General features: G+C 41.0%; 1 pseudogene; it reads right to left on the reverse strand.

The window, feature by feature from the left end:
* Positions 1–8,778: 8,778 nt before the first annotated feature.
* On the reverse strand, positions 8,779–9,762 carry LOC109249372 (glyceraldehyde-3-phosphate dehydrogenase-like; annotated as a pseudogene).
* Positions 9,763–288,358: the final 278,596 nt, after the last annotated feature.

Raw genomic sequence — 288,358 nt, forward strand, 5'->3', positions numbered from 1 at the left:
CTCTTATCTGGAGGAGGTAAGAGACTGACCTCATTCTCAGCTGATCTGATCAACTGAAAAGCAAGATGTACTGTTAATTTTAGGATCTATTATATGTGACATTTTTGTCTTGCTAAAGGTTAGGGGCCAACAGAAGAACTGGAGAAGCCTGCTAACCAGTGTTTCTGTATTCGCATTTGGAAATTAGCTGGCACTGAGGACAGTCTGTGTTCTCACCGTGATTTGAGGTCTAGGTCTTATTTTTCCAGGAAGGGCTGGTGTCTATGCCGTGTCCTCAGTGTCTAAAATATCTTATTCATGCATAAACAAAGGGCAGGCATGATGCAGACAGGATGAATCCCTGAACCTCACAGACAGGAGAAAAATGTAGAGTCGTGATACTTAAAACATTTCTCAGCCTTAGTTGTCAGCGCTGGTACCCACTCCAGCACATTTCTGAAATGAACTCTGCTAAGACTGGGTCAGTGACACCATAAAAAAGAATTTTGCAATTAAAAAGGCTTAAAGGGATCACTGGCAAGATGGCCTTTTTTTTTTTTTTTTTTTAAAACCAAGTTGCTTAAAGAAGTAAACTCAGTAGAAGTATTTCCTTACATCAGATTTGCCCATCAGTCAAAGTGAAGGGAAGCTAGGCTGAGAAGAGCTGCCGTTTGAGAAACTCTACATGGCAGTTTTTAGAATTCAGCTTTTGCTTGGGAAGCCATTTTTCACCTGATGAAGGCATCTATACGGTGACTTCCATGGCCCTTAATGTTTGATAATCTACAGAGAAAGATAATAGGATTAGGAAATAAGACACAGGTAAAACAGCTCATTGGAGAAGTCCTACCTTATAAACAGCCATAAGCCTTCTATTTTAATTTACCAGATAGATGGTAGTGATTTAAAATATTATATAATAGGGGAAAACAATCACCTCCACCAAATCACATAATATTTAATGTACATTTATTGCATTTGACCCAACTGGGTCTTAGGAATTAGATCTTACCAGCTGTTTAATAAATTAGCCAAAATATCCCAAAGCAAAGACAACAAAATGGAACAAGAGTCATTAGTGCCTGGCATCCTTTTTGTGTTCTAAGGGGAAGCAGCTATCTTCATGAGCCATGATGTAATGGTAAGTGACGATAGGAGTTGACTTGAGTTCAGACTCTCTCTTGAATGGAAGGCAGGTAGAGTGTGATATAATGAGATAATGAGAGATTATCCCATGGGATAGTTTTTCCCGTGGGAAGAGTTTTAAATCAGCAACGGACTGCTTCTTTCTGATAGCTGGCATTTATCAAGACCATGTGCATATACACGGAGCAAAAATGACCACATAACTCTGTGAAAGGATGGAAAGGGAAGTTTAGAGAGTGTTTGAGTTGGGATATCTCAGAGAGCATCCAACCTGAACTTCTTCCTTTTGCCAACAAGGAAACTGAGATCTGAAAGGATTAAGTGCTGTGCCAAGTGCCACACAGATAGTTAGCGAATGGGCTAGTACCTGATTGGGGTGACCCATAGTCTTTCTAGAGAGAATGGAAATTAGAAAAAAATCCTTAATTTCTTATGCTGATTATGCTGTGTCCTAAAGGCTCTCTTTCTCCTGTGAGGTGGCACATGTAGTGAAAGTTCGAACACAGGATCTCCTACTCTCAGCTGTCTGCTCTTGGGTTAATTATTTAACCAATCTGGGTTCCTGTCCCCTGATCTTTGGAAAGTACAAACATAGGCACTGGTGAGCTTTAGAGACAATATGTGCAAAGGCTAGTGTATAGTAAACACTTGGCAAATGGTAGCAATTATTATCACTGTATTAGAGGAAATATTGCTTACTAGTTGAAAGAGTGGGCACGGGGGCTAGACTGACAGGCTTCGAACCCTGCCTGCACCACTTCCTGGTCCTGGAGACTTAGTAGTTCTGCAAGCCTTGGATCCTTCACTTTTAAAATGGAGAAAACAAAAACACCTATTTCATATGTCTGCTCTGGCGATTTAATGATGTAATTCATGTAATGTGTTTAATAGTGTATTGAATATTGAAAAGTTTGATAAACATTGCCCATTATTATATTGTTTTTAGCTTTGCCATAGAGGATACGGGGCAGGAGTCAGTAGACTTTCTCCATAAAGGGTAAATAAGTTAGTATCAGGTGTTGCATGCCATCAGCACTTCGTTGCAACTATTTAACTATGCTATTGCAGCATGGAGGCAGCCATCGGTAAATGAATGAGTATGGCTGTGTTCCAATAAAACTATATTTGTAAAAACAGACAATGGGCTGGACTTGGCCTGTGGGCCATAGTTTGCCAACCCTTGATACAGTGCAATTAAGAATTCCTGCTCCATGGCTTCTGGAAGAAGGCACCCTGTTGATAGGTAAAGAGGGCAGGTGTCTTTTTTCATGGAAAGAAGAACTAAATAATTCACCTCTGGCACATGTTTCCTATCCTCAGACCCTGTTTGTGGTAGAATTTACTAATAGCAGGGCAAGAGAGTCTCTTTTTTGCCTTCTGGCCACAGTTTGCTTTCTCCCTTAAGACATGGCCAGTCAAATACACAAAGAGGCAAAGAACCTAAGAATCAGCTCGTCGTAAGATCCACGATACACTCAGTTTCTATGCTGTCCTTGAATCCCATTTCATCATGCCAGATAATGGATATTACTTGCAAATCCTGTGTGCTTCTGATATCAGCATGATTTGCACAGTCTTCTTTATTACAGACACTAGGGGCTTTCAGTTCCCCTGTTTGTGGAATCCTAGGTGGTTATGCCCTTGCTTTGATTCCTAAGACCCTTTGTGAGAAGAGGGTCCTCAGAGACAAGGTATTTTTGGCCTTTGACACTGTCTGGTGATCTTTTTCCTGTTGTTCATGAACCTACCAGACAGAAGGTCGGGTGGCCCACTTCTGGAAATGATTAAAGGTGGCACTTTGCTCCAGAGTGGAGGCGTAATCTTATTAATCGGGTACCAGAGTACATTTTGCAGAGAGAGAAAAGAGAACTTTAAACTTGGCCACTTTTACACCTAGTATCGAGACAATTTATTTCCTACCCACTGATCTAGGTTCTGGGACTGCAAAAAAAAGAAGTATCTTGGGCAGCTGCAAAAATTAAGGAGTGAAGTCTGATAAATAAACACTCAGTTGCTTTATATAAAGCATGGTGATTGCCAGAAATTGCCTAAATGGTGGTGAGCTAATCATTAGGGTGAGGCTCTAAGACTTTATCAACGGCAATGATACAAGGTTAAGTATTCCCCACAGAGCACATGAGCAGAGAAAGCTATTTATGGGGAAAAGGATCAGGTCCTTGTGGTCTCAGCAGAAACTGTGACCAATTTTCTCTGGGTAGAGTCGGGGAGGGCGGTTAAAAAGCACTACAACATTTGGTAGAAAAGGAACGTTCTCTTTCATATTTCCAACAGTAAGTCATCATGCTATTTTACAACTTCATAGACAGATATTGATAATTAACTTTCCCAGAATCCTCCATACTATAGACCTTTAACTCTCTGAAGGGGCATCACATTCGTCATTTTTAATCAGGGTTCTGGAGAGTTAGTAGGATATTACCATGCCTGTTGTCAATTATGGTAATTTTCATATTGTTTAAAAAATACTTTTTAATGTTTATTTATTTATTAAAATTTTTTTAACGTTTATTTATTTTTGAGACAGAGAGAGACAGAGCATGAACGGGGGAGGGTCAGAGAGAGAGGGAGACACAGAATCTGAAACAGGCTCCAGGCTCCGAGAGGTCAGCACAGAGCCCGACGCGGGGCTCGAACTCACGGACCGCGAGATTATGACCTGAGCTGAAGTTGCACGCTCAACCGACTGAGCCACCCAGGTGCCCCAATGTTTATTTATTTTTAAGAGAGAGAGAGAGAGAGACAGAGTGCAAGTGGGCAGGGGCAGAGAGAGAGAGGGAGACACAGAATCTGAAGCAGGCTCCAGGCTCTGAGCTGCCAGCACGGAGCCCAATGCGGGGCTTGAACTCGTCAACTACAAGATCATGACCCGAGCCGAAGTTGGACGCTCAACCGACTGAGCCACCCAGGAGCCCCAAAGGCATTTAGTTTTTAAAGAGAAGATTCTGTGAGATGCAGGATGTTGACCCGAAGGGATGACTCATTAATCACATGTTCAGTGTGTGATGGTGGTGGGGACAGTGGGGGCGGAGAGCAACACCTTATCATCTTTGAAGCCCTCACCAGATAGCTGGTTACCCAGCTATGAATAAAGCCAAGTGCCCCTGTAGCAAACAGGTAGGACCAGACAGAGGCGAGGCAGAGGGGGGCAGATAATGTGGGACGTTGATGAAAAGGTTTGTAAGAAGAGCTTTCTTGGTCATGTCAGATCTCTCCAAAGCCCAAAGGGTGAAGAGCCTATAGAGACCGTTTAATTTGGCAAAAAAACTTAGACTTTATGATCTTAAAGAGTAATTTTGGCTGTGTGGTGGACGTGAAAGCTGTATTTTAGGTATTTATGGAGAGAATGGGTTGTAAGTTAATGAAGATTTGGCTGTTGAAGATAGGACCAAAATACAGCAATGTTTGTGGGCAGGTGCAAGGCCAGGTCATAGAAACATAGCGTGGGGAGAGGTGATGCTCCTGGAAGCCTTGCTGGTGTCATGGTGAGTGCATAGAGGAGGAGGGGCTGGAAGCCACGTCTCCTGATAGCTCGGGGGGATTTTCCACAGATGGGGAATGAAAGCATGTTGAATGACAGAAGGAAAGGGACAGTGGAGGCTCCATCGAGTATGCTGGAGAGGCAGAGGGTTTTGAGAAAAGGGGGACTCACCTCCCTTCTTTTAAGGCTGCGAGGGAAGGACTTAAAGAACCAAGGGAGGCACATGGAGGGCAACTGCTGAGTTGAAGCCATGTTCATGGCAAATGAAAACACACACACACACACACACACACACACACACACACACCACATAGCATGCTAACACACAAGAGTGAATGATGTATGGAAATGGAATAGTTCTTACTTGGCCAGATTCCTCTCCTTTGCAAGGGGTTAATCTTAAAACGATTACTATGACCAGCTCTTGTGGCTTTAGGGAGAGGGAGAGAAAATTGTTCCCACTTTCTTGTTAAAGTCTCTTTTAAGTTCAAGAGTTGTTAGGACTATTTTGATACAGTTCTTTGCCTACATGATATAGATTATGGTGGGGCTAGCTGTATATCATGGAGACATGAGATCGCTATCCTTCTTCCCTTCCTTTCTTTCTTATACAAACTGATTTTTTTTTTGTTTAAGTTTATTTATTTGTTTTGAGAAAGTGTGGGAGGGGCAGAGAGGGAGAGAAAGAAAGAGAGAGAGAGAGAGAGAGAGAGAGGGAATCTCAAGCAGGCTCCACACTCACATTGCAGGCTTGAACTCATGAACCAATGTTCACTCACCATAAGTGAGATTCATGACCTGAGACAAAACCAAGAGTTGGACTCTTAGCCAATGGAGCCCTCCAGGCACCCCTACAAACTGATTTCTAAATGTTGAGCACATTCTGGGACTAGATCTATAAAATAGCCTTCACAATTTTACTGGAACTACCTAGTGACCATTTCAAGATATCTCTTTAAGATGGGCCAGCACAAATAATAAGAAATCTACCGGGGCGCCTGGGTGGCTCAGTCGGTTGAGTGTCCGACTTCGGCTCAGGTCATGATCTCACATCTCGTGAGTCCGAGCCCCGCGTCAGGCTCTGTGCTGACAGCTGGGAGCCTGGAGCCTGCTTCAGATTCTGTGTCTCCCTCTCTCTCTCTCTGCCCCAACCCACTCGCATTCTCTCTCTCTCAAAAATAAATAAACATTAAAAAAATAATAAGAAATCTACCAACTCCATGTCTGACTCATGTTTGGGAGCTCAGTGGACAGCATGTGCATTTTGTAAATTCTCTTATACTGTTATTTTGGTTGACCTTGTTAGGAAATGCCAGGGCAAAAAATAACTAGTGCTTTATAATCGCCATACAAAAAGACCCAGAATCCTTTAATTTCACGTTTACTGTGATGACAAGCCTTCATTTCTGCCCCAACAGCTTATTCCCATCTGCAATTCAGGACGGAGAGCTAATAGCTAAGATGATTGTCTTCTTGGATTTGTAATCTCGGGATAAACTATAGTTCTTAGAAATGAATGAGTAAGTTCACGTTTATCCAAAGTTCAAACATCTGGAGAGCTCACATTAACAGAGCATATTTCTAAAAGTGCTGGTCAGTGACGAATGGCTTTCATAATTGTCCCCCAATGTTTGGAATAATCCTGAGGTGCTGTCTGGATTACCAGAGAGGGATTCCTTTTTGTTGGATCTTAGTATTTGATTTATTTTATTTGATTTCCTAATTTGCTGAGAACTGATAGAGTACGGTTTATTAAACCTTAGCCAGAATACTTGATTAGCAGGGGCTCTGAATTTCTAGTCATTTTGTATGAATGGGAACAATGGGAAAGAAAATTCTGCCATATTCCTTGTCTGGCAGAGGCCACAGAGGTGGTGAGAGGGAAAGTCCCTTCTTTTAAGTAAAGGTGTATCCTGTGAAAATGGGAAAGGAGGGGTCTTGCCTACATGGCCTAACCACCTGAGCTCAACCATGAGAGAAAATAATACCCACAAAAGCGTTCATTTTTTAAAAGTTGACTTATTTTGAGAGAGACAGAGACAGTGTGAGTGGGGGAGTGGCAGAGACAGACAGACAGAGAGAGAGAGAGAGAGAGAGAGAGAGAGAGAGAGAGAATCCCAAGTAGAATCCCACTGATAGTGCAGAGCCCGATGTGTGGCTCAAACTTGTGAACCAAGAGATCAAGACCTGAGCCGAAACCAAGGGTCTGATGCTTAACTGACTGAGCCACCCAGGCGCCCTAAAAGGGTTCATTTCTAAAACCAGATTGCTGCTTGTGTCACAAAGGCAAAGGCTAGTAAAGCTGTTTCTCTGGTCTAATTCCCCAGGGAAAGCCAGGTGGTGGTCCCGTCTCTGAGGGAGGCCCTGCCCCACCTGCCTGCTGGTTAGGCTGGGACACGCCTCACTGTTAATCCTACGCAGAGCCCTCTCTTCTGTTAGTTGTTATTTTTCTTCCTCACCTCTGGACATTTCGGCATATTCACTCGAAACATCATCACAGGAGAACTCGACTTTGACAGAAACCTCTCTGAAATTATTTTTTTTTCCTGTTCTGGCTTGCACTTGAATAATTCTCCATCAACAGCACGTCTGATTGAGTTGGCATCACAAACCCTTTTGTATGCTATTTTTTTTTCTTCAAGAAATATTAAAGTCTGAATAAAATTGGAAGAGCTGCCTGGTAATGATCTCATTATATATAAATACAGAAGTGCTCGCAGGGGAGATAATGACTCCAAGATGCAGGTATGCGGCGAATGCCTATTATCTTTCAAGGAGTGGGCCCGCATTCAACCCTCCTCTACAGCCCCCCACACGTCCCTTTCAGCTTAAGCTTCAAGTTGCAGAAAACGAATGGCTGATTGAAGCTGGGAATAGGGTTTTTTCTTTCCCCCTTCATGACATATGTTAGGAGATGAAAGGAACCTGGGCTGTGTGTTTACTCTTCATTTGGGACTTTCACATGTTCTGATTGATCGGAAAGACAAAAAGGCAGAAGGAGAGACATTTGGTGCTGGCTGAACACCATATCCATTCTCAATGTGAAGTTTCCTTGTTTGGTGAGGATAATTGTGATGAGGCAGTTCTGGGTATAGACGCCACTAAAAGATTTTTAAAAATAACATGCTCGCCACCCAGTTTGAGTTCTTATATAGCAGAAGAACAAACACAGATGGTGGCAGTAGGGGTGGGGGCTGGGGTGGGAAATGCCCTTCTAAAGTGGGAGTTTACTAGTTATTAGCCCTAGTATATCTTTTCTGGATGCCAGGGCATAAGCAGATGAGCTTAGCACATCACAGAGGACCACATATAGGGTTTGATTCCCAATATGAGCTAAGCAACCCTGGAAAAAGTTTATTCCCTGTGATTAGCATCAAAAAAAGAAACTGGGTAGGAGAGAGGGTAGGCTTCATGGCTCTATCTGTCCCTGTTAGGTTTTAAAGGAGCGTTTATCTGAAGGGGGATGGCCATCTGCCATCTTGGAACAGAGAGATGATGTGCAGGACTACTTCTTGACCATTTCTAATGTCTAGGGTTATAAGGCTTACTTTTTTCTTCTGGTGTCCACATTAGGCATGATCGAAATACAAAGTAACATCATAAGCATAATTCTTTGGCAAAAGGATGGTATGAACAGCAAAAATATTTTGCCCCTGGTTAAGTCTTTCATACAATGTAGGTGGTATGGTGTTGAGCAATGACAATAAATTCCTGTTGACTGAGAGTGAGTTACGGCCATAAAATCTAAAGAAGGAAGGGTTAGTTACACTAGACAGAGGCCTATGTGGCCTGAGGGGGGAACCCTGGAATCACACGGGACCATTCCTATTGTGGGGAGAGTTAGGACAACCATCGTTGGCCACTGATGGATCCATAATACACATGCTGTTTGATACAGTGCTAAGGTTTTCCCTAGTTTGTTTGTTTATTTATATAGTCCTTCACTCATTCACTTATTCATTCATTCTGGGTACAGTACACTTTATTGATGGTGCATGACAAGGTAGGGGTCCCCAAACCCCTCCCCTTCTTCAGGCGGTCTGAGATGGAAACTGTGGAGGTTGGGAGATTCCCAGTGTGTTGGGGGATGAGTTGGGGCAAGGGCTCACCAGCAACTGAGGGCCTTTCTCTTCCTCCTGCTGTCTCTGGGGCTCTTATTCCTTGGGAGACATGGGGATCATAATGTCCACCACCTGGTTGCTGTAGCCAAATTCACTGTCTTACCCTGAAATGAACTTGATAGCGTGGTCATTGAAAGCAATACCAGCCCCAGCATGGAAGGTGGAAGAGTGGGTGTCACTGTTAAAGTTGCAGGAGACAAACTGGTCCTCAGTGTAGCCCAGGATGTCCTTGAGGGGATCCTCTGATGCCTACTTGATGTAGGCATCTGACCTTATTGATGTCATAGTATTTGGCAGCTTTCTCAAGGTGGCAGGTCAGATCCATGACTGACATGTCAGGGGTGGGGACAAAGACATCCATGCCAGTGAGCTTCCCATTCAGCTCAGGGATGACCTTGCCTACAGCCTTGGCAGTGCCGGGAGAAGCAGGGGTGATGTTCTGGGTAGCCCTTCAGCTATTCATGGTCTTCTGAGTGGTGGTGATGGCATGGACCATCGTCATGAGTCCCTCCATGATGCCAAAGTTGTCATGGGTGACGTTGGCCAGAGGGGCCAAGCAGTTGGTGGTGCAGGAGTCATTGCTAACAATCTTGAGGGAGTTGTCATACTTCTCATGGTTCACGCCCATCACAAGCATGGAGGGATCAGCAGAAGGGTAGAGATGATGACCCTCTTGGCCCCATTCTTCAAGTGAGCCCCAGTCTTCTCCATGGTGGTGAAGACCCCGGTGGACTCTGCAACGGACTCAGCACCAGCATCACCCCATTTGATGCTGGCAGGATTTCGCTTCCTGGAACATGGAGGTGGATTTCCCATTGATAACAAATTTTCTGTTCTCAGCCTTGACTGTGCCATGGAATTTGCCATAACTGGGATCAGAGTGGAACATATAGACAATGCAGCTGAGGTCAGTGAAGGGGCCACTGATGGTGACAATATCCACTTTACCAGAATTAAAAGCAGGCCTGGTGACCAGGCACCCGATAGAGCAAATCTGTTTACTCTGAACTTCACCATCATGTCTCAGGGACGTGGCTGGCACTGCACCAGAAGATGTGGCTGTCTGTCAAACGGGGAGGAGCAGAGAGCCCCTAGTTTATTATGCATTGAAATGTGTAATGCCTTGGCCCCGAGTAACGAGTCTTTCTCCCCTACCAGTGCTGTAAGCACCCCTTGGGCTCTGACTTCCTTGCATGATGGCAATAGAATTTGAATTGAATTGTTTGTAGATATTGAGTGTTGGAACCCCACCTTCTTGTATTTTTCCTCGTATTTTGCCTGTGGAGCAGTCTAAGAGAACTCCCCAGTTTAGTAATTATATGTCCTCTGAATACCAAGTTATATTTCAGAATGCCTCCATCTTTATGGTAATGATAAATCATCATCATCATCATCATCATCTACTTCTCTTGTTTTAATGTTTATTTGTTTATTTAATTTTATTTTTTAAATTTATATCCAAATTAGCATATAGTGCAACAATGATTTCAGGAGTAGATTCCTTAATGCCCCTTACCCATTTAGCCCATCCCCCATCCCACGCCCCCTCCAGTAACCCTCAGTTTGTTTTCCATATTTATGAGTCTCTTATGCTTTGTCCCAATCCCTGTTTTTATATTATTTTTGTTTCCCTTCCCTTATGTTCATCTGTTTTGTCTCTTAAAATCCTCATGTGAGTGAAGTCATATGATATTTGCCTTTATCTGACTAATTTCACTTAGCAAAATACCCTCCAGTTCCATCCAAGTAGTTGCAAATGGCAAGATTTCATTCTTTTTGATTGCTGAGCTATACTCCATTGTATAATATACCACCTTTTCTTTATCCATTCATCCACCCATGGACATCTGGGCTCTTTCCATAGTTTGGCTATTGTTGATAGTGCTGCTATAAACATGGGGGTGCATGTGTCCCTTCAAAACAGCACACCTGTATCCCTTGGATAAATGCCTAGTAGTGCAATCGCTGGGTCGTAGGGTAGTTCTATTTCTAGTTTTTTGAGGAACTTCCATACTGTTTTCCAGAGTGGCTGCACCAGTTTGCATTCCCACCAACAATGCAAAAGAGATCCTCTTTCTCCGCATCCTCACCAACATCTGTTGTTGCCTGAGTCGTTCATGTTAGCCATTCTGATAGGTGTAAGGTGGTATCTCATTGTGGTTTTGATTTGTATTTCCCTGATGGTGAGTGAAGTTGAGCATTTTTTCATGTGTCTGTTCGCCATCTGGATGTCTCCTTTGGAGAAGTGTCTATTCATGTCTTTTGCCCATTTCTTCACTGGATTATTTGATTTTTCGTGTTGAGTTTGATAAGTTGTTTATAGATTTTGGATACTAAACCTTTATCTGATATGTTGTTTGCAAATATCTTCTCCCATTCTGTCGGTTACCTTTTAGTTTTGCTGATTGTTTCCTTCGTTGTGCAGAAGTTTTTATTTTGATGAGGTCCCAGTAGTTCATGTTTGCTTTTGTTTCCCTTGCCTCTGGAGACGTGTTGAGTAAGAAGTTGCTGTGCCAAGGTCAGAGAGGTTTTTTCCTACTTTCTCTTCAAGGATTTTGATGGCTTCCTCTCTCACATTTAGGTCTTTCATCCATTTTGAGTTTATTTTTGTGTATGGTGTAAGAAAGTGGTCCAGGTTCATTCTTCTGCATGTCGCTGTCCACTTTTCCCAGTCCATTTCTGGGTTCTCTATGCTGTTCCATTGATCTGAGTGTCTGTTTTTGTGCCAGCCATACTGTCTTGATGATTACAGCTTTGTAGTATAGCTTGAAGTCTGGGATTGCGATGTCTCTTGCTTTGGTTATCTTTTTCAAGATTGCTTTGGCTATTTGGGGTCTTTTCTGGTTCTATACAAATTTTAGGATTATTTGTTCTAGCTCTGTGAAGAATGCTGATGTTATTTTGATAGGGAATGTTTATTTATTTTCCACAGAGAGAGAGAGAGAGAGAGAGAGCATGAGAGCAAGTGGAGAAGGAGCAGAGAGAGAGAGGGAGAAAGAGAATCCCATCAGGCTCTGCCCTGTCAGCACAGAGCCCGAGGTGATCCTGCAAACTGTGAGATCATGACCTGAGCTGAAACCAAGAGTCAGACACTCAACCAACAGAGCCACTCAGGTGCTGCCCCACACCCCACTTAAAAAAATTCTTTTTAAATATATTTTAATTTTAGAGAGAGAGAGAGAGAAAGAGAGAGAGTGCCCATGTGTGCACATGTGTGTGTGAGCACAGGAGGGGCAGAGAGAGAGAGAGAGAGAGAGAGAGAGAGAGAGAGAGAGAGAATCTTAAGCAGGCTCCATGCTCAGTCCAGAGCCTGACGTGTGGCTAGATCCCACAACACTGGGATCATGACGTAAGCCAAAATCAAGAGTTGGATGTTCAACTGAATGAGTCACCCAGGCAACCCCTAAGCTTCTTTTTAAAAACTAAATGATTGGACCACTTCAGAAGTTCACAAATTTTTAAAATGAAGGGCCAAATAGTAAATATTTTAGGCCTTTTGGGCCCTATTGTTTTTTTCTTGACTATTCAACTCTGCTGTTGTAGCACGAAAGCAGCCATAGACAATGTGTAACAAATAAGCATGTCGTGTTCAGATGTAATGTTATTTACACCAACGCCTGCAAATAAAAATCGGGTGGGCTGGATTTAGCCCACTGCTGAGCCCTGGACTAGCTGATGGCTATACACCCTGTCTGCTAAGAAAGTGCTATGGTTTCTTCACATTCTACATTGATTTCAGCCTCGGAGTGTGGAGACATTTCTTTGGCTTTTCCTTTCTTCAGGAGGAGTATATAAAAAATGGCAATAGAAGTGCTCCTGGAGAGGCACCAGGAGGGATTCCCAGCAATGTTCTGATTGAAATCGCAATGGGAGGAAGCCATTAAAAAAGGTGGGGAGAAAGGTCCCATTAATCAGAGATGGGTACTGCTGTTTTAGTTGGAGATCTGGCTATTAGCTCAGCAGGAAGACAGAGAAGACAAGATGAGGAAGCCAGGAAACATGGCTTTCCCAGAGGCAGAATGCTAAAAAATTATCTTTAGAACAAAATTTTTTATGTAGTTCCTTGTACGAGTCTTAGAATCCAAGGCATATTCAGGAATGATATTTTGTTTTGAGAAATAATCTAACATTGCAATCTAACAATCTGACACAATCTAACAATTACAACAGTCTAACACATTCTAAAAATATATTTGATTTTTGTTGAATATATATATATATGTGTATATATATACCCATCCATTTGAAAATCATCCCATTTATTATTTCCATATAATTAAATAACTGAATTTATCCAAGACATTAAAATGAACGTCTAATCATAGGACACTTCCTGTTGCAATTAACAGAAATACCTTACACAAATTGACTTAAAAAAGGGAAAATATTGGCTTGGAATACAGGACAATCAGAGGAATCTGAGCTTCCTCTGGGAGCAGGGTCTAATTCAGAATTTCAAATGAGGTCATTAGTTTTTTATCTCTTTCATTTCTGCCTTCTTCTGTGTATCAGCTCATTTTAAGGCCGGGTAATAGGATGCTAACCCAAGACTCACCTTATGTTATCAAACACAGAAAAGGGGCAAGACTTCTGTTTTTTCAAAAGTTGTAGCATAGTCTCCTCATGTCTCCTTAGTCCTAACTGGGTTATGTGCCCATTCTCAAACACATTTCTGTGGCCTCAGACATTTGGCGCTCACAACATGGCTAGATTGGTAGAGGTGAGATCCTCAAAGGATAGTTGTATTGCATTTATTAGAAAGAAGTGGATAATACGTAAATGCTTATGTATTTATTTTATTTTGGGGGGGGGTGGTTGAGAGAGAGGGAGAGAGAGGATCCCAAGCAGGCTTTGCTCTGTCAGCATAGAGCCTGGTGTGTGGCTCTATCTCATGAACCGTGAGATCATGACCTGAGCTGAAACCAAGAGTCAGGCCCCTAATAGATTGAGGCACCTAGGTAGCCCCACACTTTATAATTTTTAGAACACTTTTTATGGAAATGGTTTCATTTGATTTTATAGCAGTTTGGTGGGAGTGTGTTTGCCAGCTATTATTATTTCCATTTTCAGGTGAGAACACGAGGGCTCAAATCACATGACTTGCTCAAATCCACATAGTTGGTGAAAAAAATTATATTAATTAACTTTTGTATCCTAGTGATGTGATGTCTGACCATTACACAACGGAACTATGACCTCAGCCATTTTGGACTAGGTACCTATTAATGACATCTAAAATTAAATTAGCATTTTGGGCAAAGCACAATGGCTTATACGATTTTATGGCAAAGTAAGAGCCTCACTGAGTTTTCACCTGATTGTTGGTAAAGTGTAATGTACCTATAATGGCCTTTTCAACTTAACTACAAGGTTATACTTATTCCTGTGGTATCTTTTTTTTCCCTGTGATACCTTGTATTACATTTTTGCCTTTGGTTTAGCCTGGCAAGAACTTTTGAGACATGTGGAATCCAAAATATTAGCTACCTGTTCCAGCTTTGCACCATCTTCAAGTTTAACAATATGCCCTTCTATATAGTCTTTTAAGTAATTGCCAAAAAGGTGGAATAATAAGATCTATGTAATATTGGTTAATTACTGATTTTAATCTGGAATGAGATCTCTCGTGATATATCGCACAATTCTACCTTTGGCTTTGTTCGATATTTTTGTAAGTGATCTGGATGGAGGCTAGACTGATAGATTAAAAATGTGAATCACTTCACAGATGGAATGTGTCTTCTCATTTGACCTCTTGTCTTATGTTTCTAATATGAGCAAAGTTTTGATTGAGAACATCACCTTTTGAAATGAAAAGCTAAATTATTGGCCTGGAGTCAATGGTAACTACGATTCTGTGAGACTCCCATGTCATTTATCCTGGATTGAGTCAGAAATATTGTGGCCACTCAGCTAATTTTAAATTCCTGCAATGAAGGTAAGAAGATAATCACAATGGTGATCAAGCATCACATTCTGTGAAAATTTGGTAACAAAGAAAGTAGACAATACATATTCCCTCAGTGACTTAATTTTCTTTTTCAGATTAGAAAATTGAAATTTGAGAACTCAACTGTAAGCGAAACAAGGATTGGGCCAGAAATATTATCTAGGACTAAAGCTTCTCAGGCAGGAGGGTGGTGATGGGTAGGTGTCAGAATCATTTGGTGATGGGAATGGCAGTGAGGCTTTAACATAGACATGCTCCCATCATTTAGCTTTGATTTGGGATTGGCTCAAGAAGCTTTAAAGGAGGATGAGTGGTTTTCATGAATACTAGAATCAATTATTATTACAGTTGAAGCAAAACTGAGAAACATCACTGTACAACTTAATTTCTCTAAAAAGACTCCTTTAGAATTGGTTTTAGCCCTGGGCAGGGAGGCAGGCTTCTTCCTTTTTTTATCTTTATTATTTTTTTTATAAAAAATTTTTTAATGTTATTTTATTTTTGAGAGAGTGAGAGACACAGAGTGCGAGTGGGGGAGGGGGCAGAGAGAGAGAGAGACAGAGAGACAGAGAACAGAATCTGAAGCAGGCTCCAGGCTCTGAGCTGTTGGCACAGAGCCTGATGTGGGGCTCGAACGCATGGACAGTGAGGTCATGGCCTGACCCAAAGTCAAATGCTTAACCAACTGAGCCACCCAGGCACCCCCGCCCCCGCTTTTTAAAAAAAATATTTATTTACTTTTGAGAGAGACAGCATGAGAGGGGGAGGCACGGGGGGGGGGGGGGTGGGCAGAGGATCTGAAGTGGGGTCTGTGCTGACATCAGCGAGCCTAAGGCGGGGCTCAAACTTGTGAACCGTGAGATCGTGACCTGAGCTGAAGTCAGATGCTCAACTGACTGAGCCACCCAGGCGCCCCCAGGCCTCTTTAGCCCCCTCTGGGAAGGCGTGGAGAGGGGTTGCTTTCTCCCTGAGGACCAGTCTTGCTGCAAAAGCCTTTGTAGCCACTTTCTGTCCCAGGTGACCATCTTCTCCCCGTGATGACCCGAGCACAGCTGTTCCTGGCTCTGCCTTACTTCCGTCTCTGCCCCGCTCCCGCACCCCTAGGTCTTACAAAAGCGTCACCATTACTTAGGTATTTCGTAGAGAAATTTTGCTTTCAAACTAATGAATAGGTTTCAAAGAAATGAATGAAAGCCATTTTTTTCTTCTCTTTCCTCATTAAGTGATTTGCTGTACGTCTGGAAAATACTGTTTATATTCAAAGGGAGAAATATTTAGACAGCAAACTACCTTCACCTTTTCCTAACTGCCCTTGGAAAACAAGAAAACAGCAGCTTGTTCTCCTCTTGTTGTGCTGTGACCTGCCCCTCCTCTCCCGGTGCTCCCCCTCAGCCCCCCTTCTTCATAACACCCCTCCTTAGCTACAAGAACAGGTTATCAAGGTGATAATAAGTGAGAAAATGTTCCAGCCTTGTTTTAAGCCTCAGCCACATTGCACCGCTTAAAAGAGGTTAAATGCTTGTATGAACCTGTGTTTTCCATCCCCCTCCCTGGCCATGCAGCCCTAAGCCAGACTGATCCGGCCTCGTCTTGCCCTCTCGTCACAAGAGACTCCGTGGTGCAGGATGATTGAGGTGGCCTCAGCCTCCCTAGCAGCTGCTGACTTGCACTTGGAAATGCAATCCTCTCAAGGTAATTCCTCAGCTTATAAAAAACTTCTAGCAATGAATTCCGAGTTTGATGCCTCCCACTTGAAGCAGGATAATGGCTGGCTCACTGACTTCCACAGACACCAGGCTCGGGATGCGTGGGGAGCCTGGTATTGTAGGAAGTAACTTTATATAAGTAGGACTTCTGTGGTCTCATCAGGAGATGTCTAGCTATTTCTAGAACATCACTCTCACTCTTCTTTCTCTTCTGAGATCTTCCAGATTGCAAATGATTTGGGGCCTGTCTGGGCCCCTCCTAGGCTGCAGGTGGCTTGACTTCGTACATCGGAGAGAGCAAAACTGTGCTTCTGTCTTCTCTTGGGTGGAGTAGCTCTCATTGCTTAGAGTGGCACTTTGGGACGAAGGTCGGAAACCAAACTGTGAAAAAAGAAGCGGAGTTACCATTTTATTCGGTAACCCTGTAACCTCCTACAAGCTGGTGTGGAGATGTGTGTCATTGGCAAAAGCAGATGTGACTCCAGCCTGGGAGAAATTTCTCTCAACGCAGGAAGGTGGTTCAGAGATTATGAAATAACCAGTTGCCTTTAAGATCCTTTGGGTCATTATTCTCTAGCAGTAAGAATTTCCCCTTCTGTCCCTTCATCACCCCTAAAGCTCCTGTCCCCGATAGCAGGCGGTCTCAGGCTGTGGTTGGAGAGGCTGCTGTGACAGTCCTCTGCCTCCTCACAGGGATGGCTCTGTTGTGGGAGGATGTGAATGTCCTTGTTGTCTCCTAAAGCCTCAGCTCTGTGTTTCGGGATGTGTTTTGGCAAGTACAAAATCCAATAGTCATTGAACCCTTGATAATCTTTTATGCCCTGTAGAAGTATGTTTTTATTCATCCGTTTCTTCAGGAGGTAAGAAATAAAGCTGTTTCATTCTAGGCATAAATTAGCATTTATAACAATGCAGTGCAAAAAATGTAATTTAAATAGAACTGATTAGAATTTTGATAGGGCACCTAGGAACCTCTAAACAAATGCTGATCTGGTAATGAGTGGAACAAGTCATTTATTTTAGTGGTTCAGCTATCTGTTCAATGATTGGGTCACAGTTTTCCAAACATATACGGTGACTGTTCATTAATTATTCACTTCCCACTCGGTAATTGTCCAATTTAACTACAAACTGTGAGCTTATAGGCAAAGCCACAGAAGACAGCAGAGGGAAAAAGTAACAACCTAGATAAAAGTATATTTTCTTTTTGTTATAACATTCACTAATTCAAGGACTCAGAGAGAGGTGAGCTATTGTTAGACTTTGGCCTTGTTCTTGTCTTTGTGCAAAGGACTTAATTGCTCACCATTTGTTAAGCAGGGACATTTAAGCTCCAGAGTGAGGAGCTTTGCAAATGAGGCTGTATGAGTTGGCATTCAGCCTGTCTTTGCAGGTATAGTCCCATCTTTGGGTCAGTGTGCAACGTGTCGTAAGTAGGGACAGATAAGCTTCAGAACGCTATCAGTTGAATCCCACGTTCCATCAGGTGCATCATCCTGGAAGATGTTCTGAGTTAATCTGAGGGTTCGTTTGCAAGATTTTCTTCCTTTCAGATTTTGCAGGTTTTCTTTTATTAAGAAGATGCAAATGTTTCCCTCTTATTTCCTAAGGTAGTTCAACCTACATCCAGGAAGTTCGTGATAAGGCTGCTCCCCTAGCATATATTAAATGTGATGTTCTGTTTCACTTATTGATTATCTTCATTGGTAATTAAATTTAGTTTATTAGCCCTGTTATCTCGATGATATTAGTGGGATGTCACTTTCAAGAATGCAGATCAGAAATTAAGTCCTAAGAAAGGTAATAAATTAAACATTCCCTCCGCCTCAAGATGAAACATTGTTTTAAAGGAAGAATCATCAATTTATTGTAGTTTTTTTTTTTTCTGAGAGAGAGAGAGAATGAGTGAGGGGCAGAGAGAGAGAGAGAGAGAGAGAGAGAGAGAGAATGTCAAGCAGGCTTCAAGCTCAGTGCAGAGCCTGATGTGGGGCTTGATCCCATGATCCTGGGATTAATTATCCCCTGAACTGAAATCAAGAGTTGGGTGCACAACCAACTGAGCCACCCAGGTGCTCCCCATGACTCTTTTTTAAGTAAAGCCAACAGGAATTAGATATACTATTAGAGATTGGGGATATTGTTTTCTACAGTGATGATTTTGGTTCTAATGAATGATGCTACTTAGAAATATGCTAAGAGAATTCACTACCTTGAAACAAGCAAATGGTGAATGGATAAGATATTGTGTTTGGAGTAATTTATTTTCTCTATGTTAACTTTTGAGCAGTTAACTAGATTATTTCCCTAATGTGGAATGACTCTGCTCACACTAAAACAATTAATTGGACAGTTGTTCTAGGGTAAGCATTTACTCTTTTATTTTTTTCTTCTCCTCTGTTTCCGCACATGCCTGGCTCTCTCTATGAGAGCGATTTCAACAGTGTAATGTCTATGCGAAGATTGTAAGCTCTCAAAAATCATAGCAAGGAACTATCGCTGCACATTTATTCTCAGCAGATCTCCACATATCTTTGGATTTTTATGTTGTGCTTACTTTACAATCACTGAATTCCATGTTATAATGTCTCCATTATTTTGGTGGGCACATTAGAACTGATTGTCTCTCTCAGCAGCCTCAGCTGCCTCCTGCGAGGCCTCCACAGCTTACCTTATCATAATATTGAAAAGCAATTTCTCTGGACTGCTGTGAACCAATGCCAGAAATCCAAAATGCTGCCACAGTCATTAAGTGATTTCCAATTAGTTAATTGGTTTCACAGGCTGCTTCTTTCTAAACTGCACCTTAAATGAAAAGCAGAACCATCCATTTTTGAAAGAGGAAAAATCCTGGGGCCTTTGGGTTTAAAAGTCCCGACGCAGAGCGTACTTTGGAAGAAACTTGACTAAAAATATCAGTCCTGCAGAACGGAAATATTATTATTGTTACAGAAACAAACGGAGACTCTCTCTTGGCTGTCCCAAATAGTCTAGGGTTGATTTTGCCCACTCTAATGTTGAATGAAAAGAAGTTATGTAGATGATCACAGAGTACAGAATGTGGAGAATTTCTAGCTCAACCCTGATTCTTCCCTAGGGAGGCTTCCTGGGCCTCTGTGTTGGGTGCTCCGGGGCTGTGTCTGCTTAGCTGTTCTGGGCCGCCATCTTAAACGTCACTGAGCAGGAGGGTAAAGCCACTGAGACTGGTTAAGAAGCTGCTTTGTGGAAGGGCAATTGCAGGTGTTATGTACATGGACTGGCAGAAGGAACAGGATGAAGGAAGGTGAGAAGTTGGTCTAGGACATCTCTAGTCAACATGTGTGTTGTTAGTGGTGGAGGCTGTAAACATGAGTTTGGGGCAATAACTGATTTACACAATAGGATAAATATTTACCCAATAGGGTAAGTAGGGTAATAATTACCCAATAAGTCATCTATTTTCTCTGATAGAGAAACTTTGGCTTTAATAGTAGATAGAATGCATACAAAATGAATGCAAATTTTCCTCTCTATTAGACAGAGATGCAATCAATCAACTAAGCAGCAGCAGCAGAGTGTAGCAGTTAAATGCATGGACCCTGGAGACAAGCTGTCAGGGTGGAAATCCTGACAGTCACTGTCCGTTGTGTGACTTTGGGCAAGTTTCTGGACCTCTCTGTGCTTCAGTCTCCTGGGAAATGGGGGAGAGGAATGATACCAGCCTCACAGGGTTGTAATGAAGAGTAAATAGGTGGTTAAAATTCACAAGTCCCTTAGAACCAGGCTTGATACATAGTTTGTTAGATAAGCCAAATTTTATAACAATTCACGTATTAAAAGATTCACCTTTTGGTCTCTCTGTTGACAAAACCCTTTAATCGTATGGTTAATGGCCCCATGAGAACCAATACTCAAAGGAAGGCAACTGATAGGATGCTGTCTACCTGGTCAGTCAGTCAGTCCACCTGTCAGTTAACTATGTTTCCTGCCATGAGCTCTTTAAGATAACTTCCTTCCCCCAAACATAGCTCTTTTTATTAAAAAGCAATGTTTATGTTGGAGAAATAGAGAAGTAGATTAAATTGGAAGGGTAGAGGAGGCGGTGATTGGAACACTGGGTCAGAGAGAGACAAAGAAATTGTGTGTGTGTGTGTGTGTGTGTGTGTGTGTGAGAGAGAGAGAGAGAGAGAGAGAGAGAGACAGAGAGACAGAGAGACAGAGAGAAAGGAAGAGAGAGAGATAGGGAGAGACACAGGAAGACAGAGAAACAGTGGAACACATAGAGAGACAAATATAGAGACAGAGATCAGTCAGGTAGCAACAGAAAATTTTTGGTGAGAGTGGGAGAATATGCATGGAAAAGTCAGCACATTGCTGAAAAGGAAATCAGAGGCAAGAAGGGAATAAGGGAGGCAAAGAAGGGACCAGAGGACAGAAAACCCCGACTGGCTCTCGTGTCTTCCTGTCTGCTTTAGAAGCAGTTGGTTCGTCATTTCAGCAGCCTGGAGCCCTTTAGTAATGACTTTATGGATTAAAATTTTAAACCAAATTAGATGTATTTACAAAACAGCACCCACGCTGAATTGATAACAAGCTGCCAAAGTTGGGCTCACAATTATCCCGGAGCTCTGGGTTGTACTGTTCTGGTAGATGGTCTTGGTGTTTGTCTACATGGGTATCACTGCAGCCACTCTTTCTCCTGCGTCATTTCCCCTACTGCCTAAGGATAGTGCTTTTAAGTGACATGCTGGTGGGCATAAGCAATGCATTTACAGGCACATATTTCCCGGTCTTGATAGTAACTCTGTTAGAAATTTGTCTGCTTTTTTGGGGGTGTGTTTAAAATTTTTATGTTTAAGTTTCATCATGCGGCATATCCAGTTCAATTGAAACGATGGTTTGAGAAATACGAAGTATGAAATCTCATAATTATACAGGATTTTCGAGGCTGTGTGCATGGAAAGGGAAATGTTTTCAGGGATTTTGGGTTTTCCTACCCCTTCCACAGCAACTCCTCTGTGTCTTACCACCTAGTCATTTCAGAGAGGGAGAATCTTCTATTCCAATTTTATGGAAGAGAATACAGTATTTTCTACTGATATTTTTTAGAAAAGGAGCTGCTCTTTCAAGTTGTTAATAGGTATAAAGGAAAGAAGACATTCGAGGGAATGCTGCTTGGTCCTGTTTAAAGAGAGCAACGTATTTTTCTTGTAATGAAGTATATTGATAGGTTTATTTCCACAGAACATAAGGATAATTGGGACTCAATAAATGTTAAGTCAATCAGCCAATAACCTGTTTCTTCCCTCAAGGAACTTGTGATCTACTGAAACATGATGAATATAGTGCTTCTTTGTCTTTTAATATTCTTTTGCCTTCTATTTATGGAAAGTAAAATTTCAAGAATTCCCATCCTGGGAGCCTGAAGAAGTTTGGGCTATTATACATTGAAATCCGTTCACAAGCCAATGAGAAGATTTGTTTGGAGATATTACTTGAGTGGTCATAATGCTTGTGAAATGGCTCCTTTATAAAACAAAGTTAAGTACTCATGCTCCAGGATCGATCATGTGATAGGCCACAAAACGAGTCTCAATAAATTTAAGAAGATTGAGATATCAAGTATCTCTCTCTTTTTTTAAAAGATTTTCTTTTTTTTTTAAACTTTTTTAACCTTTATTTATTTTTGAGACAGAGAGAGACAGAGCATGAATGGGGGAGGGGCAGAGAGAGAGGGAGACACAGAATCGGAAGCAGGCTCCAGGCTCTGAGCCATCAGCCCAGAGCCTGACGCAGGGCTCGAACTCACGGACCGTGAGATCGTGACCTGAGCTGAAGTCGGAGGCTTAACCGACTGAGCCACCCAGGCGCCCCAAAGATTTTCTTTTTAAGTAATATCTACACCCAACGTGGTGCTCAATCTCACAATCCTGAGATTGAGAGTTGCACGCTCCACTGACTGAGCCAGCCAGGCGTCCCTCTAGTATCTTTTCTGAGCACAATGGTATGAAACTAGAATCAATTACAAGGAAAAAAACTGGAAGCACACAAACACGTGGAGGCTAAATAACATGTTACTAGACAAACAATGGGTCAATGAAGAAATCAAAGAGGAAATAAAAAAATATCTGGAGACCAATGGAAATGGAAACACTACAGTTCAACATCTTTGGGACGCCGCACAAGTAGCTCTAGGAGGGAAGTTCATGGCAACGTGGACCTATTTCGAGAAGGAAGAAAACCCCCAAATAAACAATCTAACCTTACACCTAAAGGAAATAGATGAAAGAGGAGAAGCCACAACTGGCACAGCAGAAATACAGGCAGTTATGAGATTACAACCACAAATTGTATGTCAAATAATCCTAAAATTTGTATGGAACTACAAAAGTCCTCCGATAGCCAAAGAAATCTTGAAAATGAAGAATAAAGCTGGAGGTATCCCAATCCTCGATTTCAAGGTACACTACAAAGCTGTTGTAACCAGGGGCACCTGGGTGGCTCAGTCAGCTAAGCATCTGACTTTGGCTCAGGTCACGATCTCATGGTTCTTAAGTTTGAGCCCCGAGTTGGGCTCTGTGCTGACAGCTCAGAGCCTGAAGCCTGCTTCGGATTCTGTGTCTCCCTCTCTCTCTGCCTCTCCCCGGCTCACGCTCTGTGTCTCTGTCTCTGTCTCTCTCAAAATTAAATAAACATTGAAAAAATAAAAACAAAAGCAAAGCTGTAGTAACCAAAGCAGTATGTACTGGCACAAGAAACCAGACACATAGATCAGTGGAACAGGATAGACGGCCTTGAAATAAATTCACATGTACATGGTCAGCTAAACGACAACAGAAGAGGCAAAATATCCAATGGGGAAAAGGCAGTCTTTTCAACAAATGGAGCTGGGAAAACTGGACAGCTGTAGGCAACAGAACGAGACTGGACCCTGTTCTTATACCATCCACAAAAATAAACTGAAAATGGATTAAAGACCTAAACAGAAGACCTGAAACCTATAAAACTCCAAAAGAAAACAGTACGGGGGTTTATCAAAAAATGGAAGTGCCGTATGATCCGGTTATTCCACTTCTGGATATTTGCTGTAAGAAAATGAAAACACAAATCCGAAAACACATATGCACCCTGATGTTTATTGCAGCTCTGTTTACAACAGCCAAGATATGGAAGCAACACAAGTGTCCACTGATAGATGGTTGGATAAAGAAGGTGTGGTGCACACACACAATGGGATATTGCTCAGCCACAGAGAAGAATGAAATCTTGCCATTTGTGGCAATCTGGATGGGCCTGGAGGGTATAATGCTACGTGAAATAAGTCAGAGAAAGACAAATGCTGGATGATTTTGCTTCTATGTGGAATCTAAAAAATGAAACAAATGGCAAACCAAACAGCAGGAGAAACAGACTGGTAAACACAGAGGACAGACTGGTGGTTGCCAGAGGGCAGGTGAAATAAGTAAAGGGGATTAAGAGGTACAAACTTCCAGTTGTAAAATAAATAAGTCACAGGGCTAAAAAGTACAGCATAGGGCATATAGTCAATGATGTTGCATACCTTTGTGTGGTGACTCACGGTGACTACGCTTCTGGTGAACATTTCATAAAGTGTGTAATTATCGAATCACTATGCTGTACGCCTGAAACTAATATAGTATGACATGTCAATTGCACTTAAACAAAAATGAAATGAAATGAATGGAAACCAGACCAAAAAGAAAAAAAAAAAGAGTTCATTGCTAAAAATAACATGGGAGCTAAAGAAAGTGGCCGGCTACTGATGGACTAAAAACATTTGCCCTGTTGTCCCCCCGGGGGTAAGGAGGGGGGAGCGAGCACCGCTGCAGCAGGACTTTGCCATCTGTTAATCACAGGATTTAAAACCACAATTCAATTACATGGGATGCCATGCTAATATTCCCCTTGACGAGTGGCTTTTCCGTTTCAGAAGGCGGCAGGATCCCACTGTATAGTCAGTGCGTGTCTAAAAGCCTGATTAAATGTGTTGTGGCGCATGTGGAATATTTTAGTCTCTGGATATTATTTATATTGAGAGAGGAGCATCTTGGGGGACTGGAGATGCATTAAACCCTCACACTTAACGGATGATCTTTTACTTCCAGACAGGCTGCATGTTGCTGTTTGGGCTCCAGTGGCCCTGGGTAAGCTCTTGGCTTCTTCCTGACCTGCCGTGAACCTGTTCTCCTGGCTCGAGACACATTAGAAATAATCAAAATGCACTTGTTTGAATCGATACTGGGCATTAAGCAGCCTCTGGGCTTTATGTCAGGTCTCTGATAGGAATGGTTATCCTCTGGTTGCACTGGGGTTTGGGTGACAAGAAATTTAAAACTAAATGGGCTAGAAGTTTAACCCCTGGATGTGATTAGTCTCGTGAATGTTACTTGGCTCTTGAGCCTTTAGGAAGCTCCCTGAGCCAGTAGAAAGGAAGATGATAGCCTCTGTTAGTCTTTTATTCCTTCTCACTGGTCTGCTTCTCACCTTGTGCTCTCCGCTTGGAGTGACCTTCCTTCTACCTCCAGATGCCCAGACTTAACTCATTCTTCAGGAGCCAGCTAAGGGGCACCTGGATGGCTCAGTCGGTTAAGCGTCTGACTTCAGCTCAGGTGATGATCTTGCTGCTTGTGGGTTCAAGCCCTGCATCAGGCTGTGTGCTGACAGCTCAGAGCCTGGAGTCTGGTTCAGATCCTGTCTCCATCTCTCTGCCCCTCCCGGATCGTGCTCTGTCTGTCTGTCTCTCTCCAATGTAAAACATAAAATAAAAAAAAAGAGCTCATTAAAATGTTACATTGGTCCCTTCCTTCACTAATTCTTTATGCCCCCTCTCCCTCCAGCCCCCAATAAAACCCAGGAAGCATGGTATCATAAATAAGTTTGGGTTTTGGATTAGATAAATCAGAGTTTATGTTCTAGGTCTTATAGTTACTAGGTGTGTTTTCCTGGGAAGGCTTCTCTTTTAGTCTTGCTTTTCCTTAACTATAAAACGGGGACAATAACACTTCCCTTTGAGTTTTTAGGAGGATCAAATGACATTAGCAAGTACAGGGTCTGGACTCAATAGCTGTTAGTTCCTTCATCCTTCATAGTTCATTCAGATGACTTTAATTTTTAACGTCTTTGGGGTCATGGATCTATTTGAGAATCCACTGAGAGTTATGATCTCTCCTCCCAGAGAGAAAAATACATGCAAAGAATTTCATGCAACTTCAGGAAATTTAAGGGTCTCTAAAGTCCCAACAAGAACCACTTAGGAGTGGTTGATTCCTAGGTCAAACCCCTCTCCTTCTAGCCAACTTTTAAAGATCTGTGCAAAGCACCTGAAAAGGGACTTGGCACCGGGAGGGGTTAAACCAACTGGTGAGTCTCCCTTTTTCCTAGCTTGCAATCAGAACATACCCCAGGCCTAGAGGAAATCTATCTATAATTTTTCCTTATATTTAGTTTGGAGAAGCTGTCATGTACCGGTGACAGAAATACCTCTGAGCAGAGACTCTAGTCTTTGATTGACATGTCTTCCAGCTGGCCTGCCATACCTGGTTTGAACAAATTTGGCCTTTTCAAAAATCTTCCCTTTCTTGTCGGACTCTACCCTGCAATCCTATGTGTGCCGCTATCCAGCCAGGCAACGTGTTTCGCTGACATCTCTGTCTTCGCTCTCTGTATGGAGTTTATAGCAATTATCCTTTGGTTGGTCCCCATGTCTGTATTTTGGCAGGCTGCCCGCCCTGCCTTCCATGTGATAACTGCTTTGCAGACAGTGCAGCCGGAACTCAGCCAGAGCCTAATGTCAGTCCTCATCAGATGCCGTCTGGGTCCAGGGGTTATCTACACCTAGCCCTCCCCTTCTCAAGTTGGCCGGGGCGGGTTTCCCTTGCACTGTGTCTAAAAGCACAGACGGGTGTGCAAGTCTGGCTGCGATCCAGTTCGTTGGAACAATGTTAGCAGTGAACCTGGATAATTCAGGCACCTCAGAATGTTTTTTTATAGCCTGTGCTACCTGGATTCGTTTGTCTGGCTGTGTACAGCAAGTAAATGAACTGGATAATCGCCATATTTCTATTCCACTCCGTGCTGTGTAGCCTGCGCCTCTGGAAACAAAAGTTTTCTCTACAACAAAGTCACTTCTCAAGAACAATCATGCCCCCTGGGGGTGAATATCTTTGTCAATGTGTGCCAAAGTATGACTAACCAAATTGGCTCAAAAAGCACCTTTTCTCCGTTTCACTTTCACTGGATATTTTCTCTGACAACAATGAAAACCTTTACAAACAAACATCAAAGCAAAATCTCCCCCCCCCAAAAAAAAACCCCACCCCAAACCTCTCATCAGTGCTCTCCATTCCAATGCTACAGGTCACACTCTATTTTGTTATTCTATGGCTGCATTTTGAGCATCTGTATCTGAGGGGTTAAGGATGCTGTGGACCACTGTTTCTCAAACTGTAATGTGCATTCAGATCCCCTGGAGGTCTTGTGAAAATGCAAATTTTGATCTGGTGGATCTGGGGCCTGAGATTCTGCCCGTCCAGCAAGCTCCTGAAGAGCCAGCGCTGCTGGTGTGCGGGCATACCTTGGAGGGGTGCTACCGTGGCCTCTGTAAGGCAACTGTGCGCGGCGATCAGGCCAGTCCCAACATATGCCAACCTCGGGGCCCACTCGGCCCTCTGCTTGGTCTGCTTTTAATGCTGATTCTATTTTCTTTTCTTTTTTAATGTTTATTTTTGAGAGAGGAGAGAGAAGCAGGGGCGGGGCAAAGATAGAGAGAAAATCCATTTGGGCTTTGCACTGACAGCAGCGAGCTGCATGCGGGGCTCGAACTCACAAACCATGAGATCATGACCTGAGCCAAAGTCCGATGCTCAACCACTGAGCCACCCAGGCGCCCCTGATTCTATTTTCTTATAGCAAATGCAAGGAGAAAGTCTCCTGTCTTGAGAGAAGAGCAAACAAATTTTCATGAAATCAAGGTGGACTCTACCTAAATATATTACCCACAAGAAACCTCCTCACTGCAAGTCCTCACTGGCTTCTCACTAGCAATGTAAGGTTCTAAGTAGAAAATTGTTCATCACTCAAAATTTAGAGCAGCCCAGGAAAGTGCAATGAAAGTAAAATTTCAGAGTCTCGAGTACTTACCTGAGGCAGCAGAGAACAAATTTTTGGAGTTGAGTTCCAGACAAGGAGAATTTGAGTTGTACCCACTCATTCTTTTTTCACGGCTATTAAATACCACTCTTTTTCTGTTTTATGTCTTTCAGAAAAGCACCTGAACTCTTTTCTGAGATGAATTGGGTATCCATGAACAAATTAATTATGTAAACATTTATTCTTTCAATGCCGAGTCTCTACTATGTCTAAAAAAATTGTGGTATCGACTTTGCTTCGAAGTTAATAGAGCAAGCCATTAACCTCCATGAGTTTTCATTTTCATGTATGAATAATGAAGGGCTGGACAGATGATCCCAAGTTCTCTGATATTGTGTCATTCTAAGCACTAAGGAAGCTGAAGCAGTAAACATTCTGCCTGTTTGTGGCTTTTTAGTGTCCAAGAAAAAGAATTTTCTTAGCTCTTTCTCTTTCACGGCAACGTAGAAATGGCACGCATCATTCTGTGTACGTGTTTCATGGTCGTAGGGCGATGTGTGAGGAGAGAAAATGTTTCTCTGTGGTAGTGTTGCTTTTTTTCTTCCCTTTGAGTGAGAGAGTATTTCTGTTACAGAAAAGCCCTGCATAGAATTCCTAAATGTAAAAGTGGGAAATGTGACGGGTGTCTGAAGTCCATCTGTGGGCCTTCCCTTTGCCTCCTGATGTTCTAGGTCTCTGTGGAAGACGGGTGGAAAACCACTGGTTTCAACTAAGTTCTCCAGAGTCCAAATTCCAAATCGTTCTGTGCTGTGTCTGCATAGATAATGCTGGTGGTGGGAAACCTAATTTAGGAAACAAATGTTTAAGGATGCGTCGGTCTGAGGAGGTCTTGGTAAAGAGAAATGAGGAGGTATAGAGAGGCTCTTTCCTTCTGAGAATGGTCTGGCAACTGTGTGTAAACCTGACCCAATTTGGTCTTAACACCTTACGGTTTCTTCTGTGCAAGGGATGGGCGTGAGTTTTGTAATGGAGAGGCTGACCCCTGAGCTTATCTTGAAACAAGAATGAGGGGGAGAGGGAGAAGGAGAGGGAGAGGGAGAAGGAGGGAGGGAGGGAGGGAGAGAGAGAGAGAGAGAGAGAGACAGAGAGAGAGAGATGTAGCCAGCCTTAACTCTCCAGGTCTGGTGGGCAGGAAATGAGGCGGAGCTCCTGGGAGCCTATGATGGATGGCGTGGAGGGGCCTTTCCTGCCCTTGTAGTGCATCCATTCACACTGAGTTGGTTTGGAAGTCCCATCTGCAAACCACAGAGGCTGAGTTTCGACTCTAAATCAAATACTTTTGACTTCACTGCCTTTGGTGTCTGTGAAATGCTTGAGCACTGAGTGAAAAGAGGAATCCTAGTTTCCATTTAGGTCAGTGGAGCATAAGCCCTGCTAATGGCCTTCGGACAAATGGCTTGTTACTTCATATGTATTTGAAGTAAAAAGCCCCATATTATGAACGTATATAATATATTCTTTTTCTTTCTTACAGGATGAGTAAAAGTGAAGTGTTCCTTTTCTGTTGTGAAGGCTGCTGTCTAGTTGAGTTGCTTCTCTAGCAAGAACAGTCAGTGTCATTAATTTTTTCCCTGTACTGTGTGGGCTGTGGAACATGAAACTGACTTGATTGATCACATTGCCGCTTCGGAGGCAGGTGGGTGAGTGGGTTGGTGAAACACTTCAGAGAGTTAATGCATTTGTGTAGTTATCAGTAGCTTTGCCCTTCAGTAGATGAATTACATTTTGGATCAGCGTATGTGTGAGGGGCTAGGGTAACAATCAGGTTGCAGAGAGAGAGGTGGGGGGAACTCGAGGGAGAAAATGACTCTGCCTTGGCCACACCACAGACATAATTGTGAGACAGGTTATGGGTGCTCGCTGTAAAGTGGGGCATGGGCAGGTTGGTGTGTGCCTGGGGCAGGAACCAGGATGGAAAAGAGATTGAAAATCATGTCATATAAGGAAAAGATCAAAGACCAAGCCTATTTAATGACAAGGGAGAAACTTTGCTTTTGTGTGTATCCTGTATTTTATCTTCAGTTCTTGAAAGGCTGTTGAAGAGAAGGGTTTGGGGTTATTTTGTGTGGCCTCTAAGGAAGAACTGGAGCTTATTTTGGCTCCATTTGAGGGTGGAATGTTTCAATGAAAGGGGGAGATTTTTATGGAAGTGAATTTCTTCCCATGTTACCATTCAAGCCAGTGCTCTAAGGGAAATACATGGTCTGGGATGTATTTAGTCCGGATGACCTCCCGAAACCCTTAGAAGGCTGTCAGACAATGATTCCATCACATCTCATAAATTTCCTTCCCAACTCCAATAACAGCTCATGAACAGTTTCTAGCCTGGCTGAAACTAGATATCCAGCCCCGAATGGAATCTGCTTTCCTGTGGAAGTGGAGTCATATAGAATTGGCTTTTTTTTTTCTTTAAGAAATAAGAAGATTAAAACTCTTAGTTTCTGTGTAGTTTTGGTATGGGAGAAAGAACACAGAACTTGAAACCTAGAGTGAGATCCTAGCTCATTTTCTTTCTGTGTGATCTTGGGCAAAGCCTCAGTTTTTAAATTAATGTAATAGAGGTAATGAGTTTTTTAATTAATATCATAGAGGTAAGAATCCTTACAGCATTGTTATAAGCATTAAATGAGATGATATGTGTACAGTACTTGAGACATGGACTGGTACATAGTAGTCACTCAATAAATAGAAATTAGTCCCTTTGGTCTCCCCGACAATTAAAAATAGTGCAGTCAGTATGTGGAACTTGAGAAACTTAACAGAAGACCATAGGGGAAGGGAAGGGGAAAAATAGTTTCAGAGAGGGAGAGACTCTTAAATACAGGGAACAAACTGAGGGTTGATGGAAGGGGCGTGGGGGGGGAGGGGAAAATGGGTGATGGGCAGTGAGGAGGGCAGTTGTTGGGATGAGCACTGGGTGTTGTATGTAGGTGATGAATCATGGGAATCTACTCCTGAAGCCAGGAGCACACTGTATGCATTGTATGTTAGCTAACTTGACAATAAATTATATTTAAAAAAAATAGTGCAGACTGTAAGAAAAGAAAATGACAGGCCAATATCCCTGATGAATGTCGCTGCAAAAATTCTTAACAAAACTCTAGCCAACTGGATCAACAGCACATTAAAAGGATCAGACGCCATGATCAAGTGGGATTCACCTGTGGGATGCAAGGATGGTTCAATATGTGCAAATCAATAAATATGATTCATCCACATTAATAGAGTGAAAGATATAAGCCATATGATCATCTTTCTCAGATAACAGTCCATGAAGCTGCTTAGCATATCCTTCACTTAGGGTGAACACAGGTCATGGATCCATGACCCATGGGAAGGAGGGATAAATATAGGTGGGATGGAGGGATGCAGAGTGTTGGATGCTGGTGTGTGGGTAGTTCAGACTAGAATAGGGGTGTTTTGTAGTCCTATTTGCCTCTGAGCAGTGTGTGTGTGTGTGTGTGTGTGTGTGTGTGTGCATGTGCATAGTTTTCCTTCTGCTTCTCTTAGACTCGAGCTCTCTTTTGCAGAATTTCCTCTAGCCCAGTGTTTCTCAAGCTCCAATGTGCAGCAAAATCTCCTGGAGATCTTGCTAAAATGCAGATACTGATTCAACATATCCATGAAGGGGCCCAAGATTCTGCATTTCCAAAAAGATCCTTGGTGGTGCTGAGGCTGCTGGTGTATGGACTACGTTTGGACCAGCAAGGTTTTAGTCCATGCGAATGTTGCCTGCAGAAAGCCCCTGGAGCCATTTCTAGTTTGTGGATGACTTTGGAGTTCTGCCTGCCTCCCTGTGTCTGCCAGGATTCCCGGAGAATGCTTCCTTATCATATATTGCTAAGGCTTGTTGTTTGTGAGTACTATGGATTTCTTTTTCTCCAAAGATGAGGTCTACGTGCACTCTATAAGGTCCATATTTGGGCTTCTTATGGCAACGCATCCTTTCTCAGAGTGGTGCTAACACTGCTGGTGGTGACACCCTAAGTACAGACCTGTTTTAGAAAAGAAATTCGTCTTGTTAGAGGGAGCCAAGCTACTTACAAGGCAGATAACGTTTTGCAGCTTGCTGAATTGATGGAGAGAGGCACCAGGATTCAGACTCACCTATTTTTCATTCTTTGAATGAAGTCTATCTTCTGAATTACATGAGCCATGTGAAGCAGGGAGAGAGAGCAATGGTTCTGGAAACAAAAACAGAGTTCTTATCTTTTAATACAGGAGAGAATGCCTCGGGATATTATTATTTGTGATTTATGGGGTGCATAGCAATATGACCAGTGTCTCACCAGAGCAGACAGAGGACTCTGACCCTCCGCCTTTGATGAACTCTTGTAGCTTCCCAGGGGCAATTTTCCACTGTAGAATAGCCGCTACATCACAAAACTCTAGCTTAAAAAATCATATGGAATGAGCTGCTAGGAAACTTGGTTTCTTTTGCCAATCCTACCACCGACTTATTCTGACTTTGTCCAAATTCCCTGCATTTTCTGACCTGTTAGTAAGTCAGGTTGATCATACTCACTATCAATATTTGCTTGTGAAATATGTTGAGGTGTTTATTAGCTAAATTAGTCTCAAATATTTGTGAAGGCTCACTTTTCCTTCTGAAGCTACATCAGCTTCCGCTGATAAGATCAAACTGTGTAAATGAATAAAACCAACTAACCAGAACAGAGAGGACCAGAGCCCTTTGTAAGCAAGAACTAGAACAAGTTTCTTTCCTTCCTTTCTCCTTCCCTCCCTTCCTTCGGGGTTTAGAACAAACACCTTATTTTGAAATAATTTAAGATTTAAAGAAAAGTTGCAACAATAGTACAAAGGATAGCTGTACATATTCTACCCAGATTGCCCAAATGTTAACATCTTACCACATTTGCTTCCTCTTTCTTTCTCTTTGTGTGTGTATCTGTATCTGTTTTTTTCTGACCCACTTGAGGGTGAGTAGGAGACAAGATAGATGCCTCTTCATGCTTACATATTCAGTGAGTATTATAAGGATATTTTCTTATGTACCCAGAGCACATTAGTCAAAATTAAGAAATTAAATTGACAGTACTAATTAATCTGGACTTCATTCAAATTTTGTCAAGTTTCTTAGTAGGACCTTTATAACAAGACAACAAAAAATAAGTTTCTTTGGTCCAGATCCAGACCAGGCACATGCATTGTATGTGGTCGTCCTGTGTCTTGTCTCCTTAACCTGGAACATTAGCCCCATCTTTCTGTCTTTCAGAGGGAAGGTAAACTCTTGACCTTAAGAGATCTCGGGTAAGTTGAATAGACAAATGTTACTTTATTTTTAACAAACCATCATAGAAGGCAGCTAGGAGGCCTCAATGTTGAATTCTGGGAATATTAAAGTTGTTATTTATCTATTTATTTTTAAAATGTTTTATTTATTTCTGAGAGAGAGAGAGAGAGAGAGAGAGAGAGAGAGAGTGAGTGAGTTAGGGAGGAGCAGAAAGAGAGGGAGACAGAATCCGAAGCAGGCTCCAGGCTCTGAGCTGTCAGCACAGAGCCTGATGCAGGGCTCGAACTCCTGCACTGTGAGATCATGACCTGAGCTGAAGGCAGCTGCTTAACTGACTGAGCATCCAGGCACCCCTAAAGTTGTTTAAAGTTAAAAAAAAATAGGGGCACATGGGTGGCTCAGTCGATTGAGGATCCGACTTCAGCTCAGGTCATGATCTCGCGGTCTGTGAGTTCAAGCCCCTTGTCAGGCTCTGTGCTGACAGCTCGGAGCCTGGAGCCTGCTTCAGATTCTGTGTCTCCCTCTCTCTCTGCCCCTCCCCCACTCATGCTCTGTCTCTCTCTCTCTCTCTCTCTCTCTCTGTCAAAAATAAAGAAACATTAAAAAAATTAAAGTTAAAAAAATAAGACCTAATTATTATAAAAATTGAAACAATGTAGAAATCAATCAAGTCAAAATAAAAGTCCTTCCTCTAATCTTACTTTCACTCAAGAATAAACACCATTAAAGATTTTTATGTATTGTTTTAGAGCTTTTCTATGCTCATGAAATGTATACATGTATAATGTGTGTGTTTTAACATGAAATGGGATCAGATTACACATATTGTTCTATAACTTTCTTTTTTAAAAAAATTAGTATGTCACTCGCACCTTTCCCTGTCAGTCTTTGCACATCTGTGAGGGTGACTTTGGGCATCCCTGTGGAGAAGCCCAAAGCTGAGTTCAGTCTTCCATCTTGCTTTTGGTGGTAGCTCTGATTCACTAAAAAGCTGGGAGGTGGCCTTTTTCATAGCTAGTTGTTCAAATATATGAGGAGAGTTTGGGGAAAAAAACTCCTTCTTTTTAAAAAAAATTTTTTTTTAACATTTATTTATTTTTTGAGACAGAGAGAGACAGAGCATGAACGGGGGAGGGTCAGAGAGAGAGAGGGAGACACAGAATCCGAAACAGGCTCCAGGCTCCGAGTTGTCAGCACAGAGCCCGACGCGGGGCTCGAACCCACGGACCGCAAAATCATGACCTGAGCCGAAGTTGGACGCTTAACCTACTGAGCCACCCAGGTGCCCCCAAAACTCCTTCTTTTAAAAAAAAAATTTTTAATGCGTATTCATTTTTGAGAGAGAGAGAGAGAGAGTGAGTAAGCACAAGAAGGGGAGGGGCAGAGAGAGAGGGAGACACCGAATCCAGAGCAGGCTCTAGGCTCTGAGCTGTCAGCACAGAGCCCGACACAGGGCTTGAACCCATGAGCCTTGAGATCATGACCTGAGCCGAAGTCAGATGCCCAAACGACTGAGCCACCAGGGTGCCCTCCAAAACTCCTTCTTTGTATTCTTGACCCTTTCTGCCCTTCTCTTTCATGGTGCCTTTGGATCACTCTCTTAATTTATGGACCTTCTTGGAAAACCACATTAGAGTGGCTGTAGCCAGGGAAGGCTTGATCCCAACTTGGATAACATAGCCTTAATGCCTACCCACTGAAAACTTGAAGTGAAGTATGAAAAAATACTTAAAATAATATTTTTAGTTCATAAAAATCTGTCTCTTTTGCACTGCAGCTATAGTCCGTGATGACATGATGTGATACACACGCACACACACACACACACACACACACACAGTGATATGCACACATGTGCACACACATTTTGTAAAGTTCCTGTGATCACATATCTGAGCACTATCCCCATGGGTGTTAATTTCTAACTGTTTAGATACTCTTTTATCTGCATCCCAGATTAGAAGTGCAGCTGTTCTCCAGTCTTAGACACACTTGCCTGATCTTGAAGAGACATTAGGGGGTTTCTTGCAACTGTTTTGCTGAGATCTTTAGGAAAATTGGTTTTGGCTGGCTTTCTTTTGGTTCTTGAGTGGATTTTTTTTCCGGACCTTTCTGACCTTTAACTTTATTCATTCTTTGCTTATTCTGACCTCAAAGTGCCTTTAAACCCAAGAGGGCAACTAGACAGTGATGATCCAAAGTTATTTATGAGCTTGATGGTTGTATTAGTGGTTTTTTCCATTTTGCCTCTCTCCCTGCAGCTCTTAGGCTGAAAGCACTTTGAAACAGGGTCTGTTTTCCTATAACTGCCTTCTTGCACTTGTTGGGCAAAATCAGAACAGTGATTGAGTCCTCAACACCCTTATGGTGCTGCAGAGTAATAACATTTATCACACTTCTTGTTTAAGCCCTTTAGAGAATGACATTTCACAGTGTAATTTTGCTTCACAGATTTTTCCCTTGTGAGTTTTAACTTTCAGGGTAGAATTCTCTCTTATGGTTTCACCTTTTTCCTATTTTGTGTATCTGTGAGGAGTTGCGCAAATAAGGCTCCTCTCAGCATTGCAAATGGAATCAGGTCATGCTCCCAAGTGCCCTTCACCTCAAGATTCCTGATTGTTTCTAGCTTATTTGTTGTGAGCAGGCCCAAATTGCCTCACCTCTAGCTGCCCTTTCCACTTTATGAAACAAGCGACTAATAGCAACGCAACTCTAAAAATTCCCGGATGACCTACATGTTGCTCTTTTTATTATCCCTTAAGAAGTGTCTCCGTAATTGAAATCTAGAGTAGCAGAGTTTTGTGATCTTGTCATCTAGCATTTTACTTATGTTTGCCTTATTTATACGGTGCCTTTAAACCCCAGGGTGGTCAAAGTCTGCCCGCGGGACCTGCAGGACTGAAACCAAGAATGTCGTCATTAATTCAAAGGTGAGAAGTTAAACAGTGCTCTCAGTGCCCACACTTGTTCGGGAGTCAGAAGGAGGAAAAGGGAAAGGAAGGGAAGAACGCTGGAACATTTTGGTGGGTAGCAGCAGGGAGAGGCGAGACATCTATGCCAAGATTTATACTGCATGCTACATTTTATTTATTTAGGGGGACATGGGTATCTGTTTTTTTTTTCCCTCTACAGTAATTTATCAGTGAGCACATCCTGATTTAGTAGTGCACAGAGGACCCCCACTGCTAATTCTCCTTTATTTCATATATTTCTTTTACCTTAACTCATAAAGTTCAGCATTGCTACTTTCTTTATCATCCATCCCAACCCTTTTTGATCTATAGCGCAAGCCCTCCTTTCCCCGCCTCTTTGTCCTTTCTTCACAGATTGCATTCCTCAGTATTGACATTTCAGTCATTTGATTTATCTCAACAGGTTCCCCGATGCCAACCAGATCATAATTCCCTTTCTGGCAGCATCACTTCAAGACCTTCCTGGTTATTTCCCTTGGCTCCTAGTATTTGTGGATCAGCACCTACGAGACTTACTGATGATTTGTCTCCTCTTTTAGGTTTCTGTTTGCTTAGATCCAAACCACAGGTGGTAACTTAGGAGGCCCGAAGATATCTGGAATTGTGTGAAATGTGAGCTTTGTTCTGCTTGGTAGGGAGTGCTGGAATGTTCTATCACGGGCATCTTCACAGAAGGGCCATTTCTGGAATTGGTTAAAAAAGAAGGATCTGCCCATAAGCATTCAGTTAGCCATTTGTAAACCAAATACCATCTATCTAATTTTCCTGAGAGCTTCGAGTTGGGGAGAGTTGGGTTATCAGTTTTCAAAGTGGGTTATCTTTTTTTTTTTTTTTAACGTTTATTTATTTTTGAGACAGAGAGAGACAGAGCATGAACGGGAGAGGGGCAGAGAGAGAGGGAGACACAGAATCGGAAGCAGGTTCCAGGCTCTGAGCCATCAGCCCAGAGCCCGACGCGGGGCTCGAACTCACGGACCGCGAGATCGTGACCTGAGCTGAAGTCGGACGCTTAACCGACTGAGCCACCCAGGCGCCCCAAAAGTGGGTTATCTTTTTAAAAGAGGAACACACCTGTAAGAAACTCATACTAATTTTGGTTAGAGGGGAGTACGATACCCCTTGTGCCATTTATTTTTTATCAGTATTTGTGTGGTCTGAGACACATACCACACACACACGCACGCATGCACACACAAGAGAAACATGACAGAGAAAAAACTTTTCCTTTTGTGAATTCTCATGATGTGACTTTAAAATACTGCATGCTGCATTATCACGAGACCTTCAGTTGTCCTGATTTGCATTAGTGAAATCTATTTCTCATGTCAGACAAGAGAAAGCTGCCTGCATTTTTCTTCCTGGTCCTTCTAGCTTTCTTTACACAGTTTCTATGATTTCTATGATAGAGGGAGGTTTCTTGGCTTGTGTATGATATATTAGAAATTAAGAAAAGTAGCTTTGTCCTTGAGTATAATCTAAAATTGGCCCATTATTTAAAATTATAATGCCATGAAGTACACTCATAATTCTCCGTTTCATTGCTTTACTCTGTAAGGCATGTGGGGTGGGTCTTTCAGGACTTCCCTGGTTGGGGTTCGTAAAGTTGATGCTCGCTCATCACATGATGGTAGATAAAAGACTTTCTGACTGTGGGTAGGAATGACTCTCAAAAATTCCCTTTCCCATCCTGTCATTCCTAAGGATGCCCTGACAATGCAGCACTGTGATGTGCACTTTCCCACTGTTCCCTCATCTGTGAAATAAAGGAGTTCAATAAGTCTCCCCGTCCTCAAATCGAATTTTAAATGGGCTTCCGTTGCACCTGGAGAGATTAGGGTAGCCATGAGGAAGAATTTCCTGACTCAGAGGGTGTCAAATTGCTTGAATGTTTGTATAATCACATTCTCAACAGACCCTAAAAAATATTTTAATCTCTTTTAGATACCTGAAGGCAGAGGAGAGAACCTTTTGGCCTTGGGTCCATAACTCAGTTTTGCAGTAGGGAAGACCAGAACAGGTAAAACCAATTTATAATTTCTGATAATGATAAATGGATTTCTGTCCAATGTCAATGTTCTACTGATTAAAAAATGTTCCTGGAATCCTGGGAAATGAGTCCAAGCTTATAGATAGGATGACTGAGTAAATAATACTATTATTATTATATAATATTTTTAATAATATATTATTATGTAATTATATAATTATTATTATTAGCAGTGACCAAGAATGTCAAGAGAAAAAAAGCATGGGAAAAAATATTACAATGGCTATATGTTTAATGTCAGAGGTAAATAATAAGAAATCGATTTAATTTTCTTAAAAAAATTCATTTTTGTAAAGTAACAAATTACAAAAAAAAAAAAAAAAAAAGAGAAGAAGTAGAATCAAGACTTCATTTTTTGAGTAAGAGACACCAGTGGGGTCAGATTTGAGGACATGATGGGAAAACTAGTATTAATATAAATTTTTTCAAAACATCAGTAGGTGAAGTCGTGAGGGAAATACGATCAGCGTCCAAATGTTCTACATTACTTATCTGGTACCAGGATTAACACTAATACACATCTGCCTGTTGGAATTACCAAGTAGAGTATGGTAGTAGAAACAACATTTGTCCCTAATGTCCAACATTTAGAATCATTTTTATAGATCAAACCAATCCTTACCAACGGGATTTATGGAGAATTGTAGAAAATTTAATTATTCTATTATAATAGTATGTACACTCTGCAATTAGGAATATTGCTGTAGGTATTGACTGAAAATGCATAGGCTGATGGCTTTTAATAAGAATGGAAGACAAGATACAAGAAGAAAACGGACTCCTTGTTGAGTTATGGCTTCTCAAAATGGCTTCTCACTTTTTTTTATACATTTATTTATCTTTTGAGAGCATAGAGAGACAGAGCACAAGTTGGGGAGGGGCAGAGAGAGGAGACACAGAATCCAAAGCAGGCTCCAGGCTCTGAGCTGTCAGCACAGAGCCCGACACAGGGCTCGAACTCACAAACCTGAGATCATGACCTGAGCTGAAGTCGGACACTTAACTGACTGAGCCACCCAGGTGCCCCTCACTTTTTTTTTTAAAGGCTGAGAGTGAAGTACTGATTTACCATTATATAAGGGGCATAATTTATCTGCATTGATTAAAATTATCAAGTATGCAGTGACAGCTCTTTATATTCCAGGTAAATGCTTCCTTTGTGCTTTTCAGCCAAGAATTACTGACATGATGTGGGAAAAGCTGAAGAAGTCAGTATTTGGGGTTTATTTTCATTCAGGAGGTGGCTTGAGTTGGATTAATGGCAAATCACAATAAATTATTTATCAGATAATAAGTGTGATAATTGTTCTTATTTATCATCAGTATAACTTGCCTTGTTCTCCTGTCATGCTTTCAATCAAACACTCCCCAAAGATTTGCTGGTTAAAATATACAGCCAAAAGGTCATTCCAACAATTTTTACTCATAATGGCACACTGATTATCTCCTAATTGGAAAATGTAAACTAGGGGCTCTGTAAGTAATATGAGTGACCCTTGCATTTCTAACACAATGAGGAGAGTCACTCTTTACCTCATTCATCCTACCATGGGGGAACAGTACAATTTTCAGTAATTTTGATGGTCTCCTGAATTAATTGGAAATAACTTTTTTGTTTTCCATGGAGAAGGAAATAAACCCACATGCCCAAATTTGCTGAAAAAGTAGAGATGTAAAATACCACTCACTATCTACTGTCCTGCTGGCAGCTAATCCATTGAAGCTTAATTGTAATTATCCACCAGGTCTGGGGCCAGAGAGGAATACTGATTACCGCTACGTGCGTTTCCATGGGCAAGACAGTGTATTGAGCCTGTTGCAAAGTTTCAAGTAAATTTATTTCTACCGGCAGCTGTAATGGATCATTGGTCATGGACTATTTCTGGACTTGGTGCAATGGGAGAAAATGATTCCAACCTATTTGTGCAGAATTCCTTAAAAGTTTACCATTCCATTAAAGGGCAACTGACACACACACAATACCCCACACACTTGAGTCGGTCCAAATGGTCCAAGTTGGACCTGTGGTCAAAATGGCCCAGGGTGATTTTCTTATGGGTTACCTCTTTACCCAGAAATCCATACTCAGCTAGACAGCTGGCAAAAGTTTCCCAAACTTCCTTAATGAGAACAAAGTCCACATACTTCTCTGTCTCTCCCCTCCTTCCCTGTCTTCCTCCCTTCCCTCTCCCCCTTTCTTCTCCCTCTCACTTGTTTTTGGGTATGACCCTGAGGTCGTAGCTCAGACAGGGCCCTCTCCTAATGCTGGGCTTTCCACTGATGTGTACCCTGTCACACAGCTCATCGCCTTTTTTGCACATGCTGCTCCTTTGTGGCTCTGTGAAGCTTGCCCAACCCATGTGTTTATTCCTTTCTGTCTGCTTCTCCTGTATAATCTGGGAGTTTTCATGCATCTGGGTTGGATCACCATCTTTCCCAAGTTGCTTAGCATCTTTCCACAGCTCCTTTCTGTAGGGCTCCTATTAATATGATAGGGCATGCCCCTCTAGACCCCCTTGCTGTGTTCTTATCTTGGTTTTAAGCCCCCTTACCATGCTTTCACATCTTGCACAACTCTGTTTGGACTGTTTGTATTGTGTCTCATATTCCCAATCTTGCCCTCATCCTTGGACACTATTCAGTTGCCTCTTTCTAATGTTACACACTGGGAGAGCTGATTCACCTCTGCCCCCTCAATTCAGTTAGCATAAGAGATTGAGCCTTCTGTCTTACCCCATAGTGGAGCTTGGGCAATATCAATTTTTGCTGACGGTAGAGGCTCCTTTCTGAGTCTCAATAACCTGGTCAGTGGGCCAATTTTCCAAAAGGGACTTGATCGTTATTTCTTGGATTTTATCAGTTCATCGTGAAGTTGGCTTGCCCCATTCAGGAAATAGAAATTGTTAGTGAGCTGGGTGGTAGTGGTATATTCTCAAAGAGCTCCATACAGATTTTTCTTGAGTCCTCTTTTGGTTCTGGTACTGATTGAGATTCAGTGACTCCAATCCTATGCACAAGGTAAGCAGTTCTTTCTGTGATCAAATGTTTTGCACCCCCAAATTAGGACACATGGATGAACAGCAGAACAGAATACTTGAAAACTTGAAAAATCTAGACTGTTGTGTTAGTTATCTATTGCTGTGTAACAAGTCACCCCCAAACTGAGGTGGCTTAAAACAATAAACATTTATTATCTCACACAGTTTTTGGGGGTCGGGAATTTGGGAGCAGTTTAGCTGGTGCAGGGTGTCTCATGAGGTTGTAGTCAAGATGTTGGCTGAGATGGCAGTTATCTGCAAGCTTGACATGGTGCTTCCATGATGACTCACTGAGATGGCTGAAGGCAGGACTCTGTTCTTCACACGTAGGTCTCTTTATAGGGCTGCTGAATATTCTCACAATATGGTAGCTGCCTTCCCCAGAGCAAGTGATCCAAAACAGCAGGGTAGAAGCTGTAATGTCTTTTACAACCTAGCCTTGGAGGTCACACTCTATTATTTCCACAATATCCTATCCTTTTATTTCCATAATATTCCAAAAGTCAGCCCAATTCATTATGGAAGGGGACAACCCAAGGACAAGAACACAGAGAGGTACGGATCACTGGGGACCATCTTGGAGGCCGTCTACCACAAAAGTGTAGACTCTTTTATTGTGCCTCGCGCTACTCTCGTTATCTTTCCAACCAGGCTTGAAATGTGGGGATGATTGTGCCTTGCTCAGCTCAGCTGAAAGAGGCTCAGGGCACATTATGTCCTTTGAACTCTCAAATCAGAAAACAAAAGATTCCAATGACCATGATGGTTAAAACAAATTGGGGGTTTAATTTATTCTTTTGTTCTTTTGTTATCAAACCTTGATGTTTCCCAATGTGTATTTCCCAGAGTACTAGTCCTGTGAAGTGCTCTACCAAAAATTATTTTGCAGTCAGATTCAGAGATTCACCATTTGCATGGCCTGATGCATGGCTTGATGGCTTGATGACTCTGAGAATTCTTGCACTAGAGATACTTGTTTGACTTTGTTCAACCCAGAATTTCTCAAGTTTATTTGTCCACAGGTTTTTTTTTTTTTTTCATTTTGTCATAGCTAAAAACAACCTCCAAAACTAGTGTTCTTTAAATTATACATTTAGAGGGGCGCCTGGGTGGCTCAGTCAGTTAAGCGTCCGACTTCGGCTCAGGTCACGATCTCACAAGTCTGTGAGTTCGAGCCCCGCGTCAGGCTCTGGGCTGATGGCTCAGAGCCTGGAGCCTGCTTCCGATTCTATGTCTCCCTCTCTCTCTGCCCCTCCCCTATTCATGCTCTGTCTCTCTCTGTCTCAAAAATAAATAAAAACGTTAAAAAAATTAAAAAAAAATAAATTATACATTTTGAAACACTGGTCTAGATAGTTAGATGTCCATAACCAATATTATTCCAGAACAGATTTAAGGTGGTTGTAATATAAAAGTAGCACATTGAACCTACCTGGAATCACAGAGTTGTGTATGGCTAGCAGACTGAAGCCCTTGAAGGGCAATCTTGTACCCCCAATATCTAACTCAAAGCCTGAAACTGTTTGCTGGAGAACCCTCAATCAACCATCCTTTTTGCTATGTCTAAGAGCATGCACTTTGATGTTTCTTTATGCCTGTATGAAATCTCTATTGAAAACTGGTCCTCAAAGTCTTTCAGAGAGTGTTAACCTTCTTCCTCCAGCTGGAGGAAATTTTCTCCACCTACATATAAACTCCAAGAAGCATTGCACTGCTGAGATTAAGCATCTCTTAGCTGGTGTATTTTATGGCTGAATTGTTTGTCTTGGTATGTAAGCCTCTGGGGCATAACCATTTCTTCTTATGAGTCTGGTATAGCACTCAGCACACTGTCAGCACTCAACCCAAAATAAATCATCATAATAATAGTCATAAACATAAATCAAGGGAGCACAATTCAACTTATTTATAGCCTTACAGAAGAAGCACAATAGAAAAAGTGCAGTTATTTTCCACCATATTATCCTATATCATTTCCAAGCAAAATGTCATATTGTCCACTAGTGTGTAACCAGGTAATGAAGGATTCTGGCATAACCTGCAAATTCCATGGGGCCAGAGTTAAATGATGTGAGGCTAGAAGCTCATGTTTCCCAAGTTTCTATAATTAAAATCTGAATTTCTAGGGCTTATTAAGGTAGTATTTATCATATAATTATGTTGACATTTTAAAAAGGAAAAGTGCTTAAGACAAATTATGTAGTAATATTTAATCACAAAAATCTACTTGTTCTGCTCATTTCTTCAAAGGTCTTCTCTTTGATCTCCAAGGTGAAAGCTTAAGCTTAATGAAGATTTTAATCTAATGTTTAATATAATGGATACCAGTGGATTAGTTAGTGGGTTATCCCTTCTATATAATATATAAGGTGCTTTTACCACATTGAAATCCAGGCCACTCTTACAGTTGGGCTTGTGATGACTGAATATCAAAATATAGTAGTCACATTTTCCATTTTTTTAACATGGGGGAATTTTGAAAACACATCTACGCATACATACATACATACACACACTCATACTCACCCCTCCTCATATATGTAAAAATATCAATCCTCAATATATCTATCTTCAAGCAAGCCACTTCAACGTTTTGATAGACTTCTCAGGCTTTTATTTAAGCATATACTTTAAAAAATATACAAGTAATACATGACTATATTCTCCTTTTGTGTTTTTATTCTTTTTAAAAATGTTTACTTATTTATTTCGAGACAGAGAGAGAGAAAGAGAAAGGGAGGGAGGGGCAGAGAGAAAAGGAGAGAGAGAATCCCAAGCAGGTTTATAGCACAGAGCCCGAGGCAGGGCTCAATCTCAGGAACTGTGAGATCATAACCTGAGCCAAAATCAAGAATTGATGCCTAACTGACTGAGCCACCCAGGCACCCCTCTTTTGTGGTTTTTATTAAAATATTTTAGATAGAGCTGAAGTTCTCTTAAACTACCATCTAGACCTTGCCCTCTCTTTTGTTAGCGGCATTCCCTTTTTTGAGTGCTGCCTTTTAAATGCTATTCATGCTCATAAATTTGGTTTATATTCTTCCAGATTTTTGTTGTTTTGCACTAACATACATATATATGTATTTCTAGGAAATGTACAGTATTGTTTGTACATTAAAACATATTTTACAATAAAATGTATTTCCATTATATTTTATGTAATTTTATGCAAATTACTTATATATTTTTTATTCTTTTAAAATGTTTACTTATGAGAGAGAGAGAGAGGGAGAGAGAGAGGGGAGGGGCAGAGAGAGAGGGAAACAGAGGATCTGACGTGGGCTCTGTGCTGACAGCAGAGAGCCCCACATGGGGCTCGAACCCACGAACCATGAGATCATGACCTGAGCCGAAGTCAGACGCCTAACTGACTGAGGCACCCAGGTGCCCTATGCAAATTACTTTTAAACAAAATTATTTACAGCTTTGCGCACATATGTACACACTCATACTTTAGTTCATTCATTTTATCCACTATATAATATTTCGTCTCTTGAATATACAACATTTTATTTAACAATTCCATGATTTCTACTGCAATGAACATCTTTGCATGTGCCTAGAGCAGTTTAAAATTTTTTAAATTTTTATTAAAAATGATATCTAGAAGTTTAAAAGCTGTGTCATGAATATGGACATTTTTAATTTTATTTTATTAAAAAAATTTTTTTAACATTTTATTTATTTTTGAGACAGGGAGAGACAGAGCATGAGCAGGGGAGGGTCAGAGAGAGGGAGATACAGAATCTGAAATAGGCTCCAAGCTCTGAGCTGTCAGCACAGAGACTGATGCGGGGCTTGTACTCACGGACTGTGAGATCATGACCTGAGCCGAAGTCGGCCGCTTAACCGACTGAGCCACCCAGGCGCCCCTGGACATTTTTGATTTTAACAGGAGGTGTAAAGTGAATGTTCTAATTTCCACAGCCAACACTAGTGAATAGATCCCTTTCTTTAAAATACCTTCCCAATGCATAGTATTTTCAAATGTTAGCACTTCTTCTTACCTGATTGGTGCAAAATGTCATTAGCGATTTAACTTGCATTTCCCTGTTTATTAGTAAGAGTGAACCTATTGTCATATGTTTCTTGTCCATTTGTATTTCCTTTTTAATGAATTGCTTATTTATGTTCTTTATTTTCCTATTTGATTGTCTTTTTCTTATTAATTTATATAACTTCTTCCTAAATTCTGGATACAAATATTTTATCTTTCATATTTGTTTTAAATATCTTTCAAAATCTGGCTTTTGTCTTTTTTTTTGTTTAAATGTAGTTTAAAATTTTCAGGTAAAATGGGGTGCCTGGGTGGCTCAGTCAATTAAGTATCTGACTTTGGCTCAGGTCATGATTTCATAGCTCGTGAGTTTGAGCCCCATGTCAGGCTCTGACAGTTCAGAGCCTGGAGCCTACTTTGGATTCTGTGTCTCTCTCTCTCTGCCCCTCCCCTGCTCACTCTCCGTTTCTGTCTCTTTCTCAAAAATAAATGATTAAAAAAAATTTAAAATTTTCAGGTAATCAAATTTACTTATAATTTTCTTTTATGGTTTTTACTTTTTTCTAAGTTTAGAAAGACAAGTTTTGATTTGTTTTGTTTTGTTTTTTCCTTTTAGTCACAATGAGTTTGCAGTAATTCTGGGTCTTGGCTTGATCAGATGTGAAATCAACGTAGAACTGAAATTCAGCTAGTCAATAACTAGACTTAATGAACTTAATGGAGAATTGCAGAAAATATCTAATACATGTACCCCATTAAAAAAAAAGCAAGGGTACCGTTTTCTTTTTTCATCAATGATTTTATGCCTGAGCTTATTATATTTAGCAGTTGGATTCCCCTCCTTTGATTTCCACCATCATCTAATCAGACATTTGGCAATCTCCATTAAATGGCTTTCTCATTCTGTCACTAAAATTTTAACAGCAGTTGTTAAATGAAACAAGAGAAAGCTGCGTTCACCAAGATGTACTCCAATTGCAAGGGAAAATGGTTTCGGAATTGGAATCAACATGGTTATGTCACATGAGAAAAATTTCTCTCCAACTTTCCTGCTTTATGTACACCTGCCACTCTCTGTTTTTACGGTAGGTTTTCTATATCCAAACACCTTCCAGAATGCTTATCCTTGTCTGCTTTATTAACATTTGTTAATATCTTACTCTGGTAAGATATCAAGCAGTGAGACAATTAGAAGTTTGATAAAGTCTAAAGTGACAGCTGCCCAAGTTTTCAGCAATGGAGATGGAATTTTAATGAGATGGACAGACTCCTGCCACACCACTGTGCCATGGGGCCAGCCTCCATAAGGGGTACACACGCTAATGTAAGAGCATGTGGCAGATCATGGCCACTTTGGTAGTTTTAGGCTTGTTTTAGGTATCGGTGGATTGGGTGGCATTGAAAACATCTTTTTCAAGGAAAATTTAAATGTTACTATATGGCTAATATTATATTGATGTTTTTAATGAAGGTCTTTCATATGTCTTATATTGCTTAGTCCTTACAATAAACCTGAAAAGTATTATTTTTAAACCACAGCTTTATTGAGATATACTTCAAATACCAGACAATTCATCCACTTAAAGGATTCGGTTAAGTGGTTTTTAGTATGTTTATGGAGTTGTGAAACTGTCACCGCCATCAATTTTAGAATATTTTCATCATCGCTCCATGAATCCCCATGCCCCTTAGCTGTCACTTCACCATGCCAGCCTTAGACCCCCATTAATCTACTTTCTGCTGCTATCAATTTGCCTTTTCTGGACATTTCATGTAAATGGAACCATTCCATATGTCGTCTTTTGTGACTGGCTTCTTTCATCTAGTGTGTTTTCAAGGTTCATTCCTATTGTAACATGTATTAGTGTTTTATTCTTTATTAATGATGAATAATATTCCACTGCATGGATATACCATATTTTGTTTATCCACTCATCAGTTGATTAAAATTTGAGTTGTCTCCAGTCTGATAGGTATTATTATCCTCATTTGATAAATGAAAAAAACAGTGTCAAAGCACTCAAGCGATCTAGCCACTCTCACACAGCCAGTGTCAGAACTGTAGATTAAATCCAATGCACATTTCATAATTTAAGAATATCTGCTTTCATTTCTTTCACTTTCATTTCATTTCCTCTTAAGATTAAAGATACCCCAATATTTATGTTTAGGAATATTGCTATTAACTTGATTCTTTTGATGCTAAGTCATTTTCTTTGATCCCCCTTGATAGGGACCAACTTCCTGGGCACCATGAGTGTAATGAGATTTATACACTTCAAAAGCTCAACACAGATATTCTCCAAGTGCATATACTTCAGAATCCCACTCATTATCGTTGTGCTAACCTGTTAACTTTTGACAGTTTGGTAGTTGATGACAGTGAACAAATTCCTGGCTGATATGTTAGTTATGATTTGAAAGCAGGGAGGAGTAAAATGTCTTGAAATTTTTTCTAGTTCCAAATTTAACAGATTTAGAGAGCTCTGCTTCCTTGCTCAATATGTTAAATGTGGGAGAATGTCTCAAGTGTAAAAACAAATGATGCTAAGGGTGAACAATAAAATTTCTGATCCCATAGCTTATTTTAAGGTTATTCATATCTGGTGTTTAGCATAGTAAAAATGGAATTGTTGAATTTGAAGTTGGACATTGCAATGAATGTCTGTCATATATGGAAGAAAATATCAATTAATTTAAAAGGCCCCTTGGGACTTATTGATCATCATTCTGTGCCAAATAAATTATTAATGATCAAATGAAGTGGCAAAAATATTCCATATTTAGCAATATTACTTGAAACAAATGATTTCTGATATCTGGTTGTAGGGCAAGTAGGATTTCCAGGTAAGGAAACCCTGGATCCATATTTTTTCTGTTTGCGAGGGATTTTACCTATCAGCTAATTTTCAATCCCCCCCCCCCCTTTTTTTTAACAGTTGGGGAAACTATGTCCTGAAAAGGTTAAGATCTTTTTTAAGGTTACAGAGTGAAGGTCGGTCTTCTTATGCTTCACCTGACTAACAACTATTCTTAAGACTTAGTAGATGTCTTTGGCAGGAGACATCCCTGACATCCTTCCTCAATTCTCTTTCGATTTTCCAAGGTTTCCAAGGGTATTATAATGATTTGTTGTGTGAACTCAGTTAAATGTGAGTTTGACTATGTCTTGCTTTCCAGTGTATTCCTACTGTCCAGCCAATCTGGGAACATAATGGATGTTCTATAAATATTTGTTGAATGAATTAAGCTTGTGTTTCTGTGAGACTCTATCAGTGTTGTTTCATGCTTTTCTGTCTCATGATCCAGGCTAGATTTTTTTCTATGTTTTTAGCAATGGGACAGTTTCTTGATCACTAACAATTTACAGAAAACTCCAGTGCATGAGAAAGATGATAGAAGAGCTGTCTTGGTTGAGGCAAGGGTTGAACTCTGTGGTAGGGTTAAGGGCTGGGGAGAGGACACATCTCAGAAGAGTGCCAAGGGTCCTGGGATCACAGCTGAAAACCCTCATTCCAGACTCTTAAAGAGAATTAAGATCCCAACTAGGAATAGCTATTGCATATTCATTAGTCCACATCCTGTTTGAGGAAAGTAATGATCCGTGAGCTTATATAAGAGTCTAAGTCTTAAAGAAGCTATATATTCATTCAGTTCTCTTACCAATCATGTAATGAGTACCTACTATGTACTAGGCTCTGTTTTAATAACTAGGGATATAAAACAATGGGCAAAACGGCCCCAGATATTTTCCCTCACTGAGCTTATATTCTGATAGGGGAAGATAGATAATAAAAAAAGATAAGTTATGTAGTATGTTTGATGGTGATAGGTCTATAGAGAAAAGTGTGAAAGGAGTACAGGGTTTGTGTGTGTGTGTGTGTGTGTGTGTGTGTGTGTGTGTTGTGGAACTGCAATTTTAAATGGGGTAGTCATGGAAGGTCTAAGTGAGAAAGTGTCTGCATATTGACTTGAAGAAAGTGAGGGCATGAGCCATAGGCCATCTGGGACAATAAGTACAACACCCTAAGTGAAAGCATGCCTGGCATGGGAGAAGAGGGTTTCTCTCTTCAGTCTCCTTTGCATGAGATTCCTTGGATTACGAAGAATCATAGAAGAATTTTGATCAAGGAAATGATTTGGTTGGATTTTCTTCTTTCAGATCCTACCTGTAGGCAATAGGTAGGAAGGTGTTTTCCTTATGAGTGATCTAAGAATAACTTACCCAATGTCATGGGATTCAGTTTCGTATGGCCAATTAATTGTTTGACGCAAATAAATGCTTATTTGAGATGTAAATGAATGGTCTTCCCATTTCTTTCCCCGTTCCTGTGTAGAAGGGAAGAGTTAAGAATCTCCTTTCTTAAGAGGTCTTTCAAATAGGTTAGAGTCTCATCTAGGGTAGTTTAGGAGAGGCCTTGCCTGAAGGCAGATCAATCTCTCAAGTCTCATTACTGCCCAAAGAGTCTTTGCAATAGACTGAGCCTCTCCAGGTGATCTCAAATTCTCTCTATTAACCAGGAGAAAGTCCCCTGACACTGTCATCTGTTCAGTTTTCCCTGCATCAGATGCAGAGGAAATACTGGGGCGTCACAGCCCTTAGGGGGTGTAGGAGCACCGTTCTCCATCGTTTAGACTGTGAGCAGCATCATTAGGGTGATGCTGAAGGAAACGAGTCCTGAGAGGTTGCTGTGTGACCACATTTGCTATAGACCCTATTTTCTAAAATGCTTCTCTAGTTTCTTTCAAGGGAGGTTGTTATCTGCCACTCTAAACAACTTGCTTTGTAGCCAAGTCACTTGTGGGGAGGACAAGTTATGAGGCTTCTGAACCAGGCTGGTTATGGGAGAAACAGAATGGCGACCAAGGGCCTTTAAGTGCTGTTCAAATTATGGTTTTGTTTGGGGCCCCGTGGAGTATTGTGTTTATGTTTTATTTAGTGAGTGCCTGACACTGAAAAATGGATGCCATACAGCTTTCTAGTGGGAGGCTGGGGAAGGTGAGTCAGAACATCAGAGCAGAGGGGAGCTTGAAGTGGAGGAAATATACCCTGTCCTGTCATTACTGAGTTCATCCTCTTCAGTTATTTTCACCTGTTAAATGTCTTGTGCTGTGGCTCCCCTGAGGCCCAGCCTTGGGTAAATGCTTGTTACTGCTTGGAGGTTGTTGGTAGTGGTGCTGGTGGGGGGCAAGGTGAGGGCATAGATGGAAGAGGAGACTTATGATGCGTCATAAAAAAAAGACCCCGTGCTTACACTAATACATGTACTTCATGCAAAAGATGCATTCTTTTCATTTATTAAATATTCCAGGTGAGCCCTTATTAAAGGAACTGAATGGCAAATTATTTGTAAAACAGTTTTTTCCTAATTAAAAATGGATTTTCCTGGTACTTAATGCCTGAAAACAGGAAACAACTATAAGACACCTTGTTAGACATCACTTGAGCTTGGCTTAGGGATGTGAAAAGTACTTGGCTTTGGATACCAGAGTGACCAGGTTTGAAGCTTGCATCCACCATTTGCAAGCTCTGTGACTATGGATAAATCACTTCTCTTCAGAGTCTTCAACTGATTCATGTGCAGAAACGGGGGTGATGATTTTTCTCACACTGGATTGTTGTGATGTAAAGTATCTGGCACATGATAGAGGCTCAGTAAGTGTTATTTTGTTCTGTTCTTTCTCCACTGGTGTGCATTAACACACCAATTTAGGCTGAACAGAAAACATGAACTTGGTTTATTACAAAAATTAGCCAGTTATGGTAAAGAAACTATTCCTTCCTCAAATTATTAATTAATTAATTAATTAAATCTATAATGTTATTTAAAAAATTTTTTTTAACATTTATTTATTTTTGAGACAGAGAGAGACAGAGCATGAACGGGGGAGGGTCAGAGAGGGAGACACAGAATCCGAAACAGGCTCCAGGCTCTGAGCTGTCAGCACAGAGCCCAATGCAGGGCTTGAACTCATGGACAGCGAGATCATGACCTGAGCCAAAGTCGGACGCTCAACCAACTGAGCCACCCAGGTGCTCCTGTAATGTTATTTTTTTAAAGTAAACTCAGCACCCAACACGAGGCTTGAACTCACAACTCTGAAGTCAAGAGTCACATGCTCCACCGACCGAGCCAGCCAGGTGCCTCTCAAATTGTTTTTGTGCTTTCCTTGGACTTTGATGACTTATCCTTAAGTCTGAAATCACCTATGATAACTTTCTGACTCTAGCTTCTGCAACAGCCTCAAAAATTTCCGCTGCCTGGGCCCTGCTCATCTCTCAGAGACTTGGAATTGATGCCACATTGGAACTCATCACATTTACCAATATGTCAGTCTGTCGTATTGGATTTTGGATTTCCTCTGAGTACCAAAATTCAACATTTGATACTGAGTCAGTTGCCTCACATTTGGGAAAACGCTTCATGTAACTAATAGATTTTATAGAAGCTGGAAAATGGTAGAAAAAACATTTCCCAAAGTTTACGTGTTCACTACCTTTATTTTCTCATAGACCAAATAAGAATGCCATAATTCTAAGACATTGGAGTCGACCACCCCGAAGGAACTCCACCGATGGTGGGCACTGTAATAAAACACAGGAAACTGGCCCAGATGTTACAAAACAGCATAATATTTGTCATTTTGACAGTCTTTGGGGTGGGAGGTGCTGCTTGGTCTTCTCCTATGGAGGAGATATATCCATTTACTGTTATAACCCTGGACCGTTTCCTTCTATAAAGGATGAGTTGCTTGCAGATAGTTATTCATTTACGATATTAAAGTTTCTGTGTCTTAAAGTGTTCTTGCTCTCTGGTGGAAATTCTAAGGGGAGGCAGTGGGTTTCCGCATTTGCCAAGTCGTGGTATTATTGATTTCCCCAGGAATCACCTTGGCCATGAGTGTTGGGTTTGTGACTCTCTGTGGAACGTATCAGTATGCTAAACATCTGAAAGTATATTGTGTTTATATTTCTTTATCAGGGCAAATGGCAGGATAAGGATTTCATTTTGTTTCTGGCTATGATGATCGAATAGGTGGAGCCTCTACTGCTCTCGCTTTCATATTTTCTAGTGTGGTTTCTTCATTTGTCAGAGTAACCAGATTGCTTTATTTCTTAGTATCTGTCAAAAGGCCTGTAGAGAAGGATCAATCCCTCCTTGCTCCAATAATCCTGTAACTTCATCTTGTGACCAATGTTCTGATTTTTGAACTTGTATCCCCAAATTAGTACCATTCTTCCAAAGAGTTTTCTGGGAAGGCTAAACACTAAGTCCAGTGACATTGCAAACACTGCTGTATGATTGCTCGAACCATTTCTGGGACTTCCAGAATAGAAACTGTCTTCAGAGGCAAAACACTGGTCACATGGACAAGAGTTTACTGATTATTGGGAACTTTACAATCTAACACCCGTATTGATCTCTTTGAAAAATCAACACTTTGAATGGATAAGCTGTAGTTTGTTTTTGAAAAAAAATTAGCCTCATTACTGTATGGTCACAGCTGACAAGTTATAGAAAAGAATAATTATAGTAACACAGCCATAGCCAATGGCTTGTGCTAGAAAGGACAGTGCGAAGTTTTCAGCTTTTCTTTCGTCATCAGCATTCTCTTCTTTTCCAGTCATTATTGCACTCATTAGTACTTGTTTCTTTTCCGCCTTGATTTTTTTTTTTTTTTTTTTTAAATCTTTCTGTTGAGGATTTCTTCCAGGATCCCGGAACTGGTAGTCTCGCTTATTTAAGGGAATCTTTTATATTCCTGGTCCCATGCAAATTCCTTGATGGTTCAAAACTTTATTTGTTGTTCTCTCCTTTCTAGCCAAGACTATCTTTACTTTTGGCTCCTGAAGTCCTACTAGCCCAGCTACTATTCCGCATCAGTGGAAACTGCTAACCATTTTGCTTCCTCATCATACTTACTGACTTTGCCACTACCTTCCTGTAGTGTTGTATTTGAAATCTGAACTCGTAGTAAGAAAAGTCATGCATAATGGTTAAGATTTGTAATAACCTTTTATATGTTATATTGCGGTGTGTGTGTATGTGTATTCTCTTTTCTGGATTCTTGTTTTTTTACTTTATGCCCCATCGGTCAAGTTTCTACTAATTACTAAGGCTCAATAATATTCTGAAGGAGAATATTTTTGTAGAGCAGCATTTAGGAGTTTGGTAGCATGCAGAATTTGCAAGAAAAAGGAAACTCAAAGTCAGGAAGACTGATAAGTGACCCAGTCAACCTGAGTCCCTGGGCACCACACTTACTTTTTGCTTCAATAAAGTCTGCTTCAAAGCAATCTCAATCCTTCATCAAAGAGATTTCCAGAGCACTCCCAATGGGTTAACATAAATCTTACTGTTCTCACTCTTTTTTCCCCCCTTCCAAGTTGCCTTTCAAAAAAATCAGTCCTTGTGTCTCCATTTCTTTAAATCTTTTATCCTCGGGCCGCTACCAGTGGCTGTATGGATTACATATCAGCAGTTAAGAATATTCCACAAAGTCCTGGCTTGTTCTCACCCTGCAGTGCTTACAGTCACCGATTGTGATGAAAGGAATTTGAAAGGCACAGCCAGGCAATCCTTAACCGGCTCAGCACATTCCCTCTCTGCGGCTTATCGCGCTGTAGATGTTCTTTTGACCAGCCATCAGTCATGTTTGAAACTTTCCCGTGATTCCTGAGATATGAACCCCTTTGATAGAAGTTAACAATACAGCCCATGCAGCACGGGCTAAGGAAAATACTTTTGACTTCATGTTAAAGAAATGCTTTGTTCCAGCTCAGATTTTTGTACTTTCTTAGTGTCTCCTTTCTCCTGGGTAGCCTCCATGGCCCCCCGCCAGGCAAGCCAAGTGTGAGCACCCACGGATACTTAAGTGGCTGTCATAACCATAGAAGAAAGTCACCTAGAGGGAGATTGAGAGGAATAAAGAGGAGCAGAAAAAGAGGTGGAGCAGAGACAGAGGGAGACGAAAAGAAAATGAAAAGAGCATATCAAGTCGAAGACAGAAGGTTTTGAAATGTTTTGGGGAGCAGGAGGTTTGTTCGTTATTTGTATCTTACCATATGTGATTCCTTCCTTGTTTTTAAAAATTTAGGCTTTAGGGGCACCTGGGTGGCTCAGTCAGTTAAGTGTCTGACTTCAGCTCAGGTCATGATCTCACAGTTTGTAGGTTTGAGCCTTGCGTTGAGCTCTCTGTTGTCAGCCCAGATTCTCTGTCACCTTTCTCTCTCTGCTCCCCCCACCCCCCGCGTGTACTCTTCCTCTCTCTTTCAAAAATAAATAAACATTAAAAAAATAAATAAAAATTTAGGCTTTACTTTAAATTTTTTTAATGTTTATTTATTTTTGAGAGAGAGAGAGAGAGCACGAGCAGGGGAGGAGCAGAGAGGGAGGGAGATACAGAATCCGAAACAGGCTCCAGGCTCTGAGCTGTCAGCACAGAGCCTGACACGGGGCTCGAACTCACAAACCGTGAGATCATGACCTGAGCCAAAGCCAGACGCTCAACCGACTGAGCCACCCAGGCGCCCCTAGGCTTTACTTTAAAAAATTTGAATTTTTATGCCTGGTTCAGGGTAGCAGGGCAGATAACTCTGCTAATGCTGGTGAGAATTTAGCTCTGAGCTCTGGGGGCTAATATTTAAACATCAAAGAAGACAAGGAGCCCTCATAGCAATCAGGCAGACTTCATTTTCAGTTATTTTAACTGAAAGAGAAGAGAGGAGTCTTCTGCAAAATTATGGGGCCCTGGACCCCCATATTATCATGCATTATTGTGCATGGACGGGGTGTTGATTGCGCAGTGCTATGGGAAAGCTATTTATCAACTGAGCAACATAAAAATTAAGTGCCACCTACATCCCTGTGTTGAGGGTTGGAGATTGGAATTAAAATGTCACCCTTTCTTTTATCTTCAGCTGTGGTTTGGAGGCACTTCCCTGGAGGGTTGATATGCTCCTTCTTTCTACTGCGTTGGAATAATTCCATTAAAAGTCTTTTGCTTACTCAAGTAAAACACCCTACCAAGTGAGTGGCATTTGGCAAACTCACTCCCTTTTCTTGATTATTCTGGTCTATTGATCTGTGTCTCTGGAGAAATTCTGGAAACTTCCAAGAAGTCTTTTGCAGTTTAAAATATTATCTCCCTGGCGATTAACTCAAATCAGAGGCTAATAAGATGAATTCCTTCCTTGCATTGGCGATCCCAGGTCTTCCTTCACGCCCATCAATCCTCCAGCTCTCAGAGACCTTAGAAATGAAGAAGTATATTTGTCACCAGTGGTAGCAAGGCAGTGGAACAATTCAGATTGGCTAGACAGAAATAATGCCTTTGCAGGAAAAGTGGAGGGCGCACAGTGGGTTGTAGGAAATTGGAAAGAGGGAATTTTGCATGGATATGGTGGAAAGATAAACCTCATTCTGACTCTAACCTCTTTTTTTTTTTTCCTTCCCCTCCCCCATGGGTTTCTGTTAAGTTTCTCAGGATCCACATAAGAGTGAAAATATATTTATCCTATCACTGGTAAATTCTGTGAGGTCTGGATCCAAATCATTTGCCACTGGGAGCAAGGGGAAAAAAATGAAAATGTCTTTCTTTGTACATTATTTAGGAAACATCATAATTGGCTTTTGAACTCCTGGAACACACGAAGAAAGAAGGCAGTAAGCTTTTTCAGAGAGTCTACTTTCTCTCGAAGAGCAGAGAGCAAAAAAATGAATGATGGGCTACTTCTAATTTATAATGATGGTTTCATCTCTTCCAGATATTACTTTAGTTCTTGGATGATCGCTTCTCCCCACCTGAATCCTGATTGCTTTTTAAAGATGAAAAAGATCACAGAGGCTATAGAGTCCATTTCTAGTCATTACAAGTTTGCAACGTACACATGGCTTCTGATACTAGTTTAAATTTCTTTGAGTAATGAAAATTTTGGTTTTTATTTTTTTCTTTGATTCATAGCTTGATTGACAAACAAATGCTTATAAATAAAGCTGGCTAGTTCATATCTCTTTTTAAATTTTGTTTGTGCCGAAGCCCAGATTTCAGGTCTCCTCAACTAAGTTCTTTTGAACATAACTAGTGGCTTACTTTATTAGAAGAAACCAAATAGGCAACATGAGAAAGACTGCTAATACGTATATGTCTTACATAATAAGAACATAGGGTGGTTAGCGAGAAACATATAAAGTGTCTTATAATATTGAGGCGAGTTATCCTTTCGTGCTTGCTGTTGGATCTGGCACTTTTTGTTTTTTAATGTATGCTGTAGTTTTAGGTATTCTGAAGCTCTGACCACTTTCATTCATACTTACATAAAAAAAAAAAATTGGAATGCTCCCCAAAAGAAATGGTAATGTTTTATGCTACTTTTTTTTAAGAAAGAGAATTTGATCTTTAGCAAAGAGCAAGGATAAAATCCATGTATTAATCATTCCCACTGCCTTTGTCCCAAATTTAAGATTATTGCTTCTCTCTCTGCTTCAGCATCTTCTTTAACTGATGCTTCTTCTTTTAGACAGGGAAAAATAAGGATAAAGGGTAGAATATATGGGGACAAATTATAGGGCAAGATGTATTCATTCTCTAGGAGCAGGAAGCATATCTTCTTTAGCATGGATTCCAGTCTCAGCCTGTCTCACTTTGCCAAATATTTAGAACAGCAGCTTGAATCAGAATCATTTGATTCTGTTGATGGGATAAATGAGTAAGAAGACAGAATTTGTAGGCAAGTCTAGACCAATAGTTTCTGGAGTGTGGTTCTGTGTAACCCTAGTCTAGATATATATCTCATGAAAGTAGTCTGTACAAAAAATTCTGGGTAGGAGAAAACAGATGGAAAAATAATACGTATTATATTTGATTTAGGGGAGTCAAAATATACATTAGTATATTAAGGACTGTGAAAAAGTCCTATAGGAACGAAATCTGTGGGACAGGAATAAACCCAAGGTGTTTCCAATCTATTTGACCGTGGAAGTATTTTTCCTCTTTTTTGAAACTTCCCTCCTCTTAAGGTCTCACAGAACCATGCTCTGATTAATGTCCTGGATTAAGGTAGATTGGATTAAGATTGGAAAATCTTGTCTTCTTTGGGAACTGGATTCAAGATGTGTTTATTTTGAACATGCACAGTGCCTTCAGCTATCACAGGAAACCCCATTAATAAGAAAAGGTAGCCAATGAAGTCAAAACCTTCATTTCCTATGAGGTCAGAAAAAAACCAGTGGAAACAAAAATGTCAATGAAATATTGCTTTGAGAGGAACCAGATACAACTTGAAATATAAATGTCTATTATGGGAAGCAGTGGTTGGGTCTGCCTAAAATGTTTGCTGTTGAAGAGTCACGGGCTTAATATAATCTTCCAGAGAGAAACTGTGTACTCTCCTGGAATGCATAACAATTTGGCATGGGCAAGCAGTGTAGACCGATGATTTTATGTGTCTTTGATTTTTTCATGTTTTTCTAGAGTCAGAGTGGACTGAAAAAATCAGGCCCTATAAATATTTTTTCTTATATTTGTAAGGCTCGTGAAGAGATTTACCATGAAGAGGCCAGTGTACCATTTCCTGGGCAAGCTTCGTTGTGTCTTGCTCTGTTCTGAGCATCATTAGAGCCCTCGTTTGAGACAAATGGGCTCCATCAGTTCTTCACCATTCAGGCCCATAGGAGGAAGATGGCACGTGAGTGAAGCTTCGACATGGCAGTCACCTTCCCTTTATTTCTGCTCTCCCTTCTTTTTGGGTAATGAATCGGGGTGTCGTTAGCTGCCTGCCTTGTGTTCATCACTGTCAGTACTGGCAGGGTAACAGATAATGGCAGAGATTCAAGGCCACCCAGGGAATGAAGCCTGACAGGACCTCATTTATCACTCCCCTTTTAGGGGGTCTCTGTGGTAGAACTAGCATCAAAGCTGTAATCGAAGCTCACCAGGTCGCACAGGGGCCAGGCAGGATTGCTCCGCCAAAAAGCAACTGGAGCTGTCAAATCTGTTTTGTAAATGAAGTGCTTTTCTAGAGACAGTGTTGTTTATAATTGTCATTCTGTACGTAGTCCCTCAATATCCAAGAGCTGTTCTCCATGTGCTCCCTCTCATTTCTTTCCGACAAATGAAACTTACATTTTGTAGAGAAAAGGTAAGCCAGAAAATGGATTTCTTTGACCTTGGCTATACCACAGCATACTTTAGTTCCGAGGTTTATCTTTTTGCCCTCAAGGATTTGAGTGTCACCTACTTGAGCAGCTCAATTATTGAGAGCAGGTGGGAACGGCCTGACTTGAGAACTGCCTCTTCCCTGGGCAAGTCTATTTCAAGGCTAACCTTCATCCATATATGTCAACAACTTCCAGGTTTATATAAGCAGCCAGCTCAGTCCTGCATTCTCCATTCCAGAACCATATGTCCAAGTCTCTACTTGGAGATTCCACAGGCCCCTCAGATCCATATCCCAGACAGGATAGATCATGTCGACTCCAAACCTGCTTCCCATCTGTATTCTCATCCTGAAGAAATGCACCATCTTCCAACAGGAGAAGAAGAGCATCCGAGATGCTTTGCTCATTTTTACCCTTCTCTAAAATCTAATCAAAACGAAATTTGTTGGAACCAGTTCCTAAGTATCTCCTCCATCTCCTCGTCCCACCTAGATCTTTTCAATAGCTTTCTTATTGCTCTTCCTGCACTTACAATCCCTCAATATTGAATGACCTGCCTGCCCTAGAAGATGCTAGTCCTTTAATGTTTCTGTGCCTTTTTGCATGCTGTTTCCTCTTCCAGGAATGTTCTCCCAATACATGCTCACTCAGCAGATTCTATTCACTATTTAATTCTCAGTGCAGGGACTTTGTTATCTGTAAAAATGTCTCCAACTCTCTTCCAGTCATTTACTACTTGTTTTAAGGTTGTTGTTGTTGTTGTTGTTTTTCTTTCATGCCTGCCTTTCCACCCCGATGCAAATGTTATTTACTGAGAGCTCCCAACTGTCAGGTAGTGTATTAGTTTCTTTACATAGTTGTATTTAATTCCCAAGTTAGCCTGTATGATAGATACTGTGAGACCATTTGTACAGATGATGAAACCAAAGTTCAGACTGATTAAATAGTTTCCCCAAATTCATACATGTAGTAAACGGTGGTAATGGGCTTCACCTCCAAGCTGCTGCTCTTCCCATTGTTTCAAACTGTATCTGCTCATGCGTTGAGAATAAGCACTGTGTGTTTTTGTTTTCATTTTCCGAGTGCTGAACACAGTGTTTGGTAGGATAGACATTCAACAGGTAGTTACAGAATGAATGAAACTCATAAAAGACTCCGTCTATTTATACCCATAAGGTACATTGTCTCTGTTTTTCACAACAACCCTGAATTACTGGCATTGATTTGCCCAATTTTTACAGCAGTGGAAACTGAAGCTCACGCAGTTAAATGACTTTGCTAAGGTCATATATGAGGCCGAGTCAGCGCTTTCTTTCTCTATAGCCCATATTCTCAACACGGCACGCTAGCTGTCAAAGAGTGACTTCTCTGATGGCAATGAATGAATCGGCATCAAGAAAGGGATATAGAGAGATTAAGAGTGTATGATTCAGGTTCAAATGCATTCCTGTGCCCTTCAAGGCTTTCTGTAGTTTCATTATATTCTTTCCAGCCAGCTTTCTCTAACACAACTCTGAGACATCCATTTCCCTTCTGTTTAGTTAGACTAGCGTCTTCCCGTGCCCTCTGACACATCATGCCTGTTTCTGATCTCCGATTTTACTCACACTCCTTCCACTGCCTGAAGTGCCCTTCTCTCCTGCTGCACCCAGCCAAATCCATACATCTCTCAAGGACAAGCTCAAGTTCCATCTCTTCTGTGAACTATTCCCCATAGCTCCATCCTGCCTGCCCTAACCAAACATAATGTTGTCTGCACCTTATATTTCGGCCTTGGTTACATAATTCAATTGTGTTGCCTTATACTGTCTTGTATCCTGTAATTACTTCAGCATCCAAGGTTTATTCCCAGGAATATTGCAAACTGCTTGACAGGAAGGACTGTGCTATATATTTCTTTTATATTCCCCACAGTGCATAGCACAATTCTAGGTGGGCCCTCAATAAATATTCATTGAGTTAAATCGAATATGGCACAGACTACATTTAAACCTTCACAAATTTTCTTTTCATAAATTATACAAGCCTAGACAAGAGGATTATTGCAGGGAACCAATGAATATACTCAGTCTGCGCAAGTACACATGAGATCGCAGGACCACGATGCAGGCTCTTGGACAAAAAGGAGTGGGTAAAATGGGATTTGGTGCCACGGGTGGGAAGAGGAAGACTGTGCCGGATCAGAGAGGAGGGATGGTAGTAGCTGCAGCAAGAGAAGTGAATGAGAGCTCACAACCCAGAAGTGTGCCTCCATACCAGAGAGACTGCCAAGGACTTCTGTTTTTTGAAGTTCTTAACAAGTTAAATAATTTGACAATGTGTTCTTTTGTAGTCAGGAGATTTGCTAACCAAATATCTTGCTGGGTCAGCAAAATAACACTACTCTCAATGATTTCTGCACAGGTGGAATGCAGCGTTTTCAGAGTTTTATTAATACAAAAATACTTCTATTTCTTTGCGCTGCTCCTCCTCCCAATGTTCTGTCCCTTTCTGTCTCTCTTCTCTCTTACTCACACACACACACACACACACACACACACACACACACACACTCACACACACTCCCTCACACTTACACACTCACACAGACATGCGTTGTCTCTTTCACTTGGATAGTCCTCCCTGAATATTTGGGATGATAATAGCCTCTCCTAAGTGACTCGATTCTTGAAAGATTTTGTGATTTTTTTTTTTTTAAACTTTCATCTTGGATATACATCTTTGAAGATATGGAGGCAGATGGTGTGTGGAATTTGACTCATTAAAATGACATGACTCTAAAATAATCATTCAGACAAAAAATGACATTATATCAAACCATTCACAACCTTGATGTATCCCTGGGGATTTTTCAGTGCCCTTATTTTTTTAAATATCTGGCTTTTTTTCCCCTCTCCTGACCTCATTCCTGTACTTGAAGCTTCTGGATTATTGCCAGGAACACTTTCCTAAACAGTACTGAGAAGATAGAAACCTAACATTCCAGAAGCACAGATTGGGATTAAATGGCAACTCAAGGGACTATTTTGTCCATTTCCTTGCTTTCTAAGGGGAGAGAAATCATAAAACATTTCCATTCACTTGATTGCAATTGAAAATCCTTAAATATCTCCAGGGAAAAACATGCTACCACCTTACTAGGAAATAGTTTCTGATGTTCCATAAATGCTTTCAAATATTAAGAAATTCTTCTCTATAAGGCAATGTTTTTATATCTTCATCTCTCTTTCTTCTTTCTTCTCTTTTTCATTCTTGGTGCTTAATCATGAAGCAATGATTAGTTCCCATTTGAAAGCTTTCTGATTCCACTAAGGAAATAGTTTTTGGGAGGTAACAGACAAAAACTGGCTGTTTTTGGCTGGCTGGCCCATCCCAGATCCACATATCTCCACCTCCCAGCTGAGTGTGACCGTGTGACAAGGTTCTGGCCAATGAGTTTAAACAGAGGATGCTGTTTACAGACTTCTAGAAGGTAAGGCATTTGTGTTATTTAAGCTGCTAAGTTTGCGACAACTCGTTACAGTAGTAACAGGAAACAAACACACTAGGTTTGCTTGTTTTCCTACTTAACCTCTCTATTCTACACAGCTCCTCAGTGTCTCCCTCTTCTCCCCCCTTCACCTTGTGCTATGAGGACTATTAGTCTTTCTTATGAATCCATTAGAACTTTAGACAATAAACTAGAAATAGGCACTTAAATTCTTCTTTCTTTGGGTAATTGCTCTCAGGTTCCTATTAAATGTAGCCATTTTCACCATGAAGATGGCACTATTGAGCCCATTTAAGTTACATCTCTCATCACTTTGAACTTGGATTGCTGTAGCAACCTTCTCAGTGTTCTCCATTCTATATTTTATCCCCCTAACTAGATACAACAGGTTTTTCTTTGTTTTTTGTTTTAAATGTTTATTCATTTTTGAGAGAGAGAGAGCGAGCAAGTGTGAGTGGGGGAGGGGCAGAGAGAGGGGGGACAGAAGATCTGAAGTGGACTCTGCTGACAGCAGCAGGGCCTATGTGGGGCTCGAACTCACGAACTGCGAGATCATGACCTGAGCCTAAGTTGGACGTTCAACTGACTGAGCCATCCAGGCGCCACATACAACAGATTTTTCTAATGTGCCACTTTTGTCATGCAATCCTTGATCAAGAATCTACACTGCTCCATTTCCTAATTAACAGAGACTCAGTCTTCTTTTGAGCCTTCATAATGTGATCCTACTTTGTATTTCCAACCAGAACTTAAACTTTCTGCTTGATTGGGTTACTCTTCTCTCTCATCTCCTATGTCATAACAAATCCTTGTCCAGCCTGGAATGATCTTCTCTCATCTCTGTTTCTTTTTTCTTTCCTTTTCTCTTTTCTTTTCTTTTCCCTCCCTTCTTCCCTTCCCTTCCCTACCCTTCTTTTCCCTTCACTTCTCTCTCTCTCACCCCTACTTTCTTCCTCTTTCTTTCTTTCTTTCTTTCTTTCTTTCTTTCTCCTTCCTTCTTCCTTACCTTCCCTTTCCTTCCTTTTTTCTTTTGTTCTCGCTCTTACTCTCTCCCTTTCTTTCTCCACATCCCCACCCTTTTCTGGCTTTCCCTAACCTGATCACTGAACCATAGTTGGCACTACCTATGTGTTCTCTTTGTGAATTGAACATTATCATCTCCCCGTTGCCCTTTTTGCCTGTGATTTAAGACATAGCACAAGGTTATAATGCAGATGGGTTTATACTTAGTCAATCCCAATCTCTACTACATTCTATATTCCTCCCTCATTACCATGTAACCAATGCCAAAGAGTCTCTAAAGAGCTAACCGTGGATAGGGAGAGTGGATTTAGAAGCTGTTAATGGGACTAGATCTGAAACCTGGATGCAGTCAGGATTGTGTTCTACCTATCTGAGCAAATTGTCTCTGGAAGTGCTTGGCAAATACTGGAATTTTATTTGGCTACTTGATTGACTGAATAGTCTTTTTAGAATACTCCCATTGTCTTCTTCATCACATCTAACTTTAAGTATGTAAACATCATCATCATTATCTAAAGTTTCCAGTATTTTCTTAAAAATGTAACCCACATACTGGGTCTGAAACTTCCAGCCTGCTGAGAGTCATCTGTTTTGATATTTAAATAAAATTTGGCTTATGTGCCCATCCCAGTGAGAAACTCAATGGTTCTTCCATTATCTCTGGGATTTTAGGGAAGTGACATTTTTTGTAATTGCTTCTGGCTGTGAGTTCCTGCTTTGAGTTCCTATTTGATTTCCAGTCTGCATTTTTGCCCTCTTGGATGCTTTTTTTCCCCCCTGAACAATGTTATTCTGCTGCATACTTAAATTTTTTTTTTTTGCATGTGTTTATTTATTTATTTTTCGAGAGAGAGAGAAGGAGGGAGAGAGAGAGAGAGAGAGAGACAGAGACAGAGAGAGAGAGACAGAGACACACAGAGAGAAAGACAGAGAGAGAGAGAGAGAGAGAGAGGGAGAGAGAGAGAAATCCCAAGGAGGTTCCACATGGTCAGTGCAGAGCGTGATGTGGGGCTTGAACTCACGATCATGACTTGAGCCAAACCAAGAGTCAGATGCACAACTGACCGAGCCACCCAGGTGCCCCTATCCTGCTGCATATTACTCTTAGTCAATGTGTTTTCTCCCCAAAGTCCCACCAAATTAAGATGCTGTGTATTTCAGACTTTACTGAAAATTTGGGAGTTGATGGTCGTTGACCCGGAAGGTAAGAGAGAGGGTCTGTGTTCATTGCTTTTATTAAAAGCATATTAGACGTTCCTCTTCTACCATTCAGATATATCTGTCTTAAAAAAATTACTGGTCATTTCTTTTACCATGCCAGGAACATCATTCTCTTCTTTAATTTCTTCTCTTTCCACTTCGATTATGATTCCTGTCCATTTCTGGGGGAAAACCATTTAGATATTCTTTTGTCTTGTGTTAGAAGATTCAAGCCAAGCCTGTGAGCTTCAAGTTTATCACCAAACATGGCTATTTAGGTGTGTTCCTAAACAAAGATGGTTTCTTCCTTGAGAAAAGTTCTGCTAGCAATGCATTAGCTTTTTTATCTTCTGTGAATGGAGAACATAAATCAGAATTAATTGTGAAAACTGTAAAATATTACTACTCCATTCTTTGGGTATTTGGATTGTGGATGATTCTTTCTTTCTTCTTTCTTTTTTTTAAGGACTTTTTATTTTTAAAACTTTCTATAATGAATATGTTTCTTTGCAACCAGAGAAAAGTAAATAAGCCACTTTGATCAAAACAAATACAAATGAAAGGAAAATTATTAAAATTCATCAATATATACATATTTATTTATATTTTGAAATATTTATGTATCCTTTAGTTTTAGCATCTAAACTTCTAAAAGAGGGTAGCTTTTAAGCAAGTTTCTTACAAGAACCTAATGCACTGTGGTTCTCTGATAAATGTGAAATGATATCTACTTGATTCACTCCCTCAGCTGACATATTGGCACTGCTTCAAGACATTAAACCATTTTATGGGGAAACTTGATGGGTACAAGTTATTGCCCCATTATCAGTGTAAGTCACAGAATAAAATACCCTTCAGTTGGGCCCATGGGAATGAGGCCTGTAGAGCAAGAATAACTTTGAAGAGAAGGAGCCAAAGTGACCAAAATGGACACCAAAGTATCAAAGGCACACAAATATTAGAAAAAGAGATGAGGAGACACAGCAAGATAATGACTATGGAACACAGGCCTTTTAGGCCAAAAATTTTGTTTCCTATTTCATCCCTGCTGCTATCACTCTGTTAAATCAACAGTTCAGTTGGGCCAGCTGTTCTAGTGATAAAGCTTTAAATAAGGATATTGAAATCACCGAGACAAATGATGGAGTCATCCTTTACCATAATATATTTTCATAATGCCTAACAGTCCCCCATTTAATCAAGAGATTGGCAGGACAGGGAACAAGTTGATAATTTGCAGTTGGGATGTAATAAAAATGTTATAATTCATGGACGAGACACCCAGACTGCATTATGTATTATGAGTTTAACTTGACTTATAACTCTTTCTGGAATTTAAACTGTCATATCCAACCATATGCGTTGACTTTTATAGTGATTTAATGAGTTGTTTGGTGAAAATAAATGTTGACAAAGTTATAAAATTTTCTTTCTTTCTTCTTCTTTTTTTTTCTAATGCTTGTTTTCTCTTTGGATACCAGAGTTGGCTGCTTTACAATAATCCAAGAGTTTCTCTATCCTCATAATCTATGGACAGGATCTTGACCTTGGATGGGTTTTACATGCTTGATCTTGGTGGATGGATCATGGCAAAGAGAGCTTAACAGAACATGGTGATTAACCTCTGGTGGCAGCAAAATAATAGTGTACATTTGGAAATAATAATTCTTTATGTCTGGAGTGTAGGCTGATTCCCCAGGAAAGTGTCTCATCTTCAGGATGTGGTTTGACTTCAGCTTAGTTTTGCTGAGATGCCATGTTGAAGCAATTCAACTTGCTGGTCCTGATTCTGAATTTGCAGGGTGAATGATTATCTTGTAAAAAATAAGCTTAATTCCAATGGACTCTCAAGGGAGAGTCTCAGCTACTGGATTGATGCCGTGGATACTGAAAGAAATGAAATAATGCCAAATTGTAGTAGTAGTGTAGCAAAGAATCTTATCAAATGAGCTGTAATTTGAGCAGGCACACATTATACACTCATTAAGAAAAGTGAGGAACAAGTAATTGGCTTATTATGTACTCTTTAATTGGTTCAACTAACTTTTAGTTACGGCATAAGGGAATAGATGGGGAATCCTGTTTTGGGATTTGGCCAGGCCAGAGAGACCTCATGAAATTTCCCTACATGATAAAAATGATTACATGTACCACCATTTAGCAAACATAATAAGGAAATAACCCATAATCTATTAAGAGCTGCCTAACCATCCTGACTGTGTGGTCAATGAGCCGGCATGAATGTAAAACTCCCTGGGAATAAAGTGATCTGATGTGTGAGAGGGAATGACCTCCTTTAGGGCACCTAGTACCCTGAAGAGTGATTTACTCTCTTGTCCTACAAAAAGCCATTTACCTCAGAGGGGGTGACTTTTTTCTTACCCATGAATTTCACCCTAGCTGCTACTGTTATCTGCATATATACAAGTAAGTGGAAACTTGAGGTAATTACCTAGATCATATGGACCCCTAAAACACTTTTTCTTCAGTTGTTTAGACATTTCAGTCAAATGGGTTCTGGCCTAAGTGATGATTACCTTAATTTTGTGTTTCACTTTGAACATGGGGACTAGACTATGTCCGAGGAGGGAAATATATCAAAGTTATAGAAGGAAACATTTTCCAAAGTGTTTGAGATAATCCATAGTACAAAAGAAAATTTGCTTGTGAAATGCAGCACAATGACAACTGATGCATTTTTATCTTTCAACAGTTATTATTTAAGGCCAGGTTTTAATATTAGATGAATAAACAAAAAATAAATAATGACTATACATAAATAAAAAATGGCTTATTATCTGAATGCAAAAAAATGGAGTCTAATATTTTTAGCAGCAAAACCTGACCACCTTGTACCATGTCCACTGCCAATACCTTGCTTAAGGAACCACTGTCTCACACCTGTATCATTGCAAGTCTCTAAACCAGTCTCCCGCTTCCACCCTCCATCTGGCTGTGGTGCTTCTGCTTTTCACACAGCAGCCAGAGTTTTTCTATAAAATGCAAGTCAGTTTTGTCATTTCCTTACATGGAAAAATTCTTCATGTCTTCCCATTTTATTCAGAGTAAAGACCATGGTCTTCTTTGGTCTATTGCCAAAGGCTTTGTGAGATTGGTATCTAGCAAATTCTTTGCCCTCTTTTTGAGTTCTTGCCACTGTTCTAACCACACTGGTTTCCTGGTCATTTGCTGACCACATGATGTACCCTCTTCCCTTGTGATCTTTGTCCTTGCTATTTCTTCCACCTGGAAGGCTCTCGCCTTTCTCCATGACTCATTTGCTCCAGAATCTCTGCACAAATGGCCTCTCTTATCAGAGAAGACTTTTGTGACCACTTGCCATAAAATAAATGATATTCTTAATACTCGTTCCTTTCCCTTATTCTTCTTCATAGAATTATCATCACCTAATATTTCCTGTATTTATCCCTTGATTTGTGTATTGTCAGGCTCCCTTTGCCCCTAAACATATATACAAGGGCAGAGATGTTATATTGTTGTTTGCTTTTCATGGCATATTGAATTTTCCAAGATGGTCACAAAAGCTCTTGTGTTTTTAGAATGTGATGTTGACATTCTCTCATTGAGAGATGTGTGTGTGTGTCTATGCTTCTTCTTCTCTAATCTTGGCAGGCCTGTGACTACTGGCTGAAGTGATGCTATGTGATATCCAAGGTTAACTCATAAAAGGCAATATGGCTTCCTCCTGGTCCTTTGGGATCCTTAGCCTTGGAACTCTGCTGCCATGCTGTGAGGAAACCCAGACTACAAAAATGGATTATGTTTAATTGATACAGTGACACCCCTAGCTAAGGTCCAGCATTAATTACCAGACATATCATTCAGAAGGTTTTGAGAAGGCTTTCATATCATTGAGAGGACTCCAGGTCCCAGTCACCATCTGACTGGAATTGTATCAGAGACCCCAAGAGACAACTACCTAGGTTATCCTAGTCAACCTCCAGAACTATGTGGTATAATAATAAAATTATTGCTATTTTATAAGCCACTATATTTTGGGATATCTCATTTAGCAGTGATAGACATCCAGAACACTCCTATATCCCCATAGCCTAGAATAGAGCCTGAAAGATACTTCCCCAATAACAATTTTCTGATGAGCCAATGGTGCGGAACTCGAAGTGAAAGTATACTGGTTTCTTGTTGGAGACTTCTTTCAGTCTTCTCTAACAGAATGGTAACTCTTGATTAATTGATGTACATATTGTTCATCCTCTGTGTATTTGGAAATTTCAAGTTAGCAATTTTTCTTTGAATTTTTAAATAAATAAAAGAATAGACAACTTAGAAGAGTTGAATAAAGGAAGGTAAACTTAAGAGGAGGCTTAAACAAATTGTCTTTTTCTTGCCTTTTTTTTTTTTTTGGTGATTCCATTATATACATATACATCTTCAACAGAGAGAATGATAGTCTAGAAAAAGGCTTTCATGATCAAGAAGCTAAGGTCTTTGTATAACTGTTGATTGCTATTATCCTTGCTGTATTACTTCCTAGTTTAATTGCTAATCATGACTCACATAGGGAATAGAAAAGCTCTAGCCTATTTTACATTTTATATTATTAGTACAGTAGAATTTCAGACAAAAGCAAAAGGTAACAAGGAAACAATAGCTTTGAATGACACACTGGACCAGATGGACTTAACAGATATATTCAGAACATTTCATCCTAAATCAGCAGAATATACATTCTTCTCCAGTGCACATGGAAAGTTCTCCAGAATAGATCACATACTGGGACACAAATCAGCCCTCAACAAGTATAAAAAGATCAAGATCATACCATGTATATCCTCAGAATACAATGCTGTGAAACTCGAAATCAACCACAAGAAAAAATTTGGAAAGATAACAAATATTTGGAGACTAAAGGACATCCTCCTAAAGAATGAATGGGCTCACCGAGAAGTTAAAGAGGAAATTAAAAAGCACATGGAAACCAATGAAAACGGTAACACCATAGCCCAAAACCTGTGGGATGCAGCAAAGGTGGTCATAAGAGGGAAGTATATAGCAATCCAGGGCTTCCTAAAGAAGGAAGAAAGGTCTCAGATACACAACCTAACCTTACACCTTAAAGATACGGAAAAAGAACAGCAAATAAAACCCAAAACCAGCAGAAAACAGGGCATAATAAAGATTAGAGCAGAAATCAATGCTATCGAAACCAACCAACCAACAAACAAACAAACAAATGAAAAAACACCAGTAGAAGAATCAATGAAACCAGAATCTTGTTCTTCGAAAGAATTAACAAAATTGATAAACCACTAGCCTGTTTGATCAAAAAGGAAAAGGAAAAGACCCAAATAAATAAAATCAAGAATGAGAGAGGAGAGATCACAACCAACACAGCAGAAATAAAAACAATAATAAGAGAATATTATGAGCAATTATATGCCAATAAAATGGGCAATCTGGAAGAAATGGAAAAATTCCTAGAAACATATAAACTACCAAAACTGAAACAGGGAGAAATAGAAAATTTGACCAGACCCATAACCAGTAAAAAAAATCGAGCTAGTAATCACAAATCTCCCAAAAAACAAGAGTCCAGGGCCAGATGGATTTCCAGGGGAATTTTATCAAACATTTAAGGAAGAGTTAGCGCGTATTCTCTTGAAGCTGTTCCAAAAAAATAAATGGAAGGAAAACTTCCAGACTCTTTCTATGAAGCCAGCATTACCTTGATTCCAAAACCAAAGATCCCACTAAAAAGAACTGTAGACCAATTTCCCTGATGCACATGGATGCAAAAATCCTCAACAAGATATTAGCCAACTGCATCCAACAATACACTAAAAAGATTATTCACCACGACCAAGTGGGATTTATACCTGGATTGAACCAGTGGGACTGGTTCAATATCCACAAAACAATCAATGTGATACATCACATTAATAAAAGAAAGGACAAGAACCACATGATCCTCTCAATAGACGCAGAGAAAGCATTTGACAAAATACAGCATCCTTTCTTGATAAAAACCCTCAAGAAAGTAGGGATAGAAGGATCATAACTTGAGATCATAGAAGCCATATATGAACGACCCAATGCTAATATCATCCTCAATGGGGGAAAAACTTTCCCCCTATGGTCAGGAACAAGATGGGGATGTCCACTCTTGCCAAGGTTATTCAACAAAGTATTGGAAGTCAGCCTCAGCAATCAGACAACACAAAGAAATAAAAGGCATCCAAATCAGCCAGGAGGAGGTCAAACTTTCACTCTTTGCGGATGACATGATACTCTATATGGAAAACCCAAAAGATTCCACCAAAAAACTGCTAAAACTGATCCATGAAGTCAGAAAAGTTGCAAGATATAAAATCAATGCACAGAAATTGGTTGCATTCCTATACACTAATAGTGAAGCAACAGAAAGAGAAATCAAGGAATCGATTTCATTTACAATTGCACCCAAACCCATGAAATACCTAGGAATAACTCTAACCAAAGAGGTGAAAAATCTCTACACTGAAAACCATAGAAAGCTTATGAAAGAAATTGAAGAAGACCCACACAAAAAAGGAAAAATATTCCATAGTCCTGTATAGGAAGAACAAATGTTGTTAAAATGTCAATACTACCCAAAGCAATCTACATATTCAATGCAATACCTGTCAAAATCACACCAGCATTCTTCACAGAGCTAGAAAAAATAATCTTAAAATTTGTATGGAACCAGAAAACACCCTGAATAGCCAAAGCAATCTTCAAAAAGAAAACCAAAGCAGGAGGTATCACAATCCCAGACTTCAAGCTGTATTACAAAGCTGTAATCAAGACAGTATGGTACTGGTACAAAAACAGACACTCAGATCAATGGAACAGCATGGAGAACCCAGAAATGGACCCACAAATGTATGGCCAACTAATCTTTGACAAAGCAGGAAAGAATATCCAATGGAATAAAGACAGTCTCTTCAGCAAGTGTTGCTGAGAAAACTGGACAGTGACATGCAGAAAAATGAACCTGGACCACTTTCTTACACCATACACAAAAATAAACTGAAAATGGATGAAAGACCTAAATGTAAGACAGGAAGACATCAAAATCCTTGAAGAGAAAGTAGGAAAAAACCTCTTTGACCTTGGCTGCAGCAACTTCTTAACACGTCTCCGGAGGCAAGGGAAACAAAAGCAAAAATGAACTATTGGGACCTCATCAAAATAAAAATCTTCTGCACAGCGAAGGAAACAATCAGCAAAACTAAAAGGCAACAGACAGAATGGGAGAAGATATTTGCAAACAACATATCAGGTAAAGGCTTAGTATCCAAAATCTATAAAGAACTTATCAAACTCAACACCCAAAAAACAATCCAGTGAAGAAATGGGCAAAAGACATGAATAGATACTTCTCCAAAGAAGACATCCAGATGGCCAACTGACACATGAAAAATGGTCAACATCATTCATCATGAGGGAAATACAAATCAAAACCACAGTGAGATACCACCTCACACCTTTCAGAATGGCTAACATTAACAACTCAGGCAACAACAGATGTTGTCGAGGATGCGGAGAAAGAGGATCTCTTTTGCACTGCTGGTGGGAATGCAAACTGGTGCAGCCACTCTGGAAAACAGTATGGAGCTTCCTCAAAAAATTAAAAACAGAACTACCCTATGACCCAGCAATTGCACTACTAGGTATATATTTATCCAAGGGATACAGGTGTGCTGTTTTGAAGGGACACATGCACCCCAATGTTTATAGCAGCACTATCAACAATAGCCCAAGTGTGGAAAGAGCCCAAATGTCCATCGATGGATGAATGGATAAAGAAGATGTGGTATATTGCCGAGTATTACTCGGCAATCAAAAAGAATGAAATCTTGTCATTTGCAACTACATGGATGGAACTAGAGGGTATTATGCTAAGCAAAATTAGTCAGTCAGAGAAAGACAAATATCATATGGCTTCACTCATATCAGGACGTTAAGGCACAAAACAAATGAACATAAGGGAAGGGAAGGAAAAATAATATAAAAACAGGGAGGGGGACAAAACATAAGAGACTCTTATTTTTTTAAAATACATTTATTTTTTTAGTTTTATTTATTTATTTATTTATCTATTTATTTATTTATTGAGAGAGACAGAGTGTGAGCAGGGGAGGGACAGAGAGAGAGAGGGAGAGATAGAATCTGAAGCAGCTCCAGGCTCCAAGCTGTCAGCACAGAGCCCGACGTGGGGCTCAAACTCATGAACCGCAAGATCATGACCTGAGCTGAAGTCAGAAGCTTAACCAACTGAGCCACCCAGGTGCCCCAAACATAAGAGACTCTTAAGTATGGAGAACAAACAGAGTGTTACTGGAGGCGTTGTGGGAGGGGGGTGGGCTCAATGGGTAAGGGGCATTAAGGAATTGACTCCTGAAATCATTGTTGCACTATATGCTAACTAAGTTGGATGTAAAGTAAAGAAATAAATTAAAAAAAAAAAAAGAAAACACTCAAAAAAAAAAAAAAAGGAAAAGGTAAACCAAAGCAAAAAGCAAAAAAAAAAAAAAAAAAAAAAAAAGAAAGAAAGAAAGAAAGGAAGCTGGCTTTCAAAATCACCATAATTTGCACAAAGTCAAATAGTTTTATGATGGGCTCTTTTCAAAAAGAAAGACCTATTACACCTGGGCTGTATTGTTTTCCTTTTCACTACCCAGTGTCAAAGCAATGGGGTGTTCTCAGATGCAACCCTTAAAAATGTCACCTATCTCCAAACTTAAAAGTCATCCAACCAGATTCTGTCACTTGACTTCATACACAAAGGAGTCAAGCTTCTGTTTGGGGCAGTTCCAAAGAGGTCTGCAAATGGCATTTCTTTCTTCATTCTTTGATTTAGAATTGCTCATCTTCTGGCAGGACTCTGTATGACAGACAGCTTCTCTGTCACCCATCTGGTTGTTCAAGCATGTGACTTGGGCTTGGTGGAGGTGAGGTAAAGGGCCAGGGCTAGCTACAGTTCTTTTTCTTTGAAAACATGCAGGAGAAACAAAGGAAATCGCTGCCTCATTACCATCTCATCCTGAAATGTGTAAATGGCCCATGTCTGGTTGGCTCAGAGAGGAAACCCAAAGACTGAGGGTAGCTACCTCAGGATGGGGATACCATCACATAACTAACGGTTTCCAAATCTGCTGCTTTCCCAACTTCAGCTCTGGGGAGAGTGGAGCTCTTCTGGCAGGGTTCCAGATGTGTTCCATGGCCCTTCGTCTCTCTAATCTTGATGATCTTCTCTCTTACTCCTAGAGGCTGACAGCAAGTTTGCAAAACAGCATGAATGAATAAAGTCACATTAGAAATGTAGTGTGGGCTTAGTGCAGAACACAAGGAGTCAGAATCTAAGTGCTGGTGCTCAGAGACTGTGAGGCTATGGCACAAATCTAGGGATGTGGGTCACTCAGGCCCCACTAGCCATCCCAGCTGGCTCTCGTGGAGTAGAGACAAACCTTTCCTACCAAGCTCTGCTTTGTTTTTGTTGCCGGTCCCCATTTTTTTTAACTACTAAGTTTTGGGGTGGTTTGAAATGTGGCAAGAAATATTGGAATGCCATTCCCAGTCCTGCCTCCCTGAGGAAAGCACATTTGACCATTTTCTTTTTGGTGTTTTCTGGTGGCTGCTGACAAATAGCTAAAGACATTTTCTATTTGTGCTTTATTAATTGTACATATTGTATCTTGGTTTTATCCTATGGTAAGCAAACGCTACTGAAGTAAAATTTTATTTTAATTGAAGTGTTTTCTTTGTTTTTAAGACAAGGAGAATGATAAGGCTTATGGCAGAAGAGCCCTATACCCCATGCCGTTAATTTCTGCTCCCCCAGAGTCAACTGCTCCCAAATCTGTTAGCTCTTCTTGGTATTAACCTTTGGATTTCTCTGTAACATACTTGCACTGAAATGTTTTGATCTTTATATTTGACACATTACCTATTGACTTCCTACTACAGAAGCTAAGTTTCAGCTTCCTTAAATGGCACATCCTACCAGTACCCACTCCCTGCTATGCACACTCTCATTTCTTCGTACTCTCAGTAGAATTATTACAATTTTGGTATAAATCAGTATCTGATGTCTACGTGACTATGACTTGGTAAACAGTTGGGCTACATATGTACTTTAGTTACATTTTCTTTCTTGAATAATCTCTTTTTCCCCTAGAGTTAATAATTAGTCCAATTTTTCTTCTGCTCAGCTTTTTGTGTACCTGTGAATAATTCAGTCTGAAATGAAACTGTTTGTGATCGTGTATAGTCACATTGAAGTAAATGAATTCACATCTCTCTATCAAAAAAGATGCATAAGACAATAATATCAGTTCCGATTTTTTTTAGGGGGCAGGGAGATATCCTTCCTGGAGTCCTATGGCTTCCTGCTCAAACCTGGGCTGGATGCTAAGATTGCTACAGGGCTGTTGTGCTGGGGCTCTCTTATATTAGGAATTTCTTTCACTTCTCTTCTGGGTTGGATTCCCTGCATATTAGTTGTCTATCACTGTGTAGCAAATCATGCCAAAACTTAGCAGCTTAAAACAATAAACATTTATTTTCTTACAGTTTCTGTGGGTCATGAATCCAGGAACAGCTTAGCTAGATGGTTCTAGTTCAGGCTTTCTCATGAGTCTGCAATTATCTGAAGCTTGGCTAGGGTGGGAGAATCTGCTTCTAAACTTACGCTTGTGGCTCTTGGCAGGAAGATTCAATCTCTCACCAGATGGACCTCTATAGGGGCTGCTCATCATGGTAGCTGGCTTCCCCAGGGTGACTGGCTTAAGAAAGAGCCCAGGAGAGCTACCGAGATAGAAACCTCAGTGTCTCTTATAACCTAATCTCAGAAGTGACAGACTGTTACTTCTGCCCTATTATATTGGTCACACAGACTAATCTTTGTCCAACATGGGAGGTAACTGTACAAGGATGTGAATCCCAGGAAGAGGGGCTCATTTGGGTCCAATTTGAAGACTGGCTACCACATCTTCTATCCTGGATTCTGTGTTTTTTTCTGTTTGGTTGACTCATGCCTTTTGGTGGATTCCATTTTCAGGCAATATCCTGAAAAAGTTTGGCTGGGAAGTAATCTTTCTCAGACTTTGCATTTGTGAACATGTCTTTAATCTATTCTCATCCCTGAATGATGGTTTGGGTTTAGAATTCTAGGTTGATATTATTGTTCTTCATAATTTTGAAGGCATTGTTCCATTATCATCATCGTAGTTTTCAGCGTTATTATTGTCAAGCTAATGCCATTCTGAATCTCCATTGTTGTGTGTTCCCCCTGTTCTTAGGTTTTAAAGCTTTAATCTTTTGCCTTTATCCTTTGTATTCTGGAGCTTCGTATCTGAGGGTGCATGCGTGTGCATGTACGTGTGTGTGTGTGTGCGTGTGTGTGTGTTTTTCATATACCAAACTTCATTTTGGAGCTTGCCTGGGCTTCGCCTCTCACTAAATTGCCAACGTAGAGATAGTCGCTTGATTTTGCCAGCTAAGAGAGAGGACCTACGAGTAGGAATTTTACTGCTTCATAGGCAGACTTTTCTGGATGTGGGATGGGCTCTTTCATACTGGGAACTCAAGCTCTTTAATTCCGTGAAATTTTTATGTATTTGATAATTTTCTCAGTTATCTCTTGTTGGGGGTCATATTGTTGCATGTTTAACCTGTATTGATTCCCTGGTTTCCTTAGTATTATTTGTTTCTATTTTCTATCAATTTTTCTGTGATCTACTTTCTGAAGGATTTCCTCAGCTGGATCTTATAAAACTTTTATTGATTGTTAAATTTCTGCTTTGATATTTTTAACTTTCAAGAAGGTCTTTGTTGTTTGATGAGTGTTTCTTTCTTTTCTTTTTTTTTTTTTTTGCACTTTGATTCCACTTTATCATTTGGTCTGTTTTTTTCTTCCCATTGGATGCTTTCTGAAAATGTTTGGCTTAGTAATCCTAGACTGTCTAATAGCACTGAAGAGTGATGCATCAAAAGCTGATTGGAATGGTGTGCAGAGGCAGGCCTTGTCAAAATGTGGGGTTTAATTTAGGGTAATTGGTTGGTGCTGTTTCACTGATGGATATCCCAACTATTGGTATTTATAGGTCTTTTTTTCTTGGTTTGATCGATTTCCTAAGAGAAAAATTACCCAATCTCTTGCTTAGGATTTGTGTGTTGGGGGATAGAGAACAAACTAGGCTGCCAGGATTTTAAAAACCAAATGGGGCTCAGGCAATTGGGATCTCATTACACCTTATGCATGATTTCACTCAGTCTTCCTGTTTTAGTAGGGTGTTTCCCAGCTCTGGCTGGCATCTCTGAATTTGGAGCTTGTCGGGGCTTCATCTCTCAGTAAATTGCCAGCGTAGAAAGAGATAATCACCTGATTGTGCCCGCTAAGCAAGGGGACCTAGGAGGAGGGATTTAACTGCTTCATAGGCAGACTTTCAACCAATGTTGCTTTGATTCAGACTCACCCACCGTTCCTCCAGCCTTCACAGGTCGTCACTGTCTTCTTTGGGGGAACATTTGCTTTGCATTATTGCACGTAGAGGGGCATTTATTAAAACAGCGGTTCTCAGAGTATGGTTTGGGTGTCTGAAAGGTCAAACGAATTAAAAAAATTTTTTTTAAATGTTTATTTATTACTGAGAGACAGAGAGAGACACAGAGCATGAGCAGGGAGGGGTAGAGAGAGGGGAGACACGGAATCTGAAGCAGGCTCCAGGCTCTGAGCTGTCAGCACAGAGCCCGATGCGGGGCTCGAACTCACCAACTGTGAGATCATGACCTGAGCCTGAAGTTGGTTGCCTAACCAACTGAGCCACCCAGGCGCCCCAAGGTCAAACGAATTTTTATAATAATACTAAGATATTATTTGCCCTTTTCATTCACATTCTACTATAAACATATGGAAAAAATTTCCAGAGGCGGCATGATGTGTGGTATCACAACAGATTGAATGTAGGAGCAGATAAGAGTATCTAGCCATCTTCCGTTATGCCCAGACACTACATAGATTTGTAAAAATGTCCAACAAAGCCACTCTTCTCACTGTTTTTTTGTTTTTAAATATGTATCTTTCATAAAATATGTTATTTATGTTAATATGTGCTGGGTTTATTAATATTATTTAAATGAATTAAGCAAATATAAAACAAATGCCAGCTTGATGGTAAATATCTCTGTACCTGTATCTATACATATAAAACCAACATGAACAAAAGTTCTTTTGGGTCTTCAATAATTTTTTTTTAACATTTTAATTTATTTTTGAGAGACAGAGAGAGAACACGAGAGGGGGAGAGGCAGAGAGAGACATACACACACAGAATCCGAAGCAGGCTCCAGGCTCTGTGCGGTCAGCACAGACCCTGACGCGGGGCTCAAACTCACCAACTGTGAGATCATGATCTGAACTGAAGTCGGACGCTTACCCAACTGAGCCACCCAGGCGCCCCAAGGTCTTCAATAATTTTTAATAGTGTGAAAGGGTCTTGAGACCCAAAAGTCTGAGATGACAGCATTAGAATGATACTCCTGGGTTCTGCCTTCTCCCTCCTTTACTCCTCCCCAGATGGCAAGAGTGACATAACTGGAGCATATGGGGGAAGTAGGCAGACCCACTCAGTCCTTTCCTCTCCCCTTTCTTTTAGGAGATCCTAAGATCTTAAATTTAAGGTTTGCTCATCTATAGGGAATGTTTTCTCATCAGCTTTCAGCTACAGGTCAGCTTAGGGCCTGCTGGCTTACTCTGTGGTGAGGCTGCAGCTGACCCATCACTGCCTGTGATTATGATTGAGCAGATCTCATTCAGGAGCGGAGCTGGCAAATTCATCTGATTCAGAGAGAATAACCTGTGTTTTCTAGTAAGCACTTGGTCAGTAATAAAGGAGACATTAAAAAAACTTTGAACTGTTGAAATGATTTTAGACTTCTGGGCAGGTTGCCAAAATAGTACAGAGTTCCCGTATACCTTTGCCCAGGTTCCCCTGATGTTAATGCCTTATGTAACCACAGTACAAAGATTGAAAGCGGGAGATTCACAATACGTTGTAATAAAACAATCCACGGACCTTATTTGGGTTTTGTTAGCTTTCCCACAAATCTTTCTAGTCCAGGATCCAATCCAGGATTCCACATTCAACATGATGGCTTTTTGTTTGTTTGTTTGTTTGTTTGTTTGTTTTTAGTTCATTTTTTTAACTTTACATCCAAGTTAGCATAGAGTGCAATAATGATTTCAGAAGTCGATTCCTTAGTGCCCCATACCCATTTAGCCCACCCCACCTCCCACAACCCCTCCAGTAACCCTGTGTTTGTTCTCCATACTTAAGAGTCTCTTATGTTTTGTCCCCCTCCCTGTTTTTATATTATTTTTGCTTCTCTTCCCTTATGTTCATCTGTTTTATACCTTAATGTCCTTATATGAGTGAGGTCATATGATATTTGTCTTTCTCTGATTGACTAATTTCGCTTAGCCTAATACCCTCTAGTTCCATCCACGTAGTTGCAAATGACAAGATTTCATTCTTTTTGATTGCCGAGTAATACTCCATCATATATATACCACATCTTCTTTATCCATTCATCCATTGATGGACATTTGGGCTCTTTCCATACTTTGGCTATTGTTGATAGTGCTGCTATAAACACCGGGGTGCATGTGTCCCTTCGAAACAGCACACCTGTATCCCGTGGATAAATACATACCTAGTAGTGCAATTGCTGGGTCGTAGGGTAGTTCTATTTTTAATTTTTTGAGGAAGCTCCATATTGTTTTCCAGAGTGGCTGCACCAGTTTGCATTCCCACCAGCAGTGCAAGAGAGATCCTCTTTCTCCGCATCCTCCCCAATATCTGCTGTTGCCTGAGTTGTTAATGTTAGCCATTCTGACGGGTGTGAGGTGATATCTCATTGTGGTTTTGATTTGTATCTCCCTCAAGATGAGTGGTGTTGAGTGTTTTTTCATGTGTCAGTTGGCCATCTGGATGTCTTCTTTGGAGAAGTGTCTATTCATCAACATGACATTTTGATCCCCTGCTGTCCAGCTCCTGCTTTGAGGTCTTAAATGGTTATCTACTCAATTGAGAAAAAAATGGGGGTGTTATCTACCAGTTAGTTTTGTCTCCCAGCACTTCCAAATCTTGAATCTTTCTGGAATCCTATGGTGTGAAGGGATAATACTTCCCAGGGCGCCTGGGTGGCTCAGTCGGTTAAGTGTCTGACTTCGGCTCAGGTCATGATCTCATGGTTTGTGAGTTTGATCCCCATGTCAGGCTCTGTGCTAACGTCTCAGAGCCTGGAGCTTGCTTTGGATTCTGTGTCTCCTCCTCTCTCTGCCCCTCCCATGCTCATGCTCATGTTCTGTCTCTCAATAATAAATAAATGTTAAAAAAAAAGAGATAATACTTCCCTATCCTCTTCCCATATCCTCCACTACAGTACTTTCCAGCCTTCTCTAACTCAGTTACCACAAGACCACCTCTTTTCTAGCTTCCAGAACTTTGTTGATATTTCTGTTCTTGTCTACCCTCTTGTTTCCTGTGCTTTGCTTTCTGGGAGACTTGCGCTGTGTCTCCCCAATCTAGAGGCAGATGCCAAGCCCTTGCTCAGGCTCTGAAAACATGAGAGTTAATATATTTTTACCCCTTTAATGTTAATCTTGGTTGGGTTTTAGGAAGGAGCAGAGATAAATAATAGGTTTAATCTCCTTGTTTAATTAGAAATCTGACCTCTGATATATAATCTTCAATTTGTACATTATTTTCGGTCTTCAGTAGAAAACATTATTAAATGCTTTTAATGACTATTTGTGCTTAAGTGAAGGTTAATAGTCACTCTTAAAGCAAATAAAGACTATGGAAAGATTATGAAAAAACTGAGTAACTAACTTTACTGATGTACCTGTTTACGGTAATCAAACACATGTTGGCCTTGATTAGAATGCTTTTTGTAGTTTACCTTGAATTTCATAGCTTGGAATAAAAAGTCTTCCCCGGGGATTTGCTTTATCATTTAGGCTTGGCTGGTGTCATGGTGCCTCCAGCTACACACTGCTCGGAGATCAGTTGCGGGTCTCTTCTAGTCTCCTCCTCTTCCAGTTTCTGAAAAGGAAGAATTGCCAAAGGAAGAAACTATTTTATCTCTGGTTCCCAGCTCCCAACTTCCTTCTATCATTTTCTCACACTCAGTTGAAAAGGAGGAGTGAGATTATGACTTGTGTAATACTTTTCTATAAAGTATTCCACATCTTTGGTTACTTTTCCTTGAATTCAAAAGGAATCAGGTTCTTCACAGTTTACAATATTTATATGAAGAGTAAAGCATTTTGTGTCCATCCCTTATTTTAAAATTTTACCTTGGTATGTTGTCTTTATACTTTTGCTCTGTATTTATGTATCCATAAGTCATGTGTTGTATTATTTGTGTGTCTTTAAAAATTTCATCATAATTTCCTGTTGAGATGGAGGGTGAGGGATGGGAAAGGCAGTGGAGAAGATTGTGTAGGAGACATTATCCTTGATGGTGATGTTTTTTCTTACATGATAAAGATATGATAAAGACAGCACATATGACAAAATGTTAATGTTCATTTTGAGTGGTGGGAAGTGTGTTTATTTCATTTGTATTCTTCTGCATTTTTAAAATAATTTTTTTTCAAATTTTAAAACAACCACTTTTAAAAGCTAGATATGGTGTTATTTTAGTAGGAGTCATAGTGATTATTTGGTCTTCTGTCATCTGAGAATGAGTCATTTTCCATAAGTGAAAGGATTCTATCCAACTGAAATGGAACTTTTAGGTGTGTTAACCATAACTATATCTATATCCCAGGCTATATCTACCTTGGTAAGGGAGGCTAAAACAACAGTCACAAAGCAGTATTTCTTTCTTTTTTTAATTAAAAAAAATTTTTAATGTTTTTATTTATTTTTGAGAGAGAGAGAGACAGAGCTCAAGCAGGGGAGGGGGGGAGAGAGAGAGAGAGAGAGAGGGAGACACAGAATTGGAAGTGGGCTTCAGGCTTTCAGCTGTTAGCACAGAGCCTGATGCAGAGCTCAAACTCACAAACCATGAGATCATGACCCGAGTTGAAGTCAGATGCCTAACATAGTGAGCCATGCAGGTGTCCCAACAAAGCAGTATTTCTGCATATCTGTTCTCACTTGGTCTGCAGAAAGTTCAGCTCTCTCAGATTTGGTGAAATTGTCTACAGGTCTCTAAGAAATGTCTGTCATGTAAACCTCAAAAACGTTTCCTCTCCTGGCTTGCTGTAGTGACGACTCCAGTTACTGCAGATGCCACGCTCAGCCGTGTCACCAGTGGCCGATTTCATGTTACTCAATGCCTGGCAATGAGGCCACTGACCTCCATGCCCTTGACATGTAGGGTTTTGAAGCTATCGCCATCTGTGGTGACAATGTGCACAAAGTTGTTGCTGTCACCACCTAGCCACCACTAGCATCAGTGTTGGTGATATTTCACAGTCTGAAGGTCACATGGAGCCTCCAGAGAAAGAAGTATTTTGGCTCCTATGGACGCAACCTGCCATGGGTGTCGCCTGGAGGAGAATTTGAGTGACAGTCACATGCTGTGCTCTCATTCACTTCTTCTTTCAAAGTGAGGGCCATTGACTTTATCCTTAGGATGGTTTTTTTCCTAGGAAAGACACTGATCATCATTAAATGAGATCCCTGGTGAACCTGCTTCACCAGTCCCTTTGTAATGTCTAGATACACTAAATTTGAGGGGAGCATACCTCAGATTCAAGATGGGGCCCTGTTATAAGTTCTGAAGCATTTATATGCATAAATTTTAAAGTTTTTATTTTAATTCAGTTAGTTAACATACAGTGTTATATTAGTTTCAGGTGTACAATATAGTAATTCAACACTTCCATACATCACCCAGAGCTTATCACAAGTGCCCCCCTTAATCCCCATCAGCTATTTCACCCATCCCCCCACTCACCTCCCTTCTGGTAACCACCATTTTGTTCTCTATAGTTAAGTGTCTGTTTCTTGGCTTGCCTCTCTCTCTTACTCTTTTCCCCAACTTTGCTTGTTTGTTTTCTTTCTTAAATTCCACTTGAGAAATTGCTTAAATTTATTTCTTAAAATCATAGGGTATTTGCCTTTCTCTGACTTACTTCATGTAAGCATAATACTCTTAGTTCCACCCACATTGTCACAAATGGCAAAATTTCAGTCGTTTTTATGACTGAGTAATATTCCATTTTTTATACATACCACTCCCTCTTTATCCATTCATCAGTCAATGGAAACTGGGGTTGTGAGGTATTTATATTTTAAAAAACATGATATAAAAACAACTTCTCATAATGTAGATTATTTACCTTTCTCACTTTAGAAATTATTTTTTGTAAATGTAACACAAACAGCAGTGAAAAGAGGGGATTCCTCAGTCTCTGGGAATTATCTATAAAATCAAAGCATAATAATGATGTCAGATATATGCAAAACATGACTTAAATATAGATATTGCACAGATCCGGAAGCAGGAAATACGACAAAACTGGCTCTATTAACACGTCAAAAAGCTATTATGGGTTAAGTTGTATTCATATGTCATAAGGAAAAGCATCTCAATCAGAAAAGGAAGTAGATGGGCAGTAATGGAAGTTAGTAAAGCCTGAGAGGCAAGATACTAGATCTGACTAAGAGGGGTTCCCCTGGCTGGCAGGCTTCATTTGCCTGGGGACAGGAACAGCTTTTTGAGGTGAGGCCGTCAGCAAGCCCCATAAAGAACAATCAGTCACGTTCAAGATCAGAATCTTAAAACCAAATACTGTTGATCTGATTCTATAATCATTAAGTCAACAGGTTACAAGAAGATTACCTTGGAAGTTAAATTTCATAGTGTAAAGACCTAATTTGCATTTGGGTTTATGTATCAGTCTTCTGTAGGCGAGGTTAATGTGAGTGCATCCATAGAGGAAAGATCTCTCAGGTTGTGAAAAAAACCCCCACTATTTGAGCTTGCCAAGTTGAACAAAAGATTCTACAGCACTGTATATTTACTTACGTGGTAACATGAGAATTCTTGGTAGCAAACTCCCTACTCTGACCATACCCTACCCAGGTACATAGCCCACCAATAAAAGTAATGTAACTACATAAGAGCATTTAGAATACAGAAAAAAAAAAAAAACAGTCTCATGCCACCAGTGTTACAATTTCAATGTTACTGTTAACTACTTGTGTATTTATATATAACTGGTGTGTGTGTGTGTGTGTGTGTGTGAGATATGCATAATTAATTCCTGATTTTTAAAATTTAAATTTCTTTTATATAAATAGTCATTTAACAAATTTTTATTGAATTGCTATTATATGCTAGGTGGTGCTCTAGGCACCTAGAATAACATAATAAAATATAATAAAAATAAAAGCTTTTGCCTTCAAGGAGGGTACCTTATAAAATGAGGGATAAGACGTAAAAGAAAGATTAACCCATGGTATGTCAGATGATAATCAATGACATAAAGAGTAAATAGATCCATGGAAGGAGAATGATGAGTGTGCTTGTGGAAGGGGTGGATCAGGGAAGGCTTCTTGGAGGAAGTGACATTAAACAAAGCTCTGACTCAACTCTCAAGAGGATGTGCTATTAAATGAAAAGAGGGAAAGGGAAGATCTAGATTGAATAAGACTTTGGATTTACTGATATATACTACTAAAAGTCAATTTATTTCTTTAAGACTTGAGAGTGGGTTAGATATATTATGGCTATTAAATCTCTGCTAGCTCTGGCATTTTAGAATATTAGACACATTTATTATCTTAGAATATAGGTGTGTGTATTTGTGTGCACATTCATTGGAATAGACAGGAAAGAGTAATGTGTACATGTGAATGCTTCTGTGTGAGAAAGATTTGCCTGGCCCTCCTAAAAGATTCCAGGTCTTTCAAGAATCTCACTCTCTCTCTGTATATTAGATGCTAAAATAAAGCAACCCACTTTAGTGCCTTCAGATTCTAGGTATATTCACACTCCAGAGATTTTCCTATCATTTCTAAGATTTTCATTTTTGCATTCCCCAAATTAGGGTCTAGGTTCATGTCCTTGATAAGGCTTTCACAATCCGCTGGTAAACATCTGAATCATATTTACCGTGAGGTGATTTCTGACCGCCCATTTCTAGCTCATCCATCTTTCATCCAATCAACACTACTTGAGCTTGTATTATGTGCCGCTTATTGAGGAACTGAGGCCAGATATGGAAGAGAATATCTCTGTCCTGATAGAACCCTGGTAGGGGAAACATGTAAGGGAGATATAATATGGCGGGGCAAGTGCTGTGATGGAAGCAGATGCAGGGTGTGGAGAACAAGGGGCCCAGGAGGGGAGGCAGTCCTCCTTTTAAAAATTTATTTGTTTATTTATTTATTTGAGAGAGAGCAAGTGAACGGGAGAGAGAATCTTGATGTAGGACTTGATCCCATACCGTGGGATCATGACCTGAGTCAAAATCAAGAGTTAGATGCTTAACCAACTGAGCCACCCAGGCACCCCTCTACAATTCTCATTTTAAAAGGAGACAGATATCAAGGGTACATACCATAATTTAGTTAGCAATTCCCTTATTTGTTGTACATGATGATTGCTTCCAATTTTTCATTGATACAGAATAAGCCAAAGCCAATTTCACTTCTAAGTAAATCCCTCAAAGAACTGAAAGTAGGGACTTGAGGAAATATTTGTACACCAGCATTCAGAATAGCATTACTCACAATAGTTAAAAGGTGGAAACAACCAAAATGCCCATCAATGAACAAATGTATGAACAAAATGTGGTATACATACACAATGGAAAATTATTCAGCATTAAAAAAGAATGAGGTTCTCATGCATGCTACGATATGGATGGACCTTGAAACATCATGGTGAATGAAATAAACCAGACACAAAAGGACAAATGTGCAGTTCCACTTTTATGAAGTACCTAGAATAGTCAAACTTATAGAGACATAAAGTAGAATAGTTGTTACCAGGGGCTGGGGGTAGTTACTGTTTAATGGGTACAGAGTTTACGTGGACAATGATGACAAAGTCCTGGAGATGGAGAACGGTTGCATAACAATGTGAATATACTTAATGCTACTGATGTGTACACTTTAAAAAGGTTAAAATGGGGGGCACCTGGGTGGCTCAGTCGGTTGAGCGTCTGACTTTGGCTCAGGTCACGATCTTGTGGTCTGTGAGTTCGAGCCCCGCGTCAGAGCCTGCTTCGGATTCTGTGTTTCCCTCTCTCTCTGTCCCTCTCCTGCTTACACTCTGTCTCTCTCTGTCTCAAAAATAAATAAACATTAAAAAAAAGGTCAAGATGGTAAATTTTGTGTATATATATTTTACCACAGTAAAACAAACAAAAAACAAAGGAAAGCTGAGATGATGTCCTAATGTATACAGGAAATGCATTTTTCCCATTGTGTAATACAGATTTCTTAGACTTTGGATTATTTTCTTGTTCTTACAGAAAAGCTCTTACTCAAAGTTTATGACATTTTAATAAATATCACCAAATTATTTTGTGAAAACAGTTGTGTAAGTTCATATTTCTTCTGGGTACATATGGAAGTATTGATACCCTGACCTCTGACTCTGACTACAGGAAAGAAAATCAATTTAATAATTCATAGCATTTAGTGGAGGACTGAGCACTAAGCTTAGGATCCACATTAAATTATAAGTAAAAAATGGTGCTTTGTTTTAATGTGCACTTCTTTGCTTATTAGTGAGGTGTATCCTCTTTTGATATATATTTTTTTACTAGATACATTTCCTATTGTGTGGATTCTCCTGTTTCTTAGAATATTTTAAAATTCATATCTCACTTTGTTTAAGGCAGCTTAGCAAAATACATACATAACAACAGGATGTTTCAAAAGTGAGGCAAACTGGAGCAAAAGGAAAATAATGGTAGGAAAATAAAAATGAAGATAAGGTAAATTATTATATATGAAGTTTGCCAAGAGGTCTGGCTAGAGGAAGGCAACACATTTGTCTCTGAGTTTTCTGGAAGCCAGTGGAAAAAAGAGAAACAAGACCCACAGTTTCATAAGCCAACATTTTCTTGGGTAATATCACAGTAATTCCTGGGATAGGATCTAAAACAGATTCTTCCTGTGGGTTCCTATGGTAGAGTGCAGCAAAAATCACAGGAACAAATATCTTCCATCCCATGTGCTTTTCCAAAACCTCATCACTTCCATACAAGAGGTGGAGTCTAGGGGGGACCTGGGGGGGGTGGCAATCTGTTGAGCATCTGGCTTTGGCTCAGGTCATGATCTCGATGTTCGTTAGTTCGAGCTCCAAATTGGTTCGCTCTGTCAGCCTGTCAGCACGGAGCCTGCTTCGGATCCTCTGTTCTCCTCTCTCTCCCCCTTTCCTGCTCACGTTCTCCCCAAAATAAATAAATATTGAAAAAAAACCCACAAAAGAGGTGGAGTCAATTTTCCCCTCCCCTTAAATCTAGGCTGGTCTTGAAACTTGATTAATAGACTATGGTGGAAGTAAGGCTGCATAACTTCTGAGGCAAGGCCATAAAAGGCAATACAGCTTTCTCCTGGCTCTCTTTCTTGGGACACAGGCCTTGGTAGCCTTGAGCTGACATGTAAAAAGTCTGGCCACCTTGAGATGCTATACTGGAGAGACCACATAGTGGAGATGAAGAGAAGTACCCAGCCAGTTGAAGCGGAGCGGAGAGATGAGCTGTCCTTGCAGAGCACTGCCTCAGCTGTAGATTTCTGAGCAAAAATAAGTTTCATTTGTTCCTTTACGGCTCTGTGTTTTAGGGTGCTTTGTTATGTAGCAGTAAATAATTGGAACAGTTTATTAAAGAGAACTGAAAAACTGCAGTCAATAGTCCTTTCTGACATCTGTGTGCACACACATGTGGGGTGAAGGACTGTTTCCTCACGGGTCCTCCATACTGGCTGAAGCCAGAAGGCACAGAGCCTATCAGTGAAACAATTATATGGAGTTCTGAAACAAAGCAGTTTGAGTGCCTCTGAGTTTTCCTGCATGTTTTCAGGAACATGTATCACTCTTCTTAATGGCATGCCTACAATGTGTTCAACTCATAGATAATTTTTAACAGAGACCCATATTCAGAGTTTCTTCTTAAAGGCCATTTAACTTGCACTGAGATCATCTTAAATAAAAGTTTCCTGTTATAGGCTTATATTTTTTTAGTGGTAATCAATAGGATGTCCTAGACTTCCTTTTTCAGTCAAGGATTTCGGTAAACCAGAAATAAATTCCAGATACCTGCTTAGTGCTCAAACTATATGTGCTTAATTCAAATCTATTATTAGAAGGGTAGAGGACTGTTTGGGAGGTCTGGTTCTCTCTCCTCGCTCTGATTAATACTGCTGGTAAGCTCCTATAATTGCCAAACTCTCCATGGTTGGGACCCAACTGAGAGCAAGAAAATCTGGGTCTACCCAGGAAATTGTGATTGCCTGAAGCTTTACACAGGACTTTCTCCTCCATGTTCTTATTTACTGCTCTTTTGGAACTTCCATTGGATGGTCAAGCCCTTTAACAAAAGGAGGCAGGCCTTGCTACAATTCTGGAATCTGGTAGAGAGCGAGAACATAGCAGGTTATCATAGTTAAGGGTGTGAGTGTCAACTCTGGATCCAGAGAACCTGGGTTTAAATCCTATTCAGACCACTCCCTAGCTGAGTAACTTCAGGCAAATTATTTAGCCTTCCTGTGCCTCAGTTTCCTTCTCTATAGTAATAGGAGTTCCTACCTCATAAAGGAGCAAGGGTTAAATGATTTAAAAGTCCCTAAAACAATGTGTGGCATAGGAGATGTGCTGTGTATTAGCTGCTGCTACTATTTCTACTATTTCTACATATTATTATTATTATTGTTGTTGTTATTTAAAGTTTTATTTATTTAAGTATTCTCTACACCCAACATGGGGCTCAAACTCATGGCCCTGAGATCAAGAGTTGCATGCTCTTCCAATTGACCCAGTCAGGTGCCCACTACTGCATATTATTCATGGGCATTCAGTGAAGTATGTTGAGTGAATAAATGAGTGAATGAATGAATGCTACTCTACTGTGTGCTAGATTTTCCATTTGGTATATGTTCCTATAACTTTTCTACTTCCCAGCTCCATTCACCTTAGCTTTGGAAAACCCCAGCCCTACTAGGGCTACTGGACTCCTTCATAGCATCAGGCTGAAGATTTATCCATACAAGTATTTTATTCATTCACTATTTGACCTTCTAGAACTCCAGGGCTTAGGTCCTCTTGTCCCTTCTGACCATGATCACTTAAATGAAATTAGTTCATGCACAGTAAGAATATACATAAGAGCACAGAGAGCTCACCTTTTTTTTTTTTTTTTGCCACTTGTTTGGACTTCTGTCTTACATGCCATCATTCCTTATTTTCAACCTTCCTTGATCATTTATTCCCATCAGTGAGTCATTGATATCCATTTCTCCAGTTCTGGCTGTTTGGTACTGTTCTGCTCAACTTTCAGGTCCTTGGGTCTTTTCTGCTTTTCTTCGCCTGCAGAATGCAGATGAGGGAGCCACTTGCCTCACCCTTGGTGACCCTTATCAGCCAGTAGGCTCCGACAGATTTGCCACAAGTAGTTCTAAAACACATACCTCAAAGTCATCCTTTCAAACTCTGATCCTATCAGTTTTGAGACCCATCCCACCCCAACTTGGGAGCATTCATTGGAATCCTCCATCAGTTTATAGATACAAATTAGAAAACACATCATATTGTATCTCCATCATGGTTCCTATTAACACTTCATTGTGGTCCTTTATATGTCTATTTCCTCTGATTATATTAAAAGTATTTTGATGGAAAGAATTGCACGTTATGTGTTGTATGTGATGGAGGTTGTGTCTGTCTGTCTGTCCTAGATTTGGTTTGCAGGTTCTTGACATCATTTCTCCTTTCTGTGCATTCAGGATCTATTGATGGAAATAAGTGGGGGAAGTTTAACCTCTGTGACTGAGTCTTTGTGGTGTCTTGTCCATCTGTATATAAGCCTGCTCCACAGTCACTTGGGAGTTCCTTTGCTCTTAGGTTTCCATTGTGCGCTCGACATTGCTTTGGCTAAAGTGTCACAGAATCTTGATTCCTGCTTCAACCCTTTGGCCAATTGGACAGTTTATTTCAGTTCTTTGAGCTTCAGCTTTCTGACTTTAAGAGTGAGGCAATAATATCTCTCAGAATTGTCTGAGGAGTTAATACAATAATTCTGGCCAGGTTCACTGCTGGTCCATAGGAGAGCTTGGTGAAAATTAGAAAAAGGTATCTGTACCTCCAGGGAGACACAGGCCTGTGCTGGGATATGTTCCATGTGGGTGAAGTATGGGCTGGAATCCCCTCACTTACCCTCTCAGCTGGAAGGATGCTCAGGTACAGGCCACACATTGGACAGCTGTATGCAGACACTCCATGAGTTTTAAAGTTTAGTTCATAATGATAAAGATCATACATGTTTGAGAATTATTATTAAGTTCTGGCTCTATCTCTATCTTTACCCATCATCTATCTGTCTGTCTATCTATCTACCTTTCTATCATCTCCATTTACATTCTGTTTCTTTCCTCAAAGGATTTGAGGTGGCATTGATTAAATTACAGAATCAGAGCTAATATTGGCCACGTGTTTTCTCATTGATCTAAATTACTTTATTTAATTCTCATAATGGTCCTATGAGGGGAACACCCCATCTCTCATTTTACAGATGAGCCAACTGGGCCTCAAACATGTATAATGGGCAGTGGGGCTAGGATGGAAACCCAGATTTTCTGACTTAAATCCACGTTATATTACCAATATCATGCCATCCAAGTAGCTTGTCACTGTGATCAAATATGGTAGGATAGGACTACTTTTTTTATTTTCTGTATTATATCTCAAAAATTGGAACTTTTCTTCAGTCACCAAACTGAACAAAAATCAGCATTTATTATTATAAGTGCAGTGGATGGCATGCAGAGTTGGTTTTCTCTTGGTTTCTGTGCTGTCTTTAGCTGTTAGGAATTTAATTTAATTTAGATGTGAGAGAAGCAGCACATTCAACAAAGGGATGTGGATTACATAGAAATGAGCTACATTCAAAAGGGACTCAAATAGCCAGAGGAAAGGGAAAGGAGGGCAACATTAATACCTGCAGCTCAGGTAATCACTCACATCATTTATTGTGGCTGCTGTATATTGGTGTATAAATATATCACATATGATCTTATACAAGGAGGATTTCCATAAGCAGCATTATTGCTAAGCACAATTGGATTTTAGATAAATCTCACACATCCGTTTCATATCACCCTTTGTTACAGGATTTCAAAATGCTCGTGAAACAGTGAGGAAATGAAACGATACCTAAGTCTTATCAAAAGAGCCAGAGTATTGCATTGATGGTTATGAGAAATATGAGTGAAGCGATATCTTGAAATTGCACGTATGCCACTCAGAAGCACAACCCTGGGCTTCAGAAAGCACCCATTGTTAGCTATTTTCCTAGAAAAGATGCATTTCCCTGATTCCTTTTATTGTAGTTCCTCATGCAATTCCAACCTCATTTTATTGTTCAGAGTCAGCATTGTATTCTTTATTTCAGTGGTATCAAACTTGGGAAAACGTCCTAAAGTCAACTGGCTATATTTCCATAATTCCAGGCCTGGGGGTATTTTTTTTTTTTTCCAGAGGAAGAAGGTAATGGTGCCCAAGTCAGCTGGCTTTCAGAACAAAGAGATCCTGGTCTTCTTGTGACTGATGCTGAAGCATAAGAAGAGATTGACCCCTTCTTGTAGCTCTTGTTGGGAAACAGGACAAACACCCACACTCTAGTCTAAATTTGTCAGCTATGTCTTAGGAGACACGATTTGATTTGTGGCAACACTGAATCCAGATTAGAGAGAGCAAGAGAGCCCATATGGTGTCTGGCATTTTGGCAAGAAATGTGAGATATGAACTTACTGGTTTTAATCTCAGAGTTACGGAATTATTTTAGGGATATAAGGGAGCTTTAGGATAGTTTAGTCCAACATTTTTGTATGCTGTAAGAAATTGGCTCTAGAGTGGCTCCATGACTTGCCTAGTGCTGATGCCCAAACCAAGGCCTTTCAGATGCCAGCCAGCCCTTCTCTCACCACACCAGTCAACCACTTCCTTTTTCCTTTAGGATGAAGACAAATATATTTATTTAAAACAATCACGTAGATAAAATTTATTTAGAACTTTTTTGTATGTTGGCACTGCAGTTTCTCCATTAGTTCATTCAATCTTCCTGAACCCCTATGAATCCAACTACTATACTATCGTTCCCCTATCTAACAGATCAGGAAACTGAGGCTTACAGATGTGATTAAGGACCTTGATCCAAATCATACACCCTGTGAGAGCCAGGATTGCAACCTAGTCTTATCTCTGACACGGTGTTCTCAACCCCAACCTGAAACAAATCTCTTTTGCTCCAAGCTCTTTGCTCTGGGTCACCTGGTTGAAGGCGTTTCTGTTGAACAGTAGCCCAAGTGATGGAGGCCAGAGAGAGAGACAACACTTCGTTTTCCGAGTGGTCACCGTCTCCTTTCTCTTTTTTATACTCTTCTTTGTTCTTCTTTCTCTAACAGTCTCTCCTTGTATATTCTCAAAACCAGAGGCAGCCCACATACTGACTGAGGCATTCCACCCTCAATTCCCATTTCTAGCTCAGGGCGTTACCTGCAGTTTTCCTTCTTTTGTTTTATTTATACATTTGATTGTGAAGGTCCTTAGGGCAGAGGCTTTACTGTTTGTTTGGTACAATCTTATTTATTGTATAAGGCTGTGTATACTTTGGGTACACATATAAATATTAAAAGAACAATATTACTCATTTTGATTGAAAGAGATTTATAGGTAGTCACTCTTTACAAAGAGCAGGTAGTTTGTTCGATAGCTATTGTGAGAGAGGTTATAAGTGGGTCCCTCAGCGTTCTGCCTTTGTCTCTGTATTTAAGAAAATACTCAGTTTGTGGGTGAAGAATGTAACAGTGAGGGACTTTGTAGCTGAAAGCATTTCTACAAAGCGCGAGAGCTTGATTTATGTGTGCATACTGTTTGGGGGATGTAAATAGGCAGTGTGGATTCAGTGTTCATCCCAGCCATCCAAACCACACAATTTCTTTGCATCCAAGGTCACTCGGTAAGTGATACTTGTGTGCTCGTGGTTGGGATACTGGTTTGCTACATGTGTGATTTAGACATGTCCAACAATAGCTAACGAGCCAGGGGCCGGACAGATTGAAGTCTTCGATTCATTTTCTCAGGGGCTCGGTAGCTTCCTAGGAAGGAACAAAAGCAGTGCCCCCTGCTGCTGTGCTCATGTGTCTGGGCATCTCTGCTGACCTGGTGGAGACACCCACTGAAGTCTGTTTGCAGGGGACCATGGAGAGATTTCTGGCAAACACCTGTCTTAAGTGAGAAGAGAGCCAGACATGATAGGGTGAGTCAGGAGCAAATGGAGATGTTTGAGTACTGTGTGCTGCACGTGACTTGGATTTGTCTCCCTGACACAGTCCCCGTGACCTTGTGGCTGTAAATGAAAGCCAGGTTTGTTTAATTGACACTATCAAATAATGGACACAAATCTTACCGCTTAGGCATCTCTAGGGGATTATCCACAGAGGGAGGCTATCCATTCTTCGTCTCTTCTCACTGTAAACTACTGCTCAGCTTGGCTCTATTAGGTCCTTTGATTATCTCACTCTAGAACATTCAGTCCATTGACCATCACCTCTGTCATCCTTGCTCTACAGAAAGCTCCATGAGAGCAGGGATGGCTCCTGTCTTGTTCCCTACAGTATCACCAACACTAGTGGGCTCACCTCATAGAGGAGCTCAGTTAACATGCTGTTGGATGGATGAAGGTTGGGTGAAAGAATGAAATAATGCTTAAAGCTACATTGGGGGTTCCTGGAAGAGCTGGGGGCGAACTCATGTGGACTGTACGGGAGTGGGGAGGACCGGAGAGTAGAGCTACCCTGGGCTGTCCACCAACCATTAACTGACACTTCCAAGTCAGAGACGACAAGGTAAACTGATACTTGGGCTTTTTGTTTATTTGTTTATTTTTGTTTTTTATTGTTTTAGTGTGCATTTCACACTTAGACTCTGTCTTTCTTAGTTTCTGTTATGTGGATTCACATTTATGGCAGCCTCTGAGTTTGCAAGAGCAGAGCCTTCGAATGACCTTGCTGGGTGAAGCCAGTGCCATGCCCCAGGCCTCGGTGACTGACGTCACTTATGCACTTGCCATTGTTTCTCCATGTCTCAAGATTCAGGAATGTCTGGTTGTCAGTGCTGCTCACTTTCTGGCCCCAGGAGCAGAAGACTTTCACATTCCTTTTGCCGGCTGTTCCCATGTTACCAGTGGTTATATTGATACCACCTGCTAAGTCCTGCCCTTCTCTGTTTATTTTCTTTTCTCTCCTTTTTATCATGGACCATGTCTCAGGGTTCTTTCTTTATTTTTCTTTTTAATTTTTTTTTAATGTTTATTTATTTTTGAGACAGAGAGAGACAGAGCATGAATGGGGGAGGGGCAGAGAAAGAGGGAGACACAGAATCGGAAGCAGGCTCCAGGCTCTGAGCCATCAGCCCAGAGTCCAACGCGGGGCTCGAACTCACGGACCGTGAGATAGTGACCCGGGCTGAAGCCGGACGCCTAACCGACTGAGCCACCCAGGCGCCCCTCAGGGTTCTTTAAAATGCCATAGCCAAGGGTGGTTTTCACACCGGCAGTAAGAACCAGTCACAGTTACAGATTAGTCCTGTGACACATGCTAATGAGGCCGGACATGGACACCAGGAAGGAGCAAATTCATAATGAGACCGTTAAATCTCATTTCCATCAGAAAGTTGAAAACTTCAGAGGGATCAAAAGTTCTGTGTGATGTTTCTGAGGGAACAGGATTGTTCTGGCATTCAGGGCAGTGTTCTGGAGATGACTAGACAGTTGAAAACCTAGTGTGTTCCTGCATAGGAACGAACAGCGATGGCATTTGTGGGTTTTGCTAGGACAATGAGGTCAGGATTGGCTTAAAGAAGCACCCCGTGTTCTGGTATTTTCCCAGAACTTCCCTTGCTTGCCATGATCTTGAGCCTTTATCCATACATGTCCCCTTTTTCATCTGGAAAACATATACTCATTTTTTAACACTTAGCTCCTTAGTGAAGCTTCTACTAGGTCCCAGAGTGTGGTGCACCCTGTCCCCTACCACGTGATTCTACAGCACCCTTCAGCGCCCATATATATTATATTACTTACCAGGATATAGGGCAGGGGTTGGCAAGATTTTTTGTAAAGGGCCAGATAGGAAACATTTTTGTTTTCGCCAGCCATATGGTCTCTGTTGCAACTATTCAACTTGGCTGTTGTAGGGTGTAAGCAGTCATAGACAACATCTAAATGAATGAGTGTGGCTGCGCTCCAATAAAATTTGATTATGGACACTGAAATTTGGATTACGTACATTCATCATATGTTACAAAATAGTTTTCTTTATTTGGTTTTTCTCCCCAAACACTTAAACACGTAAAAACCATTCTCAGCTCAAGGACCATGTGAAAAACAGGCATGGATTCAGGTTGCCCACCCCTGCTACAGAGCCCGTATTTGACCACATGTCTGTCTCTTCCACTTGACTGTAAGTACATTGAGCTCAAGGAGTGGCATCCCCAGGACATAACAGAGTTCCTGGCGCTTAGGAAGGACGCAACAAATTCTTGTTAAATGAATGCTTGCGTGGGAGTATGAAGTAATAATACTTCCCCGTATTTGTTGAGCACTTATTACAGTGTCAGGCATCCTGCTGAGCACTTTATATACATTTTCTCATTTAACCCTCATTTAATTTTGCTATCTAGAGACATTAAAAGCAACAATTATCATTAGACACTGTGCTAAACAGTGTCTGTGTAGTCTCATTTCATCCTTTCAACAACCCTATGGTGAGTACATACTGGTAATATCCACTTTTACAGCTGAGGGAAATTAAGCTTGGAGAGATTATTTGCCTAAGGTTATCCAGTCAGGGAAGAGGGTGGGGTTAGGAAGGAGCTCGGGTCACCAGGCTTGAGCATCCTAACTCCTAATCCCCCTGCTGTTGGGTCCTAGGGGTTCATCCAACTCTCTTCATGAACTTGAGCTTGAGTCAGGTTCTGGGACCATGGAAATCCTGGAACAGACATTGGAGATGGCTTTTTCTCCTTCTAACCATTCGGTTATGTTAAAGAACTACCACAGGTCTGTTCTTAACTAGCTGTGAAATGTTCAGAATGCTGCTTAACTTTTCTGGGTTCAAGTCTTTCACTAGTATAGCAAAGAGTTTGAATGATATACTGTCAAAGATCTCTTATGAGAAGTTTCTGTAATTTTGTTCTTGACTTATATATTGCTTATCGCCTGTCTCAATTCTTCTCCCAACCTTGACTGTAGAAATCTTAGGTCCCATGGGGTTGCTTGGACTTGGAGGGCAGAAAGGGAGAAGGGAAATGTCCATCCAGCCACAAATTCATTTTTTTAAGTCCATAAAATGGCTGTTTTAAGGATATTTTCTTTTTGACTTTTTCTGATGAAAAGCAGCTTTTCCAAGAAAAACAAGTAACATTGTCTATAAAAAAGTGACAATAGTGCTAGCATCTTCTATTTCTATAGCACTGTTTAAACATATTTTTTTGAGGGTATTATCTAATTCATTGTTCCAATATTCCTTTGAGACAGGTAAGTCGCTTTTTTATTAGAAGATCCTTTTATATAGTGGCAGAATGAGGCTTTCTTTGTTGTAAACCAAAGGCACTGAGTGTCCCAGAGAGATTTCAATAGCAGGCCACTGGGTGATCGGTTACTTCCCAGACTGATGGTCACAATTCTTAAAAAAAAAAAAAAAAAAAAAAAAAATCCGGGCCTCTGCCTGTTCTTTTAAAAATGTAAAAATATATTTTCCTCTTAATATAAATATAGCCTTTGATATTTAAAGACCCAATAGCCTTGTTTAGCTGGTGAATATGAGTCACTTGAATTGTAGGGAAAGATCCAACTCATTCTAAATAACTATTTGCTGAAGGAATGAAGGGATGGTTGAGACAATCTTCAGAATGGCAGGGATGATATCTGCGGGGACTTTCCATGCAATGTGGCCATGTCTCTGGGCCCAAGTAAGCTGTGAAGGTAAGCTCTAGGTTTCTATTCGATTTGACTGTGCATAAGCAACATCTCTGTTTCTCTATAGATATTAAAATGTCCCCAGAGGGATAGAGCTATGAAAGTAAAATAAAAATAATTTTGTTAGAAGTCTTTATAAATAAACAGATCAAATTATCTTTTCTGAATACAACTTCTACATTTATATATAACACCTTCAAGATGTCTTTGCGATGAAGGCACCTGCTCTTACCTTTGTTAGGCAGCGATTACCACAAATATACCCTGATGGCCGGGGAAGGTCATTGGTAACATGACAAAAGAGACAGAATTTGTTCTGGGGGGACATCTCACCTCCCTCTTGGCACTCACGTCCCCAGGTCCCCAGATCCCTCACACTGACCTTGACCTCTCTAACACCACAAGAATGCTCCACCTGTGCCAGCCCTCCCTCAGGGTTCTAGCCTTCAAAACATCTCTGCCTCTGTTTATTCTTTCTCCCCTTACTGTCCCCTTTCTTCTCTAGTGCGCTTAGCCCTCTGAGTAGGAAATCCAGTCGATAAGTAAAGTCACATTATGGTATAACTCAATGCTAGGCTTTTGAATTTTATGAATCAGGGGAATTTAGAAAGTTTTGAATTGCTATCTTTTCTATTCAATTTCTACCACAATAATTGCATAAGATAAAGGACAGCTTAATAGCTTTAAAGTATGATATGTATAGTCTTACAATAAAAGGGATTTCGGGGCACGTGGTTTAAGTTTCTGACTCTTGATCTCGACTCAGGTCATGATCTCACGATTTGTGGGATTGAGCCCCTCGCTGGGCTTTGCGCTGACAGTGTGGAGCCTGCTTGGGATTCTCTCTCTCCCTCTCTCTCTCTGCCTTTTCCTTGCCTGAGCACACACAAGCACACGCTCCCTCCCTCTCTCTCTTTCAAAAATAAATAAACTTAAAAAAAAAGTCCAGCCTAATTCAGGACACTTGGCAACTTCATACTGACATTTATTTTTTAAATGGGATATACTTTTAGAAGATACAATTCATTAATATTATAACATTCATTTTTATTCTACCATTTTACACGTAAAATTGTCAACTGCACGATGTACGTGAAGAGACCAAGGTTGTTTAACGCTACCTGGAACTTTTAAAATATTTTTAAGCCTACTCTGTCAAATATCCAATTTCACATGGAGGAACTTGACAAAGCCTTAAATTTTCTTTTTGATTTGTCCATTCTGTGTGAAATGTTCTAGGTCAACTATCAGAGAAGCTCAGGGACTGTAGGCTTTAAGTTGCCCAGTGCTTTTGTGCTACTTTGCAGGGTTGGTGAGAAACCCGAGAAATGTGACCAGAGTGTCTGGTCAGCAAATTTTCTGAAAAGAGACTACAGAGTGAAAACCATGCAGCGTCTGCTGGCATACAGGTCTGTGAAACCTGAGCATCTCATTCACCCAACCTGGAGTCATCAGAAATGTACCTAAGAGGGAGGCTGACGATTGGTACAAATTCCCACATGCATGTGCCAAATGCTGACCTGCCTATGGGAACTGCTTGTGTCAAAGGCATCGCTAAAACTTCCAAGGGTGATTTGCATTTGAAGAGCTTATTAACCAAAGAAGTGTCCAGAGCCTTAGTTTTAGTGGGCTCAGAGATCCTTTTGAAAATCTGATGAGAGCCCTAGATACTCTCCCCAGGAAAATGTCACAAGCTCATAAAAAATTTACACATTTTTGCATACAATTTCAGGAGATTTATGGGTTTACAAAGCTCTACTCTAAATAAATGGAATTTGGGAAGCATAGGGATGAAGTACCACTTCTCAGAAGTGTGGGAGAACTATTAGGGGCATGGAACCTTCCCTACGATTTTAAGTCATATCTATGGCGGTTACAAGTAATCCTGGTTTTCATGTCTCTGAGTCTCAGGTCTTTTTAATTATGTACCTTCTTTCCTATACAACTGGAAATAAATAGGAGTATACTTGTGATCAGATTGGAATAAAAAGATATGTATTTTTGCTCCTCGAGCAAATTAAAGGATTTATGAATTACAGCAAAATAGTCTCAGTTTATGCCTTGCACAGAAAAATATGGAAGAAATGATTGCCTTTTTATCTTTGAAACCCTCTTGGAGTTCGGCCACTTAAACCAAGGGATCCAAGTCGATGACAAGGAATTCATGCTCTGATGTAATGCAGTGACACTGCTGGCATTATTTTATTTGTTCATTTATTTATTATTTATTGATTTTTAAACATTTATTTATTTTTGAGAGACAGAGAAAGACAGGGCATGGGTGAGGGAGGAACAGACAGAGGGAGACACAGAATCTGAAGCAGGCTCCAGGCTCTGAGCTGTCAGCCCAGTGCCCGAGGTGGGGCTTGAACTCACAAACCATGAGCCGAAGTCAGACACAACCAACTGAGCCACCCAGGCACCCCCACTGATAACATTATAGTTGCTCTTCTGCTAAAGTCTTCTTTTTGCCTGGTACCCATGATATTGAGAAGGTACAAGCATAATTAATACTTACGTGATACCCTTGGCCTCAAATTCTTCCATATGTAACAAAATGTGTACTTATTAGGTCCTAGAGTTTTCTCTCTGATATTTCTTCACCCTCCCCCCTCCCTGCCAAGTTTTTGGAGAAGTCATTGACATATATTGCCACATAAGTTTAAAATGTACAATATGATGTCTTGATTTACATATACAGTGGGGTGAATACCATAAGAGGTTCAGCAAACATTGATCTTCTCATATAGATATTGATAAGAAGAAAATAAAGGGAAAGGGAAAAAAGGAAGAAGATTCTCTTTGTGATGAAAACTCATAGGATGCACTCTCTTACCAACTTTCCTGTATATCCTACAACAGTGTTAGCTACAGTTATCCTGCTGTATCTTACATCCCTATCACTTATTTATTTTGTAACTGGAAGTTTGTACCTTTTGACCACCTTTCTCCAATTTCCCCTTCCCTCCACCATCCACGTGTATAACCACAAGTCCTATCGCTTTTTGTATGTGTTTGGTTGTCTCTGATATTTCTATTGGTGGAAAGATGCTAACAATTAAAGAAAGATTGCATTGCTCAATATGTTGTATCCATTATTCATGAGGCAGAGGTCTGATTCCCTTTCTCTTGCTGTGCTAATGTAGACCATCCATAAGGTAGAGTTGTTATCTATAAGCTTTTCTTTTTTTACACCAGTCTGTTCAATATTAGCAGACAAGGTTTCTTTTGTTGGACACATCACACACACACAGACACACACACACGGACACACACCCATGAATTTTTTTGCATTGACTATTTCTACTGTAAGCATATAAAAAGACATAGCATAATATTTTCATACTTTTTTCCCCACCCACTTACATGAGAATGCTAAATTTTTTGAATCTGTTAAAAGCATCTGGACTGAAATGAAAACACATCAGCTAAAAGACCAGTGTAAATTTGGACAGGTTTTCTAATTATTCTTCTGGCTGTCCTCCACACGTTCTCCCTCTCATCTCCTCCCTGACCCCCCCCCCCCCCCCCCCCCGCCCCTTGCTCTCCTGGAGTCTCTGGTACAAATAAGAGAGAGTTTGGACTCAGAATGCAGATAGTGGTTACTTTTCTCATCAATAGAGATTGAATTCTATTTTGGCTTGGCTAAATATTTTTAGCCAATATAAGCAAAAAAAGATTTGCTTCAAAGCGAGGCTCTTAATGAAACTCTGCTTCATCTGGCCTGAATGAAAAAAAAAAAGATTGGATTGGACGGACTTCAACCTCCTAAAATGGCAACATACCTGAATGAAGACAGTGATGCTGTTTAGGTTTAATTGTAACTAGTTGAAAGCAGTGCCTGGGGAGCATGATACAACTTAATTCAAGCTACTAGTTTGCTCATTAAGCAAACCAGGACTGGGAAATCATTGTCAAACTACTAACTTGAGAGCCAGTATGCCTGTATTTTAGTTTCTGTCAGGAACTTGTACTGTAAGCTTTATTTAAAGAAGGTTTGGTTCTTTATCTACAACGAGAGCAACTGGAATGACCGCATTCTTCTGTCAGAGACTGGCTAGGCGGTCACCTGTCTGCCCCCTTTCCCTGGGCACACAGAAAGACCACATGGCCCGGCCTTGCTTAGAGCTGGGTTGGGTCCATTTCAATGGTTTCTGGTCCATGGGATATGAGGGGAAGTGATGGGTACCAATTTCAGTTCTAGTCATAAAAATCTTTTTTTGTAATCATCCACACACCTTCTTCTGAAATGTGTTGGAGATGTCATAGTGTGTGGATGGGAGTCATTGAGGACAGCTGCCCCACACTGTTGATAACAAGAATGAGAAAGACACTTTTATCACGTGATGCCATTGAGTGGCTGGGTTTGTTAGTTACAACAGCTGGTATTACTTATTAAAATTTCTCATTCAATGACCTTTGAGATGCTTTTGTTAGGTTATGAGGGAGCGCTTGTATAACCACAAGCTATAGAAGCCATTTAAAGTAATGCATAAAACATTTCTTGAAAATCCTCCCTCAACTTTTTATTTTGAAAAACGTCAAAAACCTACAGAGAAGTTGAAAGAATCAAACAATGAGACATCCATATACGCTTCATCTAAATTACCCAGTTGTTAATATTTTGCTACATTTTCAGCATCTTTCCTGTTTAGCTATCTATTTTTTTTTCTTCTTCCAAACCTCTAGAAAGCAAGTCAGTCATAGCCATCAAGATCTGTCAAGTTTTGATCTAAATTTTATGGTTAAGAGGATTTTGGTAGAATTGGCAAGTCTTTTTTTTTTTTTTTCCCTTCAAAATCGATTATTTGCACGCAAGTACTTATTTTGAAAATGTGTTTCTGTAAATGAACTTTTCATAATTTTATTATTATGTAAACTTAAAGTTCATGGAATTGATCATATAAGTAAAGATATATGAAGAAAAGTCTCTTTTCTACTTTTATAAATAAATTCTTACTGAGTGCTTACTATGTGACACGTCTATGGGAGGTAGCTTTTGACAAAGGTTTCAATGATCCAAACGCTTGCATTCATGTCCTTGTGTAATACCCGCCCCTTGAGTGTGGGCTGGACCTAGTGACTCACTTCTAAGAAATAGAATAAGGCACATTTCTATTGGGATGTTGCTGCCATGACAAAAAACTCTAACTTCTGTCTTGCTAGCCCTCTGTCTCTTGCGGACATTCTCTTTCCTTCTCACCTACTTGCTCTAATGAAACCGGCTGCCATATTGCAAGCTGCCCTAGGGAGAGGCCCAGGTGGCAAGATATTGAGGAAGGCCTCTAGTCAACAGCTGACATGGAACTGAATCTTGCCAACAACCACTGGAGTGAGCTTGGAAAGCAAGTCCACTCCCAGCTGGCCTTCAAATGAGACTATGGCCCCTGCCAGCACCTTGATTGTAGTCTATGAAAGATCCAGAGCTGGAAGACCGAGCCCATGCCCGGATTCCTAACTCACAAAAACTGTGGAATAATGAATGACATTTTAAGTCAGTCACTAGGTTTTGGGGTAAATGTTTTGAAGCAGTAGATAACTAATATAGCACTCTCTTAGCTGATCAGGATATGATGATGGCTAAAGAATGATCTATCTTTAAGGAGCACATGGTTTTATAGTAGTTCCTAGAGTAGGTATAAGAAGAGCGTCTTGAAGGATGGAGAGAAGAATGCGGTTCATTCTGCCAGGTTTTGTTAAAAGAAATTGTGTTGCGTAACTGGTACTGGATCTTATTAGGATTTCACTACGTTCAAGGGTGGGTAGAGGACATTTCTGGTGTGGAAAGCAGCACGGGGAGGTGTCAAAGAGTCTGGCAGGTCTGGGAAATATCAGGTGGTCTACTGAGGCAGGACCACAGGTGAATGAGGAGGGATCTGTAACAGTACATGTGGGACATGAGGCTGCAGAGATTGGTTTAGGTAGTAGGATTTGTTGTTTGACCAGTGATAAATGGTAGATCCTGGGCTGAAAATGTGTCGGTTGAATTGTGGAAACTGGTATGAACCAAGGTGTGAAGAGCGCAGAGCCCAGTTTGGGGGCAAGGAAAAAAATCCCTTTGATAGTTTATCATTCACATAGTCTGTGCTTAGACAAGAACCAAATTAACACATTTAAAAGATCATCATATTATTTGGTTTGATACTAAAAATGGTTTTGTTTGGTTTTTTATTAAGTTCTTTTTGTGTGGGTAAATATGGTTAAAATCTGTTCTGAGGTGACGACTGTGTTAACTGACCTTATTGTGGTAATCACTTGCAACATATACATATATCGAATCATTACGTTCTATACCTTAACCTTACTGAATGTTATGTGTCGATTGTATCTCAATAAAGCTGGAAAAAAAATCTGTGAAAACACGGAAACAAACAAAAATCTGTTCAAGGAGACTTATCCCCTTTTTTGTGGGTTTCAAGGGCCTTTCGACAGAAAGCTGTAGTCTTTCCCTAGGAATAATGAGGGGGAAATCTTTTTTTTTTTTTTTTTCTCCACCGAGTCTCCACATTCACTTTGCCTGCTATTACTATATTCTTGAACATGGAGGTGGAGGCAGGGATTGGGCTGTGTATTTATATTTAAACTCATCTATGGAGAGAATCAAAGTGCCAGAGAATTATTACAGCATGAAATCTCTAAAGGCTATGTAAATAATAGAATCAGGTACTTCCCAAGTTGATAACCATATAGTATCAATAAGCCCCATATCTCTCAACTATAGGCATTATTCATGAGAGGACAGTGATTCAGCCTGTAGCAAATACTATTGGTAAAAAAAAAAAAAAAAAAAAAAAGGTATTTTCCAATCCGCATTAAATGGGAAAGTTAAGATTCTGTGCCGGTGCCATTTTGTTGGGAAAAAAAATGTGCCTTTGAATCATAAACACACCACTTTACCAATTTCACTAATCTTGCATTCAGCTCTTTCCTAGTTAAATGATCAAGTAGTTTAGCATTACCCATACTGCTCATATTTCTTCTGAAGTGTTACATTTTTCCTCCCTTGGGTTTATTTGCTTTATTCTGGGTCCCTTTCCCTACTGGTAGCCGATACTAATGGCCTTCCCGGATAACTGATATTTGTTGTATTAGCTGCCCAGCTGGTATTAATATTGGGATGCCCATTTCCATGAGCATCAGCAGGGCTTTTGAGAGGGAGGGAACTCCTGTTTGTTGCTGCATTAAGTGGGACTGATGAAGTCCTGGGCTCCCCAGGGCTGGCCTGGCTTGGTTCAGTCATTGGAGCTCAGGGATGTTGATTCTGATGATGAGTCTGGCTTGTTAGATTCCCTTTTTGCACTTCTTTCTCAGTTGGGGACATTTATTCAAGAATCATTGCTATGGCAGGCTGAGTGAATGGGGTCACCTTGGCGTATATGAAACAGCAGCACACATCTATCAATCCCAGATCTGGGCATGTTTAAGCCTGCTGCTTGAGAAGGGACAGACTCATTCCCTTGGTTGAGATTTATCTGATGCCTGATATCAATTGCACTTAAATCTCACTCCCCCACCTGGAGTTCCTGCTGATATCTAAGTCCTCTTTTGCACACTTCAAGTATGGTGGTTGCAGTTCCAGAAGGAGAAAAGGTTGAGTGGAGGTCAGGTCTATAAAAATATCAGAGGAAAGGTTGGGTAGGTCTAAGAATCACTGTAAATTTTTACCAGCTTCTCTATGTCCTGCAGGCTTACCAAAAAAATCACATTTCTCTAAACTAACTCCAAATTCAAATAAAAAAAGAAAATAAAGCCATCTCTTTTGTTTTGAGTTACATTCTCCATAACACCCTAACTACATATTTGATTGTATCCATCTTAAACATTGATAAAAAGACAGAATTACTTTTTCTTTTTTTGAGTTGTGTTTTCTCCAGTGTTGTCACTTACAACAAAGAACTTTTTTTTTTTAAAGTTTATTTATTTACTTTGAGAGGGAGGGAGTGCTCAAGTGGGGAATGGGTAGAGAAACAGAGGGAGAAAGAGAATCCCAAGCAGGCTCTGCACTACCAGTGCAGAGCCCGATGCGGGGCTGGAACTCAGGAACCGCGAGTTCGTGACCAGAGTTGAAGTCCAATGCTTAACCACCTGAGCCACCCAGTCACCCCTATAACGAAGCACTTTTAACAGTCAGGGCATAAGAATATAAAAAGGGAAGAAAATCCCAGTCTCTGAGCTTCTCATTTGCAGCCCTGTATTTCTTAGACTACTAGATGCTTGAAGTCATGAAAGTCAGTTTGTTTGAAGAGTTGGCTGCTGTTTCCATTTCACAATATTCCAGAACCAAATGCTTTATGACCTCATTCGATATTTCTCTTGTTCACTTTGTTGATGAACATTTCTGTGTCGGCCACAGTGAAGCAGTGACGTGGTGTCTTTCCTCTTTCAGTGCTGGCAGACACTATTGTTAAGAATGGCTCATAGGCTTATCGGTGAGGACATGGTTTGATAACAATCAACTACAAACGTCTTACTGTCTTAAAAAGGGGAGGTCTATTCTTGCTCATGCTAAGTGTCCACTATAGGGTGCTGAGGGACTTTGTTCCGTGTCCTTTTTGCTCCTCCTTAAGCTACACATTCATTTGGCACATTGTGGCCTTCCGAGTTTTCACAGGTGAATATTTTACTAAATATTGTATCACTGTGTGATAGGGATGGGCTTCCTCAGAGCTTCTGGTAGCCATTTCCTCTCTGTCCACTCCCTGACCTCATGTTTTAGCTTTCTTCTGCTAGAGCAGATTGCCACTTGTTAGTACCAATTTCGGAGTCAGGATTGGATAGATTATGCTGCAGGAAAAGACAACTTCAAAAAGTGTGGTGGCTTACATGACAAAGTCTTATCTCTTACTCCTATTATTCATTTTAAGGAACTCTGATCTGTTCTCCTCACCCAGAATTCATGCTGAAAGAAAGAAGCTCAGTATCTGCTTCTACAGTCGCCCAGGGTGGTATCTTAATTACCTGTTGCTGGATAACAAACAACTCTCAAACTTAGTGCTTTAAAACAGCTAATTCTTGGGGCATCTGGGTGGCTCAGTTGGTTAAGAGTCTGACTTCAGCTCAGGTCATCATCTCCCTGTTTGTGAGTTCGAGTCCCGCGTCGGGCTCTGTGCCGACAGCTCAGAGCCTGGAGCCTGTTTCGGATTCTGTGTCTCCCTCCCTCTCTGCCCCTCCCCCGCTCACACTCTGTCTCTCTCTGTCTCTCAAAAATGAATAAATGTTAAAAAAAATTAAAACAATTTGTTCTCTGTTTTGCGCCTTGGGTTGGGCTTAGCTGGGCAGTTCTGCTGTTTTTGCCTGGGATCACTTATGCAGCTAGTTGGTAGGTTGGCTGGGGACTGGCTGGTGCTGAGTGGCCTCAATCATAGGTGTGGGCTCAACCGATATTGCTGGAACAGCTGGGATGGCTGGATTTCTCTAACCACTTGGATTTTCATCTTCAAGGAGCCTAGCCCGGGCTTGTTTACGTGGCGGCATCGTTCTAAGAAAGAATGAGAGGCAAAATTTTCAGGCTTTTTGAGGACAGTGATCACATTGTTACTTTCACCATATTCTGTTGGTCAAAGCAAGTCATAGAGGCAGCTCAGATTCAAAAGGAGGGAAAGACCCCACCTTTTTTTTTTTTTTTTTTCTCAACGTTTTTTATTTATTTTTGGGACAGAGAGAGACAGAGCATGAACGGGGGAGGGGCAGAGAGAGAGGGAGACACAGAATCGGAAACAGGCTCCAGGCTCCGAGCCATCAGCCCAGAGCCTGACGCGGGGCTCGAACTCACGGACCGCGAGATCGTGACCTGGCTGAAGTCGGACGCTTAACCGACTGCGCCACCCAGGCGCCCCAAGACCCCACCTTTTGATTGAAGAAGCCACAGAGAATTTATGGCCATTTTAATCCACCAGAGCAGAAAAATGGGATTGTGGCAAATCAGGTACTTGTTCTGAAGTCTTTTGCCTGAACATGACAATTGTCATTTCTACTCACATTTCATAAACTAAAGCAACTCATATGGTCATGCCTAACTTCAAGAGGATGGAGAAATGGACTCCTACCCTTTATTAGGAAGGTAAAAAAGCTGAAAGTATTTGGTAGATGGAAATAATGAGGCTAATAGAAGTTTTCCAGTTGTGGAACATAAAGTCTTCTATTGTGAGGGATGATAAGTTTCTTGAAATGATTTTCAATAGTGTGCTGCTCAAGTAGAAGAATTAACCAATCAGATTCAAGACTCTTACATTATATATGGGTTGTTTCTAAGACTTTTATGGTGCTATTTTGTATATGGCCCAAGCCTTTCCTAATGTTTAATTCTTGTGTAACCCTGCATTGATCTTTGCTCTGTTTGTCATCAGTTTCTTTTTCAAGTGTAGCATCAACATACCAGACTTTGGATATTATTCTTAATGTCCTCTCCTAATGTTTATCACTTATTGATAAGATGGCTCATCAATGTGTCTTTTTATTTTTTTTTATTTAAAAAACAATAATCCAATGATATGGGTATGAAGATGATTATACAGAAATCCTACACATAATTGCAATCTCATATGTCACAAGTTTAAATTTAATGGTAGTAACATTTTGACATGGACTTTGAAGAGACAGCAATAATTTTGAATTCTTGTGGAAGTTGTACCATTCCAGTCAGAGGTGGTTTTTGTTTCTGGAAAGGCTGGTAAGAGATTAAGGTATACAAATAAAAGTCATAGAATGTTCTTGCTGTGTTTTTGATGAGATTAAATAAACCATCTCAGGTAAATGGTTATATACAACTAGATATATATAAAACTTAAAAAAACCTTTGTTTTGTAAGTATGAGTTTAGATTGAGTGAGTTAGCCTTACAATCTGTTGAGAAGTCAGCTGGCAGAGTGAGGCAGGGACATCTAAAAGGCTACTGCAGGGGCGCCTGGGTGGCTCAGTCGGTTAAACGTCCGACTTCAGCTCAGGTCATGATCTCACGGTCTGTGAGTTCGAGCCCTGCGTCGGGATCTGTGCTGACAGCTCAGAGCCTGGAGCCTGTTTCAGATTCTGTGTCTCCCTCTCTCTCTGACCCTCCCCCATTCATGCTCTGTCTCTCTCTGTCTCAAAAATAAATAAACATTAAAAAAAAAATAAAAGGCTACTGCCGATATGACTATAGTAGTGGGCAAGAGTAAGGGCTTTGGAGCCCAGGGGGTCTGGCTCAGGACCTAGTGTGTGAGGTTGAGCACACAGGTCGGCCACATTTCTAAGCCTTCTTTGCAGTTCAGTTGTGGCCATGTGACTAAATTCTGCCTACTAGAATGAGAGCAGGAGGGGCGGGGCATTGCCGCTTTTAGGCATGGGCCAAGGCGTGCACCCTTCCATATGTGCCCCACTCCCATTCCCCCTCAGTCAGCTGAGTGGAGGAGGTGGGGGTGGGAGGGATGGGCTGGTAGAGAACTGAGGTGACAGAAGTTGTCTGGGTCTTTGAATGACTTTGTGGCACAGCCCACTGGCCCTCCCACCCCTCCCACGCCTGCTGCATCAGACTGAGACATGAGCAACAAGGCTGTGCTTTGGCAAGCCACTGAGATTTGGGGGTTGGTTTGTTCTGACAACGAGGGTTACTCTATTACATGTGTGGCTTTAGGTGAGGTAGACAGTCTTTATCAACTTCACTTTCCTTACCTATTAACTGGGGCAACTAATACCAACTTCATGGGATTTTTGCTAAGAATTGAAAGAGGTAAAGTTCATAAAGCGCTTGACATACTGCCTAGCCTACAGTAAATAATCAATAAATAGTAGATATGAATAATAATACTAGTAATAACAAATTGGAAAGTTCGAGTGTTTCCTTTTGGAAGTTGGAACAAACTATATTTTTTCTCTCCAGTTTGTTCTAATGAACTATGAGATTAGTTACGGTAAATCGCTTTGGAAAGACTGAGGCAGAATTAACAGTTTCTTAAACACTTAGTTGGATACCTGAGGCAAAGTGGAAAAGAAAAACAGAAGAATGCCCTACTTGATTTATTTCTTTGGTGATGAGTAGTAAATCCAACAGAACGGACCAGATAAGGAATATGAAACCAGGAGCTCCTAGTTCACCGTATTATTGGACATCAGCATTTGTTTGGTAAGACACAAGAGCTGATACCGGTTTATGCAAAGCACTGCCAAGGTCTTCACATGTATTAACTCCTTCATCTTCACAGGATCCATGTGCAGTAAGCACTACCATTATCCCCATTTTACAGAGAATGAGGTTGAGGCACAGATTGGTCAAGTATTAACTTGTCTAAGGCCACCCTGGCTAGCAAATGGCAGGGCCAGGATTTGAATCAGGCAGCGAGGCTCCGGGGTCCACCCTTTTTAAAACTATACTACACACTCTCAGAGACATCCTCAGGGTAGGTGCTCCGTAAATATTTGTTCAATAAATGAATGATGCCACTTGACATCTTTTCAGAGGCCCAAATCACCCATGTGGGAATTGGAACCTTATGGATAGCAATTAGATCCCCGATCCTTTCAAGCATTAAAATATGGTGAAGGGAGGCGGAAGGAGACGTCAGAGTGCCACGCTGGATGGGTCAGATGTTAATGTTAGCCTGACGTTCAAGTCAAGTTCATGAGATGGACACGGCCTTGGCTGGTAAGGTGCGTGCTATCTGGTTTATAGATACTTGGACTCCACTCATATTGTAGGTTAGCCCATTGAGGCTTGAATTGGCAAACAAGCATAAATGCCCACCTCCAGCCCTTTGAGAAGCTTCGGACTTGGGCTACGTGTGCTCTGCACTGCGCCTTCTCCAGCACTGTTCTGTGATTGTGAGGCAAAAGAAATGTCACTTGAAAATGAAAGCACAATTTACACTTAACATTCCTCAAATCACTCTTCAAAGCTTAACTGCTTTTGCAGCAATTTTGTGATAGATATCATTGCTTATTTTGTGTTACAAGCTACCCACAATCAGCGTTTTTTTTTTCATAAGCGATCATAAGGTGAACGACAGTATAGTTGCCACTATCTGTCTCCAAAGGTGTTTGCACACATCTATCTATATATAGATCTATACGAGGAGAGGAAATAGACCAAGTTGACCTATGATTCCTTTCTTCCTAAAGTTTCCCTGTGTCTGTGTCATAGCTCTGATCTTAAATCTTATTTGGCAAGTCACAGAATGTGCTACTTTATCAAAGAGATAAAACATGGCCTATTTTTTGCCTTCTGAATTTCAATGAAAGAAGAGTATTTGTCTTCGCTATTGATCTATTCCATTGAGTAGTTCTTGTGATGATTACCACTTTTCTATATTTATAGAGAATCAGCACTTCATAAATGTCAAAAGGCACTTTGCTTTACATAAGTGTCAGTGTTCTAACATTTCACAAAGTTAGCAATTATCATGAGAACCACGTGTGGAAATGGGAAAATAAATAATTACTAAGGGAAGTAATTTTTTTCTGTGGGAGAACTGGATAAGGAGGAAAAGTCCTTTATAATCTGCCTTATTTTGATTGCCTGTCCTTGACCATGGAGTCACAGTGGTATGGGGACTTTCTCATCTCCCCTTTCCACTTGGTTCTGTGCATCAAAGGTCCTTCTCATGGGGCTTGAATATCAAGTGGGCTATAAAAATCTCCTGCAATGTGAGATGCTTGTACTGGGACAGAGAAAATTGCATTTCGATCAGAGGAATCAGAAAGGGCAACCTTTTGGGGTCCTGTGTAATTACTGTATTAAGGTTTATAAAGAAACTTCTATATACTTTCATGGCAATATAAGTGAAGATTTTTAAAATTGGGGGCGGAGGGTTTCTAAATAATGCTGAAGAGCTGTCCTGACCATTTACCCTTGACTGAATTGACCAGCTCTTTCATGTCCAGTAGGCATAATCTGTGCTTGGAGGGTTTTTTTTTTTTTTTTTTTTTTTTTTCTGGTCCTCAATAAGGCTACTTTGAAAAGTTGTCATAGCAACACTGGTCACTGGTCACAGATAATATAACAGGGTGAGGAGGTGGCCTCCACTGGACTCCAGGTTTTGTTAGTTCATGCTGTTGTGTGCTGCAATGGCTTGTTCAGAGACAACATTTTGCTGCGGCAAAAGCGCTCTGTGCCAGAGACCCCTAGAAAAGCTGTGTCTTGTTCTCAGAATGGATACACCACCCAAACCTCCCCTGCTGCCCTCTGTAACTGCACTGCCTCTCCTGGTTAGCGGGCCTATGTCTAATCTATTGGCAGATGGATTGCCATTCTCCACCAGGGCATTTCCGATCACATGCTTATCAAATGATGCTAAGTTGGAGCTTGTCGTGTTTTCTCAGTAGCTTTAGATAAAACAGGCAGCTTCTCAGCATCATGGGGAAACCCCTTACAGTGTTTTGTTGTTGTCGTTCAGTCTGTCAGCAAAGTTCGAGATGTCCTGGGTATTTTTCAGTAGAATTATGTCACCAATACATGGTTGTTATACACGTTATGGCTCTTGCATTTAATGACTGTGCTAAATGATTTTAGTCTCATAGTTCAGGGGGATAGTTTGCAAAGCTCTGCGTATTTTAGGAAACTGAAAGGGGTGACGAATTCCATCTGTCTTCCTGGCACAGATTTTTGCTTCAGGTTTTCTGTGTTAAGGGTCCTGGACTGTCACATTTATGTGGATTGACTTTTCATGTTTATTTGTTTTCCAATGGATGAAAAAATCTCTGCTTTCATATTTTGTGCTTGTCTGCTTTCTGGTATTTTGAGAAATCTTCAGGATTTCTTTCCGAGTTGCATCTTTTATAGTCCAGCTCCCTGAGGTCCTATCTGCCTCTGTCTCTTCTGTTTTCGTTTTGCCAGCTTTCCACCTTGACCCTATAGGAACATGATGAGCACCTAATACATTTTGATTGTGTTGAATTTCAGGAGGGACGGAGAGAAAGCACAATTTGGACGAACCTATTTTAGCAGAACATCTTTATGCTGACGTCTTTCAAAGGGTTATGGCCTTATGTCAGGAAGTAGAATGGAGTTGAGTTTCTCCTGCTGGTAACTGGCCATTCCCTGCTTGAAATCAAGCACAGATGTGTTAGCTGCAGGCAGAGTGTGTGAACTGACATGACTTTACAGGCTGATCTGATAATTGAGAATATTCATATACTGCAAAGATGTCTGTAAGTGCTGTGGAAAGCTAGCAGAAGAAAGAAGACAGTAATTCCTGCTCTGGAATAAGCTATTTCTACATTTGAGTATTTCCATCAGATTTATTGCCGTGATTATTTTAAATACTCTTATGTAGATTGGACAAAGAATGTATTTCGCCTTTCATCCCAATGACTCTGGTGATATGTGGTCCCTGATTTTGATCAGCTGAGGTAGTGCCATGTGAGAGAGCAATGCAATCATAAATGAGAAGGCAGCGAAGATAAACTGCCCTGTCCTGCCCACTCACCTCCATCCTTTAAACACACATTGACTCTGGAACATGAAAGGACTACCAAGTAGTTAACCCGCACAAACAGCAGTAGACTGCAAGGGATGAACTGCCCTTTGATGAGAGCATCTCAGTGCCTCCTTAATTACGTCCCCAAGGATCTGCATACCTTTAACAACCAGAATGGCCACCTCGCAGTGGCCATGTGGAAAAGAAGGAAGGAGGAAAACAGTGGACTAACCCACTCAGGGTCTATGGTTCTCAGAATTCCCACAGAAGGTAGAGAGAGGGGATCTGAGCAGGGAAGAGAGCAAATCACAAAGCATCTTGCTATTGTTTCAGATTTCCCCCTTTCCTCTAAACCTGTAACGCCTCACACAACTCACGAATTGAATTCTCATAACTGAAAATGTTCTAGGACAAAATGTTCACATTTCCACTTTCTCAATGGGGGAAAAATGTCACATAGAAAGACTTCTTGGACTTGTCTATAGCACTGGCTTATAGCTCTAAATGGCAAAATTTAAAGATACCGAATGCCGTCATGTGTCCCGTTATAGGAGACCGTTATGATGGTATAACCAATGGGGCCTCATTTCTTATTTAAAAGATGTTGTAGAAAACCTAAATGCCACGAATGGTACTATGAAATATAATGTCATCTGACACACAGTTGGTGCTCAATAATTATTTCAATCAAAGATGACGTGCACTGTGCTGCCTTATCCTATAATTTCAGACACTATCCTTAGTATATTTCAGGTCAATTCAGCAACCATTTACTACCAATTATTTGCCAGGTGCTGTGTTAGGGGCTGTGGAGAATAGTAAGATAAATTGGTGTTGGTGGGCGTGGTGGAGGTAATCGACAACTGAAGACAAATGTAATATCTATAAAACAAGCAACATTAGCTTCACACGAGAGCTACCTAAAAAGCACCCCCAAAGAGCAGGGTGCAGAGGTATGAATATTACTTCTAGAGTAATTACTTCTAGATTCAGCCAAGTGGCTGTCACTGGAAGCCCTCATTCATTCAGTTAGGTACAATGAAGACGATACAAGATTAAATGCATTATTTGTAGCCCGGAATGAGTATAGGATGGTTTTACTGAACTTTAACTTCACTGAACTTTTGTGGGGGTGAGTTGGGTGAACACAGATATTTGTAGCCCAACTGACCCATGTTCGTACCCTACTTTCACTAATGGTTAGCATTGCGAGGACTCTGTAAACCTCTGTAATTCTTAAGTCTTTTATCTCCCAAAATAGAAATAATATTCCCATTAATACTAATTTTCAGGGTTGTTGTAAGGATTAAAAGAGATAATACATATAATAGACTTAATACAGCATCTGGCACGTGGAATAAATATCTCTTCTCCATCTTTTCCCCTTTTACCACAGAGTAAGTTTACCCAAGTCCAGCTATCAGTCTGATGTTTTTGCCTGTTCTGAACTGTTTAGTTTTCAGCAGCACTAAGGAAACTTAAGAAAACTAGGAATCTCCAACTAATGTGATGGCCATTTCCCACGATGGAGGGGACTCCACATACTGAAGAGGATGTTGTCTGTGTTTGCAAAACCTAGCATTGATATTCAGGGGATTATCTCAAACCTCTTTCACACATGTGATCTAAAGTTCACCTCATTCACTGTTGAATTATATTCGAAAAGTAGCCAGCTTCTGATTATGAATTTGCTCGACTCATAAATATTTTATTCACAATATGGCATAGGCCTATTTTCATTCCCTTCAATATTTGGATTTTTTTTCTTTTTCTTTTTTGCTAAAATTGAATAGCAGGGTACCTATGACTGAAGATGGAGGCAGATTATGGTCTTTTTGTTCCTGAATTGAGGTTCTGTCAGATGTAAAGTTGCATTATGTTATGTAGTTTCCCCTTCTGGCATATCTTAGAAGGTTCCAGTTTTTCTTTCTTTCCTGAAGGTTTTCTTGAAACAGATTCCTTTTCATTTCCCTATTTTCCTTTCCTTTTCTTTTTTCACTTCCAAGATTCATATAGAAGGCAACCAGATTGCAAGCTCCCTGAAGGAAGTCTTCACATCTTAAATCTCTTTGCTCAAGAAATACTTACTCGTATGCTCAAAGCCCAGGAGAGTCTCTAGTAAATCATATTCTCCATTTGCAACACTCAGGGTTTTAGTCTAGTCACCAGAGCATTATCTTCATGGAGCATTGTTTCTAATTCTGCTGATGAGTCAGAAAACCACAAAGCACTGTCCCTGGAAAAGTCATGGTGAATGGATATTTTTATTCATTTTATATAGCAGATAGACATATTAATTTGTAGAAGATCTTTTTTTTTTTTTTAAGTTTATTCATTTATTTGAGAGAGATAAAGAGAGAGCAGGGGAGGGGTAGAGAGAGAGGGAGAGAGAAAGAATGCCAAGCAGGCTCTGCCCTGTCAGGGCCTGAGCCGAGATCAAGAGTCAGATGCTTAACCAGTTGAACCACCCAGGTGCCTCCCCCAGTTTTTCCTCCATATTGTCTTCCATCGTATAGCTGTATCTCCTATTTAAATGGAGTCACAAACAAGTACAAAACATATGACAATTCACCTCACCTTTAAGCCATTCTCTCTCTTAAGAGGCATAATGTAAACTGATACTCTTCCCTTTATTACATAACAGATATTTATTGAGCATTCATTATATTCCAGGCCCCCGGCGAGTTGCTGGAAATACACAGTGAGCAGGAGACCTGGGAATGGGAGTTCATAGTTATAAAGCAAACATTTCCAGGCTCAGTGCAGTTCATGTTCAGTCAGGGTGTTTGAAGAAGTACATTCAGCTTCTTAGTCAGAAGGGTACAGATCAGGAATTCCGCTGGTTAAATACATCCTTGTTCATATTTTGCTCAACTATCAACGTTGAGGAGAACATTTTCTTTCCTGAAGTTCCAGCACGGATTGGCAACATTGTTTTAATCTTTTAAACTTAAGATTTTATCTTAATCATTTAAACTATCTTTTATTCAGACAGGCTTTCCTCATTTGTTAGAAAAACTGACCACACTGACTGTCCTTTGCTCAACACAACTTGGAGAGGTGCCTTAGGAGCTACATTAGAATCTGCAGACTCCCCTTGCTGAGAAGTTGGTGCGAATAGTTTGCGAACAGGCAGTCTTAATAAATGGTAAAAATAACCTTTTAGATACTTAAATCATTTTGCTGCCAAGGGCATATAATCAGGCCCATTGCCAAATGCTAATTAATGATACAAGTGGAGGATTTTATTTAAATTTGTTATACTAATATATTGAAATATAAATAGAAACTGCCAATTGAGAGAAACTTGTCAAAGGGTGGAATGTGTGAGGTGAAGGAATAAACACCAAACTTGAAAATAATAGCCCTGCTGTGCTGCAGAAGGTAATTGAAATAAAAACCTTGCAAAGAAGATAGCTTATTTGTAAAAAGCTGTGTGTGGTTTAAAGCACTCAAATTACTGAAAAATATATAGCATAATGAGGATTATTTTAGGCTCACACTTGTGAAATAAGATGAATTCAACCAAGTGGTGAGGGAGGTTGTGGCTAGCTGTATGGTATGAAGGCTATCTCTTTCAGGGAACATACTTGCTTATCCTAGTGTTTATGGTTGGTGTTAGTCCTGAGTTTGTTTCCAGCCCAGTCTATTTCATTTTGTAGGTCTTTAAAATTTGCAAGGAAAGTTCATGGTAGGGATATGGTATCATTGGTGGCTACTGGTTAACAACATTTCTTCCATGCTCAGCAGAACAATGACCTACTGCTCAATCCGGATATGTCAACCTGTGTTCCACTGGGAAGCCCCATGGCTTGGCTTATTTACCACTCGTGCTCCTGACATGCCCCAGTGGCTTCACTGTGGACTAAAACTATTAGGTTGGCTAAAGGCGGATGTTCTACCTAAAGCCAAGAGGGCATTGGAGGCCGCACGCTGTTCTGTTCTTACTGGATATGAGCAAAAACGAGATCTGGTTTTTTTGTTGTTGTTGTTTTGTTTTGGTTTTTTTTTTCTTGGGTTAGTAGAAAGATTGGATCTGCAGATCTCTAGACTGTAGTCTGCCTAACCACTTAAATTAATAAATGAGTAAATCTGGTTAAAGAAACAAGCACTTGGTGCCAAGGACCTGTTTATAATAATTGATTTGATGGGATCCTTTTTGTGAGGCATAGAAATGGTGAGCAGGGACCTGTAGGTGCTTCCCACGTTGAACAACAGGGTAGGACTTACGTGCTTTGTTCTGGTGGCTTTGAGATTTCCCAGCTCAGTGCCTTTGTTTATGCTAATTTCCCTTGCTAGAGTGGCTTCCTCCAGTTCATTCGTCTCTTTACATTCATCCTTTACATCCAGCTCAAATTCCACTTTCACTGGAAAAACCTTAGAGCATTCCATCTGGAATGGATGCCTCATTCAGCTGAAAAAAGACATCGAATAAATTTAAAATCCACTGGATAAATGGTACTCACTGCCTAGAATCATGAGACGCTTATGATACACTGTCTTGTTTTAGAATTGCTTGGATACCTCTTTCTTCCAACTAGATTTCACATTCAGGAAAGGCAAGAATAATACCTTTGCATTTCCCACATCTTTGCACAGTGCCTAGCTTAGGAAAGTCACATGGTCAATATTTGTTGACGAACTAATGAATGAACACAGAGGATTGAACTCAAATGGCCGGTGTCATCAATGAGCAGTGTCAGTGCCTACTGTGTGTCATTCTCACTGTGAGGATACACTGCTCCGTTCCTCCACGGTTTACTGTGGCTCTAATGCCAGAAAGGGGCCTGGATGCATCTCATTAAGTGAAACATTAACTTTTTAACACACATCCAAATGGTATAAACATCTGGGTATGCTCAAGATAGACACATTCAAATCTGCATTACCAAACGACTACAAAATGCTTGACGAGGCTTTTCAGTGTTTCTTTTTGCTTACAGAGTATCTCAGTCAACATTTGGATTCTTGTAAGTGTGGGGTGATGTAACTCCCTTGGCATCACAAGGAGATTGTATTTTTAGTTGCTCTTCTCTGGACCTGACATCTTCTACCTTGAACCCTGGGGACAAAATAGACCTTACAGACCACTTCCCTTTACAGAGAAAGGAAGTGAGGTTCACAGAGTTTAAAGGCGTTGTTCAAGGTCACTCAGCTTGTTATTGGCAGAGCAAACCCACAGAGTTTCCGTATTCTTTCTACTACCCATCTGAATACAGTATAATTCACAGATGGCTGTGCTGTTTGACCATCAGGTATAGACCAAACCCTTACTTTCTGACTCTTTTATATGCTTTCTATATATCATCGTGAGCTATTTTTATCTTCGTATATTAAGCCTTGAGCATCTCCGTCAAGTAGACTAATTCACCGATGAGGAGATTGTACCATCTACATAGGTCACAATAGTTTGTTTGAGGCCAGTGACAACCAAGCCCATGCAGAGCTTAGTTGAGACTTACGACCATTTGAGCTTTGATTTTGACATTTAGTTCTGGCAAAGCAAAAACATTTGTTTCTCTCTGCTCTTGCTTGACTGGTCCCCCTTGGGACCAATAACAGGCATTTATGAAGAAAGCTGTTACTGTGACTATTCGCCCATCTGCGGTTGCAAAGCAAGGCAGGTGCTCTGGGCTCCTGCTCTAGGCCCTGATCTGCTCCCCCAGGGCATTGGGTTTCCCTGCAAAGACCTCTCCAGGTGTGTGAGGTTCCCAAGTGAGGTCGGGCGTGTACTGACAATTGAATTTTCAGCCAGAAATTAAGCAGTATTATTGAAGTTTTTCTTGCTTCCTGTGGCAACCCCCCAACCCACGGCCCTCGAAGCCATCCGAGGGGGGCCTCTCCATTGCCATCTGTAACGGCAGCAGCTGGGAGGCCACTGATTCTAGCGCCGAGTGCTGTGTTTTGGTTCTTCTCATGATACCTATCTTTAGGCTTTAGACTGTCAGTGGATTCTACCCAGAAGTGGAGAATGGCTCTCCCCCATTTCTTCGCCCTAAAACATCACCACTGGGGTATACAGTCACAAAAATCTCATTGGAAAACAACTCTGTCAGACCGTGTCCTCCCTGACGTGGGTACAATATGGAGTGGCAGGATAGGGACAGGTCCCTTCTTCCCTTCTCTGTGTTCTTCAGTTCTCCCTCCTCTTTCCCAGAGCCTCTCAAATGCTCTTAAAGCCAAGAATAATTCCTTATTCTCCTTGAGCAAAACACCAAAAGAGTCTTGTGTATCAACTCATGCAAATAATTGTTAGAAGGGTGACAAGCCCTGTTCCTTAGATGACTGGGCAACACACAGATGTGAAACCACTTGTTTCTACTGTTTTCAGATTTTTACTCTGTGTCAGAAATTTTGACATACATCATCATACTTAATTCTCACAACAATTTGGAAAGTAACATTTTATCCCAAATTTGCAGGGAGGTAACTAAAGCTCACAGAGATTAAAGCAAGGTGAAGGAACTTGCCCAAGAGAGGCAGTTAGAAGTAAATATCTCCGGGGGCGCCTGGGTGGCTCAGTTGGTTAGGCGTCTGACTTCGGCTCAGGTCATGATCTGCTGGTTCGTGAGTTCGAGCCCTGCGTCGGGGTCTGTGCTTGACAGCTCAGAGCCCAAAGCCTGCTTCGGATTCTGTGTCTCCCTCTCTCTCTGCTCCTGCCCTGTTCATACTCTGTCTCTGTCTCTCAAAAAGTGAATAAACATTAAAAAAAAATATAAAAAAAAAAGAAGTAAATATCTTCGGGGCATCTGGGTGGCTCGGTCGGTGGAGCGTCCGACTTCAGCTCAGGTTGTGATCTCACGGTTCATTGTATTTTTGTATTTTTAGTTGCTCCTCTCAGGACCTGACATCTTCTACCTTGAACCCTAGGGACAAAAGAGACCATACAGACCACTTCCCTTTACAGAGAAGGGAAGTGAGACTCACAGAGTTTAAAGGCGTTGTTCAAGGTCACTCTGCTTGTTATTGGCAGAGCAAACCCACTGGGCCACGTCGTACTCACTGCTGTCAGCCTGTCACCACGGAGCCCTCTTCGGATCCTCTGTCTCCCTCTCTCTGCCCCTCCCCTGCTTGCGTCCTCCCCAAAATACATAAATATTAAAAAATATGAAGTAAATGCGAAGTAATTGACGTGAAATATGTTGGATTTCAACCCAAGTCTGGCTGACTCCTCAGCCAATGCTCTTTTCCTGGGCATGCTTGCTTGGGTGTTATGTAGCATCTCAGCAAACTTTAGGGTGCGTAACATTTGCCTGGGATGCTTATGAAAAAAAGCAAATCGCTGGACTCCATCCGAGGTCCCAGGGATTATCATGATCATCCCCGGTGATTCAAACCACAGGACACTATGGGATACTCTGGTGTGAAGGGTGTCTGTGGGGCCAGGAGCAGAACAGGGCCCATTAAAGTGAATGGAATGGGACCTTTATACCGTACTTGACCCACGGCACCATTTTTGCTTCCGCTCTCTCAACCGGGGCAAAGGTCACACCGATTGTTAACATCCGTGTTCAGGAGTGCCTGTGGATGAACACAGCATTTCCCGAGGTCCCCAGGATCATCTGCTTCAGAATGGGGCATTTATTTAAAGATTGCAGACACTCTGGTACGTCCACAGATCCACTGGTCTGTGTGCTTTGAAGCCCAGGAACCTGCATTTTTACTATGGTCTTAGCTGGATATTTATGCACAATCAACACTAGATATAAAAACAAACAGACAAACATACCCAGAGACAGATTCAGTAATAGCTCTTTCTGGGCAGCTTCTGAAATTAGTCTGTGTTTCTGTGTTTCAATGGTAAGTAAATGGAAAAAAAAATATGACCAAAGGCATCTCCAGGTTTGGTTTCAATTAAATTTGTCATCTGGGCTGTGCCTACCTGTTCAAATCAATACAACAGAGAGGACAGCAATGAGAACATTATGAGAAATGGACGAAATCAGAGCATATCAGATCAATCCTTTTCTTCCCCCCGGGTCCTTGAAGTGTACATTTCCTACTTGCTTTTCCCCATGGGCTTTCAAAGGAGATGCTGGGACCGAAGTCCTGTGAGAAGGCAATTGATTGAAACTGCAGGAATATTGGAGCATAAGGGCTAGAATTAATTAGCATCCTTAAAACAGCAGCACTAGGCCCTTGAATTTTTGGAACATATGAATGGTAACTGTTGATTTCTCAACCCAAAGCAGAACATCTGTTCTTTTGCAGAGAGTCTAGCAAAGATTGCAATGCGGAGTCAGGTGGGGGTAGTGTTGTTAGGAAATGCAGTTCGTATCATAGCTGTCCATTTGGATTTATTATTAGACAGCACTCAGTATAATTGCTTTCTCAAGAATTTTTAGATGTCTGAAACATACACTGTACATCCTGTGGGGTTTTATGGGACCTTAATCCACTGTAAAGTTATTCTGATCACAAATGCACATGAGAAGTATCCATAAAATGTAACAATCTGTATTCAGAATTAATTTCTCATTAAACACAATTCATCAATTCCCATCAAGTCATACTCTTGTCATGTTGCCTGGATCTTTGGGAGATATAAACAAGTCAAAGAAGATGGGAGAGGATGAAGGGGAAGGAAGGGAAAGGAGTGGGTGCAGACGAACTTCTTGTTTCTTAAGAAGTAAGTGACCGTACCTAAGAATCAGATAACAGTAAGGTAAAGGCAGAGCAAAGTTAAAACTAAAAATAAGAAGAATTATTAAAAATGTTAAGTACAGGCTCTCATTTAGCGTATAATTGTACATAAGGTGTCATAGTTTTTGTCATTCATTTATTTCCATCTTTTTTTTTTTTTAATTTATTTTTTTTATTTAAAAAAATTTTTTTTTTCAACGTTTTTTATTTATTTTTGGGACAGAGAGAGACAGAGCATGAACGGGGGAGGGGCAGAGAGAGAGGGAGACACAGAATCGGAAACAGGCTCCAGGCTCCGAGCCATCAGCCCAGAGCCTGACGCGGGGCTCGAACTCACGGACCGCGAGATCGTGACCTGGCTGAAGTCGGACGCTTAACCGACTGCGCCACCCAGGCGCCCCCATTTATTTCCATCTTAAGTCAAGGTGCCAGAGAGACCTTGGATACCACCATCCCAGCGTTACCAAACACTTGTTCTGTGATCTTTGGGAAATTATTTAAATTTTCTATGTAAGGAGAGTTTATGTAAAATGGCAATAATAATTCCTTCCTCTCAGTGTTCTTGTGAGGATGAAAATAAAGCAATACAAGGGGCGCCTGGGTGGCTTGTTTGGTTAAGCGTCCGACTTCGGCTCAGGTCATGATCTCATGGTCCGTGAGTTCGAGCCCCGCATCTGGCTCTGTGCTGACAGCTCAGAGCCTGGAGCCTGTTTCAGATTCTGTGTCTCCCTCTCTCTCTGCTCCTCCCCTGTTCATGCTCTGTCTCTGTCTCAAAAATAAAAAATAAAAACGTTAAAAAAAAATAAAAAAAAAAAAATAAAGCAATACGTGCAAGGGCCTCACAAAGTGCCTGATGTAGAAGGTAGTTAAAAACGCTAGTTACTTGTCTTCCTTTTTCTGTTTCTACTAAGTGTGGTGTGGCTGATGTTTTTATGTTCAGACTTAAGAGAATTGGATTATTTGGTTGCTGCTTCACTAAATTAATTGGAAAGTGAACAGCCGACGACATTAATTTTCTGTCTCATGCTCCACAAACAAATACAGGTTCTTGTTAGAAGCTCAAGTGGGTGGAGATCCGTTTGGTTAGGACTGAGGAACAAGGTGACGTTTGGAAAGCAGATTCATTTTCAGTTTTATGAAATAGGTTAATTATGTTTTTTATTCCATTGTAATAGAAATGAAAAGTCAAAATATTGTGGCATTGGCTTTTGTTGCACTTTCTACCCTACTTTTGGACCCTCGAAGCATCCTTAGAGTCTGCGTAGGGGAGAGGGTTCAGCAATGGGACGTGTCACCTGCAGGCAGGTGTTCATGCAGTCTTAGGTTCTGCCTCTTTGTTCTGGGACTCCTCCGTTCCCTTTTAATGGGTGATATTTTGGTAGGCTTTAAAAACATTAAAAATGTCTCTCCATTAGTATTTTCAAATTTTATAAACGACAGAGCTTATTATAAGGTATAAAGGGGCCTATTGAGTGGAAAATGAAAGGAGATCCATAACCAGATTTAGATCATTTGAGTCATTACAAACTTGGCTTTTTCCAATTTATACCTTAATGGCTTGATTTCTAGTTACCTTAAGTTGGCTCGATGATGAGTGATTAACACTGTTGTGGGTATAGCTAACACTTCTGGCTTGTCTAACAGGCTTCCAAATGATGCCATTTGTTAACTAAATTAATTCAGCCTGGCGATTTTATTTCTATAGCTTCCTTCAGTGGTGAGTGTTGTCTCTATGACAGGTAATGCCTGTAAGATTTCAGATTCCACCTGGTAGTTGTTAGCTGCATTGTTCTTAGCTGCTTTGTCATGATCACTTTGTCACTAGGAATCGGAATTCCTATATACCAGAAAGAGAGATGAAATTAAAAAATAAAAGTTAAATAACATTGTACATGTTCAGCTTTCACAGAAGATTCCCAAAACTCTTTTCAAGGATTCCTCGTGCCTTAATCTCAGGCAAGAGAGGGCTATCTTTTTATAAGACAAAATAATACTCTATGTTAGCTGTGGACTTCGAACAGTAACTTTTTGCTTTAGTTCCCTTCCACAAGGGTGAATTAGAGGCATAAGGATGCTATAAACTGTGGTGCTTCCGGATCAAGTAATAGAAATGAAATTAGCACTGGGATTAGGAATTGACACTCTGGTCTGCCAGAGAAAATAGACCAGCGAGGTATGGAATGGTCAAGCCTGGGTTTTCCCTGTATTAGTACCTATCATCTGTCTAGCTGTCTATTTATCAACTATCTATCAGAGAGCCAAGATTTTGGTAAAGTCCATGCTGGTTGCTAGTGAAGCTGTAATGGATATAGCATGGACTTAGAAGATATTGAAAAACAATCTAAATTTTAAAAAGAAATATAGGGGCACCTGGGTAGCTTAGTCAGTTAAGTGTCAGACTCTTGGTTTTGGATCAGGTCATGATCTCACAGTGGTGAGATCGAACCCCAATTTAGGCTCTGCACTGGGAGTGAAGACTGCTTAAGATTCTCTGTCTCCTTCTCTCTCTGTCCCTCTGCTCTCTCCATGCATGCACGCTCTCTCTCTCTCTCTCTCAAAAAAAAAAAAAAAATATATATATATATATAGAGTGGCCGTATTGGTTCAGATAACCTGGCAACAAAAGCAAGTCCATACCCGTGATTCCTTTTCCTGTGCCCCCTTTTGCACAAGGTATATCGTTCTCTTGACAGGTTTTTTTTTTTTTTTTTTTTTTTTTTTTTGAGTCAGTGCCAGAAGGAAGACACACAGGTGTCACAAGTGTATTTTTTTCCGGAGCCTCAAAAGCAAATTTCAGGTAGATTTCGTTAGGAAATGGTATTCATTGCTGAACTGCAAATTAGATTGCTAGTGCTTTGGGCATTCTTAGTAAATTATATAGCTAAAACCTGGAGCTATACTAAACCCTTTGAATTTAATTTGACTGCTGGCAGCCATCAATGGTTAAAAGATTTTAGAAAACCTGAATGCTAATGCTTGAATGTGCTGGTAGGGGATGTTGTAGAAAAGACAGGTGGCTCAGGGAGCCAAATAAAACACTGGCCTTTTACAGACTATTCAAAAACTAATACAATAAAAAATGAATATACTGCATAATATCACAAGTAGCGCTAATGTAATCAAGGCCCACACAGCCTTACGAGGAACAAGTTCATTTTCCACCTTCTGAGTTATTACTAGTACAATTTACCTCTCCACTCTGCCGTCTCCATTCTGGGAAGGCTTGTCTCTCCCTGTATTGCTGGTATGTGTCCTTTTGCATGCAAATGCAATATCCTGTTCTAACCTGACCTTAACAGATGAACAAGTATCTCCCTTTCTTGCCTGGTGCGATTCCAGCTGAGCAGGGAACCTGACGTTTGTCTTAAACAGTCCTAAGCATTTTTCATATGAAATTCAATTAAACTATTTCCTAGTCTAAGTGTCTGTTCAGTTTTTTTTTCTTTTTTCTTTTTTTTTTTTTTTACCTTTCAGCAAAATGAAGTTTTCCTTCCTGTGAAAATACTTAAAAGCAAGCAATTGGAGGAAGGAGGGAGAGGAGTGGGTGGGGGCGGGAGAGGGGGGCGAACCATGCTGTTTGGCGCAGTCAGCTAATTGTTTCAGCCTTTGTTTTTCTGTTCCCCTTGAAGATGAGCTGTATTTTAATTACCGCATAAAAGATTTGTCTTGATTAGATGGCTAGGAGGTGTCAGTGCTTCTGAAAGAGATGAAAATAGAGAAGGGGAAGAAGGCAGGAATGGTGGATTTATTTTGGAAACTTTCTAGGCTTCTGCTGTTCTCCCTCTCCCTAGCCACCATGCACTTCATTTCCGTTCAGGCTCCATTTCAGGTGCAAAAAGGAGTCGCGAGATGTTTAATGACACAGTGGTCTGAAATAGGATCCCGTTTGCTTGGGATGAGGAACGGGGGGATGGGACCTGTGCCTCGAAAGAGATTAGGCAAAACCTCTCTGTCTTAATGCCACGAGAGGTAACTACCACACAGTATCCAGGACTTGCCGCTCTACTTCCTGAGTGTGAGCACAGTTTGCCGGCCACTCTTTAGACACGGGGTAGGTGATGTGGTATGAAGACAAATAAGGCCAAAACCTTCTGCACTGGCATTGCTCATAATTGGCGGGGAGACAAACAAATGGGTACCTTGCTGCACAGATCCTCTAAGAACATACAAATGCACTCCAGGACCACAGATGATGGAAAGCCCCAAGGTCACCGCTGGGGCACGGGTTGGGCAAGTCTTCTTGGAGAAGGTCATACTTGTGCAGCCTCGTGGGACAAGTGCTGAGGGAAAGGCACAGCCTGTAAGGTGGTCAAAAATTTAGCAATCGGTTGGTGACTGGTGACATTAGGGAGAGCAGCTGAAGGGAGTGGTGGGGGCAGAAGCAGGTTGCCCGGCATGTAGGAGAGAAAGGGCAGCAAAGGAAATCCTTTGGATTTCTTTGTTTTTTGACAAGTTTACTTGTAGAGCAAAGGAGCAAGATGGATTCCTAAATAGAGTGTTCTCAGTGTAGGCTTGCATGGAAAGCAAAGCAAAAAGCTGATATCTAGGTATCTCAGGCCCCAAAGTATTGCTATTAAAGAAGAACCAGACTCCACTTAGTGTGCCTTTTTCAAATAGCTAACACAATTAATGACCGTTGCTCAATTCTCAGTTTTTCTTTCCCTCTGTGACACAGCCTTGCCAGGGGAATGTTCCTCACAGGGAATCTATGGAATCATCTTCTTTCCTCTGACTCTATTTTACTATGACTTCTACTTTGTTCTTTATTTTTTGGCTTTTTTGAATTAGCAGAGATAAAGATTGTACCTTAGTTTAATACATCAGTTTAAAATAAGTGTGTGTGATATAAATGAGTTTAGTTTCACATAATAGCTAAAGAAGCAGTAGACATTTAACCTCAGGTAACATTTAGTTGTATAAAGAGCATTTTTCTTAAACCTGCAAAACACATTTGATTCATTAATTTTTAAAAAATATTTATTTTTTGGGAGAGCACCTGTGCGGGGAGAGGCAGAGAGAAGGGGACAGAGGATCTGAAGCAGGCTCTGTGCTGACCGGCTGACAGCAGTGAGCCTGTTGTGGGGCTTGAACTCAGGCACCGCGAGATCGTGACCTGAGCTGAAGTCAGACGCTCAACCGACTGAGACACCTTGGTGCCCCTGATTAATTTTTTAAAATGATAATTTCCGACTTCTTTATAAAAGTCAGTATGAGACCTACAAATACCATATTTTCCACTTGTTTTCTTTTTGTAACTAAACTGCATAACATTTTCAGTGCTCTTGATGAAAGGACTTTTCAAACACTTGTTGTGTTAGGGGAATAAACATGGCTGTCAGTTCTGCACCAAGTTAATTTTACGAGGTAAGGAAGGAATGTAAGGACTTGGGGACTTGGGCATCTTTACGTATGAGAGAGAATCAGCCCTTGGCCTGACACTGAGTTCAGGTTGATTCTGGGCTAAATTACATGTTCCCTTTGGAGTTTAAGCTTTCAATTTACAGGACCACTGCCAGCAAGTTGAAATGAGGTGAAAGAGTAAGGAAAGTGTTAAAAACAAAAAAAGAACGTTGCCAATTCTGGAAAAATTTGCGTCATAAAATGGCATCATATTTTTTTTATCATGGAATGCATAATTTTCCCTATCCTTGCCACTAGAATTTGTTTTACTAAAAGTAAGCAATTATTGAATGCCTGATGAATATGTGATCTATATATATTTAGGTGGAGGCTATTTTTTTTTTCCCAATCCTACTTCTTCAAGTTTTTAGTTTTAGAAACTAACAGGGACATTTTGAGGTCCAGAAAGGTCAATCAGTGTTGACATTGAAGCTGAATTTTATGGGATGTTAAAATACTGCAATAAGTTTGATTGGATTGTTTCTAACTAGAAAATATATGTTTATCCTTTTAAAACATTTCATCAGATTTGGGAACAAATTACCCACAGAACAGGAAGTGAATGTTAGAAATCATTGTGCAATGTTTTAATGTGTTAGGTTCCCTTTCTTGGGCCTCATGTGGGAGATACTGTGCTAGTGACCATGAGGCTTGATTTAAAGTAGTCACAGACACAGAAGAAAGCCACTCTACCTCTGGAGTCTAGTGGGAAAGCCGAAGTATTTAAAGAAAGGAAGCCCGAGTCAGAAAGTAAATATATGGGACAAGAAAGATTTAAGTTAGGAATTTTTTTCTGAAATTTTATGCTAATAAATTAATTTTTACGAAGCTAGGAATCTTCTTGAACTTATAACAAACAGAGGAGGATTGCTGCTCAGGTTTGTCTTTTGGTGACAATGACTCACAGTATTCATCACAGAGGGAGTATAATTTGTTGAAAATCAGCAAATCATAAATCAGTTTCTCCTCAGAATGCCCAGTATTTTCTTAGGTTGTGGTGAAAATGGAATGTTTTCCTGGGAGGGGGACACAAATGAAGTATACACTAGGAGAAGAAAATCCTATCACTTTGCAAAAGGAAAGGCCAGAAAGTTCTTATTGAAAAGTCTAGAAGAAGCAATTTGAATCTCCTACTAAGGGGACAGATTTTAACCTGTTATCCAGTGCAATAGAAGATATTTAAAGCTATGCCATGCATCTGATATTAGAATCTGCTCTCTGAGCCTGCCTTATTACTGGCTGTTATTCAATAAAGCATAAAAGAGTTTTAGTTCAATTTATCTTACTCGTATTTGTTGTGGGGAAAAAAAAAGCCACGTGAACCACCAATCTAAATTTATAGTCATTTCACAAAAGACAGAGGCTTGAAAGAATCTTAAAAAGTTAATGCAGTTAACATCCCTGTCAGTCAATTTATGATACTCCTGCAAAGAAAAGCAGTTTTAGAGAAATGATATTTCTCATAAGGTCTGAAAAGGCCTGTCTTAACTTTCTTAATTTCAAATTTAAAATGAGATATGTGGACATATGGAGTGTCAGAGGCATCTGTTAAATCAAATCATGGACATTGCTAGGGTTTATGTATGTGTGTAAATATGCAGGAGTGTAGAATTTCTGTGGATTATACTGACTAAAGGAAGGTCACAGAAGGACACATTTCCCTTCCAAGCTTTAGAAAGCTAGTCATTTTGGGCTATTGAATTTTATGTTAATTGCATATCGCCTAAATAGATTGATCTGGTAAATGGAATTGTAATTACTACAAAATACATAGTTAGAAAATTTAATTTGATAGTTTAGTAGGACAGTATGACAAAGAGAGATGAGTTCATTGTTTATTCTGTGTGTGTAGGGTTCAGGTAGGGCCGACATGGGATATTACACAGATTGAGTTTTGTAAGTGAAATCAACTCTGGGAGACATGTTGTCAAATAAATGGAATTTTGTAGACGATGAATATTTAAAGAATATTTAGGATCCTTATCAGGAGATAGCTGCATACCCGTGCTCCAGTTTAGCCAGATCTTGATTAATCAGAAACCAATTCTCCAGACTAGGAATTACTCAGGGCTGCCTCTGCTGCTGGTCATTTCACTTCTTATTAGCATAATCCTCAAGCATATGGAAGGGAGTTGGGAGATAAAACTCAAATCAGCTTTGTTCCTTGCTAACAACTCTGGCAAACTGTTGACACTTCTGGCTGAAATGAAGTTTGGGTATTCTCTGTGGATTTTTATTATTTGTACTGTCCTTGTCTCCACAGATAATCAACAGCTCACTGCATAATATAGAGCAGATGCAACCTGGCTCATTCTTTTGAATGAGTAATCAGAAGTAATGCAAATTAACACCTTCACCTCAGGAAAAAAAAAAAAAATTAACTTTAGAATTCACCCAGTTCAGTAAATAGAAGTAATCTTTTTTTTTTTTAATTTTTTTTTAACGTTTATTTATTTTTGGGACAGAGAGAGACAGAGCATGAATGGGGGAGGGGCAGAGAGAGAGGGAGACACAGAACTGGAAGCAGACTCCAGGCTCTGAGCCATCAGCCCAGAGCCCAACGCGGGGCTCGAACTCACGGACCGCGAGATCGTGAGCTGAGCTGAAGTCGGAGGCTTAACCGACTGCGCCACCCAGGCGCCCCATAGAAGTAATCTTAATCATAGGGTTGTAATGATAATCGATTGAGAGAAAAAGCAAGGCATTTTCCTCCTGCTTTTTCAGTGTAAATATACATTCTAATTATATTCACGATAGCCACCAAAAGGGGGCAATGCAAGTTAGGTTGACCCTACATTTCGATGAAATTAAATAAGAAATAATACATGTAAAAACAGCTCATGTTAGTTCTCTCCTCCCTTCTTTCTTCTTTCCCAATAGCTGTGTTGATAATTAATATTGAGGAATACTTGTTTGAAATTTAGAAGTAGTGATTAAAAAACTTTATTTTGTGTTTTATTGTAAATAGTCCATTTTCGTTGTATAAACCTCAGAAAGCACACCAAAATATAAACACGTTGGTGAGACCTTTGATTTTCTTAATTCTGTTTACTTAACTTTTTTATGATATGTTTCCCAAATGGAATCATATGGTTCATACTGTTTTATAATCTTTTTTTCAGTGAACGTATTATGTTATTAAATATCCTTCCACAATACTACTTTTAAATGGTGTTAGCATTTCGTACCAATATACTAGAGTTTATTTAGTCCCCTAATGCTAGCTAGACATTTGATTGTTTCCAATTTTTTACCATTTTAACAAATATAGGTTAAATATCTTTTATAGCTAGATCTTCGCATAAAGTGTGTGTGTGTGTGTGTGTGTGTGTGTGTGTGTATTACCATTTTTTTTTTTTTCAGGATAAATTCCTAGATGGGAAATTGCCCAGTCCCAGAGAACATACACATATTAAAGGCTTTTGCCAAATTGTCCTACTATTGAGGATAGTTATACCTGTTGATATTTATGTTTGTTGTAATTTCAACATAAGCCTAAGTCATGGGGCCAAGTTTCTATCTGGGTTGTCATTTGAACTCAACAAATAAAACATAAACTTCTCTGTGTGTAGACACAACCCTGATGGCTGTGGTACTGAGTGACACTAGCCTCTTCCCTTAGATCTTTCCTCTAAGGGAAAGGTATTTTGACACCTTGAGAATACGCCCGTTTTCTTTTGGGGTTTGGCAGAATCTGTTTGGTATTTGGGGGAGGTACAAGGTCCCTGTGGAAATGGGTTACTCTAGGTCTGATACCTGTTCTCTACCTCCTCACTCCCCCAAGGTAGGAGTTTCTTGTCATTTCCTTGAAATAATAGGATTATTGGTGTAAGACCACACCCAACACTGATCTAGAGTTCCAGAGGTCTGTTAGGGCTGTGAGGGGGAAACGTGTCACTGCAGACGGGGTCAGATGGAGAGAGACACACGTTAGAGGTCATGCAGGTGTGGTTTTAACTACCACAAAGCCTGTCTAGTGGTTCAGGAATCCCCCACTTTGGTGCGCAGAGGTGGGAGTCTTTTCTACATCACGATAGCCCTTTGAGCACAGAAAAATTTCCACTGCATACGGGGAAGTTGAAAGGTATAGAAAATCTTGATTGAAAAGAAAAATGATAAACATAAACTACATTCTGGGCATATAGAAGCATTGTGGTTTTAATCAATAACATTAATAGATACCAGAAACCTAGCCTCATTTTCACAGAGACAGCTTCTGGAAAGTCTTATTTAGAGCTCTGTGTCTTGTGTCACCACCACCCCCATCAACTGTAATAGCTTTTAGGCGTGCATTCTAAGGATAAAACAGACCGCCACCAAGGCCACAAGATGATAGAATTGCTACTTTAGGGTGCTTTGTTCATGAGGGCTTCCTATACTCAACCACCCATATTCCTTCCTATCACAAGGTAAGAAAAATTTACACTCTGTACACTTCCCACAACTCCTAACAGGGTCAGTATTCAATACTCAGTTTAGGCTGCTAGTCCAAAGAGTATTGGAAAGCTGTGTTATGGCCCCCCAATTTTTCTTCTGACCGAGAACCTTATTTACAAAAACAGATGATGATTTGCTAATGTAATTAGTAACATAAGTATACATTCTGATACCCACCTCTTCCCCTTCTTGGTTCTAAATTTAATAATTTAGGATTTAAAAAGTCTTTTTTATTAAGAGTTAAAAAATAAAGTCTGTTCTCTGACTCTATAGCTGTAGTAACCAAGGTCTTAGGGTTTTCAGTGTTAACTTCAAAAATGCTTTTCTTTCGGTCTCCATTGTATTAGTATAAAAATGTTTTTAGACCATAAATCATACTTTTTTTGTTTCAGAAAATTTGATCACCATATTCATGGTTAAAATACTGCTCATATCCCTTCTGTCTTTGCCCTGAGAGTATACTTACTGCTCCCTGTCTCTTTGGAATAGATAGACTTGGGCAAGCACCCCAAAAAGAGCAACATTGGATTCATAGGATGAGTACTTTAATATAGAACTTATTCTCAGCTTTCAAGTTTTGTTTTTTGGTGGCGCATTGTAGACCCCGGTGAACAGTAAGAAAAGAAGACAACTCATGTGTGCCCTAACTGTTAGATGCCATCAGTAACGGGGTGAGTTAGTTTTCTACTTGTGTCCATCGGCCTCTGGACTCAGAGGGAAGTCATGTGTGAAGGATGCTCTCCAGCCCCATAGCTGCCCATGGGAATCATCGTAAAGCAGTCTGCCAGAAGGAATGTGTGAGCAAATGACAAACGGTACCTGACTCCAGGGGAAAATAGACTTTGGGAAGCTTTTAATGCCAAGCTTTATAATGTTTAGGATGAAATACTGCATCAGATTTCTCATGAGGATGGAAACGACCTCAGATCAGTTTAACAAAGCATTTTCCAGCAGAAGAGAACATGCTTGAATAGAAACAGAAAATAAGCTAGTACTTAGAGCGTACAGAGGGCCTCTCTCTCTACCTGTTGCTGGCTCTTCCTGATCTTTCTTCCTGACTCCCATTCTATAACTCCCAGCCATGCTCACTTAAAAATCAAACCAAACCTGTCTGCATGGATTTTCTGAGTTAGTTCTGAGAGCAAATATTCTGCCCCATTGAACTCAAAAGTACCCTCATGATGGGCCATGTGTCCCATTTTTATTTTGGTTCAGAAGACACGGACGTCACCTTTACATCTAACCAGTCATCAGGCTTTTTGTTTACTTTCTTTTAAAGTATATCTCATCTCTCCCCTGTTCTCTGTTGCCATCTTAGACTGGACCCTCATTTTCTGTCTGGATTAATGCTGTTCTTTCCCCCCCTATTTCCATCCAGATTGATCAGAATCAAAAAGGTGGAATGGATGCAAGAAATCTTTTCAAGGTAAAATTCACATGACTTGGAATTTGATATGGGGATGAAGGCATCAGTGATAATTCTTAAAGGATTCCAACCTCATCTGGGTGACCATCTGTCAGGGATATAAAGAAGAATCCTGCTTTTGATGGCTAAAGGCACTACACTACCATTTTAATTGCTTAATTTAATTTAATATCTTAATTTAATCTAAGACTCTGATTTTGAGGATCTTCCCACCAATGTGGTCTGCTCTGATGTCTGTCTGCAATGATCTTTTCTGGCATTCTTCTTTGTTTTGACACAAAAACACTTACAAAATGAGGAAATAGGACTAGTTGTATTTAAAGCATTTTCTAATTCCTAAATTCTACAGATTTCTGACGTGCATTGTTAGGAAATAGTTGCCTATCTATCCACTCATCTATCTTTTCTCTACTTCCTAATTATATTACCATTTCAGAATTGCCATCTCTTTATGTCTTTTGTTTTTTCCTGTGTCTCATGAATGCAATAGGATAAGATCAACAGAGCTATAATTAACTTTTTTTTTTTTTTTTTTATCAGGATTCAATAATGAGGAAGGGGAAACACTGAGGATTCATGATTGATTGATTGATTTTTAAAGTTATCTCTGTGAATGAGTTGACTTAATGTTACTTTTCCCTGTTTGGGATTTTCTATTGGTGTGTAGATAAGAAGCTGTTGGATGTATTCAGTGAAAAAATGTGACTAGAGAAGGAAGAAATGTCCTGTCTTAAGGCTTCATTACAAGCAGTCCAGAATCTATCTTCTCCTGGTTATTTATGTGGCTGGGGTTGATGACCCTGAAATTAGAGCAGATTAGGTTTCATTGGCTTCAATCAATTTTTATATGATGAGAATGTCTTCAAAATAGCCCAATCTGAAGAAAACATGACAGAGAAGCCAGTTTATTTTAAGGTCTAAACCATACTGAGCTGCACTTTTAGAAAAGTTAATCATTTTTTATGGAGTTTACTTTTTTCATTGTAAAAGTAATACATGCCATTACAAAAAATGTAGAAAATATAAAATAGAAGGAGTGAAAAGTTTCGCCTGTATTCCAGCTACCCAAAGGTAATCAGAGCCAGCCTTTCAGTTGGGAGTTGGTATCTATCCAGCCCCCTTGAATATATATATTGTAATGATACTTTTAGTATGATTTTTGTACCTATTCTCTCTTTTTTTAATGTTTATTTATTTTGAGAGAGAAAGAGCAGGGGAGGGGCAGAAAGAGAGGAAGAGAGAATCCCAAGCAGGCTCTGCACTGTCAGTGTGGAGCCCAGTGTGGGGCTTGAACCCACGAACCGTGAGATCGTGACCTGAGCCAAAATCAAGGGTCAGACGCTTAACCAACTGTGTCACTCAGGAGCCCCTGTACCTATTATTTCTTAGGCAACTTTTGCTTGGCTTCATAATACTGTATTTAATGGCCACAAATAACCTCTACAACATATTTACTTTGGGGCATATAGGTGATATTCAATTTTTCATTATCATAGATAATGCTGTAATGAGTATCTTTGAGCTTTTCTAGTAATTAGGATTAATTTCTTAGGATAGATTATGCAAAGTGAATGTTCTTAAAGCTCATAATAAATTTTGCCAGATTAGTTTTAGAAGTTCTTCCATCAGTATGTGTGTCTTTTTCATCTTACCCTTATCAGTATAGAATCTTCTTACTTAAAAAGATTTTATAGGCAAAAATTGTCTTTAACTTACTTCTCTTTGATTTCTACTGATGCTTACAATTTTCTAGTGCTCATTATTATTTGCTTTTGAGTGTTTTGTGAACTGTTTGCACATATATTTTGGCTACTTATCAATTATAAGCTCAGTGGTTTTCATTTTTTACAGAATTGATTTGGTAGACATCTCCTATGTTGAACATTAATTTTGTTATATGTTATTTTGAATTTTTATGTATGTTTTTCCTTTTTATTTGGGTTATTTTTTTCTTAACATGCAGTATTTTAAACTTTTATATGGTAAAATAGTAATTCCTCAGCTTTCTTGGCAACTAAAAAAAAAATCCAGGTTTAGCTTAGAAATTTATTTTCCTCCCCCAACACTGGCCCCTGCCAATCAGCTGAAGATTTAAAGAAGAGTGTCATTAATATTTTTAATAGGAAACAAAGCTTTTGGGAAATTTGAGGGGAAAAATATTTATGAATAGTTTGTTTCATGGTTAGAGTAAAATAATCCATAAAAAAGATTTATGATTTAACTTTTTATTTCCCCAACTGGGGTTAGGTTTCATGATGTTTTACATATTGGAATTATGCCCTAAAACAGTGGTTCTTAACCTGGGGCAGTTCTATCCCCAAGGGACATTTGGTAATGTCTTGAGACATTTTTGATTGTCACAACCTGGAGGGGGTCATGCTATTGGCATCTAGTAGGTAGAGCCCAGGGATGTTGCTAAGCATCCTACAGTGCACACAACAAATAATTATCCAGCTCAAAATGTCAGTAGTGTTGCTGTGGAGAAATCTTGCCACAGAGTCAGTGTTAGTTGAAATGATTATTTCTACTATGTGAGTGGGAGAGAAATTTAATGTCAAATAAGTTAAAATTCACCATTTCTTTTCCTCTTTTTTTATGAGTAGAGAGTCCATTATTTTCCACTTTGTTTTCCTCAAGTATTTAAAAAAAGTTTTTTTAATGTTTATTTATTTTTGAAGGAGACAGAGACAGAGTGTGAGCAGGGGAGGGGCAGAAGAGACGACACAGAATCTGAAGCAGGCTCCAGGCTCTGAGCTGTCAGCACAGAGACCGATGGGGGGCTCAAACCCAGGAGCTGTGAGATCATGACCTGAGTTGAAGTCTGATGCTTAACTGACTGAGCCACCTAGGCGTCCCATGTTTTCCTCAAGTATTTTAATGACTTCCTTTACTCCCCTTCAGGAAGTTGTTCTGCGTAGGGAAGGGTGTGCATATGTGGGGATGGTTGTTGAACCTCCTTTCTGTGTTAATTTTCCTGCAATGGGACCTTCTTGTGGACCAGCTCTGGGGCATACATGATCTCTACTTTCCCTTTTTCCATCGCTTTCTTGTTTGGAGTGGATAACCTGGAAAGCATGCTATTACTGTGGATATGATCTGTTTGCATGAGACTTGGGGACATGCCATCCCATCTCGGCAGTGCTGGTACTTCCAGGCTGCCTCAAGTCAGGTTGAGTGAAGGGAAAGGGGTAAGAAAGGAACCCTAGAGGCTCCTACAATCAAGTTTGGGAGAGTCAGTGCCAGTACAAAATCCAGAAATAGGAATGAACTAAATAGGAAATAGGAAATAGAGGTAGAAATGTGGAATTAAATAAAAGCAGAATTGTGATATAGAAGTTGTTACAAACTGTATGTAGGCAGGCTCTTCACTCAGAAAACAGGGTAACAGCCTTTATTTAAGTATATTTCTACTATACACGAGGCTCATTCATATTATGTAAAAACCAACTATCTAGCCGCCAAACAAGCAAACAAAACAAGTTCTTTTTGCAATTAAATCTGAGAAAAATTTAAATACATTTAAATAAAATTAAGTTGGATTCTTTGTTGTAGCACTTCCAGAGTCTTCGAGGTGACAGTTTGCACTGGGAATCTAGGAGAAGGGCTTCTAGACTACTGCCTTCTACACTTATCTTCCTTTAGAGCCCTCGTGTTTCATGGAGCATCTCACAGAGCTGGTGTCCCACGAGTGCTTTTCCTCCATGGCTGCAGATGTGAATAAAAATGGTTGTGTGGGTGGGACTTAAAATTCCCAGGCTCCACACCTTGCACGTTCGGACTGAATTGGTCTGGGTAGGGGCTGGTGTGTGCAGTCAGGGATGAAAACCCCTACATTAATGGAACAGGCTTTGAGAAGAGCCAATGGAGACTATGTAGAACAGTGTCTCCAAACCTGTCAATGCCTAAGGATCATCTGAATGCTCATTTAAAATTTATTCCCATGTCTCCCTTTTGGAGATTCTGATTCAGTCAGTGGGGTAGGTTCCAGAAATATGTATGTTCGGCAAGCTTTTTGGGTGGTGCTGATGCTCAGGCAAGTCTAAGGAACAACCTGCTGTTCTACAGTCTTCAGTGGTGATGCCTTTAAGGCAAAAAGGGGTGAGTGTGGCTGGTGGCTGGGGAGCTGTCCAACATTGTACTATAGAGTCTCACCTTTTGTGCCTCTAAGGTCTATTTTTGGTTCCTTGCATGGCAGATATCTATATCTATATCTATATCTATATCTATATCTATATCTATATCTATATCTATATCTGTATCTGTATCTGTATCTGTATCTATATCTATATCTATATCTATATATCTATCTATATCATCTATATCTATATCATCTATATATCTATATCTATATCATCTATATATCTATATTTATCTATCTATCTATCTATCTATCTATATAATTTTTTTTTACAAATGAATGGATTCTTTCATAAAGGATTTTTGAGTGTTCAGCAGTCCTTCCTTCCTTTTAGTAACCCTAGGAGATTACTGGTTTCAAAGAAATCATGGAAATAAAATGGATGGCTCGTCTTGAGTATTGAAAGGCAAATGAGTGAGGAGAGGGAAGGGAAAGAGAAAAAATAGGGAAAGAGAAAAAATTGAGAGAGAGCAAAAAAGATCTCAAAGTGCAATAAAGGGTGAAATCCTGGATTGTGCAGCAAAGACCCAACTTAAGGGAGAGCCTCTCATATTTGCCAAAGTCAGAAGCCACACTCGGTGGCTTGTAAATCTGCAGAGTCTAGAGGTGAACTTCAAATTGGGCAGATCTGGAGGTGGTTGTTATTATACCAGTGCTAAAATATTGCAGTAATCCTGTTTATACTTTTTATCTGATTTCCTTCTAGACTTCTAAAGCCCATGTTGGCAATTATTTTAAGAAGAGGTCAAACAAGCAGGCCGAAGCTACAAAAGAGTATTGCTGTTTTGGTTAAAGCTGCTAGCAGCAGTTATCAGCTAAGTGGTAGGTTGAACTTTAAGTGAAGTTAAGAGTCAGAAAACATTTCTTATCTGGGCAATTCCCTTTAAGGAACAAAAGCTATCTTGTTATATGGGGATCAAGAACTTGCTTCCCCTGCCCGGTTTGCCTGAAAAAGGATCTCCAAATGGGTCTTCTAGATACGGAGTTCTGATAAGTGTTCATCAGGCCATTACTCAGCAAACCCTTGTGTCTGACTCCCTGCTGGGCAGAGCTCAACAATGAAAGTTTGGCTACCTTCCAGGATGTACAGTGCAACAGGGGTGGCCCAGACTTGTCTATTATTTAAGACTGTACCTCTAGGTAAATGCAGCCGTATTCTGTACCATGACACCCCACTGTCCTTGGGTAAGCTGATTAGACCTGAGTCAAGGGCACTAACCCACCCAGATACATGTGGCACAGAACCACAAGACAAAAGGGACCAATCGTATTCTTCCTTTAGGAGCTTGGAATCAGAAAGCTGAGATCAGAAACCAGAAGATGAAAGGTGATGTTGAGAGCTAGGTAATGTAAGGCTGGGGTGGGCTGGTGGGTTGAGCTGAGGTAGGGGGAGCTGGCTGGGAGAGAGAGAGGATGTGGAGTGATGAGCAGACAAACAATGATGTTGTGACCTTAGGATCTTTGAGCGGGAGATAGAAAGAAAAGCTGCAATTTCTAATGGCTTTTATGTTCCGGTTCCTATGAAGCTCATGTTCTCAGATGACTGTGAGGCCCCCTGCATCCTTGCAATAATCCCACTCAGCCTGGTCTAGCTTGAGGGCATCTCTACTCTTTGCGGAGAAAATGCAATGACAAGCAGAAAAACAGGCAGTTGCCAAATTGTGATAAGTGCTGAGATGGGGGAATGTATTGAGTGCTATGGGAGCATCTGGGGGACACTCTGTCAGGATTGGAGGAGGCAGGGAAAGATTCCTGGAGGAAATGATATCTAAGATGAGAACTGAGGGGTGCCTGGGTAGCTCATTCAGCTGAGCATCTGACTCTTGATTTCGGCTCAGATCATGATCTCACAGTTGGTAGGTAGGTTGTAGGATCGAGCCCTGTGTCAGCTCGGTGCTGAACGTGGAGCCTGCTTAAGATTCCCTCTCTCCCTCTGCCCCTCTCCCCTTGCTCAAGCTTGCTCCTTAAAAATTAAAAAAAAAAAAAAAAAAGAGAGAGAACTGAATGACAAGGAAGAAAAAGCTGGACAAACGGGGCTGGAAAGAATTAAGGAACAGCAAAGGCCTGGTGATGAGAGGAAACACGACACACTCGAGGAGTCTGAAAAAAAAGTCTAGAATGACAACAGAGACAATGAGAGTTAAAATTGATGAGATTGGAGAGAGAGAGAGAGCGAGAGAGAGAGAGAGAGAAAGAGAGAGAGAGACAATGAAAGCCCTAGTAAATCATGTGAAGAAGTTGGGAATTATCCTAGGGAAAAGAGAGGAATATATAAGGATGTTAAAAAGAGGGCTTCAATAATATGATTTGCTTTTAAGAAGGATCACTGTGGCCACAGTGGGGAGAGGCTAGGTTGGTAGCAGGAAGGGCAGGTGGGAAGGTGCTGTAGCTATACTGAGGCTACCAAAGCAGAGCTGTTAGAGCCCAGTCCTGAGAGTTGGAGACAGGGGTGGTATGGGTGTTAAGAATGAGTGCCAGGTTTCCAACTTGGGATATTTTCACCGAGATAGGTCTATAGCAAGGTGATTTAGCGAGGTGATATTAGATAAAGTAGTCCTATTGGAGAGATGTGCTCCACAAACCAGAATACAGCGGGGTGAGATATGAAGGGAGGTGAGGACGGACGAGGAAAGTGACCTGAAAGGGAGATTTGGCTAAGAAGGGAGAGGGAGGGAGTAGGATGAGGGAGGGATGGGCAAGGGGATGGCTGGGCTTCCAGAGAGGATCTACAATGTGCTAGGAAAACTTGCAGGAGTCCAGTCCTCAGGGTACCCAGAGGCTTGGGTCTGTGAAACTGGGGGACAAAGATGTAAGTTTCACGCAAGTACATAGGAAAAGCTAGGAACTCGGTTTCCTGGAGCGGGGCATTGCGTTGGGGCTAAGAATTAGTGAAACTTTGTGAATGGGGAAGGGGTAAGAAAGGGGAAGAAGATGTATCACACACGCAGAGAAAATGGAATTTGAAAGGATTTTGAGGAGGGAAAAGTGTGGGCCTTGCGACAGCGACTTGGCGTACCTGGAGTGTGGGACCCCAGGAAACCAGGGCGGACGAGTCTTCCTAAATATCTATTTTCACTGTCCTGTCTGCAAGGATTTTAGCAAATGTGAAAACAGCCAATTCACTGAAAAATGACCTAAGAGGACTTGCGACAATGCACGCTTTTATGAATACGAAAGTGGTTTTCCTTAATATTTGATGTCCTGGGTGTCAAGGAAAGTTAGGCGTATAGACAACATACTTTTTTCCTCACTCACCCGCCTCTACCAGTTTTCTCCACTTACAGCCTGTGGGTGGAAACCCAGTGCCCAAGCTTGTATATATCTTCTTGGTCTCGATGCTACCCTGATTTATTATTTAGGTTAGGTACCTAATGCTTTGCATAGAACCTTGCCCTCTCACTGGTTGTCGTTGAGTGGAATTTTTTTTTTTTTGAGGCTGCAGCCAATTTACAGTAATTAATGTGCTAAGGACAGCAGCTGTAGCAGTCATTAATTCCTTAATCTTGGAGTAGAGAGAAATGGATTAGTTAGAGATAAATATAGCTTATGGCATTTTCTCCTGAGAACAAACCCTTTAAAAACAGTGTGTTTCTGCAGCAGTGTGTGTGGGGAGGGGGGGGTGGTAGGAAAATGAGAGCCCTTTCTCTTTCCTTGGGGAATCATTTCTTGTGAGAAGGAAGAAATGGGGGTGAGGTGAGATGGAGGTTCATTTAAAATGAGACAAAAAGGCTGACCCTGGACACCACGGAGGTTTTTGTCTTCACTCCCAGGACCCCGAGACCTCTGGGTGAAGATTCGCTACTTGAGCTCGTACGTGCGTGCATCAGATCTCTGCTTAAGAAGCCAAGCTGGGGGAGGAGAGAGAGAAAAAACCAACCAGATTCTCTTCTGTGGAGTGAGCCATTTGTTTTAAAATGAGATGAGAGGTTGCTCAAAGATGTTAATGGAAATCTTTGCAAACACAAACTTAAAGTTTCTTCAATCCAAAGAGTCACTCAGCCATAAATATGTGTGGGTTATTTAGATGCTTCCAAAGGTTACCTGAAAATTGCCTATTTTTCCACAAAGAAGTGAGCTGTTTATTGCTTCGGAAATGTGCCTCAGAGTGAATGCTTTTCTTCTCCCGAGAAGGAAAAAAAATGCTGCAAATACATGCAAGGCTGGGAAAGGTTGATTGGAGAGCAGAGAGGTGTCTGGGGCTGTGGGTTTAGCATGGCTGCAGAAAGGGGAGGAAAAAGCAGGCGACTTTATCCCCTTGTGACATTAGCAAGTGCTGGTCTCTTTGCAGGTCGGATAAAAGGTCATGGTGAGGCAGGCTATGGGGGCAGAGAAGGGGCTTTTGTAGGAGAGGTAGTTTCTGGAACAGAGACTGCTGGGGGCTGAAGAATAATGCCTCCGTGAGTGCCTCATGACCGATACGTGCCAGCAGAAGAGAGCTTTGCAAAGCTCTTGATCAAATCTTATTACTTCGTGGCTAGCTCTGTTGCACGGTCACAGAATAACAGGGCACCGTTTTTATTCTTCGGGAGACCCTATAGTAGAGGGTCTGATCACTTAGGTAGATTTACACTAGATCCCAATAAAGTGAAGGCTGATGTTCAGATACATCTCTTTGTGGACTGCTGGTATGACCTGACCTAGGGACTGCATTGAAAATCAGGGTTGAGCTCCTATTAAGTGTGACTGTAATTCCTGAAGTAGTGGTAAGGGGAGTGTGAAGGGCCACCTTTTCATGAGATTCTTTTCATGGGGAAATTTAAAGGAGGTTGAGAGATGACATTGGTTGAGGATCTACTGTAAGTAGCGCTACGAATTTTTCATGTAGTATTTTAATTTAACCTCAAAATATCCCTGCAGGGTATTTCCTCATTTTCACATATAAGAGAAGTAATTTGTGCAAGGTTGCAAGAGCGAGGGAGATTCACACACACACACACACACACACACACACACACACAGAGTGTTGAACCTCCTCTTAGAGACCTTCAGATAAACATTGGCTAAGTCTCTCGGTTCCCTGCAATAGCCTTGATTTGGGAAAGTCAGTTGGAGTCATCTGGCTAAATGCCACCTGCTGCTTTGCTAATGTACCTAAGGCTTTACAACTGTGCACACGGCCCTTCCTCTACCCTCTTCCAGGGCTTCCCAGCAGGCTGTAGAAAGCACGGTCCAGGGGCGCCTGGGTGGCTCAGTCGGTTGGGCGGCCGACTTCGGCTCAGGTCATGATCTCGCGGTCCGTGGGTTCGAGCCCCGCGTCGGGCTCTGTGCTGACAGCTCGGAGCCTGGGTCCTGTTTCGGATTCTGTGTCTCCCTCTCTCTGACCCTCCCCCGTTCATGCTCTGTCTCTCTCTGTCTCAAAAATAAATAAACGTTAAAAAAAAAATTAAAAAAAAAAAAAAAAGAAAGCACGGTCCACACTGTTGATCAAGGCGATGGGGTTTTCCTTTTCCTCTCCTGAAGCCCTGAGGACTGAGACCAAATGGAATCACGTAGTGCTATTATTTGTACACTAACTGAAAAATTTATGACTCTTGTAAAAATATAGACGAATATGTTGTCTGCTGAGAACTGAAGATAAGAAATAAACCAAGTTATTGGCAACATTTCCCACGGGTTCCACTTGAGCGAGAATGAATCATTCATTGGATGTTCATGGCAACAACCACCACCAACCTCACTGCTTTTAAAGACTAAAAAACAAAAAAGTCAGTTGTTTGTTGTACTGCCATTGCAGGAAATAATAAAGCAAATTAGCATTGAATTCACGCAATTCTCCTTTGCTATGGCTTAGAATCTTGAGTCTGTTTGAGGACAGGGCTTACTAACTTGTTGACTCTGATGCTTTGAACCTTTTGGAGGAAACTTCTGCCTGGCCAAGCTGATTTCAGGTTCTGTGTTTTATAATTTTTTTTTTTTTTTTGCCCCCAAAGCCTGACTCCACTTGCAGGGCTTTATGCAGAGTAGTTTGTTACAACCCCATCTAATAAAGCTGGCTATAAATTTGGTCAATTTTCACCTTGTCAACAGCCAGTATAAGGGTTCCATTGGAATTCGGTTTTGATCGTTAAAATGGATAGAAGATAAACTGCTTAGCAGCTCCTCACAACCACATAAATTGGATGTCTAACACTGCAAAACTCCAAATTGCATCTTTGAAAAACCAGGGAAAAGAAGCACTAGAGGCAGAATTTAGAATTTGTTTCAATTGAGTTGACAGTAATCCCAGACACAAGGGAGTGTCCTAGGTGCTATTCATTTCTTTGAAAATTGATATGTTATGGCTAAAACCAGCCAATAGCTCTGAAAGAAAAGCTAACACACTCATGAATTATTCTTGAGTTTTTGTGCTTTAATTTAAAACTGTTAAAGTCATACTTGAGTCCACCGTGAGTGTTTTGACTACTTTGGCTACCTGTAAAAATTCAATGAAGTAAAATGTAAGTTACAAGCAGTTTTATACATTAATGCTAATTAATGATATTGATATGTATGGTTAAAAAAACAATTTCTTGGGGCGCCTGGGTGGCGCAGTCGGTTAAGCGTCCGACTTCAGCCAGGTCACGATCTCGCGGTCCGTGAGTTCGAGCCCCGCGTCAGGCTCTGGGCTGATGGCTCGGAGCCTGGAGCCTGTTTCCGATTCTGTGTCTCCCTCTCTCTCTGCCCCTCCCCCGTTCATGCTCTGTCTCTCTCTGTCCCAAAAATAAAAAAAAATAAAAAACGTTAAAAAAAAAAAAACAAAAAGAAAAAAAAAAAAACAATTTCTTCCTTACTATGTAAATATATTTTATAAATTTGTAATTGTTGCTTCTTTGTTAGAGGTTGAAGTTCCCTTTGTGGTAAGAGTCAAACTTCCAGGCAATTTCCTGCTCAACGATCTACAGTAGTTAACTATACTCAAACTATGGGAAAATACCCAAATTCCCGGTCTAGCTCAAGGACATACCTTGCCAACCTCATCAGCAGGACTCCTTTGAGCTGATATTTTCTATGTGGACCCAGACTCTTCCAGTCTAGAATGTTATTGCTTTTCATCTCTAATTTTGTACCCATCTTCCAAACTTCCGTCTCAGTTTGATCTCTTCCATGATGTTATTTTTTTCTCTCTCTTCTGGATGAATTCCTATTAGCAGATGTTTCTATCACTTCTGTGTCATACAGGATAAACTTCTATAGGGTGATATCAAATTAGTAAAGAACATGAAGAAACAGTAAGCAGGACTCTCAAACTTTCCCTATGGCTGTGTCCAAATTAAACATAAGTACCCACTTGGTGGGTATTTGGGTAGGGAAGTTGAATAGACTCTCTATTTCTCTATACTGAAGGGTTTTCAGAGCCTGTCGTGAGATAAAGTTGCATTCATTCCCCCACATTCTCCTTTCCTGGCTGATAAGTGGGGTTGTTTCTGGGAGGGGAGGCAGGTACTCCAGTTCTGAAAATCCTCCTGAATGTCCTTCCCTCAGAGGTTTGGCTTTAAAGGAAAAATCCTGAAAGGAGTTTTAAAGGTGTCCTGGGTTCCTTCCACTGCAGTCTAAAGTACTGCTTCTTCTGTCTGCATCTAGAAGCTGGGTCATCTCTCCTGAAGTCTTGGCTGGCTGACATCCCCCTTGATCTGGTTATTTGGCCCGAGTGGCACGTAGTTACTTTAGAACTGCCTCTGTCTTCTTCCACCTACCATGCTGAGCTCGGCTAAGTTTCCAGAGATTTCCTGTGGACCCTGCAAACTCTTTGGTGCCTGTTGCTGCTGCCTATTTTGTTGTCACATCACTTTGGCCTAGATGGGACACTTAACCTTCCTAGTTGAGAGAGTTACCTAATAACCTGATAGGACTTGTGACTCTTCTTTACCTTGGTTGTAGGCTTGCAGGGGTGAGAGTTGGGAGGGGAAGGACTAGCCCCCAAGAACTATTTTCTTTTTCTTTGTTTTTAATTTTTTTTTTTTTTAACGTTTTTTATTTATTTTTGGGACAGAGAGAGACAGAGCATGAACGGGGGAGGGGCAGAGAGAGAGGGAGACACAGAATCGGAAACAGGCTCCAGGCTCCGAGCCATCAGCCCAGAGCCTGACGCGGGGCTCGAACTCACGGACCGCGAGATCGTGACCTGGCTGAAGTCGGACGCTTAACCGACTGCGCCACCCAGGCGCCCCTGTTTTTAATTTTTAAAAATGTTTTTATGAGAGAGAGAGAGAGAGAGCACACAAGTTGGGGAGGGGCAGAGAGAGGGAGACCCAGAATCCGAAGCAGGCTCCAGGCTCTGAGCTGTCAGCACAGACACGACGCAGGGCTCGAACCCACAAACTGTGAGATCATGACCTGAGCTGAAGTCGGTCGCTTAACCACCTGAGCCACCCAGGAGCGCCTGCAAGAGCTGTTTTCTTATTGAGCAGATGGAATCCAGCAGCATCTCTGCCTTTTCCAACTTCTCTTCTCTTTTTGTGGGGATCCCAGCAGGGATCTGTCATACCTTAGGCTTCTGTGAATGCCCTCCAAATTGCCCAGTTGTGTGTATCCATGTAGACTCATGAGTGTGTGCACTGGAGTAATCTCATCTAGGTGCTTCAACTGGATTTGTTCCATAGTTCCAGCCACTCAGGTGCTCATATAACAATAACCCTAGGAGAGGTGCCTGGGTGGCTCAGTCAGTTAAGCATTCGACTTTTGATTTTGGCTCAGGTCACGATCTCATGGTTGTGAGAGCGAGCCCTACGTTGGGCTTTGCACTGACAGTGTGGAGCCTTCTTTGAATTTGCTCTCTCCCTCTTTCTCTGCCCCTCCCTACCCCCCGCTTGTGCTCTCTTTCTCTCAAAATAAGTAAAAATAAACTTTTATAAAAAAAAAATCCCAGGACATTAGTGTGGTCTTTGGAAGCAAACCCAACTTGGGGTAGAATCCAATTCAATTACCTGCTAGTTATGTGTTCTTGGGCAAGTTCTTTAACCTTTTTTCTCTTCAGTACCTCATCTCTAAAAGAGGATTATGATTGTAGCCACCTCAGAAGTTTGTTATGGGATTAGATGGGAGAAGGCAGATTATAGCTCATTGCAGTTTCTAGGATATATTATTTATTTATTTATTTATTTATTGACTCAGGTGTGTGTGTATGTGTTAATTCCTACAGATATTTGTCATGAGAGAGAGTCATCACACACTGGCCTGGTTTAGTCATTCAACAAATATTCATCAAATGCTTATCATGTGATTTCTGTTCTAGGCCCTGGGACAATATTAAGCAAAATCAAATGTGGTCTCTGTCTTCATGGAGCTTATAGTCTAGTAGGAGGCACAGACATTAATCAACTAATCACAAACATATGGGTGTAACTAAAACTGTGATATATTCTAAGAAATAAAAGTATATGATACTGAGGGTATTTAACAGGAGCACTTGGCCTAGCTTGAAGGATGGTTAATAGCAAATGAAGTGAAGGCAGAGGGATCTATATGTGCAAAGGTCATGTGGCAGAGATAACTATAGCTTATTCAAGGAATAATAAGAGTATCAGTGGAGCTGGGACCCATAGGAAAGTAGGGGATAATTCTATGAAATACGACTGGTAAGGTAGGAGTAGTAGGTAAAATAATTGCTCCCAGAGCTATCCATCTCTTAATACCTGTGAATAAGTCCCTTTGCATGGCAAAGGGACTTTATGGAAGTAATTAGGGTTATGAATCTTGAGATGGGGAGATTATCTTGAATTGTCTGGGTGGACCCAGTGTGATCATAAGGGTCCTTGTAAGTGAAAGAGGGAGTCAGGAGTATCAGAATAAGGGAGAGAAAGGTAGAAAGAGAGAGAGGGAGAGATGGGGAGAGAGGGAGAGAGAGAGAGAGAGAGAGAGAGAGAAAGAAAGAGAGAAAGAGATTGGAAGATGCTACACTGCTGGTTTTGAAGATGGAGGAAGGAAGCTGCAAGCCAAGAACTTCTAGAAGCTGGAAAAGGCAAGGAAACAGATTATCTTCTAGAACCTCTAAAAGGGGTGCAGTTTTGCTGAAGCCTTCATTTTAGCCCCATGAGACCATATCAGACTTCTGACCTTTCTATATATTTGTGTCGTTTGAAGCTACTAAGTTTGTGCTAATTTGTTCTACAGCAATAGGAAACTAATGTAGTAGGTAAGGCCCAGACTTGTAGGTCAAAAGTACTTCCACTTAGAGTACCCTCGGGGCAACCTAGAGGTAAAAGGATAGCTGGGTGAGTGTGGCAATCCTGAGATGTGGCTAGGGGTGGGTGACCCTGGGAACTGAGGAGAAGAGATGAATTTGAAAGGTTGTGAAGCATGGCAGGATCTAAAGCCCACCTGGTTGTGAAAGGCAGAGAAGCAGCTCCATCAGTAAAGATCTTCAGGGTTTTGAGGCTGGATGGTGAAAGGATAGTGATTCAATTCAACCAAAAAAGAAGATGAAAGGGAGCTAGAATGGACAACAGGTTGCACGAGAACAGGAAGGAGTGGTTGGGCTGGAATTAATGGTAAGCCTATTTTTATGGATGTTGACCTTAACGCATAGAAAAATCAAGCCCTGGGATTTGGGGAAACATGGAATGATAATAGAGGAACAGGTAATATAATTAGGTTAATAGGATGGATAGTAGATGAAGAGTTGAGGTTGAAAATGTGCTTCTGGAAGATGACACTGAGATATGAGCTGAAGCAATGAATATAAGAGACTTCTCTGAAATAGTCTAAGGACAGCAGGCAAGAGGGAGGGTTGGTTAGCATTTACTGAGCACCTACTTGACCAGGCATTAGAGGACCTTTTATTTTTAAAATATATGTTAACTAGTTTAACCCTCATAACACCCCTCCATTTTGTCCCTCTATTATGACATCATGTTAGCACCATTTTTATAGATGATAAATATAGAATTAGAGAAGTTAAGCTTGCCCATAATCCATCAGCCAGTAATGGTCTTTCACATCATGTGCACAGCTAGGGGAAGGGTAGCTGCTCCTGAAGGCAAAAGACAGAGCAGAGAGAGAGAGAGAGAGAGAGAGAGAGAGAGAGAGAGTTTGCGTTATGTGGTATCATTGAAGCCAAGAAGCAGGAAAGATCTACAGTGTCAAATAGTCCTTGTAAAAGACTGGCCAATCAGAATTCAGAATTCAGAATCCTGATTGATGCTTTGTTGAAACCCAGCCTCTGGATGGCTGGGTATTAGGTAGCATTTTTGTTTGTTTGTTTGTTTTTTGTTTTGTTTTGTTTTGTTTTTTTGAGTACGTTTCCTTGTTGACTATCTCTTTAGTTATATAAAGGCTTTTAATGATGTGTCTGTTTGATATTCATCAATGATCAACCTGTGTTTGTGTGTGTGTGTGTGAGTGAGAGAGAGAGAGAGGGAGAGAGAGAGACAGGGAAAGAGAGACAGGGACAGAGAGAGCGAGCGCAACTGAGCAGAGGGAGATATGTTCAGAGAAATCATGGATCACTAATCTTACAGGCACAATTTGGTCTTCCCAACTAGAAAGTGTAAGGTTATAGAAGAAGCTTCTGGTTTTTAAGATACCAGACCTTCCTAGAAGTATTGGTTATAATTTTAGTGACAACTATTGTGGGAAGTGTTTGACTTTTGGCTCGGAAGTTTCATGGTCCAGATGAATCAATAATATATGACACATCTTTTAAATTCCTCCCAATCATGTCTATAAAAGGCACTCTTTAAAATGGCCCACCCACATTCAGGCAGAATCAGATGGTCTATTAATTCAGATTTGAATTAAAAACTCTCACCTCTCTTGCCTTAGCTGTTCAGGATGCACTCTGTGTATAGTTATTAAAATGAACACTTACAGTGACCAGAGCCTTGAATCTAATACTCCATATGGCACCAGAGTGAGGACTCTCGACATGTGCACTTTTGTCTTTGGTCATTTCAGACTGAAAATACAATTAGACTTGGCTGTCAGACAGATGAAATCTGTCATATTTCCCCTATAGGACCTGCACTCGGTCCAGATCAATAAATACAAAGCCACTTGCACATAAATTGCAAACTAAGCTTGCAGCCTCAATACATGTGGGCTTAAATTCACTTGTATCTGGCATACACTGCTTCCTGGCCAAACAGTCTGTTTCTGTGATTAGTGCAATTTCATAGCTGGACCAGAAAAACAAGGCTGAAAACCATCACTATAAAGCAGCAGATGGCTTTGCCACACCTTCCCTGTAAGGGCAGTTCCCCCAGAAAATGGGGTTTTAGCTGCTTGCTGTATAGAATGGAACTTTAAAATTGGGATGAGTTCAAGTCATTTCCTGAGTATAACTCCATAAACCTGTTGTTATTTTTCTCCTATTCCTTCTCGAGATTTTAAACTGAATTTGTAATAAGCTTTGCCTGGACACGACTTGTCACGCGGAAGAGATGTGATTTATATACGCAGATACAAGATTCTCTGTATATGCTTTACAGAGCCAGCTTTTGCTTGATGATACATCCATGTTGGATTGGCTTCATGAAGAGTGAGATGTACTTAATGTTTTCTCCAGAGATTGTTAACCAAGATAACATTTATTTGGGGAACAGGTAAACTCTACCACATTACCTCCCCTCCATCCCTGGTTTGACGTTGGGGTCCAATTTCACACAAAGGGAATTTTTTTTTTCTAGTGTAGCATTGAATTAGGCTGCAGAATATGCTGCTGTAGGATATTAAGAGAGACAATTAACCTCGGCTATTTAGAGGCAAGAATTAGACATTTGCTGTATCTGAATAAGAAGAACATCTCTATTTTCAGGAGCTGCTGTGGCACAGAAACCTCCAAACTTCCAAATATGGTGCTTGCTAAGCAAAGTGATTATAAAATCAGGTCAAGAAAAAAAATCCCCTGCAACACACAATATAAAATGACATGTCAAGCAAGGGAATGTAACTTCCTCGAAGGCCAGTGCTGTTGGAGTTAGAATGTAGTCCAAGCTTGGTGATATCCACCTGGCTGTGTGCCCTTCCCTTGCTCAGTCTGGCCATTCCTCTTTTGGGAATTCACGGAGGTTCAGTAACCTTGTCGGATGGTGCCTACTTAGAGGTGCTTACATTGTAACAGAAGCTTCCTGGGAAGGGTGAACAGACGGCTACTCTTTGAGGGCGCTTTAAAATCAGTAATTCAAAATGGGTGAACAATACATATGATATCTTCAGGGCGTGTATTTGGGGGGAATCATATAATTTGGGTAAATTATTCCGAGTTCATGTTAGACTTTAGATGTGTTTTTAATTCTAGTAAGTGAAATTTGATCGAGGTTTGGATTGGTATAGACCAAGGCTCACAATCTTTCAGAGGTTGTAGGAGGGTGAAGGGTACCAGGCTGGTCCACGAATAGGCCAGAGACCAAGAATGAACTTTGATCTTAAAAAACCAACACAAAACTTTGCGCCACTTTTACTAACTAGAGATTAATTTACCTAAACAAGCCGGTTTTAAAACATTCCTTCCCCCTCCCTGCTCCTCCAAACCCAGCCATACCAGTCTATACATATCAGGGTCTTAACGGGAAACAGATGAAACACTCAAATTAGGGTAGTTCAAGAAAAAAAAATCTAAGGAGATTTATTAGCAAAGAGATAGGTTTGTGGAAACCAGAAAGGATAGGTTAGGAAACTAGAGTTACAAGAATTGAGCTCTTACCACCCCTGGGACTGAAAGGAGGTGAGGGAGGAGAGGTTACCCACCAGTTACCAAACCCTGTAAGAGGACACAGTTTTGGGGTGCCTGGGTGGCTCAGTCTGTCGAGTGTCTGACTCTTCATTTTGCCTCAGTTCATGATCCCAGGGTCACGCACACTCTCCCCCTCTCTCTCAAATAAAATTAAAAAATAAAATAAAATAAAATAAAACAGAATAAAATAAAATAAAAAAGAAGGGTTTCCTTAAGTGTGACCTTCAGTTATCAGGCATCTCCAGGAAACCTTTTAGAGAAGCAGCCAGAGAGATAGTACCCTGACCTACCCTGAAGGTAGATAGCTCTTCTTTCTACCTTCGTCCGATTTCCTATTAGGACTTCTCATTGGCCAGAAGGCACAGGAGCTCTGCTGATGTGGTCCCCAAAGGTAAGGATAGAGGGTAGAGAGTACATTTCCACCAAATGGGAGGCAGGCTGAACACTAACCTAATTTCCTGAGTGAGAAGAGAGTCAATCAAATAGACTTTCACTTTCCTCGTAACATTTAGCTGAGACCAGCTGCTCTGCAGGAAAAGGAGTTTGGAGCAGGTGGGCATTTCTGGAAGGAGAGGCTTATGTGTGAAGATTAGGTGCAATCGGAAGACAGAGTAAGGGGTCCAGGAAGACTTAGCACCCAGGAAAAATTCTTTGCCTGAATGGGTACAGGATAAAACTTGAGGTGGGAGAGCAGAAAGGATGCTGTCCTCAACATTTGTAGTTGGAAAAAGCACCAGAGTTCACTCCCCTAATTGTACTATGGTAGACGGTTAGCTCAAGGTCAGAGGTGAGCCATTGCAGGGTCAGAATGCAAATTTTAGTCCCTTAACTTGCCGTCCACTCAACTTTTCTCTGTTCCATGTTGTCTCCTGGGCAAATATCACCAACTTAACATTTTGCCAAGGCTCCTATGTACAGTGGCTACTCTTTGTGTAAGCCACATTTTGATTGCAATTTCCTGTGTTTCAGGCAGAAAAATATATGAAAGTGTACTTGGAGACTACTTAATGTTCGTTATATATAGTAGCTATTATCTATCTACCTATCTATCTATTATCTATCTATCTATCTATCTATCTATCCACCATCTATCGAACACCACTAGGTGTTAGGATAGTTATAAGGGAAATAATAGTCATGGGGTTTGCCCTCAAGTGATTTACCGACTAAACTGTTTGACACATGACCTTCATCATTACCCTCATTTTTTTTTCTGTGGTGTTTCTCTTAGTTTTAGTGAGGACCTATTCCTTATTCTTTTCCTGGTCCTCTGTCATGTCTTGCTCATGGAACCCTGTCCTCCTTGGTTCTTTCCTTGGCTTCTGTGATGCCATTTCCTTATTTCTCCAGCTTTGCTTTTACTCTTGCTCACTGATCCTTTTCATTCCCTTTGTGGCTTTGAATGTTGGTGTTTCCTGACTCCTGTTCCCAGACCTTTTCTCTATGGGCTCATTGCACGAGAAGTGATTTTCCAGTAAGGAACGGAGCACGAAACCTCCAGTATGCTCAACTTACCACTGACTGATCTGTGATAGAAGAGATTGCCCACAGAAGAGTCAAGGATGCAGAGGAGTTAGACGTATATAAGTGATGTGTGCGCTTCTGCGATAACAACAGAAACCACAATAACATCAGGAGGCAAGAATATGTTGGGTGTTTTCCTCTAACTACCTGACAATTATTGCTGGAATGCACTGAAATCTCCCGTTGGATCAGAAATGCTCTCTTAAAAATATCATTATGGCCACAAAACCTTGGAACTCATGAAAGTTTGTACAGGAAATAGAGATATTGAAGAAATGAGCAAAGGTAAAGAAAACAGCTTAGACAAAGTTATAAATGAGGCATTACTGTAAGTTAAATATGAAATTGAAGTTCCACTGTATTCCACCCTGAGCTGTGGGCATATACCGATAAGCTCAATAATACATGAGGATGTGTTTTTGCTACACCGTTTCTGTCATAGAGGCACATGTTTCCTCCTTTTTGGCGTGTCAGAGTCCACACAGTGATCTGAATTCCAAGATATCTGATACAAGAAGGTTGGTGGTGAGATTCACACAAAGAATCAAGCTCTGCAAAACTGCAATCTCACAATAAACCCACATCATCATTAATAACGTCACTGGGATCTTTAATAAGCGTGCAACTGTATGTTCAGGGTGGGAAGATCCATGCAGACAACACCTCCCCCCAAGCCAGCTCCTTATGTTCATCTAGCTGGAACTGCACTTTTGTATCAGCCTCTTTGGGACCACAATTTTCCTGGATTTTACTTCTAAGAAAGGAGGCTGTCTCTGCCAAGCCATGAGACTTTAAAGAAGATTACAAAGCTTAGCTGCCATTTTAGGACTCAGACATTCATTCCATGCTCTATTACCTAGAGAGAGGGAAAAAGTGAGACAGACTTTTCATGTCCATAAAGTACAACAGGCATTAAAGCTAATGGACAGAAGGGGAGATCTTGGCGGTGTACTCGCCTCCCGCAGGACGGACACCACACCTTTTGGTTGTGTCTTTGCTAATGGAGAGGCAGGGACTAGCTAAATGCTCCCAGGGGAGGGGGCATGATTACCATCCACTGGCCTCATCTGGGGGTCAAGATATAAAAGTGGGTGCTTAGAAGAGTCAGCAGGTCTGATTAATATCCTCTAGGCAGTACTTATGAGGCATTTTTGGCCCATCAAATGGCTAATAATAAAGTACAGTGGTGCAATTTGTATTTTTACTGCAGGCCAATTAAGAAGGGGGAGAGAGAGTGGTAAGTAAAATGACATGTCCTTGCAAAGCAGAAACAACAGTCATAGCGGCAGGGGGGTGGGGTAGGGGAAGAAAGATACAAGGAAAGGAAATAGCCAGCCACTTAAAGCAGTTAAAAGGGTCAGGCATCTCATGTCTTGTTGCCCACCTCCTGCCAGAAAATTCCCTTTTCCTGCTGGTTTGTAGGACAGTGGAGATTTTCAAAGGGGAATAATTGTGCGGTAACATATGTTCATCCAGACAGGGATTGGCGAGTTTAAAATCAAAGAGCATTAAAAAAAAAAGAGCACGTAAGGCTTGCATTCATGGGTTTAGACTTCTCTCCTGTCTCTGTTTCTATTTTGCCTTTATAAAGCCAGGGAAAAAGCTTTCGGAAAACTTTTATCATTTGATTATTATTTTTTCCAGTCTTCTTTGACGGCATGTTTTAGAGTGTGGGTTTATAAACCTCACTCTTTCTGTAATGTTGAGGTGTACTAATCACTCCATGAAATTCTCTTGGGGCATCTCCTCACCAGGATGCTTCTTAACTTACTATTATTTTCCTTGGGCCCCTGGGACTGCTTGAGAAGAGGAGTAAGCAGACAGAGATGGAGGAGGGGAGGAGAAAGTAAGAGCGAGGGAAGGAAAGAGGGTGCCTGGGGAAATAAATCAGGGATTACTTTATGAAGTGAAAGGAAGAGAGAGAGAGAGAGGAAGGAAGAAAGGCAGAAGCGGGAATCAATGGAAAATGTTAGTAATTTCAACAACCAAGAATAACATCTTGCCACTTAAAACAGATGATAGGAAATAAATCCATAAATACCGCTGACTGTCTGTGGGGGAGGAGAGGAGAGCTGTATGGGCTGAACACGAGGAGCTCAATGCCTATCCAGATGCATTTGGTCAGTAGGACATGACGATAGATCCTGAGAGAGGGAAAAGCAAGCAGAACACATTTTGTAGGTACGTCAGGCCCTAAATGCTACTATTGAAAGACGTAGGGGTGTAGTGTAGGCAGGAGTGGGGGTGAAGCGTCAATTCCCAGTTGACTCTAAGTTGATGGGCTTCCCTGGATATTTCTCACCCATCTCCTCTGCTTTGTATGTTCTATTTTGACTTCAGTTTTTACAAGATAATTTGAGCTTTGTGTTTTTGCTTAATTTGCAACCCAGTGTCAGTCTTTCCGATCCCAGTCCTGTGCTACCTGGGGAAGATGGTGTTTGTCTCACATCCCTTCCTGGGTCATCCCTCTGGGGGGACATGCACAGCTCTGGGTGAAAAAGAGTAGCCCCGTGAAAAGTGAGATGGGTGAGTGTTGGCTGTTCCTCAAGATCTTGCTCTCAGGTTATCCATGAGAGTAAATCTCAGCTAGCTCTCCCGCATATGCAGACCTTCAGCGAATAAACAATCATTAGCAGGCAAGAGCAAAATGACACAGTACATCTACCCTATTCCAGAAATTCACTGAAATTCTGTAATTTCTCCTCATAGGGGCTCCAAGCATAACTTCATGGAAAGGTTCACTTGAAACCTCTAGACAACTTTCTCTTATCCTTAGTGTCAGCAAAAGGCAACCAGAAATCTTTAAACTAGTGCATGGGTGCAGGACTGTTTAAGGATCCAGGCTCAGGGAACATTGCTGAAAATACAGCCCTCAGGCTTCTCTAGATTTTTTTTTTTTTTTTTACTCTCCTCATGCAAGGGGAGGGGTGTCTCTGAAACATTTTAGCCAACTCACATTTCTTGAATTCCACAAATTTCACCATTGATTGCCCATTTCTAATATCCATTATGCTCATTAACAATCCATTAATTTCCCCTATGAAAACCCATTTCTGAAATTCACTATGCTAATTAGCTAAAGGTTTCTTGTTGATTGAAGATGTGGATTACAGGAGGGCTTTTAGTAATGGCCTCTGGAGTGGCCTTTCTGATAAAAGGCTAGCTGACCATGCCGGGGTGTGGATTCCTGATTAGAACAATTGTCTCCTAGGGTGTAGCCTAGACTATAAAGAAGGAAAAAAGCAAACCCATGCACATCTCTATTATACTATATTTCCTAAAGTCTTTAGTAAACTATGGATACCGTAGCACATGTGAATACACATCTTCATACTGTAAATTTAAATGGCCATAGAGTACTAATTGTGTGTGTGCCATAAAAACTAATTCCCTTCTGTAGGACACCTAGGTTGTTTCTAGCTTTTAAAATAGCAATTAATAACATGAGCATCCTTATTTTTACTCACCTGCCTGGTTCCTTCCTTAAAACAAATTCCTAGAAATGGAATTGCTGAGTCAGAGGTATACATGTTTAAATCTTGGTACATCTTGGTTAAATCTTGTCACTCACAGAGTTTATCCTGGTTTAGGGCATATGAGAATGTGCCTTTTCTTAGGCACCTGTCAATATTTGGTGTTGTCGATATTCTTTTTTTTTTTAATGTTTATTTGTTTTTGAGAGAGAAAAAGAGAGAGTGAAAACAAGTGGGGGAGGGCAGAGAGAGAAGGAGACACAGAATCCAAAGCAGGCTGCAGGCTCTCAGCACAGAGCCCGACACGGGGCTGGAACTCATGGACCGTGAGACCATGACCTGAGCTCAAGTCGGACGCTTAACCGACTGAGCCACCCAGGCGTCCATGTGTTGTCATATTCTTAACCTTTGCCAGTCCCTTGGCGGTCTCATTCAGTCACATGGCCTTAAATTCCATGTATATGCTGATGGGTTCCAAGTATACGTCTTCAGATGGAAGAGGCCTGTGGAACTATTTGACGTCTCCATTTACATTCTTAGTTGGTATCTTGAAACTAAATCCCTTAATTTCTCCCCATCTCCTAATTTGTTTCACTGGTGGCCTTTCCTTCACTGTTAATTGCTACTCCATCCTTCCAGTTGCTCAGGCCAAAGCCTTGGTGCCGTTTTGACTAGTCTTTCAGATATCAGTTGCATCCAGTCCCTTGCTACCACATGGCCAGAGTCACTGTCATCCCTCACCTGGATTATTGGAATTGCCCGTTAACACATCGTCTGTTTCCGGGGGAGTCTAGTCTCAACACGGAAGCCAGAGTGCTTTGGATAATTTGTAAGATAATTTAGAATTCTGAATTTGTGGTCCTATTACCCTCCTCCCACCTATTTCCACTGTTAACCCCGATTTCCTCTTCCTCTGGTCACATGGGTTTCCTTGCTGTTCCTGGAGGACATCACGAAGCTCCTGCTTGAGGACTTCACACTGGCTCACAGCTCTGCCTGGGTCACTAGCAGACCTTCCCTGATGACACTGTGTAATTTTTAAAAGGTTTGTTTATTATGAGAGAGAGAGAGAGAGAGTAAGCAGAGGAGGGGCAGAGAGAGAGAGGGAGACAGAGAATTCCAAGCAGGCTTTGCACTGTCAGTCCAGAGCCTGATGCAGGGCTTTAATTCAGACTGTGAGATAATGACTTGAGCGGAAACCAAGAGTCAGACGTTTAACCGAATGAACCGCCCAGGTGCCCCAGATGATGATCCTATTTAAAATGACTCCTGTCTCAAACGACAGTTGCTGGGGAGGATGTGGAGACAAGGGAACCCTCTTGCATTGTTGGTGGGAATGCAAACTGGTGCAGCCGTTCTGGAAAACAGTTTGGAGATTCTTCAAAAAATTAAAAATAGAACTACCTTACGACCCAGCAATAGCACTACCAGGAATTTATCCAAAGGATACAGGAGTGCTGACTCATAGAGGCACACGTACCCCAATGTTTATAGCAGCACTTTCAACAATAGCCAAATTATGGAAAGAGCCCAAATGTCCATCAACAGTTGAATGGATGAAGATTTGGTTTATATATACAATGCAATACTACTTGGCAACGAGAAAGAATGAAATCCTGCCATTTGCAACAACGGGGATAGAACTGGAGGGTATTATGCTGAGTGAAATAAGTCTGTCAGGAAAGGACAGATATCATATGTTTTTACTCATATGTGAAACTTGAGAAACTTAACAGAAAACTGTGGGGGAAGGGTTGGGGAAAAAATAGTTACAAACAGAGAGGCAGGCAAACCATAAGAGGCTCTTAAATAAATAGGGTTGATGGGGGGTGGCAGGGAGACGGGAAAATGGGTGATGGGCATCGAGGAGGGCACTTGCTGGGATGAGCTCTGGGTGTTGTATGTAAGCGATGAATCATGGGAATCTACCCCCAAAACCAAGAGCACACTTTACACACTGTATGTTAGCCAACTTGACAATAAATTATATTAAAAAAAAATTCTTCCTGTCCCACCTTCCGGCATCCCTTATCCCCTTTTCCAGCTTTATTTTATTTCATAGCACTTCTCTAGTATATTATGTAGTTTATTTATTTATCCTGCTTGTTGCTTTTCTGGACCCAAATGAATGTAAATGTCACAAGGAAAGAACTTCCCCCCCCCCCGCCTTGCCCCCCGTTTTCTTTATTTCTGGATCTCCAGCTCTTAGTACAATGTTTGTCACATAACGGACATTTGACAAACATATGTTGAGGAAATGAATGAATCTGATAGGTAAAAACTTAATCACCTTTTACTTGCATTTTTTTGATTTTCAGCAGGTGGAAATTTTAATGATCTTGGCGTAGAGAGGCCTTTCTGAGCTTAAAAATAAATTCACAAAGCATGAAGGAAAAAATGATAAATCTGACTGATTACAAATTTAAAACTTCTGCATAGAAAAAAATTACTATCGCAAACAAGATCGACAAATAGGAAATCTACTTGCAATACATATTTCAGAGAAAAGGTTAATAGACCTAATACACAAAGAGTGCTTACAAATCAATAAAAAAGATGAACACTGTAATGGAAAAATGACTGGAGGAGAACTGGCCACTCACAAACAAGAAATACATGGATGTATCTGAAAATGTTTACCATCATTGTACTTTTTCTTAAATGTGCCTTCCTTAAATCAAAGAGAATTTTCATTTCCTCTTGCTTTCAATTTCATCCTCCCTGAATTTAATTTCCAAGAAATACTTTCTTATTTTCTCTAACAACCATGGTGTGTTTCCAGCTGCTTTTCCCTTAGCAAATAGAGCCCCATATCCTGTCTCCCTCGGTTTTATAATTGCTTCCCCCTCCTTCTCCCTCTTTGCCCTCCAAAATACTCTATTATCATGGGCAAAACTCCCCAGAGCTATACTGCTGGGTATGATGCTCTCCCTCACCATCGAAAAGGAATTGGGATGTGAGGACCAGTGCCATGCTTATATATTTAGTAGCAGTTCTATTACAAATATTTCAAATCACACAAAATGTGCAGATTTGCTATTTCAACAACGATAAAGACCTGCTTGACTTGCATAGCATTTAATGAGCAGTGTGCCAGGAATGCTGATTGACAGTATTTGGCTGTAGAATCTCTTAAGCTTGTTTTGCACGAAGTTTGTAAACGTACGCTCTAAAATTACTTTTCTTTTGTGCATGCCAAGTGCGGTACCCTCGTCTCATTTTGGAATGAGCATTGTGTCCTATGTGGAATCACTCCAAAGACAAGGAGAGATGAAATGGGAGAGAATCATTAAGCGGGAAACACAGGAGTGGAAATAAGTAGCAAGCAGAATGAACAGACACTACTAAGGCTGAGGATGTTTCCGAGACTTTGATAATGAGAGAACCCTCTGGCAGACACCCACTCTCCACTTTAATTGGACTACCCCAGTGTTCCCAGATGAAAAGTGTGATAAACAGAATAATCCCACCATCTCCCTCCCCCACGTGTCCACGTTTAATCCCCAGAACCAGTGGGCGTGTTGCTTTCGATGGCAAACGTGATTAAATTAAGGATTATCAGATGGGGGAGATTATCCTGGGCTATCCTGGTGGGCCCAATGTAATCACAAGGGTCCTTTTAAGTAAAAGAGAAAGGCAGGAGAGTCAGAATCAGAGAAGCAGAGATTGGTGTTGTGGTTGCTGGCTGGGGAACACCTGCCAAGGCACACAGCCAGCCTCTAGAAGCTGAAGAAGGCAAGGGAACAGATTCTCCCTTTGAGCCTCTGGAAGGGACACAGGTCTGCCAACACCTCGGCTTTGGTCCCATACGACCCATTTTGGACTTCTGACCTCCTGAACAATAAGATAATAAGTGTTTGTTGTTCCAAGCCACTAAGTTAGTTTGTTGTGCTTTGTTGCGGCAGGAAGAGGAAATTAACACAAAGAGAGTACATCCTGTTTTGTTACCTCACTGCTTTTGCTCATCTCTAATGTCAACTTGGAGAATCTGGAAGGTGCGATGGGAAGGGAAGCTCTTCTCAAACGTGCCTTCTGTTCGGGGTCACGCCCGAGACCCACAGGTGCCAAGTCTGGCTGCCCAGCAGAGGCACCTGTGGACGTTTTAGAAACTACCGTGCTCAGCTCTTCCCCATATCTGCGGAATCATCCTCTGGCACTGGGGGTTCTTGAATACTTTACTCTTAGGTTCCCGAGGTGACAGTGGGATTTGGAAACAGGGTTTCTGGTAGCGGTAGCCGCAGCTGCTGGTGCCCGAGCTGTCTTACCTGCAGGCAGACCTTCCCCGAAGGAGCGTCCTTTGGATGCACAGGAAATCCACTGTCCTCGCCCCCATCACATCTGCAGAGCAGCCCAGGTGAAGCAGCTGGAGAACTTCAAGCCTAAACATCCCTCCACAACCCACTCAGGTGAAGTGCACGTTGAGAGGGCTGCTGGTCTCACTGCCTTCAGGAAGATTCGAGGATGAAGTGTTTTTCCATCTCGGGTGCCTGGCTCTGCATTACATGTTTAGATTCTCTCCCTTCCTCCCTGCCTCCCTTCCTTCTTCCTTCCTTTTTAATTAGAAAGGACAGAAGAAAAGAGAGCGTGTAAGTACATAAAAATTATTATTTTATGTTATTATTTTGAGAGAGAGAGAGTGCTCACAAGCCGGGGAGAGACAGAGAAAATCTCAAGCAGGCTCCACACCGTCAGTGCAGAGCTCAATGTGGGGCATGAACTCACAAAGTGTGAGATCATGGCCTGAGCTGAAGTTGGATGCTTAGCCAACTAAGCCACCCCGGTGCCCTGTGGCAGTACTGTTATTTAAAAGGAGCAGGAGTTCTCTTCAGGGTTGTCACTGGTCAGGCTCAGTCCAGGACAATGCAAGGGAAGGGTGGTCAGGAATCTGGCTCCATGCATACTCCTGTGTAACATCACCATGCTAAAAGAACTTAGTGATAGGGAAGAAAAATGGAGAGTTGCACAGATTATATTAAAATAAGTCCTGGATAAATTGACCCCTCCCTGTTTCAAAGATGCTGAGGTCAGATCTGCATGAGAAGAGCTCCTTGCCCTCTCTGTGCATGAAAGCACAGGGCTTGGAAAGCACAGGGCAATTCTGTTGCTACTCCGTGGCTTCCAGGAGCACTGGGGAAATGAGAAGCCTTGTTTCCAGAGGGGAACCCAAGCACGTAGAGTGGAGGCAGCACTCAGTGCCTTCCAGGGAGGGGACAGGAAGAAGGGTTTCCAGGATGAGTATAAGGGCTAGTTTTAGTGCCTGGCCAGGGACCTGCAGGGCTTACCAGCTTTACAGAATTGACCCAATCAGTGTAGATATGTTTAAGGATAGTTTAGAAACAAGGCACTGGGAAATTTAGGATGAGGAAAAATATTCCTAGGATTGTCTTTGGTTCAGGAAAAAGGCCAACTGAAATCCTTCTAGATTTGTAACCTATGTTTTCATTACACTGAAAGCTTGCCTACTTTTCCTTTATCCGAAGGACAGCTTTACTTTTCCTTTATCCAAAACTTTCATTCTTGGGCAAGTCTTTGAAGAAGGATAGAAATGGGAAAAAAGTGTGGATTTTATTGGAAGCTCCCTAGGTATGTTACTTATCAAAGTGGATGAACGTGTTATTATCATTTTCCACCTTGAGAACTATTTATTTGCAGGCGAGAAGGACACATTTGTTGGTTGATGGTTCTGTTACCATGGAAACATATAAATAAAAAATAAGAAACATGTGTTAATCCATTAATTTTTAGGTCTCCTCCACCAACCTGCCATTCCCCCTGAGGTGTGGCACGGCAAAATGAAAACATAACCCTGACCCAGGTCATTGTTCCAAGCAGTGCTGTGTGGGGAGCAAGGCCAACCCCTCCTCTTCTCTCTCTTCTGCCTCACAGCTTGGCCGGATATGCATTTTAAATGCACACTTTTATTGTGAACAGGTTGCCCTGGGTACGTATGGAAAAAGCAAAGCCTATCGCCTGTGGGACTTGGATGAACAGACATGGGAAAGAGGCATCATTCGGGATGGAATTGGTGACCAGTCCACAGTCCAGATTTCCAAAGAGTTGCTTTGTCCAACCCTTGAGATGTTATAATTAGCTATGCCCTGCCTTTCTTGTGGGTATAATGTGGTAGATATTGGGATGGCGGGAAGATACTTAAAAAGTTTCAAATAGTACCGATACCAGGATTATTTTTGTGCTATTTAATGTCCTACTTAATTCACTTACTTGGAGACACTGTATTATGTGGAAGAGGGAGTTTACCGTGGTGCTTAGGATAGGAACAGGCTTTGGAGCCAGGCACACCTGGTTTTCTGTTCTTGTTCTACCTCTAACCAGTTAGGTGACTGCATCTCTGTAGGCCTTGACTTCACCGTCTGAAAAATGGGGATAATAATTCTTGCACCACTGTGATTTTGGGGCATTTAGTGAGATAATACTGCCTGTATGTCATGCTCAGCCTCTTGCTGGACTCTCAGCGAATCCTTGGTGCAGTGTGGCTATGATTCTAATCATGACTGAAATAGACCAAATGTGTCATTCAGCTTGCAACACTTCACGTGGAAGGGAGGAGTCTCCTGCCACAGCAGCAGGATTCACGGGGCCTCCGTATTCCTCAGAGAAGGGCCCCCAAATCCATGCTCTTTTGTTTATAGCTTTATTGGAAGCCAGTTAAGCACCACCATATTTCACTTTAATGCCAATGTAAATTTGAAAATATTTCACTGAATTATCCTTGAATAAACGTTTGCTCTCTTTCTTTTTCATTCATTCAAGAAATATTTATTGCATACCTGTTATATGCCAGGCCCTGTGCTAGGTGCTGGGGATCAGACAGTGAATAAGGTAGAAATGGCTGTGCATTTATGAAGGTTACAATGTGGTGGGGACACACACACAAAAGACCAGCGGACAGGCAATTGCAAGGCAACACATTCAGTGCTGTGGCAGGAGTAAGGTGCTACCGGAGAATTTTGCTGGGGTGCTGAACCCAGGTTTTGGGGAGTTGACTCTGGAAGTGGGATCATTTTTAAAAATTTATTTATTCTTGAGAGAGAGAGAGAGAGAGAGAGCAAGCAGGGGAGGGGCAGAGAGAGAGGGGGAGAGAGAGAGAATCCCAAGCAATCTCCACGCTGTCAGCGTGGAGCCTGATGCAGGGCTTGAACCCACAAACTGAGAGATCATGACCCGAACAGAAATTGAGTCGGATGCTTCACCGACTGAGCCACCCAGGCGTCTCTGGAAGTGGGACCATCTTTAGAGCCATTTCGGGGCTGGAGGTCTATTCTGGGCTGCCTTGAAGTGCTAAGAATCCATTCATTTACACCTTTACTCATTCATTCATTCACTCACTCACTCACTCACACACTCATTCAGTGTTTACTGAGTGCCTATTAGTTCCCATGTCTGTGCCAAGCACTGGTGAAACTAGAGTGAAACAGACACTTACGGTCCCTTCCTTTATAGAGTGTTCAGTGGGTGCTGTAGAAATGAAGAGAAGAATTACCCAGGATGGAGAAGTGAGGGAAGCTCTGAGATGGGCCAGCAGGAGGAAGTCACCCCTCTGGGGGAGGGGCTTGCGTCTGAGCCAGGACCTGCAGGAGAACAGGAATCAGGTGAGGGAAGAGAAGAGCAGAGTGCTCCGGTGGAGGGCCCCAGCACAGCGTGCGGTGAGCGAGAGCCTGGCCCTCACAAGGAAGGAGAAGGTCAGAATGGCTGGAGAGTAGAGGCAGACTAGGAGAGGCTAACCCTGGAATTAGCTAGAAGCCACAGGGCAGCCCTGGCTGGAGGGAGGCATGCCAATCCTTCTGACCTGTTGTAGGCAGGGTGGACTTGAGACCTGATTCGCCCGTCCCACCCCACCACTGCTTCAGGGTTTCTTTGGTTTTCAGTATGGTTGGGATTAAATGAGGCTTTCTCCAGGGATTTAAGAGTTTCCTTTGTGCGGGATGCTACAATGTGTTGGCAAACCCCTCTTGGGGACTGAAGGTCTTGCTCCCCACTTTGTAGGTGCTGCTGATGGGAGGGCTCTCGCTTCTAGTTCGTCCTGGAGGTTGCATCAGTGGAAGAGAGCCACCCCAGCCCTTTCCCAGGGTGGCCCACAGCCACTGATGGAGGGGCCTAGGAGTGAGTACAAAGGTTCAACCACCTCACCCCGACTGCGCACAACTCTGCAGGGTCGTCCCAGCCCCCGCGCTCCCTGAGGGGTTGGCTGAGGTCTCCCCTGGCATTGCCTGGTTGCTCAGTGTCTCCCTCTGCTCACCCAGGCTGCCCTTCTGCAGGTGGTATGATCCCAAGGGCACCCCTTAACATATGTTCTATCTCAAAGTTAGCTTTCCAGAGAACCTAACCTGGGGCCCCCTTAAAATTCATCCCCTATGAGATCAGAGCACAGATATATGAACACCACTTAATAAAGACAGACTGATTTCCAGGAAAGCCAGGATTTGGTTATGACCTGACAGAATTTGCCGGTGAGAAGAGGGATCATTCAGTCACAGTTAGAGAGAGCAAAGTGGGTCACAGAAATCGCCCCTCCTCAAAATCTTGTCTAAGGAAGACTCGGCCAGTTGAAATCCGGTCTGATTCACAAGGCCATCCGTCCCTGTTGTGGACCTAGATTCCTTGATAAGCCACCATCATGAGATGCTATAAAACCTGCATCTAAGAGCATATATTCTTTTTTTTTTAAATTTTTTTTAACGTTTATTTATTTTTGAGACAGAGAGAGACAGAGCATGAACAGGGGAGGGGCAGAGAGAGAGGGAGACACAGAGTCCCAAGCAGGCTCCAGGCTCTGAGCTGTCAGCACAGAGCCCGACGCGGGGCTCGAACTCACGGACCACGAGATCGTGACCTGAGCTGAAGTCGGATGCTTAACTGACCTAGCCACCCAGGCGCCCCTAAGAGCATATATTCTGATTTCCTGTTCACCAACCCCCTTCTGATTATGGGCTGACTTCGTCTGCAGGGCAGCCTAAGGGAAGATTTAGGTAGATAAGTTTCCACCATGGTTCACATAGCAGGGCTAATTTTTGTTCGGAATTAACACTTTGGGATTCCGGTTTTATAAATCATCGTTACTCTTCATCTATCTCTGAGGTGGACTTGGGTCCAGTCGTGGTGTAGTGGAGAAATTGGGCCTCTGGCTGGAAGGATCTAGACTCTGTGGAGACAGCCAGTTGACCTTTCCCAGGAAGCAACACACTAAATCCCCGTGCTCTGAAAAACCCCCTGCATTTTTTTTTTTAAAAGTCCACACCCATAGTTTTGAGTCTCTTTGGACTGATTTTTTTTTTTTTTTTTTTTTTTTTTTTTGCATTGTAGGCTTAAATTTAACTGACTGGCTTTTCTTCAGTTCATAAATGAAAGGTATTTTAGCTGTTGTTTATATTCAGGGGATGTGGCTGTTATAATCTCATGGATCTCTTCTAGTACATATATATTTCTTAAAAAGAGGTTTAGAGCAAGAAACTGCATAGCAGAGTGATGGGTGAAGGGTTGGGGGCCAGTGGACAGGATTTGAATTCGGGATCTGCCGTTGAGGTGCCCTGTGGCTTGGGAAGGTTACTTGTCTGCCTGTGCTATACAATCTCCTTATCAAGTTGGTAGGGGGCAGTGAAAGTGAAGTGCTCACAACTGTGCCTGGCCCATGGAAAACACTCAGTAAGTGAAAGCTACTATTCTAAATTTATTTATTTTTTAATGTTTATTTAGTTTTGAGACAGAGAGAGACAGAGCATGAGCAGGGGAGGGGCAGAGAGAGGGAGATACAGACTCTGAAGCAGGCTCCAGGCTCTTAGCTGTCAGCACAGAGCCCGACGCGGGGCTCGAACCCACAGACCGTGAGATCATGACCTGAGCTGAAGTCGGAAGCTCAACTGACTGAGACACCCAGGTGCCCCTGAAAGCTACTATTCTAGAGAAGAGGTGTCACAATTATGCACGTAGCAGCCATTTCCACTGTGCTCCATAAGCTTTGCATCAGGGGTCTCGTATGCTTTTTAAGTGCTCCCATCCCAAATAGATTTCCAATTTCTCTTAATACAAAAGGCAGTACAACAGATTTCTCAGTTCGTCCCCACATCGGAGAGTCAGGTCAGACCCAAGGGCTGGAGCAGCAGAACCTGTGAGCGTCGGTCACCAGCAGCTGGGAGAACTCTCCAGCAAATGTGCAAACGTGGTAAGTTTGTGGCATGTGACATCCTTTTCCCTCTCCATCTCTCCCCAATTGCATTTTTAAAAGTAATGCAGTTAATTTTCATGAGCATTTTAAGCTCAAATTAGATCTCATATTGTAAACACTGCAGAAGCTGGGAAAGATCTTGTTAACAAAAGCAAATTACTAAACTACCACAAATCTGAATCAGATCCATAGAATTCAAACTGAGACGAAGTACATGCCCACAAAATTCATGCCGGTTCATTTCTGCAGGATTAAAGTAAATGCTGGCGCTCTAAGCTGCCAGCAGATCTGTGACCATGGCATCTAATTGTAGCTTCCTTTAAACCTTGAACAGGTCAATGGAGGCACGATGATCTCAGGGATAATTTGTCTTTCATGTATTTCTGTGGTGTGATATATAATCCCTTGCTGAAAAGGGTCCTTGTGGGTGTCAGTTTCTGTTCCTACCTGTAATAGAATAAAGAACTGATAAATAGGTGATTCTTTATATCTATCCCTTTTGTCCTGCATAATGTGGGCTAAGAGATGAGTTCACCTCCATTAAAGGCAGCAATGGGGGTGTTCAACCCATAAATGATTCTGGGTTCCTCCATGTCGTGATTGGACTCAAAAGTGTGTGCAGATGCATTTGAAATCTTGCTACACTGTAACGACAGTGTTGACTAGCCAGAGAGCTGTTTTCCACTTTGTATCTTAAGCCCTGCTTTCTCTGTTTGCTCTTGAGGTACCTATGCACCTCCAAGGGGGTGGAGTAAAGGGATCTGAAAAAGCAATTATGCTCTCTTGAGATGCAAGAGCCAGGGAGGGGGAAGAGCTCATTTTGTCTGTGTCTGAACATGTTAGAAGTCCCGTGCTGAAGTGCGGACAGTCAGGCAGTCCTGTTTTCACAGGAAAACAGGTAGCATAGCAGGTACAGAGCAACACCCTTCCCTGCAAATTTCATGTGTGCTAAGAATGGACCCAGTTTCTGTCCTCTTGACTTTATAGCCTGTCTTTGCCCACCTCGGCCCCAGGCTGGTCGTAGATGTGAAGTCCTGAGGGACTGGGATGCTCCCAATAGCAAAAGTGTGGGGAACCTTAGTCAGGGGTTGTGGTCTGGTGTCGTTTAGGGGAAAATCTCCCCTTAAGCCAGGAACATCTCCCCGTGCCCCTGCCCAGTACCCAGGGCTCCAACTCTGCAGGGCACCCATGGCAACTATTTGCTGGAATGCAGCAGAACCAAGCTTCACGAGCCTCTGAGCGTGAATGTGCGTCTCTACGTGTCCTGGCTCCCTCCCCCGACAGGCAGGAGGCACTCTTTGGCTCTGGCTGCCTCCCCTCCTCAGCTCCCTATATCCCTCTCAAGGCCTCTCAAGGCCGCATGGCACAAATACCTTCCTCTGTTCGGAAATCCATTTACCTCCATTTTCTCTTTCCGACCTCCCTCCCTCCAGTTTTCTTCCTCTTCTGACCATTATATCATTGAGATAGACAAATAGCCCACATGTAAGCTATCATGTAGGTAAATATGAGAGACCACTGGAAAGGTTCAGCGATTGTGGAGAAATAATAAATAAAACTTCAAGGTGCCGGTGGCCCTTGACTTCTTTTAATAAAGTGGGAGGGGTGGGCTTGGCTGATGGAAGGAGAAGGGAGGTACTGTGTTGATGAAGATGGGTCCAGGGTTGGGAGTTGTGGTCCAAGAAGCGTGGGGTTGCATGCATGCCTCCAGGGTTATTTAGCCCTGTGACCTTGGGAAAGTCACGACAGCACTCTGGGACTCCAGCTTCTTACCTGTAAGATAGGGATAATCGTACCTGGCTTCCATGGTTGTTATAAGGATTATAATCAATGAACTCAACAGATATTGATTATTGTGTGCTGATCACTGTGCTAGGTGCCAGAATGAAACAGTCCTAGTCTTTGCCTTCTAGGAACTTCCAGGGAGAGAGAGAGACAAATAAGTGAAGAAGTATATAATGAAAGCTGTATAGGATTGTCTGGGTGGCTCAGTTGGTTAAGCATCCGACTTCTGCTCAGGTCGTGATCTCACAGTTTGTGAGTTCCAGCCCCATGTCGGGTTCTGTGCTAACAGCTCAGAGCCTGGAGCCTGCTTTGGATGCTGTGTCTCCCTCTCTCTCTGCTTCTCCCTTGCTCACATTCTGTCTGTCTCTCTCAAAAATAAATAAACATTAAAAAAAAGAAACCCTGTATTATGAGCCATGGAGGATGCAACGGAATAATTGCATGGGTGGTTTTTACAGAGGGGACTGAGAAACTTCCTGAGAATGTGGTAATGTTTGTGTGGCACTCATCGTAGCTCCCGGCACAGAGTAAAATGAGCTCTTTCTTGGTAGTTTATTGTATCTGGGGGACACCCACATGAGGACAGGAGAACTGGGCGGGGGGCTGTGTGGGGGCAGCAGGGATTGTTGTACCAGTGGACCTTCCTGCTTTCCCAGCATGCCCTTTTCTTTCTAAGCGGATAAGTTCACGTGCAAGCTTCGAGAGGAGAGATCCGCTCTGGAGTTGCTGGTTCACTATGTGTCTGTCCTTGACCAGAACACTCTCTCTCTCTGCCCTTAGCCTGTGGTCTGCCATTGTGATGAGGTGAAGCGGGTGCCAGTAAAACATCTCAAAACTTGGAAAGAATGCAGCAATTGTGGAGGAAACATTAATAACATGGTTACCGGGCTTTGAATTAGGGAGGGCTTTTTCTCAAGTGCTCTGAGGAGAGGTGGTAGTGGGGTTTGGCATTATTTTCTCTCAGGAGAGGGAAAAAAAGAACACAGAAGCATTGCAGGTATTTGCTGGAAATTTCGTGGATAGAATCAGCCCGGCCTTCCACGGAGGTCCTGGTCACCAGTTCAGAATGTTAACCACCAGGCCATCAGAACCATCCTCCGGGATGCCAATACCCAAATATCTTCTTCTGTGGCTCCTTCCTCCTTGAGACCTCCAGGCACAGCCAGCCTGTGCCTCTGGAGGAGGTCCTGTCCGGGTTTCTTGTCGCCTCCCTACCGGGGTTAGACAGGGCTGCACTCTCTTCCCGTGATAGTCAGAGGGCTGGAAAGAAAAACGGAGAGATTTTCTTGGCAGCCGTGACTTCTTAATCATGACATTAATTTAATATAAGGAGGTCAGAGGCCGAATGTTTTAAAAGGCCAGTCTCTGGTGTAGCCCGGATTATAACCAAGGTAGGGGATTTTTGTTGTTGTTGTTGTTGTTGTTTTGTTTTAGGTTTAGGGGGACCAGGACAGGAAAGGGTGAATGGCCAGGGTTTTCTGTGGAATTTTCCTGAGAGACCTTGTAAGAGGTGGATTAATGCCTTGGTCAAAAGTGGGTGTGGCAGAGGCAGGCCTCCGGAGCCTCAGGTGAAAGGTGGTAGGACAGATCAAAGGCTCACTCGGGATGATTATTATTTTTACATTTGGTTCAGAATGGACAAACTGCTGAACCCATCGTCAGAAAGCTGGCAACCCATTAGGGATGATTGGAAGCAATCTCTCTCTATTATTCCTAATGAGATGGACACAGCCTCATCTTCTGTATTTATTGCTCAGAGAGAACTGAGGGTTGTCTCCCTCTCTCTCATGCGGAGCCAGAGAGCGTCTGCCACACTGGGCCCGCTCTGGGCTGCTGCACAGGATGCAGGGCTTTTCCCTCCTTCCCGACCTGAGCCCAGAAGACAGATGATTTGTTTGTCTGACTGCCCGAGTGAGTCCCTTGCTGCCTCTTCATTTTCCACCTTCTCTCCCTTCCAAACACCCTTCCTCCTCCTGGCCAGCTCCCAAGATATCATTAATCTAAAAAACAAGAAAACAAACTTGAATGGAAAAACAAAACCGAAACTCTTTGGGAAGTGCAACTTTTACGGAAAGCCGAAGCTTCCAGAAGTGTAGTCTTTCCGTGAGGCTTGGGGAAGACCGAAACATTCTTTACAAACCATTTGCAAAGCTTCCCCCTTTCAAATATCAGAGTAAGTGCTTGCGTATCAGGGGCCCGCCCAGGATCTTGACGGTAAAAGAGAAAGGTGTCTGATATCCCTTCACACTGGGGCATCTCACCCCCCTGTGCTCTTCCTGAGCTAGCCTGGAAAGAGTTGCTATTTACGAGTCCGGTTCAAAGGCAGGGTTTCCTGCAGTGTCAGGCCCCTAGGGTCCCGTCTCCGTGAGGGCCTGGACATGGACTTCCCTCTGTGTGGGGAGGTCTGTGCTCTGTGATGGCTCCCCCTCATGCTTATTTCCCCCACGGTCCTCCATGACTGGGAGGCACCTACCTCCTCCCATTTGAGAGGAATCCAAAGATCAGAGAAAATGATGAAACAGTTAAAATGGCCGCCAAGTCAGTTTACGTGAGCATTTTCCATCATTTCAGTGCGCTCAGTGATGAATCCTTAATAATTTTTCTATAAAAAAATACAATGTCCAACATTACTTGTTTTTGCTTTTGTTTTTGTTTTGCTGGTAATTGGCACCCATCGCTATAAAGTATGGGTCAGATTTTAATTATGCCCGGGCAAATCATCAACTTGGAGTGTTTGCCCCCATCTGGTGTATTGTCAGTCTTTGAGACATGGAAAATGGTAGACATAATTCCTCCCAGGAGGGACTTGGTGACTGTACTGGTGTCTTATTGCTGCTGTAGTAAATTATCACAACCTTAGTGGCTTGAAAAACCCACAAATTTATTATCGTAGAGTGTTGGAGGTCTGAGGTCCAAAATGGGTCTCATAGACTTAAAATCAAGGTGCGTTCCCTGGAGGCTTGAGAGGAGAAGCTGCTTCCCTGTCTTTCCAGCTGCTGGAGGCTTCCTCAGTGCCTTGGATGGAGGCCAGCGGTCTCTTCACTCTTGCTTCTGCTTCCACCAGGGCCTCTCCTCTGAGTGACTCTCCTGCCTCCCTCTTAGAGGGACCCCTGTGATTCTAACGAACCCACCAGATAATCTAGGATAATCTTCCTATCTCGAGGTCCTTGACTTAATCACATCTCCAAAAGTCCCTTTTACCATGGACGATAACATATTCACAGATTCCAGGGGTAAGGATGTGGACATTTTAGGGGGAACTTTATTCTGCCTATCACAGGAACAAAGGGCAAAAGCGGCCTAGGAAATCAGTTTTTATAAATAAGCAATAACCAACACATTTTTGGATTCCCCTTTCCCTCTCTTTTCTTGAAACAATTGTTTTCGGTCCCATATGGGCTTGAAAATGGCAAAAGCATTAATTGAATTTCTGTTCAACTGTACCCTGTGATTTATTTCATGTGTATGAAAGTATAGTAGTTTTGTAGGATGAAAAATTTACTTTCTAATCTCCTTTTAAAGGTCAAGTGGCAAGGATAACTAGTTTTAAATGCAAGTTACCCACATGGAGCTATTGCAGAGAGCTATAAAGTGGTATGGATTTTCAGGTGTGACATGGGCCAGATGCAAATGGAGGAGCATTGACTAAGATATTAGCTGATTTAGGAAAACTCAAATCCTACCTGTGGGAGAGCACTTACATTCATATATATTTATTGTAATTCATTAAAAGAACCCTTGTCTCCCAAACTGTCTTCTCATTAAGTTTGCAATTTGCTTCTCTTTGCAGCCAGACATAAATGCCGAGAGCCAACCTCTGTGGTAAATTCTGGTCCTGGGCTTCTCTTTGCTGTCAGTGGGCACTGGTGACTTAGAGCCCACTTTCCCAGATGTATTGAAATTCTATATTAAGTTAAAGGATGCTCTGTAATATCCGATCTCTCCCAGAACAAACAGACCTGACATGGTCCCGGTATCCCTCTTCAGAATAACCCAAAAGGTGCTTCTCTTGATGTCATTCAAGATTTTAGATCATCCTCTAGAGACGTTGCTCTTGGTTATCAGCTTGACCTTGCGGCATTTCTGGATTCCCACGTCAGTCTGCTCTTCCTGGGGTGTGGGCGTGAGGGAAATTTCTTTTCGTGACTGGTTTCTCTGGAGAGCCCAGCCTGATACAGCTGAGTCACGGTCTTCCCCATGGATGGGCTGCGAAACGGAGATCTGCCTCCTTTGGCTCTTTCTGCAGGTGACCCAGTGATAGCTGAGTGGCTGGTCAGCAGAGCTGGTAGACCCTCTTTAAGCTTCCTGCTGATTCCTTGAGGCAAAAACAACCCTTTTCCAAGCCTTGCTGTGTCCTCTGGTGGCTTGGTCAAGCAATAATGGGAAACAATGAAATACAACCTGTTGGTGCTGGCACCCGCTCAGTCGCTTCAGCCTGTGTGGAGACCATCTGCTCTGGCACCTTAGCCCGGGCTTGGCAAGACCAGAAAACCCTTCATTGTCACCACGGCTGGGACAGACCTGATGACAAGTAGCCCTAACATGATGACAGAGAGAGGCAGAGAAGAATGGCTTAGGGAAAAGGGAGGGGGGGAAGCAGGAGGCAAGACCAGGAACAGCCGTGCGGTTCAGAAGGGGTAAAAAAAATAGGGAAGTGCCTTGGATTATTGGTTTTGTTTTTTATTTTTTGCTCACTTCTGTCAGATCCTTCTCTATGAGTGCAGAGAGCTCTGTGCTCTCAAGACCGTCAAATCTTCTGGTTTAGTGAATGTTTCTGTTTAGTGCATCATTCCATGCTACCGACTGACAGAGCTTTTTGAAAAAAAAATGGCTTTGGGGTAAGAAGTCCAATTAGAAGTAATCGCCAGCAATGGCCAAGTGGTATTTATGATTTTGGTTGGCCATTATCACTGTTTACTGGTTGGAGAGGGCCTTGCGCTGCCTAATGCTATCCTTTAATTTTGTAGAAAATCAAGGCAATGTGTTAATTGGTAAATCGAAATTTTTTTGTGGTTCTGTAGCCTCACGATGTTTGAGAATGCCTGAGTAGGAAAATCTTCTACGTGCAAATTGAAATTTTTTAAAATTAAATTTGACTCAATGATTCTCAAAATTTAGTGTGCACAGGATTACCCAAGGCACGTGGTAAAATGCAGACTGCTAGGTCCTGTACTTGGAGTTTCAGATATGAAGGACCTGGATCGGGCCCCCAGATTTGCATTTTAAACAAACTCCCAGGTTATTCTGATGCAGGTGGTTGGGCTGATGGCTTGAAGAAAATGAGATCAGGCACTTGGCCTTAGCTAATCATGGCCTGATGAGTTCTCTCAGTCCTTCCTCGTGTGTTTTCATATGATATAATTTTCTCTAAGATAGCAGTTGTGTTTTTGTGCAACACAGGAAGAGGCTTCTGATAGTGCAGTGTATCACCTGCATTATTTTCAGAGCTTTTGGTCTCAGGTTTATTCCCGGTGCAAAGATTGAAGGATGATGTGAAATCAAATACATTTGTCTGGGAGTTGAATGTCTGTCAGACCCAGGCATTGATTTCCTGGAGCTTGAGTTCTCAGTAAATGTCTTTCCAGTGAGAATTCCAATCAGGATTCTAAAGGTTATATGCAATAGGCCTGATTTCTGAGCTTTCTCTGGGGAGATTGCTTAATTTATAAGCAAAAGGGGGAGAAATCCGCTCACTACCGACGCTTATTTTATAATCAGCACACAGTTCATATTTTAGAATAAAATGCTATGTTGATTAGTGGCGTGAACTAGGCTGAGTCATAAAATGTCTCTGTGCAGAGAATCTTTAAGGATGAAATATTTGCACTTTCGAGGATGAAAAGAGAGCAAAGTGAAATCCAGGCCGAAGTGTAAGGAAGAGAAGCTTGGAAAGAAGCTTGATTTCTGCAGGTGCTCTTCCATAATCCCATCACTAGGGGGCAGCATTGCACTTTGTTGGAAAATGCTCTCCGCGGCCGACAGCCCTTTAAAAGAAAATACATCCAAGTGAGCACAACTAAAAACCAGAACATTAGCGAGAACCAGAAAACCAACAACACAGAACCCAAACTCTCTTTGTTATACTGTGCCATCTTTGCTTTTCTTGGTGCACAGAGTTTAATATTGTAGTGTTAAGACTCTCCAGGGCATACTTTATCGGTCCATTAATACACACTTAGGGGTGGTGGATAGTGCGGGGAGATTATTTTTCTTTTTTCCCACTTTTTGTTTGGCTCTCTGATCTCTTCTCACTGTTCTTGCCTTGCTGCCAAGCAGCTACTCTCCTGTCTACTTCCCTCCAGGAAGAGACAGATTGGCAGCTGGCCGTACCTAGGTAATGTTGGTCATTTTGGGAGGCCTGGGTGATGTGTATAGAGCTGGCTGGAAAGCCCCCTCCCTTCTTGCTCTCTGAAATCAGGCTCACAATGGGCATGATTCTGGGAGAGTCCTGGGGATTATAGTTACTTTTATGCACCCATACAAACACTTTCACAAGAGTCAAACCATCATTTTATGGAGAGTGATACAAAATGAATGGATGCTCAAGTTTTACATCTTGAAAATGCACTCGTATCGAGAAGGTGTGGGTGGGTTAAAAAGAAACGCAACCATCAGCTTTAGGAATGTGAGTTCCGCCCGTGCAGGCATTGTGTGTTTGTTGACCAATGTATCCCAACTTCTTAGGATAGTACATGGTGTAGAAGGCCCTCAATAAATTTGTTGAGTGAATGAATGAATTTAAACACATGTGTGATGATGGGGCCCTCCCCCTGCCTTGGTTTTGCTTTTGAGCACTTATTCTCTCTCTGATCTTTTTGGGGGCTGAGGCAAGGCTGGACACCTGAAATGTCCTTATCTCAGTCTTTGTGTCATTTCTGGGCTTGTGAGATTATAACCGCCGATAGCTTCTCAAAGGAAAGTTCTAAAATTCAGCTTCCAAGATCAACTATAAGCCCCCAATATTCTTGTTTCTCTGAAATTTGCATTTAAAGTTGTATACAATTGCAGTGTTAATTACCCCATTTTTTTTGGGGGGGGACACATGAAGATCAGATCTGAAAATAGCTTCCTATTAATGTCCTTCTATAAGGAAGTCTTTCTATTTTGCTTCCTCCTCTCCTTTCTTCTCTTGGAAGAAACAGTCAGGTTGGGAAACTTGACTTTGAACAGCAGCAAAAGTATGCACAGGGCAGGGAATAACAGGCACGATGAAGATTAATTACCCTCATTGGAATCTAGCTTGACTGGGCAAGGTGAGACAGTTCAATTATTTAATCATGTTGGAGCTACCGGCTTCCGAGGCCTTGAGTGCTGGGATAAACCTCCCTTCTCACTCAATTTATATGAGGAATCGGTCCTCAACTCACTGCTCCCAGTTGGACCCTCAGGCAGAGGGAGAGGAGCTATCGACTTGGGAAGGAGATGTTCCCCTCTCTGCCTCCTCCCTGGCTGTGTCTGCAGCAAGGTCTCAGTGCTTTTGCTGGAGCCTTGCTATGAGGCTGCTCCCCTCTGTGCTTTTTCCTCCCCACACAGCTTTTTTGGCAAGAGATAGCTGCCCACTGAGCTGTACGACAGAGCCCGCCATCAGACCGGAATACACCAGAGCACTGAGCGCCATAGGACTTGCTGTGATGAAAGAGATGTTCTGTGTCTGTCCCATCCCATGTGGCAGGCATCACTGATCCAATGGGGCTGCTAGCACTTGAGATTCAAGAACTAATTTATTTATTATTTTATTATTTATTAATTTAATAAAGTAAATTAAAATTTCAATTTAAAGTTAAATAGTTACCTATGGTGAGTGGATACTGTTCTGCACTGAAAGACTAGGCTGTACCCATAATACCAGGGGAGAGGTCTCTTTTTCATGAATTATTACTATTTTTAATGTTTTTATTTATTTTTGAGAGAGAGAGACAGAGACAGAGACAGAGTGTGAGTGGGGGGAGGGGCAGGTAGAGGGAGAGACACAGAATCCGAGGCAGGCTCCAGGCTCTGAGCTGTCAGCACAGAGCCCCATGCGGGGCTCAAACCGACGGACCGTGAGATCATGACCTGAGCCGAAGTCGGATGCTTACCCCACTGAGCCACCCAGGCGCCCCAATTATTATTTTTTTAATGGAGCTTACCATTGTATTATACAGAGAGGCTGGTCTGCATCACAGTCCCGCTGTTATTAATGTCGTGTTTTTCCTTTTTTTTCCCTTAATCTCATCTTACCATGCCCTCTTGTTTCTCCATGTGCCTCTGCTGCTTTTGCGTTGGTCATGTCACTCCTCATTAGCATCTGAGGAGGGACAGGAGAATGGAATGGGACATATTCTGCCTTGGTTCCTTGTTTCCTGGGGGTGGTGGGAGGTCTTAATCACAACGGAAACTACGTTCGAAACCAAATGACTTAGGTGGGCTCATCTTCTCCGGGCGCTTGAGTATTGTTTTCTCCATGGACTTGGCCATGGTGATGCCACCTCCTTAGCATTACACAGCATGGCACTCGAATGCTATTTCGTACAGATTGTCAAAGTTGTTCAGAGACCTGTTGAGAGTTTATCTATCAAAATGAGCCCCTTAACTAACCAATGACCTTATGAACCAAAGGTCAACAGTCACAAGCAGACACAATAAGAAAGGGAGAGAACATGAACTGTCACATATGTAGCAATGAAAGACAATCCCTAAGCTATTCTCCCAGTCATCCAGGTTGCGTGATGGAATAATAATGACTTCCGATCTTCTCTATTCTCCCACCTCCAACCTGCCCCCAAGCTGATCAGCTCAATATTCTCCTGCTGCCTCCACCACGCTGACGCTTGGGCCTGTGTACCTCATGCCCTAGTTACTAAAACTATACAAATTAGAAGAAAAAAAAATGAGTCTGTGAAATCACTCTCTTGGTTCCTGCAGTTTACTCTCTTGGTTCCTAGCAGTCCGGCTAGTTAATTTGAGACTTAGCTTTGGTCTCTCAGAGTGACAGAAACAGCAGCCAGTCTGCTGTTGTACAAGCAAGTGCATATAGCCTCATTGCTAACACCCTTGAAAAATGTCCCCAGAAATGCAGCTCACGGAGAGAGTTCTTTAAATTAAGCGAGATTTGTAAAGAGCCCATTTACTGCCTGACTTAGAGTCAAATCCTGTGGCAGAATGGAATTTGAGGCTAGCTGCCAGTGAACAGAAAACAGCTTGGGTACCAAACCATGAGCCTGGGAGTGGCAGGGAAAGGAATGATGTTAGAACAGAAGGCATCCTGAAGTCTGAAAGGAAAGAAAAATCAAAACAGAAGGAAGTGTCTAGAAGCCAAGTACAGATAGATTGTCCAAGAAAGTTGTGATGCGGAGAACGAAGACAAAGAGAGAGGAAAAAAAGAATTAAGAAAGGAGAGTTCACGGAAGAAAAGATGGAGTTAGAGGAAGAGAAAGAGAAATTATCTGGGAAGAGAAGTTGTTTTCCTGCTTTATATCATTAAAGAGACATGGCTAAGAATCAGGTTGTTTCAGTAGGCAACCAGGCAGTAGTGAGTCACCAGGCAAAATTGCTTCCCTATGTCAAGTTCTGAGTTTATAAGTGCAAATAAGCAAGCCATCAAACAACCAAACAAACCCTATCCTTATACTCTGCTCTCTCGAGGTTACCGTTGCTTTTAATAGAATTTTTTGGATATTCCAATACAGTTGATTTTGAATCTCTTAGAGAAGAATTTAAATAGTGATGAGAATTTAAATTCTTAGAGAAGAATTTAAATAGTGATCGGTTTCTCTGTAGCCAGTTTACTTCTCATGGCCTCCTGTCCAAAAGCCATACCTCCTCATTTTCTCCATGAATGAAGACACCATGAAAAAAACCCAAAAAGACACCATGACTGATTGATATCCAACTGCAAAATGTTAACTTGCTTTACATCTCAGGACTCTTGAGTTGGGAGCTCTAAAACCTCCTGTGAAGCTTAGTGAGAATATAGTTGCCTGGACCCCATCCCCGGGGATTTGGATTCTCAAGAGAAGGCAACATCTCTAAGAGAGACTCAGGTTGGGGAAAGTTGGAACATGGGATCAAGCTGTAACACATAAAAATTTTAGGGCTTAGAGGATGAGGCAATCTGATTTGATGCCAGTTACAAATCCTCCCCAAAAGACAGTCTCATGGAGGGACATCGGTTTGATTGAAAATTAAGGATCAAGGAAATAGAGGATGGTCCATTTTTCTCCCACCGTAGTTCTTGGCTAGTACAGTCCTCTTTTTCTTTCCACTTAGTTACTGAAGCAAGAGCAAACCCCACACTTTGAACACGTTTTAGGGATGGTCCAGCTGGGACTATATCTGTGCTCCAGATCTCTGTGGAATCTGGCTTATGGTTCCATTGATCCTCTTAGCCAGGACCCTTTCTGAGTCCTGAAAGCCCCCTTGTCAGCTTCTGTGACACTCCATGTTTCTGGAGGGATGGTCTCTGCCCTGAGCCAATGTAGAAGGGGAGTAATATGTAATATGAGAGTGAGACAGACGTGTTTTCCATCCTGCTCAGCCGCTTACTCTATGGGAAAATGGCTCTCTGAGCTTCAGAGGCCTCTGCTGTGAAAATGGGTGCAATCATTATTCTTCACTGAGTTGTAATTCTTAAAGAATTAAAGTATAACAAATGCTTGGCAGAATAAGCATTCAGTAAATGTGACCACCACTTGGGGGTCTCTGTCCTCTTATCTAGCAGAGAATCATCTGCCCTCCACAATGCCCGAGTTTCCTCTGCACCTTCGATTGTGTTCTTAGCAGTAAGCCTTACCCTAAACCCTACCCCAGGTGGCTGTTCACGTTTGTAAGCCTTGATAGCCTTTAGATACTGAAAGTTTTGTTGTTCTTGTCATGTTTTCTGGCAAGACTTGAGAAACCACAAGGTGCTACCCCTATGAGCTGAGGCTGGGAGGTGGCAGGTCAGCCTGGCTATGTCACCACGTGCAGAGTTGTAAGTCCTGCTAGACAAAAGAACACCAGGAGCTCTCTGGATTGCTTTGGCGGGGAGGCACAATCACTTGCTGAGCGGTATTTATACCACAATTTCAAGGATTGACATGTAAAATTTTCAACTGCGCCTTGTCCTTGATCCCTCCTGGGCAATATACAAGATGGAGAGTCTGACACCCTTGTGGGAATTCAAACATGTCATAGTCAGTGACAGGCAATCATGATTCTAATGAGGGCAGAAGAATTTAATTCAATAAAAAACCTATCAGAATTGACAGTAGAAATGTAAACAGGTCCCCGATGAATAATTTTGCTGGGCCTTCTCCGCTGCTGTATTTGTTGACATAGACCATAACCAAATGTGTGAGGCAGATTCTCAAGCCTACTCCCACAGGCTGACGGGATGCCTCCACGTTAACCAGCGACATGGCAGAACTCAGCATTTGCACCCCACCTGCTGGGGGTGGTCTCATAAAAATGGCGTTGATGGGGTGGACAGGAGGTGTTGTTGGGGGGTGTTTATTTATTTATTTGTCATTTTCAAGGCATTCAGGCAGTAAAAAGGAGGCTTCAGTTAGCTGCTTTGGTTTTTCCCCAAGACTCTTAGCCTATCATGCCAAATAATTGTCTGAATGTCTGCAGTTTTTTCCTTCTGTTTTAACAACCGGATTTTAAAGACTTTTCATTCAGTGAGTTTATGAGCTCTTGCCTGTTATGGCAAATTTAAATTTCATCCAACAATACACAGCTCCATTTTTAACAGCTACAATTAATAATAAGAATTAATCAGCATTATTTCTCAAGAGGACTCTGAGACACAGCTATGTCACCGTACCAATAATTCCTTGTAAAAACTGGTTTTTTTTCCACTGTTGTTTTGTAGTGCTTCAAAGTAGAGATATTGGGATGTTTGATCTCTTCCTTAAAAAAAGACAAAGAGGAAAAAAGAAGCCTTAGGCAAATATCCCTTACCTTCCCCCAAGTTAGGATATAGTGAAGGCACTGGTTATGAACTAGGAAGAGGGCTTCTCATTAGGCCATGGCAGCACCCTTCCGGCCTCCAAAACTGTGAGAAATAAATCTCAGTTGTTTATAAGCAACGTATTCATTAATTCAGTATTACATTAGGGATAAATCTACTCTCAATACTTGCTGTTCTCTCCAGCTTTCTATTTTTAAAAGTTGGCTTCAAAATTGACCAAATCATTATTCATCTTCAGCTTTTTTGATGGAGATTTATATAAAAGAAGCAAGAGGCTCAGTGCCCCGGGCAGGTAGTTCCTCATCTGTGGGCTTTGCACCCCCAGGAGGAGGGAGGTTGTGTATATTACACTGTTGCAATGCATCCAGAAAGCTGTATTCTCACTAAGTGTCCTCTGTTGTGGGATCAATGCTACTTTACACACAGGTGTCATGACTATTTTTCGATATATGTAGATACCATGGGGCTAAATCTAATGTACATTTAGAGTAGTTTTTTGAGATTATGGATTTTCTTAATTGACTGGAACTAAAAGGGAAGCTCTGGTCTGTGATATTCTGTTTTTAAAAAAAATTTTTTTTAATGTTTATTATTTATTTTTGAGAGAGAGAGAGAGAGCAAGAGCGAGCGCACGAGTGGGGGAGGGGCAGAGAGAGAGAGAGAGAGGGAGACACAGAATCTGAAGCAACCTCCAGGCTCTGAACTGTCTGCATGAGAGCCGGATGTGGGGCTTGAACTCACAAACTGTGAGATCATGCTCCGAGCTGAAGCCAGATGCTTAACTGACTGAGCCACGGAGGTGCCCCATGGTCTGTGACGTTTTGACATTGCAAAAGAGACTGTTTTCATATTTAATTTTTTGTAAAGTTTATTTTTTTGTTTTTTTTTTTTTTTTTTTTTTTTTTAAATTTTTTTTTTTTTAACATTTATTTATTTTTGAGACAGAGAGAGACAGAGCATGAACGGGGGAGGGTCAGAGAGAGAGGGAGACACAGAATCTGAAACGGGCTCCAGGCTCTGAGCAGTCAGCACAGAGCCCGATGCGGGGCTCGAACTCACATACCGCGAGATCGTGACCTGAGCCGAAGTCGGACGCTTAACCAACTGAGCCACCCAGGCGCCCCTATTTTTTTGTTTTGAGAGAGAGAGAGCAAGTGGGGTAGGAGAGAGAGAGAATCCAAAGCAGGCTCTGCACTGTCAGCACAGAGTCCGATGTGGGGCTCGAACTCATAAATGGTGAGCTCATGACCTGGGCTGAAATCAAGAGTCGGTTGCTTAACCAACTGAGCCATCCAGGCTCTCCAGCTTTCATATTTTTAAATATTGGGAACTCCTGCCCTACAGTAGAGTTGGATGACCAAGTACGTGTTTGGAGAGGAAACCTAGAGTTATACCGTGAACTCTTTGGTTATGATGATGATGTCCCTGATTCAGTTTCTACACTGAAAGGAAAGATGATCTAGGTCAGTGGCTCTGGAGCCAAGGTGAGCAATGATGCCTCCTCAGAGGTCACTGGCCTTGCAAGGGCCCCCTTAGTAAGCTCTCAGTGCATCTGTGGGCATTTGCTCTGCCCACAGTGAGAGGACAGAACTAAATATTTATTGTAATTTTGTAGTGACGGAGAACAAGTATCCATTTCTTGGGATTACTTTCCTGTTGCCTCATTTTTACTCATTAGTTCATTTCTCTTTTCTTGCTCCTGACTGCCTCTGACTCCACAAACTGAAGTTCAAGACCTTATAAAAAGAATTCAGTGTTGTTTCCCCAAAGCCATTCTGAAGGAAGAAGGGACAAACTCATATTTCCTCTGTGCTTGCTATATTCTAGGTTTAAACCTTTATGCCTCTTAGCTATTGTGGTCTCCGTGATCACAGAGAGGGACTTGGGGCTTGGGGAGGGGGAACAGAATGCTGGCGGCTGCTGCAAAGGAGGTGGCGGGTCCGGGAATGAATCTGAGGTCTGGAGATTTCTAAGACCCATGCTTTCTTTCCCTTCCTCCCTCCCTCCCCTCCTTCCTGCCTTCTTATCTCCATGACACTTCAGTACTTATTAACCACTTTGGGTTTTTGGATGGATTTACATTTGTCATGGATACGTGAGCTTTATTTTCCACTCAGGATTTCATTTACATTCTCAAAAAGGTGCCAATCTCTTGTCTTTGATTTTTTTTTTTCCTAGCTAGGAAAATCCAAATATAGGAACTGATATTGTCAGGTTTGTGTCTTAGAAATCTACTGATGAGCTGTACTACATATATTAAAAGGTAGTGTTCTTTGCTTTGTGTTCCTAGGAAAGCGCGTGCTCCTATGAACAAGAGAAATAAACCCCAAATGCAGACTCCATCAACCAACAACTCACCTTTTGCTGATAAAATTCACCTGTGCTTTTTAAAAAAAATTTTTTTAGCGTTTATTTATTGTTGAGAGAGAGAGAGAGAGAGAGAGAGAGAGAGAGCGAGCAAGCATGAGCAGGGGAGGGGCAGAGAGAAAGGGACACAGAATCTGAAGCAGGCTCCAGGCTCTGAGCTGTCAGCACAGAGCCCGACGTGGGGCTTGAACTCACGACCGGTGAGATCATGACCTGATCCAAAGTCGGACACTTAACCGACTGAGCCACCCAGGAGCCCCCAAATTCACCTGTGTTTTAATATTATCATCCAAGGGACTAATGTGTTGGATGCATTTACCAGGGCACCTTTTCTCTGTTCTGATCCCCCTTCAGTCTTGGAGCCCCTCTGTATGGACAGCAATGAGCAGTATATCTAAACACACTGTCAACCCCTGCTTTTGTGTCATTTCCCCTTTGTTCTGTCTCCTGGTTCATCATTAATTCTGTCATTTTCCTATTCCTCGTCCACTTCGAGCCATGAACAGTAACGGACAGCTCACAAATCTGACCTTTTCTGTGTATCACATTCTTTTGCAGAAGCGCTTAAAATAGTAAACAGCCACGTCCAGAATGCCCACTGGCAGCGGGGGGCTCTGTGGCTTCTTCTCACATGCCTGCGGGCCTGTTCACTGGCTGTGCGCCTTGACTGCACATGCCCCTCACTGAGCCCCCTGCCTGGGAGGCACCCCAGCCACATCAGTGGCCTTGGTTTTGAGCGCCGTGCACCTGCGCTGCCTGTGTGTGGTGATTGCCTGTGACCTTGCCCTCTTAGCCACTTTGCAGAGGGCGAAACTTTTGTGCTTCATAGGACAAAAATCCAGTGTCTTCCAAAGAGAAGAAGTGCACCTAAGAGGAAGGACGTGGTGTGGAGGTCAAAGTTGGGAACACCGATGTCTTTTGGGTCTCTTTGTGAGAGTCAGCAGAGCCTCTGAACGCTGAGGGCTTTCTCTGAATAAACACTCATGAGCGTAGAGTTACTGACCACAGATTCCCCAAAACCTCTGGCCCGGAAACTCCATGGTCCCTACTCCGCACCTCCCAGGACATACCGTGTTTCCCTACCCTGTGAGGGGCCTGTTGACCCTCTTCTCTCTGTGTTTTTCTGTTTCATTATCCTGATGGCTTGGAGAAATTAGACCTTCAGCTGCCCAGGATCATTCTAGTAGCTCAGGAAAGTGAAAACTAGGAGGAAATTGGATGCCACATCTAGGAAATTGTGACCTGCCTCATTGGCTGCAGCTGTGGAGATGAGGCTGGCTGGCACCTCGGGGCGGGAGTCAAGAGTTCATTGGAACCCAGAGAAGCTCTTGGATGTCTTGGACTAATTAGCCAACCATTTCCCCCCATTTTTACCAAGGTTATTCCCTTGGATTTGTCACTATAGGGTCCCATTCTCTTTGCCTTTGGCTTCTTCTCCAGGTCCTGAAGGAGGTATAAGAACAAAGTTACGCAGGGCACCTGGGTGGCTCTGTCGGTTAAACGTCTGACTTAGTCTCAGGCCATGAGCTCATGTTTCGTGGGTTTGAGCGCCTCATCAGACTCTGTACTGACAGCTTGGAGCCTGGAGCCTGCCTCAGATTCTGTGCCTCCCTCTCTCTCTCTGCCCCTCCCCCATTCATGCTCTCCCTCCCTCCCTCCCTCTCTCTCTCTCTGAAAAATGAATAAACGTTAGAAAAAATTTAAAAAAAAAGAACAAAGTTACTAAAAGAAAGAGAAACAGGATGGAACTGGCAGGAAGAACAAAGATGATGCACCTGCACCTGCTAGTATTATCTTTCTCTGGGTGCTTCTCTGGCTTGGGCTCCCCTTCATTGCTGACCCTCTTTTCTACCTACGTTTGCTGCACTGCCTGTCTGTGCTCTGGCTGGCCCCAAAGCACAAATACATTTTCTTCCTTCATTCCCCAAGGCTGCTATTGGGATATAGAGGGGAACAGATGACAGTGATATCTTAGAAGTCATTGTGAAAGAATTACAACATAGAAAAGGAAAGATAAGTGAGAGATTCGCTATCACTGCTCCTAAAGCATGTCCTGCAGCTCTCTTGCTGTTGGGATCCACGGTCACCCATTTCGCTTTTCCTTTCCCTAGCCTCAGCCTCCTCACTGGGGAAGGACAAGGGGACTATTGTAGCAGCCAGGTAATGTCTCCCTAGGGGCTTACCGGACCACCCAAAGGCTGGATTTTAACAATGTTTGATTCCTTGTTGTCTTAGTCTCTGTTTTCATATCAGGCTTTGGGCATTTCCTTTGTAAATTAAAAAGGACACCACGATGTTCCCCCCCTTCCCTCCCCCCAAAAAACCCCCTCCAAATCTTCCCCAAAGAGAAACATGTTGCACCACCTGGAACGCAGACATAGCTATGGGCAGCTTTTAAGTAGCATTTGACAAGGCCCCTGCCTACACCCTGAGCATAGTAGGGGAGACAAGAATGAAGCAGCTTTGCAGCAGAACATTATGAGTGGTGTGTGTGTATGTGTGGGGTGGGGGGGCTGCTATGGGACCACACGGAAGGAAGCATTTAATTCCACCCATCGGTCCCTGGAAGGCTTTTTGGGCTCACTTGAGCTAGGAGTCTCCCAGGAAGATAATGGGAAGACAGCATTCCAAGCAGCTAGAAGAGGATGTGAAGATCGTAGAGGCGTGTAAAAACCTGGCAGGTTGGGGGGAACGATAGGTGTTGGCAGGACAGGACCATGGGATGGAAAGATGAGCAAGGACCACGTGGCCTGCTCAGGAGTTGATAAGTTCTCTTTCATTTGTGCTGTAAAGACTGTGGTGCGGCAGGGCAGAGGACGGACTGGGCAGAAGGGAGGCAGGGGCACAAATCTGGAGTCTGCTGGGCACTGAACTCCAGTGATGAAAGCCTGATCTCCAGCAGGGCATGGAGGTGAGACAAACAGGAAGCCAAGAGACTTCATCTCTAACGTGGGGAGCTGGGGCTACCCAGCACACGCACCCGCGCTTGCCAATTTGCCCAGAACAGTGTCTGTGTCCAGCACAGAGAAGTCACCAGTGAATATTGGCTGAGTGAACGGTGCAGGTGGACAGTGGTGTCCAAAGATGTCCCTAACGGAGGTCGTCTCCTGTAAATGTGGCTGAGGAGTCTTTGCTGTGCATGGTGTGTTTGCATAAATGTGACACCTTTTTTCCCGTGCCCTTTTAAAGGGATGATGGGAAGGTGGTTTGAGACACAAGTGACAAAGGCGTGGGTGGAGCGTAGGGAAAGTTTACATGATAGTAAAGGGCCGAGTGGCTGTCATCCCACTAAGCCCCGAGAGACGCAGGGGAGGTGGTGTTTCCGGGGCCCGAAAGGAGGGAGTTAGGTACGGTGGGCTGCTTCGGCAGGACCTATAACCTTCGGTGAAGCTTTGCAGTCAGCTGGAAGAAGCTGAGGGAATGCATGCCTTGTCATTGCTTTCCTTTCTCCCGTGGTCTTCTAGCAGGCCTTCCTCTGGGCTGAATTCAACCAGAAGCCGAAGGCTAGGGGGGCCTGTGGCCCCTCCCAGACAGAGGACAGAGCTTCCTTGCCACTTCCTACCATTCTGCCTTTTTTTTTTTTTACTTCAGGTCAGAATGCATGTGGAGGCAAATAGATTAGACGCCAGCCTGCCCTAATCTTCTGCTTCAGCTGCTGCCTCAAAGCTACCCAGGCTTCAAATAGACTTGAGACAGTTATGTGTCCCTTTTCTCTATAGTTGCAGCCCACTTTCTGACCTCTATATAACTGAGTGGTAACCACCTGACTGACAAGCCCAGATCAGTAGCCAAGAGAGAGTCAATTTAGTTGGGTGCTTTATTCATACAGTCGCAAGGCAGAAGTATCTCCTTATTCGAAAGTTGGTCAGAAAACACCAAGTCTCTGACGTAACTAAGAGCTTTATATAAAAATCCGCATCATGGTTGAACAGAAGCCCACAGTGTGGTCAGCTTGAATGGCAAGGGAAGCGATATTTGTTGGATGTCCTCCATGTTCAGATTCCAGGTCAGGTGCTTTACAAGACTGAAGCTCCCAGGTAATTGAACTTGGGGGGTCCACGTCAGTCATTACCGGTTAGTTATAGTTTTGTAAAAATGACCTTGATAAAACTTCCCGTCTCTGTATATTACCTCTGGTAAAGTACAGCGGACTTGTAGAACTTTGAAAAATTAAACTAATGTAAAACCTCTGTGGCGATTGTTGCCACAGCTGGAGAGAACGCATCTACTCTTCAATAACAACACTTCACGGGGCAGCCACGCATAGAGCAGGGCTCATGTGTCCCACTTCAGTGTCCCACTGAAGCTACAGAGAAATCTAAATACAATGCAGAGGCTCAACAGGAGTTTGACTAGGCTAATAATATTTCCTGGATATATAAACCTGTAATTTAGCCTCAGGGTTTCTGCCCTTTGTTATCCCTCTCTGCTTGGTTTTCTCGGGTACTTTCTGACAAGGAAAATAAGGTTGTCATAAATCTTCCACCTTGGATGGTGGATTCATTGCAAACCGCACAGACTTTCACTACAAACCACAATTAGGCGACCACGGGGGTCAATGTTACAACAGGATTTTATGCAATTGAACTGGGCAGCCGTTTGATTTGTTGGAAGTCTCTTGATGTTCATGTGTCCCCTCTTCTGGGAATTTCGCTTTTCCAAATGAAGCCGACCAAAGAGAGTCTAACTTTGAGCACTTTTCTTCAATAAAAATCACAATAGTGTCGGTGAATGAAATAATGTGTCTCTTTGCTAGACTTTCCTAACCCTCAATTCCATTGCCCAAGTGAAGATGACAGCCTACCAGTGTTCGAAGAGACAGAAGTGTGCATCTCTTTAACACGGTGTGATTGGAAGAACTATAATGACCAGATGCTAACATTCAATTATAACCTTTCTGACTTAGATAAGGCCAGATTGAAATTGAATTGCAATCAATCAGAAGCTCCTCTGTTAAAAATATCACTTTTCTAGAAATCCTTTCTTCAACTGTGATTTTGGAAGCTCTAGTTATCCAGTCAGGTGCGCATGCACGCACGCACACACACACATACACACACACACACACAATCATTATTTTTTAAGGACAATTTGTATTTGCTAACTCTTGCTCTTACCTGCTATCATATGTACCCTGGCTCTTCATGAAATCACTCCCACCTCCCCCAGTAATGTCTGAACATTTCCATGATGTGACCTAAGCATTGTCATGAACCAGGGCAGTCACCTACCGCTTGATATCTGCTGGGCACCATACTTCCTGCTCCTGCTTTTTCTGGGCATAATTGTATTTACCAGATGCTGCTACTTAGGTCACATCTAGTCGAGGTACTGGAGCACTTTGTCATCAAAGCTTTAATGCGTTTTCTGAGCGATCAGTGTACCCAGCTATGCTATTTTAGGCTGGGAAATAAGGATAATGTTATTCTCTACTAGCCTGGTAATAAGGCAGCATTGCTTATGCTACAAAAACTAAATACATTTAAAAAATAAAATCAGCTCCTTCAGTTTTAATTTGAAGTCTATCTTTTTCCCCGAGGGATATGAATTTACAGGGATCGGAAAGACTGTCCAGGTGACAGACACCGTGTTCTTTCCCGCTGGCCACTTGTCCTCCTGTCCTCTTCTGTGTCCATTTACTCTGCCAGGTTACTCAGTCTCTCAGGTGAAAATAAGCTCTTGGCAATTCTGCCTCATCAGACTTTTCAGACACACTCATATATGAGGCTTAGCAGTGGATACTGTTTGGATTTCCTCATTAGAGGAGTCAGGTTGAGTTGAAAATCACTGCTTTTAGACTCTCTCAAGTTCACACTAAGTAGACAGTGGGCATCTGTTATGAGTGTTATGTGCCCCCCACCCCTGCTGCCATTCATTTGTTGAGACCCTAATGTCTCAGTACCTTAGAATGTGACTGTATTTGAGATGGGGTCTTTACAGAGGTAATTAAATTACAATGTGGTCATTAATGTGGGCCCTAATCCAATACAACTGGTACCCTTATAGGAAGAGGAAATTTGGGCAAAGGGACACACAGAGGGGGAAAATGCTATGAAGATACAGGGGGAAGATGGCCATCTATAAACAATGGAAGAGAGGCTTGGAACAGATCCTTCCCTCATGGCCCTTAGAAGGAACCAATACTGGGGTATCTGGGTGGCTCAGTTGGTTAAGTGTCGGACTTCAGCTCAGGTCATGATCTCATGGTTTGTGGGCTTGAGCCCCGCATTGGGCTCTGTGCTGACAGCTCGGAGCCTGGAGCCTGCTTCGGATTCTATGTCTCCCTCTCTCTCTGCCCCTCCCTTGCTCACACTCTGTCTCTCTCAAAAATAAATAATCAATAAAAAAATTTAAAAAAACAAAGGAACCAATACTGCCAACACCTTGATCTCAGACTTCAGCTTCTGGAACTATGAGACAATGCATTTCTGCTGTGTAAGCCACCTGGTCTGTGGTACCTGGTTGTGGCAGCCCCAGCAGTCCTACAGTGTCCTCAGAACAGTTTATACCCTTGTGGTGGGACAGGTCCTGAGAGGCTGAGTCTGCCTGCAGGTGTAGGGGCAAACCACCATGCATGTTATATGTGGTTTCTGAAAAGTGTGGTGGCAGATTGGAGAAGTGCCAGTGTCAAGACGGGCCAGCAAGAGGTGACAGGTGGTATCCTTGCAAGGAAGTGGAGTCCAGCGGTGAGGAGTCTGGAAAAAGGCAAGACGCTTGGACTCAGGAAGGCATACATCATTTTAGGGAGACTGTCAGAGCCCAGGCTGAATGATGAAATGATGAGAAGGGCTCAGGTTTTGAAGAAACTGAGGACAAAGTAGAGAGCAGGCTGAGACTCAGTGGCTGGAAACAGGAGGAACGTGGGTGCCTGGTCATGGGAGAAGGGTCATGTCCAGTTACTAGAATCTGATCATGAAGTCAGACTGGGATGACCAAGGTCATTTTTCATCCCAGACACTCACATTTCTGACTCACATATGTCCCTAAATCACCCCTGACTGGGGACATATGGGGTCCTAGTGTCTAAAGCAAGCCCAAACCTCTAAGAAATAATGTCAAATGGCTTCAGCGGTGAGCAGTAGTAGCTCAGGGAGGCAGGGAGGTCATTACGCTGACAATACAATTCTGCTGAATGAACAAGAGGATACAGCTTCCACAGGAGCCATTTGCCTGGTATGCTTATTAATTTCCAATGTGCCATTCTGGGATCTTTCCCAAAATGTCATCTGTGACTCCTGGGAAGAATTTTTCCAAGCAGGTGTCACTGCTTTGCTGCTTACAGAGGGAACTTCTGAACGCAATAGGAGTTGCCTTTCAGGTACCAGGTATCCCAGGCAGAAGCAAAAATACCCAACATAGGAGAGATTGGGGAAAATGTAAATAGGGTTTTTCAGTCTAGTTTTGCCTGTGAATGGAAAACTACTTAAGCAGTTGTTCCACTGATTCGTGAAAACAATCGGAGCCACAAGCAGAGCACACAGCCTCGGATTTGCTGGGCCTAATGCTCTAGAACAGCCCTTTTCAAATATTTCACAGCTATAGAATCCTTTGTTCAAAGAGATTCTTGAGGGGAACTCAGAATACAATAGCCGAGGGAAAAGGAGCAGCTGTATTTGAAGCGGGGGCAAGAGGCCCACGTCCTTCTCAGTCTCACCCTCCAGCCAGAGAGAGTTTTTGGTGGAGTGCAGTTTGTATACCGCGAGAGCTTGTAATTCACTCCAGAAGAGTAGCCTGTTCATTAACTGACCAAGATGATGCATTATGGATATTGAAACATCTAGGAAGCGTTTAGGATTTTAACATGTGGGACTTCTAATCTTAAAAGACAAAAAGGACGTTAGCTAAGTGGTTGCGTAATGGCTTGATAAAGCAACACCCATCTCATTTGCTTGAGAATTGCAGTTGGGTGGCATTTATAAGGGGTGACTCTGTTCCACTGGCCTCAGGTCGGGGTGGCTCAACAAGGACCGGAGCTCTACTTCCAAGATGGTTTACTCATATGGTTGGCAAGTTGGTGCGACTGTCCACTGAGACCTGTCAGAGCCTTGATTCATTTTCGAATAGGCCTCTCTTTGGGCTTCTTGTACTTCCCCAGTGTGGCAACCAGAATTCGTGTTCCAGGATGGGCAGGGGAAGCTAGTCTTGTAAGAACTTGACTTGGAAGCTAGCACATTGCCATTTTTACTTGATTTAATTGGTCAAGCCTACCCACATTTAAGGGGAGGGAACATAGATCACACCTCTTTATAGGAGGAGTGTCAAAAAATCTGTGGCCGCTCTGTACCACTGTAATGGTCGTTTCTTTTTTATCTTCCCTGTCTTTTTTCATATCAATATCCTTTTCCTCAACGATGACGAATTATTACTATGCACCAGGCACTCTGTTCAGTGTTCCAGCAACACAAAAAGGAGAAGAGATAATCACATATTTATAAGAGAAGCTTCATTGCTTCTGTTACTTCTATTATCTATCACTGAAGAGAGAGTTGCTACAATTCCTTACATTTAACAAATACTTAAATATTGCATATTACATGTGCTGGATCCTAGAGGGAAAACAGGATCATTAAGACCCGGGACCTACCTTCAGTGAGTTTATAGTCAACAGCTATTGTGCAAGACAGAATTTAGCTGATTGTATTATGGGTCCATAAGCAGTGTGTCAGGAAAGCATACTGAAGAGGAGGTAGATTTTGGCTGGAGAGGGCTGGAGAAGGATTCATGGGGGAGGCAGCAGTTGAAGGAGTCCCAAATGAGGGCTGAGAATGAAGAACATTCCAAGACAGAGGAATCCGGTGAGCAGATGCTCAGAGGTTAGAAAATGCCAGGTTTGTTTAGGAAACAACTCTTTAGGGCACTTGGGTGGCTCAGCTGGTTAAGCATCAGACTCTTGATTTCGTCTCAGATCATGATCTCAGTCATGGGATGGAGCCCTGCACTGGGCTCTGTGCTGACAGCATGGAGTCTGCTTGGGATCCTCTCTCTCTCTCTCTCTCTCTCTCTCTCTCTCTCTCTCTCTCCCCCTACCCCACTCATTCCCCCCCCCCGCCCCTACCCCACTCATTCCCTCTCTCTCTGCCCTATCCCCAGCTTGCTCTCTCTCTCTCAACATAAATAAATAAACATAAAAAAAAGGGAAACAATGGGGGTGGGTGGGGGAGAGGGAACAATGGGTGATGGGCGTTGAGGAGGGCACTCATTGGGATGAGCACTGGTTGTTGTATGTAAGCCAATTAGACAATAAATTATATTCATAAAAAATTAAAAAAAGGGAAACAATGCTTCAGGTGTTTTGGCAGTTTTTATTTTTGTTTTTTAAACTTTTAAAAACTGTTTATTTTTAAAGAGAGGGCGAGACAAGCACGGGAGGAGTAGAGAGAGAGGGGGACAGAGGATCCAAAGTAGGCTCTGTGCTGACAGCAGCGAGCCCGATGCAGGGCTGGAACTCAAGAAATGTGAGATCATGACTTGAGCTGAAGTCAGATGCTCAACTGACTGAATCACCCAGGTGCCCCTGACAGGAGTTTTTATACACATGAAGGGGAGTTAAGGAAGATAATGTTGGAAGGATGGGTTGGGGCCTTGTCAGGAAGGTCCCAGAATTCTTTTCAAAATTTTAAAGCTCTGGTTTGGAATACTTACAATTTCTCATATTTTATTTGAGAAAAAAATTTTGTTCTGAGCTCACAGAGATGCAAAGTTCTGGAATGCCGTCCACAGCTACCAAGAAAGGCAATATTGCCTCACAGAGGAGGCTAGCTGGAGATGTGGGGCAGTTCTTCCTGAGTCTTTGTCCAATGCTGGTGTGGCTGAATGCTTTTGGAGATCTTCCATTTCCTGCTGAAAGCTTTGAGTGAGGATTATCGCCTTTTCCTATGCTTTTCTGTTAGAATCTCAAAGGCCTGCCTGCTGGCGTGGAAAAGGCTTCCAGAAGAGCTATTGCTCACTTTGGGTGAGATGCCTATGGTCAGCTGGAAAAAAGTGAGCACCATATGGACCTGAGGATCTATGAAAGTGGCTGCTGTCGACTGCCAGCAGGATCTTGGAGAAGAACAAAGAAGCTGGGGACGAACTAAGAAAGTCTTTTTCACATTAGAGGTCAAGGTAGCTGGGGGTCCTTTGTGGCTTAGGGGCTGAGAGGAGGGCAAGAGTGTCAGTGATTCTTCTGAGTTAGAAGATACTACCATGGCCAGAAAAGCGGCCATAAGGATATAAGAAATCACCTCAAAGGGAAAGGAGAGGGTCGGCGTCAGGTGGTGAGTAGGCGATAGCAAGGCCTGCAAACATTTGGAAGGAAAAGAAAATGCCTCGAGAGCTCTAAAGGCATAGAGGACCAAGGAAAAAGGAAATAGTTCTTCCAAACTTTATTGATATTCTTAAATTTGGATAGAAAAATTGAGGTAGGTCTTTAGGAGCGAGGATAGAATCATGGAAGCCAGATGAATAATGCATTTTTTATTTTTATGACTTTCTTGGTCCATATGCTTGGGAGTGAACAGAAATGTAATTAGAATAATGCATTAAACCTCACTTTTCGGCATTTTACATACAAAGAGAGAGGTCATTTCATTTGCCAGGGGAACTTCCCACTCATTGGATGAATGTGATCACAAGAGGGCATCCCTCTGCCCATCAGAAGGGAACCCACTTAAAGTCACTTTTCAAGGAGCAGACCAGTCACTGCGGGGGACCATGGAATGTGTTACATGTGTGTTGCTGTTGCTCCTTCCCCAAAGTTGTGACCTATTTGGGGCTTACGTCACAAGTCTACATATAGGGATCATCACAGGGTGCAGTTACCTGGTTTATTTTCCTTTCCTTTTCTACTCTATTTCCCTCCTGTCCTCCCCTCAAATTAGGATGTAAATTGCCTAAGAGCAGGGACCTTGCCTGTGTCGTCCGCTGCTGAAGATCAAGTGCATCGCACGGTGACTGGCTCACAGCACCCACTCTGCAGAAAGTGGTTTAATGAATGAATGGAACTGCCTTCACACAGAGCTAATTTTTTCATAAATTTTGGAGGAAATACTCCCCCCCCCCGGCCCCGCTAGTGATGTGGTGTAACTTTCTAGACGTTGTGTCTCAATTTAGAAACATACACAAGGCCAGAGAATGCAGAGGAAGGGGAATGTAGTTGTGGATGGCCACAGAGCCATAAACGTCCAGGATGAAATGGTAGTTGGACACCAGGGTGAAAGGTATTGTCTTCGTAAGGGGGACAAATCCGAGGGGATAAAAGGATTGGGAACCCCATACTTTTGCATGATGTTGCACACCTTTCAGAGTCCCTAGAAGGAAAACAGGACAGGACTAACACCAGTGCCAATCAGTACAGGAGAACAAGCTGCCCACAGTCAAGAGAGGCTTCTGGTGGAGCTTGAGTCCGGGCTTTCCCCTTCAATTATGATGTATGCGAGGGGCTGACATTCTTTCCTAGTATACGACACCCTTGTGTCTACAAGATGAACAGTGAGAATTTGAAGGAATTGCTTCATGGAAGATGGCAGGATATTCCTGCAGTCTGTGTGATGGGACAGTTAGTGGTTATCAAGGTAGAGTGCCAGAAGGGTGAATAAAGGTTTAAAGGCAATTCCTAGCGTTCAGACTTTCTGAGCTCAATTCAGACAGGTGAGTAGTTGCTCTGAATCAGTTTCTTTATGGCTTCCCCCCACCCCCCCCCTTTTTTTTTAACTCTAAAAACTATGTCCACAGAGCTGAGTGTCTAGGAGGCATGGGGCCATTTTGTTTGTCGTCATTTAAGGCCATTTCCTTTCAAACATGTAAAACCCAGCCGAGGTGTATGTCTATCATATTCCTCTGTTGAAAGCTGTCCATTTCTCTGGGATTAAGAACCGAGGGTTTACTTGGTATTCCTTGCGCCTGGTAGATGAGTCTTCTCTCTAGGCTCTGAGCACGGGTGTGTGACCAGGCCTGGTGTGAAAAGCAGAGGAGAGCGAGGCACCTGGGTGGCTCAGTCAGTTATGTGTCCAACTCTTGGTTTCAGCTCAGGTCATGATCTCACGGCTTCCTGGGTTTGAGCCCTGCATCGGACCCCTGGCCGTGCAGAGCCTGCTTGGGAATTCTCTTTCTCTTTCCCTTTCTCTCTGCCCCTCCCCTACTTGCATTATCTCCGACTCTCTCTCAAAATAAATAAATAAACTTAAAAAAAATAAAAAAAAACAAAAGCAGAGGAAAGCTCTGTGTCTTTGCTGTCTGTGCAAAGGCCATACCTTTGCCCACTTGTAGAAGCCACTGTAAATATAAACACATAAACTGTGAGACCATGGTAATACAGTAGACTCAAGGTCATGGTGTTAGGGGACGTGGAGAAGTGTTCCTCTTGGTTCACACACACCCAGAAAATGTGTGTGAAGATGGTTTCTCTTCCCTACCACTAATAGCCTAGATGGATCCTTTGCAGGAACGTGAAAATAGCTTATTTATGCAAGGAAATGCGGTACAGTGGTAGCATGCTAACAAGTTGGACTTTTATTTTTAAAAGTTGTGTGGCATTTTAACTTATTAACAAAACAATTTCAGTCAAGATGAGGTCTTTTGAATTACTGTTGATTTGCATGGTTTCTTTTTGCCACGTTCTCATATGAAATATAGCAGGGCATTCTCTGTTCCACAGTTTAATTAATCTTTCAACTCTATTTATCTGTTAGAGAGCAGAGATTTTCAATTGCCTTAAATAGAAGACAACATTAAAACCCAGAGCAGGCCAGAAAAGTCCAAGCTAAGTGAGTATTTCACTTTGAATGAGGTTGTTTAGGATTTTAAAGTCCTCTAACTTCTGATCTTCAAATGTCTTTTGAAGATGAATTGTGGGCATGCCAGTATAATAGGGTCAGTCCTCAACTGACTGTGGGTAATTGAAGTGCACAGACAATAACACCGTCTCCTCTCCATCCAGCGGTTGTAATCCCTCCACACGCCCACCCCTCACCTACTATTTGTTGGAACTCTTAACAGGAAGCAAAATGACATTGTTCAAGTTTCCTGATTAAGTTGTCTTAGTCTGTTTAGGCTGCTATAACAGAACACCATGGACTGGGTGCCATGTAAACAACATAAATTTAATCTCTCGCAGTTCTGGAGGCTGGAAAGTTCAAGATCGAGGTGCCGGCAGATTTGGTTGTTGGTGAGGGCCCACTTTCCGGTTCATAGCGAAATTCTCGCTTCGACCTCAATGGTGGAAGGGACAAGGGGGCTCTGTGGAGTCCCTTTTAAAGGCACTAAACCCATGTATAGCAGGCTCTGCCTTCATGACCTAATCCCCTCCCAAAGAGCTCACCTCCAAATTCCCTCACCTTGGGGGTCAGGTTTCAATATATGAATTTCGGGGGTGAAGAGACACAAATTCAGTCCAAAATTTGTTCTCTGATGTGTGGTGAAGTAGAGGACTGGGTAAATAACAGGAAGGAAGAGAGAAAAGGAGGACAGTGAGACATAAAGTAGAAGGCTGAACTGTCTACACTGCCCTGGTCACTACATTGTTTAATCCTGAATGGAGCTACCCAGACCCTACTTTTCCTGCCTGGCCCATAGGCTCATCAGCCAAGAGGGGCTTCTGCTTGTCCGGGCAGGAGCAAGCCCTGAGCACCCCAATTTGCCCGCTCAGTTGTCAAATGGACACACGCAAATATTGCTTGCTCTTTGGTATTCTGGAGACTCGGCTTTTGTCCCAGGTTTGGACCTTTTGTGGCATCTGAGGAATCAATCTACCTTCTCCCTGGTGCCTGCCAAGCCAACCTCTCCACCGCTCCTTTCTCTGGTAGGAAAGATAAACGAAAATCCCATTATTCAGCTCCTAGTATTGTGGTGGCAGTTTCCTTTGAGCTTCTTTGCAAAACCCTGCTCGCTTTAGAACTGTACATCATATTGGATCCATTGAGAGCCATTATTTATCTGACAGGATATTTATAAAAGCCAGCATTAGCTGCAGCTCCAAGTCAATATGTTTCTCTCTTGCTGACACACATCACACCAACAGGCTTGAAATATTTAAATACAATAGTCCCTTCAAGAAATCATTAATTTTTCTATCACCGCTAGAAGTGATAATTTGATGAAAATGGATTTAGTTGAAATAGTTGAGCTGACAGGAGTGGATACTTTCAAGCGTCTGGACTTCAGAGATGCCTGCGTGAGACCCAGCGAGGGTCCAGTGAGGACCAGAACCCGGAGCCCCAGGCTCACCCCCTCGGTGCCATCCCACCCACTTCAGTCAGGAGACCCTGAGCTCTCGAGGAAAATGTTTAAATATCAAGGGGAGGAAATGAAACGGGGGACGAACCACCTCATTACTGCCCTGCCTGTCTCTTTCTGTCCCAGCCTGTCTCCCTCCTGCTTCTCTTCTCCCTCACTCTCCTTTGCCCTCCTCTCTCTTTTATCCCCCCTCTCTATTTTTGTCTGCCTCTTCCCCTGGCTTCGTCTTTTGCTCTTTGATCTTCCTCTTCCCTTATTCATGTACCCTGCTGTGTGTGGCTGCACTGAAATTGAGGGCAGTCTTAAGTGTCTGCCCCACTGTCACCACTCTGGAGAGGGGAGGAACCAGGGAACAGTGTGTGTGCATCTGGCCATTGGCTCAATCCTTCCCCAGGGTTCTTCATGCATAATTAATGCAGAAAGTTTCCCTGACCCTTCACATCATGGGACAGGGAGTCAAACTTTGAAACCTTCTGGGTGGATGAAGGACTTGGACTTTGACAAGATGTACAGTACCTTGTGTTCCTGGATATGTTTCCTGACCGGAGGAAAGAGGTCTGTGCAATCCTCAAGCTAGCATTATGTCCTCTACCAAACCAGCTTCATAGACTTTCTGTACCAGAAATTGCTCATCATTGCTTTGAAGGTGAGGCCAGCGATAAGATAGGAGACACGTTTTGCTGTAGTTCTTGATGACAAATCCTTATTGAGGCAGGAAAAGGAAAAAAAAACCCCAAACAATTCACCACAGAGTTAAATGATCATGTTGGGTCAGCCTTGGCATTTTTCTCTCGACCAAGTTTATAGTGAAGGAAACCAGAACCCCGGGGGAGCTGTTGGCAGGATGATGAGAAGGGCCCTCCATTTCCTTCCTCAACGGTGTCCACTCTCAGCAGTGCTCCCAGGACTACCAGCCCTGTTCCTCCCCTTTTGCTCCCTTATCAAAACAATCTTCTTCTGTATCCCATTCCTTATGTTCTTTCTTCTGACCTAGCGTCAACTATAGTTGTAATTAACTCTTAGCTCTAGGCCATTCAAGAAAAAAAAGAAAAAAAGGCAGATAACTACTTAAATTCTGGGTTCAAACATTTTGCAACATACTTGGGATTTAGCTGGAGAGAGAGAAAAACACGAACAGCTACAAGCAATATATGATTAAAAGTGTAAAGAGTAAGCAAAGAGAGAAGTTCACACCCAGCTGTACTGGAAAAAGGTACAAGTAGGATGTAGGCATTTGAGTAGAACCTTGGAGGGTAAAAGTGAGTGGCAACTATAGTAAGTGGAGGGGAGAGAGGAGAGTATCTTGGGGGAAGGATAGAGAGGCAACAGAGCATCAGTAAGGGCTTGGCATTAGGATAGAAAATAGTTTTTGAAAATGTTACCCCTCTCCTGAGTATTTGCTCGCAAGCAAGAATTGGAAAGGGAATAATCAAACCATTGCTGGTATGGCCTTCAGGCTCCAGGACAGGTGGGTAGGAACTATGTGCATGGGCCAGTGGTCCTCATTTCAATGTGTAGACGGGTGATTGTGCACCTGTGCCTACAGTGAATTCTACAGAGGAGCCTATCTGTTTAGCCACTTACCATGGCTTCTTATCAATGAAGTCTGATAAATACAATGTTCCTCCGTCTCATTGTCTTGGGAAATATCATTGTTAAACTCCACGGGGCTTAGTTGGTGCTAGTTGTGAGATGTATCTCCTGTTATTCTTGCTGAGAAAGCCATTTAATCTCTTGTTTCAACCTCAGAGTCCATGAACAAAGAAGTGCTTTAAGGTTTAAGAGTGCCGATGGTAGCATTCAGGCGTCAAACCATCTTTCTGGGTTGACTTAGCTCAGTTCACTCAGAGGCATAGAACATCTGAACTGACAAGGACCTTAGAGATCATTTAAATCAGTTTCTGAAACTAGTCAGACGGTCTTGGAGATTTGTGAGTTATCCACAGAATTCTAAAGTTTTGGGTTTTGACTTAGACAATCTGAAAAATAATCAGGCGGTATTTTAAGTGACCACCTTATTACCAAGTCTTCCTCTTTCAGTGCCCGATGGTGTGGATGACCAAGTTAGCAATAAGCATTCCAACTTTAATTATGCTGGCTGGTGAATGAAGAAGAGAAGTAGGCTTCATATAGAGAAAATACATTTGAACCAGTTGAAGGCCAGTTGGTATTCTGAAGCTACATGTGAACAAGGATTTCATGACATTTCAATATGAATGCCTCTCCCCAGTATCCTCAGGTAAACTTTGGGGACACTTGTTTGATGTCACCCACACCTTGCCTTCCATTAGATAGATTAGGCTAGTCAGCTGGGGGTAGTGAACAATATTGAAACAGAGGATTTGCCCCGGAGAGAGCCCTGATTGGTCTCACGAAGGGAAGGAAAGGGGACGAGGGTGGAAGGAACAGAGAAAGTAAATGAAGTCTTTGGAGCTCCAAGAGGGTTGGGTAGGAAATTGAGGATGAAGAAGAGAAAAGCAGAGGATTTAGGCCAATTTTGACACGAGAAGTCTGGAAAATAAAAGGAAGAAAGGAAATGGGATTTTAAAGAGAGCTATTCACAGTGATAAATGGGATCTTCTTACATATTCTGGGACCCCAGAAGAATTAAAACTCTCGGCTAGAAGCTCAGCAACACCAGGAATTAAGTGGTGATGGTGTGGGTTCACATCTTTCTCTTGTACTATCTGTGTGAAATTTTAATGAAGGTTGAGGGAGTTTTAAAGCTTTTGAGGGGCTCTGGATAGTTTCGTTGCATGGCAGACGAACAGAGGTGGGGTGAGGAGGGGTGAGGTAGAGGAGCAGGGCTGCACACCAGCAAAGTATGTGGCAGGGCACAACTCACGGACATTTATCCAAGGAAAAGATTAAGATATCGCTCAAATAGAAAGAAAAGTCTGTTTGGCTTGGGGGGATTTTGAACATGGATCGGGGCTCATTAAGCAGATGACCCTTAGATGGAAAAGTCTGCCATTTCAAGTTCATTTTGAAGCCGGTGCTTGTCATGTTCCTGCTGCTAGTGGCTAGTTCTTCATATAATGGCATTTTTCATTTTTAGGGGCTTTAAATAGAAGAGTGTTCAAAACCACCGAAACTGCTCCAGGAGGCTATAGAGCTTTCAAAGAATGGCTTTCTCCAAGGGGAGGGAATCAAAGAAAACCCTTCTTTCCTGGATTTTTTAAAAATTGGAGCCACTATGCTTTGTACTTTGGGGGACTCCGCAACTGTCCGTTGTTACATGATTGTTTTGTAATCAAGGCAGGTTGACAGGGCTAGTTCGATTCCACAAGCTATCTCAGAGTGATAAAATCCTTGGCCCTGATGCCTCTGCCAGTTCTGTTTACCACGGAATGGAAAGATGCTCTGCAACTGGGCAAGAACTCAGCAGCAATGCAACGCCATACATCTTGGAGAGCAAGATGGAAGCTGATCAAATTTCTCAGCCGGTTATGAAGTGCCTTTGAAATTGGTGATTTTTTTAAAACGGTGGTTTATAGTTCTGGCGAGTGCTTTTTCTGAAAAGCGACCGTAAGACTGTATTAAAAAGCTACAGAAGAAACCAGTTCTTGCTAGACACAGTTATGTGGCTATGCCCAGCGTTTCTTTTCTTTCTTTTCGCAAGCTTCTGGATTTTCATGTTTTTGGAACAGTAACCCACATTTGTTAATGAAATGCCTAAACTAGGTTATTGGTATTTTCTTTAAATGCGTGACTCTTCACTACCTGGATTCCAAACACTGGAAGCAATGAAGAAACTGTTTCAAACACCTCTTTGTCATTGCCTGGAAGTATACATTTTCAAGATATTGGCCAAAGGCAAAGCCTTATCTAATGGTGTTGTAGACTACTTTGTCTGCTTTTTCTAACATTACAGCATGCTGTGATGTCATTTGATCTTTTCCTTCTCCAAGCATATCATTCATGCACTGTCTGCCTCCTGTTTTCTTTTTTTCCCCCACTTTTCTCATTAGCCCATGACAAAGAGTAATGGAATTTGGCATCATTTCCATCATAAATACAGATTTGAACCTGGTCAACTAAGTCACAAACCACTTCTTGCTCAAATAGATATAATATGCCGTCTAGCTCAATATAGAGCCCTTGCAAACCATTGAAAATATATCTGTAAAACCCAATGTTAGCTGCTAACCCCATATCCATTCTACCCTTTTTCCTTGGAGATCTCAATTTTTAAAGATTCACCTACCCAGATTACTTTACCTCAAGGGGTGCATATTGGTATGGTTCTGACTACTGAGACTCAGGCAGAAAACTGTTAGAGATTTCAGGGAAAGTTTTGCATTTCTTTTTTCCTTCATTCCCTCTTTTCCTCTTGTCTGGAATCTGGATGTGATGACTGGAGGTGCAGTAGCCACCTTGCATCCACAAGGCAACAAGCGTGAGAAGGCCCGTGTGCTACGATAGCAGAGTGGGAACATGGATGAGCTTGGTCCCTGATGACATCGTTGAGCCGCTTTATCAGCCCTGGATTGTCTACTCCTGGATTCTAGTTGTCAAGACATCTGGTTGTTTAAGTTACTATAGCAGGGTTTTCCGTTATTTGCAGCAGAATACATTCCTAAGTGACATTCCCAGATTGTTTGAATTTATTCGCAGTTGTTTTTTCTTCACTAAAGCAAGGAAACGATCGACAGCTTCTGTATTTGACCTTCCCATAAAGTTACTTATTATTATTAGAGAACCTCAGCACCACTTCTCTGAGTTAACTGATTCTAGTAGCCTTGTGGTTTCCTACTCTTTGGCCCAGGACCACATAATGTCTTCAGACTATGTGTAACGAGAGTCAGGATTCAGGTTAGGAGCTATGTGAAGCTAAGCATAATGGATGGTTCTAATTTCAACATGCTAACAGTGTAATTGGACACCTGGAGTCATTGTTATTTTATTAAAAGAAGCATTCTGTAGCTGATTGTACATAGCTAAATTATTTTATGGCATGTCCATATGTCATGCTCCATTTGATTTGCATATCATATTTTTTCTCCATTAGTATAGTCATTATTTATACGTTTAATATTTTATTAATATGTCCTCGAACCTGAATGGATGTAAATACTGACAAAAGTTATATAATAGCGATTTAATCTTAGTGATTTAGGATTATAGCTGTTCCATTGTGAATGAACTATGATTGTGTTCCTTTGGTTATATTAATTATTAGAAATATTAAGCATTCTTATGGCTATCACATGATAATTCTCTTATTTTTCCTGTTTTAAATTGCCTAAGAATTTGAGATAAACTTCTTGGAAGCGCATATCTTTAACCTACAACATATTTCATTTTAATACAAGATTTTGTTATTCAGCTAGAAACCCCCATAAAACTTAGAAGTCAAATCTGATGGTTGTCATTTCCCCCCCTTAAAAAAACCTTTTTTTTTAAGCATCTGTTTATTTTTGAGAAACAGATAGAGACAGAGTCCAAGCAGGGGAGGGGCAGAGAGAGAGGGAGGTGCAGCATCTGAAGCAGGCACCAGGCTCTGAGCTGTCAGCATAGAGCATAGAATCTGATGCGGGGCTCGAACCCATGCACCATGAGATCATGACCTGAGTGGAAGTCAGACGCTTAACTGACTGAGCCACCCAGGTGCCCCTGTCATTTCCCCCTTTTGAAAAGGGAACATATCAATGACAGTTGGGGTCTAAGGATGGTTCCAGCAGAATGCTTATTTTGTCATTAGAGTACATGATAAGGAGGGACTTGGAACTGAGGCAGGGGGGCAGGAACTGGAGAAAGTGGATTTGCTCTCCATAAAAAAGCAAGGGGAATTATTTTCCTGTTGCTATGGGGGAAAAAGAAAGGGAAAGAATGAGGACTGCGCAAATTAGTGCATGTCTGGAGGGTAGCTTGTGAAAATATCTGAGAGCTTTTTTTTTTTTTTAATAGAACAGCTTTATTGAGATATAATTCACATACTACAAAATCCACTCTTTTAAAGCATGCAATTCAGTGTTTTTACTATATTTATCGTGCTATGCAACCATCATCACTGTGTAATTTTAGAACATTTTCATTACCCTCAAAGGAAACGCTGTACCCATTGTGGTCACTCCCCACGCACTCTCCCTCCTGCCGCTGGCAACCATGCATTTCGCTTTTGTTTCTACGGATTTGCCTTTTCTGCACATCTCATATAAGAAGAATCATACAAATGTGGTCTTTTGTACCTGGCTTTTTTCGCTTAGCATCATGTTTCCAGGTTTGCTCATGTTGTTGCATGTATCAATACTTCATCCTTTCTTATTGTGGAATAATATTCTGTTGTATGAATAAATCATATTTTACTCATCCTCTCATCAGTTGATGGACATTTGGGTGTTTCTACTTTTTGGCTATTATGCACAATGCCGCTGCAGACACCTGTGTGCTAGTTTCTGTGCAGACTGGCTCCTCTGAGTCCTCTTCTTGATTTGGCCTTGATCTTGGCTCTGTCCTTGACAAGCCTGCATAGCCCAGTGGTAGCAAGAATCCTGCTAGGTTACTGTGGCAAGAATCTCTCCACCTTTGACATCTAATTACCCCTGGTAACTGCTCAAATTCCTCAAATATTCCGCTTTCAGAATAACTCTGTTAAATTAGTTTAGCAAGAATCCCTCTACCCTTGATGTCTCCTCCTGATTTCCAACCACTGACTCCCTCACTCTGCTCATTGGCTGTAATCTCCCAGCCGTCCTTGCTGGGTTTGGAGTTGAGCCCCATCTCTCTCCCTGTTGCGACAGTTCTTGACAGTTATAGCAACAGTCCTGAATCAGGTCTTCCTCACCATTTTAGCAAGTGTCAGAATAATTTGTTCTTCAGTGGGACATATATTTGATTTCTCTTGGGAATACAAGCAGGCGTGGAATTGTTGGGTCATAGAGCAACTCTGTATTTAACATTCGAAACTGTTTTTCCAGACGGGCTGTATCATTTTGCATTCTTGCCAGCAGTGTATGAAAGGTCCAGGTTCTCTACATCCACGCTAATGCCACTTATTATCTGCTGAGAAATGTTTTAAGGGAAGAAAAGTATAATAATTTATTTGGAATTTGGTTGCTTTTCTGTGATGCGATTTCCTCTGACCACGCGAAACTTCAGTGAAGTCATCTATATCATGGGTGGTATGTGCGGCGGGCTTAGGGAAAGTGTTGGCTGGTCAGATCCTGGTTCTGTGGAGACTGGGTCCTGGGAGAAGAAAATGAGGCTCCATCATGAACAGGTGCTCCGAGAACAGATCCCAGAGGAAGGGCGCTCAGAGACCAATGGAGAATTGGGATGGGCTGTTTCAGTTGGTATCTGGGCGGCACATTTAAGACCTGGGTAAATACACATAGAAGAGTCGCTGTGAGTCCCAGCTGCCCAGTGATTCACTTCTTCCTTTTGCCTTTCTGTTACAAAGAAAAACATCGTATAATAACATCCTACTTGCAAAAAAACCCACATGTGCAATTATCCTTAAAACAAAGACCCTCTTCCTGAGAAAGGTACGGGGCACACACGTATTTTAAATAAAATGACTTCAATTTTGCTTTGGTAGGTTTTGTATATTTTGTTATATTGTTGGAATGATTAAATTTGCTACAGGAAGTAGCAAAACCGAGATTAAGAATGGCTGTTTTGCGCAATATTCGGGCACAATCTGCTCTCAATCCTGTTTACCTCCTAAGTCTCCAGTTGCCTGTTCTGTTCTCAAAGGACAGAGAAGGAAATAAGAGAGGAACAAAGCCCTGTAAGAATAGGAGTTAGTGTCTTCCCTTCCAAACATTTGCTTTACCAAATGTGCTTGTGTGTGTGTGTGTGTGTGTGTGTGTGTGTGTGCGCGCAGGCACTGAAATGTGCTAAGTACCGTGTGGGCAAGATTATAAAACCTCTTCACAACCTCCGCTATGCTCTCCACTGCTGTGGGGTTGGACACAACAAACACAGTTGATCGATTCTCCCAGCTTCTGCTCAGTCTGTTGTTAAAAAGCCTCAATACCTACACAGCTTTCTTTCTGTAATGTATGTTTTTTCATAAGTCAGATACGGAACATTTATTTTCTTTTGAAATAGGCTCTTTTATGGGCAAAATGTTGTAGATCAATTACTTCATTTAAAAAGATTTGTCTTTCCAGAAGTTGAAGAAGAGGAACAACAAAAGCACCTATAATCTTATTGATTAAAATTTTTAACTGAAGCGAATTTTTTGTAGCACGGAGACTCAGTGCCTTTGAAGTAGGAAGTAGATGGTTTTCCATGAAGACACAAAGCTTTTAATTAATATTCAGAACAATTGATATGTATAATTTTGGTCACTGGAGGACTACTACGGTTTCCCATTGATGCAATAGAAATATATTGAGGACAACGAAAAAGTAATTAACAACTGAATATGAGGGTCATAAAGTTAAATTATTCCCTAGTTCATAGTAAGCTCTACATGCATACAGAATTATTTTCTGGAAGTAAGACAATACCGAATGTCATGTTTTTCTTCTCTAAATTGTGTATTTAATGCTTTTCTTGAACACAGATGACTCTGGGTGCAATAAGGATAATTAAATGCTGAGCAGATCAAGCTTGAGTCTTGAGAGGCATTTAGGAATAATGATAAGAGATATAATAATAGATAAAAGAAAAACTCTGCTCTATTTAAACTTCCTACTTCTGAAATGTAGATAGTGTTATTTCAACTCAGAAATCTGGAGCATTTTAGTGTTCGAAAGAGTCACGTGGAAATCTCTGGTCCCATTCAAAGAAATCCGAAACCTCTGATCCTTTTTCTGTAACCGACGTAAGTGGTAAAAATCGATAAGCTATTTATGTGTTTGTAGGCCAGCAAATAAAAACTCATTCATTCCAATTTACTTCAGTTCAACATAGCCATAGAGCACCTTGTTTTGTTTGAGATTCCTGGTGGTATTAAAAGACTCCGTCCTTTTCCTCAAGAAGCTTGGGAAGAAGCCTGTGTATGTGACTGGGGAAAGCTCCGGTTTACGGTGCCAACGAGTACTTGACATCTTTTCTCCTTTTGGTTTCCGTAATTTTAATGTTTTTCAGACTAGTTTTTGGGATAACAAGGATGACAGATAAAATAGAACTTGCGGCATATGACAACGCCCATTTGAGAACATGTTCTCTTTTTAGATGCAGTCCTAACTTTTCTGTCCCTGTGATTTGCTAATGACATAAAAAAGCAAAAAGGCATGATTCTCCGAGGCACTAGATGCCCCTCTAGAGGCTGGCTAGGCAGAGATGTTCTTTCACAGACTGTAATGTGCTGAGAGTCAAACTACAGCTTTTGAAGCATAATACGGAAGAGAACTTACAAGAGTAGGGACTTGTGTTTTGCGGTGTGTTTTTTTCGTGATCCTAATCTCTCTCTCCAAGAGATGGCCTAAACTCTATGTCTGCTGCCTAAGTGAGTAGTAATGTAGGCTTTGAGTGAGAAGGGGAGGAGGAGACGTGGTACTGAAAGAAGTCTATATATTTTAATTTTGAAAACTCAGCATGCTTGTCGGGAAATGGGGTGGATTGCAGGGGGATGGTGATGGGTTGAAGTCGAAGGGGCAAAAACCACTCAAAAGACCAACATTTCTCACCTCCATCCCCATCAACTGCATGTTCTACTGATTAGAGTGTCAGTTTAGTTATTCAGCTTCCCTGACATGCTATTTATCCTAGGAAAGCCAAAGCTAGTTATTCTAATAATCATGTAATCAAAAAAGGGCGATAAGAGACATATACAGCATGAGTTTTAGAAATGAAAGATAGGTGATTGAGCCTTTCCAGGTGTGGAAAGTGGACAGTGAGCTTTGAACATGGAGAGAAGAGGGTGTTGGGTTGAGTGTCTTGGGGTTTGAGAGTGGGTATTATAATCTGAATTGTATTTCCCCCAAATTCATATATTGAAGTCCTAATCCCCCAGTACCTCAGAATGTGGCTAGATTTGGAGATAGGGCCTTTAGAGATGTAATCCAGGTAAAATGATGTCATATGGGTAAACCCCCATCCAATATGACTGGTGTTCTTATTAGAAGAGGCAATTAGGACACAGACATGCACAGAGAGAAGACCGTGTGAAGATAGAGGAAGAAAATGCCAAATGCAGGCCCAGGAGAGAGGCCTCTGGAGAAATCAAACCTACCAGCGCCTAAGTCTTGCACTTCTAGCCTCCAAAACTGTGAAATAATAAAATTTCATTGTTTAAGCCATGCTGTCCGGGGTATTTTATAATGTCAGCCCTAGGAAACTAATACAATAGGGGACCAAGGAACGGAGACAAGTTCATAAGGAAAGCAATTCATCTAAGGCTTAGGTTAGGGTTAGGGTTAGGTGTGAACGCTGAGGCTGCCAGACTAATGTGGAAGGCTGTGGAAACTCATCCCTGACTTCTCAGGTGAGGTTACTCTAGCTGTGCTCTCCAGGAGAGCCTTGATTCTCCCTGTTCTATACCTGCTCTTTGTCTCTTAGAAGGAAGTGGGGAGAGGTTATAATACAATGGAAAAAGGGGGAAGGAGATATTTCCTATGGTCTCCATTGGGGCGGCAATAAAGAGATATATTTGGAGGCACTTGGGTGGCTCAGTCGGTTAAGTGACCGACTTCAGCCCAGGTCATCTCACGGTTAGTGAGTTGAACCGTTGAAGCCCTGCATTGGGCTCTGTGCTGACAGTGTGTGAGTGTGGGCCCCGCATTGGGCTCCCTGGTGTCAGTGCAGAGACCGCTTTGGATCCTCTGTCCCCCACTGCACCACCGCCCCCCCCCCCCGGACCCCTTCCCCCCTTGTGCTCTCTCTGTCTCTCAAAAAAATAAACATTAAAAAAAAAAGGATGTATTGCCTATGGAGAATTTAAAACCAATAATAAAACTGATTATGAGTTGGGCATACTTCCTATTGTCACCATGCCCTCGCCGTTTTAAACCATGTCAGTGGTAAAATATTGCCCCTTCCCCTAGAGTAAAATATTTGGTTGGTTGAAATACTCAACAATTGCTGTGGCTACTGTCAGTTTTACGAATGTGTATCTTGGCATCCAATTGAACATGTTTATATTACCTCTCTTTTAATAAAAATTGCATTCTCCATGGAAGTTAATTTGGAGAAGTCCCAGCTACTTGCAGGCCCTGACACAGGCTGAGTCAGCTGTAGGCGTCGTTCGGGGAGTAGGTTTGTTAGGATTTGGAACTGATTGACCTCCCTTGGAGCCCAGTTTTTGCCTCCCGGTCTGATGGTACTTCATATTCTTGCTTTTAAACAGTAGGTTAGAAAGTAAAAGGATAGCATACCATTGTGAAGATGAAGAAAAGGAACTTGAGTTACCTGAATTCTGTCATGCTTTGTGACCAGCTGGAACTTTTGTGTTTAATATTTTAAAGGGGAAACGGAGCGTGAATTGCGAGGTATAATATTTTTGTTTGGTAAGTGCACCTTTTCATTCACACGTGCAGTAATTTACTGAATGTGAATAGTATCACGGACATTAAAAAAATTATTCTTCATTTTAAGTTGGTAATTTCCTAAAGGTACAGAACACTGTGAGAAAATAATGATTATTACAGAAGAGAATGTTCTTGTATGGAGAAAAAGGATATTAAGAAATGATCTGCTCCAAGTGTTAAATACACCGGCTGCCCCACTGAACCCTCCTTGCTTCTATTCCTTTCTAGCCTCTCTGAGGAGAGTAGAACATTGACATTGTGCCTGTGTTCGAGGTGATGTTTAGACCTCATGCCCTTGGAGCTTAGATGCTAGCCAACTAGAAGAATGTAAATCATATTTCTTCACATTAGCATTATACAGACATTCAAACAAAGGGTGTGCTAAGGCCCAAATTTATGTGAGATTAATTCACTCCTTCCGGCTCATTCAACAAACGCTGCTTGAGGGCTGACCGTGTGTCTGTCATTTTGCTTGGTACTGAGAATACAAAGATGATTGAACCTAATCCCTGTTTTGAGAACTCCTAGTCAAGTAAGGGAGACAGATACTTGAAGCAAATAATTGCAACACCAAGTATAAACAAAGAGTATAGGATAATGTGCAAGTAACTTGCCATGGCGGGCTGAGACTGGATGACAGTTTTTAAGCTGTTTTGTTTTGTTTTCATTTTTGTTTTTAAGGAGTGAATGTTTGCTAGTAAAGACAGGACAGAACGTTCCAAGGAAGAGGTAGAGATAGGGAGACAGGGAGGCATGGAAGCACACAGGGAGGTTGCAGGAGAGTGAGTAGTTCTCTGTTCCGTGGACAGTGCGTGAGCAGGCTCCAAAGGCAAGGCTGGATGGGGGGGTAGGGACTAGGTGCCATTCAGAAGTAGGAGAGGCCAGAGGAAGGGAGGCAAATTCTCTGCCTGAAAACAAGGCCAGTCAGGCGGCAGGCACTGGGGCCACTGAGGAAGTTCCAGTGGATGGGCCCCAGAGTGACGCCCTGTTTCTAAGACATCTTTTCCACAGTGACAAGCCATCAAGTGAACTCTGTCAAGCACATGTGACTCTGCCCTCACTGGGCTGACTCAGCCTGAATGCTCTACGTTGCGTATGCCATGCTGAGTAAATTTTATTGTATTCCCCATCCATTAAATTGATCTGGTTTAGCTAATAAAATAAAAAGTGGGGGGCACATATTAACATATATGTTCTGTAATATAGTCTATTAGTCTATACTCCAGTTTCTTTGAAAAGCGAGTCTTTTTTTTAAATTTTTTTTTTAACGTTTATTTATTTTTGAGACAGAGAGAGACACAGCAGGAATGGGGGAGGGGCAGAGAGAGAGGGAGACACAGAATCGCAAGCAAGCTCCAGGCTCTGAGCCATCAGCCCAGAGCCGACGCGGGGCTTGAACTCGCGGACCGCGAGATCGTGACCTGAGCTGAAGTCGGACGCTTAACCGACCGAGCCACCCAGGCGCCCCGAAAAGTGAGTCTTTAAAACAATTCATTTTTCTTTCAAAGCAACAATAGAAGTGACGCTTTAGTATTTTAAGGGTTTTTCTGATGATGTTGGAGCTCCCAGCCCCACGGGGCAGCCACTTTTAATATGTTTGGCTGTTCTCCTGGCATCTACTGCCATATTTCTAAATCATCGAGGAGTACGCAGGCAGGGCTTGCTTCCTGTTTGTCTTCATGGTGTATGTCGGGCAGTCAGGACTTTTTGCTGTGGAGCGGGAGGGGAACCTCAACGTTGGATATTTAGGCCGATGCGTGACTCTTGATTTCTGTTCGGTGTGTGTTTATACTATGCCTGTGCAGAAGCTTCTGTTCACTGAGAGGAAAGGACTGCAGGAGGCCTAACTGTTCCTGCTTCTCAGCCTTCCCACTAATGCGCTGAGCCCCCTCCCTTCCTCCCCCCCCCCCCCCCCCCCCCCCCGAGATAATGGATGTCTGAAGTTCTTTCCTGGTTTGGGGGTCTGAATTGATTTTGTCTCTGGGCACTTGGCACTCAGCTTTCTCCTCACTCTGCTTCCTTGACTAGCTTTACATGTTCCGAACACTCGCTGGTATTTCTCATTCCCTGCTGCTCCTTTGACTTTGTGATTTGGGGCTTTGTATCTGTTCAACGTTTGTTATTCTTACTTTGGTGTGGTTTTTAGGGAGCAGAGGGAAATGCGTGTAGTAATGCCACCACGGTGAACTGGAAAGCACCGAAAAGCAAATCTGCTAACAATCACAACAGCCACGACAATCAATTACTGGTGTAAAGTGTTGAAGGAACTTTCACATCGTTCCTTTTGCTCGATGCTTAAAAATCCCCGTGGGGATGTAGGAAGAGGGTAGCGTGCCTGTTTCATGGGTTCCGACAAATGGGTAAAATAACTGGTCCAATTTCACAGCATGAGTCGGTGGAAGAATTAGGACAGTAACCTGGTTTTCTGAGTCTCGGCCAAGGCTCCTTCCAGTAGCCTGGGAGGTTTCCTGGAGGTTCGTATTTTGAATAAGGCACGGTTTATCTCTTTTAGACATGAAACTGTAGATAATTTTTTTACAAGAAATAGGTCAGTTCTTTTCCTCCACGACTATTATAACTTTACATCATTGCATAGTTCTAAAGATAAGCATCTTTGCAGCATTTGTAATGTACTACTTGCTGAATAGATCCTAAAGGCACAAATTTTCCCTGTGGGCTTATGATCTAATGAGACAGAGAAGACCATAAAGGCAGAAAATGAATAAGGAGAAGTTGAGTAATTGTCCTCGGGTAGACGTATTTGGCATCTGGCATCATGTATGGAGGCATTTTGTGGTTGTTGAATCTTCAGGCCCTCCTCCACAGCCGTTAGTTATGGGGAAGACATTTAAGGGGAAGGAGGAAAGGACTTTTGAGGAGCAATTTAAAGGAGGGGAGAAAAAGGAATCGCTGTAGATTTGGGTATGAAGCAAGAGATTAGGCACAGGTTATGTGAAATAAAGCATACACCCTTCTCGGTTTACGTAAGACAGAATAACCCACCTAGAAAGGAAAGCTCAATTAGCACAAGGCAGGTGTTTCCAAATGTTTCATGAATGTTTGCTTCCAAACATTTCTTCTCTATTTATTCTCCCGAGTGTTATTCTGAAGACATCTCCCATACAGCACAGAAACGTTTTTAAACAAAGATGGAAAAACAGTGGGAAGCTGGTTGCCACTTTGAGAGATTCATGAAATAATCACACTAATTTTGCATCTGTTTTCCCAGTCCCTCATTTGAATGTGCTCTTTAATATCAGGATAAAATTGCCACAATGGGTATAGGCTTCAATGCCTTTTTCAGGGCAGCATTCAAGGTTTATCGAGGTAAGGGACCGAGGAAGAGGTTGGGGCTTAAACATGCCCCATGTTGAGGGGCATGCCCCATGTTGAGGCATGCTGGGTAGGAAGGGACAGATTTTATCACACAAGTATTCCAGACTGTCATAACTTTGCAAACTGCAATGGTTTTCTTGTACTACCAAATACTGGTTACATAATGGCTGTCCCAAAATTTCCCCTTGCCTTTACTCCCTATTTCTAATTAACATGCAATGTTTTTCTTGGAACATTCTGGGGCACAGCCTCTAGCGTCAGCCCATTCCGGTCTAGTTCCTTTTTCAGAGTCCTAGCCGCGTCATCATTGTTCTCCCTGGAAGCAGTTAATGAGGACACAGTGGGGCAGAGTTGAGTGAGTGTGATCTCAAGTATGAGACAAATTTGGCTTTGATGCCTGGAGGTTCCTCATAGCTCTATGATTTGTATGGTCTGGGGCTAATTACTTGGGGAAGACTCAGTTTCTTTATATGCAAAATGGTTATAAAATAGTATTTGTGGGGTGCCTGCGTGGCTCAGTCGGTTAGGCATCTGCCTCTTGATTTCCGCTCAGGTCATGATCCTGTGGTTTGTGGGATAGAGCCCTGTGTCAGGCTCTGCACTGACAGCGTGGAGCCTGCTTGGGATTCTCTCTCTCTCTCTGCCCCTCCCCTGCTCACATGCATGAACGCTCTTTCTCTCTGAAAAATAAATAAACTTAAAAAAATAAAGTAGTATTTGCTGCACTGCACAGGTTTCTTTAGGCGATTAAATGATCTAATGAATGCCTAATGCTAAATCAGTGCCTGGCATATAGTAGCTACTCAACAAAAGGCAATTTTATTGTTAACATTAAACATGTCACTCCTAAGAGCCAAATTTATGGACAAAATTTTATTCTCCTTTTCCTCTTAAGTGAAAAACAAAGCTCAAAAATATGCTTAATTAAGGCTTTTAATTGTAACACTTTTGTGTAAGGCTTGAAAATTGAAACAGTTAAAACAGAAAACAGTGCTAAGTTCATATCAGGTACTAACTTCATTGCTGATGTGAGTTATTTTATCAAACTCACAATACACATTTACTCAACAGCTAGTATATGCCATATATTATGTATGTAGAAAGAATGTAAACATGAATAAAGTTAGTCTCTGCCTTTGACAAACTCATCTTGAGGACTGTAAGGCTTTATACGTAGCTATGCTATAGTGTGATAAGTTCAATATTTCGGAGAGAAGGTACCATTAGACTACAAAAGAGGAATGGCTTGGGGCTCCTGGGTGGCCCAGTCTATTAAATGTCCTACTCTTGGTTTCAGCTCAGGTCATAATCCCATGGTTTGTGAGATCCAAGCCCTGTGTGGGGGTCTGTGCTGACAGTGCAGGGCCTGCTTGGGATTCTCTGTCTCTCTCTCTGCCCCTCCCCTGCTCTCTGCACCCCCCACCTTTTAAAATAAACAAACAAACAGACATAAAAAAAAAACAAAGAAAGAATGGATCATTCTAATGAATGGCACGAGTGAAGCCTCATAAGGTGTAGGTGTGGTTTGGATGAGTAGGGTTTGGGTTTAGTCAGAGATGGAGGGTGAAGGGAATGCCAGCTCTAGGAAGAAGCACTAACGGAGAGTGGAAGTGACAGACGCTCAAGTTCAAAGGTGAGGCCTGGGCTGGCTACAGTGAAGTTCTACGGCGGGGATATACAGACATGAAAAGGCTGGAATAAAGGTGTTTAGGTCATGTTCTGAAGACTTCCAGTAACTTATGAGAAGTTCCTACTTTAGTTAGGAGGTAATGGAAAACTACCGAAGGTACTTGAGCCTGATGATGACATCCAGTTAGAGTTTAGAAGAGACAGCTTTCTGGAAGTGTTGCAAAGTGCTGAAATAGGGTTAAGAAGTTCCATCAGTCAACAGTTAACATCTGAGAAGTCCTGACCAAGGGCAAGAGTGAGGACAGTAGTAGGGAATGGCTGGATTCGAACATCATTTTGGAAGTTGAATCCGTAATGTTGGATGGATATAGGTGAAGAATTGTTGACATTCAAAAATTCTTGTTGTTTTTCTTAGAAAAGTCAGATGTCCTGAATGGAAAGATTCAAGTATCATCAAATATAAAATGAGGGAGATGATAGTCCCTCAAAGATACCCCCTGGATCTTTGCACATATTTTGGGAGAGAAACCCTTGAAAAGGTATCTTTTTAAGATTGTAGGCCTGTATGTTGTGTGAAGGTTGTATCTATATGGATTGTGAGCCTGTTGTGTGTATCTGGACTGTGGGCCTGTATGTTGTGTGAGAGTTGTTCTAAGGTACATTTTCAGAAATGAAATCACTGGACTAAAGACTTACTTGCATTTGGTGAAGAAGCAGGCTGAGAACAAGGAGGAGGAGAGAGGCAGCACCGAGATAGTTTGGAAAAGAAAAATGGATGGACTGATGCCACTTGATCTTGGGTGAGCCGGGAAGGGCTAGGGCTGTGACACAGAGGACCCGGTCACCTGGGGAAGGAGTGGGGCCACTGCTTCCTCTAAAGCCAACAAGAAGGTGGCAGTGGTGGATGGAGGGATGGAAGCATTGTGAGGACCAAGAGATGCAAAGTGAGGGATTCAGATATTATCTATTCTTTCGGTGATTAATGGCCAAGGTGGTTGGCTAAGAATCAGTAGGGTCAGAAATGTGGTGGGGAGGGGAAAGGAAGGGCTTAAAAAACTCATTGTGGAGGCTAGAAAAGAGAATCTGTTGGGAGTGAAGTGAAATATTTTCAAGCAACAGTTAGTTGGGGCCCACCTGAGGTTGTAATGCGTGAATTTGTAGAACATCCGATATGCATGTAAATTGGGAATAGAAATAGGCTATCATTTTCAATCCTAGCCCATAAAGCCTTGAAAAGTAATTCAGGCTTCTCCTGAAGATCTCTTGAGAAGGTAGAGAGGGAGAAATTATATCGTACAACAGACAGTAAAATTTTCTAAAAATAAATTTTAGGTGTTTTTTTTTTTTCTTCTTCAGTGTTACTTATTATGGCAGCTGCTACCCCATGTCTCTTTTCTCTTATAAAACCCCACCTCTCTTTGCTCTTGTCCTCATTTTCTGCTGTCCCTTCTTTCCCACTGCCTCCTGGAGCCTCTTAGATTTTTTACTTTACTTTTGAGGATCATTCCATGGCCTATTTTATAGAAATCAATTTTATCTTTCTGGACTTTGTCCAGATCCCTTCTCTATTCATTACCTTGATCATTTCAGCAAATGCCCGGGATCTGGGCATCACAAGCAGAGAATTCTCCTGAGAAGGCAGGACAGAGAGAGATTGTGGACAGTTAGTTTGTTAATATTTTTGCCTGTCATACAGAAGTTCTCAGCAACTGTGGAGTAGCAACAGAAGCCTGGTGTTTGAGTTGATCCAATGGGACATAATCAAACAACACAACTATTAAGCACGTAATTATTTGAAGCTATAGAATCATATGTGATCACTATTCTATTCTAGTAATTATAATTGATGTATATGAATAAATAGGCTAAGGGTACAGCCCATAGGAACTACTTTATGTGACCTTTTTCTCGAATGTTTTCTTTACTGTGCTTTTATTTTATATCACCTTCTCTGGCACATCTCTAGGCGTGTTACGGAATTTCCAGTATCTCAGACTGCTGAACTTTTACTTTACTCTCTAAACAGGTGTGCTTTGACCGATGGCCCTTGTTCCTTTGGTCTTTGGGATGTTGCCCTTGACCACCCTTTCCCTGAATTGCTTTTTTCCCAGATCACAACATAGCTGGATAATTCTTATCCTTTAGATTCTAATTCACATATCACCTTGCCAGAGGGCCTTCTCTGACTAGCTTATCTAAAAGAATACCAACCTTTCTCCCAATCTGTTTAGTTTGATGGTTTATTTGTTTGCTGGTTATCGCATGTCTTCACTGGAATACAAACTCCATGAGGAAAGGAATCTTTCTTGTCTCATTTACCGCTGTAATCCCCACACAGTCTAGCCCTGCGTGGAGGACAAACATATTACTATTTCACTGTGAATGTGATTTCAATTTGATGGATTCTTTATGGATGAGGTTGTTTATTTGGTAGTTGTGACTTTCCTCAGGTGAGTTTTGATACTTTCTACGTTAATATGCACATAAACTTATGTTCCTTTGGTTCCCCTCTTTAACTGAAAGCCAGTGGATACATTTGTAGTTAATAACAACTTACAGTAACATTTGAAATTACTTTTTTTTAAAGTTTATTTATTTTGAGAGAGAGAGAGAGAGAGAGAATAAGTGGGGGAGGGGCAGAAAGAGAAAGAGAGAGAAAATCCCAAGCAGGCTCTGTGCTGTCAGCCCAGAGCCCAACATGGGCCTCGATCCCACAAGCTGTGAAATCATGACCTGAGCTGACCAAGAGTCTGATGCTTAACCGACTGAGCCACCCAGGTGTCCTTGAAGTGACTTTTATACTACTGCTATTAAAAAAGTTTTCCTTGAATTCTATGATTCTGTGATAATAGTCTTTAATAAGGCAAAAAGCCTAGACATGATATCAACCAGGTAATTGTTTTGTAGGAGAAATATGACTCCAGAAGGGAAAACAGTTGAAGAGGGAAGGGCTCTAGAGAAGCAATTTGGAATGCCCACGTATGGAAAGTATGGGCACGCAAGCTGTCCTGTGACCACAGAGTTTAAAGGAGACCATATAGTAAAGAAGAGAAAAATATGCCAATGAGGCACAAATCACGGAAAATAACCACCAAGTCTTATGGGAGATGTGAAAGACAGCAAGGAGATTCTTTTGGAGTTATGATAACATGAAAATAAATAATGAAGAATTTCCTGCTTATTATAGATGGTATGATACAAACTGAAGAAAGGCAGAAGGGAGAGACCGTTCAAATTCTATTTTGATTTTCTTTTCTCTCTCAAGGAGAATGTGCTAGACTGGGAAAACTAGAGCAAAAATATTTAACAGGTAGCTGCAACCCGAGGTAGAAGAAAAATAATTTGATAGTCTCTGACTACTCAAAAATAGAACCTTGAGTTTTATTATTTATTATTATTTACTATCCCAGGCCACTTAAAAAACCTAGCCCACGTAATAGTGGATTTTTGTTTTGGGTGATTATTTTAAAACCATGGAGAAATAAAGAAGATCCAAAAGATTAAACATGGGGAAATGACATCTGTATTTACAAAATGGGAAAACCCTTCAGAGATGTGGATGTTCAACACAGTTCTAGAAATACACCATGAAAGTAGGGAGACTCATGGCTAGTTGATATCTATTCCCAAAGAATTTTGTCTAATGAGTAACTCATTCACCTGGAAAGCAGTATTTAGAAACTTTCTAAAGGAGCTTTAAATCTGTTTAAATTTTGTTTAAAATCTGTCTTGAACATTAAAAAAAAAAAACCTCTATGACTTGTATTAAGACATAGAAGTTTTGCTTATCAAATTTGTGGATGACAGAACCTGGGAGAGACAGATAATATGATGGATGAGAATCATCATTCAAAATGATTTTATCAGATTGGAAAGCTAGGCAGAACTCAACAAAGTAATATTTCAAGAGAATAAAAGGTTTTAAGGCTTAACACAAAAAGGAGTTTTGTAAGTATCGTTGGGCAAACACACATGATGAAAACACCTGGGACACTCAGTCCACTCCAACAAAAGGCAACGGAAGTTTGCATTTCATGCAGTTATGTAATGTAGATCAAAGTTGACAGTAATACCTGTGATATCTGGAATATTGCATCCACCTTAAGTGTGGCACTGACTAAACTGAGTGAAAAGACAGAAGATAAAAGTCTTCTAAATCGCATCCCGTGAGGAATAATTGGGGGAACTCTGCACATTTAGCCAAGAGAAGAGAAGGCCTACTAGAACCTGAAGACTCTTTCCTGATGTGTGAAAGGCTGTCCCGTGAAATATAGGGTAGTAGGTATGACTCCATAGACTGATAGCTTATGGCTATAATTAATGTAATATTTCAGTTCCCAGGAAAGACTCATTACTTATGACTCCCTCGGCACATTTGCACCCCATTTTTGCTTCTTATGCCTTTTTTAGTATATCATCATCATACTGCCTCACACTGTATAGGGTTTTATAGGTGCGGAGCACATTATATTCGTTTGATTTTTATAACGAATGTGGGAGATAGTGAGGGCATAGTTATAATTCCCATTTTCACAGAGAGAAATTGAGTATAAAGAAGGTGATGGTGCATTTTCTCCAAGGAGAGATGGCTCTTGAGCAATGGAAGTCTGGCCAGAATTTGGGATTTCTGATTCCTAGGGTTAGTGCTATTTCCACCAACATTTACTTCTTCTAAAAATAAAACCTTTCCATTTAGTTAGGACTTAGAACAGTATTTTATTATTATTATTTTTTTTTTTACCAGAAAAATGGTCAGTTCGTGCTCTTTCCAACAAGTCTTTCAGTTGGTTACTTTGGGCGTGTGGGTTGGCAGACACCCTTAACAGTTATTGATGGAGGTGACGCAATGCCTTGGGTGAAATGTACAAGAAAACAATGAGATAGCATAGAATTAAAAAAAAAAACAAAAAAACGGGAAAGGCTCCCTCTTAAAAAAAAAAAATCCAGGTCAGTTTTGAGAGCAAAAAGAACTTGTGAATGACTGAGTTAGCATGTTTTTCCTATTACGCACTTTTTGTTTCAGCCCCTTTCCCCTTCTTTCAGCAAATTGACCTCTTTTTAAAGATGAATCACTTTAGAGCATGGAAATCCTCTTAGAGCATGTAAACACTGTAGCAAAGATGGAGACGAATGTTCAAGTTGTTGCCAGTTGCCTAGGTTTTATAAATTGTAACTCATGCTATTGTCCAGTGTCCAAAATGTTCATAGTCACTTACACTATGGTGGTGAAGAGGGTGGTCTCTGACATTTTGTTGGGTGATTGATCCCTCCAGTTCCTACCTGTGCGACTGTGAGCAAGACGCTTAACCCCTCCAAGTCACAGTTTCCTGATCTGTAGTATGGGTATGATAACGTTTCTAGAATAGAGATCTTGTGAAGATTAAACGAGATAACTCTTATAAGATGCCTGAACAGAGTAAGTGGTCTATACCTATTAGCTATTTTTATTGCTTGCTAGTTCTTTGAAATAAAAAACAAAGTGTTTTAAAAGTTTATTGATTTTGAGAGAGCGAGAGAGTACAAGGAGGGGAGGCGCAGAGAGAGACCAGAGAGAATCCCAAGCAGGCTGTGCACTGTCAGCTTAAGACCTAAGAACTGTGAGATCATGAGGAGAGACGAACTCAAGAGTCTGATGCTTAACAAACTAAGCCACCCAGGTGCCCCTAAATTTTTTTTTTTTTTTAATTTGAGTATAGTTGACACACAATGTTACATTAGTTTCAGGTGCACAGCAGAGCGATTTGACAAGTTTATACATTGTGTTACATTCACTACAAGTGTACCGTCTGTCCTACTGTTTACTAGTTCTTGATTCAGATTGGGGCAACAGAGAGGAAAAATAATGATGAAGGAGTTTGCTCATTTTTTGTATGTGGGGACCCCGAAGACCGGTGACACTAGAGAGGCACTCTGGACCTGTCAGTTGGTGTTTGTTTATTTCTCTGGCACAGGCAGAACACGTGCAAAGTTCACTTTGTGCATACTGTGGTTTGTGCGCTCTGCGGAAGGAGCCGGACCACCAACAGAAGTGCATATTCCTAATCCGTTTTGAAGCGGGGTGGGGGGGGGGGGTGTGGATTCCCCCGTTATGGGATTTCATAGCGACTTACTTTTCCAGAATGCCCTGATATTATTTATGACTTTATTTGTTCCTCATAAAAGGTAGGCTGGTACAATGACTTAGATTTAAATAAAGGCAAAGAGCTGAAGACAGCCCTCTGCTCACGGACTCGCTAGAAAATCCGTCTCCACAGCGTTACCCAGGAACTTTTTCAAGTTATGAGCATTCTCATCATAGAGGAAACTATGAAAAACAGAGCTACCCTGAGTGCCATTAGTGAAAGCAGAGCAAGAACCATCCTGAAATGTCAGGTATTAGTGATGAAAAATTGTTCTGTTTTGTTTTTTGATAGAGTTATACTTTAGACATGGCCTTTGTAAATGAGCTCCCAGCGCCGGTGACTGGTGAAATATTGTTCCTCTGAATCGTGATTTTTCTGAGAGCAGACACTGATACCCAGGGATATGCTTGTTCTTTAGCTTCTGACACAGTGACATGGTATGGTTTAGTCTTGGACCGGATCTTCCTTTTCCATTTGCACGGGCCCACCGCCATTGCTCCTTGGTTGCCTATGATCCGTGGGTACTCGCCTCGTGGGACAGTGAAACATCATCCTCCAGAAGGCACCAGAGTTTAAAAGGTCGTAGCAATTTGTGATGGAGTTTGTGTCCACGTGCTCGCACACTTCCTTGCTTTCCTGAATAAAATATGCGGAACCCAATTTGAACACGTGCCAGGAAAGCCAGAATCCTTGGAAACCGAGTCAGCATGTGGCACGTGTGTGGAGGGTGGTCTTGGGGTTCATTGGTTGGCACCCGTGGCAAGCCTGTGGCACAACTGGCCCCGCTTTGCTGAGGTTTGCTTTGACCATCTGTCTGTCTCTTCCTTTTTCTGCTGCTGCCCAGTCCTGTTGCTCAGGTTGCTAACTGCGTGACTATCTTTAGCAGTTTCTCCTTTCTAATTTGCTCTTTTCAATCACCTGCGGGTTTTTGAAGACAAGCGTGTATTTTAGAGCATAAAATACAGGACGCTGGGCACCAAATGAAGGCTCAGGAGGCCCTCCTACCTGCAAAACACTCGAGTTTCAGCGTCCACAACTTTACGTATCTTTTGATCATGAGGCTTATTTTCCCTTTTTCTGTTTCTCTTTCTAGCTCGTGAGTGTGTTTTGAATAACAGTTCCCTGGGTTTTTGAGAGGGGCCGTGTTCCTGTATTGCTGTCGCTTTGTGAGCTTTTGTTCACTGTCACTTTTTTTGTGGCTCTGTTAGAGAACTGGTGGTTCTGTCTTGCGTTATACTTAAGTGTGTGTCTGCTGTAAGCTATGGGTGCAGTATTGGTGGAATGAATGAACGTGTCTCCTATCCTGTGCCGTATTAGGTTGTGAATTCTTTCAACGGGGAGACCGTTTTATTCGTCCCTGCGTCTACTCGGCGCCATGTACACGTTCCAGGTTTGCTGAGCGGCTGACTGAATAAAATTGTTAGACTACACAGTACTGGTGGTCATACATAACTCCCAAAGATTCCCAAACATGTTTTTACTGTAGAACTTCATCACTAACGGTAGAAAGATATAGGAGATAGGAGTATGTGGAGAAGCATCACAAATGGGAGTGTTTATGGTAAAAAGAAAAATGTTAAATGCCTATTAAGTACTATTGAATATTCTAGGAATGTGTTTCTCTTCTCTTGAATCGGAAGGGTGGGATGGGTGAGGCTGGAAATTTGGGGAGCAGAAGGAGTCTGGACTTGAGCTAAAAGGGAGCGTGAAGTGGAAGTAGATCTGGCAGGTGGAGCCGTCCCGGGACAGCGTAGACTCCAGGCCCAGAAGAGTCGCTGTTATGTCATTCCAGCCCATTTTTTTCTTACCATCTGTGGCTGCTAGAGAATCGGAGGGCTTTCACAAATCATTCTATGTGAGGACTCGCCCTTTTTGGGAGTAACAGCTCTGTCTCATTTCCTAGGGCGACTGTACCAAACAAATTACCACACATTTAGTGACTTAAAACAACGTAAATGTATTACCTTATAGACCTGTAGGTGAGAAGTATAATTTGAGTCTCGCTGGGCTCTAATCAAGGCGTTGGTTGGGCTCCATTCCTCTGTGGAGACTCTGAGGGCAAATCTGTTTCTTTGCCTTTTCTAGCGTTCCAGACTTGTAGTCTCCTTCCATTTTCAGAGGCAACAGTGGCGTATCAATTCTTTCACACATAGTATCATTTAGACACGAGTCTTCTACCTACCTCTTCCACATTTAAAGGACTCTTGTGTTTACACAAGGTGTCCCCACCTACACAACCGACATGATGCCTTTAGATCAAGGTGGGCGGACGAGCAACTTTAATTCCAGAGTGCCATTTTGCTATGTAATGTTACATGTCATAGGTTCTGGGACTTAGGACACGAACAGCTTTGGGGAGCCAATATCCTATCTGCCACCATCACCAAACAAAATCCAAAGAGCTGGAGGTAAGGAGAATTGACATAATTATAGATTGTGAGGGTGGAGCAAAGGAGAGGACAGAGAGATTTGAGCATCTGTGTTTGGAGTAGGGCTCAGAAGTAATGTGACCCATTGTTGGAAAGTCAGAGGGCCGGTGATTAGCAGGCATGAGACCAGCAGATCAGGCTTACATTCTTTTGTCTCTCAGATGCTGTAAAGCTACCTGCTGGCCATCCAACCTCCCCTTCCTTCCTTCCTTCCTTCCTTCCTTCCTTCCTTCCTTCCTTCCTTCCTTTCCTTCCTTCCTTCCTTCCTTCCTTCCTTCCTTCCTTCCTTCCTTCCTTTCCTTCCTTTCCTTCCTTCCTTCCTTCCTTCCTTCCTTCCTTCCTTCCTTCCTTCCTTCCTTCTTCTTCCTTCTTTCTTTCTTTCTTTCTTTCTTTCTTTCTTTCTTTCTTTCTTTCTTTCTTTCTTTCTTCTTTCTTGTTTATTTCATTTTGAGGGAGAGAGAGACAGAGTGCAAGCAGAGGAGGAGCAGAGAGGGAGGGAGACACAGATTCTGAAGCAGGCTCCAGGCTCTGAGCTGTCAGCACAGGGCCCAACACTGGGCTCGAATTCATGAACTGCGAGATCATGACCTGAGCCGAAGTCAGACACTTACTCGACTGAACCACCCAGGCGTCCCCAGCCAAACTTTTCTAATGATTTGGGTGGAAAGAGTTCCAGTGAGACGCAGCAGCATCTTGAAGTGAGAAGTTGGCATATTTTCGAGCAGGACTTTGAAATGAAAAAACCAAGGGTTTCTTATCCGTAAACAATACCATTTACTTTGTTAACATTAAGGAGAAACTGAGAATTTCCGACAGGAGCTAACCAAAAATGATTGGTGACGAATTGAGATACAGAACCTAAGAATCCTATCTCCCAGGATAGGAGCTGCTATCCAGGTATCATTCCATGATAAGTGGAAGAGAAGGAGTCACTTCCGCAGGCTTGATTCGAATAGAAGGATGAATTACAGTATAGATAGTGGCTGATGTAATGCCAGACCTCTCTCAGGAACTGTAGAGATTTCAGATCAATATGTAGTCAAAGAGTACATGGTGATGACTTTCTGAGAACTTGATCAATAAGTATACATCACCAAGATCAGAATTTATTTAAAATTATGAACAGCCTGGAAGACTGCCAGTGCCTGAGTAATAACTCCAGGCAGTCCAAATGCATGCCAGCTTCCTCCGTTCGTATAAATTGCTGGGATCTCTCATGCCTGACCCCTCTGAAGTATCAGCTTTGTTATGTCAGTTTAGATATAGGTAAATTTCCTCTGGGCATTTATTAGCTTTATTAAAAAAGAGGCAATTGTCCAAAGGCCTCTGGGTGTATGCACCCAAAACATAAAATAAAAGAATGAAATTAAATACTCAGGCTGCCAAACACCTCATAAAATGGCCAGGCCAGTTCAGCCCACTGAGGCATGCCAGATTGGCAGGCCTGAGCTTGTGTTTTTCCCCCTGAAGGTTCACAAACCCTTCTGCAGTCTGGTTGGACCGAGAAATGAATTGCAAAGGCAAAGAACGTCAGTAACCTTGTTTTTGGGATTCGTATCTGGCATTCTTTATTAGAAGTAGAATGGCTGAAATTGATATATTTGAATGAACCAGTGGGTAGGAGAAACGCTCAGAGGGAATCTGTTTCTTTATTAAAATGCATCCACCCAACATTCTTGGACTTAACGTACCCCTTTATGATGCGCTTTCACCCCTAGACTTCTTCAAGCTGTCACTTTTACAAAGCCTGACACTATTCCCAGTCTGCCTTCTAAAACAAGTACGCAGAGACCATCCTGCTCTAAGTCAGTGACTTCCAGCCCAGAATGATTCTGCACCACCCTCCACCCCCTCGGGGGACATTTGGAAATATCTGGAGCCATTTTTGGTTGTCACAGTAGAGCGGGGGGGGGGGGGGGGGCGGAAAGGGGAAATATGGGCATCTAGTAGATAGAGGCCAGTGGGCATTGCCATGTTTACCAAACTTCAGGTACCAACTACCGCGTTCACAATTTTTGCCAAACCCATAGAGCACCTGCATTATTTTTCACTGAACAGTTTTTCCCCCTAAAAAAAAAAAATCTAAAAAAAATTAAATATAGTTAAAGAGAAACTTCGTATTGCTGTCATAACCAGAACGATAATCATAGCTACCATAAATGTAAAGCCACTGTGAAAGTACATACGATGAAGACAAAACAGGTTATTAAATTACAAGTTGATACCTGATGGCTGCTATCTTTTGATAAAATGAGAGATTAGCAAGTTTTAAAGAAGTATGAAAGAGAAGCCCCAAACTGAGACTCTGTTTTTTGTTTTTGAAGTTTTTTTTTTAAAGTTCATTTATTTATTTTGAATGAGAGAGAGAGAGCACAAGCAGGTGAGGGGCTGAGAGGCCATTAGCGCAGAGCCCAAAGGGGGGCTTGACCTCACGAACTGTGAGATCATGACCTGAGCCGAGATCAAGAGTTGGATGCTTAACCTACTGGGCCACCCAGGTGCCCCGGACTCTGTCCTTTGTTACATACAATGGGTTCATGGATGGAAAACAAACAAACAAAAAACCCCAACCCCCCCCAAAACAAACAAATAAAAACAAACCAAACCAGCTTTCTCACTTTGTGATTCATTGATATTTATGTCCTTGTCTTACATCTATTTACTCCTGAAAACTATCTTCTACCTTAGTTAAGGCTATTGTGAATACATATCCTATATTTTAGGAAACACTCATACAAATGCTCTTCTGCCTAGATTCTTGATTTTCTGTTAGGTTGCCACAGATTTGAACAACTGTTCCAGAGCTATTTTTAGGGTGTGGATTTCACAATGATGCATCCAGGTAATAGCTACCTATGCCCAGGGCTGTTCCTCTGAATCCAAGAAAATCAGAGAAATCTTAGATGGCAAAATAAAAACCTAGAGTCTGTTATTACCGAAGAATGACAGATGCTCTCAAGGAGCTTTATTGTCCACTCCCATCCCATTAACAAGACCATCTCAAATGTACTCATAATCCTTTTTCGTAGAAGTGAAGAGAGCCTGCTTCAGAATGTTTGTTAACGTAATTATTCTGGTTCATCAGATTCTAAAGAGAAGGACTAAATTCTTGGATATTTAACTGATTGCACATTAAGTGTTCCAGTGCACGTTGATGAGTCACTATCATCATTCACAATATCTACTTTTGGTTCTATGTTGTTACATTGTGAACAATCCACAGGTAACATCGCCTTTGTAAAATGCAACATACACTGAAGGGGTCTGATACTTTTACTGTCTATTTGCTGCTGGTGAATCTGCTGTACAATAAGGTATGCCACATCCTGGCTGCCTTGGCAAAAGGATGGAAAATTGTTAACAGGCACTTGAGGGTTTTGAGTTCCCACTTGCTGCCTGATGCCCTAAGTCGGAGTCTCTTAGTCCAGGAGACTGACATTGAGAATTTTCCCCCTCGGGGAAAAGCTGTTAATGTTTCACGTTAAGAGGGAGCCATGCCGCATTATGAAAACAGTCTGGGCTTGGCTGAATTTTTTTCTCTCCCTGGAATTGGTTTCTATCCCTATAATTATCTTCAAGCACCGCCATAAAAGCCCTCCAATCTTTACCTCATGTTGTACTTCCTTTGGGGCACTGATTCTGGACCCATGAACTTTTATACCAAGCCATAATTAGTAGAATTATATTTAATAATTCCCCCTCATTCTGAAGGGAGCAGAGGCAGCACTGAGCGAGTACAGCAGCAGATAATGAGGGCTACAGAGGTTCTCCCTGAATTGTATCATCACGGTTCAGCAAGCAATATGCTGCCACTGTCAGCCAGGATCAGCCTCAATGGCTCTGCCTTGGTGACAGTTAGAAGCAAGGGAGACACACACACTACCCCATGTTTTCCTCTCCTTTTGACTTGAAAAGCCACATACTTGAAGAACGTGCACACTGCTGCCCTGTCCCACGGATGCAGGATTTTTCTAGGTGTGGAACATGGCATTTCCACATTTCCTTCCTTCAATCAGGTGTTGCATTATCGATTCACTTTATCGGTGGGATTCGGGGCTCAATAAAAGATACGAGGTTTAGAGTAAGATGAATTAAACAAGATCTCAGTCACCTGCGAGTTTATTATGTCGCTCTTAGTGTTAGCCATCGTGTCTGTTACTCTGAATGCTTGTTACAATCTATCTCTGTAGGAAATCAACAGTATGAAATAATTTCCCCAACAGTAAAAATTATATGTTTAAGAGAGCTGATACTTCCGTTTCTCCATTCTCATAGCAAAAGGAACATATTTAGGTACTTTTCTTCCTGTATTTGTTCTAAAAGGATTCCAACTAAAATGGCTTTGCTTTTAGATTTAGAGGGTGTCCCACCCGACAGAAGCTCGGATAAAGGAAGAACATTTATGCGTAATTTCTGGCAGATAGTGAAACTGGTTCCCACACAGAGCCATAAATTTGACTGCTGGAAAGGACCTTAAGGAACATTTAGTTCAGCCCCTTGTGGGTGGTAAATGGAGGCAACCACATGATGTCTCCAAGACTGAAGTTAAAATTACTTTCTGAGGACGTTGGGAGAAGCAAAACAAAACAAACAACCAAAACCTGTAATAAATGTGACCATTCATTTATAGGAGCACTTGACCAAAAGAGATAATGTGTAAATGGGCAGCTGAAGACCAGTCCTTAAATCCGATTCTTGGAGGCTTGGTATTATATGAAGCGTGTGTCGTGTGGAATATTAAACCTAACACGTTGTATCGTGTCACAGACTGGGGTAGCGCATGGGACCTGGGCAGCTTGTGACGGAGATAAAGAGGAGTTGAGGAATGTATCCACTATAGTTATAGCTGAAGTTAATAGGCCCACATAATGAGAAGACATAATACCACCTAGCGAGGGTCCAGAGGCAGAGCGGGCCTCAGACACAGGATCTCAGGCTCCAGGCCTCCTGTCTTCTCTTACCTTTCACTCTCTTCTCTAGGTGGCTTCATCCTGGGGCTAGACGCCAAGAAGGGTACAGCTGCCTCACACGATATCTTACGGCAATTTTGTTTGTTTTCGGTGAAAATCAGGAAAAGTTAACCGTGCCACAGGTTGGTGAGGTCATCCATAGAGCGCAGTAGACGTAAAAACTTGGAACCAAGATTTGCTGGGAAATGTCCCGAGATGTTGCGGCTAATCATAGGGAGGCTTCCTCTGAAGGAGTAATGTAGGCTCGAACCTAGTTTGTGGATTTTATTCTTATCCATGGGGTGCGGTGACGATCTGATGCTCCAAATGACATCTGGGATACAAGGGAAAATAAAATTCACCCAGTAGCTTTCTTTGGGGAATTAAGACAATGTCTTTTGCTATCCTGTGAACACTAGTCTTCCACTTCTTGTCTCAAGATGAGATGTACGTGATATTTGGTAGCAGGTGAGATACAGAGAGCTTGTAGAATATAAAGTGTGGCTTAGGGTCAAGGAGGGGATCTAAGTTTAAGTGAAGGATAATGACCTAGAACAAGTTCTTTAGAACATGATTTTCTCCAGATTCTCAGGTCAGGGACCTGCCTGAGCAGGATGAGAAATTCTGCGGAGCTTGTGTAAGAGCAGATTTCCAGCATGTGCTAATGGTTTACAAAAACTGAAATCTGTAGTGGCTGAGAAGATCAGTGGAGGGAGGTGCCTGATGCATGTTCGATACATTACCATTTTAGGCTTAGCAGAATTGTGCATGAAACATGCTGGAGTTACAGAAATAGGGGCTGACAGAACTGGAAAGGAGCATAGGAGGGATGCTTCCTTTAAAAGGACAATACAAAAGACGGAAGGAAGGTTAATTAACCAACAACTAAAAAAAAAGTGTCAGGAAATGTAATGTTAGGAAAATGTAGTGTTAGGAAAGCTGAATTTCAGAAAGACAGAGAACAATTCCAAATAAAGTTTGTAGAATAGGTACAAATGAGAAGCCTGCTCCAAAGTAGCCTGAACCAAATGTTGAGTTAATCCAGACACACACACACACACACACACACACACACACACACACACACTAGCAGACTGTTCCACTTTGCCCGGAGCAAGGACGGCGAGGTTGGGCAGTCACAACGCCTGGGGCAAATGGTTCAATGTTGATCTGATGACCAAATGGAATTCACAGGGCACAATTCTGAATTTTCTCCTCTCTATCCTATGAAGGTAATCAGTGTTGAAACTGAGAAGAGTGGGAAAATGCTGGGGGAAGAGGGAACTAAGAGACAGCAAGAGGATCTCTGTTTGTGCTAAATGAGTTTCAAGGTATTGACCCAGAGGACCCACATCCCACCATGCTGACCGTTCTCGAAGAAATGGTCATGGAGCATACTACTGGTGACCTCAGAGGAGGGGTTGCAGAAGAGGAAAAATGTGCTGACTTTTAGAAAGTGGGAAGACGTGGGCTCTCAGGGCATCAGTGGGTAAACTTGGTGTTAACCTCCAAACAGTTTTAGAGATGAACACATGGATGGGTGTCTCAGTTTGCCAAAAACAAGTGATGTTAAACTAACCTTGAATACCATTTGATAGAACTAAGGGAAGTAGATAAGAGAAATGCTACAGGCAAACCATTTTTTTATGTTTACTTATTTATTTTGAGAGAGAGAGAGAGAGAGAGAGAGAGAAGGGGAGGGGCATAGGGAGAGGGAGAGACAGAGAAGCCCAAGCAGGCTCCACACTATTAGCATGGAGCCCAATGTGGGGTTCAAACTTACGAAACGTGAGTTCATGACTTGAGCCAAAATCAAGAGTTGGACACTTAACCAGCTGAGCCACCCAGGCACCTCCAGGCAAACCATCTTAGAGGGTTTTTCAGGATACCCACTGCTAGTGGGCTGTAACCAGGAGATGAAAGAATTTTACCCCAAGAAATAGGATTAGTGGGTTAGCGTGTAAACCTGGAGGTAGTTATTTAGTGGCGTCCTTCAAGATTCTGTTTCTTGGTTTTGTTTTATTTTGCTTTTGTTTTCCTAACAACTTGGATTGGTACATAAAAAAAATGGTTGCCCAATATGCAAATGTCTTAACTTCGAGATTAGCAATACCGGATTCAGAATCTAAGATAGAATTATTGGTCTAAATGAGTAAGGTTTACTAATGGAATAAAAGTATCAAACGTAAAAAGAAAAAAAAAAGGTCATAAACAGGAGAGTGAAAAAAAATGGTGTTTATAAATTTATTACCAAGAATACAAACCAAATCAAAGAAAACCTGGGATTTTATTTGACAGTAAGATAAATGCAAGCCTTGTGTTGCGGATCTTGAATATTGACCCACAAAGGGTCAGCGAATGTGACTGGTTGGACTAACTCTATAATGTTATGTTTAATCCTCAGCACACATTTTCATGGGGAGATGACATATCTCATAGGCTACAACAAGGAAGAGAAAGCCAGAGTGTGAAAACCATGTAGATGAATAGTGTGTTTGTTTAGTCATTATCTTGGCAAGCATTTATCGAGTGCCTGATATGTGCCAGTTACTGTGCTAGGCATAAGTTAATACATATTGCTTGCGGGCTAAGGAAAGCATCAGGGCAGCTGACATGTAGGCCAACAACAAAGTACACAGGTCCCAAGGGGAGGGGACAGCACAGAGAAGAGGTTATCCCTTGGGTACATCCTTTTTTTTTTTTTTTTTTAAGTTTATTTATTTTGAGAAAGAGAGAGAGAGCATGAGTAGGGGAGGGGCAAAGAGAGAGGGAGAGAGAATTCCAAGCAAGTTCTGTGCTGTCAGCACAGAGCCTGACTCAGGACTCGATTCCACGAACCATGAGATCATGACCTGAGCTGAAATCAAGAGTCAGAGGCTCAACTGACTGAGCTACCCAGGCACCTGCCTTGGGTACATTCTTGGTGTACAATAATAAAAAAAACCAGGTAGAAACAGAGAGAGGAGTGGCTTCCATGTAGAGGAAAAAGCTTGCGGGAAAACACAGAGGCCTAAGAGATCTTGGCTCACTCAGGAGTGGCAAGTAGTTTGGTGTGGCTGGAGTGTGGGGTGTGTGTGAGGATGACATGAGCTAATGCTAGAAGTGGACGGGGGCCACCATTCACCAAACTACAGGCTTTGCCTTCATCTTGAAGGCATGGACAACCAATAAAGATGTTTCAGTAGGTGATGAGATGAGTAATGTCATTTAGAAGGATCACTCTGGCTTCCGTAAGGAAGACAGACTGGAAATGGTGAGGCATGGAGACCGGTGAATGGATGACACAGTTGTTCGGGTGAACAGGGGTGATGGCCTGATGTAAGGTGGTGACAGTAAAGACAGGAAGGTGGGGTCAGATTCTCCACTTATTATGGAACTAGCACCAACAGAACTTTGGGATGGATGGAGAAAGAAGGAGGAATCCAGTCCCATTTCCAGATTGTTACCATTGTGACTTGGCAGATAATTCTTTGTCGAGAGAGGAAATTTAGGAGCAATAGATTTGAGAAACATGTTCCGTTTGAGCTTCCTTGGGAAGAAATCTATTGATGGCCAATGGGCCGTTGGATGTGTGGGTCCAAAGCCGCAGAAGGGGCCTGTGATACAGCTCTAAGAGTGAAAGTAGACTGTGTAGGTCATCCTGGGATGATGTCTGGAAGTTAGGAGAGAAGCAGTGAGACAGAATAGTGAAAACAACAGCATTGACATGATAGAGAAAGAGTAGCAATAAAAGGCTCGTAACAGCCAAAGGGAAGAGAAAGCAAAATTTCAAGAAAGTATAAGATGAGAAATTGCACTAGAAATATGAGAAATACAGGATATTGCCATAGTATGCCAAGTAGGTTCTTGCCATAGAATGTGAGAACCTGGAGGTCCCGGGGGCTCACTGAGAACAGATTGACTGTGTGGCTGGGCCTGAGTCTCTTCGGAAGGAGGAGAAGTGAAAGAGCTGAAGAAAGGGGCACCAGAGGCTGACCGCTCAGAAGCTGGAAATGAACCCAGAGCAGGGGTGGCTGGATTGGTTCGGGCTCTGCTCAGGCTGTTTCTTTCACTGCTCCCGCTCCTTGACCTGGCCATTTCTGCCTGTTCAACTCCCATTAAGTCTTCGAAGCTCAGATGACAGAGAAAAGTAAATTTTGGCTAGTGTGTCCATCTCAAGGTGTCCTTGAATGTTGCATTTTCTTTTATGTCTTACATTCGGAGACAGTCACAGACAAACCCAGAGTGTGAAAAGTGACCCTGAACAGATCCTTGCTCCGAACTCCTTCAGCGCTGTGCTGCCTGGGGCGAGCCCACCTCATTGCCTCAGTTTCTCTTCCTGTCTTTCTGCCTGAGGCCACTGGGAAGGTCTTGGGAGCCAAGGATCATGCTTTTATTGTTGTTGTTGTTGTTATTACTATTTACATGTTGAGCACCTTGTTTATTGGCCAGCCCCAATATTTCTCAAGTGCACCAATGTGTCTTTAAGCCATGTTATGTAAAGAACCATTGAAGCAACTGCGATGTTTATTCTGGAAAATGCAAACACATGCGGTGCCACACCATGAATACATTCTTCCACTTTTTCAGATTATGAAACAGGAAGTGAGATGTGCACAGAAGACCATCTGAAAGTGGCATCTTTTTACTGAACTGGTCGATCTTGATTTCGCTCATGGCCTTTGCCTTACAGTATTTGATGTTACTACCCGAGCATGGTTTATACATCCTACATCCTATACAGTAAGCTCATTGGAGGCAGGGGCCACCTTCCACAAATTTGCAAATCTCTCTATTCTTCATAGTGCTTAGCAATTTACCCATATAGCATGTGGTTGATAAATAATTGTTGGGTTGAATCTGCATGGGCTGCAGTGTGTTTCGCTTTATTATAATTAGGAGTGAAATCACACTCTAGGATGAAAAAATAAAATACTGCAAGAATCCAAATATCTTGTTCTTGCTGTCAACAATTTGTATCTTACTTTTGATATTTATTTTCTCAGGGGACTCAGGCAGTCTCTTCGTGGTGCCCTGGCCAGGGCACATGGGAAATGGGGAGGCGATCTCTCCCAAGAGGAGTAGCTCAGGTGGCCCAGGGCCTGGCTCTGGCACCAACATGTTTTTTGACTTTGTAGAATGTGGAGATTAAGTTGATGTGTCCTCCTCCTCCTCTTCTTCCTCCTCTTCTTCTGTTGTTTCACAGCAAAAGGATTTTTCACCAATAGGGAGCCTGATACACCTGAGTTGGCCAATTCTTTTTGTTGTTGTTGTTGTTGTTTTTCAATATATGAAATTTATTGTCAAATTGGTTTCCATACAACACCCAGTGCTCATCCCAAAAGGTGCCCTCCTCAATACCCATCACCCACCCTCCCCTCCCTCCCACCCCCCATCAACCCTCAGTTTGTTCTCAGTTTTTAACAGTCTCTTATGCTTTGGCTCTCTCCCACTCTAACCTCTTTTTTTTTCCTTCCCCTCCCCCATGAGTTTCTGTTACGTTTCTCAGGATCCACAGAAGAGTGAAACCATATGGTATCTGTGTTTCTCTGTATGGCTTATTTCACTTAGCATCACACTCTCCAGTTCCATCCACGTTGCTACAAAGGGCCATATTTCATTCTTTCTCATTGCCATGTAGTCTGAGTTGGCCAATTTTTCAACTTTGGACCTCTTGACTGGATTTTTGAAGATGTACTGAAGGAATTTGGATTTGGAATTTGAAGGATTTAGATCAGTTTCTGGAGCTGTAAGTCCAGCTCTATAGTTAATGTAAGGCTTTGAAATGGTGTTGTTAACCATGGCTGGAGTCTGCACGGTAGCTTTATTATAATTAGGAGTAAAATCACACTCTAGGATGAAAAATGGCTGGAGTATTATTAGCAACTTAACTAGGAGCCTCAGTTTCTTTATCCATAAATGCACTGATAATGATGCCTGTTTCCAGCTGGGAGGATTAAGTGCGATGATACATTTACTAGGCTTATCAGAGATATAACATACAGTAAGCACCCAATAATACCATTTTTGTTATTATGAGGGGATGTCAAGGAATCTACCTCAGTCTGTAGACTTGCATGGGCCAGCACGAAGATCTGACATATCTCAGGCGCAGCCTGTGGGAGCCAGATCTGCAGAGATAATTTCCGACTAATGAGTTTCCACGTTTCGCTGCCTCTCCTCCTGCATGCCTCACGTCCCACCTGCCCTTGCCTTTTCTTGCATGCTCTCGTGACCTCATCCAGCCCCTAATAACCCCTTGCCCTTAAGAGATTTTGTAACCGTGATTCCCTTCAGTCACTCCTTTCTGTCAGAGGAATCTTCCGCAAGCATAGATCCGATGTTTGCACTCCTTTGTCGGAAATCTCCAATGGCGTTCCATTATCTATTTAATCTCCATAAACAGTCATTTGAGGTGTTCAGGGCTTCTCTGTCTGTGGCTTACTGAGACAAATTTGGGCTTTGGTATTAGATGGGCTCTTGTTTAAACATGACTCTGGCACAAGTATTTGACCTTGGTCCTTATCTAAATTGCCCGAGCCTCTATTTTCTCATTAATAAAATGGGGATTATGATATTTGCCCTGCAGGTTGATGTAAGGCTCAGAGATGATGAAAGTACAGTTGTTAGTTCGATGCTCCAAAACGACAGTGATTATCCTGCCGAACTGCTTTTGGCCCTCCTGTCCCTTCTCACCCTCGTGTCTCTTCTCATGCTGCAAACGTAGATTCTCCCTCTTTACCTATTGTATGCTTTCCCCACTCCTGCCTTTTTTTTTTTCAATGTTTATTTATTTTTGAGAGAGAGAGAGAGAGAGAGAGAGACAGAGTGTGAGTGGGGTAGAGTAGAGAGAGAGGGAGAACAGAACCTGCAACAGGCTCCAGGCTCTGAGCTGTCAGCACAGGGCCCGACGTGGGGCTCGAACCCATGAACTGTGACATCACGACCAGAGCTAAAGTTGGACACTTAACTGGCTGAGCCACTCAGGTGCCCCTCCCCACTCCTGCCTTGTAAGCATCCCAAATTTTAAGAATTGAGCATAATTCTCCTTGATGATTTCTACCCAGATCAATATCAAATTTAAACATGACATAATGATAAAGTCATATTCTTAGGTTTTAAGGTAGTCAACAGCAAAATTTAACAGTTGTTTTCATTTGCTTTGATTTTAATGGGTGTACTCCTCATAACAGAAATCTGTAATAGGTTTGAAAACAGGGAGTATAATATACTGGATTTAGGAAAAGTAAACACAGACAGGGATTCCTCCTCTAATGATTGCCAAGAAGATGACAGAGGATCAATTTTTCTGTCTCTTTGGCTTGACTTTTCAGCCTACCAGGTGTTCTTTTAACTTAGTAAATATTAATATTTACTGATTCTACTGCACATTTGATCTCCCTCAGAATCATGTCCAGAATATATCTGAAGTGAATACATTATCAGCAAGAATGTTGGATTTAACAAAATACCTGAGGTGTAACAAATATACCTTAATTTAAAAAGTTTCAAGTGGTTTGTTTTGACAACTGGAGAAGACATGAATTCATTCTAGAATTGAATGTCTGAATCCTCTCATTTAGTCTTTTCAATTATTGAGGGACTAAACTGTGTTTATAAAAAAGAGGGTAGAGGAGTGTTTGGGTTTAGGCTCTTTCTTTCTTTCTTTCTTTCTTTCTTTCTTTCTTTCTTTCTTTCTTTCCTTCTTCCTTCCTCCTCCCTCCCTCTTTCTTCCTTCCTTTCTTCTTCCTTCCTTCCTTCCTTTTTTCTTTCTTTTTTCTTTCTTTCTTTCTTTCTTTCTTTCTTTCTTTCTTTCTTTCTTTCTTTCTTTTCTTTCTTTCTTTCTTTCTTTCTGAAAGTTTATTTATTTATTTTGAGAGAGAGGAGAGAGAGAACAAGTAGGGGAAGGGCAGAGAGGAGAGACAGATCCCAAGCAGGCATCGCACCATCAGTGCAGAGACTGAAGTGGGGCTCAAACTCATGGACTGTGAGATCATGACCTCAGCTGAGAGCAAGAGTCAGACACTTAAGCTTTTTCCTTCTGAGAGGTCCTGGCAGAACGAATGTGTCGATGTTTGGGTAGGCAATATTTCCATCTATAGAGTCAAATACAATTAAATGGCATTTAAGAAACCCAGAGGGCAGATGATTAGTTTCATATAACAATGGAACGGGCGATGGGTTTTTCCCCTTACTCACCTGTGTTCAATCCACAGGCAATGATTGAGCTGAGGTGTAACTGTAATGCTCAACTTACTTTTTAGCTCCACTGCTGGGTCAAGACTTGTCATCCAGCAGGTGATATGGCATTGATGATCAAAACGAAGGAATGAGAGTTGGTTCTGCTGTTAATTCAAAACTGGCACTTTGTCTGGGGAAGAATACAGGTGTTCCCAGGTTCTTAGGATACATTGGCCTTCTAGTATGTAGCTTCCTCTATATTTTCAACACGGGGATAATCATAACAATACAATGTCCAATTTTGTGGAATTTCAAACAACCCAAAATTTCTGTCCATGATGCACTTTCCTCCCAAATGCACACAGGATCATCGTGGTGTGGTGTGATGCTGCAAAACGTTCATCTTGAATGTTCAGATGATTCAATTATGTCTTACTCTACTAACATAGGGCCCTTGCACTCACTGTAGTCTATTTTGAAAATTGACAAGCTGCCTTTGTTACATACGGTAACACTATTCTCAACAAATCTGAGTTAGCTGTACCTGCTAATATTGGTAATGTATTTGGGGAGGCATCAAAGGAGATTTTCAAAATTTATTTTTCACTAGTGTTCCCCTGAATATATCCTTGGTGGTGGTGGTCTTTCTTTTAGTCTGCTGGTTTAGATGTTCACAAGGGCGAGTTACTTGTGCAGTATTCTTCTCAGGTTAGGAATCAGGATAAATAATTGCCGGGTCAAAACCAATCAGTTCTAGAGGGAACTAAAACTCTTCAGCTTACACTGGATATTAGTGGGACTGTGTTTATACAGATCATGAAGTTGATTTGAGAGCCTTTCAAGACAAACTGCAGCTCAAACTGATCTTCCATCCAAATTTATTCACTTCTTGCACTTTGTCTCCAAATCCTCCACTGAAATTTAGCATCCTCCTTTGTCTGGTTGTAGTAGACAGAATTAATAACAGTATGAATTCACTTAATAGACACATCATTCTCTCTTTTCCATTTCTTATGGCTGGTATCTAAAGTTAAGATGCCCAAATTTATCTCCTGTTCCATCTCGACCAGATTCAGAACATGGGGATCTCATGCTTCCACTCTACCTTTGCCCCTAACCTGGACCATAGCTAGCTGCTGCTACTGTTTCATATCCTACCCTTGCCTTCACTCCCAATTTATTCAGTTTTAGATGGAACTATAGACGTTTGGATCATAAAACAGGAGGAAATAAACTGTATCTATATGAACCAGAGGTACTGCTTTTGAATATTTATGCATTTAACTTTTCTTGTGACACTTCACCCATGCACAGACTTTCCTCAAAACGTAACTTGACAAAAATCTTTGAATAAGCTAAGCGATATTCAGTAATCTAGCATGATAAAACAATGTAATTTGGTTAGCTGATAGTTCTTTATGAGAGAAATGGAGTGGCAAGGAAAATAGAATGAGCTTAAAATATTATTTTCCCTTAAATTTACCTTTGTAGCAATCTGTTTTTATACATACAGGCTTTTATTTGGAATACAGCTTGGAGTCACTGAAGCAAACATTGCTTTATATACACTATGATACCAGATCAATAATGCGACTGGTGCACTGAGCAAAAGGAGCTCCAGATTATGTTGCTGTTTTCTTTTACTGCTCAGTCAACAGAAAAATAGCCAAAAGAAAAGAAATAAAATATGAAGAAAGACATTTTCATTTTCCATTTGCAGAACTTCCATTCTCTTTTAACTCCCAGGGAACTAGTGTGCACCGATTGTGTAATTACCATTTAAAAAGGCAATTATAGAACTTAAAAAAAAAAGCATTCAAGATGTTATGTTTTCACATATGTAAATAAAAAGGGCTTCTTTAACAAAGTTTCAGTTAGGCTGTAAATAATATTTGACTCGCATTAGCATAGTATGTCTTTTTCCATTCTTTTAGACTGTGTTCTTTTTTTTTTTTTTTTTAAGTTTATTTATTTTGAGAGAGACAGAGCTTGAGTGGAGGGAGGAAAAAGAGAGGGAGATTCCCAAGCAGATTCCACATGGTCAGGGCAGAGCCTGATGTGGGGAGAACTCATGAAAGCATGAGATCATGACCTGAGCCAAAATCAAGAGTTGCACGCTTAACCAACTGAGCCACCCAGGCGCCCCAATGTGTTCTTATTTTTAAACTGTGTTTCTTCTAATGATCATGTAGTTGAATTTTACTTCTTTTAATCCACTCTGAATACTTCTGCTTTTAAATTGGGGTCTTTACACCATTTACATTTAATGTGATTATTGATATACGTGACTGAAAATCAGCTATTTTGCTATTTGTTTTCTATATGTTCCATTTTTTCTTTTTTCTTTGCAGGCTTCTTTTGGATTGCTTTTAATTATTCCATTTCACTCTTTTGTTGGCTAGTATACTAGCTCTATTTTTTCTTCATTTTAAGTGGTCATTAAATGTGGTGGTCATAGTTTATAATATACATTTTTAGCTTCTCTTAGTCTATGTTTAAATGATATACCACTTCATGTGTATATAAGACCTTACAACAACATAATTCAATTTCCCACATCCTAGCCTTTGGATCATTATTGTTATACATTTTACTTTCACACATGTTATGAACTCCACAAAACATTGTTATTATTTCTGCTTTAACAAGTCACTCTTTTAAAGATATTTAAAAACTAAGAACAAAGGTTCTTTATATTTACCTACATATTTCCCATTTCTGACACTCTTCATTCCTTTGTGTACATCTGGATTTTCACCTGGTTTTCCTTCTGTCTGAATGACTTTCTTAAATATTTCATGTAGAACAGATCTTCTGTTGAAGAACTCTTTCAGGTCTTGTATGTCTGAAAAGTCTTTATTTTGACTTTATTTTTTAGTGGGGAATTCAAGGTTGACATTTTTTATCTCAGTGCTTTAAATATGTTGCTCTCCTGGCTTTCATTGTTTCCAAAGAGAGGTCTATTCTCATTCTCATTTTGTTTCTCTGTTCATAATGTTTCTTTTTACTCTGGCTGCTTTTAATATTTTTTTCTTTATTACTAGTTTTAAGCAATTCAATTATGAGAAATAAAAATGAGTGGCACTCATTTTTTTTTTCTTTTGAAGGATTTTTTTTCCTTCTCAAAAATATCACTCATTTTTTTTCTTCTGCAATGTCTAGTCTGTTGTTAATGCCATCCAAGGTATTTTTTGTTTTGGTCTTTTATTTTATTTTATTTTTTCTCTCTAGAAGTTTGATTTAGTTTTTTAAAAAAATTCTTACATATCTTTATTTAACATGTTCAATTTTTCAGCTAGCTTTTTGAAAATACAGAATTATAATAAACATTTTTATATCTTTGTCCACTAATTCTACCAATTGTGTCATTTCTGGGTTAGTTTTGCTTGATTTATTTTAATCCTCATTATGGGTCATATTTTCCTACCTCTTTGTATGCCTGGTAATTTTTGATTAGATACAAGACATTGTGACCTTGCCTTGTTTTGTATTGGGTATTTTTGAAATCTTTGTAGCTATTCTTGAGCTTTGTTTTGGAATGCAGTTAAATAAGTTGTACAATTTAATCTTTCTGGGCCTGCTTTCAAGCCTTGTTAAGTAAGATCAGACTAGAATTTAGACCCTGTACCTGATATGAATTTGGTGATTTTCTACTTTCACTGGTGGGAACAGATACGATTTCTGATCTGTGTGAGCTCTAAAGATTGTTCTCTCTTCTTTTTTGGGAGTTGTGCTTCTTTCCTCAGTCTCAGGCAGTTCCCTTACACATATGTGGTGACCAATATTACTGTCAAATTTTAAGTGGGATCTTCTGTAGATTTCTTTTGTTGTCTATCTCTGTAGCTGTTTTCTCTCTGGTACTCTGTCCCCCAGACTCTAGAAGTCTTATCCTCCCTGGTCTCTAGTCAATTCTGTTTCTTCAACTCAGATATACCTCTCAGTTTCTCCTGGCTTCTTCTTCCACATGCTTCATCCTGGAAACTTTCTCTAGTCAGTTAGCTGGGGGTATTATAGGGCTTTCCTCATTTATTTTCCCTTTCTCAGTAGTCACTGTCCTGTGCTGCTTGATGTTCAATGTCTTACAACTGTTGGTTTCATATATTTGGCCTGTTCCTTTTAGTTGATTTAAGTGGGAGGATAAATCAGTTGTCTAATCTCCATCATGATTGATAGCAGAAATCTCTGTTAATCGTGTTTGATTTAAAGCTTATTGACCTACAAAAGTACATTTCTAGAACTGGAAAAGTTTCACCTGCTTTTTCAGGAAGCATTTTGAATCTGATTAAGTTTTTCCATTATCTGGGCTCACATCTGTTAATCTGTCATCTGTTTGCAAGAATGTATCAATAAGTATTCTATCATTAATTTATTAGTTTAAAAAATCTTTTTATAGTTTATTTTGAGAGAGACACAGAGAGCGTGAGTGGGGTAGGGGCAGAGAGAGAGGGAGAATCTCAAGCAGGCTACATGTTGTCAGAGCAGAGCCTGATGCGGGGCTGGCACTCATGGAACTGTGAGATAATGACCTGAGCCAAAATCAAGAGTTGGACACTTAACCAACTGAGCTACCCAGGCACCCAGTCAGGTTTTTTTAAATGTAAAATTGGTACAATTAGATCAGCCTTCAACTTTTATAAAGGTATACCACATATAAATAAACATCAGGCAGTGGTTTAAAAATCTTTGGAAATAAAACTTTATGAATGCAAGCTATAGTAGCATATGTTTCATGGCTCAAAATTGAAATAGTATTAGATCCTTCCATTGCTAGGATTCTATAATTTTGTTTTTATGATATCCTCAAAATGGGACAAACAAATTTAGAATTATTATCTTTTTAATGCTTGCTTAGAAAAGAAGTCTTCAAAAAAGAAGTCTAACATGTTCAGCATAAATGGTATATCAAAGGCTTTTGCTAAAATGAAATAAAAGATTTAGGAATATATTATTTCTTGAATAATTAGCTTTGAGAATAAAAAGCCAAGAAAAAGAACAAAAATTAAGTTCTTTAATTGTTCTCTTCTCTAAGGCACTGTTGGTTTTTGTGAATTCTTTCTCTCGGTCAGCACGTATGTTTGCATGTATGTATATCTATGTGTATGCATGTGTGGATATAATAATATTATAATTAGAAGAACTGTACAAATCATCTACTGCCACTCTGATCACTTAGAGAAACCTCTACTTAGTATGTTGTTCTGCAAGTTCCTGGCCAGAATAGGACTAGAAAGCATATTTCCTAACTTTAACTATGATAAAGTTTTCTCTCTGCTTGTTTCTGGATTTCTTCTTTTTACAATAGAGAGGTAGAGAAAAAAAATCCAGAAAGATTTTTTATGTCACACTGTAGCTCACTTTATCCCATTGAAATTATTTTATCCTACCTATTTAAAAAAATCTATGTGAGAAACAGGTTATTTGACAGTTAGGTATGGCTAATTAGAGTTAATGTGGGTTCATTATATCATATATTCAATGTTGAATTACAAAACCGTTATATCTTAGAGTTACATTGGCATCATATTTGTTAATCCACCAACTTACAATAGTCATTAAAAATAGAGATAACAAGGGTGCCTGGGTGGCTCAGTCAATTAGGTGTTTGACTTCAGCTTAGGTCATGATTTTGCGGTTCATGGGTTTGAGACCCCGCTTCAGGCTCTGTGCTGACAGCTCAGAGCCTGGATCGTGCTTTGGATTCTGTGTCTCCCTCTGTCTCTCTACCCCCCCCCCCCCCACATAAACATTAAAAAATTAAAAAAAATAGATATAACAGTTTCTTATACTTTTGGTACCTCTTACCAAAAAAATTTACCTAATGGACACATAGTATATCAAACATTCCATCTGTCTTTCTGCCCCTCCTATTCCCAACAAAATACAATAGCTCAACAAACGGTTACAAACTACATTTATCCACTAATCACTCTTTGGTGTTCAGGTCAATAGTCTAAACGAGGTGTAGTCTCTTCTCTAAAAAAATAGTTTTGTGTTACATGAATTATAGTTTTGCAGAATATTATCTTTAGTAGATGAAAATGGCCACAAATATTTGGCAATTTCTTCCATCAAGAAGTAGAGTCCATTTTCACATTCTTTGTGTCTGGGCTCTCTTGTGACTTGCATTATCGTAAGGCAGAGGTAATATGAGATCTGAGCCAACACTTTATAAAGTTTTGAAGGTTTTTTAATAGTCCTCTTGGAGCTCTGTCTCCTGGAGGCTGAGAGAGCATGTGGAGAGAGACCCAGATACCTCAGTCGTCTTAGCCATTCTAATTGTCCCAGCAGAGATTACAGATGTGTGAGTGAGCCCAGTGGACATCACATGGAGAAAAGATGAAATTGTTCCCACTGAATCCATTCCCAACTTCTGACCCACAAGAATATAGTTACTTTAAGCTGCTAAATTTTGTGGTAGTTTCTTACACAGCAAGAAACAACTAGATATTGTACAGATGAATAGTCCCTCCATCTCTGCCTTTTTTTTTTCCACTAAGTTTTGGAGTGGTTTTCTTTTCTTTTTTTTAAAAAAAAAATATTTTTTTAATTTACATCCAAATTAGCATATAGTGCAACAATGATTTCAGGAGTAGATTCCTTAGTGCTCCTTACTCATTTAGCACCCCCCCTCCCCCCGCCACAACCCCTCCAGTAACCCTCTGTTCTCCATATTTAAGAGACTCTTTTGTTTTGTCCCCTTCCCGGTTTTTATATTATTTTTGCTTCCCTTCCCTTATGTTCATCTGTTCTGTGTCTTAAAGTCCTCATATGAGTGAAATCATATGATACTTGTCTTTCTCTGACTGACTAATTTCGCTTAGCATAATACCCTCTAGTTTCATCCACGTAGTTGCAAATGGCAAAATTTCATTCTTTTTGATTGCTGAGTAATAGTCCATTGTATGTATATATGCCACATCTTCTTTATCCATTCATCCATCGATGGACATTTGGGCTCTTTGCATACTTTGGCTATTGTTGATAGTGCTGCTATAAACATTGGGGTGCATGTGTCCCTTCAAAACATCATACCTGTATCCCTTGGATAAATACCTAGTAGTGCAATTGCTGGGTCGTAGGGTAGTTCTATTTTTAGTTTTTTGAGGAACCTCCATACTGTTTTCCAGAGTGGCTGCACCAGCTTGCATTCCCACCAACAGTGCAAGAGGGTTCCTTTTTCTCTACATCCTCGCCAGCATCTATAGTCTCCTGATTTGTTCATTTGAGCCACTCTGACCAGTGTGAGGTGGTATCTGAGTATGGTTTTGAATTGTATTTCCCTGATGATGAGTAATGTTGAGCATCTTTTCATGTTGACTATCTGGAGGTCTTCCTTGGAGAAGTGTCTATTCATGTCTTTTGCCCATTTCTTCACTGGATTATTTGTTTTTTGGGTGTTGAGTTTGGTAAGTTCTTTATAGATTTTGGATACTAAGCCTTTATCTGCTATGTCATTTGCAAATATCTTCTCACATTCTGTCAGTTGTCTTTTTGCTGATTGTTTTCTTCACTGTGCAGAAGCTTTTTATTTTGATGAGGTCCCAATTGTTCATTTTTGCTTTTGTTTCCCTTGCCTCTGGAGACGTGTTGAGTAAGAAGTTGCTGCTGCCAAGATCAAAGAGGTTTTTGCCTGCTTTCTCCTTGAGGATTTTGATGGCTTCCTGTCTTACATTTAGGTTTTTCATCCATTTTGAGCTTGTTTCTGCTTTCCTTTTTCTTTCCTTTTAATCAGCCCTTCTAACAACTTCAGTTTCTCTTCTCTGGGCCCTTTAAAAGTGTTTTATTTGTTATAATATCCTTTATGCAATCATGTTCTATACAATCCATTTGCTATTAGCCACTTATAAAATATGTTATATAATATGAACAAAGTATTTTTTAAATCTCAGTTTACTTAATTCTTCTAGAGCTCTTATGAAATAAATATATGGCAAATAAATGGATACTCAACTTTAAGATGATGAAGCGATGCAGCAATATAATACCTTTCTTTGCATTAATATAATACCTTTCTTTTTAGAGAGGTTTGCTTTGCTTTGTAGACATCTCGGCATTCCTTTAATTGTGCAATCAGAGAGATAAAATGTGATGAGCAAACCTATCTTCATGGAATTTCTAGTACTGGTTGGACCTTGCTAATGTACTTCTTTTCCCTTGAATTATTATATTAGACATACTGGAGGGGGGCATGATGGAAATAGTCACCAAGAGAGAGCCAAAGGACAGGCAAAATTAGAGACTTCTGGGTTTATTTGAGGAAGATAAAAACATTTCACCCCCTTGTATTCCACTCCTAACATTTTCCTTTCTAAATTCCTGTACTTTAGCTCTTAAAATTATCTGCTTTGGCTATTTTTATGGATTGTATGAACTGGTTCACTGTTAAACTTTATTCTACCTTTGAAAGTTTGGAAGTGGTATGTTCACCATGTGTTTTATTTCCTGGAATCAGAAGACCTGTCTCTCATTTCAACAACATATTTAGTTATCACCAGCACCTCACCATAGAACATACTGTCTTTATATTCCTAAACTCAAAGGAAGATTTGTCCTTACTCTTGTCACCTAGTTTAGGATGGAAATCTCTATCCTAAGGTCTATGAAAGTAGTACAATGGAATAAAATTTGTGTGGATATGCCCTTTTTCTTGGAAAAGAGAGCATAGCTTTTCAACAAACCTGTCCCCCCCGCCCCCACCGCACCCCAAATTGTTTAACCAGTATCCTAGGAGCTTGGATTTTATGACATTTCTTTATTCCTGCTTCAGTTCCACCAAGAATTATGGTCCATAGCATCATTCAGATAATCTAAACATGTAATTTTCTTCAAAAGAGCAGTGTTTTCAAGGGCACATAAAGATTAATAGTCAATCCCAGGAAATGACCAATGAAATTACGTCAGGGAGGAAATTTGTATATATACTATTGTCTTGGTTAGTTTGGTGACTGTAACAAAATACCATAGAGTGGCTAGTTTAAAGAGGCATTTTTTTTCTTAAAGTTTTAGAGTTTGGAAGTCCATGATTACGGTGCCAACATGGTTGGGTTCTTAGTGAAGGCCTTCTTTCTGGTTTGTATTTTAATATCTAAGCTAGCTCTCTTTTCTTTTCTTGTAAGAATGCTAATCCCATCATGGGGGATCTACCTTCCTGACCCATTTACCTCCCAAAGACCCCACTTCCAAATACCATCACATTTAGGCTTCAAGATATAAATTTTGGGAGATGCAAACATTCAATCCATACCAGATATTAAGCCATGTAACATTTCTCAAATCATGGTATAGGAAAATCAGAATTACCTGGACCCTTTACCAGACAACATGAATAGGAATTTTGAAGAACAATGCTTAGGAATCTGTATTTAGTCAAATTTCTTTGGTGGTTTTAACATACACTGAAGTTTGAGAACTACCAATACTATTTTAGAAAACTACAATCTGTTTTTTTTTTCTTTTATTGACAAGTGAAATCCAATACACAAAGAATGTAGAACTTTTTCAAAATATAGCAAGAGTTATGACCAGCTAATCACGTGATCAATTAAATGTAATTAATTTCATGCTGGATTTGGTTATGGTTATTATTAAGTTTTGTTTTTTGTTTTTTGTTTTTTCTTTTGAAAAGTGACGTTGTGCTTGCACCGTAAAGGGAAAACTGACATCCCTTTGTTGAGAATGTTTATGAGATGCTATCTTTTGAGAGAACACTTAGATGGCACTGTGTCTGTCTGGTGGGAAAAGGTTTTCAGCTCTTGTCTGTTGATCTTGAGGTTTGGTTGCACTAGGGAATGAAACACTCAGTGTGTTATATCCACAGAAGCAGAAAGTGCTTTCTTTTCCCCTAGCCCCTTCTTCCTAAGATGTCATATCTTGAAGAAAAACAAAACAGAAAAGGAACAAATTTATTCTCAGGGAGCTTGGAGGAGCATGAATTATTTATTCTCAGAAATCCTCTACTATCTCTGCATGAAAGAGAGCCCTATTATTAAAAGTGAATGTTTCTTTTTCTGCATGTCAATAGCTGGGAGATCAGAACGGACTGGCTGTTAGATAGCTTCCTCCTTGGAGACCGAGCTCCCCAAGGCAGCCTCTGCAGCAGCTAAGTTATTTTTAAGACAATAAAATCATTGGAATTGATATATTAACACCCAAAATTGATGTGACAGGGGTCTGCCACTGAGGCAGTCTAAAAGGAAGAAAGACCATTAAAATGATCCCAATTACCTTTTAATTATGAATTAACACATTTGCATAAATCACGGCACAGAGAATTTCTGGGTGCATGTGCATGTGTGTGTTTAAATTGCCTGGGTTTATGAGGCTCCTTATTTTCTTCCAGCTAGGTTGAGCAGTAAATTCTCCACTACCTTCATCCTGGGGCACAGGAAGTCAATTCTTCTTGCCTGGGGAAAAATTTAAATTTTCCCTTGATGCCAGTAATCTCATTTTCTTTCCAAGCAGTTGTGCAAATGAGAACAATCGTTTTGTCTTTTTCCAGTTCGTACTGGGCTTCTCTAGAGCTGAAAGAACATGGTGCTTTCTTGATAAAATAAATTTTTGTTAGGAAGAGGCAGCTGGGCATTTCAATCCTGGAGGGATAGAAAATAAAGGAGAATTACAAATTGGGCTTGTCATTCTGCTGGACAGTGACTTTGGGAGTCACAGCCTTTGGGGGCCCACCTAGCAACCGGATTCTCTTTGCTCTAGGGTAAATGGTAAGCTGGAGACTGTTGGCATTTTATTCCTGGAAATAAAATCCTAGCTGTTTGAAAACAGCTCATTTTGTCCTTTTCAGAGTTGCGGGAGACCCCAGTATTTGACTCATTGTTATACAGACCCCTCTATGTCCCATATATGCATATTATCCAGCCTTACTAGAGAAAAGGCAGTGTTTGTTGACTTCCCGTTGTTAGAATAGGTAACCTTTTAAAGAATAATATCAAGACTGGAGGAAGGCAAAACGCTAAAGGAAAAGAGTCGAACTGTGGTGTCACCGCTACCCACCCCCGTCTTCAACATTTCCATCCCCACGCGTGTTCAAGGGCCCTTGTGTAGCTGACAACCCTTTCCCACTCTAATTGCCATGCCTCTTTCCTTTCTCCCTTCCTGCCTTTTTCTTATTATTATCTAGGAGCCTGATATATTTCTATGAGGTAAAAGATTAGAAACAACCCAAATGCCCATCAATAGAGAGGGCTGGCTAAATAAAGTGTGGCACATCCATTTAATGAAATACAATGGAGCTGTAATAAAGAATGGGGGAGCTCCATGTACTGATAAGAAGAGATCTCCAAGATTCATTGTTAAGAGAAAAATAAAAGACTCTAGGACAGTGTGTATATCGTATCTTTTATGCTTTCCTTTTGTGCAAAAAAAAGTGGTGGGGGACTACGAGTCTGTATCCTTATTTACCTGTATATGCTTGAAAAAGCCCATCTGGAATGATACATTAAAACAACAACAACAGATGAATAACAGTGGCTAGTGCTGAGGTAGGAGGTGGTCAGCTGGGGAGAGAGATGTCATTGTTTACCTTTTGGCTATTTATTTAATTGTATCTTTTTAAATTTAAATTGAACTTTTCATTTAAGTATGACGTATATTCAGAAAACTGCAAAGAGCCTTCTACAGCTCGAAGTGTTCATCTGTGCAGTCAGCAACCATATCTAGAAATAGAACATGCTACCACGTCAACAGCCCCATTGATTCCAGGAAGCTTATTTGCCTCAGGTGCCCTCCAGTCATTATCTGCTCCCACTATCACTCCTGTTAAAAATTCATCTTTAAAAAGAAGTAAAATCATGACTCTCCCACAAATATAAAATGCATATGGGCCAATGGTTTTAACTCATTAATTAATGAGGACACTGGCAAAATATATTAAAAAAAAACCCAGAAAACTAAAAATCAAAAACCCCAGAACAGTTCAAAGACAATCTGAAGAACAGACACATGTATAGGTAATTAGGAATGTTGAAATGAATTAGCTAATAGATGCAAAATTAGCCAATATCCACAGGGCCATAATCAATTACATCTTCACTTGACAAAATTGGTGTATGATTAAACTAGAATAATTTGCATTACTATCCATTGCCTACAACTTACATTGCTGTAAAGTAGCTCAAAGACAATGAAAGGTACAGGCCCGTAGAGTCAGATAACTCAGAAGGGTGTGTTGGACAATGTACATTCTTTCATGTATATTACTTTCAAAAGACACTCAGTAATCTTATTTGCCTATTTCAAAATCTTTCATTATTTTTTCTGACACATCATGCATTAATTTTGTCTGTTTTTGAGTATTGTATAAATAGACTCATACATAAAAATTCTGACCTCTTCCTCTCAATATTGTGTTTATTAGATTCATTTATTTAATCATATGCAGTTTTTGTAAATTCATTTTCATTGTGTGGCTATACCACAACGTATTTATTAATTCCATTGTTCATGGGCATTCAGATTGTTTTCTGTTTTGAGTTGAGAAACTAAACCAGGGGTCAGCAAAATTTTTCTATAAAGGGACAGATAATAAATATTCTTGACTTTATAGGCCTGTAAGTTTTAGTTGCAACCTCTCAAGTCTCCTATTGTGTCAGGAAAGCAGCCTTAGTCTACCTGTAGTTGAATGGATGTAACTGTGTTCCAATAAATCTTAATTTACAAAGACATATAGAGGACTGGATTTGGCCAACAGACTATAGTTTGCTGACCTCCGATCTAACATATGTACAATTTCCCATCCATTTTAGCATAACTTAACTATTTCAGGAAATGTTTGACCACGTAAGTATAAGTTGCAAATAACAGTATGGTTTAAGGAACTTAACAGAAGTCCCATTGAAATAAAAATCAGCAAATAGCACCAAAAGGTGGTTTACTTTTCAAGACTCTGAAAACTTCACCTCAAAGTACTTGCCTTCCTGTGTCCATCAGTCCTGAACTATTATACCTGATACTTAACAAATCCTAATCAAGCTTCTTGCATTGAAAGATCCACCTTAGGGGCACCTGGGTGGCTCAGTCGGTTAAGCCTCCGACTTCAGCTCAGGTCACGATCTCACGGTCCGTGAGTTCGAGCCCTGCGTCGGGCTCTGGGCTGATGGCTCAGAGCCTGGACCCTGCTTCCGATTCTGTGTCTCCCTCTCTCTCTGCCCCTCCCCTGTTCATGCTCTGTCTCTCTCTGTCTCAAAAATAAGTAAACGTTAAAAAAAATTAAAAAAAAAAAAAGAAAGATCCACCTTAAATCTAAGCAAAAGCATCATAAATATCCCTCTCCCGAATGAAGTGCTAGTAAGACTCTGGCAAGATAATGCTCTCCTTTACTGTGGATAAGCAATAGACTCAACTTGGTTCAATCAATAGATTGTGTGGAGGTATTTTCGGGGAGCCAGCATCTGACGGGGCTCTTATGAGTAGTGCTGTGATAAACATCCTTGTGGGTGTCTTTTGGTAACATATGCAGACATTCCTGCTGGGAATGTATCTAGGAGAGGAACTGCTGTTGGATCATAGGATATGTGTATGTTCAGGTTCAGTAGATACTGCTAAACAGTTTTCTAAAACAGCTGTTGTTAGACTTTTTGATCTTTGAGTGCATCACCTATTAAAAAAATAACGAAAAATGCAAGAAACAAGGATACAAAAAAAAAAAAAGTGGATTCAGTATAGCCAAGGTGTGTGATGATCTAGAAATCAATAAAGAAAAAAAAACTGTATTTTATGGGCAAAAATATCCTGGTCTTTAGAAATACATATGCTACGCCGAAGCAAATCTGATTCTTCAAGGTCTGTTGAAGCTAGGACCAAATATACCACAAGACGTTTCGGGTCTTTCTGCTCTAATTCTACATTCACTGAACACATTTCCAATAATGAACTGGTTTCCTGAGACACCTTGTGTGCCTGATACCCCTTGCATTTTGCCTCACATCCTTTTGCACTCACTTCTGATTTTAACTATAGCTAAAGGAATGAGCTATGATCTATATAGGCTTTGACTCATATTGTGCTGACAGTATCATGCCCTAAGCACGCATTGTGTGACTTTTGCTTTTGGCCCGAGGGCTTCTCCAATGACACAGCATGAGAGCTGAAGGGAGCCCTGAAGTGGGAGTTTTGGGAGTTAGCATTTCCTGGGGCAATGCTCAACCAATGGGGAATAATGGCAAATACCTCTCCAAAGTGAGGGATCAGTGCCTGAGCTGACCCCCATCCTAGCTCCTGAATTAATTCCAGGAGGATTTGTTTTAAACAGTGTAAAAGTTGAGTTCTTTTATCATTTAACCACAGCACAAATATGGTATCTGTGGTCCATACTAAGTTGCATGGATATAAATTCTGGGAAAATGTTGTGCATTCTGTGTGAAGTTTGGAACCAGAGGGCTGGGCCATTGAGAACTGAGTCTATAGTCTTTCTGATTATATCATAAGTAAAAGTGACTGCAAGTCCTCTCTAGAGTTTGGAAGGTCCTATGGGAAATGCTGCAGTCTAAGCCCACATATTATCCCTGAACACTAGCCCCTGGCCAGTAGTCATAAAGAATAACCGTATACTAGTGCAATAACACAGATGCCCTCCTTTCTATTTTCAGGGCAATGAGGTTGTTGACCTCCATGGGACTCCATCCTCTAATACCAGCTTATTTCTCAAACCTTCACACAAAGTAAGCACCTCATACAGTTGTAGTTTTAATTTCCACAGTGGCCCCATGTTATTTAATGGACATTTCCCCACATTAGCTGACCCCGGCCTCAAAGACTTCCATATCCTGCCCTGTGTGGGGCAGAACAAAGCCAGCTGTAGAGCCATGGCTTGGAAACAGCACCCTGCAGGGAAGGGATCTAGGTGGAAGATGGGTTTTGTTCCTCTCATGCCATAGCCATACTCTGAGCGTAAAGCTGAGAAGGTTCCTGGAAACTTCTCAAATATTTCAGGTCATAAACAGGGAGATATCCCTTCTCTTGTTTCCCTCTTGCAGATGTGCATTGGAAGATCCCATGTGGACCCTGCCTTCTACCCCATTCAGCATGCCCTTCTCAAGGGTTACCAAGAGTGCAGCATCTGGTGGGATATGAGGTCTGTGCACTGAACACAGAGCCTCAAAGCCCATGTTTCGTCTTAAGCATACAAATGTGATGTAGAAGAAGCCACACCCATATGTAGAATAGAATTCTACGTTTCAAATGCTTAAACACAATGGGGGCAGCTTTGACTGTAATATAGTTTGTGGGACATTTTTTCCACCATATGAAAGTGTGTGCTCCTGGCTAGGCAGCTCCGTGGTCTTAGGGGAAGTGAGTTTTGTTGTGGGCAGAACAAAATCACCTGGGAATAAGCTCATTCAGCAGGAGGGTTCTGATCCCATCACTGCTACTCCTATTGCCAGAACGCTACTTTTCTTAGTGTGACAGGTGGAAACTGTCCCGTTACTTTAGGGTTGTATCAGTGTCCCAGGAGGATAAAGATGGCACACTGGAAATAGGTTTATTCAATGAGGGTTCTAATTAGAAAGGTCTGGTATAGAAGAATCACAAGGAATGGTGGTGAAACCCAGTGCTAGAAGAAGCAGAGGTGTTACTACCCTTAGGCCTGAAGAACTTGGAAAGAGTGGTGTTGCTTTAGCTTCCTGGGGGAAAAGCAGCAACTTTTGGGGGTGCATATCCAGCTTGATGTGACCTTGCTGGGATTGGGAGCCTCTAGTCTCCTTCACAGATCTGGTTAACTATTAATCAGACTCCGTTTCAAGCCAGAGGATTTGGGAGCCTGTTGATACTATCCTCAAGGTAGCTGTATAGGAACAGAGACCAAGATAGCAAAGAAAAGAGAGTGGCTCTGGAGGGAAAAACAGGAGGCATTGGGCCCAAGGATTGGGATATACAAGTCTTTTTTCATCTAAGTCATGATCAGATATCACGTAAGCCTCACCGCTATGTGTAGGAAACCCAGTATTCATCCATTTTTGGAGCTCCGTATTTTGGATTACATACGGAACAACTTCTGTGGTTTTGACAAGATGTCCTTGGCAGTCATTTCTGGCTCCACATGATGCCTCGTGGAGCGGGGTCTTCCCCTGCCTTTCTAGAATTGCTGCCCAGGTCAGGAGGGCAGCACATTGCTGCACCATGTGCTGAGGATTCCTCCCCACAGTTCACAGGTCCTCTTCTTGGAAACTATGAGCCTTCTCATATTTCTCCTACAGAGGTCCCTTCGCCTACACTTGAAGCACAAGGTCTCCTTTACGTCCCCCTTTTGGCAATCTGGCTGCATCTCTTAGGGGGCTTGGATCCACTTACATGTGTTTTAATACATCTCTGCGGGGGCCAGATAGGTGCATCAAATGGGTGTATAGGGTAGAGCTGGAGTCCAAGGAGTGTTTCACATTCCTCTTACTCTATAGTCAGGTAAATCACAGGGCAAGCATGACACGAAATGACAGCTGAAGCCTGAATTCAAGAAATAGTGACGACTGGCTTCTCTGCTTTAGCTGTTTGCTGTCATTTGGGGGATGTAGGCTATTTTAAGATACACTGGTATTCAGATTTTCATGTAAAACCTCTCAATGTTTAAATGCTGGCTCTGGGGGGCTATGACAAGGTGTGGAGACAAACACTACAGTGTCACATGGAGGGGATTAACAAATAAGCTTTTTAAGGGGGGCGGGTTACAAAGCTGAGCACTGAGAAGAACAGGAGCTTAATCCCCTGTCCTTTCACCGCCACACAGGGGAGCAGGCTGGGGTCTGGTGAAGCTGCCGCACATGCGCTTTCCCTGGGGAGGACGGCCCACACCTGCTACTTTACGTTCTCATGATGCCAAGTGTGAGAAAACCACCTGTGGGGCGGGGATAACGTTTTGAGTTTAGGCATCAAGCAGCCAACTTCAGCTTATCAAGAGTAAACTCTTATTTACCAAGAGTAAACACCAGCTATGCAGAGAGTTGTTTGGGAATGCTGGCTGCTACCTGGCAAAGCTGTAAGAAGTTGGATTTGGCCTCCTGAGAGAGGCCATCCCCGGTCTCGTGGAATGTCAGGTTCACCCTATGCTGGTCAGCTCATTGCTAAGAACTTGAGCTCTGTTGTCCTTCATTGGATAATCCTGTTTGTTTCTCTCCTGTGCAGCTTCTTCACAAATTTTCGAATACAGAATATTCTAAACAAAACAAAGCAAAACAAAACAAAACATGTCTTTGGGCCACCAGTTTGAGATCTCGAGGAGACACTGGACACCAAAAATGCCTACTTAGGGCTTCTCTACAAGGGCGAAGACCTGCCCGGTGTCTCCTTTTCAACCCTTACACTGAAAAGGTGTCTTCCTGTTCCCTGGGGTCAGGGAAAATCCAAATATTAGGAGGAAAAATTAAATGACCTACTATTCTCCTGGGGAGGGGAGGGATACATTTAACTTATTCCTGATAAATCTGTAGCAGATTAAAATAAAACATAGGTAATTTTCCAAAACCCTGATACAGTAGATTTTTAACGAATGGCTTTTCTACATTAGCAGGAAAATTAGAATCTTTAAAATTGACCAGAGGAAGAGAATGTCTTCATGGGAGGAAATGACTAGACTGTAGGATCCTTTCCTTTTTTGCTATGAACTTGTCCTTTTCTGGAGTACTTGCTCATGACTGCTGTGCTGCCCACCCTAACTAGCTCAGGGCTAGCGAGTGGGCAGCATTAATGCTCTAGACCAAATGGGGGTTCAAATCCCTTTCCTTTGTCTTCATAGCGCAAGACTACACAAGGCTGTCCTGTTTATATTAGATTTGGGTAATGCCATGAGAAAATATTTGTTCATGTATGATTTAACAAACATTTATTGGTTCTTCCTATATACCAGGGTTTGTTCTAGGGTTAGAGGTTTATCAGTGAACAAAATAGACACAGTCCCTGTCTTCCTGGCACTATTCCAGGGCTCATCAATACAAGATGATATAAATTGGAGAATCGTAATTACAATACACGTCTTGCTCACCATCCTGTGTTCTATTATACAGATCTTTCTTTGCTCCTGGCCTTCTTCTAGGTGGTAGAACTTGTCTTACTTATCCTCGACTATGTGAATACCCACTGTCCTTAAAATATTCCAGGCCTCAGAGAGAAGATGCCAGACTTGTTCTTCCTGCAGCCTCTATGAGTCAGTCTTATTGGGCCTAGTTTCCTCTTTGAAGACATTTTTCTTCCCCAGGTGGACTTTCTCTACTCACGGGCGTCTGGCATTGTCGTAGCCTATTTCCAAAGAATAAATGTATTGGAATGCAACGTTAACAAACCTAGATATATAACACAGAAATGGGGCTGTGGTGAGGTGTCACTTCACAATTATATACTTGAAATTTCCTGCTTTTAAAGAGAAGAATAAGAGTTGATAGGGTATTGCAGAAAAACAATACAGTTGATCAGGTCTGGAATCTATCATCTCTGAATATTACTTTTAATAAGCATATGATATTTAGTTCTACATTTGAAAATTGAATTTAAAAGCCTTTTGATGTTTGATGTCATTTCCCAGAATGACCGAACTTTAACTTTGTTGGGTGGAAAAATATTTGTAAGTGATCTAAAAATTAACTTGCCATCCATTTTGTGTTAGACAAATATTGAGCACGTATTTTGTATGTAGGTATTGTGCTAGTGTGGAGGATATAGCAAATGACTCAGGAACTTATATATAAGAACTATATTATATGTAAGAAATAAAATGAATAATTATATATGCGTGTATATATGCATGTATGCAGTATGTATAATTGTTATCAGTCAGAATTTATTTGCAAAAGCAGAGTCAGCCTATATAGTATGGAATAAATACTAAACTATGGGAATAAGTCCCTACACAACTGTGAGACGAGCTGGGGAGTTGAAGATCTGGAAGTAGAGTCAGATCAGGGAAGAGTCCTTCGCCTGCTCAGAGCCCTGGCATGGGCAGAAAAACCAGAGCTGCCACATCAGGCCCTGGCACTGGGGGAGCTCATGCAGAGGCCTTTGAGAAGCTACTGGTTCTGAGGGTCCACAGCTTCACGTCTGGTGGTGGGCCTGGGGCTGCCATTAGGTAGCAAGCCCAGCAGTCAAGAAGAAGAGCTGGGGGCAGGGGTGCTTGGGTGGCTCAGTTGTTTAAGCGTCTTACTCTTGATTTTGGCTCAGATCATGATCTCATGGCTCATGAGATCGAGCACCGCCTGGGCCTCTGCGGTGACAGCATGGAGCCTGCTTGGGATTCTCTCATCCCTCTTTCTCTGCCCCTCCCCTGCTTGCTCTCTCTCTCCCTTAATAAATAAATAAACTTAAAAAAAAAAGAAGAAGACGAAGAGCTAGATGCAGAAAAGAGTAGAGTGAGGGAGGGCTGGTACCCACAGGGCACTTTGCCTCTGACCATGACCACATCTGCCAATGTTTACTGTTTTACTTCTGCATTCCAAAACTGCATACAAAAATGCCTTTATTTTGGCCAACTCTAACCTGGAACCATACAGAGAAGGATATTTTGAGAAGCATAGTTTCCATTTTTAATCAAGTTGACACTGCACAATCCAACAAACTAATTATACAAGTGAAGGGTGGCAGAATATGCCACTCTAAAATCTTTGGCATGAGGATTATTTTGAGCTGAAGTCACTTGAACAACAGCAAATGGCAGGTGAGGCTTTTGCTGAATTCCACTTATCTGCCTACAGACAGATCCTCCAAAAGGAATGTAATTGTCATAAATCCCCTCTCTGGGAATTTCATCAAGTAGGAAACATTGACTCTTACCACAGGAAAGGAGTCTAGAAATCACACCATTTTGACTTTGTCACAAACTGACAGACTTTGCCACAAACTATCAAACTTCCCATCTGTTCCTTTAAGGGTCCATTTATTTTTCCTAAAAATCATTTACTCCCCCTTAACGGGCTCACATGTCCCTTCTCCTTCCCCTATTAAAGCAGAATATAAACTCTCCATTGTTACCACTTCTTTGGGTAGTCACTTTTTTTTTTCCTAGTCATGCTCCCATTCACATAATATTACAAAGGAATGAATTTGTATACCTGAATCTGCTTGTTGTCAGTTTATTTCATAGACACAGTTATGGGACCTAGGAGTGTGGCAGGAAAGCCTTTCCTCCCCTATGTAAAACCCTCCATAGGCATGATATTGGCCTGTTCTGATTGATTATGCAACTTTTCTGAAATGGCCCCATGAATACATTTACACGTATGCTATAATTTCTAAGAAGTGGTTACTCTTTTCAGTGATAACTTATCTTAAAGTAATGCAAAATAGGAGTATTTAAAGCAACCAAAAAGTCTGATAGATTTTCATCTCTCGTGGGTGCATCGTATTTGGCAGAAAATCTCCTTCATCACAAGTGCTTAAAATAGTACCTATAACCCTATGACAGATACTGCACAATTTCCTCCATTTCAGAGCCTGTGTGGTTGTCAACAGACTTCCCATCAGTTAGAAACTCCCATAAATCACAAGTTCTTGTTGTCTTGTTAGGTGTTCAGTTATTGTAGAGTAAAATCTATTTAAAGAACATACTCACATACCTTATTTAACTCTAACAGCCCCCGGAGAACTGGAAACAAACATTGGTGTTCTCCAATGACAAACAAAAGGTTTTACTTGGCAAGGGCTATGGAATCTGAGGCAAAAGCAATCATCAGGGATGTTCCTTAATGATTCCTGTGGATTCATGCCTGCAGAATCTTCAAAATTCTTAGTAAATACTGCTAAAACTAACCCATGATTATGACTAAAGGAATTACATATCTTTTCATTCACAATTTCTTTTCTTGTATTGAAATAAGGTCCCTTAACTCCTATTCTGAAAAGTTTATTCCAATTCTCCTTTCACATTATTTGACGAGAAAAATCTTTAGGTGATACAGGGACACAAACTTGAGGCAAGGGACAACTGGGTTTCTATCCATAGGTTTTACCATCTGTGGCCTTGGGCTATGAACTATTATGGGCTCATTTTGTTTGTTTGTTTGTTTGTTTGTTTGTTTGTTTCCAAATGGGCACCTTTAAAGGATTTTTGTGAGGACTAAATGAGATGACTAATTTAAGTACTTAGCTAATTGTAAGTAATCCATAAATATTAATCTTTACAATTCTAACTCAATACAAAATTATTTTATCATGGTAATAATATACCGTTCTCTCATAGTGCTTTCATTAAGAGGCTTTTGTGGGCCTTAATCAATCTTATTGATCTTCCTCATAAATAAGGACTGAGGGGAGCCTGGGTGGCTTAGTCGGTTAAGCTTCTGACTTTGGCTTAGGTCATGATCTCACAGTTCGTGGGTTCGAACCCCTTGTTGACAGCTCGGAGCCTGGAGCCTGCTTGGATCCTGTGTCTCCCTCCCTCTCTGCTCCTCCCCCTCTCATGCTCTGTTATTCTCTCAAAAATATATAAACATTAAAAAAAAAAAAAAAAAAAACAAGGACTGATGCTTCCTATATAGGTAATAATAGATTTGCCATAAGGCTGATCATGAGCCTTCTCTTCTGCTTTTTGTATTGGATGAACAAAAAGTGGATTGAAGAGGAATGAGAGCTAATAAAGATGATCAGAAGAGGAGATACTGAAGTCACTTCTAGGCCGGAGGTGGAGCTGCTCTTGCCTGGGTGCCATGTCAACCAACCGAACTTTCATGTTTTTGTAAGCGTTCTGACCAAAAATTAAGCATATCTGTTCAGCCAATCCCTAAACACCAAGCCAGCTCTGGGCTTTGTACATATTTCCTTGATCTTTCTAAGTAAAGTCAAATGCGCAGCCTTAGCTGAGCATGGCCCGTTTCTGCATTGCCCCTTCTAAGACCCTATGAAACTGGCTCCCGTCCCAGATCCCTCGGGATCAGGGCTCCACTGCTAGTGAGACACTGTACTCTGCTCAGTCATTATTTCCTTTGAATAAAAGACGTCAAATTCATTGCTAGATTGTTTTAGCTTTGCCATTTGACAGAAGCTACTGGAGAAATGGAAAACAACTGTCTGTCTCATCTTGTTCTGGAAGATGTTTTACTTTTTTTTTTAAAGGGGTGAGTGGAATTTTGTTTTGCTTAATAGCAAGAAGAAAGTCTAACGTCAATATATTCAAATCTCAGACAACCAGCCATTGGATTGATTCAGTAATTTGTACGTGGAGATACTGTCATGGAAAACAACGATTGATGGACGAGATGTCTCACCAGGCATCTTCGTGGTTTTTCCACTCTAGGTAGAGGTCAGACATCTTGATGTTTTCCTCCTGTTCTTGAAACTCATAAAAATATTACTTGACTGGAAATCTCATATTCCTCTTAAAAACAAAGGAGCTTGGGGAAAAAAACAAAACAAAACAACCAACAACACTTGAATCCTATAGTACCTGAAATAAAATATTTTCCTTATGTTTATGTAGATGAGTAACAGTTTCTACCTAGGATATTTCATTGCCAGATTATTCTTCACAATCCCAGGGGGAACTCAGATATGAGTCAAACCCCAGAATTAAGTTCAGTCTCTTTGGAAATTATTTAAATAAGATGTAATATAATGTACCACTGAGGCTATAATTTACCTTAGTGTTAGGTTCTTATTGTAAAAGAGTTGAATACCTTCTGAGCATAGCTTATGAGTTAGGAGAACTTGTCTCTATAGATAATCATTAAATTTTATTCAAATGTATATATAAAATTATATCGTTATCACAAATCACATACATTAGCATATCAAATGTATCAAATGTATCTATTTTAACTTTTACTAGAACTGGAATTATTTAGAAGTTCCTTAACTGAGATGGCAACCCCTTAGTAAAATGACTTGGACTGTGGTTTGGCTACAAGCCATTTGGACAAGGAGCAGAGGACCTGGGCATGGGTGTCACCACCATGGCCACAGTAGATTTGCCCCTAAAACAAGCAGGCTCTTCTGATGGCCTCCCAGCCCTTTATGTTGTTGCGGCTGTAGGAAATTCCTTAAGCACTCATTACTGGAAGATATCCCTACTGGTTAGGTTTTCTCAAAATAGGATGCAATCCTCCCCCCTTATATTATTAAATTGATTTTACCATGCAAACCCCCAAATCTTCTGTTTAGTCTCTTTTCTCCCACTTAATAATGGTTCACTTGTTAGCCCTTGTGACAGGTACTAGGGTAAAAATAAAAAATCACGAAATAAATGGAGTTGGAAGGGACTGTGACAGATCGTCTGGCCCAGCCATCTGCAATTGCAGCATGTTTTAGTGTTCACTTGCTCTATAAATAACTGGGACTATCCAGCCAAGTCCATCCCACCCTAACATGGCCTAAGTGCTGGGTAAACTTAGAAACTTTTTCCTTTATTTATCCTTGGAACTCTTTTGCTTTACTTGGCTAAGGTTTTTTGGAAGGCCATATGATTCCAGAATAGAGTCTGAAGTGAATAAGTGTAGAAATTTGGGCTCTACAGGAAAGGCAGAATCCAGATAATTTTGTATAAATCTTCTCCATTTCTACCTCTGTCGTGAGGGCAGTCCCATCTCTGCCTCCAACCTCTTGTTTCATCCCCATTTCTTTGGGGCTTAAAGAGATAATGCACAGAGCTTAACATAGTGTTAAGCATGGAGGAGGAGCCCAAGATGTCTTTGCACAAATTCTACAATATGAGTTTTTTGTGTCTTGTTTATTGCTATTTCTGCACACCTATAATGGTGCTTGGTGCATAGTATGTAATTGGTAAATATTTAGTGAACTTATTGTTCATGTATTCTCTCCTTCTCTGTCTCTTTGAGTCCCTCTGTCTCCTCACTGTCTTTCTGAGTATCTACTTCTCTCTCTCTCTCATTTCAAGGGACTCATGCTAAGGGAAAAAGGGAAAAAGATTGATACAGGGGCCCTTCTTCAGTCACTTGTGATTGACCAAAAAAATGGAAAATTTTGGTGATGGTGTATTCTAGACAAGATGAAGGAGCTTCTGGGAGAGGTATTTCTCCAACAAATCTGTATGGTTATTTGTGAGCAAGGATTCCTAGAGAAAAAAAAAGCTTACATAAACTATTTTAATCCCAACCACAAATCCCACCTTGGGATGTTTCAGAGGATGCCTGAGGGGGTCTGATAAGGAGCAGCTGGAGTTTAGCAGGTAACTCCCATGTCCAAGTTCCCCCAAAAGGACCCAGTCACCCTGTGGGCACATGGTCCTCTGCAGAAGAGGCCTGCTTGGCTTTTTGGTGCAGGACAACCTGAGTCCTTGCAATGGCTTTCTGTATCCTTCATGTTCCTTAAGGGCTATGTTTTCCTGTCTCTCATGACCCAGAGCAGTTTCTTGTGCTGGGTGATGCTTGGGGTCTTCTCAGGAGCATTCAAGCTCTCTTATGCAGTTCTTTAAATTGCAAGGGAAGAAGCCATAATATCCTATCATAGACATTTCTTCCTCCAGCCAGTTATCTTCCTCTCTACTCCCAACTTGCAACCAACACCGGGGCCACATTAAACTCGTTGCTCTCTCTAAAGCCCCCATGCTTTCACATTCCTGAGCCTTTGCACGTGTTTCACATTCCACCTGGAGTGCCACTCTCTCAGCTCTTCAACTGAAGGTTGAAAAGTGGTTCCCCCTGAGATCTCCATGTTCTAATCCTTGAACCTATGACTGTTCCCTTCTATAGACAAAGAAATAAAGGATCTCTGGATATGTGATGAAGTTAAGGATATTAAAATGGGGAGATTAATGTGGATTATCTGGGTGGATCCTAAATGCACTCAGATGTATCCTCTTATGAGACAGGTGGAAAAAGATTTGACCCACTCATAGGAGAAGGCGTTGTGAAGGTGGAGGCAGAGGTTGGAGCCATATGGCAGCCTCAGAAGAGGCTCTCTAAAAGCGTCAAGGAACGGCTTCTCCTGGAAGCATCCAGGGGAAGCATGGCTCTGCCAACTTCAGTCCAGTGATACTGATTTCGGACTTCTAGCCCTCAGAACCGTGAGAGAATATGTTTTTGTTTCATAAGGCCACCAACCTTATGGTAATTTGTTGCAGTAGCCAAAAGAAACCAATGCACCTCTTTCTTACTGGGCTAGCACCTACTTAATCTTGACATCTCTTGTTAACTTTTCCATGAAATTCTCCTGTATCCACTTTGGGTTCCAGTTAGATGGACCCCTTGTAGGTTCCCACAGCAGCTTGTGCTCACTTTTACTGGAGAACCCATTCACTTTTTACAAGTTAAGCTCTCTTAACTTGTTTATATTACCCCTAAGTCTTGGCAACCTGGCTTTCACTTCTCCCTCCTCTATACTGCCTGAGGGACTGGCATACAGCAGCTTTTCCATAAATACTGGTTGAATACCCAATTACATGTGACTTCTGTAATCCTATTAGCTACCCACAATTCCACCTGGAATACAATGTTACCATGTCATACTTTCTTTTCAACTTCTGACTGGGGAGATCAATCACATACTCTGTTTTCAGGATTCCTAGGCAAATTTATGCTGCATCCCACCGAGGGGGTGTAGGGGGTGTGGAGTGCTGAGGCCTGGTTCTTAGCTAAGGCAGCTGAAACCTGGTAGGTTTTCCTGGTAGGTTTGAGGACAGCCCTCCCCTGCACGTCCCTATACTGCTCACTGATGGGGGCTCTTGTTCTGGCTTTCCTTCCTGCTGGTGTCATTGGACAGAGATGTTGAGGTCTATTGCTACTCTCTCCCTCTTGAGTGAGGGTCTCAGCCCAGGTATTTGGTTAATTCCTTCATGTTCTTCAAAGTCTGTTTCCCTGCTTCTTGTCCTTGGCGTCATTGTTGCTGACCCAGGATGTGGAATTTTGTGCCATTGCATATCATTTCTGTGGGTGGGGCAGCCCTGTGGTGAAGTCAATGTTGTGTGACAGTTAACCTCATGGTGTTGTTCAGGCCACATGACAGGAAGGATGGGCTTCTGACTCCTAGTCAGGAGGTAAGCACGGGAATCTGGACTCTGAGCCACAGTGATGATGGTGCTGGGAATAGAGTGGGAAGTGATGAGCTCAAAAGCTCTTCTATCGTTTCTTGCATTTCCAGCCCATAGCAGTCAGAATTTTCTATCTAAACGTAAATAGCCATTGATGTTGAGTGAGCAGGTGCTGTGATTTTTGGGTGTTAGAGCCTCTCAGAGTCACCCTTCTCCTTTTCCTCTGAAAGTCCTATCTTCTGTCTGCTTGGTGGTTCATCTCTCTAGCTCTTCTACTCCAGGCTCCTTGTCAAACAACCCGGCCAGGGCCTCCGTCTGTTACCTTCTTCAGTTCTAATCCCCTCTTACAGCCTGTTCTGGGCCTGCTTTTTCTTTCAGCCCATCATTCCCAATTAAGTTATGATCTTTACCTAACTCTCTACACAGAGTTGACACCACACCATGAATTCTATTAAGACTTTACTGACAGTTCAGGGATAATGGGGGAAAACACCATGGGAATTAATATATGACCAGCTATGAAACTTCCACATCTCACAATCCCAGCATGGCCTCTGGCCTGAACCCCTCACCTGACGCCATCCTGTTCCCCCTCCAGTGCTCTGAGCAAGCTGCTTCAGAACCTAAGCCCAATGACCATGCCACTCAGACAGGGAGAGGAGCTCCTCAGACTATTTTCTGGTTCAACACTATTGGATATAGGAATGTCCTCTCCCGTCAGAGGAAACCATGCAAGGTCTTGTAGAATAGCACACAGCAGGCCAACATCTGTGCATTCTGGCTTTGTTGCCTTTTGAAAAACCACAGCACGAGAGCTAACAACAGTCCAGCATAGCTCCTTTTTACAACCTCTGCTCCAATGTGAATTGAAGACAAAGCCTGCAAGTTTTTCTGGCAAGCTTTTCAATGTCAGATCTCTACTGATTGTAAAAAGGGAGTGAAACAACCACAACACAAAAAAACAAAAAAACAAGCAAAAAAAACATCCCCCCCCCCCATGGTAATAAGAAATAATTTGAAATTCAGTGCACTGCATCAGTCATACAGAAACCGAACTAATATCTTCTCTGGCCCCTTGCCTCTCTATTCTCTCTCCTACCCAGAGCAGGGGTAGGTACCCGCCTTGTAGGCAGAGTCCTACTTGCATTTTTAAACAACACACTCAACTTGTCTAAAAACATCTTTTTTAAAGCGTTAAGCAGGTTGATGATGACTTGAAAGTTTCCCTCAGGATCAGCGGATCAATTATTTACATTTGTGTAGTAAAGAACCCATTCTGTTGACTTCTCCCAAAGAAATTGTGTGCTACAGGTGCTTCACCACTCAGGAGGCTTAAAAAGACCTTGAGGCTTTGGAATAACAGTTTTTGGCTTCTGCTCATTAAGGCTTCAAAAACCCTGGTATCCAGGCCTAGGTAGTAGAATCAATCCTTTCCCATACGTAAGTTGTGAGAGAACACGTGGCTGCCTGATATAGTAATTAAAGTGGGAGAAAGATTAAAGTTCTCAGACCTCGGTAGATGACAGACTAGCGTAGGCTGTTGATGGACATGTGGTGCTACGAAGGGAGAATGGTTTTGGTGATAACAAAACTTGGGGTTCAGATATTATTTGATAACTGTTTTTTCTTTTTTTGGCCAACTCCAGTTCCCAGATGTGGAATTGGAAAATCTAGCTTTGATTGTTTCCAAAGCTAGCAGCAGACCTGAAGAGTCATGCAGTGTTTTCTTGTCATTAGTATGTAACATACATAAAATGCCTTTTCATTTTAGGCTAGGGAGGTAAGAAACTAGATCAAATTTTGTAGTCCAGTGTTGCCCTCAACATAGGGATCATTCTGTAGGACTATTTTTTTTTTTTAAAGTAGAATTCTCATTTAAAATGGGATTTTTCAGAACTTACAGCTTTTAAAGCAGTCCAGGGTAGACAGGTTAGCAGATGGTTTTAGTGCAATTTTAAAAACTATATTAACATTCTCATTAATACAAAGTGACAATATCTATTAAAATTATTACCTTGATTGCCCAGTGTTTTTCTAGAATTTGGTAATGTGAAGCAAGGTCTCACCAGTAACACTTTATTCCATTTTCATCATTATGCTTGATTGTATTGCTGCTTTATCTGCATATGTACAGAATCTAATCCATTGATTCTGATTCCAGTTTTATTTTAATTACTAAAGTGCTTTATTTTTGAAACTACCCTGGAGGGTTATTTTGTTTTCTTAGGTAATAAGCAAATACCCGTTCCTCACTCTTACTAAGATGACATGTTTTTCTTATCAGTTTTTTTTTTTTTTAATTTTGTGATAGTGGTAATTTTTCTTCAGATTTACTTAGTATATGGAGCTATGATCTCCTGTTTGTTAATAAAATGTTTTTCTTTCTCCTAGTTTTTCTTGTTTCTAGGCCTTTCTCTTATTTAGAGACAAATACTTAGCTCATTAACAGTACTCATTAATCTTTCTGAAATGTATTCCTTGATGTCTTTCTTAATCCTTAAATAAGCTTCTCTTTCAATTTCAATACACTGGAAATAAGTCCCTTTAGCTTATTAATGGCTTATTTATTGACATCTATTTTCTTGTTGGATTAAAAAAATAATTATATTGGCATATGCTTGATAAACTTCTTAGTAAATCACCTTGATGTTCTTATCCTTCTGTCTTCAATTTAAGGTAATGAAAATTAATCAATCTGCTGTAGGTGCACTAAAATGTAACTTTGCCCCACTGGGTCTCAATAACCTTCATGCATCTGCTACCTAAAATGCAATAATAATTTCTCATCATTTCAGAAAAAGTTGGGAAATGACTATTAATGATAGTCTTTTAAAGTATCCCCAATTTTTCAACATCTCCATTCAAACTCACTTGAATTTGTGACAACCTTAGTTGTTCTTTGATAAACTCTTTTGGGGATTAATAATAAGAGTAGTGGGAGAAAATATTTGCAAAGCATATATCCAACAAAGAACTTGGAGCCAGAATATATAAGGGACTCTCAAAACTCAAAAGTAAAGAAAAAAAAAGATTCATTAGAACATGGACAAAAGACATCAACAGACATTTCGCCAAAGAGAATATATGAAAGGCAAATAAACACATACGTGAAAAGTTGTTCAACATCATTAGCCATTAGGGAAATGCAAATTAAAACCACAATGAGATCTCACCACACACCTATTCGAGCAGTTAAAATTAAAACTAATGACTGTCAAATGCTGGCAAGGACATGGAGAAACTGAATCAGTCACACATTACTGATAGAAATGTAAATTGATGCAGCCATTCTGGAAAATTGTCTGGTGATTTCTTATAAAACTAAACATGTATTTAGCATAGGCCCCAGGAATTGCACTCTTGACATTTATGCCAGAGAAATAAAAACCTGTACATGATTGTTTACAGCAGCATTATTTTTAATAGCTCCAAACTGTAAACAACCCAAAGGTCCTTCAGTGAGTGAATGGTTAAACAGATTTGGTACATCCACACTGATACATACAACAACTTGAATGCGTCTGAAGGGCATCATGCTTAGTGAAAATAAAAGCCAATTCCAAGGTTACATACTGCATGATTACATTTATATAACGTTCTTGAAATGATAAACCTATAGTGATAGAGAACAATGGTTGCTCCCGGACCAGGACAGGGTTGAGAAGAAGTAGGTGCAAATACAAAGGAGTTGCATGAGTGAGTTCTTCTGTGGTGATGGAACAGGTCTGTTCCTGATGGTGGTTGTGGTTACGTGAATCTTTACATGGGACCAAATTGCATACATATGCACATGCATGCATGAGTGCATTAAAAACCGCATTAAATTTAAAAATATGTCAAAATGAAAACGGGGTAAGTTCTGTGGTCTAGTTGACAGTACTACTCCAATGTAAATTTCCTGATTTTGATAACGTACTACAGTTATATAAGATGTCACCATTAGGGAAGCTGGGGAAAGGTTTCAGGGAACTCTGTGTATTAATTTTATAAACTGTTTTTGTAACTTTTCGTGAATCTACAATCATTTTAAGATAAAAAGTTTTAAAAATGAGTACTAGGTATCTTAAAATATTAGCTAGCCATTTCAATAGTATGCTGCATAGAAAATTCTTTAGAATAGTAGTTGTTAAAGAAAATTTGTGAAATACAATCATTCTCCCTATGTCTGCCTTAAATCACAATAGAGTATTACTTATAACTATATCATGGCTTAATTTGATGAAATGAAACTGACAATCAAAATATAGTCGACTCTTATATTTGCCTTGCCACGTGAAGGAGAACCATATTTTCAGTATCTGTCCTCTTGGGAGGAAGAGAAAAGGAGTAGGGGTAGGGTTTAATGTGGAAGGGAGTTGCCACTTGATAGATCCATGGATTAGTGGGAACTTCAATCTTCTGGAAAATGGGAGATCTATTAATCTGGGTAATTAGTGTTACCTACTGCAATAGTCAAACTCATGAAATCTCAGTGGCTTTCCATGGTAAGGGTAGTATCCTTTCATCACCTCGGCCAACATGCCACTGTCTAGAACCTTGTCAACTGGCTACTAACTTCAAGAGAAACTGAGAAATGTAAGGGAACACATGAATATTTTGTGAGTACTAATGGTCTCTGCCATAAAGAGGATGGTCTTTGATGTGTCTGTTATAGGGATAGTGAGGTAATCCCTCTGTCTTGAATATACTTGAAATAAGGTCCGTTACTCTAAAAATTTTAAACGTATTGCTGTTGATTGAGTATATGGTCAATTATTGTCTCAAATTTTCTTTCTTCTGCTAATTAACTTTTTTCTTTACCAAGTGAGACTCCCATTGAACAAATAATCTGTGTTAGGTTGTTTTTTTTTTTTTTTTAATCCAATTTTATAGGTGTAAGCTATAGACTTTTGGAGTCAGTTGTCACCTGGCTACTATTTCTTGATGCTCCTTGCCTGCTATAAGTAAATGAGAATAGAAATTTAGAGTTATAAGGATGTAAATTTCATTAAGACCAAACTCCCTAGTCAATAGTTAGCCAGTTGTCCAGTGTCAGTGAGGGTGCCAGAACCTAAGTCTGGGGCTTGTAAGTCCAGTGCTCCTTCCATTCCCACATGGTCTTACCAACAACACAGTGCATGTAGATGAATGCATGAAGCCTAATGATTCCACGCTTGCCTCTGAAAGTCAGGTGACATAGACAGCTAACCTTGGAGACTGAGTTGAAGACTGATTAGGCCCAAGGTTTTTCCTTCAGACCATCATCACCCTTGGTGTTTCCTTTATGTCTACACTGATCCTAGAGATTCAGGGAAACTTGGAATGGTGAGGCATTGTGTGGCCCACAAGGGAAACTAAGAGGAGACTGGTTGAGGTTCCTACTCTCTCTCTGTTACCATTCTTTAGGTTACTTCTGTCCCAGAAGTGAGTGATAAATAAACAAAGGAAATTAGCAAAACACCTAAGGATAGAGCCACTAGGTAGAGAAAGAACATGCAGTACTGGTGATAATCCTTCACAAACCGGCTCGTCTCTTTTGTTTCCGTTTTAGTAAAGGCAGTGGTGAGCTGCTAAACATTTAACAATTGCTTTCTGGAAAAAGAAGTATGTACACACCTTTATTATACATTTTAATGACAGCCAATTGATTCTCACAGAATGCTTTTGTTGATGTTTGACAAATCCTTCCATTTGTAGCCAACCTGTGGTTGCAGTTGATGAACAAGCATAGTCCCAACATGAATGTTGGTTACTATTTTTATTTACTTTGGTAAGATGAAAGTGAAACAACAAATGTGTGTTGGAACTTCACTCATTTGTCAATGACATAGAGACTTTGCTGAATCAGATGAATGTTTTGAATACTGAAAAAATATTTCTCCAACTTTTTGTGTTTTCACAGTGTGACAGTCACTATCTACTTTTAATATACAATATTGACATTTTCTCTATCACTTTCTTAATTCTAGACAAGCAATGAGACAATAAATTAAGCTCTGATTTTTAGCATTTTCCAATTTCTGTGGTGTGAATACTCCTATCATGGCTGATTTCAAGCTACCAATGTGACATCACTAAAGTGTGTGTGACAGTCACACACCAACGGACAGTATTTACATCATATAGATAGAATAGATGTAAAAAATAACCTAAAGAACATCAATATGGTAAAAACACAGTAAGCTAGTCAGTGTTGAATATGCATTATTTTTGTTTTTAATATTTTTGTTTTTAATATGTATTAATTTTGTTTTTAATATTATTTGATTGGAAATTTATATAATTTAATTTTTAATAATGGCTGTATTTAACAACTGGCTTATTGAGTCACTGGAAATTTAACAATTGGCTCTCATGAGCTAGTATGAGCCAGCTTTATATCCAGCCTAGATATGGCAACTCCATCTTTCCCATTGTTCATGCCAAAAAACCTGGAGTCAGGTTTACTTCTCTCTTTTTTGTGTACTCCACACCCAGTTGAGCAAATCCTGTTGACTTAGTGCCTTGCTTTTCTATGTTAGAAAAGGAAAGAAATTAGAAGAAAACTTGCACATACTCAAAGTACTACATTAACTTACTACCGGTATCTGTAACTATATACTCTGCTGTCTTTCCTGTTACAACATGATCATGGGTGAACAATTCATGCTCCCATCTAAAGCTAATTCTCGTTTGTGGAATAGATCAAATTCCTTCTCAATTACTCAAGGACACTGCTTCAGCAATTATTCTCATTGCCTAAATCTACTGAATCAATCCCTCCAACATATAAACATGCTGTTTTTAACACCTTGAACATTTTTTTTTAATCTCTCTCTCTTGCCAGCTTCTGGTCATTTTTTTTCTTTCACTTTGGAGTGATGATCCTTGAACAAATTGTCTACATTGACTGTCTCCAATTCTATTTCTCCCATTATTTTGTGTGACTGGGCTTCTATGTCATGACTTACTGTTCCTTACTCTCCTTTGCTGGTTGTTTCTCTTCTTCCCAGTTCATTGATGTTGAATGTCCCGGGACTCCATGCTTGGCCTTTTTCTCTATCCACACTCTTTTTTTTTTTTTTTTTTTTTTTTTTTTAATCATCTCATACAGTCTCAGTGCTTTAAATACCATTTATATTCCATGACTCTATATCCCCAGCACAGAGCTCTAGTCTGATATCTAGACAAAGCTCTACCCCATATCTACTTGGATGTCTTGGGGACATCCCAAACTCAAGTCCAAAACTGAATTCATGATCTCTAGACTTCTTTTCATCCATCTCATTTCTCAGCAGCTTCATTCTTTTAGTTTCTCAGGACCCAAATCCTGGAGCCATTCTGGTCTACTCCTTCTCACACCCCACATCCAATCATTTAAGAGATTCTGCTGGTTCCACCTGCAACGTATTTCTAAAATCTGACAACTATTTACCACTTCCGATATCACCCTGATCTGAACTACTGTTAATTCCTCATCTGGATTATTGTAATGGTTTTCCAACAAGTTAGAATCTTCCCTTGCTACAGTTGATTTTCTATACAGCATGAATCCTGTTAAACAGCCATATATGACTCCTCCATTCAAATCTCTACAATGGCTCCCATTTCACTTAGTAAAATTCAAAGTGCTTCAGTGGCCTACAAAGTCCTATAGTATCTGTCCCCTTGCCCCCCGGGCCCCCTCCAATATGGTTCCTCTTCATCTACTGTCTCCTTTGCTTAAGCTACTCTTGGAACATAGTGGGAACATTCCCATCATAGGTTCTTTTTCCAGCTGCTCCTAAGGAGCCTCATTTTCTGGGCATTCCTTCATTAAATCCCTTACTTCCTTTAAGTATTTTCAGACACCTCACCCTCTCAACAAGGCCTATCTTGACTACACCATTAAATCATGTAATTTGAGCTCTGCACCTCCCAAGTTCCTTTACCAGCTTCTTTTTTCTCTATAGCACCAATAAACTTCAAACACACTAATTGGCTTATTATTATGCTTATTGTCCATTATCTGCTTCATTCATGTAAACACCATGAGAGTAATTCTTCTGTTTTTTTCCTTCCTGATGTAATGACAGATGCTATAATAATAAAGGCTTAATAAATATTTCCTGCATACAGGATTGGCTACGTGATTTGTGGGTCTAGTGTGAAGTGAAAATTTAGATCTCCTTGTTTAAAATTATTAAGAATTTCAACTGGTTATAGCCAAGCATCAAACTAAGCATGGGGCCCTGCTCAGCATAGGGCCCTCGGCTCCCAAACAGGTTTCATGTCCATGAAGCCAGCTCTGGTTGAATGAATGAATGAATGGATAGGTGGCTTATTTTCAAGATACAAGTAGAATCTGAGTATTGTTCATCACCACTACTACTACCAACTTGGTACAACTTGCTCAAATATTGCAATAGCTTACTTAAAAAAATATGTTTATTTATTGAGAGAGAGAGAGAGAGAGAGAGAGAGAGAGAGAATCCCAAGCAGGCTCTGCACTGTCAGTGCAAATCAAGAGTCAGATACTTAACTGATTGAGCCACCAGGTGCCCCTGCAATGGCTTCCTAATTGGTCTGTTTGTGTCCATACATTCTTAGGCAACAGGCATTCTTATTTACATAGACTCTAATATAAATACTTCTCTAGAGTTGTATAAGGTGGCGAGACTCAGACAGGCTTATGTGACTCTACTCTAACCACCCTGACCTTGAGTAGCCTCTGTCCAGGACACTCCTCTTCCAAGGCTTTCACTTCCTATAAGTCTTTGCTCTACTTATACTTCTGTCCTTTCTTCTTCTCTTCTTCTTTTTTTTTGTTTTTTTTTTTTTTGTTTTTACTCTTTATCTTAAATTTCTCATTCCACTCTCTTACTTTATTTCCTTTAGGTCATTTACCACTCTGATACACTATATATTCCATGTATCTATTTCATCTTTCTATGACGGAAGAGGTCTTTTTCTGTTCTTTGTTTTCTTTTTTTTTTTTCTATCACTCTATCCCCAGCATTTATAAAAGTGTCTAGAACGTAGTGGGCAAACAACACCTTTGTTGAGTAGATCAGTGAATAAATAAGTGAATGCACACCAAGAACAAAAATCTCCTAATGAAGCAGAACTTCTGAAAGAGACAGATAATGACATGAACTAAAATGTATTAGAGCATTAGATTCAGTTATTGAATAAAGAGACACATTTGATCTAAGACGAATAAGCAAACCATGATTTCTCAATTTAGAATTTGGTAGATAAATGAAAGGAAATTAGTGAAACCAGAACTTCAGGTCTGGAAGATCAAGTGGAAGAAATAATCTGAATACCAGAATAAAAATAAAAAGAGCTGGAGATCATAAGGGAAAAAATAAGCAATTTAGCTGACATATTTGTATTTCCCAACAATCAAATTATAGGACTTCAGAAGGAGAAAACAAAACAGATGAAAGGAGGTAAACAATAAATTAAAATTCCCCTGATCTGAAAAAAGATGGAGTCTGCATACTAAAGGAGTTTACAAAGTTGAAGATAAAACTTGTACCGATATCCTGGGAATATTCTTAAACTTCAAGAATAAAAATAATATTTTCTGATCTTCTAGGCAGAAAGAACAAGCTACTTCTGAAATAAGAAAGAATTAGACTAACATCAGACTTCACATCAGCAAATTGAAAACTAAAACACGTGAGATGCCTGAAGGAAAAGCACTGATAATCATCTGTTAGGATGAAAGAAATCTATTCAGAGACATAGAAGGATTTTGATCATGTGCTGTCCACTTGCCCATCTATTCCAACAGCAAAAACATGGAAGACAAACTTTAATATAGGGAAGGTGAAGAGGCAAATGGTGTCAATGAAACTTGCAGATACATAGCTAAATTTAATACGATGGAATAACTGAAAATAAATTATAAAACAAAAATTATTGAAACACAAGAGTCATGTTGCAATGGAACCAATAATAATGTCAAATGATAATACTAAATGAAGTAAAGCTTAGGAATTTGTTAGGTATGGGGAGACCAGTGAAGTAAAATCAGTCTAAAGATTTCATTGGTTGGGAGAATAGATGAGACAAAATATTCTAAAAATCTAATATAATTGAGTTAAGGTGGAAACACTCGGGACATAGAACATCTATCTCACTGGTGCAAATACGTGGCATGAGTTTCACGAAGGAAAGTTCCCTGCTAGAGGTAAAGAGCAAATAAAATGTCTAAATAAAAAGAATGAACGAATAGCAATGTCATTAAACTAGCTCAACATCACAGAAAGAAAAGAAGCAACAAAATTGAGTACTAAATGATATGGAAAAAATAAAACCTAGCAAATTAAATGTAAATAGGCTGTCAAAGATAGTTGTATCAGGTTAAAAAACAAAATCCTAAAATATATTGTCTTTATAAGAAACGCTTAAAGCAGAATGATAGAAAAACTGTTTGAAATGTAAGTTAGATAAAGGAAAAAACAAACAAAGCAGTAGTGGCAATGTTAATATTAGACCATAATTAACAAAACTAAAGTTTAACACACTAAACAAGATTAAAAAAAAAACAGTAACAGGATAAATAGGGATATTATGCAATTATGGAAGGAAACATTTATGAGTAAACTATACACCTGTATGCACTCAGCATCAGAATAATTAAGTAAAATTAAGCAAAAACTGTTAGAAATGCAAGGAAAACTTGATAAATATGTAATTATAATGGTAAGTTTCCATACACCTCATGAAAACAGGCTGAATCTAATGGCCCCAAAATAAGCAAGAAAACACAAAATAGAAACAAAGTAATTAACAAATTTGATTTTATCTTTTATCGTTATGTACTACACAGAAATTTATTTTCTCACAGTTCTGGAGTCTGTAAGTCCAACATTAAGATGTCGGCAGGTTGCTTTCTCTACAGGCTTCTCTCCTTGTTGCAGACAATTGCTTTCTTGCTATGTCCTCACATAGTCTCTTCTCTGTTCCCGGGGGCTATCTCTTCCTCAAGGACACTAGTCCTGTTAGATTAGGGTCCCACCCTTATGACCTTATTTAACCTTAATTGCCTCCTTAAAGTCCTTATCTCCAAATATAGTCACACTGGGGGTTAGGACTTTAACCTATGAAACTTAGGGGAACACAATTCAGCCCGTACACTCTCACATTTTCAATCTACATATGGAATATCCAAATTTTTATTTTCATGGAACATTTATAAAAATTGTGTACTTGACTGCCAAAGAAAAATTTAACACATTCAAAGGCAAAAAAGGAGAGAGCCAAAAATGTTAATGATAATTTGATTAAAGAAATAAGATGACCAGAAAGTATTAACTACTTGAAATTAAGAAATATTCCCATAATTAACTATGAGATAAAAAAGGAATTTCAAAATGATATTATAAACTGTCTTGAAATAAACAAAAATTAACTTCATATACAAATCTGTTTACAGTTCAAGTTATATTAAGAGGAAAACAGGACACTAAATGGCATCATTATTAAAGAATGCTAAAAATAAAAACTTGATACACAGTTCTAGGAATTAGACAAAGGAGCAGTGAAACTAACCAAAAGATATTGGGGAGAAACATAATAAATACAGAAGCTGAAATTGATGTTGAAACAACAAAAAGAGTGGAAAGTAAAAATAAATCCAAGGGCTTGTTCTTTGGAAAGACTAGCCAAATAGATAAAACCCTCCAGAAGTTAAGTAAGAGAGAAAATATAAAGAGTATAACAAATACAGATATGGAAGGGCTTTAAAAATTATTAAAGAATACTTAGTGATGCTCTTTGGTAATATACTTGAAAATCTACACAAAATGGCTATTTTTCATCAAAAGGTATATTATGCCATGGAATAAAAAGTTTGAATGTTGGGGTACCTGGGTGGCTCAGTCGGTGAAGCATCTGACTTCAGTTTAGGTCATGATCTCATGGCTTGTGAGTTTGAGCCCCACGTTGGGCTCTGTGCTGACAGCCCAGAGGCTGGAGCTTTCTTCAGATTTTGTGTCTTCCTCTCTTTCTGTCCTCTCCTGCTTGTACTCTCTCTCTCTCTCAAAAACAAACAATAAAAAAATTAAAAAAAAAAAGTTTGAATGAACACATTGCCATAGAGAGGATTAGAAGGGCAATTAAAGATCTACCTTTAAAACAGGCACCCAGGTCCAGATGGTTTCACAGCTGAATTTCTAGCCAACCTTTAACGAACAGATGACTCCAATGTTATTTATCCTATTCCAGACTTCAGAATTAGAGTGAAAATTCTTCGGTTAATTTTACGTATATAGAAAAACATTAATAGCAAAAACTGATGAACATAACACAAAAATAATCCCTCAACTAAAGACTATTATCGCTGATTAATATAGATGTAAGCATTCTAAATAAGCAAATTCACCACATCAAATTCACTACATCGAAAGCACTGTATCAAAATACTATGTCCCCTGACCAACTAAGGTTTATTCCATAATAAAAATATAGTTGAATATCAGGAAATCTGTCAAAATAACCACATCATATAATACTAACTTTACTAGTTGTTAAGCTGCATGAGGGAAAGAATTTTGCACATTTTCTTCACTGTTGTATTCCCAGTACTTAGAACAACACCTATATATAGTGTCTGCCCAGTGAGTGTTTGTTGAATGAATGGATTATGCTAATTGAATCAAAGGAGAAAGATTATATGAGTATATCCAGTGGTGTGTAGTAAATGTTTAACAATTGACTTTCCAAAAATTAAAACAATCCTGATTTGTTGTATTTGCTGATTTCCAGGTGCATATACTCCCACCATTGCCATTTTAAAACACTTCAGCCATTAACCAACATGATACCACTGAATGGAGTTGAAAGAGATTTCACAGTCGGGTCTCCCCAACCTGGGTGAGCTGGCTCAGGCACACCACTGATAGATAGATGCTGAACAGGGATTTAGAAAGTCAGTAGTCATTTATAAACAAGTAATGGAGGGCTATTACTTAAATATGATAAATCATTTTGCTGAACCCTCCAAGTAACAAGGAGCCACTAAAACCATTTCAACCAAAATCAAGAACAGATAATCATGTTATCCAACAGTGCTTTGGAGAGACTTGCAAATGTAGACAAATAATAGTGTAAAAAGTGAGTATAAATTAGAAAATAAAAGACATCTCTTTGGGTAAATAATACATCTGGAGAAATCAAGTATTCTGTTGAAACAAAAGAAAATCCAAAACCAAGTATAAACAGTATAACAATAACAAAATAAGGCAAAACCAAACCACACCTAAGTAAAAGTTGCTAGAATTAATAAGAAAATTTGGTGTAGCATTTGGATACAAAATGAAAAGTTGATACTTTTTCTGTATTAGCACTACATAACTAGAAATGGAAATGGAAAAAAAGAAATGGAAATGGTCACAAAGACCTCATTTTCTATTGCTGACTACATCCATACTCAGACAAGTTGCTTTTCATAAAAGGTGGTGTCGTGATTTGGGCTAATCAAAGGCAGTATATGAAAGGGTGTGCCTGGGTGGCTCAGTCGGTTAAGCATCCAATTCTTGGATTTTTCACTCAGGTCATGACCTCATGGTTCATAGAACTGAGCCCCACATCAGGCTCCGTGCTGACGCTGTGGAGCCTGTTTGGGATTCTTCTCTCTTCCTCTCTCTGCCCCTCTCCTGCTCTCTCTCTCTCTCTCAAAATAAATAAATAAACTTTTTTTTTTTTAAAGGAAGTGTATGAAGGATAAGGTGGAGGTCAAAGACATATAACCACGTAAGGGAGAGAAGCATAGAGAATATATTTGTGGTCTCATTATTTAGCAGTATTTAAAAAAAAAAATCAAAATTTATTGTTTTTAGGGTCACAAAGCAGGAGCAAATTTTTTGTTTTTTCTGCTATTGCCAAATATTATATTTATACCTATCTTTCATTCTTACTTGGATCCTCTTATAGTGGCTGTTATGGCCTTTTAAAGTTCTGAACAGTACAGAGAAGACATGGCTGGTCTGGCTCATAGACATTGCCCTCATGACAGCTGGTGCACCAAGTGATCAGCATATATCATGTTCTTGGTTTGTGTCAAAGGAGGAAACGTTCACCAAGATGCCATACATCCTAATATTTCAGTATCTTCTCTGACATTCTTCTACTTTACTTCCTCTCATCATCATAACCTGCCATGTGCCAACATGTTCAGGGGATGGGAAACACTTAAGATTTATATTGCTGGGCTTTGACTTGTTTTTGTTGATCCTGGTCTATAGTACTTTCAATGAGTAAGTCGTACATTAACAGTGATTCTAGATTTCCTGGTACCCTATGGTATATTAAATCTTTGATTTGTATATAAAAATTCCTCTATTTCATAAATTTCATGCAACAAATAGTGGAAAACAAAATCTTTATCCAGGGATCCATAAAAATAAAGAAGGTTGGGGTGGGGTGGGTGGTACAGGGAAAGTATCCTAAAGCACATTGTTCTGTGCTTGGCTGTGCTTTTGAATCACACGTGCAAGTATGTTTAGAATTAAAATAAAGTTTGGGCACTTTAGTAGCTTGGAAGGTTTCCTTACAGAAGAGGGCTTATGCATTGTGTATTTACATATTGAAATAAATTGTGATGGTTTTCAAACTGTGTTTTAACACATTGTTTGGTGATGTTCAGTGGGAGATAAATGATTTTACAGCTTGTGGGCATATACTATTAACCCTAGACAAATAATCTTAGTATTTTCCAAATGTGAGCATCATCAAGTGTATCCTCGTGGAAGAAAAGATTTGGCAATGTTGATACATAAGATTTTACCAATATGCCTTTGTGCAGAGAATATCAAACGTGCAAAGAAATGAATATATGGTTGTGAGAATGCATCTGGCTCCTGGCTACATCTCAGACTACTCTATTTTTTATGGCTTTAAGATTATGTAGATATTTGGCTTATTTTTGCTTGGCATTGCTTTAAAAGACCATTCTATCAATTTGAAAACATCTTAACACATATGTAGGCAATATTACAGTGAAAATAATATAAAAATGGAAATTGTGTCTGGGCTGGTGAAACGTAGACTAATAACGCATTCTGGTGAGCAATCGGGTAGTAGTGAGATTAGAATATTTGAACACTGCTTTTTGGCATAGATCCCAAAGGGTCACACATGGGTCCATAAGCAGAGTGACCACACAACGTGGCTTTCCTGACCAGGTCAGGGGATATTGCCTCTGTTCGCTGTCAGAAATGACCGACCTTGGACAATATGGTCACCTAACCCATAAGTGTACATGTGTGAGGACGTTCATTGCAGTGGTAGAGAGGGTTCTTCACGGGGACAAGGAGTAGGGAAAACATGATATAAACACACAGAGTAAATTTTAAGCGGTAGTCAGAATCAAATGTTTCTTAACATAGGTTAATCTTTAAAAAAGAAAAAAAAAAGCAACATGTTGCTTAGTCAGAAAGGAGCTAGCCAGACTGAAATGCATAGTATTTTATAAAATAAAATACATGCAAAAAAAAAAAAAAAAGACGAACAATGTGCATGTTGCAAGCACATGCAAACAGAAAGATACACATCAAACACATTACAATTGTTGGCTAAGGGGAGAAAGAGGAATGTGAGTGGGTTATAGAATTAAAAGGGAGTGAAACAAAACAAGGTAGTGCCTTGTATAGACCAGTGCTGTTTAATAATGTGCTGTGAACTGAACAGTATGATTAAGACAAAACCCTGCACCTGATGTCCAAAATAGCACCCTCTAGTCTGTAATTATATTACGCATGATACAGGTATAAAGAATGTATCTTTAAAAAAATTTTTTTACAAGCCAGAATTAAAACATTATGCGTAACTTAGCCAGGTATGAGAAATTAGACCATAAAATAATATTAATAAATCCTTGCCAAAATAGAAGCTTCCGTTTTAAGACTCTCTAATTTAAGAATTTTTAAAGCTATGGGCGGGTGAGGTGGCTGAAAGAATTAAATAACCTCTGGCTAGAAAAACTTATCTTAGCCTTTCATCCACACTCACTGCCAGCCTCTGAACACCAGCAATTTTTCACGATTTATGTAATTATAAATGCAACCTTTCATCCTCAGTACTCAGGCATCTCACAACTGCTTAAAGAAAATAAATACCTTAAATTTGAATCTCTCCTCTGGAGCCTTAATGAGACACCTGGAGGATTTCACAAAGCAAAAGAAACTGTACTGATCTTCCTTATGGACTTTCTGGGGTTCCCTGGCAAGAGGCTGACAATTTTAGTTAGATTTGGGGACAACCTGGTCTTGACAGTTGTCACCTACGATGGTTGATGAAGCTCGAAAGAAGGGTGTTCCCTCCTTTTTCCTGTTTGTTCCTCTGTGTGTTTTTTTTTTTAACGTTTATTTATTTTTGAGAGAGAGAGACAGAGACAGAGCACAAGTGGGGGAAGGAACAGAGAGAGAGGGAGACACAGAATCCAAACCAGGCTCCAGGCTCTGAGCTGTCAGCACAGAGCCCGACAGCAGGGCTTGAACTCAGGAAAAGTGAGATCATGACCTGAGCCAAAGTCAGACACTTAATCGACTGAGCCACCCAGGCACCCCACTTTTTTCTTTTTAAAATAATTATTTATTTATTTTGAGAGAGAAATAGAGAGCGAACAGTGAAGGGGCAGAGAGAGGAAGAGAGAGAATCCGAAGCAGGCTTTGCACTGTAGCCTGGAGCCCCATGAGGGGCTCAAATTCATGAACCGTGAGATCATGACCTGAGCCAAAATTGAGAGTCGGACGCTTAACCCACTGAGCCACTCAGGCACTCTTATCCCTCTGGTTCTGAATGTTTGGTAAGAGAATGTGGCCTTTTCTAAAAAGAAGGACCAGTCTTCACTACAAAGAATATATGTCCCTGAGCCTCCTATTGAAGAATAAAGTCTCCATTCTGGTTGGCCCAAACATGCCGGCTTACTAGAAAAATGGTCTTTTTTATGTCATTGATAATTGTGTCTCATGGGGAAGATCGAGAGATCATTGGAGAGCTGCAGGGGACTTTTCAGGAAGGCAGTTGTCTTTGCACTCAGTATTTTTGAACCACAGGGAAATGACTGAATTATTTAGTAACTTTTTAAGAATGCTACAGTTCCATTACATGTGACTGAAGGAGTAAAAGAATGTTGACTATCATTGTTATAAAAGACTAGCGTTTATCAAACTGGCATGTGTGTGTTTGAGTGGATTCTTGGGTATCTGAGTTATGTAGGAGATACTTTAAATTTTGTGTTTTATTTGGATTAAAACCTAAAATTTAGTATAAGCATTCTGGATGAAATGCATTTCGGATAATTTTGGTGCCTGTGTGTATATTTATGATTCTGTTTCATACTATGCGAAGGCTAAATAGTGTCTTAGCACATTGTACACATGGAGGTTTTTCACAGTTGTTCAGATACAGGAAAACAGTGGACAAACACAGCTGACCCTTGAACAATGCTAGAGTTAGAGGCACTGACCCCCTGCACAGTTGGAAATCTGTGTACAACTTTTGAATCCCCCAAATCTTAACTACTAATAGCCTACTGTTGACTGGAAGCCTTACCAATAACATAAACAGCCTATTAACACGTATTTTGTATGTTATATATATATTATATGCTGTATTCTTTTTTTTTTTATATGCTGTATTCTTAAGGTAAGCTAAAGAAAAGAAAATGTCATTTAAAAAGCCATAAGGAAGAGAAAATACATTTTTAGTACTATAAAAATATGCATATGCAAGTGGATTGCAGAGTTCAAACCCATTCATTGAAGGGTCAACTATGTTTATAATGTGGCAGGTTTCAATACAGGTATGCAAAATTCAAAAGCATCTGTGCCATAGAAATTAGTGACATATTATTATGATTTGAGGTGAGGGATTATGTGGATCCTACTTTTGTCCACACCATTTTGCAACAATATATTAAAAGTTAAGTATGGTAGTATACACACACACACACACACACACACACACACACACACACGCACACACACACGCACGCACATACAAGATGAGGAAATTTCTTTTCCTGGTTCCTGCCATAATTGGACCAGATGCCAATTATAATTCAGATTTTAATAATGCCACAAGTCTAATCTTATGTTTAAGGAAACAAGATATCTGCAGAATTATCAAGAGAAACCTCTTTTCTTAGTTGACGGTTTGTATAAAGGTGTGATCTGAATATCCTGGAATAGGACACAAAGATTTGAGGTTATTAACAACTTTTTTTTTTTTTTTGGGAAAAACACCTATGTGAAAGTCATTCTTTGCATTATTGTCATTGAAGTTAAATTGTAGATACAATAAATGGGAACCAGATCTAAAATGTATCTTTCTCGTTAAAACTAAAATTTAGTTTCAGCAAAACAACACCATTCGTCATTTGAAACTAGTGTGATTTTTATATTATGTAAGAACAGTAACATTTGTCTGTACATTTTATTTACATTTAATTTTCAGCGTGCATCTTAAATTGACATTGGAACAAAATAAAGACCATGTTGTGAGCACATGAGAACCTTTTCTTTTGAAAGAACTACATATATTATTCATTGAAACATTCACTATGCAAAGAATATGCCCATTAAAATATTTTATTATTCAGACCATAAATATGTAAGCATTTCTAGCTGAAGAATTTAGTGGTCTAATCATACAAGTCATTCAAACTGAGCTGTATAAGATATTCCTGAGGGACAATATTTACAGGAATATATTTTCAGGCCTTTTACCAAACATCTACACCTTGTACTTATGCATGTATTAGCACTCATGTGTCTATGGAGAACTAAGAAATTACACATGTTTGAAAATTTTGCCTGGCAAAAATCTGAAAGCAATCATAGTGTAAAATAAATTGATAATACCTCTGAGTCTCCACAGCGTTTTAGCTGGATTTTTACCCAAAGTTTATTTTATCCAATGAAGGCTGCTTCATGATCTGCTGTTTCCTAAAAAGGAGCTCCTGGAACCCATCTCCAGTTATGCTATGATTTTTTTTTTTTTCATTTTAAATCTAGGCTACCTTTGACTTTCTTACGTAAAGGCATGAAAGGAGGATGATGGACATAGGGATTCAATGGTGATTATACATGAGTCTTTCCTTAATCTGCTTTGCAATTTCAAACTATTCTGCAGCTTGAAGCATTGTCTCCTCTTCTATAGTATATATCTAATCTGGAGCAAAAAATTGAGAAATAAATGAGGTAAAAATAAAGCATTGCTCAAACCAACCTTTTTACTGCCTTAAAGTTTGAGAATGATTGCTCTCTACATTGGCATTTGAGAGAAAAATTTGGCTATTATGGTTTTTCTTGTTATTTTTATTAAGCGAATGAAAAACGATGGTAGCAGTTCAGCCACTGGGGTGTTAGAACAGCAAATTGAGGGGCCCCCAAAGACCTTGATACCCATTTTTGAAGTTCAATTCCAGTCACTAAGATTAGAGCAGCCCTTCCAAAATGAGGGTCACAAATGCATTTGTGATTTAGAGTATTTGTCTAGATGCTGTCAGGGAAACAATTGGCTATTATTGAACAGAACTGCTGATTTTCTCTTTGTACCATTTTTTTTCCTTTTGTTTTGGTCGTCTCTGAATGGTAAAGTCTGACAGCAAGTAAAAAAAAATACTAGTTATGTGGAAGAGAAAGGAACACAGATAGGGGAAGGGAACAAATTAAGAGAGATAAGGGAGGAAAGAGACAGACTTTCAATTTCCTATGGCATAGATTTGACTCCTGAGTAATTTAGTTGAATTGAAAATATATTTATTGAGCATGTACTATGTAATAGGCATTGTTAATTGATACACGGGTACAAATTAGACAAGATGAAAATCTATGTTATCAAGAAGCTCATTCTCTAGTGTGGGAGGTTGAATAGAGGGAATGTAATCAATATTTGTCTTGGAGTTTGCCTCATCCACAGGTTCTCCAAGGGTGAGCCCTCACTCTGTCCCTGGTGCCCATCCCTGATCACCACTGGTATAGAGTCCAGAGGAAGCCAACCCATTGACTAAGGAGTGACTTGAATGACTGAGGCTCTTATCAGAATCTCTCCAATCTAGCAGCAGTGTTCTTCATTTTCCCTCCAAAGTACATCTCACACCTGCTCACTTCTCTGCTACTATCCTATCCTTACCAACATATTGCCATAGTCCTACTTGGTTTCTTCATGTGCAGCATGTTGTCTGTTCATTTCATTCTCTAGTTAGAGTGATGTTTTAAAAACGTGATCAGATCATGTCATCCTTCTACTTAAAGAATTTCCATGCTTTCCCACCGCACTTGAAAACAACGTCACAACATGACCATCCCTCCATCCATCACATGCCCCATGATTAGCCCCTGGACTCCTCCTCTGTCCTCTTCGATTGGCTTCCTCTCTATCCTCCAGCCACTCTGGCCTTGTTTCATTTCCTCCAGTGTGCTAAGGTGGTTTCTACATTGAGGCCTCTACACATGATGCCCTCTGCACATAATGTGTTACTCTTCTGCTCACTCCACACGCTGGCTTCTTTGGATACTTTCAGTCCCAGCATAAATTTTTTATCTTCTAGCAGACGCCTTTCCACAACATCCTTGCTAAGGTAGGTTCAACTTATGACTCTCACTTCACCCTATGGTTTTCTTCACAAAAATTTTTATTTATTTATTTTTTTACATTTTCAAGTACACACACATACACACACACATTCTTACTTAGGTATTGTCTGATCGTCTCACTAGATTGCAAATAACGTTATCCCCTACTATAATTCCTGTACCTTACACAATGCTTACATCTGTGTAAGAAGCACAATAAATCTGTTTAGTAAATAAATGAACTTACATTAAGATCCACAGAAATTGTCATCAGTGGGGAATCCTGGAATTAGAAGATAATAATGCTCTTGCTCGAGGGTGAACATTCTGGGGTCCTAAGTAAACTTGGCAAAATCATGGAGAGGCTGACCATGTAAGCTTTGGAGTCAAAGACATCTTAACCTCTTAAATACTTAACCTCTTATTAGCACTGTTACCTTAGGCAAACTGCTTAACCTGTGTGAACTCTCTTTCCCAATATGTCACATGGAGGTAATATCTTTTACAAGATTGTTTTAAGGATATATTGTAATGCACGTGAGGTAATTAGCCTAAATGATAATGAATAACATTTATTTAATACTTCTGTGTGCCAGGCCCTAGGCTAGGAGTTTTACAGTGCTATCTCACTGGATCTCTTCATCAATTCTGTCAGATACAAATGATCATCCTCCTGTTACACATGAGGAACTTAAAAAAGAGGGTAAATTTAAGGTCATGTACCCAGTAAATGGCAGGATCAAGATGAACTCAGGACTTTTAGGTGCAGAATATAATATTACAAGCATTAAGCTATCCTGCCTTCCATATGGCATATCGAAGAATACTTTCAAATGGAAGTAAGAAGTTATTTATGATGTGAGTATAGTATTTAGGATGTAAGTGGATAAAGGTAATCTGAAAAAAACAGAATTAAAGAAATGTACAGCAAGAAGCCTTATCAAGGTGGTCTGTGGCTCCTAAAAGAGACAATTTTGCAAAGAGCAGTTGTTTTTGTTGATAATGTTTGGTTTCCTAGACTAGTCCCTTGAGGCCCAGTTGAACTCTGTATCCTCTCCTTCCAAAGTTTATCAGATCGTTCTACTATCAGCAGTGTTTAGTAGCTGCTCTCTTGTTTTGTTGTATCTTCTCTGGGTCATGGTGGGTTGTTTTTTTCTTGGGGTCCGTAATTTTTTATTTGTATCTTCCATGGGTGTTTGTGTGTGTGTGTGTGTGTGTGTGTGTGTGTGTTCTGGGAACTCTCCATGTGGTGCAGATGTGGAAGCTTCTGCACTAAATAGATTTCCTTTTGCAACTGCCTGGGACCAATGGATTTAACAGCATAGACCAATTTTTATTTTGGAGTTTCTTTATAAAATAGGTAATACAAATTTAGACTCAAAGCCATTCTGGCATGAGCCTCAGGTTTTGAGTTCTGAGTGGAACCTTTCTGTCTCTACCTCCACTCCTGCCCATTCTCTCAATAGACCCATCACATGGAGGTCTTCCCTGACGCTTTCTCTGGTTAAATGTCAGAGGTCTCACTTTCACTGATGGGCCAGATCTTTGAGGCTGTTGGATTCGTTCAGGGTTTTAGCAGTTTCCTTTTAAACAGGCCAAAAGCTACATGTTTTTCCCACAGGCAGATGTTAGAACCAAAGCCTCCACCTTCTCAAGCCCTTCTCTGGAGCTGAAATTCTTCTGGGCATCATCCTTTGCTTATAGTTTCTATAACCTAGACCTTACTTTGCTTTCTTTTGAGGTAGCCATGTATTTGAATTTTTTTGGTGTGTTTTATTGTATTCAGAATTTCCATGAGTTTATTGTGAGAAGTGGGCCCATTTATATCATCTCAATCCATCATGTTACCTGAAGTTCCAAAGCATAGATGCCCAGATTGAATGATTTCTTGTGTGTGAATGGAACATGTTATGTAAGCAGGTAGAGAGGATTATGTGGCTACAAAGGTAGAGTGGTTCTAGAGAAGCCATGTGAACAGATTGGCTTTATTCTGTAGGCCAAAGTGGGAGGCCACAAAAGATTTTGAATAAGTATATAGCATAATAAATTCTGTATTTTTAAGGAATGAAGTTGGTAGCACTGTAAAAATAAATGGAAAAGTGAGAAATCAATGACATGGAAACAAATAAGAATACTGTTGGAAATGTTTAAGACAAAGATAGTTGACAGATTGGCCCAAGCATTGGAAACAGAAGGGAGAGGATAGACCCAAAAGGAAACTAGAAGATACACTTTACAGGACCTGGACAATTGCTGCACAGGAGAGAAGAGGGAAAAGGAATCAAAGATACGCTTCTGACCTGGATGACTAGAAGGCTATTTTGATGGATTTATAATACTTTCTGACCTGGGTGGGTCAGTTGGTTTGGCTTCCAACTCTTGGTTTTGGATCAGGTCATGATCTCATGGTTTGTGGTTTCAAGCCCCACATCAGGTTCTGGGCTGGCAGCACGGAGCCTGCTTGGGATTCTTTCTCTCCCTCTGCCCCTCCCCTTCTCTCTCTCTCTCTCAAAGTAAATAAATAAACTTAAAAAAATAGAATACTTTTTGGAAATGTGGGTTATCACTGACTACAAGCATGGCATTATTCCATTCCCATGCTGTAAATATCCTAATTAACGGTAGTATCCAGGAGAACTGAAGATTGTGGCAGGGCTGGGTAAGTAGGCAGTGGAGTGGGCTGGTGGACTTCCTTCTGGCTCAAAGGTAATGCTTACCTGTCCTATTTAGTAGATTGCATTCAGTGCATCCATGCTAGGTAGAAATCTTCTAATGTGAATTCCATACCTATCTTTAGACTGTCAGGAAGTAGGGTTTGAATCCTTTAGTTATACTCATGTTAACTGTGTTCTGTGATCTCCCAATTTTTTCATGTGATGGGAGGATAGTGGGTTTCAAAGGTGAGTAGTTTTTTCTTTCCTCTGTCTGGAAATGAAATATTTGGTCTATAGGTGGAGAAAAGCGAAATTAAATGAAACCATACAAATAGACTGAACAAAAAAAAAAAAGACCGTATGTTAGCAGTTTATAAACATTTTATGCTGACAAAGCTCCGCAAGCCCGGACAGAAATACTTGCACAAATCTGATTATAAGGCTCCCCTCACTGCAGCAGGAACTGGCTCAGCAAAGGAAATCAAACGAATAACCTGATATAATTTATCCTTTTCCTTTTTCTTTTAAGGAGAGATGCTTGCTAGGAAACACACAGAGATTTCCCCATACTGCACCAGTGCAAACTCACAGGATTTCTTTGTTTTATAGAACTGCTTCTGCATTCTAGAGATGGGGGGAGAGGGAACGCTCCAGTCAAGCTAGCTGAGACTTCATCAGAAATTATCTCCACCAAAAAGGCTCTTTGCTTGCTTCCCCTAATTCTTTCTTCCAACTGCTTTTATTTCCTTCAGGGTTAAAACCCATAAACTCCAGCAAACATTAAGAGACTTGACTCTTTGACTTGAAAGGTATGATTACAAGCCAGTGTCTGCGTTTTCAAAGACCGGGTCTCCAATTTAGCCCTGAGCTCTGAGGACAGTCACAGCTGCATTGCAGAGCACCATGGGAAGCTTCAGGGTTGAATACAGTGGCATTTTAAGTTGAGAACGCTTTGAAGATCAAGATTTTTTTTAAAAAAACAATCCTACTGAGAGTCAACCATTTATGAATTGTGATCAAAGAAAGCTGAACTGGGAGTCAGAAGAGCCGGATTCTGGTCTTTTCTCTGCCACTACCTATCAGTGCGACCTTAAGCAAGTCCCTTAACCTCTCAGGGCCTCAGTTTCTTCATTTATAAAATGAGGGCGACAGAACAGATTAATGGGTCTCCAATGCTGGTCAGTGGAGGAGATGCATTCAAACCCCTGAAAACGTGGAAAACCTACTGGGCAGAACTCTCAGAGTTGGCTTGTAAGATTGGAGTGTGTATGTCAAGAATCTTTAGTTTGTAAAACTCCCCTGGGGATTCAGCTATGCAGCTGAGATTGAGAACCATGGTCCCTATGATTTTTATTTTGTTTTATTTTTAAAGTTCTTTTGGAAAAAACTCAAGCCTAAAGAAATTGCAAAAGAGTACAATGAATTCTCATGTATTCGTCATCTAGACGCCCCCATTAACACTGTCACACTTACACTCTCTCTCTGTGTGTGCAGTTTTATTTTTAATATTTTTTGTGAACTGTTGGAGATAAGTTTCAAATATCATGATCCTTTATCTCAAAATACTTCTGTGTGAATCTTCTTAGAAAAAGGACATTCTCTTTTATAATCAGAGCATAGAGATCAAATTCAGGAAATGTAACGTTGGGGCAATAATATCTACCGTATAATCTGAGAATTTGCCAATTTTCCCTATACTGTCCTTTAAATGTTGGTTTTTAAATAAATTTTTAAAAGTTTGAAATACTCACAAACTCACAGAGGAGTTGAAAGTACAGTACGAAGAATTATGTTCCCAAACCATTTGAGAATAAGTTGCCTATCGATGCTCTGTTTTTCCCTTAATGCTCTGCTCTGTGTTTCCTACAAAGACTTTCTCCTCTGTTACCACAGGACAATCATATAATATTGATACATGACGCTTAGCTAGTCCTCAGCTTTGCCAATTATCTCAATAGTATCCTGATAGAAATTACGCCGTTCAGAACCATGTGTTACATTTAGTTGTCATATTTCTTCGTCTCTCTCAGTCTGACATGGTTTCTCAGACTTTCCTTGACTTTCATGACCTTGATATTTTCAAAGATTGCAGGGCTATTATTTTGTAGAGTGCCCTTCAATATGGGTTTGTTGGATGTTCCCTCATGATTCAGGTTATGCATGTTTGTCAGGGATATTGCAGATGTGATACTGTGTTCTTCTCACTGGAGCTTATTAGGTGGTGCACAATTTTGATCTTCTTACCTGATGAGGGTGGTGCCTTCCAGGCATGTCCACTGCAAAATTGCTCTCTCCCTCTTTGTAATGAATGACTATTTTGAGGGGAGCTTCTCTGAAACTATACAAATGTCTCATTCATCATCAGACATTCAATTTACTCATTCATGGGCTTATGGTTTCCCATTTTATTCAATGGGTTATACTCCATTACCATCATCATTTATTTTGAGACTCAAAACTTCTGATTTGGCAGCAGAAGCTGCTTCAAGCTTTGACATATGTCCCTATCATTCTTTGAGTACTTCCTTGTTCTCTGTTTTTAAAGGATGTTCTAGGATCATCTTGTACTTATTCTTTCCAGTCCTGGATCCAGATAGCAATTGAAGCACTGTTGGTTCCTTTAATTGGAGAATAATATTCAGGAGCCCAGATTATGGGCTGTAGGGGTGCTCATTGCTATTGACATATCACTGCTACCAGTCCTAAGGAGTGTGTGTGTGTGTGTGTGTGTGTGTGTGTGTGTTATATGATATAAAACACATATATACATTTATGTATACATGTATGTATCATGTATGTATGTATCGATATATAAGCACAAATACCAACTCACCAACACCTCACACACGTATTCAAATATCCAGACACACATTTACACCTATATTTACTTCTCTTTCTATCTATATGTTGAAAAGCACAAGTTCATACCGATACCTTCAGTTCTTACTCAATACATCAATACCACAGGGTCATTCCAGTTTTCTTACTTTCCATATTTGTGACCCACTTGTCCAATAGTGAGAAACCTGTACGTACTATCCTATCTATTTACATATTTGGCTATTCCCTGTATTAGCCAATTTTCCATCTCTGCTGCCATTTCTTCTCACACATTGAAACCCTCCTCACCCTGCTTAGGCTCTGACACCTTACGCTGTGCCACTCTTTCTTTCTTCCACCTGGTAGAAGCCCTTATCACCCTACTCATGGTCTACACCAGGCCATCCCCCATATGGATCCCATCCTCTCTTGGCTGGGGTTCAGACGTTCATCATGGCGTCAACTCCCAACGTGGACACCCTCTTCACACTTCTCAGGCCCTGAACCCCTGTTCCAGGCTGATCCTCACTTGAGGCTCAGCTCACCCTGCTTGAGCTCAGACACCGCAGAGAGACTGCCCCTCATGGGAATACCTCCTTGCCCTGCTTAGGCTCTGACACCCTTCTCTGGCCCATGGAGGCTGCTCCTACCTCAACATGGGTGCCTACTTGTTCTGCCAAAAAGGAAAAGGTACCCTTTTTTGCTTTTTCATTGTAACATAGAAAAAGGTAAATTAGGTAATATAGGCTTCACTCACCACCAATTGAGGATTTGGGGTATGGGACCTTAAATAAAGTCTTTTTAAAAAGTGAATCCGAATATCAAATAATCTGGAGAAATAATTATACCTAAAATTATGTATGAGTTTGAATAGTCAATGCTTGATAGGCAAAATTTCATTATATTTGAGCAATATTTTTAAGTTTATCGTAACTCCAAAAAGAGCACGTTTGATTTAGGATTACAGAGAAAACATTTCTGAAGAGAAGTATTGGGGCAGGAGATATTTCGTAATATCAGATTTCCTTAAAGAAGACTTAAAATTTGGGAGTGTGAATTACTTGTATTAACAAAAAAAACCCTCCTTATCTGCTCTAAGAATCCGCCTTCAGAAAATGCCTTTGTTGGTAAAAGGATGGGTTTTGTTAGAGAACAAGATGAAATTGTTACTCTAAGAACATAATTATTAGAATGGGTCACCACAGAAGGAGAAGATCTTCCTTCTGTGGAGATTTTTGAAAAAAGATAGTGCTCAGAGGATAAGCTGGAGGCCTAAGGAGCCCTCTGGTATTTTGTGTTACTAAAGTGGACACCAGTTTCGTAATATGAACAAAAAAAATCTGGTTTATTTTAAACCCTGGAAGCCTCATATATGTTATCCATGAAGTTATTTGCTATATACATAACTAATAAATTTTGATAAAGATGATAATTCTAAAACTATAGTTATAGTAATTGCGAGCTATTTATTCGTTTGTAGGTTATATTAGTTGTGGCATTATCAAAGAGTCCAAATGAATGTCCTTATTACAAAGAATCCTTTCAAGACCTTGTCTTGGTTCCAGTCACAGGGACCAGAGCTGCCATTTAGGGCCTCAGGGATTGTGCCTCCATAATTCCTAGGAGCACTGTTTACACAGAGTGGAATTTGAAAAGTGTCCCTGGAGGTGGGCGACGAAGCAGCTCTGAAAGGGGTACATAATCTACCGTCACCTGGCCGGCTTTCCACATTCCCAAGCTGCAGGCGAAAAGGGCTTGGACCCAGGAAAAGGAGAGACATATTGCCATTGGCTGTGGATTGCCAATACCGACAGTCTCCTTCTCCAGTCTAAAGCACAAATCAGGATCCTTTGAGTAGATGTGGGCGCACTGCCCCTGGATACGTGCGTGAATACCCTGACATGTAAGCATTTAAATTGCAAAACCTTTGTATATCAGTAAGAGGAATTCAAAAGGAACCAGCTTTCTGCGGTGTAATTATGTTTTACTGAATTAGCAAAGGAGCACGACCTTCGAGCTAGTCTTTAGGTTTCCAGGAGAATTGTGTCTTTGCCAGCCGGCCCGCCCGCCCTGCTGATGCAGCATCTGCGAACCCCGGGGAGTCCATTTTGAGCGTGTTAAGAAGGAACTCCACGAGATTAAATTCCTTTTTCCATTAACAGAAAGGGTACACTTCCTGCAAAGCCAGTCTTAACCAGCAGAGGGATTTGAAACATTTGGCAAGATCATTTCTGAAAAATAGGCTGAATCCTGAGTCTTGCTCCACTGAGGCCACAGCCAGCCATAGGCCACAGCTACGTAAGCGTTACAAAGGCTATTTCAAATGGCTTTCTCTCTTCACTCTGATGCTTGCATTTTTGACATGGATTAGGAGAATTAAGTAATTCGTGTGTTGATCTGTTTAGTGACAAGTAGATATTGATAGTACAACATTAATAATAGCTAACCGGTTGTCGAGGGCTTATTTTGTGCTATGCACTGCTCTAGGCTCTTTCCATGCATTAGATCACCTCTGCTCTCTGAGATAGTTATCACATCTAAGATGTCTTCAATTGTCAAGTCACAAGGTAGGAGGCCTTCAGGTAAAGCTGGGACCTGCACTCCAGGATAAGGGTAAATGAAAATAAATTCATCATCCAGAAGAGTAAACAAAGAAAATTTGCATGGCTTGGTCATGGCACCGGGTGCAGGGAGGGTAGAAAATTCTCCTGGCAGGAACACGTGGAGATCTTCAGAGCTCAACTTCCCTTTGGCCCAACAGCAACTGTAAGATATTTTTGGATTTCAAAAATGTTAAAACGTGAAAGCATTTGTCTTCCAGTTAATGAAATAGGGTATTTTTATCAGCTCCATTTTTAAAGATGAGAAAAATGAGGCAGAGAGGTGAACTTACTTGTCTAAATTTATTAAGTGAATAAGCAGCTGGCATACTGAGCCTGTATTCTCAACCCCTAAACTTGACTCCTTCCAGAAGTTTATGATAGTCTGGTATATAGACGATATGTGTGAGGAAATGATTATGTATATTTGTTATTTCAGGAAGGAAATTCCATATATAAGGATAGAGAATCAAAATCAGAATGGATTTGTTAGGTATAAAAAGAAGGAATGAGAGTATCAGAAACTCTGTGTCCTATGTTAGGCTCCTCTCATCATGCTTTTGCCAGAAACATTTTCAAATATTTTAGAATCTTATTTTTCCCTGAAGAAAAGGGTTTTTTCTTTGATGCTCTTGTGGCTGTTTAATTAGAAGATAAAGCACATAAAGGAATGACATTTTCCTCCACTTTTTCTTTATCCCTGTTTATCAAAAAACATACTCTATATTTCTTAGACTGAAAATATTCCATCTTGTGTACACTGTGACTATGTGAAGAATATCCTTAGTACTCAGAATTCATGGCTAGATAATACAGCACAGGCTTTTCTCATAGAAAAGATTTGAAATTGAAATAACTAACAGAAAGGTAATTTTTGAAAACAAAATTTTATCTTCTTAAGGTGTTTTTCTAGACCCTAATTTTCTTTGTTTTCCTTTCCTTGTTCCTTTCCTTGTTCCTTTCCTTTCCTTTCCTTTCCTTTCCTTTCCTTTCCTTTCCTTTCCTTTCCTTTCCTTTCCTTTCCTTTCCTTCCCTTCCCTTTCCTTCCCTTCCCTTCCCTTCCCTTCCCTTCCCTTCCCTTCCCTTCCCTTCCCTTCCCTTCCCTTTCCTTCCCTTCCCTCTCTTCTCCTCTCCTCTCCTCTCCTCTCCTCTCCTCTCCTCTCCTCTCCTCTCCTCTCCTCTCCTCTCCTCTCTTTTCCTTTTCCTTTTCCTTTTTCTCCTTCCTTCTTCTATATTGTTATATTGAAAGATGATAAAAGTGTATATCTTTTGGCTTGCTTTGGGTTGTTCTTA

Source organism: Panthera pardus, unplaced genomic scaffold (genome assembly GCF_024362965.1).
Source record: "Panthera pardus isolate Hobbes unplaced genomic scaffold, ASM2436296v1 HiC_scaffold_13, whole genome shotgun sequence".
Lineage (NCBI taxonomy): Eukaryota > Metazoa > Chordata > Mammalia > Carnivora > Felidae > Panthera > Panthera pardus.